The 288358-nt window shown below is 29.9% G+C and overlaps 2 protein-coding genes and 1 long non-coding RNA gene across 7 annotated transcripts in view; 2 read left to right on the top strand and 1 right to left on the bottom strand.

Annotated features, from left to right (window-relative positions):
* The first annotated feature begins 14852 nt into the window (after positions 1-14852).
* On the top strand, positions 14853-227102 carry LOC142328318 (uncharacterized). Its single transcript, XM_075372024.1, has 6 exons — positions 14853-14902; positions 62616-62713; positions 158210-158411; positions 165207-165325; positions 222864-223271; positions 223401-227102. The coding sequence occupies exons 1-6, from the start codon at positions 14857-14859 to the stop codon at positions 227067-227069; spliced, it is 4542 nt and encodes a 1513-aa protein (XP_075228139.1). The 5' UTR covers positions 14853-14856; the 3' UTR covers positions 227070-227102.
* Positions 227103-267499: 40397 nt separating this feature from the next.
* On the top strand, positions 267500-282386 carry LOC142328000 (N-glycosylase/DNA lyase-like). 4 transcript variants are annotated; one of them, XM_075371434.1, is made up of 6 exons: positions 267500-267635; positions 269071-269192; positions 270799-271182; positions 276799-277081; positions 280790-280984; positions 282226-282386. In XM_075371434.1, exons 1-6 carry the CDS (start codon positions 267564-267566, stop codon positions 282328-282330), a joined length of 1161 nt encoding a protein of 386 aa, XP_075227549.1. In that variant the 5' UTR covers positions 267500-267563; the 3' UTR covers positions 282331-282386. The 4 variants fall into 4 exon arrangements, with proteins under 4 accessions (XP_075227549.1, XP_075227550.1, XP_075227551.1 ...); XM_075371435.1 differs by having other exon boundaries at positions 267513-267635; positions 269033-269192; XM_075371436.1 differs by having other exon boundaries at positions 267537-267635; positions 269061-269192.
* LOC142328001 (uncharacterized) overlaps positions 281202-288358 on the bottom strand; it is a 14415-nt gene continuing 7258 nt past the window's right edge. For both annotated transcript variants that reach the window (XR_012757148.1, XR_012757149.1), the window contains exon 2: positions 281202-282301. This is a non-coding gene — a long non-coding RNA (uncharacterized LOC142328001). The remainder of the gene's footprint in view (positions 282302-288358) is intronic.

Below are 288358 nucleotides of genomic sequence, written 5' to 3' on the forward strand. Positions count from 1 at the left end.
TTTTCCCCTTCCCAAAAATCCGAAAAATCAACCATTTATTTATTTTGCATATTTTTTAATCGAATTTTTTATGTCTTCGTAGGCATAGTAGTAGCGCAAGTGATTCCAAAAAATACGGTGGAGGCTATATTGCGGGTGAGGAATCCGATCAAACTCTAAAAATACCCATTATTTTATTTTTTTTTAAACTTTTTATTTTATTTTCATATATAATTATTTGATCATTATATAAGAATAAATAACCAATGTCAAAAAATTATTATAACTTAGATATTAGGTTTTCTTTTTTGTAAGTTTTAAGAAGTGATATTTTTTATAACACGCATTAACTTAAATCAGTCTCTTTTAAATCTTTTAAGTTAAATTTTTTATAAAACAGTAGGGCAGTAAATTTTGCCCTACAAAAATATAATTTTTGTGAATTCTTATTCTTTTATTAGCAAATTTCCATTCATTGGATTTTTTGTAAGTTATTATTGTATCTATTTTTTTATTAATTTTACATATGCTCAGAGTATCTTTTTCATTTTACTGAAATGCATTTTTAAAAAATATATTTTCCTATTTTTAATAAACAAGATACATTAACAGTACATAAGATAAACCTTTTTTAATTTTTCAATTATCCGTATTCGACCTCGCAAGGTCAATTCGAATAATCAGCGTTCAACTGTATATTAATGTGATACATTAATATATTATTTAAATTATATGTTTCTGACTTGTGTCTGTGACGGATATAAAACATGTTATACAGTTGGCTGAAATCGAAGTAAATATTTTTGACCTTAATAATATTTATATTATTAAGGTCAAAAATGATTAATTATTACGGTCCTGCTTCACAATGGTATACCAGTATTTTTACTTGAGACTTTCTGTTTGTTCACTGGTTTTATATCAATCGATTTTTTTCACTTAATGAAAATATGTTTTATTTTTTAAGCAAGTAACTTACAAATAAAATTTATCTTTAGATATCTACAAACAACATCACTGCATTTAAGTACCCAGGTGTTTTACTAATTTTAACTAACATTCTTTTACAAGATATTTTTAAATACAAAAAAAATATATATATAATATGTCAAGACCAGTCTGTACTAAAAGAGAATACCCTAACTTAATTAAGTATCTTCGAATTTTAAACAAAAATAATTTTAAATACAGTCATGTTCTTTTATTACTCTAACTTATTTGTCATAAAATTTTATAGTTAGACTGTATATGTCATATTTTCAATCATTTCTTTTTTAATAAGAACATTTTAATGATCCAATAATATCTTTTTAGAACATTTTTAATACGTTTCTATTTAAAGCGTTAAAACCAATCTTCTAAAGTAACTACTTTCCTTAAAAAAAAAGATTCATTTTGTAAATCAGATTAAATCATCAGATTATAATAAACTACCTAACATCTCCTTATATATAAAATTTATTTCGTGCTTACTTTCTCTGCATATGTTCTTTTTTCCTCTAAACAATATTGCAGTGACCTAGTTACATATTTTAAATTTATTTATATTAACAAATAGATCTTTTTAAATTAATATTTTCAGAACTTTTCCGTCTATACTAGTTTCTAAATGTATTTTACTATTATGTAGACTTTTTTGTCTGGAAAATGCATAAATATGTAATTTTATGTTTTAGATTAGAAAAATAAATTATTAAACTTATTTGTAAAAACCCACCGGGTTGGTTTAATTAGCTGAGGGTCAAAATTGCAAATCAACTGATTTCGAAGTCAAAAGTTCTAAGGTTCAATTCCTAATAAAGACAATTGTTACTTCCTTATACGAAGTAAAGGAAGTATTATTATCGTGAAAAATTTCAGTTTCCAGACTTCAACGGAAATATCCATTTTGATCATCCCTCAATCCATTTTGACTAGTTTCGGCATGACTTCTGTACGTACTTATCTCGCATAACTCAAAAACGATTGGGGCAGGATGTTGACATTTTGGATTTAGTTCTGTTGGAACGTCTAGTTGTGCACCTCCCCTTTTGATTCCAATCGACTGAACCAAAAGTGTCCAAAAAAAAAACACAAAATCCAGACAGAAATTTTAATTTTGGACTTATTCTTAACTGCAATAATAAGCTCTCATTGAGAGCTTTCCAACGAAATATTATAAGTGGTACTTATTTTCATTGGGTCCAGAGTTAGAGCCAAATAAACTTTAATTAATGAAATATTTGGATCTTAGGGGAAGGCACATCGGTTCGAATCAGACTTCATCTCCTTTCTTAAATTTTTTTTAAATTTAAATATATTGATTTATTAATAATTATTAACCACTCATTGTAAAAAAAAAATTACGATGAATAATAATTCAATAATAACAAAAACGTTTTTAATGAAATAAATTACTTTTATATAAGTAAATACTTTTAAATAAATTACTTTTAAATAAGTACTTTTCATTTTAAAATAAATGTGTAAATGTAATTTAATAGGCGTATAAGTAAGTCATGTGTTGTCCACATCAAATTTTTTTATATGAATTTAGATAATAGATCGTGGATACCGGTGTTCTTAGTGAATATTTAACCTCGGGATTCACCGTTAGGGATTGCTTCAGAAGATGAGATGAATGATTTGTAGCGTGTGTGAAAATGCCTTGTCTGATTGGGATTCGAACCGGGGACCTCCTGGTGAAAGGCCAAAACCCCTCTTCTTAGTGTTTGGGTTTCAGTTAACCACACGTCTCATTAATGGTCGCCTTGATTCTGTTGAAGATTACTACACGTTTAATGATAGCTTCACGTAGATCTTGATGAGTCACTAACTGCCTTTAATTATTGATGTGATTATAAATAAAAATATTTTATAATTTTTTTATTTGTAGTAAAGAAAAGAAAATTTTTTAATTAAAAATACTATTTTCTGTTGGTAACAGCGTCATTATGATTTTCGGATTTTTGATACACCGTTTCTTCTATGAAGTATTTTCTTCTTCCTCTTTCCTATTCTGTTTGAATCTAATTATTCTCTTCATTAATTAATTTTTAAAAATATTTAAGTTTAAAATTACAAAAGTTTTTCGTCTACAATCTAAAATTTTAAATATTTCCCGGAAACTGAGACTATCACGTTGTAGTTCTTAGATGAAGACCGTTAGGGCCTAATATTTTTAGCGGAAATTTATTTAAAAAGAAAGAACGATAAAAAAAATATTTTTTGTATTTCCCTAATCCTTTGTTTATACTCTACACTCAATAACAAATCGATCATTAAGCGGAACATTTGGATTCAATTTGAAAAACTGAATCGAATTATTATTTATTGTATAATTAAACTTGTGTAATTAAATACATCACAAATGTTAATTAAACATATTGATTAAATGAATGTTATTAATTAAATAAATTCATTCAAATTCGGTTGTCCAAAGGGGGGTTTATTGTATTTTTGCTTTATATTTACTTTGTTTAATGTACGATATTTTTGTAAACGATGATTAGAATTATAAGAAGCTATCAAGTTTTTGATAAGAAACCATACCAAACTCATATTTATTAGATATTTTTTACACGATTGGCCAAAAAGGTGTGTATTGTACTTGTACTTGGGTGTATGTATGTATCTATGTCTACTTATGCATGTTTGTTTGTTTGTTTGTGTTTGTTTGTTCCACCGTAGCAGCTCAACGGGTGAACTAATTTAGATGTATGACCTCGCTTTGGAAACCTTACGTTACCGGGAGTGTCGTAGGCTATACAAATATATAATATATAAATGTTTAAATAAATTTAAAGAATTTGGTAACAAAATTTTACTGTATACAAAAATACTACATACAAATATTCACCCGCAGACTCTTTAATTATCCTATATTAAAAAGCTGTTATTTTATTAAAAAGATGTTTTTTTTTTTGTAGTGTTTATTAATTTTAAATATTTACTTTTTGTTATATCAGAATGTTTCACTCGGTCTTCGAAGTTTCAATATTTGAATTAGCAGAATTATTTTTCTTTATAGTTCCAGTGAAAACTCTTTTTAGGATTAGGAGGAAAAGGGATATAAAATAAGACAACTATGTAACAAGTAAAATAAATTTATCTTTTAATTTATCATATCATATATTTATATATATGTCAAATGTTTGTTTCATTAGTTCAAGTATGTTAAGATTTGATTGTTTTTTATATACGTTTATTGAACATTGCGTATTGATCATGTCTGTTTATTTGTGATTTGTTTCTTTTGGTTCTTGGAAAATAATATTTCTATAACATATCTTTAACATGGAATTTTTTTACGTCCATTTTATTTTACAATCTGCATCCAGTTCGTCCAGTATAAAACTTATTTAAAACACTTGTAATTATTGTAATCTAAATATGTATCTTCAAAACAAAAATTTGGCAAGTAATAATGGAATTTCAACTGTAATGTAAAATAAAATCCTGTGGTTGGTTTCAAGAACGATTTAAATTAGTTCGATTTTGTAAAAAAAAAAAAAAAAAAAAAATGGTTTGGTTTGTTATTAAAAAGGAATTATTATTAAAAAATAATACTCGTTTAATATTTACTTTAAGTTCGTATTTAAATAATTATAACAGTTATAATGTCTGAATTTTTTTTATTCCATTCCAAAATAAAATTTTACCGATCTTTTTAAACAAATTATATTTTTTTATTTACCAAGTAAATAGAAAAATTTGTTAGATATATATTATAATTATTTTCAATATTTATAATAGCGTGAATAATTGTTATTAACAGATTCTCTGTAGATAAAAGATGAGTATAAATTCGTATCTATGATACAAAAAAAAAAAAATTAGTAGGAAGTAATAAATACGCCTGAATCAAGGAAAACGTAGAAAAGTGAAATTCATTATATATTAGGTATCATCTCCTTGTAACCTTGAACTGACCTCTGACCGGTAGAGACACTGGAAGCAATTGTATAAGAAAAAGAAAGGAGAAGACTGTTTGGTCGCTCAGTTAAGTTATTTTTGTTGTTAAACCACTTTTGCTTTCTTCCTGATCTATCCTGTAGCCGTTGGCTGTTAATATAGATAGATTGTTACCAGTAGTAGACTCGTGATGTGACCTTGGTCGTTACTTATAATGAAAGTACAATATTTCTTTCACTACTTGGGTGTGTATGTATGTATGTGTGTGTGGGTGTGTGTGTGTGTGTCTTTTTCATGTACTTTTTACTTTATTATTGTTATTTATTATTTTAATTCTTGATTTGTATAATGTATTAATAAATGGATTATAACTTATACTTCTTTATTTAAGTATGATTCTTAAAATATAAATAAAAAATATTTAAATATAAATATCTTCATGACGTAATTTTAAATTTTATCCATAAATTTTTGCTGTAGAAACTGGACACGAATCTTTTAAACAAAAAAAAATTTTTTGCTCGAAACCTTTTTTTTACAATTAATCTAACATATTTTAAGTTAAAATATACATTTAAAATTTTGATTAAATTAATTTTTTTATTATTAATTCACCATATAAAATATGAACCGAATGACTGGGCATATGAAATACATTTTGTTACGCAAAAAAAAATGCCAAGCCTAACCAGGATTCAAACCAGGGATCATCAGAATGAAAAGCTACTCTGCCACTTCGTCTTAGAAGTCGAATTAAGCTACCTGAAAAGAAAAAACAGTTGATTTATTTAAATATTTCTCATGCAGTAAATCGTAGTGATATTTAAAGTTTTAAAATTACATCAAAATAATATGATTTTTGTTAGTTGAATTATGCAACCTCATGTTAGGTGATTGGTGTGATTTATTTCTTGATTAAATAGTCTTAAGGTAAGAAATAGTCTTGCTTATAATTTTACTTGATTTTGAACTTAAATCTCCTTTTTTCTGAGCAAAGAAAAGATCAGTTTAGATATTTCTATAATCGATCTAAATTTATTATTCATTAAACAACAATCAATATTTATTATTCAACATTAGATTTATACTATGATTTATAATAAAGAAAGAGATAAGCTAAGCAGTTATTGAATTTTAAGAAAAGCAAAGAGAGAGAAGCTCAAGTACTGTTTATAAAAAATTAAAATTAAATTTTAATTTAATTCAATTAAACAATAATCTTTGCTAAATTCTCTCCCCGATAAGTACAGGCCTATGCCCAATTGCAGTTAACTTATTGCTTTTGTTTCTTGAGAAAAAAGTTAAAATATTAGCAAGTGGAATAATGCAATGCCTGATTACATTTGAAACCCAGAACTTTCCGGATAAAAGTAGAAATGGTACCACTCCGTCATGAAAGTGAGAGATTACTATCAAGAAATTGATTAATTAGATGTATAATTAAAAATACTGAACACAAAGGGAAAAAAGTACATAAAATAACTCTTTTTCTTTATCAAAACGATCGTTAAAGATTATAACCAGTCTTATTTTAATCTGTAAATCACAGCAATAATAATTAATAATACATTTTTTGTTTACTTATAATTCTTTTGTGTTTTTTTTATATTAATAAAATATTAGCGTCAAACTACACTATAAGATTCAGTGTTTATTAATTAATTATTATTAATTTAGATTATTTCATTTTTAATTTACAAATTAGCATATTAAAATTGTAATATTTCATTTACCTCGGTCACGCTTCGTAACTAAATATGCAGATTAATACAATCAACTAATATTTAATAAAAAATTACGTTACTTGTTTAAAGTTTTTATTTATCGCGAACAATTGACTGTAAATAATAAGGCAACGATTTTAATAATTTATACTGTGGGGAAATGAAACTGAACAGTACAAAAAATTTTTTTATATATATTAGGTACAGAATAATACGATTTTCTGTCTATATTTCGCCTGTTTTGTTTTAAAAAAAAGAAGATTTTTAAAGGTTTTTATTTACTTTTTATTAGCTGTAATTACATTAATTTTCTCAGAATTAAATTCTCTAAAAGGAATTTTACAAGTTTTCCGCATTTATTAGTCATTTAAAGTCATTTTTATTAGTCAAAGCTATTGAAATACAAACCTAAAAAAAAACTTTTTTTCGATATCGAATATTGTGTTTTTCGATGTCGGATATCTTAAAAACTACTGGAGTTACACTTCTGGCACCTATTTTTTCCTATTTCCCAGCTCAAATTACATAAGAAACCACCAACTTTACTCGTTAATTTTAGTCCAAAAATTACAGTAGGGGCTTCTTTTTATTAGAAGTGCTGAAATCCGGGCGAAATCATTCGCTAGCGGTAACTTGAAAACAAAGTGTTTCCAGACCTATGTTTATATGATTTTCTAAAATTATTTTCACCAGTAGAACGTTTTGAAAGTTTCTCCGTTTCTTCTTAGGACATTCTGCATAAAATAAGACTGAATACGGTAAATTTTAGCTGGTTTCTTTCTATTGAAAATTTAAATTCCGTTTATTCAATTTAGTTAACTCCATAAATTATATTATTTTTTGGTTTTTAATTTGTTATGTTTACTAATTTTTTGATATTTATTTTAAATTATTTTCATTTTTCTACTGATCCTAATGATTGTTTTTCAATTGAAGTGCGTACTTAGTTATAAATTTTTAGTTCTTTATAAGCTAACCATTAACATTTCTCTCACGTGTGATGCAATGCATTACGTTATTTTTATTTATTTATGGATATAGAAATGATTTATAGATTTTTTGTACACGTTTCGTAATTTACTAAAATGTCTTGTTCCTGTATAAATCGTTTAAGATCTGTATTTTATTTTTAATAAAATTTGAAAATACAAATAGTGAATCTTCATGTACCACAAACAGACAGTAACGTTACAAGAGGGATTAAGCCACCAGATTTATAAAACCTATATTTTTTTTAGTAATATCTTTTCACCAATCCAATAAACCAAACAATTTACTAACAATTACCATAATTGATAAACCTGTTTAAATAGTTCTGTTGTAGAAATTTGAAGTCCTAGTTTTGGATTTGAATATAGATTAGAATCATTTGAATTCCGAACTATTTTAACTTTCTAATGAAATTCATAAATTATATTTCAATTAATTTTTTATTTTATGTTTTACTAAATATGATGATATTATTTTAATCCAGCTACTCTATATTAAAGGAGCTGATTTCTGTGTGTCTTCCCAAAAAAAAAAAAAAAATTAATAAGCATGAACCAGTTTTTACCTATATTCCTGCCAATGTAAGTGCACATTACATTCTTGTATAGATGTTTTACGTTTCGCTTGCTTTTTCAAATAAATAATAAAAATCATTCTCTGAAAATTACATTTAAAAAATTGATAAAAAAATTCATCAGTTATGAAATAATTTTTTTTTTTTATGTTCTAACAAACAGATCAGTTTTTTTTACAATAATATAAAAATAATTTTAAACAAAAAAAATGAACAAAATATTTTTGAGATAATTCATCTTTATTTTTGACTTCATGAAGTTGACATTAAATTAAACTACCTGCCAACTCCCTAAAGTTGGTTTTATTATAACATTTTTAAGTTTACTTACCATTTTTAGTAATTTTATTTTCATTTAAATTATGGTTAGCCCTGTACTTATGGGTAGGCTGTTCGTATGAAAAAGTATGGTTCCGAAGAAAACGCAAAAGAAAAGAATCCTGAAACTTGATAAAAATAAAAAAAGCAGTCTACAGAAACGACGTGAAGAGATTATTGCTGGACTTTAGATAAGGTATCAAGTTTTTTTTTACTTAAATTTCGCTGCGAAATTATTTCACTTATTAGAATGATATTAGGCTATATATACCCCATTAAAATTTAGAAAATTTAATGTCAAATAAATTAAAAATATCTTCAAGACGCATAAATAGATAACATGCGTTTTTTTTTTATTCTTAAGTTTATTCTTTAAGCTTACAATTGAATCATCGAAATCCGTAAATTTGTTAAAAAATTAGGCTTGAATATAATTTTTATTTAAGAGGAAAAACGTTTTACTATCAGTTTATTTATAAAGAAATTTCACCAAACATGATAACAAATTGATTTTTTTGGTAATACATCTCCAATGATTCATAACTACTCGAATTTAATTGCAAAAATCCGTTGTTTTTTATGTCTGTCGATCTGTGTGGCGGAGTAGCAGCATTTTTTTTTTTTCATTTGGAGATCCAGGGTTCGAATCACGGTCAAGCATGGCATTTTTTACATAAATTCTTTTATCATTCATCTAGTAACTGTAAGAGGGCATCAGCCCTCAGCCCTCATCATTAGCCATCAGCAGATGGCTAATTAGCCATCTGCTGATTTGGTCCAATTCAGATTATATGAATGCTTGAATGAAGGTCAAAAAATTAATAACAATAACTAACGAAAGTAAACGGATTTAAGAAACTGCAGTTTTTTTTGAGTTGCTTGAAAATATGAGTAATTTGTGATGAAATTTCATTAAATTACACATTATAACGAATAATTACGTATTTTAACAATAAAATATTTATTCAAAATGTTTATTTAGATAGAGTAATTGTATTTAAATACTTAAACTTTAATAGATTATGTTGAAATCTTTCACGAATTAATTGTATGACAAATGAATGGAATTAGTACTGTAATAGTCAATTTAAGTTTTCTAATTACTTTGTAATGTTAATTATTCTTACATAACCTAATAATAAATTTAAGTCCTTTCCTTAATTAGGTACATCCATCCATCGAATTTTATTTGTATAATTATATACTAATTCCTTTAAAAGTAATTTAAAGTTTTTTTTTTTCAAATCTAATTATCGGAAAGGATGAGTATATAACTTAAAATATCAAATATTGTAAGTGAAAATATGTAATTATTTTATCGTAAATTTATTTAAATATCATAAAAATCGGTTAAATGAATTATTTATTCTACTATTACGATCTAGGTTTCTCTTATTTGGACTTCGGGCTATAAAATATTGCAATTTTATTTGATAACACCATGTGGTACCCTTTAAATAAAGATAGTTAGTAAATAAAGGTGATTAGTAAATAAAGGTCAACTTAGTTCTAAATTAAAATATTTATTTTCCCATTATTGATAATAGCATACTTTATGGTTTTAAAATTACGGCATAATACTTCTACATTTAATATGTTATCTTCGTTTTCATTTTATTAACTACTTACTTTCCTTTCACTTAATCATATTATTAGGTTATTATTTTTATGAATAATATTGCTCTAATTATTAGAAATTTTCCATGCGTTAAAATATCGTTTTTTTTCTTTTTACCTAACACTCTAGAATCATTATTAGAGCATGTTATGATAATTTATTTTACTGAAAGTTAAACGACATATGCTCAAATTTCTGATAATTTCATTAATCCTTAATTTTGTTTAATTTTATTATCTTTAATACTACCAGATATTTGTTTTAGCTCACCAAACCACTTAATTTTATTTATCGTTAAACTTTTTGCCTTTACATGATTTATATTATGTCACAGATAACACAATTAATATAAAAAACATATGCAGATTCTGATATACTTTACAATATTTGTTAGTGAAACGAACATCAAAGATACATTTTTAAAACTTTCAACACGAATGATATCTGGTGGTATCAATATTGGTTTAAGAATTACAGAAATATTTTTATATGAAATAGAAACACTTATGGCAGCGAAAAATAAAATAAGGAAAGCAAGAAATAAGAATAAAACCTTTTGATATGTAGCGTTATAAAAATTAGATAATATAAGACGAAGAAATTTTTAAAATGAAATGTAGAAGGTAGAATTTCTGACAAAATATTGTAAAATATAGGGATTGGCTGGTGGACTGTATATTTTATCTGTTGAATTTGATACTTAAAAGAAATGTGATACATAGAAACTAGAAATGAAAACGAAGATTAGAATGTACGAACAATTGATTGAAGATGTGGATTGTAAGAAGTATTTTAAGACTAAGAATTGTCATATAATAGAAAAGAAAGAAGTGTACGAGATGATTAAAAAGAGAAAAAAAATTAAATCACTAGTCTATTTCACGACTAGAATCGTCATCTCTTTTTTTTGGATTCTAATCATATAGGAATCCCAAGCTATGAATGATTCTCCCACTCAGTCAACTTAGGCCGATCGTGTGATAGATTCTTATTATACATAGTTTGTGATGTTATTAGGTCTTAGATTCATTAAATTGTGTTATCTTAAATATTAAATTAGTGATTCTCAACCTTTTTAACTCCACGACTCCCAAAATAAAAAAATAAAAAAAATTTAATGAGTATTTTGCGACCTCCGCAGCCTCAACCCAATGAAACCTAGTTAAAACTATTTAGCTGTGTTAATAGCAACGGGTACGAACATGTACGTAGGAAGTTACAAACATTGAACAATTTTTAGGTTCCAACTTGATATGTACATACTCCTTGTAATTTGGTCTGCTTGCATAATACTCGCTGTGAGAGCGTCATGTTCGAACACGCATGTGATACGATTGAACACGTCCTCCTCTCAGCAGTACAAAAAAGCTTAAGGGATTGTAGGCATCACTTTAGTTTTAATGCAAAGCGTGCGCCTATTTCCCTTATTAAAGTTTTTAAAAGAAAGTTTCATTGAAAGTAATAATAGTTGAGGTTTCGGTTTTTTAGTGTATAGTCAAACGGTGTAACTATTTTTTTTTTGTTTTTTTTTCAATTAGATATTTATGCAAAGTGGATAAATTTGAGAAAAAATTAAGTCAGCTATCTACATTCAGTGAATCGACTGGTAAAAAGATAAGATTGTACAATGATAGTTATTTAAATTATGGTTTTAGCTCATTGAATGGAAAGCCACAGTGTGTTGTTTGCTTTCAAGTCCTCTCCGGTGAAAGCATGAAGTCATCAAAAGTAATTCGACACTTGGAAACTAAATATTCGGATCATAAAAGTAAACCCGTGGAATTTTTCATAGAAATTTACGTACATTGAAAAATCAACAAGCTTCTATTTGTAAATCAAGTCATACTGATAAAAGTACACTTGAAGCATCTTATCTCGTATCATTAAAAGTAGCTAGGACGTCCAAATCCATACAATCGCAGAACACCTCATATTACCTGCTGCAATTGATATGATTAATTTTTAAATAGGCGTGGAAGAAGGAAAAAAGTTGAAAAGATTCCCGCTTTCTAGCGACACAGTACCAAGGCGAATCGATGACATGGCTGCCGATGTTCGCGATCAGATATTTCAGCAAGTGAGTGCAAGAAAAGTTTTTAGTATCCAATCTGATTAATCAACTGTTGTGGTTAAAATTTCTCAGTTCTTATGTTTTGTGAAATATGAATGCGAAAGGGACAGATCAATCAAAGAAAATATGTTTTTTTGAAAGCTAATATCTGGTCATGCCACAGGACAATGTGGTTTTTCTGTTTTTTTATGAAGCTATTAAAAACTGCAGCATAAATTGGACAAAATATATTTCAGCATGTAGTGATGGTGCAAAGGCGATAACAGGAAAGATCAGTTGATTTCTGAAAAAAATTAAAAGATCGTCTTATACTAAGGACACACTGCTTTCTTCACAGACATGCTCTTGCCACAAAAAATATGCTGGAAAATCTCAACGAAATTCGTTGTAACTGTAAAAATTTTATTAAAAGTCGACCATTACAGAACAGCTGGTTTGCTACGCATTGAAATGGGGAAAATCAAAAAATCTTTTATTTTCCACACAGAAGTCAGATGATTATCGCGAGGAAAACTGTTAACCCGGTTATTGGAATTGCGAGATGAATTAATTATATTTTTCCAGCGTAAAGAAACGCTATTTTCAATGATTTTACAAAATCATGAATATAAGTTGCTGTTGTCTTACTTAGCTGATGTATTTTCGAATTTTCAAGGACGTGATAGAAACATTTTATTAATGACAGACAAAATTCATTCTTTCATTAATAAACTTGATATCTAGGTTATTCACAAAGATTTTGATATATTTCCACTCACTTCCGATTGTTCCACTTCTGATTGAGAAAAATCTGGATAAAGAAAACAGTATTATTCACTACAGTTTGAATAGCATGAAAATGCCTTTGCGTGAGCTGAAAATTCAGTTGGCGGAGTATTTCTTGAAAGATAAATATGATTTCTCGAATAGATGGGTACTGAATCCGTTTAGTGACTTCTAATTTACCAGTTGAGATTCACGACCAGCTCATCGAAATGTCTGCCGATAAAACGTTACAACTACAATTCACATCTATTGATTTCGATACGTTTTGTCTTGCTCGTCAAAGTGAGTATAGAAATTTAGTTATAGAAGCATTAAAAATATTAATTCTTTTCCCCACATCTTACCTCTGTGAAAAGGATTTTTTGTCTAATGGTTGCTCTAAAATCTAAATATAGTTATTGTCTTTTATCCTTTGAAAGTAACTCGCTTTTGTGTGTTTCTAACACTGATCCGTTTATGGAGAAACTTTTAAATTATAAACATACAAATGTAAGAAAATATTTATAATAAATGATTTTTTTTTTCTCATAAAATGATTTCATTATTGTTTACGTGTAAAGTTGTAAGCTAATTTTGCAACCCCCCTTTCATATGACCGCGACCCCCATGTTGAGAAACGTTGTAAAAGATGTTAGCAGTATTGCATCAAATGGTAGACCATTTCATCATAATTATTGTCAAAAAAATTATTGACCAAAGAGACAGTCTCGAGAAGTCTTCGTCCTAATTTGCTTTGCTCCATATCACATTAATTATGTCACCCATTAATTTTCCATATACAAAATTAATATACAGATTGATAACCGTTGTGAATGTGGCATTTCGGTGAAAATTTATGGTAACAAGGTGTGGTTTTCCGGATGATTTTGAGGGAAAAATGGACAAACTGTTTAAATTAAAATATTAATTTTACTTTGCTTTTACAGAATTGTTTTTTTTTCCAATGAATTCATTTTATATCTACATTTATGCTTATTTTTAACTAAGTTTTTTAGTTTGTTTCGTATTAACTGTGCATTTTCGCTACTGAATCTTTCCTGAAGGACTTTACATACATCTTGTCCTTATGGTTCTTCCTTGTAAGTTTTGGGGTTTTTCACGATTCCCTATATCTCATTTCATTATTTTGTGCAACTGATTTCAGTTATTTTTTTAAACATTTTTTTCGAATGTTTTTGCAAAATTAATACTTGTTTTAATAAATCTATCTAAAAGAGGCCTCTTTTACATTATTTAAAATATGTTGTTAATACTTATTTTAAAATATGAAATTTTATCTTTATCAAATTTTAGATCATAATTACCATTAGTTTAATAATAAAACTTTTTAAAATTAATAAATCTTCAGATACTGAAGCCAGATATATTTTATTACCATAAATAATATTACTATTCAAAAATAGTTAATATTTTTACGTGAATATTTACATTTAATTGTAAATATTTACGATATTTAATTTTATCTTATTTATTGTAAAATATTTTACTATGGGTTTTACTTAGAAAAGAAGAACATACATAATAAAATTAAAATGAATACTGGGTTGAAAATTAACGAATAAATTATAAAATGGACTACAAAATATTGTTGTTTTAATAAATAAAACAAAAAAAAAATATTCCCTTTTGCATTGTACTAATATACAACGTAAATCGTTTGAATATATCCATTTACAACTTTATCTAAAACGGTATTATACATTTGTATTTTTAGTTGAATATATGTGCGCGCTTGTGGTTATGGAAGAGATTAAGAATTTAAAGGGATATAACATATTTTATTCTGAATATAGTCTGGCGTATTGTAAAGTAATTGCATTTAAATGTCAGTATGTCAGCTATAATTTTTATAGTATTACCGAATAAATATTAATTATTTATATGGTTTTTTTTTATGTTGCAGTACCAGGTCCATGAAAATAAGATGAGGTTACGATCACCCCACCCGCTTCATATCGCTCTTCTTTTAGGTAAGTTAAATTGTTTATTTTACTGACTATTTTTTCTTATAGTTTCACATATAAAACTTCTTTCTTTATTTTATTATCTTTTTTTCAGAAACAAAAGAATGAGTTTTTATATCTAATGAACTGTTATTTATTATGTACTGTGTTTTTATGTTTTTTTTTTTACAAGTTGTTTGAATAACTTTATAAAATACAACTTTCATAAAACAAAATTAATCGTGAAATTTTTCAATTCACAATTATATTAGATGATTTAAAAAAATAACTTTGATAATTAATTAATTTAAATTCTTAATTAATTTATTATTATTTTATACGTTAAACAATAATAAATAATATAAAATTATGTTTTTTTTCATTGTCAATGCTTTCAAAAAAATAGTAATTTCATTTATCGACAATATTTACAGAAATATAGAAAGCAAAGAGTTAAAAAATAATTTATAAATGTTAATTAAAGTATGTAATCCTATTTTGTTCGATGAATTGATCAATAAGTAACGGATACAACACCGGCCTACTTTATACAATGATTCTACACCACTTCTGCTTTTCTCTTGCTAATAAAATGTACTCTTTCTAAATAAATGTATTCATAATCATGATTTGTGAAATCTTTTTTTCTATTCGATCTGAGTAATTAATTATTAAGATAGAAAAATACAAAAAAAGCTGGCAACATAGTTGTAAGACGTTTCCGAGACGCGGTTTTTTCTGATGCGCGGCCTACACACACGAATTAATTAAAAATATTTACAGTTTTATTTGAACATAGCAAACGACTACAACAGCTACACTAGCGCTCCTTGTAGTGACAGGAGGTACGATTGACGCAGTATACCCACTTAGCCACTAGTTTAGAAGATTTTTTTGGGTGGGGGTGCGACTTCGAAAACTTTATTTTTTTAATTGTTAAAAAATGTGCCTAAGAAAAAATAAGACCTTAATCAGCCGAAATTTCGAAATACTGAGGGTGACCTTGCTCTACAGCCTCACTCCCTTGACCTTTTAAGTTGAAAATGTAATGGTATCAACTTCCCATATACAGAAGTAATCTGACCAAGTTTTATCAAAATCGGTCCAGTAGTTCTGGATATATAAGGAGTAAAAGACCGAACATATATACGTACAAACGAACATCCGGAAAATTTCCATCCGGTTTTATGGGTTCCTTAGGTGTCAAAACGTCAAGATCCGGTGAAAACCGCTTATCGCAGGTAAATAATTATTAATAAATCAATATATTTAAATTTAAAAAGAAAGTTAAAAAAAGGAGATGAAGTCTAATTCGAACCGATGTGCCTTCCCCTTATAAGACCCAAATATTTTAATTTAAAATTTTATTTGGCTATAACTCTAGAACCAATGAAAATGAGTACCACTTCTGATATATCGTTGAAAAACTCTTTATGAGGGCTGATTACTGCATTTAAGAAAAAGTTCAAAATCCAGATGTTTTTGGATTTTGAGTTTTTTTTTTACACTTTTGATCCATTCGATTGCAGTCAAAAGGGGAGGTACACAACTAGATGTTAAAACAGTTCTAAATCCAAAATTTCAACATCCTACGGCTAATCATTTTTGAGTTATGCGAGATACATAGTACGTACGTACGTATGTACAGACGTCGCGCAAAAAATAGTCAAAATGGATTCAGGGATGGTTAAAATGGATATATATAAATCTGAAAACCGAAATTTTTCGTGACCACAATATTTCCTTTACTTCGTACAAGGAAGCAAAAAATTGATTTTTACTTTCCTGGTATCGTAGCTCTAGAGCTATGCTGGAAAAATGAAAGTCAAAAAATCGGGGATGGGATTCTTTTACACTTCACGACGTTTTATGATCCAGAAAACCCAAAAAACAAAAACAAAAAAATTGAAAGGGGTAATGTTCGTAGTACGGTGTTGGCGTGTGAAATTTTATTCACAGACTCGTGTGTATAGGGAAATATTTTTGTAAAATGTTGAGGTAAACATCTCCAGAGAATGGGGGTTTTCTGGGGGTCAATTTTCTCAAAATTTTTCAAACTTAACCCCACATTACATTAAGCTCAGTACACGCGTACGTGCTTATCTTACTTTTTTTAAAAATTGCCCCAATCGAAAAAAGCTATCTTTTATATATTGCATACTTTTATGGGATATTTTTAGGTCTTCTTAGGTATAGTAGTAATGCAAGTGACCAAAAAAAAATTGGGTCAATTTATTTGGGTGGGGGATCAATTTATTGGGTCAATTTAGTAGTGGGTAGGGGGTGGGTCTGTGATTCTAATGTGGGTCTAAGATTAAAAATATTAATTTTCTGCCTTTTTTTAAAACTTTTTGGATTATTTAATAAGATTTTAATAATTAAAAGTTAAATATTAAAGTTTTAACAGTAATATCATAATAAAATTTTGTCATAATTCATCCCCCCAACTAAAAAATAAATCTTAGATAATTTTTTTTCATGTACCATTATTTTTCAACTATATAAGAATAAATAAACAATTCTATGAAAATATGTTATCAAATTTTTTTTTTACAATTTGAATATAGTTCAAATTTCACAATAATTTCATAGCAATTAAAGATATATTTCTGGTAATTTTATTTTTATAATATTAAACACAATTATAGATTAAATTATTGACAAATAGATAACTGTTTATCTTGACAGGTTCATGTTCAACTTGTCAAGAAGGATTTTTTTTTAATACAAAAACATCTGAAATTTTATTTAAAATAAATCATTATATTTCTAAAATACGGATGAATCATAAAGTTATGAAATTATTAAAATTTGATTAATATTTAACAATTGATATTTTTAAAAACGTAAAGGTCAGTTTTATTTTGAGATATTTTTTTATTTAAAACATGCTGTTTGGTTACATAAATTTGTATATTAAAATAATTCATTAATTATAAAACAATGCTTTTTTTCTGACTACGAAAATGTCAGATTTTTTAAATCTATTCTTTTTGAATGCTTTAATCTTGCACACGTTTTGTTGATATCTTAATAAAATGATTTTATTTTCTATTGAATAAGTTTATTTTATTAAAATTTTATTTTTCACACGCTAAAAGCATTAAATTTTCATCATTAACAATATTTGTAATTGAGGTAATACTTGCCGTTATCTAGATGAATAACTAAAACCTGACAGATTATTATTTATACTACAATTTTAGAAAATCGTAGTACATATTGTTTGATACTAATATTTTAATACTGATTACATCATTTACCGTAGTTTTTTCTTATTACTCATTTCAAGTATTCTTCGTTCTTTTTTAATCTGCGCCGATATTTTAAATCATTGTTTCCTCGTATGTTTTTAGCTTTAAGATTTCCTTCCATTAATAGATTAACTAGTTTACCTTTAGTAAAAATTTATAGTTTTCTTTATTTCGATTTTGTATTTGAAATTCTGCTTTATGAACTTTATCAACCTAGGTGATTTCGTGTAATACTTCATTTCAAAACTATTCTTTATATTTCTGACTTTTATTTCATATTTTCCAGTTAAAACTGTAAGAAAGCTCTAAATTCTATACAAACCTTTTTAGAAATTCTATTCTATTTCTAAATTCCTGTTTGATTTAAATTTTTTTTTTTTTTATTAAAACTTTAATTAGTTGGTTAACCTGATTCTAATGTCTTGCCTGAGTCGTTTGTACTTGATAAATTTAGTCTTTCAATAATAAAGTTTTCTCGAATCCTTTTTTCTATTTTTATCTTAATATCATACTAATCTTCTTGCAATAAATCCATAGTATTCAGGATAGAAATATTTAAAAATAAATTTTCTGAAATTTATTTTTATATTATATATTATAAATATTACATAATTTTTGATTCCAAGTAAAAGAATTGTTTTTCTTTCTTTTTCATTCCCTTTGTACCTTATGTATCGGATCCATTTAAAAGAACAGTATTATTAAATCGTAACATTTTAGCTGTTGTTTTTTTAATCATTTCTCATACTTATACTTTCCAGGCGAATATAACTGAATAGGAAATATTTAATATAGAATAGTATATTAAAGGGGAATGTTTGATGATCATGTCAGAAATAGAGTTTCGGATTTTTTTAAAAATCTTTACTTTTTAGAATCCAACTAGTACATCTAGATAAAAAAGCGTATATTTTAAATCCGTACATATGTGTATCGCACTGATTTTGGTTTTATATCTCAGGATTGACCAAACCGAGTTTTTTTAAATTTTACTCAAATATTTCTATATCAGGGGCATTGATCATATTTTTTTTTTCTTTAAAATTCATTAATTTTCGACTGAAGTGGTGGATTAAGTTTGATTCGCTGTTTTCTACACTGAAGCTTGATTTTCTTAGTGTTCTACTTTAATCAGAAAAAAACCTGCTTCTTTTATATAAATTTTCATTAAAAGAATAACTAAATTAATTTTTAATTTAAAAAATTGATATAATATTGTTCAAAAATTTTTTTTTAATATAGTTAACATTGTGGGACATGGATGGCATGTTTATGCCATCTACTCTAGATCAGCGTTTTCAACTTGGAAATCGCGAAATTAGCCTACATCTATCTTTACAAATAAACAATAATGAAATCATTTTATAAGGAAAAAATCATTTACGAGTATTATAAGCATTTTACTTACATTTATAAATACAGTAAAGAAAATAAATTGATGAAATTGTTGCGTTTGATTTTCATTTACAAGTTTCTTCATTCGTGGATGTATGTTAGAATCACTCAAAAGCAAATTGTTTTCAACTGATAAAAGACGATTCCTATATTTAGTTTTTAGCGCAACCATAGACGAAAAACCCTTTTCACAAAGATAAGACATGGCGAAAGGGATTAATATTTTCATTGCTTCTGTAATTAAACTTCCATCTTCACTTCGACAAGTAAGCCAAACATATCTAAATCTTCAGAAGTGAATTTTGGAATTAATTTTAATGGCTTCATACTTTCATCGGGGAGAACTTGAAAGCAAACAATGCACTATGGCTTTCATTTCAGTGAGCTAAATAACTGTTGTAATAATCTTGTCTTTTTACCAAATGTAGATGGCTCACTTCGTTTTTTCACAAATTTATCCATTCTGCATAAGAATCTAATTGGAAAAAAACAGTTACACCGTTTGACCACGCAATAAAAAACCGAAACCTTTTGTTTATTATCATTCAGAAATTATTATTATTTTCAATGAAACTACTCTTTGAAAAATTTAAATATAGGCATCAGACCCATGCTGCGCATTTGAAACTAAATTGACAGAACGTCAATTTAGTTTCAAATAGTATTCTGATAGCACGACGTTTTCAAACGTATCGTATGAATGTTCGAATATGACACTCTCACAGCGAATATTGTGCAAGCCGACCAAATTGCATGGATGTACAGTTCATACCAAGTTGAAACCTGTAAATTACTCATGTTTGTACACTTCATACAAACATGTTCAAACCCGTCGTTATTAATGCAGCTAAATAGTTTTAACTTGGTTTCATTGAGCTGGAGTTGGAGGGTCGCGAAATATTACATATTTTTATTATATAAAAATAATTTTTATTATATAATAGAAAACAAATTTCTTTCATGTTAATTACAAATAATAATAATAAGTATAATTATTTTTCTGTTTTAAGGAATTCTTAATTTTATTTAGTCTTTAATCAGAAGTAATAATTTAACAAAATTATCTTTAATTATTAAGTTATTCTCCAAAAAGTTATTTATCCAAACTAATCTATTTTACCCGGTAAGTTGTGAGTAGCGATAACTCTGAGAGCAACAGCGCACAAATAATGTAATTACTAAAAAACTGTTTCCAATTTTTGAAGTTATATATTCATATACCGTCTCAAAGGAAGATGCTGGTATATGTATAAGTTCATCATTATATATTGTACATAATTTTTGTTAGTGTCTTAAATGATGAATAATGGTATAGTAAAAACCAACAGAGAGATATTTTTTGTTTTATTATATTAATGTATTTCTACATAAAATCTTTCTACATAAATTATTTTATAGCTTAACGTATTAGTGTTGTTTTTTGCATTAAATTATTAAGTACAGACGACTAGTTTTTATGTTAAATATTTTGTTTTTATAACCATAATTTTAACCACTAAAAATCTGGTTTAAAATTATATTACTATTTTATATCGTGTTCAGTAATAATACCAGTAGTTATTTCCTTTTCTTTTATGATTAATATATTCAAGGAAGATAATTATAAAATATTGAATAGCATACATAAGAAGATTACATTCGTATTTATTTTAGATACGGTTCGTGATTTACATCTCTTCAAATTTATTTAACTCGGCTACTGTTATATTTAATAAATAAATGTCATTATAATAAAATTTTATGTTTCTACTTAATATAATAATAATAATATCTCATACAGCTTATACTTTCGCTTCTTTACTTTGTTAATAATATTATTATATTTGATAATACATTTTTAACTACACTAATATATTATATATTACTGTAATGTATATGATAATATATTACACTAATATATTTTAGACTACACTATAACAATTTATTTATTTTGTTCAGTCAAACGGTGGCATTTATAGGTTATATCAATTTGATACTGTAAATAAATTATTTATTAAGTGCTGTAAATTATATTTAATATGAACATGTATGGAAAATATTATATAAACACGTTTACAACACAGTATAGTTTTTTTTTGTGGAAAAAAGAGAAAAATAATTGACTATAATAATAAAATTGTTGTAATATTATAGCAATATTTTATTACAAAAGAAAAGAGAGGAGTTTAACTTGAAAAATGAGTATTAATTAAGTTTAGTTATATAAGATAAAGATATATTTTATTTTAAAACCTAATTCCATCTAAATAATCATCAAAATTACTTGAAATTTAATCATAATAAAAAATAATTCGATATTTTATCATATATTAACTACGTATATATTAAGACACTTAAATCTTTTGTCGAAGATCGAAAATTACTGCAGTGATAAAATTTTTCATGAACTTTCTTAACAGCATTTTTCTGAATACTAAAAAGACACGGTTTTTTTCTGTTTAAAAAGAACAGTTATAAGGTTAGTATAGGTAAATTAAAATAAAAGAAATATTTTTCTAAAATATTTAATGCCCACCGGGCTGGTGTAGCAGTTAACTCGTTGCCGTAAATCAGTTATTTAACAGCTGATTTTCGAAGTTGTAGGTTGGTTAATTTCTCCTAGTAAAAGTTTATTACTTTAATACTAGGCAGTGGATACCGGTGAACATTTGTGGTTGGGGTTTAATTAATCACACGTCTCAGGAATGGTTGGCCTGAGTCTGTACAAGACTATACCTCATTTACATGTCATACATTTCATCCTCATCTCACTGGGTCGTAGAGGGGTTGCTTATTGTTCACTAGTACACATTACGGAAAAAAAAATTTACTTTTCTAATATTGAAAATTTCGTTTCGTTTAATACCTAGTTAAAATCTGCCACATTTTGATATATTTTCTTTTAAATAAACTTCGAAATTCTTACGTTTGTATTTATTTTCTGTGGATTTTATTCATATTATTTTAATCAGAATCAAATTCTCTACCAGAGTTTTTATAAAGTTTTATTATTTATTACATATTTAACAATGATATTTTACTTTGTTACAAACATAAAATACTGCGTTTTTCAACCTCAGTCTTTTGTCTTTTATCTCATATTTCTCGAAAACAATTTAAAATATAGTATTCGGACCTATTTTTTCAATTATCCACTAAGTTTCCTCCGTAATTTCGGTCTCAAGAGTTACAATCTGGCTTAGTTTTACCGAAGAAGCAAAAATCATGGCGAAAAATTTCGCCCTGAGAAGCGTTTCCGAAAATATGTTCACATGAACTTTCTTCTCTATTTCAGCAATGTCTTGAAAGTCTGTTACATTTTTCGTGAATCGCTCTGTGTTTAAATATTATCATCTCACTTTTATTTTAAAAGATGTTCAGTAAATCTTTCATTTAGAGAATTGTTTCATATATTGTGTGTTCTTTTTATTCATATTTTATATTTGATTTTGATTTTTGCAAAATGTTTTCTGAATCTAGTTTGATTAACGCTTATAAACCATTTTATGAGATGTACAAATGAAAATAGTTACTCCTTAACGTTTCTCCAATTTTTCATATAGTTTTCTAATATTTTATAGTATTTTTTTTCTGTCCTTTCATCTACTACCTTTACTTACACGAACTCAAGAGTTTCATAAGGAAGCGAAGTTAATGGGTATTCTCAAAAAATAAAGCGATATGGGCTATTATACAAATTACCTAATTAATGTTATCATTTTGAGAAAAATAGATCTAGTATTAAATTTTAACCAATTTTAACCATCTTTATTCTTTTGCTGAAGTTAACGGTATAAAAATAAAACAGTTTTCTCTTTCAATTTGCAGAAGGTTCACTAGTTATACCTTTTTTTTTAATTATAGATAAAACTAAATAAGCGTAATGCCCATCAGGTGCAAAATTTCAAAATAATTACCAAACGTAGCTTCGGGTGCTGGAAAATTTCAGTTATTAAATTAAAAAAAAAAAATATTTCTTGAAATTATGTCAACAAGTACATGATTAGCAATATAACAACCTGAAATAGACAGTACAAAATTTTTTTTTTCTAAAAATTCAAGCAATTCTAACTTATTTTGTTTCAAGATATTCGTTTATTTAATTAAATGTAATTTTAAACTATTTTACGCATTACATTTTAACGAAAACCAACAATTTTACGTTCTTGTTTTGTTATAGAAAAACCTTTATTCAAACAGTTTTATATATATGTCATTCGCAAAATTTTGATGGTTACTTTTTTTTCTATTTCAAAAAGTTATTGTATACTGTCTGCCATTTATTTTTTTTAGAAATCTTACAGTAAACTGAGTACTTAATGACGATCTCCATCGCAGTGGAGTGGTAGTATCTCGGCCTTTCATCCCGGATTCGAATTCCGGTTAGGGATGGCATTTTTCATACGCTACAAAATTCCATTCCCATATTCCTACTTACTAGCCTAAAGCTTCTCTGATGAATTTATTCATAAAATACAAAAGTGTTTGATAAAAATCAGTGCAGTCGTTCTGATGGGGAGCGGTACACGGGTACAAAAAATAAATATAGTATACAAAAAGATCCCTGCCCTGGTGAAATCGAATAAAACGAAAAATATGTTGTGGAATCAGATAATGGTTCAACACACAAAGTTTCTCACACACAAAACTATTATTTACATTCACACACCATTTACTATTATTCGCTGAAACACCGTTGGTTGCAACGTTCTGCGAACTTAAATTTTTTTTTGTAATTAATGCTGGGGCATATTGATAACATATTTGTTTTGTTATAGTTCTCAAACATTTGTTGCACTTCTTAGTATTTTTATTTATTTTTGACCTCCGGGACCACCGTTACGTATTGCTTCAGAGGATGAGATGAATGAACATTTTTGTAGCGTATGATAATGCCATGACTGACCGGGATTCGAACCTGGGATCTGGGCCGAGAGGCTACCACCCGCGCCACGGAGGCCTTCAATTCTCAATAATTAGTACACCGCAACTGTAATAGAGGTGTGAATAAACGATGTTACGTACGAGCGTGCGCGCGCGTGATGATGTATTCTATAGAGAATGGAAAGTAATTAAAACACAAAAAAAATTACTTCAATCCTATTTCACTTTCTTCTATTTCATTTAAATAAAACACATATGAAATCTTATTAAAGTTATTACTATTATTATTATTATTTATTTTCTATTTATTTATTTTTTTTTGTTTGGCTGCTACGTGAAAAATTATAGACTGAATTTCATGTATATTTATCAAACACAACAAAAGTAATAATCATTGAAGAAACTTGTATATAATTATTACAATGATGATGATCTGAAGTTCATTATCAAAACTAAGATTATGTTTATTGTAATCTAGATATGTGTCACGGACATATTGTATGAACGTGATTCTTTAATGTTTATGAATGAGTGTTACAATGTTGCTTTACGTTCTAAATGGACCCAGTAAGAATAATAATGAATAATAACTGTAATAATAACAGTATGAAAATGATGATGTGTTTGTTATTATAAATAAAATATAGCATTATTGTACTTTTCTCAATCTGCCCTTGACTTTATACAGAGTACGGTATGCTGCGGTAAGTTTCGCTCACGCATTTTTTGCTTTGAATCATTGTTCGTTTAATTATCCATTCACTAGTTAGTATTTTAACGTCCTTAGTGAAATAAATATAATCATTTGTAATTTTGTAAATTAGTTATTTGTTTTTAAATTTTTTATACTTCTACGTCATCAGATTTATCATTACATCTGAAATTTCTCAAGAACTTATATACAAGTCAAGAATAAAAACACTTGCTTCACACTGGCAAGAAAAAACTCACAACATGAAAATTTTCAATACTAGAAAGGGCACAAAGTCGGAACGTATTAAAAAGTACTGGGAGGATCGCAAGATCCAAACAGTCCCATCGAAGAGTCTTGGATAATGGACTGACTAAAGTGATCCTATCCGGTCATAAAAGGTAATATATATATATATAAATCTAGTTACTATAGTGAATCTGTTACTCTTTCACGCAAAAACTACTCAACCGATTTAGCTGAAATTTTTCATAAACATAGTTTTTATACCTGAAAAGAACATATAACTATTGCCGTTACGAACTGTTTCACCGTTTCAAGATGGTGGCCAATTCAAAAACCACTTGCATTATTTGAAATTAAATTTTATACAAAAAACGTTTCTTTTTCTTTTTCGTTATCTCTTTTGGTTATTGAAAAAAGTACCTTTAAAGGTGCGACGGTGTAAGGCGCGACAGTTCAACCGACACTGCTACTGTTAATACTGTCTGTGCAATGCGAGGCGCCGCATCTGCCTCCAGTTACTTGATTAAAAAACATAAAATAAAAAACGAAAAATAAAGTAAATCACTTCCTCGTGGTGTTTGTCGGGTAACGTTAAGAATCATATAAAATATTTTTTTTACCCGTATAAAGAACGTTTAACTAGCTACAACTACTATTTTTAAGAGGCGGCCGACTATTCTGATACCCGCATACTTCAGACCATTCAAAGTTTTGAAACCTGGGCTGGCCAAGCTGTTGCTCTGAAGAACATTTATTATTTTTTTAATTTATTTATTTACTTTTTTTGCTTGATTTTGCCAAAAAGCTTGAGCGTGAGAATATGAAAATGGAATTTTTTAGCGTACGGAAGATGCCATGTCTGACCGAAATTAAAATCGGGGACCTCCGGATGAAAGGCCGAGACGCTACCATTCCGCCACGGAGATAAAAAACCTGAGGATAATGAACACAATGGGAGTTCAGGGGGCAGAGCCCTAGAAGGGAAAAACGAGTGAAGTGAGCTCTGACCGGCTAGTGTATTATATATTAGTGGTTTATATAATGGTTTATATATTAGTGTATTATATAAGTGGTTTATTTGTTTCGATAAGATTTTATTGTAATAATTTAAAACATTTGCTGTACTTAAAAAGCCGAGCAGCGAAATGAGTTATATGACTATATCATTTTATATGTTAGAGCTAAGATGTAAGCAAAATTTTCTTAATATTCGCCCAAAATGTTGAAAATACACATTCTTGAGTACAATAATTAAGTTTGAATTTATATGGTACGATTTCATAGAGTACGTAATTTTTCTTGTTAGTTAATGAAGGAAATAATCTAATTTCTGAAAATCTCAAAAAATTATTTTTTTTATCATGGCAATCTTGAAATTAAATATCTTATCAATAAAGCCAAACTATCATCTGCTATCCGGTACGTATTAATTTCCTCTTTACTTAAATAATTTTTTTTTTTAATTTACTCTAAACGGGATTATATTTTGCAAATGCATATGTTGTGTCTATCGATTTATATCTTTTACGATTCCATTAAAAGTAAAATTGATCTTTCATAAAATTAATGATATTAATTTTAAATTAAATTTTTAATTAAATCATTTTAAAGATTTTTGTTGCTGTTGGTTTATATTAAAATATATGCCAGGTAGTTCCATATTAATACATACATAATGCGAAGATAGATATATTTTTTTGTGTTGTTAATTTGTTTTTATAAATTTCAGTTTTTTAGTAACTCTTGGATGATTTTTTCTCTATAATTTAAACATAGCATTTTTAATTCAATTTTTAAAAAAAAATTATTAGCTTATAATAAAAATAATTAGTTAAATTATATTTTTTTTAATTTATTTATTTTCAAAAAAAAATAAATTCCATTTTTATACTTGGTTAAATTTAGGTCATGTTGCTATTATCAATTTTAAGCTTTGTACTTTTTTTGATAATTTTATCACATTTGATGTAAGTACATTTTTTAAATATTTTGAAAATTTATAAGAAAGAGATTTTTTAACTGTTGTAATAGAATTCGAATTAAACATAAAAGAAAAATCAGTTTAAGGATGAGGGAGTGTATCGCTGATTTTTATTGGTCGTTAACTAAAACACACTTGACCCTGAATCTAACCTGTATTTAGAAGTCTTTGATACTGACAGGTGTTCTGATGAATTTCTTGAATTTATCTATTTATTTCAATATATATATATTATTTCAGTATATATATTATTTCTATATTTATATATTTAAATAACCAGTTTATTCCCCTTAAAAGATTTTATGAAAAATTTATCTGTTTTTAAAAACAGGGAAAATAAATATGCAAATCAGAACTAATCATGAATTAATCTTGTTGTAAAATTATTATTGAATTTATGGTTCCTGTGATAAAACATAAAATGTTTAAAATATTCATATTTTTACGCAGTATAATATTAGGCTATAATATCACAAAAGTATCAACGAATGAGTTCCTATTCTTTCATGTACATCTCTTTTCACTCATATATTATGGTTTTTATTCGTTGATTAAGCAAATACAATATTGTTAGGCTTAATTTATTATTTTCTCAAGTTTTTATTTATTGACTACAAAAGACTTTCGATGACTAGCTATCATCATCTAATTAATTAAAAATTAATTAATTTTGAATTAATTAAAAATTAATTAATTTTGAATTAATTAAAAATTATTTTAAAAGTTAAAATGTATTTATTTACTCACTATAATTATAGGTTTAGAGTAATTACATTTACCTTAGTCTTTTTATGATGAAAAATAAATATGTATGAAAAATGCAAATAATTTTATCAAACATGGTCCGTTGGTATGATTATATAATTAATAATTAAAAAACCCACTAACAAATTTTTTTTTTATTATGCATTCAAGCGCTTTCGGAATATAATTCCATCATCAGGAACATAAAAATGTGTATATCAACATCTCTACTTTTTTCATTTACTTTTTTCATCATTTTTTTATTATTTAGACGGTTCTGAATTCTAAACACAAAGAGATTTTACATTTTCAATTAATTAATAATTAAAAAACTGTAATTATAAATATCTCCAACGCTAACGGTGGAGAGATTCAAAATGACAGGACGTCAGATTCAAGTCGACACAATTTTAAACACATGACGACCACTGTTATATTTTATATACTTTACATAAACAACTTTGTATATGACAACGAAGTTTTAGTTTTATTAAGAATATAATACACGTTTTTAAGTTCCTGATGATGGAATTCTATTTCGAAAGCGCATGAACGCATAATAAAAAAAAATTGTTGGTAAATAGATTTTTTTAATTATTAATTAATGAAAAATGCAAAATCTCTTTGTGTTTAGAGTTCAGAACCTTCTAAAAAAAAGTAGAGATGTTGATCTATTTGGTGGAATAGTATTACATAAAAATATTTAGTATTTAAATATAAAAATATTTATATAATTTATGTAATTAAAAAAATCATTACGATGGGTAATAAAGAACATATGTTCGCCAGTAGTGCAACAGTTCGTTAAATTCATGCAGCAGCATGTGTAAATATTTCTCATGTCTCTGGAGGTCAGCAGTTCAACCCCATCCTGACCATCAACTGAGCTTTCTAAAAGTTAATGATTCATAACTATCCTGCCTGTAGATCGATTCAGAACTCTTTTTCTTAGTAGTTTAATAGCCTATGTATCTGTTGGTAAACCCAACTTTTACCCCCACAAAGAAAATTAGTGAATCTAATATTTCATTACCCAACATACACTGTTATATTTTGTTTCTCTTTCATAGTATAACCATTCAGAGTTGTAGAATATACTATGTTGCAGTTGTAATACAGTAATGGACTGTAAGTGCAATATGATTTTGATGTGAAATCTATAATTCATAGCAGTCTACCTATCCTATAAGTCTATCTTCTCAAGATTTAAATTCAAAATTAGGCATTATTATATTAAAAGAAAATGTTTAAAAGTAATATGTAGTGGTATTGAGAAAGACAATTAGAGTCTATGCCAGTCTGCATTACTCAGGCAATCTTAAGTCAATGATACTTTACATAAAGATGTAAGATGTCACTTTACATAAAGATCTATCTTTGAAAATATGAGTTACTGTTCCACTACATGAACAAGGCTATGAAAACTGAACTAGTTTTAACCAGATGTTTTTACAGTAGGGTTTTGCAGAAAAACAATAAATCAATTTGCAATTCCAAACTTATTTTGTGGTGCACAATGTTTCTGTAGAAATATTGGGCTTCATGTTTTTAAAAGTGGTAAACAAAGTCACCAGAACATGTGTTCACCTGCTAGAAACGATTTCAGCTCCTGAACTAGCCATTCAGTATCATTTTTTTAACAGGCTGAAGTCACATCATATGAATGTCTTAAGACTGTTTTGCAGAATCTTTTTTTCTGTGTGTTACCCTTGATGTGGGAACTTGATGCAAGTCGGTCAGGCCTCCTGCCAGCATATATTATCTTTTTTTGCAGTTGTTAAACTTAAATAAACAGTAGTTGAAACATTAAATTTAACTAGAAATTAATCACATTCCTGCAAAGTTGCTGTAAGAGTGATGTAACGTACTTAACGATTCATACAGCCAAATCTTCATCAGAAGGATGACATTTTTATGAAATTCTAAGTTGCCACATAATTTAAATGCTTTGATATATAAAATTTGTTTATATATTCAAAACTTTAAAAATTTATTAGATAATTGTATTTTTAAAATGACTCTATACACTAACATATTAGTATTACTAATGAATTATGTTATAAATAATAAAAAGCCAGTGATTCTGAAAATTTTATTAAAATGATTTATTATTTTTAGTTCAAAATGTTTTGCATGTCTATTAAGAATAAGTGTTTAGTCTTACTAGTTAATTTTTACATAATGGTTCAGATTTTTAAACAATTATATCCAAAAGAAAAACCAATTTTCAGGATGGGGGCCCACCACCCCACCCCGCTTGATCCCACCCCACCATTATTGTTATGGTTCTACCATTTTTCTGTTTTTTTTTTTCTTATTAAGGTTAGCTTACCGTTGTTATTAGTTTATAAATACCTCTTGATATTACAGTTCTTGGTGCTTCAAGTTTTTCAAATTTTTTTCCTTCAGCTAAGCTTCTTGTTATTTAAAATTAATAACTTTTTCTTCTATACCTGTTTTAATCAAAAACTTTTTCTAATGAAGTTTCCTTTTTAGTTGTGTTGCTTTTAATGTACACCTAAAGGCTTTTACAGTTTTCTTCTTAAGAGTCTACCTTAATTGGTGAAGTAGACTTATTTACTGTAAAGTTGTTAGATTAAACCTGAATAAGTTTAGATCTAGAAAAAAATTCAAAAGATGTAACACTATTGAAAGTATCAATAGAAATGATTTAAAAATATTAGGCAGTTGCTATGTAACTAATTAAGCATTGTTAAAAAAAAATATTTATTGTTAATTTTTTTTTTAATTTAATTTAATTTTTATAGTTTAATTTTTTTCTTCCTCATACGTTTTCTTAATATTTGCTGCTGAGTATTAGTATTGTTTAAGAGTGAGCGTAATTTAACTCCCTGTTAAAAATTGCTTATAACTTTTTTAATATTTAACAAATTTTCATGAAATGAAAAACATTTTGTTCTTACAATGGTAGAATTGTTATACATTGCTAAAATTCCACATAAGCACTACCATTATCCACCACGTTCCATAAACAGATAGGGGTATTTGCAACAGACTTCTGCAGATAATCCAGCAGTACGTTTCCAAGAACTTGGGCGAATTGGCTCCTCCAATTTGTCAAGAGGTTTTGGTTTTGTGCAATAACCTCCTCTTTCGCCCATCCCCTGAGGAAGAAATCTCAGACCATAAGGTCAGGGACTCCTTGCTGGCCATTCAAGAGGACCATGACGTTCCAACCAACATCCTGGAAAATGGATGTCAAGCTGCGGATGGACAGGACTTGTGAAGTGAGGCGAAGCCCCATCTTGCATACAGGTTAGGTCGTTGTAATTGTCTCATGTGTATACAATACCGAGAACATAATCTTCAAGCATATCAAGGTACTGTTCTGTATTCATTCTGTCTCGAATGAAATAAGGATCCACAACTTTAATAAATGTCATGCCGCACCAAATCGCGACCTTTGGGCGATGGCTTTTTTCAATAACTGCTCTCGGATACTCTGTTGCCAATAATAACAATTGTGTCGGTTAACAAACAAACCATCCAACATGAAAAATTGCAACATATCACCACAGGATATTACCAAAAATATTGCACCACTCTGTATAGACTTAAGTTTATTTAAGTTATTTAAAATTCATTATTAATAAGAGTCACTAATTTTCATTTAATTTAGGACCTTTAAATTTTAATGATCTTCAGCTTCGGTCAGATTCACACTCAGCTCTTTACATTACACTCTGCTCCTTTCGGACGCAGTCAGCTCCTGACCACTCAGCGGTTCCATACAGTTCATACAGCTCAAGATTACTTCAGTATCCAATAACAATAGGAATGCCGATAAAAATTAAACAATGGAAACACATTCAATATCGCAGACTACACTTAATATGCACCGCCCTCCAAGATTACTTCAGTAAGTATCCAGTAACAATAGGAAAGCCGATAAAAATTAAACCAATGAAAATACAGATTCAATATCACAAATTACACTTAATATGCACCTTCCTCCAAGATTACTTCAGTTTTTTTTTTTGTCTTCAGTCATTTAAATGGTTTTATGCAATTTTTCAAGGTTCCCTATCTAGTGCCAGTCGTTTCATTTCGGTATACCCCCTATATCTTTCATCCCTAACAATCTGTTTTACATATTCCATCTGTTGCCTGCCAGGACAATTTTTCCCATCAATCTGTCCCTCCAGTATTAAAGCGACTATACCAGAATGCCTTTTGTGGCCTATAAGTTGTCTCTTCTTTTAACTATATTTTTTCAAATGCTTCTTTCTTCAAAAATTTGCTGCAACATCATTAATCAGTTTAACCACCCACCTGATTTTTAACATTCTCCTATAGCACGGTTTTTCAAAAGCTTCTAATCTTTTCATCTCAGGACCTCTGATCGTCCCAGTTTCACTTCCATATAAGGCTTCGCTCCAAACATATACTTTCAAAACTGATTTCCCAAGGTATCAATTACTTTTTGATGAAAAAAAATATATTTCTGACTGAGGGCTCATTTTGCCTGTGCTATGCATTTTATGGACCTTCGTCCATTTTTAGTAATTCTACTTCCCAAATAACAAAATTCTTCTACCTCCATATTATTTTCTCTTCCTAGTTTTATATTCACTGGTCTATCTGCATTATTTCTACTACATTTCATTAGTTTTGTGTTCTTGTTTATTTTCATGCGGTAGGTCTTGCATAGGACTTCATCCATACCGTTCATTGTTTCTTCTAAATCCTTTTTACTCTCAGCTAGAATTATTACATCATCAGCAAATTGTAGCATCTTTATTATCTTTTCACTTTGTACTGTTACTCCAGATCTAAATTGTTCTTTTGCATCATTAACTGCTAGTTCTATGTAAATATTATAAAGTAACAGAGATAAGAAACAATCTAGTCGGACTTCCTTTTTTACTGCGGCTTCTTTCTTAAGTTCTTCAATTATGACTGTTCCTGTTTGGTTCCTGTAAATGTTGGCAATTGTTCTTCTATCTCTATACTTGAACCCTATTTTTTTAAATGCTAAAAATTTTATTCTAATCTACATTATCGAATGCCTTTTCCAGGTCTATAAATGTCAAGTTTGTTGGCTTGCTTTCCTTTAATCTTCCTTCTACTATTAATCTGAGCGCTAAAATTGCTTCCCTGTCCCTATCCTCTTCCTGAAACCAAATTGATCTTCTCCTAACACTTAATCCACTCTCTGCTCAATTTTTTTGTGCAGAATTCTAGTTAGGATTTTTGATGCATGAGTAGTTAAGTTAATTGTTCTGTATTCTTCACATTTATATGCTCCTGCTTTCTTTGGTATCATGACTATAATACTCTTTTTGAAGTCTGATGGAACATGCCCTTTGTCATAAATATTACACACCAGTTTTTATAATCTATCTATCGCTTCCTCACCTGCACTGCACAGTTCACACAGCTCCTTTCGGATGTACTCGGCTCCTGACGATTCAGCGGCTCCATACACAGTATATAAGCAAGCTCCTCACCTCATTCAGGCAGTCACATTAAAATCCTATTCCAATCTACTACGAGTCTACGACAAGTCTCAAGGACTCAACAAATCTCATTACATGATATTACATTTATTAAAACAATAAATTTACATTAAGTTAATAATGTTATACATGTATATTTACAATTGTTGTATATTTACAATTACAATAAAAATAATTATAATCCCAAGATTGTTAAGACTTAATTTATTAAAAGAATCAGCACCAATTTTTGACACAGTCTTCACACCAACCAAGCATCATCTTCCCATCTTCCAACCGATGATCACAGTCTTCCGGTGGCGTTATTGTCCTACTGATACTTGCAATGATATAATTGAGATATCACGTAATAGATTCTTCCATTGTAAGAAACAAAATGTTTTTTGTTTCATGAAAATTGGTTTAGTATTAAAACGTTTAATACTAATTTTCAATAAAGTTAATTCCCGCCCGTCCGGTATAACACATTATTTCCCAACGTAATCAGGTACATTAAGTAATTGTTTTACACTATCTATCCTAATATTTTTTGTGACGATACATGCAAAGCACCTGATGAACAAAAAGTGTAGTTTAATTTGCTTATTCTAAGAAAATAATATTAAATAATAAATATATATCAAATAGATAATTACTCTTTGCGGTGAACAAAATTATATTAATTGTAGGGTTTGAATATCATCTGAATTTCGGTTGGATTTGCATACTAATACGCAACAATATATTTAGCTCGAAAAAAAGGGAAATTAAAAAACCACTTTACTCCTCATTTTCCTTATTAAGCCTGGAGTATAAAGCTATATGATTTTTGGCAGTGTCATGATTTATTAATTTACTGCAGATTTTATTCTTTTAATTTATTTAATTTAATTTACATTAATAAAATAAATAGTAGATGTTTAATTATATTTTCCTATTTAGAAGTTGGATATTATTTGCATCATTATGTAAAAATTATGTTTAACCATTGATTCACTGTCTTTCTATATTTTATTTTTATTAGCAAATATTGAGCAAGATATTTTATCCCATGTCTCTCTCTCTCTCTCTCTCTCTTGTGATATTAGTTACTGAAATTGCAGTATAATAAATTATAATCATTCACTATTGTTGTTTTAAAGTAGTATAATAATATGGTTAGTTATAATTTACTGATGAAAAGAAAAAGTAAAGAATGTTGTTACAATATTTAAATTAGCCTAACTCTTAATTGTCTTATGTATTTTGCACTTTTACGTAATTATTTCAGTTTTTTTTCGTTTTCCTGCCACAGTGATTATAATTCAGTTTTTATAACTTGTTTCTTAATATAAAATCCTAGTTTTGTTTTCTTAACAATTTTTTGTTATGTTATTTATACCTTATTATAATTATATATATTTCATCACCTTATTTTTATTATGAAGATTTATACACATAAACAATATTGCAATAGGGTAATAAATACGTCAAAAAAAGTGATTATTTTATACAGCTATAGATTAAAGTAACTTAAGAGTAAGGTGTCATGATATAACTATTATAGGTCGTTGCAAAAATAAGAAACTTGACCTTGATGGTTGACGTAATAACTGTATTTAAAAAGTGCGAATATTATACTCATAATTTGTAGTGTGATTGGTACATCAGTACAATTCACATAAAAAATGGTACATCAGCACACGTGGAAAATGACCTCTATTAACGCGGGCTAGAGTATAATTAAAATAAAATTTGTGATAATTACTTATTAAATGTGGCTTATCATATTAGTCATATTTAATTTTTGACGATGTGTTAAATAACTCGATTTATAATATTTACAAACAACGTTTTATTCAAAAGTGGTCATGATTTTATGTACGTGTGAATCACGTTAAAACAAAATATCTTAGAAATAAATCTTATTAACTGCCTAATAAATAATCTTTTCTCGTTTTTCTCTGACAATTTCATCGTTATTATACCAGTGATTTTCCAGTTATCGGAAGTGTTTCACGTAATAGTTTACGACAGATTTAATTAAAATTAAATTTTCACCCAATTTGTGTTGTTAAATTTATAATATCCACTATTTGCTGTTTTTCAAGTAAGTAGTATTTCATCCAGGAGAGAATTTTTAAAAATTAAAAAGATATATTTTGTTTCAATAAATATATACATCAATAAAAAGAATTGTTGTCATGACGAGGATGAAGAGGTATTTAAAACTTAAACTTCACTTATATTTAAAAAAAGAACACTGATCATATGTTATTTAAAAATAACGGAACTACTAGTTCCGTTATAATATAGAGAACGTAATTACTATAGCGGGCTACTGCTCGTAAAATAATGCACAGAATTATTATTTAATGAAGATAATTACTGTTTATATCGCCACACTTTTGAGAATTATTTAAATTTCATTTTTATTTAATAGATAAATAAAAAACAGAAATAAGTAAACAATCAATAAGCAAATTAAAATAAAATAAACCCATACACAAATAATAATATAATTTTAATTTACTGTAACGAGAAAATCAGTAATAAGTTAATTCCGAAGCCCCCAATATTTCCCAGCCAGAAATGAACTAATTTTCAGAGTACAACGCATTACATACATTCGATTAACCAGCAGACCTTAAATACACAAGCATCAAGTTCAACTGACTCACCAGTGTGACTCAGTGCATAACCGTGTATGAAAAATACACCACGCACAGTCAACCCTTAGATAAAAAACTCACACCCTGTCATCATGACCCTTAAAGTAGGGAACACTACCAGATTACGTGGAATAATGCTGCTAACAATATAGTAGTTACCGTAGATAAACGTCAACGTTCCCACTTTGCAGCTTCATAACGAACCACTTGCCCCGCTCAAATTTGTTCAATCTTAAGTTAAGCGTAACTCAAGAAAGACTCGACCAATCTTCATAAAACTTTCACACGCACAACTTCAAATACACTACCACAACATTTCTAGATTTCAATGAAATTGATTTAGTAGTTTTGGAGATTTTCAAGCCACAAAATGTTATACATAGGCCTCTATATACGATATATATATATATATATATATATATATATATATCGTATATAAGGAAACCCCAATTAAAATGATTGGTATTTTCGTACTCCTGATTCCTTAAAACGGAAATAAAATTCATTTTCACCCACCACTTGCACCGTGTGACCGAAAGTAATACCGTACTTTTCTTTGAAAACTCCGTAAAGAAGAGTCAATAATTTTTACCAAATTCTTTTTTTTATAGAAAAACCAGTCTTTTTCGTATTTTAAAATTTCCCATTTTTTATGCTTTCTTAATCTTAATTGGTTCTAGTTCCTTATCTGAATAAAAAAAAATTCTCATAATTTATTTGATTGTCTTCAAATTAAAAAAAAATCGATTTCAATGTTTAAGTAACATTTGATTCTGTTAAACCTTCTCTTGATATACCTTATCAAGGTATAAGGTATATCAAAAGACCTTGTTAAGGTATTATCAAGAAACTGATAAGAAACTCGTTTTATTAGAAACGATTAGAAAATCGTTATTAGAAACTCGCTTTTGTTTTAATGCTTTGAAGGAACAAAGGTTTTTATTTTTGGACATGGAAAAATTATTTTCTATATTTGTAGTATAATAATATTATTTAAGTATATAAAAAAAGTTTTAATTTTTTTTTTAAATGAAGAAAAAACTTTTTACATTTTTGTAAATGAAGAAATGAAAAGATTTTTATTTTTTAATTGACAATTAAAATCGAAAAATTAAGGCATCGTGCCAATCGACAGAAAAAAAACTGTTTTTAACTTATGGATATTACAATTAAGCTATAAATCTCAGGCCAGATTATTAGTGAATTAAAATAAAAAAATTATTACATTTGCTGACATGTTTTTAATAATATCTACTTGAATAATGTTATCCGTTTTCTCTTCACAAAAGCAAACTAAATATTTCATCAAAGGTACGGAAACATTTTTACTAGAATAATGTTTGCCTAGTATTTATTTTTAAAACGGTACCAATATCAAATAAACATTACCTTCACAACATATTATTACTTGTGATCACGTAAACTGTGTACGAGATAAGGTAAATTGACAAGAAGTTTTTATCAAAATAGTTTTTTTTTTTAATTAAAAATTATTTTTAATTATTTAAGTTCATCAGTAATAAGAACAATTTTTTTTTACTTTCCTAGCAACCCAGCTCTAGAGTTGTGGGCAAGAAGGAAAGTATGATAATCAGTCAAAAAATGGGATATAGGTGTTCTGCATTTCAGGACGTTTCATGATCCAGGGTTCCGAAAAAGAAAAAAAGAGAGAAAAAAAATGGGTTAATGTTTGCCGTATGTTCATATGTATGTATGTTGGCGTGTTTGAAGTATAACTTCTAATTAAATAAAAAGATTTTGATGAAATTTTGTACATAATCTTGTGTACATGAGGCAATTTATTGATACAATTTTGGGGTCAATTTTTGAAATTTTTGAAAAGATAACCCCACTTTATATTAAGCTAAGTACTTGCGTGTTTATTTTACTATTATTTTTTTTAAATTGCGCCAAAATTCCCCCTTCCCAAAAAATCGAATAAAAGCTATTTTTTATTGCATATTTTTTAATAAATTTTTTAATGTCTTTTTAGGTGTAGTAGTAGTGCAAGCGACGCAAAATATACTTTGGGAGAAATATTTGGACTAGGAGAGCCGATCAAAATTTAAAAATATAGATATTTTTTTAAATCTTTTTAAACTTTTTTTGATCTATTTAAACTTTTAAAATGATTAAAATAATTTTACAGTAAAATTTGATCATAATTTACCATAATTCCAAAGAAGAAATCTTAGGTAACTTTTTATTAGTTTTATTTTTTTTAGTGAAATTTGTTTTTACCCTTTTCCATTTAATGTAGCAATTGTAGAAAAATCAAAAACGTTTCTTGGAGGTGATTTCGGAGATAGGGAAGCAGAAAAAATTGTTAAAAATCGATTTTTTGAATTTTTAAAACTTTTTTGGTTTTGTTTAAACATATGATGAAACTTTTACAATAAAACTTCATTATAAATTAACCCCCATCTCTAAAAAGAAATCTTGTGTAACTTTTTCGATGTATCGTTCTTTTTCCACTATATAAGAATAAATAATCAATGCCAGGAAAGTAGCACAACTTTTTTGTCAACTTTCATTACGTTTTATAATTTATCCTTTAACATTACCTAAAAAGATTAATTCTGATTTTGAGAGCGTTTCTTTGATTTTTAAAGTCAGTTTTAAATTTAAATACCATTGTAGTAAATTCTTTGTCGATTTGAAATCTAGAATTCACTTATAACCTACCTACATTGGTCGTTGTGATTAAATTAACAGCATTTTCTTAGAAATTGTAGTCCTAGGGGGTGGAGATAATTCCTGCTGAACAGTAACTGAGTAATTGAAAATACAGCCTGTTGAGCGAAGGTGTAAATATATATATATATATATATTTTATATATAGCATTATAGGTTATACAATTTTATTGTGAGATTTTGGTAATTATAATTTAATTGAGAAATTTAAATAACGTAAGTCTGTGAATGATGTTAGTGGAACATTCTTTAATTTATAAAGTTTAAGCTATCTCGTTCAAGTCATATAAATTAATAAATTAGAAGTCTTTTATTAAATTTCTTCTCATTTTACGTCTGATAGTGATAAATTAAAGTACATGAATTAATTATGGATATATATAAATTGATTAACAACTTTATGCAACTGCGTACAGATTGTCTCCATTGAACAACTGAGAAATTGTGAACTGTTTAACTGTGAATTTTTTCGGTGAAACAGTAAATCAGTGTCACAGTGATCAATGAGCTGTCCCAGTAGAGAATTGTGGTAATCCTTAAAAGTAGCTGTCTCCATAAAAAAAGGAATACAGAAAAAAGTACTAAAACATGAAATAACGTATTTGGATAAAATTAGGTTTTTTTTTAGAAAAAATAATCTGTTTCAGTATAGTTCAATATATTTTTGATACTTGAAAAATATGAGTTTAAATAAATTATATTACTTTTAAAAAGCAGTAAGAAGTTAATAAGTTAATATACATATATATACTTTTTTTCTATGAAAGACCGAGCATTAAAAGCTATGATCATTAATCCCAGTGGATAGTGGTAGCGTATGAAAAGATGCCATGCCTGACTGGGAAATTCGAACCCGCGACCTCCGTAAGAAATGCTGAGACGTTATCTTTTCCGCCATGGAGGTCGACATTTATACTTTGAGCGAGCGAGCGGTGAATTAATTCACCACAGAAGCTTGTACTTGGGAATATGAAAATGAAAATTTGTAGTGTATGAAAAATGCCATGTGTGACCGGGATTCAAATCCGAGGCCTCTGGATTAAAGGCCGAGATGCTACCATTCCGCCAAGGAGATCGGCAATTATTTATAATAAATTTTAAGATCAGTAAGGCCTTGCTTACCTTTAATATTTTAATAAAATCTCTCATAATTTAATTGCATACAAAATGTAGGCTAAAATTTAATAAAATCTTTGATAATTTATGTAACTTTAAAAGTTGAATGCACTACTAATAATGAATTACTTTACTACGGTTAATTAACCTTTAAAAAATTACTGTAGTGCTCAAAATCGAAAGTATTAAGATTTATATTGAAAAAATATTAAACATTAAGAAACTTGCAAAACATTATGGTACTTCACAAAATTTAAAATTCCACTTTATAAAAGACAGAATGAAACTGAATATAAAAATAGATAACTATAACAATAACTATAACAAAATATTGACATCGGTTCGCGAAACTGAACCTAAAGGATGACTTATTCATTTTCTAGAATGTAATTTTTTTAAATGTGTGTATATTAGTAGTAAGTTGACCAATATAATTATTACATAATAATTTTCAACTCGACTAACAGCGGTTTTCTCATTTAAAAATCAGATTAATTTAATCGGTGAGGTTAACATTGAATTTAGTCGGAGGTCCCGGGTTCGAATCCCGGTCAGGCACGGCATTTTCACTCGCTAAAACATTTTCATTTCATCTCATCCTCCTAAGCAATGCCTAACGGTGGTCTCGGAGGAAAAAAAACACTTAAAATTTAGCAGAGACATAGAATTTCGATTTTTTTCTTTTTTTTAGTGATAAGATTTTACGTAATTCACAAAAATGCAATCACAGTAGAAATTAGGATATTAATTTATTTTTTATACTTATTTCTTTTTCCTGCTTAGCCTCCGGTAATTACCGTTTAGACAATACTTCAGAGGATGAATGACGATGAGTATATGAGTATGTATGAGTGTAAATGAAATGTACAATCTCAGTTCGACCATTCCTGAGATGTGTGGTTAATTGAAATCTAACCACCAAAGAACACCGTATCCACGATCTAGTATTCTTTTATATTACCTATCCTTGTCCTTCGTATGGGTAATAACACGTTAGATGAGCCTGTGATATTGTAGACAAATTACTTTCTTTTAGAGTAATGATGATCACTACACAGCTAACGTCATTGTATTTAATCTATACTTCGGTATATATGCTGCAGTTGTTATAGTCTGCCCAGTGAAAATGAGAATGAATGGGAAACCACATCACCGAGGGATGATATAAGTCCTCAAATTGAGGACTTACCGTGCATTCATGACGAAACTTTACACTAAGTATTCCGCTCTTTTATATGATTATGACTGATATAAATCATCTTAATTTCTAAAAAAAACATCAAGCAGATATGCTTTTTCTGAAAGTATTGATATGTACTGTATACCCAGTCCTTGTGGTGTATGGAAAAAAATCACTTGTAAAAGCTAAGTATCACAAACATTTTGGTGGACTTTGTATACCGTTTTGCAATAGTTTATTTAGTTAAATGGAAAAGAAAGTAGAAAATGTTTAAGTTTTCATCATATGTAGTAAGCATTTCAAAACATGTTTTTTTTTTTTTTAGAACGGTTGTATCATTTTTAGAGCCGGTCATTCCCACGGCTGACATTTTTTTATACCTGGTTTTAGGGAACAATTTGGTTATTTTACTTAACATACGTGGGAAGATAATACTCGATTTGAGAATGGCTTAGGAATTTTTACTACATTGGCATGTCCATAATCATAATGTAAACAGCATGATTCGAAAAAATATGTTACTCCAAAAAAAAATGGTATAATCTTAATAACAAGCATAGGCTTACATATTCTAGGTTTACATATGTAATAAAGTAGTTTCCTGATATTTTTTTTACCGATCTGAATAAATTGTAATCTAACGGTGTTTCAAAAAGGACAAACCCCTTTGTTTGCCAACGGGAATTTATTAGAAAAATATTAATGTTAATAAAATATTTATACAGCAGCATTCAAATAACCTTTAATAACTTTACCATAGTTCAAAATGATTTCCTGTGGTCCCAATGCAGGTTCTTAGACGTTTAATAACATTTGCAGCCACTTTTTTTAATGTTTGCTTAGTAATGTTTCAAATCTCACTTTCAATTCGTCAAGTGTATGAGGATTGTTTTTAAAAACTATACTTTTTAAATACCCCGAAGGGAAAAGGTTTGCTGGAGCTGGGATCTGGGATCTTGGAAGCAACAACCCTTTTTATATCAAACGATGGCCAAAAAATTCCCGTAATATATCCAGCATTTCATTACCAGTATGACACATTGCGTTATCCACCAGGAACCAACATTCTCGTGCGTGTAAATCTAACGTGGCAATAAACTGTTCGATTAAGTTGCAATAAACCACATCATCTACATATTTGTCAAAAATTAAAGACCCTATTACAAGACGCCGGGAGATCGCATACCAAACACTAGTTTTTACGTGCGTGTAATGGTCGTTCATGAAACGCGTGAGGATTTTCAGCGCTTCATATTCGGCAGTTTAGGCTGTCAATGTAGCCATCCAAGTGAAATCATGCCTCGTTGCTGAAATAAACACGACCCAAAATTTCAATACCGTTGTCATAACAAGATAACGAAACCAACGACAATACTGTAAACGTTTTCCGTGGTCTACTTCTTTCATTTGTTGAACAACACCGATGCGATAAGCATGGAATTGTAATTTTTAGTAGCCCTGAAAGCTGTAGATAGTGAAAGCCCAGCCTGTGAAGATAACTTTCAGAGAAATTTTCTGGGCGAGCGAGTCAAACGCTCTTTCACATCGATGTGCTTTCCCGATCATATACACTCCCAGTGTCACGAAATTTATTAATCAAACGCGATATTGTCGACTTATTAGGAATTGTAAAATTGGGAAATTTTATCCGAAACTCGTTTTTCACTCATTCGTAAGATCTCTACGCACAATAAGTATCAATAATATGCACAGGTTTGTCTTTGGAAAACGACATAGTTTACACTATAGAGCCGAATTTATACTGGTATAGCATTGATGCATAAGAAGGTCATTTTAACTGTTAAAAGCTGCTAATCTTGAGTACGGAGTACTCAAGGTTAGCAGCTTGAATACCTCTTGAAGAATAAAATGTGGAAGATGGGTATTTGTAATGGTTTTGGTTTAGGTTATGTAATCTCATAACGTAGTAATGGGGACCTGAACATAAGCTGAAGCTGCTGATATAGTGAAACAATAGGTCAAACAGCTTACCTAACTGATAATATTTTGTAGTATACAAAAATTAATTTGTGTCCCATATTTTCAAAGGCAATCTCAACTTGGTTATTTAATTTAACTACTTTACATTAAAATCAACTTTAATACTTTCGGAGTATTTCAAGTTTACTAGTTGATATAGGTTAGATTTAATAACCGAATTGAGATTTGGTAGAAAATTATTGCAATTTAAAATTACTGTATATACGAAAAACTAATATGCAATTTTATAAAGTTAAAATTTTAACGTATTCCGATTAAAATGCTTGAGGTACGGATGTACAAATATTATCACCTCTAAAAATAATACTCGTAATATTTATTTTAACTTTAATTGGCTATTACATTTTAATATCAAGGTACATGTGCGCCATCAAACCTTTATTTATATCTGAGCAAATAGGTAGGAATGTAAAAAGTAAAAGAAAGATTATATTTATGTTTTTTTTTTTTAAATTGTGATGTTTTTTTAGTAGCGATCTGTTTGAAAAGAGAAATTGTAATTATTTTTCTGGTTTTGTATAAACATTTTTTTTTTAATAACAGAGGTCAACCTCTCAGAGTATGCGTGCAATAAGGATTGTCCAGCAGATATTATTCATATATGCATACTTACATAATAGAAAAAGAGATAGAAACAAGGTGTAAATGGAAAGAGAGAAAACAAATATTATTATTTTCCCCATATAATTTAGAAATGTACATACAAAAATATACTTTATTCTGTAAGAGATGATTTGAGTTTTAACTTGAGCGATTCATATTAATACAATGTATTCATAAAAGTTACACAATCCAAAAGAGATGTTACACTTGTAAGTTTTTATTATAGGATTCCTTGAAAGGCAAATATGTTGCTGAGACTGTATCAGAAAAAGTAAAATAATATAGATCACGTGATTTACCACACTGTATCAATCAATTCGAAACGGTACAACAAACATGCCGTATTCACAATCTAAGCGTGGATTTATTGTGGAAAATAATTTAATCATTCGGTTTTATTCAAGTGCCAAAATGAATTCATAGTGTAGTGCACATAATAAATCAACTATTTTTAGTTAAACATTAAATGTAGCTGACTTTAAACATAGTAACGTAGTTGCCATCCGTAAGAATTGACAGATATACTACAATCATCTGTCACTTACGTTCTCACTCGGAAACTTTTTCAATAGACTGTCTTTTGGTGAGTGTTGTTCACAAGGGTACAATAAAATAAGGGTTCCCATATTAAATTTGAATAGTAAAGAACTCGGAGAATCTGACAAACTGACGACTTGAGTTCTTATTGTTCAAACCTATCATTTTAGTAGCCGTATTCCAATTTTGGACTGTCTGTTCAGACTAAGCATGGTTTCATCTTACTGGATACATTAACAGTCAAAACAGGGAATGAAGTTCTGAGGATTCTAACATTTATCATAAAAGGCAATTTAACCTCAAAAAGTTGATGTTGATAATTTGGTACGTGATTTCGCGACGAAGTTTAGTTGGACCCGCTTTTTTTTCATAGAAACATTAACTGCATAAAATTATATAGAAATTGAAAAAAAAAGAATAGTGGTTATAGAATGATGGGGGTACTACATACACCCTTCTGCCGAATCAATTATCGATTTGTAACATGAAGTTTTTTTATTCGTGCCTATCTCCACGTTTTCGGAAGTCTCATCACCCATTTTTTATTTATGTTATCTGAAAGTTTTAAATAACAGCCTAAAAATCGAATTGTGTGTGTCTCTGTGTCTCTCTGTGTGTGTGTGTGTGTGTGTGCGCGCGCGCGCGCGCGTGTAAAGTTAGTATGCTTGCATCTATTCCATATTAACTTCAATAACAACAAAACTACGTTAGTACAGTTCAAAAAATAACCATAACATTATAAAATTAAATATTATTATTTAATGATTCACATAGTTTAATTTTTCCATTTAACATGATTTAATTCAAATATTTCGATTTTCTCAAAGTTTTCTAATACTCATTTTTCACTATACGAGGCTGTTGACTAGGATCGTGTTACAGGTGATGAAAATTAAATTCACCTAATGCAAGTACACCAGATGCCAAATGCACGTTCGGTGCTGCTTTCTTATTAAATCGAATTAATATATTTTGAAATATCTGCAGGAGGTTTGACTGTTGACTCTTGGAAGTGCCCATGTTTTTTTAATTCAGACTTTTACGAATTTATATATTTTGAAATGTTTGCAGGAGTGGCCGTTCAGTCTTGGTTGTTGAGGTGTACATACGTAAAGAAAGATGTTATAACGATTTTGGATCGTGTAGGCTGTTGACGATTCTTGGCTGTTGAAGTGTACATAACTTTTTTTATCATGTTACAAACACAAATTCCAAAATCAAAATTTGTTTACTAATAATTTACTTTGAGATATTAAAATGGTGTTAATAATGTTGAGGTCTAAAAATGAAAGACTATTTTGACTTTTTGATTTTATTGTTGATTTTTTTTCCTTATTATATATAAATAAATTAGTAAAAAATTAAAAACAATAAAAATTAAAAAATAAATAAAACAAAAATAAATTTAAAAAAAAAAAATAAAAAAATAAAAAAAAAATATTTAAAAAATTATAAAAAATAAAATAAAAAGTTTTTTGAATTTTTAATTATTTTTCTAATAGTCTCTCTCTCCCATCATTATGATTTATCATTTGTCACTAATTTTATTAGATGCACCTTACCTTTCTCTTTTTTCATTTAAATTTTTGTTTTCGTGTGAAAGAAATAATATGCAAGGAAAAAGAAATACAAATTCACTTTACATAATAACCAAAGGCAGGCTACTCAACACAAAAAAAAATGGCTTTTCCTAGTTATAAATTTCTCGACCTCACTGCCTGCTGAATTTTGCTGCATCCCGGACATAACCGACTTAAGTCCGGTCTTCTCCATTCAATATATAGATTATATCTACTAATATAAATTATAACTACTAATTCATTTCGAACCAGAAGATCCTAATATTTGGAGAACCCAACATGAACCTAGAAAATGTACTTTTAATCGTTACAAAGAAAGCCTACGTGTCTCAACCTCCCTATTCGGCAAACTGTTTAAAAGTAGCAGCCTACTTTTTGCTCTGAACAGCGTATTAATAAAATTTGTGATGTTGAAAAATCATATATATTTAGATGATCAAATCTAAATTTAAACTAATGTATGATATATGCCGTGATACTATTCCTGACTAACTCTCTCAAACCACACTTCTTTGCATTTCTCATTAATTTTCTCTATAATAACGCTAAATTGACCATTCCATCCGTCTGTCATCGAATCAACCACATTTCCAACAATATTCAACTGCTCTTTTTGCCCTCTCATGTGTCTGTCCGCCGTAAGTTTTCAATAAACTTTTTTCAGGAAGGAATAACGTTCTCAATACATTTTTTAAATGCTTTTTTAATGTCTGTATGTAGATAAGATTTTGTATTAAAAAATATAAATTAATTTTAAAAAAATACTAAAAAATATTTACTTATTTTTAACTTTTAATCATTAACTGTTTTAAATTAAAAATTACATAATTGGCTTTGATTTCTAAGATTCCTGGTAACTTCAGATAAGTTGGTCTTCCAGTAATGTATTTTATAAAGCAGATAATGTTTAAATACTTAAGTGCAGATGTAATAAATATTCTGTAATACAGCTGTCTGCAATAAGTAAGAGATTGGTTTGCTTGGAATTTCTCCCGCCACCTATCCATTCGGTCGCCCTTTAGTATAAGACCGAATGTCTGTGCCACAAACGGCTACTGAACCTTGAAACGGCTACTGATTCGGTTAAACAAAGCAACCGCATCAAGGAATTCCCACACGGTCCGAAAATGCGGCTCTCGCCACACTGACTCGCCGCTTGTGAGTGGCTTATTTTCCCCTTGACCTCTAAGTTTCAGGATGGCTCGGTCTCTGGCCTCCCCAAGAGCAGGGCAGTCAAATATCAGGTGTTCATTTGACTGGACCTCCTTGCAGACGCACAGCTCATCAGCTGCCAGGCGGAACCGAAACAGATACTGGTTCAAATTAACATTGTTGGTGAGCACCCGGACACCCGTTGCCCTTAAAAACAAACTAGAGGCATACCATCCCCCCAGATCCCGTATAAACTTGCATAGGGGATCTTCCCTTAGTCGTGGTGTCCCATTCCAGCTGCCATAATCCCATCGCGAGGATCTGCAGCCTCTTCCGCAGGCAGGAGATGGGCAACTGAACGAAATTTAGATCCGGTGCATTGTGATCACCGTTCCGTTCTGGTACTGGCCCGGCCCGAAACCGCATCCCAAATACCTGGGCCTCCCGGCCTCTTCCCAATCTCCACATAGCTACCCAAACTTTCACCACTAAATCGATTGGGAGAGCCCTTTCCCAATATGGTGGTAGCCTCGTAGGAGGTTGTTTTAAAAACACCAGTGCATACAATTAAGGCTCTGCGCTGGGCTGTCCTTAAATTTTGAAGAATTTCTCTATTCATATCCAACCTATGCGCCAAACGGCGCCGCGTAAGAGATCATGCTTTCGAAGATACCTCGGTACACTATTTACATTTCACGGCCAGACAACCCATAGTCCTTCCTAGCAATTCGCCTAAGTTTGTGAATCACTGAGACGGCGTCCGACACTACTTGCCTAATGTGGTAGCTAAACAGCAACTTCTCATCAAACAAAACACCTAAGTACTTATGAACTCTGACTCGGATGATTACACAGCCTTTATACTTAATGTAGGGTTTCAACTGTACTATAATTTATCTGCACCTTTGAGAAGCATAAATTTCGTCTTGGGCACAGAAATCTTTAAATTTTGAACGTCCATCCAGCCCTCCGCGGTTGACAAGGCCGCTTGCGCTCGATCTTCAAGCTACAGTCGTGAATTACCATGAACTAAAAGGAGACAACCATCGGCGAAAGCCTGGGCCGTGACCCCTTCTGTGAATGTCAATCCCAGAAACCCGGCTTGTATTCGTAAGAGAATAACTTAATTTTATTATCATTTTGAGTGTAAAAGAGCTGTCAACCATTTAAGGCTCGCACACAAAGATGGTGGTTCACTACTGTAACCAATAAATAGTATTATTAGAGAATAGATTTAGAGAATATTGTATATGGTTCATATAGTTATTGTAGGGTACACTGACCTAAAATTGGGTATATACATTAACAATATTTTTTAATATATATCTCCGCTGTTAACTTAAAAAAAAAAAATATTTAATTTTCTATCTACGTATTTCGTTGTAACAAATGTAATGTAAAAATAAATTGGACTTGGATATTAAAAATTTTTGAAGTACGTAAATCTTAGTAGAATATGTTTTTAATTAATTTTATTTTAGCAAAAACCAGAAATATTATTATCGGCTTTATGTGAAATAATGCTGAGTTGCATTTGTAAGCTTTGTTTCAGATAAACTGAAAAAATAAAAGATACAGACAGTACTGTCTTAATTTATTATTTTTTTGTATTTATGTGGGTTAACTACCAGTATGATTATTGTTGCCCAAACACGAGCGAAAATGGTGCACCACAAATATGAAACACCACGTATATTTTTTCTGAAATGCTGAAAAAAGAGGCGTAAAGGTTATACAGAAGAAAAATGATAAAAAAGACAATAGTAAAACAGAAATAAATAAGTGAATAGATGAGAAAGAGATTATGAGATAGTCAAAGGTGAACTATAAATGGAAGCAAAACTATTCCAAATAAATAACAAATTTGCTTTATGCCTTCTTTCGGTTTCAGCAAAAGAATCATAAAATTTCACAGATGTGTTATATGACTACGTTTTGTTTATATTTTTCAAAATTTTCTCTTGATTTTAAGAATGTAAAATTCGAATCATTCATTTCTTGTTTTATTTCTCCTCTTCTTTTACATAATTTGGTAGATTTAGTTTTAGAATCGTTATGTCTGTTTTTAGTTCAGAATTCATTCTTTGGTATTCAGATGACTCAAGTTTATAGCTTTCTACGCATTGTTCTGCTGTAGCCATTTGTGCACAGAAAGTGTTTACCTTACCTACTAAACTTCTATTTTCTGCTGTTAGATTTTCTAACTCAATAGTTTCTTCCTCATTTTCACTAACAATACTATTTATCATTTCCTGTGATTCTAATAATTCAGAATCAATAGAACTACAGGACTTATCCTCGTAACTTGTTGTCGGTTTACAACTTCTTCTGTTAGATTTTCTAACTCAGTAGTTTCTTCTTCATCTTTACTTACAATACTATTTAACATTTCCTGTATTTCTAATAATTCCGCATGGGATTCAGCAGGGATTCCCCCACAGGAGTTATCCTCGTAATTTCTTATCGGTTGACAACTTACTTCTTTTGACATATTTGTTGAGCTTGTACGTATTATTTCTTCATCATTTGTTTCTAAACAAAATAATCGTCTCAATAAATTACAAAACGGCATTATAATATAATGCCGCTTTTACCAGAAGATCTTTTTTAAATAATTGAAAAGTGTTTCTCAAATTTCACCCGTAATTCACGAAACGTTAAGCAGCTTACAATTCCAAAAAATAAATATAAATCCAGTAAGATTGAAACATAGATTACGTTGCACGGCAACCGAATTAACAAACGATAACTTAAAAAAAAAATGCATAACTTGTTGTCAGTCAAAATATTTTTAATTATAATTTCAAAGTCTAACATTTTTTCTAAATTTTATTGCCTAATTCTAGTTTTGCATGCATTTTATTAAGAAATTCTAATATATGTTAAATTTCACGAAATTTTTTTTCAATTCTAGAAAAATAAATATATGTACAGTAAAGTTTATCTGTTTGTTTGTTATCGCATCACGCGATAACCAACCGACGGATTACTTTCAAATTTGCCGGATTCTTGTTAAGGGATTTATCTAAAAATAGGCTTAAAAAGCGTGCATTATCTTTGTACTGTATTGAATGGTCAATAACTAAAACATGACTATGATGAGAATTTCTCTTCCTGCAGAAGCGTGCACTGTACGTTTTGTCTGGTGACAATTTGAATCCATTATTCTTTGCAACTTCATTGACGTGACTATGTTATTCAATAAAAACATTTTATTATCACTGTTCTTATATATATATATATATATATATATATATATATATATATATATATATATATATATATCTAGAGAGAGAGAGAGAGAGAGTGAGTGAGAAGGTCACTGAACTAAGAACTGAACCCGAAATCAAATGATTTAAAAACCAACAAGCTAACAACTATATCAACAGACTCGTCCTGATTGAGACATACTACTCGTATCTGTCAAATTTCAGATTTCTAACTTTTACGATAATAGCATGATATTCATAAATCATCGAGTGGTCACTTCCGTTTATGATGATTTAAAAATGATTTACTTAAAAATTATTTCCGTATGTATACATACGAAATGATATATTTGCTTACCTCAGTTTTTTTTTTAATTTAGAGATACGTAGACAAAATCTATTCAAGCAGTACATGTGTATATTTGTGGGTACATGGGTCTAAATTTTGTATCGTGGGATCAGTATTTCTTCCTTTTGAATCTTATATTTTGTTTGTATTTACAAAATTGATTGACGTCAGTTATAATGAAATGTAGCAGATATGTCGTAATGAAGCGTTAATTATAGTTGCAGTAAAACATAACGGGAAAATTGTTCGAAAAATATTATTATATTTATTCGTGGATTAAAAACAAACATTATTATCACCAAAAGACATGAACGGTGGGCTTCAACCACAATACATACATTATGTGCGCCAGTGGTGCACATAATGTATATGAAAACATAAACATAATGTATATAAAGATACGTTTCGTCATGAAAACGAAGGATGCAGCACATTTCACGTCACGGTGCCTTTTTCAAGAATGGTGGACCTTCTCGTATACAGGTGTTTCTTAGACACTGTTAGTTGCTATTCTTAAAATTATTTATAGATTATTCTTAAAATTCTGTTTCCGTTCTTTTTAGCCAAGCAATCATTCATAACTAGAAAGACACAGAAAACGTTTTCTATTTTGCCAATACAAAGAGGTTTAACACTTTTACTTACTTTAAAATTTATAAATCATAAAATAACTTTCCTCTTGATATGTTATGTAACATAAGATTAATGATATAAAAGCTGATAAAAAATGTTGCATCTAATTCGTTTTTGTAAATTAAAAATTTTCAGTAAAATTCATTCTTATCAAATAAATAAAAATATTTTTTCAAAGAGCCAAACCTGGGACCAATATCTGGAATTTAAAAATTCCAGATTCTACGAGATATGGTTAAAACATTTTGTTTTCATTCATTATTTGCCAAAAATGCACTTTAAATGTGATATCTAGAAAAAACTATTAAGAACCTACAATATATGTTAACTAGCTCCCTGTCGCAGCTTCGCTTGCGCTATATGGTTACTTCTTTCTTTTTCTGGTTAGTCTCTGGAACCACCATAAGGGATTACTTCAGAGGATGATATGCATGAATGAAGTGTAGTCTTGTACAATCTCAGTTCGACCGTTTCTGAGATTTGTGGTTAATTGAAACCCAACCATCAAAGAACACCGGAATCCACGAACTGGTACTCAAATCCGAATAAAAGTAATTGACTTTACTAGGATTTGAACCTTAGAATTCTCGACTTCGAAATCAGTGAACATATTACATTTACAATAATACACAAATAATACCTTTTAAAATACATTATTATTAATATTAAATTAATATCTTTTAATATTAATACATTCATGTAGAAGGAATGAGAAACCATGTCGATTATTCACTTAATAGACAATGCAGTTTACCATTTAATTAATTGTTAAACACCCTTATTACCTCGATAAATACTGCACGTTTTTTTTTCATGTTTTATTTATTTTCCTTCGCTCATATTTGTACTTCAGATATTTTTAAATTTCAATAATGCTACTTTTTGAGCTTTTCTGATGTGTTGAAATAACAGATGTAAATTATGTACAATTTGTTAATCTATCACATGTATAATCATATTTTAATCTAAATATTAACCAGGAAAATCATAAGATCTTATCCAGGAAATGGCATAAATTATCCATTAGATCTTCTCGCCCACCGTGTTAGTCCAGTGGTTAACTCGTCGCAGAACAAGTTTTTATATCTGATTTTCGGATTTGAAGATTCTGAGGTTCGAATTCTAGTAAAAGTTAGTTGATTTTATACGGCTTTGAATAATATACAGTATTACCGGTGTAGACAGTATTATAGATACGGGTATATTTTGATGGTTGGGGTTCAACTAACCGCATGTCTCAGGAATGGTCGGGTTGAGTCTGTACAAGATTACATCTCGTATACATATCAAACTTATCATCCTCATTTCATTTTTTGCTTATTGATCACTAGTTGTACTAGTAGTACAAATTAGGAAAAAATATTTACTGGATAAAATATTTGCATTATAATTGTATTATTTAATGGTTAGATTAAATAATATTTCTTCTATTACCTATTTATTAAAAAGAAAAAAAAAGAATGACATTAAAATTGTATTATTATATTGTTATTTATTATTAATTTACCTTACCTTACTGAAGATGTTAAAATTTATCTTCCATATAAAATTTAATCTTGACAATATTTTTTTATTATAAATATGTTCAATTGCTTAGAATTTCCTTTTACGTAAATATTTTTTTTCGTTTTTAAACGTACTGTGGTTTATCGATAAGATTTCAAAGATGTAATAAAAAGTATTTTGACAGTGTTTAGCATTTTTTTACTATTTGCTGTCTGTTACTTTTGATAGATAGAGAAAGTAAAGTTCCTTATTATATAATGGGCCACAATCCTGTGAATTTTATTTTAATTCCCAAAACAAAATGTATTACTGTATTTTTCTGGTAACATCCTCCTTTCTTTTATTACTGTTATTATTATTATTATTATATTTTACAGATTTAATATTTTAGTTACTATTTCTTTTTCTGTTTGCGAATGATTTAAATATCTAGTAGATATTGAGGGTTTTTTTTTTAATGAAATATATGATATCAATTTCTTTAATGTTACTAGTCTTATTTATTTTTATTATTTTCCTTGTAATTTGTGAAGGCATATTTTCATTTTTTTAAAAGTTTTTTCGTATAATTTATCTAATATAATGAAGAAAGAATAACATGGTTTATATATTTAGATAGCATTTTTTATCGTCATAAAATATAATTTATTTTTTTTATAATAAATCACAGTATATTATTTTATTTGGGTAAAAATGTAAAAATGGAGAGCATTTATTCTTCATGAAGATTTATTCTTTATAAAGATTTAATTCTTATTAAAATAAATGAGAATTTTTGGTTACCTTTAATACAGAATGAATTTATTATCTTGACGTCTTTCTTTGCGTTCTTAAAGGTAATATTTTAATTGTAAACCTTAAAATCTTCTGATAGGGTAGTATTTTTTTTCTCCCACATTTCAATGCGGCTTCACTCACAATATTTTTTTAATGGTAAACTTATTTATTTATAAATAAAAATTATTTAAGAATATTGTTTTTAAATTTTCATTAAATTCCCGTTGCAGCATTTATGAAAATTTTGGCATTTGTGTTTTTTTTTTTCTGTGGTTCTACAATAAATAAGCTGCATGAATTTACTCTTGAGCATTGATTCTCAAAATCGTTCACCCATTGCCCATATTGTGAATCAAAAATTTCCTACCGCCCCCCCAAAATGTTTAAACTTACAATCTGTTATAAATAATTGCTGATGCACTCTTTAAAACAGCAATTGCGATTATTGTATTTAAACGTGGCATATCCATTACATTTTACTTTACATTTTAGTTTGAAATATCAGGAAAACATAATTTTTACCTTTTTTTAAACAGCCATCGCTTTCCTAGACCGCCTGAACGCACCCAATTTTCTGTGGGACTTCTACAGCCCCCTTAAGGTTTTCAGCACCCTCAAGAGGGCGTTATTGCCCACTTTGAGAACAAATGTTTTAAAGCAAGCTACATAAAATTGTCCAGTGAGAAAAACAGTCCTCTCTTAGGTCAATGCCTGCCAACTTCAACTATTGTTCTTGAGATTTGTTAATCGTCATTTTCAGCATCCCTGTCGCGGCTTCACCCGCACTATATGGTAAGTTACGTAATTTTTTTTGTGAGAAATTAATTTCTTCAAAGCAGTTTCTCAATGTGACCGCTACAAAATCATCTGCCAATAGGTTGGCGTGCAGTTTGGAATCACCTATAAATATAAATACAATTAAACATATCGTATTTACTCACATAATTTGCGCACTTTTTTGACCAACATTTTTTATCTAAATGTAGGTGCGTAACTTATGCAAGGAAACGATTACACATAGGTTTATAATGAAACTAAAATGTGCCTATCATTGAAAAATTTTAATTTACTCGTTTTTGACTGAATATTTTATTTTTTAATATTTAAAAATAATTGTTTAAAAATTCAGATTCATGAATTACTCGAGTAAATATGGTAGAAGACTGGAATTATATAAATATATATATATATATATATATATATATATATATATATATATATAGTAATTTTTTTTAATATTCAATTTAACTTCTGTTTTATTATTAATTACTTCAGTAAATATATATTCTTCTTTTTCCTGTTTAGCCTCCAGAACCACTGTAAGGTACTATATCAAAGAATGAATGAGGATGATATGTATGAATGTAAATGAAGTTTAATCTTGTACAGTCTCAGGTCGACCATTCCTAGCCCACTGGACTGTTCTAGTGGTTAACTCGTCATCGCAAATCAGCTGATTTCGAAGTCGATAGTTCTAAGGTTCAAATCCTAATAAAGACAATTACTTTTATACGGATTTGATTGCATACTATATCGTGGTTCTTATACCGGTGTTCTTTGGTGGTTAGGTTTCAATTAACCACACACTTCAAGACCGGTCACCTGAGACTGTACAAGAATACACTTCATATACATTCGTGCATATCATCTTCATTCATCCTCTGTAGTACCTTTCGGTGGTTCCAGAGGCTAAACAGAAAAAAAAGAAAGGTCGACCATTCCTGAGATGTGTGGTTAATTGAAACCCAACCACCAAAGAACACCAGTATCCACGATCTAGTATTCAAATCTGTGTAAAAGTAACTGCCTTTACTAGGATTTTAATCCTCGACTTCGAAATCAGTAAACATATTACATTTACAATAGTACACAAATAACCACATCTTTTAATATTAATACATTCATGTATAAGGAATGAATTCTACAATATTGTATATTATTTATAAACAAAATCAGCGTTATTTTATCATTGTCGCCAAATAAATTTAATCAAATAAAAATAAAACATTTCTTAGCGTTTCTCCTACTGCATTGCCATTACATACGATTCTATTTAAATATTTATGATTAAAGAAGGAATGTAGAAGTGTGGGTGACAGTTGGCGCTAATTGAACAGTTACCTTTACTCTGTGAAGTAAAATGAACCAAATATTTAGTAGGAAATTCTCTTTCAGAATTTTCAGCAACACTAAATTTTAAGTCAAACTTAAATCATTATTTATATTCAAGAAATATTTTATTAACTTTTCTATCAAGCGATTGTTATTTTGATTTTCAATTTATTAATACCTTTATTATACGTAGTTATTGTTATTTTTTTTTTAACATTACGTTATCATTTAATCCTGCAATTAGCCCACTAAATTTTCTTACTTGTAAGAAAACAGTGCACAACATTAATAAACATTATGCAGAACAGATAGTCCGTTTCCTTTATCATTGCATTAACAGAGTTTTATGTAGCATCACTTCACAATGTATACAAGTATTACGTTGAATTTTCCCAGGCTGCTTTCTATATCTTACCACCAACAACCTTATTGGATGTGTAATTAAAGAACAGTAGCGACTGAAATCACCTGGCTTACTGAAAGTGGGACAAATTCATAGCACAACAACGATTATAGTAAACTATATACATAATAAACTTACATTTTTTTACACTCGTAGAAAAAACACATTGCTGACACAATATGCTCACCTAATCTACTCACTAATAGCTAATTTGTATATTATGTTGTTTACTTGTTCTTTCATTGTTAATTCCTTTTCATTTCGGATATTGTTAATCAAAAAAAAGTTTATTTATTTTTTTTATAATTAATATAATAAATGATTAATTTTCTGTTTAAAGTTATTATAAACTATATTTAGGGATCGTCACTGTTTAAAGTTGGATGAAAACATCCGCTTTTTTTCTATTTTACTTTATAATCTTAACATTTATTTATCTTGTTTTTCATATCGTTGATATGTTGACCTCAGTCCAATACCAGTATGATATAATCGTATCTAATTATATTTACAAAACGATATAAATAAGACAATTATTACACATATAAAACATAAAGTTAATTACATTTTAAAACAATTTAACCAATATGCAAATGCCCACTGGACTGATCTAGTGGTTAACTCATCGTCGCAAATCAGTTGTTTAACAGCTGTTTTTCGAAGTCGAAGGTTCTAAGGTTCAAATCCTAGTAAAATTTAGTTGCTTTTATACTGATTTGAATACTATACACTACATACCGGTGTACTTTGGTGGTTGGGTTTTCATTAACTACACATCTCAGCAATGGTTGTCCTGAATCTGTACAAGACTACACCTCATTTAGGTATCATAGATATCATCCTCATCTCATTGGATCGTGGGGGAGTAGTTTTTTGTCCACTAGTTAAACAGATTGCAACGTACACATTAGGAAAATATTAAAAATATGCAACTAACAAGAGATACAAAGTAAATCATAAGGAAATTCTATCAAATATACAGACGGCAACATCCTGTGTTTGTATCTAAATGTCAAATTTATTTGTCGATGTTATAAGGATGATTAGATATTAGTTTTTATTTTACAACGTTTTTTAAAACATTTAACATTATTTTCAACGTATAGTTCAGTATGGATTGAGTTATCATTTAGTAAAAGGTTTTTCATATAGACTTAGCTTAGAGTAGAATAAAATAATAAATCTTTTATTTCACATATTGTATCCATGTCTAAGATAATAAATATGGTTAAATTGCTTTCCAAGACTAAAGAGTAACTTGATAAAGTTGTTATACGGAATGTTACTTTACTTTAATCGGCATTCCTATAGATTACTCCGTATCCCGCATCTCGATCCCCATACTTTCCTGTCTATCCAGTTACACTCCACCATCGCCCTCTGCATGTCTCTCCCATCGCCCTCTGCACCCTTTTTTTTGTCACCTCTCCTCACTCATTCGTTGAAGACGTCCTTACCAAATTAATTGGTTTTCTTCAATTCTTTTAATTATAGAAGTTGGCCTTTTTACTACATCTCTGATTACCTCATTCCTTATTCGGTCAGTTTTGAAAGTGGGCGCGATCTACAGGAAAAAAAAATTTCCAAAGCCTCCAAACGCTCCCTATTTCTTTTGATCACTTACCAGCACTCTGAGCCGTAAGTCACAATAGGTTCAACTACCATATTATACATCATCTGTTTAGTTCTAACTGTTATCTTTGATGACCAGAGTAAGCTATTCAATTTCTGAATCCCCGCTCTTCCTTGACTAATCCTAGCTGTTATATCAACCTCACACTCTCTATCCTCGGAAATAAGTATTCCCAGATACTTTATCTTATCACAATTTTTCAAATTATGCGAAATAATATAACAAATTGAAAATGAATATAACAAGCTTAGAAGGCTTAAATTGATCCTATACTTGTTTAGTCTTTGGATGCTGTTTATCTTCTAATATATTGATTATATTGTATTACATATTACCACAACATAGCTGCGGTATGGAATTTTAGGTGTGGCTTTGAATAGTCATTTGGGAATAATTTTCATTTTTAAACAAAATAATTTTAGTCATATTTTCCAGTATTTAAGTTAATGGCTTAAACAGTTTATGTTTTTAAATGAATAATGTTATTTAAACAAGAGAGGAAAATTATTATGTTAAATTGTAAATTTTATAAATACTGTACAAGCATAATTATATTCACATTACTATAGGTAATAATAATAAGTGTTCTGCCCAAAGGCAGGTTTTCACATGGCCGCCCTCCATTCTGTTCGACTCTGTGCCATCCGTTTCATTTTATAGTAACTTTCTTCCCTTTTTATATTGTCTATCATTTTCATTAGTCTCCGACTTCTTGCTTTCCTCCCCGTTACAAATCCTTCCAATGCCGTTACCAAAAGGCAGTCATGTCTCAGCCAATGTCCCAACCAACTGCATCTTCTTTTTATTATTTCAATAATCGCCCTCTCTTCACCCACTCTACGAAGCACCTCCTCATTCCGAACTCTCTGCGTCCAGGTGATCTTTTTCATCCTCCTCCAAACCCACATTTCAAAGACCTCCAATCTTCTCTCCTCTCTCTTCCTAATAGTCCATGTCTCTGCCCCATAAAAGGCCACACTCCACACAAAACATTTCGCAAGTTTTTTCCTTAGTCGCAGATCTAGTTTGCTACATAGCACTCTCCTCATTTTGCTGAATGCTTCCTTTGCCCTAGCAATTCGTACTTCCTGATCACACTTCATATCTTCCTTAATGATGCACCTCAGGTACCTGAAGGATGCTACTTGCTCAACTTTATTTCCCCCAATCCTAATTGAATTAAATAAACAAAAAATATTGTATTTAAATAAAATAATATATATTTTGAATTAAGTTGTGTGTGTGTGTGTGTGTGTGTGTGTGTGTGTGTGTGTGTGTGTGTGTGTGTGTGTGTGTGTGTGTGTGTGTGTGTGTGTGTGTGTGTGTGTGTGTAAGCCGTGCTTCAGGAAAAAGCCACGTGACGGGAAAGTCCTACAACTGTGTTGTCAGTTTTTTTTTACATTATTACAAAAAAAAAATTGTTATAAAAAAATCGACTTTTGGTAAATTTGATTAAAAAACAATGTTACTATTATTTGTTTATTCTTATAGCAATGCGAGGCTGAGCCCAAATAATAGTTGCTATTATGGTTGATAATGAATTTTGTATTATGTGAAAATTACTATATTTTATCGAATCTCGTACTCGGAGCCGTCGTATGAACGACAAAGATGCTGCCACTCCTCTATGGAGATAGGACTAGTCTAGTGAATAAATTCATCTTTATATAACTTTAAACAATTTATTTAAGCGCTGTTAATCTTTGGTAACATTTTTGGTAACACAATATTCAGTTATAAAATCTAACCAAGATTACTAATTATTACTTACTACTCCTTTCTATAAATTGTTTAATGATGATTATATATATATGAGAGAGAGAGTGAGAAAGCGGGAGAGAGAGGTCCATACACAAAAAAATGTAACATATTATAATGCGGAAATATTGTATTTTAATGATTTATAATGATGCTCTGAAAGTAACTGAATTAAAAGTAAATCTGTTCGTGTGAGCTTTTTTTATACAAATTTCAGTTTTCGTAATCTTCATTAAAGTAAATTTCAATTCTGGTTATTATAATTATTATTATTGGTGCTGTTTATTGTTCTAAAATGAAAACTTAGTAAATTATACTTTATTATACTGTTAGATAATACAAAAACGTATATATATATATATATATATATATATATATAATATATATTTGTATGAATTTAGTGAAATTGTAAAATATTGTTAAAATACTCACTCATCTTTTTTTATCTCTGTAAAATTTCTTCTTGTCGGGCATGTTTGAATCATATAATATAAAGTTTTTTTTAAAAAGATTTTTTTTTAAATACTTAAAAATAGCTTTGTTATAAACCAGAGATAAATTAAAAAAAATAAAAAACACGACTGCCAAAAAAACATTGTTGACAAACACTGCTCTTTAATACAGGATAATTACTAATATAGAATAATTAAAGAGCGTGCGGGTGACAATTTTATATATAATATTTGTAAATAGTATAAACTTTTCAATTGCTTTAAATTTATATATATGCCTATGATACTCCCGGGAACGTAAGGATTCCAACGCGGGGTCATATATCTTAATCGGTTCAGCCGGTGAGTTGCTACGGTGGAACTTACATACATACATACACCCTAAATACATTACACTCCTTTTTGGATACTCTTGTAACAACCTAGAACTTCTTTTGCTAAATTAAATCGATAGATATTTTCTATATCGATCGTTATCTATGTCAATATCGACTTCTTCAGAAAATTATGTAATCTAGGAAAGGTAATGTCATTGTACGGAGTGTTCCGGGGCGTACTCGCCGAACTTCAGAAACTGATTAAGGACACCAAAATTAGTAATAAAGTTCATATTGACCTAAGTTCTATTTTGCTTTATTTCCTTCTGGTCGCCATTTGTGATTTTTATAGAAAGGAGTAGTAAGTAGTAATTAGTAATTTGTTTAGATTTTATAACTGAATATTGTGTTACCAAAGATTAACAGCGTTTAAATAAATTGTTTAAAGTTATATAAAGATGAATTTATTCACTAGACTAGTCCTTCAATTTTACTATCTCCATAGAGGAGTGAATCTCTGAAAATTATTCCATCTGAAGAAAATTATTCCTCAGGAACAGGTAAACCTACTTTGATTAAATTTGGCAAATTTAAATAATAGTCATAAATAAAATAATAAATAATAGTAATAGTAATAACAAATAAATAAGTCATTGTTCAACCATGATAAATATAATCTTTAAATTTTACACTATAAAATATTACACTGTTGAATATGCTATGAGTTGATGAGTATATACATGATGATGAAGTGTAAATGAGGACTGAACAACACAATAAATTAGATGCATTGTTACTATAAAGTATCAGCTGGTAACATAGGCCAGTTGAATATAAACAAATTTACTGTTAAAAATTAATAAGAAGAAAGTAGACAGTTTATATATTTATTTACTTTTACAAATGAATAAGAAGAATGAGGCAGCTTATGTATTTATTTACTTTTACAAGTGAATAAGAAGAAAAAGAGACATGAGTCTTAACACTAGGGTCTTGTTCTACAAAAGAAAAAAATTTGAAAACGTTACCTTCAAAAATTTCAAAATGGCGACCATCTTAATTTTTTAATCTTAAATATCATTGTAATTATTTGTTTGATCAAATTTTTACTTATTACAAGATTTGTTAAGCATTTTATTTTGAACAAAATGACAATACATTTGTAAAAAATCGATTGACAAACAATCGAGTTATTTAAGACAAATAACTCGGCAGTACGCTTGCGTCCCGTAATGCACGGTGATAATTTTTGACCTGTTTTAATTTCCTCTATTAAATGAAATAATATTTAATAATCATCAAAATTTTGTTAATAATGATGAATAATTAAAAATTTTACAATAAAAAAATAAATAAAATAAATTTAATAATAATCAAAAAATTTGTGTTGAAAATCACATAATCGCATCCAAAAGGAAAACAAAGCAAAATATGTGTCGATATGAACTATTTTGCTCATTTTGGTGTCTTTAATCAGTTCCTGAAGTTCGGCGAATACGTCCTGTAACTCTGTATATAAAATATCAGTTTGATTTATTATCGTAATGTACGTAAAAAAAAATCAATTTAATGATAAGATTAAAGGAAATGACATCTATTTACAGACTTAACATAGTTTCGATGCCTTGAGGCATATGGATTTCGACATCAGTATTGACTTCTTTAGAAAGTTTTAATTTGTTTTACTAAATTTAATGTCATTGTCTATTCTGGTGTTGACCCGCGAAAACTCATCTTCACGCGAGCAAAGTATCAATCTGTAGATTTTTATATCATGAACTAAGAAGTTCCATCAGGATAATCTACACACATAATTAAAATAGATTCAACTTTGAATTTAGTATTAATATTTGTATAACGTCTAGGTCGGCGAGATCCCTGATAGAAAGATCTTCTAGGGCTATTGGAATTTATGATCGTAGACAACGTGAAATTACGTCAGATCGTTCTCAGAAATTTATAGAGCAACGTATACGCTCGGCTCAAAATCGAGTTCAACCTTCCAGTAATATGATAAGTCTCAAATCAGCTTTTAATTATTATCACTCTGAGATTGCCTTGAAAGATATTCAAATAGGTAACATGATGTTACCAACATAGTAACATATGTTACTATTGCATTGCTAGAAAATGGAATGATGAAACTCTTAGAATTTGTTGTGTTGGGAGCAAAGTCGTTCTTGAACAACTTCAATATCCTCCTGATTTCATTACAAATTTGATTTTGGGCACCCATCTTTTATCTAAACATGTTATTTTATTCGGTTTATAAATACCGAATATAATCTTTTTTTTTCAATTTAGATACAATATATATATATATATATATATATATATATGTTTATTATATATATATATATGTTTATTATATATATATATATATATATTAAATAACCTTCTTGTTTTCTATCAATATTTATATATATTAAATCTATTTGTTACAGGATTATTGAGGCTATGTTCTCCAGCACGTCAGCCCGTTTACAATCAACCACCAGCACGTCATCCTGTACACCATCAAAATCCATCGCGTCAACATAGGGTGAGTAATAAGTTTTATTACGTTCGTTATAAATTTCATTTATAATTTGTTCTGAAATGAATGGATTTAATTAGCATACCTTTTTTCAAAACTCGAGAATACAATGCTTTCATTCGTAAGAGTTTACACAAATTACCAGTAAAAAATGAAACATTGCTATGATAAGCTGTCTGCAACATAAAAGATAAACTTAGTTTATTACACAAACGTGTCACATATTTTTACTTTCCTGGGATTGTAGTTCCAGAACTATGCTGCAAGAAGGGAAGTATGATAATTAGTCAAAAAATTGAGTATGAGTTTTTTTTATATTCCTCAAAGTTTCATGACCCAGGGACCCCCAAAAAAACATAAACAAGTGGGGGATAATTTGTTACGTACCTGTATTACCGTGTTTGAAGCCTAATAACTTTTAATTGTAAAAACGATTTTGATGAAGTTTGGCCAAAGACTTGTGTATACTATATACTTGTGTATATAGTATATATACTTGTGTATAATATCTCCAAGGGGTAGGGTAGATTATTTTTGACGTTAATTTTCTGAAAATTTTGTATAGATAAACTACCCACTTTCTGTTAAGTTCAGTACATGGATACATGCTTATCTTACCATTTAAAAAAAAAACTTTGCCTCAAAATTCTGTCCTTTCCCAAAAATCGAAAAAAGCTACCTTTTTATGTATTGCCTATTTTTTAACCGATTTTTTATGTCTTCCTAAGCATAGTAGTAGTGCAAGTAGCCCCCCAAAAATACGTTGGAGATAATATTAGAGGTGGGGGAGTCGATCAAAGTAAAAAAAATCAATTTTTTTTAATTTTTTCATTTATCGTTATTTTTCCACTAAGTAATAATAAATAATTCCAGTAAAATATAACAAATTTGTTGCCAGTTTTATTTTTTCTTGGGAACGATTCTCTAAGACTCATTTATATCATCGTTATAGTTTAATAATAGTTGCTCGACTTTTTATTATGGAAAGATCTAATATTTTCCTGAAAGCAGGCATTTTCCTTAATATTTTTGTACTTTTATAGTAGTTTGACTTCTTGTTTCGAGAAGATTCAAAATTTTGGTAAAAACAAGATTTTATTTTGATATTTTCTTTTAAACACAGGATATAAACCGACTGAATCTATTTTGTTTAAAAGAACTCACAATAGATAATGTTTCATAGCTAAAGATTATTTAAAAATTGAAGTTTAATTAGGAAAGGATGAACCATTTAGAGATGATGCCAAAATAGGCACAACGATAGATTTATATTTAAATCTATTTATATATATATATTTAAATCTAATTTATATTTATATTTGTTTAGATTTATATTCTATATATTCTTAAACAAAAGTGAAATTAATCATTAATAATAATTTTCTCTTTAAAAATGATAGTCACGAAATGGGTGTTAGAAATTTGTTTAGTAAACATTATTAGTTAAAATTCACCCTGGCCTAAATATTATGGATAATTAGTACAGTATTGAAATATAGCCGTATAGCCTACACTTTTAATTACTTCATGACTAAGAAACTCTATTAATGAAATACACTTTGTACTTAAAGCGGATAAATTACCATTACTAAACCAGCGAATTTATATATTGACTTTACAATAAAGCTGTATCGGTTAAATGTCATTCCATGTTGTTATAAAAAGGTTTTGTTTTTTCTGAACAGTACACTGATTTTAATAATAATAAAATAGGTATTAAAATTAAATTGAAATAAATCATAACATTTAATTAATAAAGAAAGATGCATCATACATCTTGCTTAATTGTATATTTTTATTTAACTATTTAAATATTTCTCAATTAATATTTTAAAAATTGTTATAATATTTCATAATTCTAATTTTTATCGTTATTATTTCCATTCATTAGTATTGATTGTAATCATTTAGCTTTTTCAATTATAAATAATGTATTTTGAGAGAATGATTAAAGATTTTTTATGAAAAAAGAATTTTATTTGTTTTATATACAGAGTGTTCCACGAAGAAACGGAGAAACTTTCAGGACATATTCTACTAATGAAAACAATGAAAAAAGTTCATATAAACGTAAACGCTTTCTTTTTGAGCTACGGCTAGCGAAAGATTTTGCCCGGATTTCAGTTCTTCTAATAAAAAAAGCCCTACTATAATTTTGAGACCCAAATTAAGGAGTAAAGTTGATGGTTTCTGATTTAATTTGAGGTAGAAAATATGGTAAAACATGTCCCAGAACTGAACTCCCATATGTTTTTTGATATCCGACGTAAAACACAATATTCGATATCGAAAAAAGTTTTTTTAGACTTGTAGTTCAATAGCTTTGATAAATGACTAATAAATGCGGAAAACTTTTAAAATTACTTGTAGAGAATATAAGAAAAATTCAATGTCAAAAAACAAGTTTTTTTGTAGGTTTGTAGTTCAATAGCTTTGTTAAATGGCTAATAAATGCGGAATATTTCATTAAAAAAACTTGTAGAGAATTTAATTCTGAGAAAATTAATGTAAATACAGCCAATAAAAAACAAATAAAAACTTTTAAAAATAGATTTTTTATTGAAATAGAACAGAAGAAAAATAAGACACAAAAAATGTATTCTAGTTTCTATGCGTAATAAATTATTATTCTTTATATAACAAAAGAAAAAAAGAAAATATATGAAATGATAAATGATAACAGAATAACAAATCTCAGTTACAGTAATTGGTCGAAATTCCCTCCTTTACAAAGTACACAACACTCTGCCCGATGCAAAATATTTACGGTGGCTTCAGTATCATCTCACGATTGTTTCGTACAAATTTAATAGCATTTCGTATTTTAATGAGTAACTGTTCTTTAGTATTAACTTTTTGTTGGTATACTATCGTTTTAATATGGCTCCAAATGAAGTAATCAAGTGGCGTTAAGTCAGGTGATCGTAGTGGCCAATCGATTAGTTTTCCACGTCCAATCCATTTTAAGAAATTAGTGTTCAAATGATTTCTTGCTATTAAAGAAAAATGTAGCTTTGCACCAACTTAAAAAAAAAACTTGTTTTTCGATACCAAATTTTGTGTTTTCGTCGGATATCTTAAAAACAAGTGGAATTACAGTTCTAGAACCTATTTTAACCTATTTTCCATCTTAAATTAAATCAGAAACCACTAACTTTACTTCTTAATTTGGGTCTCAAAAATTACAGTAGGGCTTTTTTTATTAGGAGAGCAGAAATCCGGCGAAATCTTTCGCTAGTCGTAGCCGTAAGCGTTTGCAGACCTATGGTTATATGAACGTTTTTCATTATTTTCAGCAGTAGAATACGTCCTGAAAGTTTCTTCGTGGGACACTCTATATATATAAAGTTACAACAGATTTAATTATTGTGTTGATAAATTTTTAAAGAAAAACTAATTTTATAATGAAAATGATATTCAGTATAATAAATCCAGTTTATGTATTTCATAATAGTAGTTTGCGTGCGCACATCTTTCCGTTAAAAAAGCATGATGCGTTGGTTTGTTTGCTGTATGTGCTCACATTTTTATTTTGAATGAAACGCACGAACGATTTATACTTCTTGATACGATCAATTTATTTAAAATTATATTTAAATTTTGGGGATGAAGAAAGAAAGCATTGGGATTAGAGCTGTGTTAAAAAATTACAACTTAAAAATCTTATATATAAATGCGAAAATTTGTCTGCAACAGCATCACGCGAGAACCAGTCAACCGATTGTTTTTAAGTTTTCAGGATACATTTGAGTTATCCCAGGGTATGTTTTAAGTCACAGATCGAGGCCCTAACCACGTCGGAAGTGAATTTGTGAATTAAAGATAATCATTAAAGAAAAAAAATGTGTCATTTTACTTCATTATTACATTTCTATCACCATGACAACAAAAATATAATTAGGTAAATGATTAGTTTTTTCTTTAATGATTATCTGTAAAATATTTAATATTCTAACAGTCACGAAAATAACGAATGCATCGGGCTGCAGGGGCTGAACTTCCCTGTCTATACCTGTTCGATCGGATGAGCGAAGCGAGCCCTGTAAAGTTATATGTTGGAATTGTTTTTTAAATGTAATAATTTAAATTATCACATTTTATTATAATAAATAATTATTCACACGCAGATCTAACATACGCCTGAATTTATGTTAATATATATATATATATATAGATTAGAAAATCTGTATTTGTTATATAAATAAATATTACGCGCGCGGGGCACACACACCCATATATATATTCAGGCGTATGTTAGATCTGCGTGTGAATAATTATTTATTATAAAAAAAAATGATAATTTAAATTATTACATTTAAAAAAACATTTATACTGAATGTCGTTTTCAATATAAAGATATTTTTTTTTTTAATTTATCAACACAATAATTAATATTTTGTTGTAACTTTTTATTAATTATTAACTGTCACTTTGACAGTTTCTTTATAAATGACAGCTACATCTCATTCTTTAATTTAGTTGAGATGTTAATAAGAGTTTTTAATTTTTTTAATTTTTAATTTTTTCTTACAAAATTAAAAGAGTTCGTAAGAAATTATTTTTTAATTTATTTATTTTTTGCATTTATAAAAATAAAATTTATTTAGTTATATAAAAAAAAATTGAAAAAATTAAAAATGAGTCAATAAAATCATTAATATTTTTAAATTTAATTTACGTAATAAGATAAGTAATAATTTTTAACGCTAGTTATCTATATTGTACAAAAAATCTTAAATTTTTGTTTTTTATTATAAAGTTTAAAATCTAAACTTTTTCAAAGAAGTCATTTCTTAACACTTTTTTGTAAATGGATGCAACCTTAATTTGCCGCTCAACTGTTTCAGTAATTGGTTGTAAGGCTTAACACTTTAATTAGAAGTCGTTTTATTAAAGCGTTCTGCGCTGGACGACAAGCAAAACGTGTTAATATAGATTATTATAACTATGACTGTGGACTTTACCGGTGTCCCATTTCGCTCGATTAAGCACGTACACCAGTAGCTCCAATTTCACTGAAATATAATAAGCTTATATTTCATGATAAGAGCTGCCTAGACGAGTTTCTGAAAGGTTTTTCTTAAACAAACGTTTCTTTTAATTGTTTTTTTTTTTTTTTATGAGGGAAGATCGTAGCTGTAGGAAAGCTGCTTCAAAACAGAATTATACTTTTTAATCCTTTCCCGTAATCTTTCAAATAAATTCCGTAGTAAATGAGATTTTTGGTTCATAATATATCTGGGTTTCACCAAAGAGTATAGTTTATAAAAATACCCTTTTATTAATCTATGAAGATTTTCGTTAACCGAAGCTTTTGTCACAGTGAAATGAAATCTTACTTATTTTATTCTACTTAACAGAAAACTTTTTTTCAAGGACTTTGAAACAATTTTGATGATTTAAGTGTAAATACCCTGGCTCCAAAGATTATTCTCTATTTTCGTATTTTGTACCATACATATTCTGATGAGCATAGATTATCACCGATAGTTTTTATTACTTTTTAAATTACTTTAAAAAAAATTCATTCCCTTATCACAAAAAAAAACTTGCCTAGATTTAATTTATATAAAATATTTATCTTATTGAGTCAATGATAACCTAATTTTTTTCGTTTTATTTAATTCACTTTCCTATGAATTTTTTCCTTTCCAAATCCATCTCTCATGTCAGTCATAATTCATTCTTCTTGAAAGACAAATAATTTTCGTATGTAAATTCAAATCAATAACTTTCAACTTATATTACAACGATTATGTAAGATTACCTGTCTTTACTCAAGCTGCTTAGACTTATTACTGCTTACTGCAGTAATATTTTCATTTACTGACTGCCACATGCATCCTTCCTTACTTCGCACTATTCACTTTCTCCATATTTCTTAAAAAACATATTTCTTAATAGACATTATTTACCTTAAAAACATATCCTTTTATACGGCTATAATTTCTCGTTTATTGTTTTTCTTACTTTTTCGTGTCTTAATTCCTTTACTAAATATGCTTCTTTATATTGGTTATTTCTCTTCATAAATGATATGCCTTGACCATTAAATAATTTTTTTGTTATTATTATTATCATCGTCATCCTTTTTTATTATATCTCATATTCTTGTTTGTTCCTTTCATGATAAATATTAACAAAATTTTAAGTAATTTATTTGCTTATTAAATTTTCTTTACTTAAATTATAAGTCGAATTTCTTTAGAATTTCTATTATTTCTAATCTTTAGAACATCCTATTCTGATTTTTGTAACTATGTATTTAGAAAACGATTACTAATATTATTTACATTTTCATAAATTAAATAATGTAATTTTTTATCTTAGTATTACAATACCGATAGTCTTTCCATAAATAAGTAAATATTTCCCTCCTATTTTCCTCTCAATATCATATTAATAGTGTAGCTAATAAGATTTTCCACGTAGATTTTCGATTTCGTTTACAGAAGTAATTTTTTTTTATTGCAATAATTGACTACCATTAGCATCAGTTCTCTTTTCTATTCATGTAAAATGTAAATAGAAGCCAATATCTAACAAATACTTTTTATTTATTTTGATATTCATAGACCGTGAAGCATGTAAAAAGCTTTCCCGAAAATTAGTTTATTCGTTAAATATATATATATCTCCTCTGTATAGTTTATATCAGTTTTATAAATATTTTATTATTTTTATTCTGAAGATATACGTTATACAAATATACACATAAACTGATAAAACTTAATCCTGTACAAGATAAAAAAATCTGATGTGAACACGACATGACTTCCTTTTACGCCTATTAAATTACATATATACTTTTTTTCCAGAGGTTAATAATTATTAATAAATCAATATATTTAGATTAAAAAAAAAAATAAAAAAAGAAGATAAAAGTCGGATTCGAACCGATGGGCCTTCCGCTTGTACGATCCAAATACTTCATGAATTAAAATTTTATTTGGCTATAACTCTGGAACCAATGAAAATAAGTACCACTTGTGATATATCGTTCGAAAACTCTCAATGAGGACTGATTACTGCAGTTAAAAAAAGTCCAAAATCCAAAAATATTTGGATTTTGGGCTTTTTTGAACACTTTTGATCCACTCGATTGCAGTCAAAAATGGAGGTACACAACTAGATATTACAACAGTCATAAATCCAAAATTTCAACATTCTACGGCTAATCGTTTTTGACTTATGTGAGATATATACGTACGTACAAACGTCACGCCGAAACTAGTCGAAATGGATTCAGGGATGATCAAAATGGATATTTCTGTTGAAATCTGAAAACCGAAATTTTTCGCGATAACAATACTTCCTTTACTTAGTACATGAAGGTAAAAAAACTAATAAATACGTAAATTTTATTTCTTTAATATATTTATTAATTTAGTTTAAGATATTTTGTTTTGTTAAAAAATCTGTGAATTACAATTTTAGATTAAGAAAAAAAAATGATAGTAAGTAAATAAATAGATGGAGTTCATGAAAATGGCCTTTTCTTTGGTGTTATTCCTGTTGGATGAGTATCATCATCAAGTTCGTGTACTTGAATGATGTTTGTATAACGATTGGAATTATTCTCAGGAAATAAAAATAGAAGAAAAAATCCCGATCAGCTTTTCTTCGAATGAGGAATGTCCTAGTTGGCTACAATCTAGGTTTAACTTTGAGGAAAAGAAAGATTAAGTTATATATCTTCTTACTGCTGTGTTTTTTTTTAAGTCTTGGACTTTATCAAAAACATTGTTGAAGAAAATTGAAGTCTCTTTGAGGAGCAGATTTGCTTAAGATAGACAGAGAGATAAGGTTTTCAATGAGGATGTACTCCAAAGGCTGAAAAATAGTGCAGAACAATTATAAAGATTAAGAAAATTCTGCACATATGGTGAGACCTCCAAAAAAGTATTGGCTTCTATATTTCATACTTCCAGGAAAGTTCATGGAAAACCTAGGTCCAGAACGACGGAGAATAATCATGGTTGAAAAACTTAATGAAAGAATTTCAAAATCAACCAGCTCTTGATTCTGGTCAACTGTAGACAAAATTGAAATTACTCAGATGATGGTTAACCGCTGGTTAACAGACATAGTACTCGTATAAAAAGAAGAAGAAAAATATAATACCACCTGAATATAGAAGGTAATTTTATACAGAAATTTGTTTTTATTGAACAATTGGCTTGTGATTTGAAAATTTCCCAAATGTCTTGACCAGAATTTGTTTTATCGGAGCTCGGAGATGCCCACGTGTCTTTTTCGTGTATCTGTAGCTTATTACATCGTTATAAAGCAAGGACGCGATATTTTGATAAGTTAAAACCAATAATATAATAGTTGGCGCGAGGCAGAAAAGAAGTAACTGATATCATTTAAATATAACTGGATCTTAAACTGTTAACCTACTGCACCAGCAAACATTTTTACATTTCCCCCACTCCTACACATGCTTTAGTGATAAAAAACGAGTAAAATTGTACAATGCTCAATCTTATGATAAGATAACATCTCCTAATTGTGAAAATTATGGAAAAGTTTTAAAGATGTTAAATGATAACAAGAAGTAATGTAGCCTGTAAAATATAATATTTTTTGTTTTAAGCATTTTGACAAATTTTGAGTCACTTCTCCGCCTTCTAAACAAAAAATTACTATTTTTCTTTAAGGGAAGTGTTTAAGGGAAAACACTGCTACAATGTATTTAAATTATTTTTTAGATTTTTATAACTTTTTTCTGTATTTTTAATTATAGAAGATAAGTAGTATGTATTAAAAATTTCCCCAAAAATATAATTTAAAATCAACTGGATTCCATTCACTATTTTTCAAGGAATATTTTATCTTAGAAATGTGAAGAGACACGGGTTCGGCAATATCTAAAATAAAGTTTGGTACAAAAGCTAGCACGATAAGATTTCAGAGTTATAGATTGACTAATAAAAGAACCGTATTGAGAAAGTGTGTTCTTGACGAATAGATTAGTAGAATGGCGAGAAGTGGTTACTATAGAAACGCGGATCATCATCCAATCAGCATTATTTGATACCTATAACGTATGTTTACCACCACAGTTCCGCTCCACGTCGAGCCGTTCGGTGCTGCGATCTAGTGGGTGCTAGCGCTCACCGGAGAGTTCCGCCGTACTAGCATTCGGCGCTTGAATCTGATCCAAGGCGGTCACGTCATACTCTTAGTCCGGATGGACTCCATTCTTTGTTCGGATGAACGTTAGCTTTAACGTTTTATTTAATTTTATATTTTTATATGTCGAGTTTTATATATGTTACAATTCATTTCATTAACTGCCAAGGCGACAATTCATTAAACCATTATTCAACAAGCAACAAGGCATTATCTCCATTCATCACCTATGAACATACAGTCCACCCTCACTCTAAAATCTACCAACCACTCAATTTATACTTTTAAATCCAGCCTATTTAAAAAAACAGACAAACATAACTTTATTTATAAAGATTATTATAATATTTATTTCCATTTTGAATTTATTGTTTTGATGTATTAAAACTCATCCATTAATAAAATACCCGCGATGTTTTTCGGGATAGCGTTTAGGCGGTAAATTATTTGTCTTTTTGTGTTGAAGGTCAATTTAGATCTTCGATGTGAATTTTTTAAAATTCTTTTTGAGAGATTTTAATCATAAAAATATTAAACTGTTATTCATTCTTAAAATTCATTCATGGCAGGGATAAATTTTTGATTGGTTTGACCGTCATCATTCTGTCTTTATTTTTCCTGAGTTATCTACTCAATTTATAATGGTGGTGGTTATCTAACCACCATGACTTGGTAGGCAATATACACTGCACGTTAAATTGTTTAAATGTTTTTAAACTAAATTGAAGCTTTTTAGTTTGATTACAGATTACAACAGTTGTATTATTTTAACTTCATTTATTTTTTATTCTAAAATCCTGAAAATATTTTTTGTACAGTATTTTGTAAACACTTATTAGTTGTCAATTGTTATCTTTTTCTGTAATTTTACCGAAAATAGTTATTTTTTAACAATTGAAATGGCCAGGTTTAAATTTTATATATATATTTTTTTGTAAATTGGTTTTTAAGGGTAATCTTGTATTCTAATTTATTCTAAATGATTGTTAGGAATCCTGTGATGAATTAAACTGAAAGTGAATAAGCAAAACATTTATTTATTAAATTTGATATTTCCTTACTGCTTTGTTGTAATTGTTTATAGATATCAAACAAATTTAATTGTAAGACTTTGATTATTTCTTTTCGTAATTCGTTTTTTAAACAGCTTATTCCATTATTATACTTTATTATATAATTTTGTCTTCCACAATGAATTTAGCTTAGATATTGCATATTTAATAAAATATAATTCTTTATTTCTGCTACACACTAATGAAAGTTTTTATTTTAATGTTTTACCTCGTATTACTGTATTACTTAAATTATACCATTAATGTTTATAGTATCATATTGTATAGCATAGGTATCATACACAGTTACGCAGAGAAGACTATAATTGCAAAATTTTTTTCCTCAATTTATTTTGTTTTATAGTACATTTATCTTTCTTTTATATTATACATTATGTTTTAGAAAATATTTCTTAGCATTTCACTTACATTAACAACTTCAGTTTATTTTTTCTCATAGGACTTTCGTTCGGTTTTATTGGTTTTTAACCTAAATCGTTCATTTTGTATTTTTTATTTTATATACTCATTTTAACAGCAACATTTTAAAGACGCGTCTTTTCTCATAGTTGAATTTTGTATCAGTATAATCTCTTTTCACCTATTCGTAAATGTTGCTAACTTCTCTTACGTAGTTGACCAGTTCATTTTATTATTTGCTAATTATTAAGCTTGTCTACACCAGGATATATAACAGCTGTCTATAAAATTAAATTTTATATGTAATTATAGAAAGGGCATTGCACAAATAATTATGGTTGTTTTTTAATGTCTATGTGAAATTCTGAAATTTTTTGAAATTTAAAAAGTGGAATAATAAGACTCCCATTTTTTAAGGTGTTAGTAATCAATCTATAAAGAAATTATTTATATTATACCAGGGACTAATCTAAATATACATATCAGAATTTTCAGAAATTGGTTCTATAGTTTTAATCAATTCTACAGTTTTATAGTTTAAAGGTCTGTAAGGAGCCACAGATCTGCTTATAGATGATATCAAGACTTTTGTTTGTTCTATTCACAGGGATCAAAATGTAAACTAGATTTTATGATAATATAAAATTCTTTAAGATTTATCCGAATGAAAAGTTCTTTTCATTAACGATTATGAAGATGATTGTTAATTCAGGAGTACATTTTTCAATTTTATTTAAACTATTTTACAAAGTATTCTAATTCCGTAAATTGCTTTATTTAGTAAAAAAGTATGTTACGTCATTTATTTTTTTAAATAATTTTTTCCAGATTTGCATGATTTAATTGCGATATAATGATTTAGTTTTGTAATTATTATAGCATATGCAATTTATTTTTTAGTTTTCAATTCGTACGTTTGATTTAGGATATATGGATATTGAAGAATAATTTTTATTAATTTCTTATATTCTTGGCTGTATTATTTTAATGATATTTAATAATTCCGTTATAAAAAAAATATTAAAAATTGGGTGTTGTAACGGATAGTTCTCTGCTTATACCGACAACGAGTAAAAATATAGTCAATGTTAAAAAACAGTATTGCTCAATTGAATCCGGGATAAAAACAGTATTTAGAAATTTATAAAAAATTTATATTATAAAACGTTAAAATTAACTAATAGTCTTAAAAATAACTAATTTTTAAAAATGGATTTATCTCTGAAATCCTAATTAATTTTAAATGTAACTTAAAGTAAATTAAGTAATTTAACTTATTGAATTACTTATGTAACCTATTGAGTTAAGATATTCCTTCACTTAGTATAACATTATTATGGTATATGTCGCAATACACCATAATAATGTTACGATAATGAAGCAGTATATACAAAGCTATGATGTTTCTCAGTTATCGAAGCATACTGACAAAGATAAAAAAAGAGGACGAATATTTAATAATTTGGTAATTCATCAATATTTCTAATAATAGCATTTAATTTATTATTATTAATAAATTGATTTTTCCTGTTTAGCCTCCAGGAATTACCGTCACGTATTACTTCAAAGGATGATATATATAAGTGAAGTGTAGTTTTGTGCAGTCTCAGGTCGACCATTTCTGAGATGTGTGGTTAATTGAAACCTAACCACCTAGGAACACCGGTATCCACGTTCTAGTATTCAAATTCAAATCCGTATAAAAATAACTACCTTTACTAGGACTTTAATGCTGGAACTCTCGACTTCCAAATCACCTGATTAGCGAAGTCACGTTCACTACTAGACCAACCCTGTGGATTGTTAAACTGTTATTCTCGGTGGGTTATTATTAAACTATTGTATTCTCCCAATGATACTGTGATACCACCACTTTTGATTTTATTAATGTATTAAATTTAATTCAATAAATTAACAAAATCCAAAATCGTGAAGGTACCAAAGTCTTATTGTTCAGTAAAATTTGACTGAATGTTACTAAAACAGGAGAAACATTTTTATGAATTTTTATTTTTTAGAGATGAAATTTTATATTGAAATTTATTTCCACACCAGAACACCAACAAGTTTTATCCACGAGAAAAGCTATGATCGCTTGAACAGTGAAAGTTCATTATCCTTTTGTAATGTAGATGCGTGGCATGCTATATCTTTTTTTACTTACTTTTTATTTATTTACTAAATGCTTTACAAAAGTTTAAATAAACAAAACGAGATAAAACAAAAACAGAATATTTTAATTCTTCTTAAAATATGGGATTATATGAATCGGCGCAAAAAAGCTACACTTTTAAAGTGAATTTTATTTTAAATGTTTTTTTTTTAATTTAATTGTGAGTAGATCTTTTTAAAAAATCGTTGTTGGATAAAAAATCCTTTTGCCATAAATGTATACGGTAATGAGCTTTCGTTTTGATAAAAATTAAAAAAGAAATTTTATGAAAAGACCTTAATTAATGCTCTCAAGAACAAAGAAATGTATTCAGATTAGTTAGAGAAACAACCCACGTAAAAGAACATCGGCTTAATTTAGTTCATGAACGTCACCAAATGTTACTGTTTACTTCGTCCGATCTGATTGCTGTACTGAATCGTAGTTGCCGGAGGTAACCGAATAATGACTTCCATTACGGCACATCTTTACTAAAGACATGCTTTTAAGATTATAATCAACGTGTCTTTAATGTACGTGTTTTTTTTAATCTTATATGTAATAAAGCTTTTTACTTATGATGACAAACAAAAATATTTTCAGATTGTTTACGTACAACATGTAATTTTTCAATCGAAAACTCCACTTAAGTTATCTGGAAATAACTTATTGCGAGACAAACGTAATAATTTCCTATATTTAATTAAAGAATAATCAACAACGATGCATTTAGTTAATAATAAGACCTGTAGTACGTAAAAAAAATACATTCAGATTGAATTAAGAACTTCCTTTTTCTTAAGCTGATTAAAATTATGCTATAAAAATGTGTACATTCTAATAAAACCCCTCTTCCGACGCTACCTATATAATATTTGGTCAGTGCCCGTAATTGAAATTAAAAATCTTTTATTTTATTTGGTTATTATAATCTTTAAGATTATTGAATTAATTTCTTTTATGATTTTCATTGTTTATCATTTTTTATAGAGTAAATTTTAATAAAAATAATTTAAAAAAAAATTATATTACTATTTAATATCTAAATATTATTTTATATTTTTGCGATTAATCAGAAAGGTGAGAAATTCTTGCGTAGTTCTGCACAATAAGACAGACTTTTCGTTAATTTAATTTGATTTTAATATATTTTTTAATTTTGTTTAATATTACTAACAATAAATACCGCAGATAAAGAAACGTCAACTTAACAACTTGCAGCATCATAACGAACCAAGCTTCTAACTTTCACCGCTCAAATTTTTTCGTCCTTAAATTGAAGAACGACGGAATTCAAGAACGACTCAACCAATTCTCATCAAAATCAAATTTTCAGATAGACTACTAGGGGATATTTAAATTTCAGTGAAATTGATCGAGTCGTTTTGAAGATATACGAGTCACAAAATAAATTTTATACATAGGCCCGGTCAAATCTGTTCGAATTTAAATTGAGCCTAACTCAAGAACGATTCAACCAATCTTCATAAAATTTTCATATGCACAACGTCTGATAAGCTACAGCAGCATATATAGATTTGAATGAAATTGATTGAGTAGTTTTGTAGATTTTCAAGCCACAAAATTTCTTATATAAATATATAAGTAAATCCAATTTTAAGTGAACGGTGTATTCGTCCTCCTCAAACCGAAAAACGTAATGAAAATTTATTTTTACCTCCCAATCCCAGAATGCGACCGAAAGTAATACCGTACTTTTCCTCGAAAAGTCTGTTAAAATTATAATTTTAAGAAAAGGTATTTTTTTGACATCCTTTAAACTTATTTCAGTAGAGTATATTATTAATGTAATTCTTGAAGGTAAACACTAATTAGTTTTTAATCAATATAGAATCTAACAGTCACCTTGTTAACCAGTTATATTATTAATAGTTTCATTAAACTACAAATAAAAAACCACAAAATAAAGAAGAGCTTAAAATGAAAACCGCAGTTTTACTTGAGAATTTTTGTAAACTGTGTCGTAGAAACTTTACTCAATCTATTTGCATTTTCCAATCGTTTACTTTTTAAAAATAATATATACGTTCATCGTCATTAAGTTCATGTTTTGTCTATACTTAATCTTTCTCCATTTTATTTTTACTTTTTACTGGATGCATTTATACTCCCTTTTTCTTGCCTCTCCTTTTATAACATTAGCATTGATGGATTGATAAGAGTTATTGATTAAACTTGATATATTATTATTGAGTTATTGATATATTATATTAATAATAGTAATTATAAGAAACCCACCGGGTTGGTCTAGTGGTGAACTCGTCCACTCGTTAGGTTTTAATTAACCACAAATCTCAGCAATGGTCGACCTGAGACTGTACAAGACTACATTTACAATCACACATATTATACTCATTCATCCTCTGAGGTAATACCTTACGGTGGTTCCGGAGGCTAAACAAGAAAATAAAAAGTAATTATAAGATTACTATTATGCCCAATCATATTATAAAAACAGATCAGTTTTGTTCTTATTTTTGGTTGTAAAAAAAATAAAATAATCTAAATAAAGCTGGTTTACTTGCGAAGTATTGCGTTACAGAAATTAAAATTTAAGTTCAACAAAAAGTAATATTTGAATATGAATTTAATTAATTTCGTTTTTTATATGAAACATATTATTAATGTTTGTTAACTGAGTAATTTCTTTTATAATATTAATTTATATTATTGCCTTTAGTATTGGCATCATTAGTTCCTTCTTTTTTTTTGTTAACACTACGTCATTACTATTATCTGCATTTCTTGAAATTAAGAAATGCTGAAAATAGTAGTGACGTAGTGTTAACAAAAGTATCTAGTAAGTAAGGCGGAGGTAGATTTCACCGGTGATAAGTAGGAGGTAAAAAAGATTCTCACCTTAAAGTTAAGAAAAATTTCAATTTTACTAGGGCAAGCCCCATCTTGTACAATTCCAGCAACATTTTGGTCATCTCTTGCCGTAAAGTTTGGTCATATCAAAAATTGATTTAGACAAGGTTTTAGGAAATTTTTAGAGAACTAACGACCACTTTAAACCGATTCGATACTGCCTATTACGGAAGGTATGATTTTTTGTCTTCGAAACCCCATTTTTTCCACCCCTTGGACCAACGGTTGGTGATATCAAAAAATTTTGATATCCCTTATCCCTTTGATAAGTTTTAGACCCTTATCCAAATAATATTAGGAACTTTAAACGAATTCGATATTTTAGTTAATAGGAAAGTTATAGCGATATTTTGTTTTTTCGAAAATCCACCCCATAGTCCAATTTTGTCCATTAATGAACTCGACCATGATTTTGGGTCGTTATATTTTATGTATCAATTTGAAAATGATTGACGCAAAATTACGTCAGTTATCGTGTCCACAAGAATTATATTTATATATATATATATGTAAATGTATATAAAATGTTGAACTGACGGTGGTTTTGGGGTCTGGGGGATGTGAAACGCGAAGATATGTCGAAATTTTCCGGAAGTCGAATCACGGTAGCCATTACAATAGGTAGCTTTCTTATGAAATCTGCATAAAACCAGGGGAAAAGTATTAAAAATTATAAAATATGAAAAGGTTTCCGTAAGAAAAATGTTTTTGAAATTTTGCTAGAGGATTTCTTTCGTACCATAGTTAAGATTATTACCCGAAGGAGAATACCCGGGTTAATTCAGCTTGTTTTATATATAATATTAAAAAATACATATATATAACTTTTAATTTATATATAAATTATTTAAATGTTGCATTGAAAAATTCACAAACTTCATTGTATAACCTAACTCTTATCATCGGAGCCACTCGTCATTAAAAGTGTGACCCTTTTCTGTTCCTTAAGTGACATGTTGATAGCAATGTTAACAAAAAATTAATTCAGTAATAATTATAAAAAAGGTAAAAAAGATATAAATAACAAATGTGATAAAGGTAGACAAAATCAATTAGTCAACCGATCACAATAAATTCTCGTAAAAATCTAAGAGTACTAATGATTCACACTAAATGGAATATTACAACAATGAAATAAGCTTCATTTTTGCAACAATGATAAGAGACTATCAATGATCAGCGTGATTAGGTGACGATATTTTTATTTTTACTTATTAAATTTGAACATAAACAATTTTTGTTAAAAAATAATTTTTTTTTCAATTTTTAAAAATTTTAATTTAACTTTTAAAATAAATTTTAATTTAGTTACTTTAATTTCTTTTTATTTAATTTTATTATTTAAACTTACTATATTTAGTGATTTTCAAACCAAATTTTATCCTGCCGCCATTTTGGGTACAGACATCGTACCAGCTTTTTATTTATACCATTTTTCTTGTCTTAAAGAGACCTTTAAAATAATGTATCACACAAAGGATGTTGTCACTTAAGATATTTAAATACAATCTCTGAGCCACCCTTCAAGCAGGGGCTAAAGTTTTATTTCTCGTCAAAAGGTAATTGACCGATACCTTATCCTGAAAGTTACGGTATTCTTTCTGGACCGGTTTTAATATTCTTAAGGGATTTCCATACTTTTGATTCACTCTATATATTTAGGATTTTTATTTCTTGTTTATCATTTAAGTTGTGATATTTCATCCGAATAATACAAAATGATGTAATTTATTATTATTATTATTTAGCCTGTAATTTGTGTAATAATTAGCCCAGTTATATAGTAGTAATCTTTTGGAATGAATAATATGTAATATAGGCCTAATTCAACTACTGTATACAGTGAAGGTAATAAACCAATTCAGGAAGAAAATATTCTTATGTGAATCCGGAAACTGGGTAAAAACAATAGAACATCAGACATCAGTCGGTTATATGTGGTAAAAAGAGAGATATGTTAAAATATTATGTTAGTAAGAGATAGAATAAAGGATTGAAGATAAATTAGTGAAAAGTACAAGATTGCTTACATGGTTCCTTCTGTTCTCATACTTTTAAAAAAAATCTCACAGCTCATAAATATATATTTTATTTTATTCGCACATCCCTTTCATTTTTTTAGTATATTTCCGTCACACAAAACATATTCTAATATTGTATCACATATTTAATTGCGCAATATCATTATGATTTTATAATAAAATAATAAATTAAACAAGTATTGTTTTTAATTCTTTTCCGTTCATTACTTGTATGTAGTTCATTTATATTCTCAAGTTCTATCATTATTTTGTTTCCTTAAATGTTAATAGTAAATATCATTATATGTTTTTTATCCGGTATTAGTAATTAATGAATTATAGGTAAAAAAAATTCTCAGACTATACAGTTAATTATACTCTCACTCTCTCTCTCTCTCTCTCTCTCTCTTTATCCTCTAAAAATATTGATCTATTATTATAATGTAAAATATTAAAGAAAAAATTAATTAATACCCATAATGTTCTTTGTTTCAATTTCACTTTACAAAAAAAAAGAAACATATTATTTAACTTCCATTATATAATTATTACCATATTTTGCTTTTAAATTACAATCTAATTGGTTCTTCACAATTTGTTTTCACTTACGTAATGAAATAATTTTATATGCATCTCTATAAATTGATTTATGTGGTTTACCCATCAATAAATTAAAATATTTGATATCCTTATCCTGTGTCTTTAAATTTATAAATAATATTTATTTATACTAAATAGGAAAAGAGATTTTTTTCAAAAGATAATAAATGAAATATATTTATTACAGTATTTTACTGAATTTAATAATAATTGAACAAATGCTAGTCCAACGGTGAGACAATAGTAAAATCTTCTTCCGTATATATCAGAGGAAATGAAATTTTTTCTATATCGATCACATTGCCGAAAAATAATTAGAAGTCATCTTCCCTAGTAATAATAATAATTCAAAAATTGAACTGTGTAAATTAATTGCAAAGTGATTGAAAAATTTTATTACTAATTTTAATGAAATAAAAAAAGAAATTTTTACTTATTTTTCAAACCTAAATTTAAGAGATAATAAAAACGGTTTATCAAAAATTAAAATAATTTACTGGTTTCGTGCAAATCCCTACATTTACTTCTATTTATTATATACACATTTTTTATTATATTAACATCTTCTGCGTCTTTAGCTGTCTATTATCTCACTACTACGTAAAATTACATATTTTTTTCATCTGTTCCCGATAACCGCAAAAACTACTGAACCGAAAATGCTAATCTCCGTAGCGGAATGGTAGCGTCTCGGCCTTTCATCCGGAGGACCCAGGTTCGAATATCGGTCAGGCATAGCATTTATCATACGCTAGAAAATTCCATATCTATATCCTACGCATAAGCTTCAAGCTTATGAGTTAGATATCATCATGCAAAATAAAAAATTTATATATATATCATTACGAAATTTTAACTGTAACTTGTAATGACTGAATTGTTTATCGCAGTTTAAACCAATCTCAATACAATATAAATCCTAAATAAAAAGAAAATATAAATAAATAACCTAGAACATATTTTAAATTTAATATTTTATATATCGATTGATATTGCCTATATCGATTGTCATTGTCTATATCTATATCGACTTCAAATAGTTATTATGTAATTTACTACCTCTGAATCAATACCTAACGGTGGTCCTGAAGGTTAAAAAAAAATCTAATGTTACCTATATAAATAAAAGATAATCTTCGTTTTTTGTTTACACTAATAACTCAAAAACCACTTAACAGATTTCGCTGAAAATTTCACAATTTATTATTATTTATCCCAGGAGTTTCATACTATTTAATAATTACATAATACTTAATGACATAACTGTCTGCGGAAGTCGATATTGATATAGACAACGATCGTTATAGGCAATGACAATCGATATAGAGGATATCGATAGATATAATATTAATTTTAGGAAAATAAGTTTTTGGTTATTTATTTATAAATATTTTTTATGATTTATATAGTAGTGAGATTGGTGAGGTTTGAACTGTAACTATAGTAAATCTGGCAATAACGAAGCATTGCCGGGTGCACTACTTGTCTATAAAAGATCAATTTGTATTGTTCTTATAATACATGTAAAAACAAATTAGTTTGATAATAAAAGGAATGATGGCTATTTATACATTTAACGAAGTTTTGATGGTTTGAAGAATATTTAATTTTGGTATCCACATCCACTTCTTCGGGAAATTATTATGTTTTATTAAATTTAATATAATTTTTTAATATAGCCAATCGGGCTGGTCTGATGGTTAGCTCGTCGTCACAAATCAGTTTTTTAAAAGCTGATTTTCGAAGTCGAGGGTTCAAATCCTAGTAAAAGTTGGTTGGTTTTATACAGATTTGAATACTGAACTGTGAATTCCGGTGTACTTTGGTGATTGGAAACAGATTACACTTGAGGAAAATAATTGTCTAATCTTGTCGCGAGACTCATCATGCGAGTAAAGCAACACTCTATAGATTTTTGTATTCTTAACTAAGAAGTTCCATCAGAGTAACCCGTACACATAATTAATTAGCATAATTGGAATTTTAATTTAATATTAAAATTTTCATAATTCCTGGGTCGGTCAGCTTACAGATAGGAAGTACTTCTAAGACTACTATAATTTATGATCGAATGTAATTTTTTCAAAAATTTTAAACGCTAGGCTCAAAATTGAGTTCAACCTTCAGGACTGTCATTTAGGTCTCAAATCATCAGAATAATTAATACTTTTCAGTTTTCTCACCGTGCTATAATAAATAATAATAATCTTGAACTAAAAATTACAATTAATCTTAATAATAAGAACACAAACCGTATCATTATGTATTATATAATTTATTTTTTATTTAATATTTAATTTTACTTGAAATTAAGCGAGGATAATCATTTAACAACAAAAATTATTTTATTATTAATTTTGAATAACTTTTGACTATCACCCTGAAATTGATTTTCTGAATTTGATATTCAAATGCGTAACATGATTAAAATATATAATCACTGTGATGCAAAAAACTGGAATATTAAACTCCTGGACTTTGTAGTGCCGGGAGCAAAATAGTTCTTGAACAGCTTTAACATCCTGCTGATTTCATTAAAAATATAATTTTGGGAACACATCTAAATACTTCTTTGATAATTTTGGAGAGCACAATACTTTATTTAAAATTATGTCCTTTAAGAACCTAGCAAAAGAGATAAGAGAAGGGAACTCTGAGAACAATAGCTCACGTAATTACTAAAAAAACTATTTCCAGCTTTTAAGTTGTATACGTATTTAGCGCGGGCGAAGCTTGACGGGGGGGGGATGCCAGTATATATATAATTTTAATATACTATTATTACAGTTTTAATCTTTAAAAATCCATTTCAAAATTAAGTAACCATTTACAATATAATCCGCCGTCTTTACTTTTTTCTAAAAAAAAAGTAAAGTTTTTTCCCTTAATCACTTTATAACAGTTTTACTTTTTAGATTATTCTGATGAATCTTGTTACATAATACCAGTTAAAAAATAGTTTGAAATAAGGAGTTAAAGTAACGTTAATGGTTCAATTAAAAGTTATTACTTAATTTTTGGGTATTAGCTTCGTAATCTAAATAAATTTATTCTTATTATATAGAAAGTCTGAAGCAGCTTATAAATTAGATTTCCTTACATTTTTGAACACAAATACAATTATTAAAAGGATTTCAATGTATTTTCCGTAGGTTACATCGTAATAAATTTTATTTTCCTTAAATAAAAGTGTAATACTTTCAAATAATTTTTGTTGTTAAATGATTATCCTCGCTTAATTTCAAGTAAAATTAAATATTAAATAAAAAATAAATTATATAATACATAATGATACGGTTTGTGTTCTTATTATTAAGATTAATTGTAATTTTTAGTTCAAGATTATTATTATTTATTATAGCACGGTGAGAAAAACTGGTAAATCAAGAAGGTAGTATTCCCACAAAAAAATACTAATAGATTAAAAAGTAAAAGTATAATGCTCTATGTACCTATGTGAGAAATTAATGTAATGTTTGATTGCGTTCCTTATTTATACATAGGTCTATAGTATGATATAATGTAAAATAAACTCTTGATTTATCCATTGACATATTATTCCATTTAGGATTCATCCATTACTAATGGGAGGTGCGTTTGTTTGATTTGCTTATATTTCAAATGGCTATTTCCTCATGACAGCCGATTTTGAGACAGGCGAGATTCTTCCGGTAGGAACATAGTACCTTCTTCAGGTCGGCTACTTAATTAACGAACGAAAAAATTGTGTTACTTCACATATTTAAATTTAATCGTTCACCAGTAATGTTCCGCTTCTATTTAGATAAAAATGTTTTCGTAAATATTTTTTTAGGATCACCCTAAAATTGTTTGTCTTATAATGCGATTCCTTCGAAGTTAGCTCCTCTTTTCTCAGTACCGATTATTTTCCTTATCCTTAATCCCATCTTTCCAATTAGCACTTCTGTGGGTGTATGTTGAATCCTATAAGATCCAGCATCCAGTTTGAGGAATTCGGAGTCTGTAGAAATAATAAATAATTGCTGTAAAATTAGCCAAATGACCTATGATAGAGCATAAAATACAATCTGAAATACTGATCAACCATAAGAACAGGAAGTAAATAAGTCGTACAAGAATATTGCCATTTTTTGAATATATAGATATGAGATAAAACCTATGGGATTGGTCTAGTGGTCAACTCGTCATCGCAAATCAGTTGATTTCGAAGTCGAGAGTTCTAAGGTTCAAATCGTAGTAAAAGCAGTTACTTTTACACGAATTTGAATACTAGATCGTAAATACCAGTTTTCTGTGGTGGTTGGGTTTCAGATGTGTGGTTACATCTCAGAAATTGATCGACTAGAGACTGTACAAGACTACACCTCATTTACATTCATACATATCATCCACATTCACCCTCTGAATTCATACCTTACGATGGTTCCAGAGGTTAAATAGAAAAAGAAGAAAGAAGATATTGGTTGGTTTTCTTGTCATGTCTCCCGCCACCACACCATTCGGTCGCCCTAAAGCATAAGACCGAATGTAGGTGCCACAAACGGCAACTGAGCCTCGAACAGTTTAGCGATCAGTATCCTATCATAGCTCCTAGAGCTTACCTAACAACGTGAGCGGACTAAGCGTGGTACCATACACTATCGGTTTACGTTTCGCAACCGCTCAGTAGTTTTGCTAAAATGGGTAGGCGTAACCCGTCAACTACTAAAAATATATATGACGTCCATAATAGTTTGTCCATGATAGTTTGTTACGTTGCTCACTTCACTGTGCATAATTTGTTAATTACGAGCTTAAATTTAAAATTGCAAACGGAAATAAGTTTTTAGTAATTTTATTTTTAATACTATTTCAGTTTTAAGTTCAACTTTCAAGTATCTTTTTCGTCACCGAAAAAAACAAATAATTTATAAAAATTCTATCCTACGTTTGTTTTATTTTATTCAGTAATAAATAATACCAGAAACGGAATGTGAAGAGACTGGCCTCATTGCAGCGAAGAGCTGCAATAAAGGTGACGGCTGCATATCGGGGGATGCGGTGGAAGTGATTGCAGGAGGCATTCCTCCGATCTCGATCCGGGTAACAGAACTCATACAGATGCAGCAACGATCCACGAAGACGGCAGTACGACAGCTACTACTGCAAGAATGGCAGGCCCTTTGGAGTGCTTCGCGAAAAGGCGCTTGGACTCGGCGGTTAATCCCCTGGATAATGAGGAAGCACGGGGAAGTTTCTCACTTGCTGACTCAGTTCCTTTCGGGGCATGGAGAATACGGAACGTATCTCTTCAAGTTCAAGCGTCGGAACTCTCCTCTTTGTGGACAGCTAGACACCCCGGAACATACCGTTTATAGATGTAAGGGCTAGACTGGCTGACGCCAGAAAACACGGTAGGCCATTTGCTCCGGGGTAACGACAACGGGAGGCGGTGTCCAGATTGATCATGGGAATCCTAAAGACCAAACTAGAAGAGATGACGGAATGGGGGTCTCGATTGACCAGACTGGTGGATGTTATTGGCGGTGGAATTCACGGACTCCAGACGGCGTAATCGAGGATCGATGCAGTCATTATTGTAATCACCATTGTTGATGTTGTAATTCATTATGTTAGGTTAAGTTTTCTTTTTTTAATTGTATATTATTTGCCATTTGTATCTCTTCTACCGTACGACATGAGAAAGTGACTTTATTGTACTTGTGCATTATCGCCTGTTGGTGTTTCTCGTTTATTGTGTTAGGCTAGGTTTTGATATATACTTGTCATTTGCCACCTACCAAGGGGCCATGAAATTATGGTTATAACTGTTATTTTTTAGCGTAATACAACGTTGTGGGTTTTTTTTTGTTCCGGATAGAACACCATCGATTTTACTTGCTCTTTTGTTGTTTCACTGTGTCTTGTGATTTTGCTTTACCTAGTGTCCTTCAATTTTCTTGATGTTTTCTTCTTGCATTATGACCTACTCAGGATTGAGTTTTCCATGGACAATGGGTTCTTTAGCAATCCTTTCTTTCGCCGCATATACGTGGTGGTAAGTCTTTTGTTCTTTGAAAAAGATGTTAATGGTGGCTTTATAAGTGTATTCATTTTATTTCTATGAGTTAGTTAAGTTTTGTTCATTGATATTTTTCTTTTCACGGGCTGTCTATTGCTGCCTTTTTGTTGGGCATGAACTTTTGTCATGTAGACCATTTATATGGGACTCATGAGGTCCTCGTCATTTTATTGTGTCTAGATGTATATTTTTCTATTTTTCTTTGCATTTTCCCTTTTTTTCCTGTCGTTATCCTATGGGGTCTTTACTCCATCGTGACTGATTTGAGTTTTAGACTGTGATGTCACCCAGGGTGTAATTATCTGGATGTGTGGATGGGCGTGTATGATAATTTCAAAAAAAAAAGGCTGGTGAAAAAAATAAGGTCGCCAGGGGTCGAATCGTGGACACGTGTAGGGACAAGGGAGGTAGCCTCATTGCTGAGGGCGATTCTAGTCCATTCACATTCAACAGTGGTTGGATTGGGGCGCTCCGATGACGCATTAAAGACCCTCAAGGTATGTGAGGTGGGCGCGCGATTCGGAGGGGGTTTGCGTGACTTGCATACCAGGACTCTGAATAGTGTATAGGGTGGGGGAAGGGCAGCCCTTCTGAAGAGAGGCATCGGGCAACTGGATACAGTTGTCATGATGTCTCAGAAGAGACCCCGATGGGCAGGGCAGCGATTTTAGCTATATGCGCTAGGGTGGGTTATTCTACAGCCATGTCACTCAGGGCAGACCGAGGCAGAGTCTTCTAGGCGATTACCAGTTGCCCCTGTGTGGTTAAAAATGGTCTAAAAAAGAAAATAAATAAATAATACAAAATAAAAATAAGACACTATTTTAAGAATTACTAGTAAGTAATAAGATGATATCCTTGAACGTCAGTCACTCGTATTTCATAAGATTTACAGATTATTACCTTGACATTACATTCATTACAGTTATACAGTATTATGAAAATATTTATAAAACGTTAAAGTAATCCCACGGTATAATTTTTTTAACAGGATTCCATCTGTTAAATTAATAAATATGATTATTTATTCGTAATTTTTAATTTTTATTTTTTCGGGAGATTTATTTTGTTTTATTATATTTTATTGTTGCCAAAGCTTCTTATTATTATAAAAAAGTTCAATAGGTTATGTTTTATGTTTTTATTACACACGATTTGAAAGAACGTAACTTTATCTATGATCACTAAAATAATGTAATACTTAGTATTATGTTATCTGTGACTAAGTCCATCCTAACCTTGTCCGTAGGATATTATTATATTAGTATTATATATTGCAATAACAATGTAACATTAGCTTAATTCATTTGCTACCCTACTGGTTTTTTTCTCATCTTCTAGCTAGATTACCTTCAACTAAAAGAGAATGGCGTATTCATCCAAGAACCTACTCACGCTCAAATATATACTTATATATAAAGAATTTAGTGATAAAAGGAGAAATAAACTTTTTAGTTTTTCTTGACCGTTACTTTCAAATTATTGTTGATTGTTCTTTTTATATAATCATCTACTTTATTGTTACTTTTTATTCGAAATCAAAAGTTGATGTAACATACTTGATCCATTTTACTAGATACGATCTTTTACAAATTTTTTCAAAAATCTATCCATCGATTTTTTTTTTTTTTACTTCTTGATCTGCAAGGTTTTCCTTGTATAAAAATTCATTCCTGATTTCGAATACGATAGAAACATTACAGTTGTATATTCCACGATCAAAATAAAAAATCTGATGTGGACAACACATGACTTCGTTGTACGTTTATTAAATTACATTTACACATTTCTAAAATGAAAAGTACCTAACATTTTATTTCATTAAAAACTTCTGATATTATTTCTTTTCTTTTTTTCTGTTATTGAATTATTATTATCGTAATTTTTTTATAATGAGAGGTTAGTAATTACTAATAAATCAATATATTTAAAAGGAGATTAAGTAGGATTCGAACCGATGTGCCTTCGCCTTGTACGATCCAAATATTTCATTAATTAAAATTTTGATTGGCTATAACTCTGGAACCATTGAAAATAATTACCACGTATGATATATGGTTGAAAAGCTCTCAATGAGGACTGATTATTGCAGTTAAAAAAAAAGTCCAAAATCCAGATGTTTTTGGATTTTTGACTTTTTTGGTCCTCTCGATTGCAGTTAAAAAGAGAAGTACACAATTAGATATTACAACAGTCATAAATCCAACATTTCAGTATTCTACGGCTTATCGTTTTTGACTTATGCGAGATATAAGTCATATACGTACGTATAGACGTCACTCCGAAACTAGTCGAAATGGATTCAGGGATGATCAAAATGTATATTTCCGTTGAAATATGAAAACCGAAATTTTGCGCAATCACTATGAAGTATTGTGATTGCGAAATAAAATGTGATTCCTTTGCTTCGTACAAGGAAATAAAAATTTGATGTGGTTGCCACATGACTTCCTTGTACGTCTATTAGATTACATATACACATTTTTTTAAAATGCAAAGTACATAAAATTTAATTTTATTAATAACTTCTGATACTATTTCATTTTTTTTTATTGTTATTATTATTTATCGTAACATTTTTTTATAATAAGAGGTTTATAATTATTAATAAATCAATTTAAATTTAAAAAGAAAAATAATTCTCTTGTGTCTTTTCGTTTGAGTATCAGTAGATGTATTGGCAATCAAGATCTGTTGATTTATCGAATTTTAGGAGAAAACTACATTACTTTCGATCGCATGGTGTGACTAAATGGGGGTGAAAATTTTTTTTACGATTTGAGGTATGAATAGTACGAAAATACCACTCATTTAAAATATAGTTTCCTTATATATATATATATGTATAGATCGATCGGTATAGCGGGCCTGAGTAACGGATTCTTACCAATTATTATAAAAGTAATAGAAAATGAAATTAATTGGAAGAATCCAAAAAGGAGAACCCTTTCCGTAAAGAAAAGGTCAATTTTAAAATTGTTTTTTGTTATACTGCCCGCTAACACACAATGCACATCTGTTGTACGGTGAGAAGAGACCAGGCTTGGAATTCATGGGAACATAGCCTAGGTCGACTTCTCTCACGCTTCAGTTTGGATCCGATCCTACAAGTAAAGAGGCTAACAGTATAAATAGCCCAGTAAGACCAGCTAAAAATCAGTTCGGCAAAGATTTCTGCGAACCAGTCTAGCGAGACGTATGACGACGGTCCAGCGTGGAGATTCATAGGTGTGAGTCTGAGAGACGAGTGTGCGAGATGTCAGTCCGGCGAGGAGAGTATCCAGTTGGATACGATTAAGTTGACGCCACAAGTAATTCAGTAACCAAGAAAGTACTATCTGTGAGTTACAGTAAAACTATAAATGTATAAGTGAAATAAATAATGCAATAGACTTCATTCATGAACTGTTAAGACAACAAAAGGGATTTGCAAGTGAATTTTATAAGATTGTTTGTTAAGGGGTTTATAAGACAGTTGTTAAAAAGGGTTAAAACTAGCGTTTCTTTTGTTAATAGGTCTGAATATTAGTTTTCTGTTTATATACCTGGAATAAATTCCGAATAATTATTTATTTTTAACTCTGTCTTTTGTGTAATCTGTATTTACTTAATACTATTGACATTACTATCGTTATTTGATGTGTAATAATTTTGTTATCTTTGTTGTTTACGTTATGTATTTTTGTTTGTTTTTATGTCATGCTTACTGTTTTGATTATGTTATGTTTCATGTCATGTAATAATCGTTTACTTCTATTATCCTGACTATTATTGTGGTTGTAATTACTACAATAATATTTGTGTTCATTAATGGTTTTATTATTGTTACTCATTATTGTATTTATCTCCATTGTTATTATTATTAATTTGCCTTTGTAATTTCAACACTTTAAATCAATAAACTATAATTATATAAACATTATAAATTGTCAACAATCTCTCAATATCCTGATCGATCCGCGCGGAACCACACCGCACGTGACAATATTATATAGGCTTATATATAAAATTTTGTGGCATCTCCAAAATTACCACATCGATTTCAATGAAACTTAGATGTACTGTAGTAGTGTATCTAAAATTAGGAATGTGAAAATGTGATGAAAATTGGTTCAAGTCGTTCCCGAGTTGGTCAATTTAAGATCGACAACATAATATCAATTGAAGTATTACTTTCGGTCATATAATGGGATTGCGGGGTGAAAAATGAATTTTCTTTATGTTTTGAGGTGTGAGGAATACGAAAATACCATTCACGTAAAATGAGGTTTTGGAGAGGCCTATTTGTAAAGTTTTGCGGCTCGAAAATCTCCAAAACTAATAATAAATAAATTTTATTGAAGATATACTGTATGAGTGTAGCCTATCTGATGTTTTGAATGTGAAAATTTGATGAAGATTAGTCGAGTTGTTCTTGAGTTATGCTCCATTTTAAATCCGAAATAACTTGAGCGAGGCAAGTTAGAAGCGTGGTTTGTTATGATGCTGCAAGTTGGAACGCTGATGTTTCTTTATCTGCGGTATTTATTGTTAACAATATTATTCGGCGTATTCAGGTACCGTTATCTACTTTGAGGGTTATGATGACTGAGTATGTATTTGAATGAGGAAAAAGGAAACAAAATAAAATAACGGAAAGTCGATTTTGTTATTCTAAAAGTTTTTGTTAGTTTCTTGCTATATGAATGCTAAAATTGTGTGAGAACTATTAATAAAAAAAGGGGGTTATCATAATGAATGGGCTATTCAATCTAGTTAATTTAAAAATAATTAAACCGAGGCTCTTTTTTATTGAAAATAATTAATTTTAAATAACTTAAAATTATTTAAAATTTAACTTATTTTTTCAATAAGAAAAGTAGCAATTTATATTGTTAATAGTTATGATAAGGTTTGTAGAAATAAGAAATTATAAATATTTACTTTTCGTGGTTTTTTATTTTTTATATTACAAAATTATGTTTTTATAATATTACTTTAGTTACAAGTAGTAAAAAAAAAATAATTTATACGTGCATGTATTTTAACATTTTAAAATGTTTTTACTGTTACAGATCTCTTTAATTTTCAATTTTTTTCCCCGACAAAATCCGGTTTGTATTCCATATCCAAATGCTTAAAAATATAAAATTTTGATTTATCCTTTATACTGTAGTTAAAATTTAATAGTTAATTGATAAATAGAAATTATAAACTATTTATAATAAATAATTTTAATAATATTACAATCGTGATATTAATAAGAATAGTAGGAGGAGTTTAATATCTTCCGCTAGGTGTAAATCTGATACATTTTATAGTTTCTGTTGCTTCTTCCTGCTTCGTTTATCGAAAAACATGGTAAGATAAATATCTAATACATAATTGCGATAGTTTGTAGCGGTTCTATCCGTTTGCAACAGCATCACGTGAGAACCAACCAACCGACCGACTGCTTTCAAATTTTCAGCATATAGTCGTATTATCCAAGGTAAGGTTTTAAGCCACAGATCGAGACCCTAGTCCCCCTTGGGGATGTGGTTGTGAATATTTCTTCTTGGACAACGACCTATTATAGTTTTTGATTTTTTCGAGATAAAAATAATAAACTGTGCGTTTCATCTCGTATCTCATTTTCATTTCTCTACCTTGACCCCCCCCCCCTCCTTTCGCATGAGATACGTAATATGAAAATTTTAAATAAATTAAATTAATAATTTTATAATTATTGTAATTAGCTGAATTACAATAATAATAATGAGGCGTTCCGGAATGGGATTATTACGTGTCCAAAATTGATTATTATATAATTTTTTTTTTAACTCTAGAAATTGATACTAACGAATCGGGATTTTCCGCTAGTGATCGTTACATTCTGGTGCTAAGCTAACACACACACACACACTTTAGTAGGGTAGGAGATCCACCATTTTTGCTTTCCTTCTTTTTTCTCAGTTTCATGAAATTAAATTCTCATTCAGTATTCTGATAAACCAATTATTTTTTCTTGATAAATTAATTCATCACAAGGTTTGTGAAACTTGTACATGGGAATATGAACTTGTTAATGGAATATGAACTTTATAGTGTATGAAAAATGCCTTGCCAGGATTCGAACCCGGGATCCCTGGATGAAAGGCTGAGACTCTACCACTTCGCCACGGAAATGGTTGTTGATATATTTAAACAAAAATTTATTTAAATTTTATTTAATAGTCTTTAATAATAGTTATTATTTATACTCAGTCAGATTTTTTTTTAAAGTTACGTTTTAATTTAAATGATATGTATGTTTGCAAAGCAGAATTTACGTTTATCACAAATATTCTAAAACACTGTTAGTGCAGTATAAACTTAACTCAAGCTCCTAGATCCCCAAGAAAAAATATATTTCCTCATATCTTTTTAATGAATCTTAAGATAAAATGAATTTAAATTATTGAAGTATACTAACATCTTTAAAAAATCGTTAAAAATAGACTATTTAATTCTTTCTTAAAATTCAACTTTTTGAAGTTTGTTCCAAATTAAAACTGTTAGAATGACAATTCAAGTTCAAGAACTTGAAAAATTTAACAAAGATTAAATTTTTTAAAGTTATAAAGTTTATTTTATTATTTGTTTAAACTTAATCTGTTATTAATAGGCTTAAAATAAAATGCCCCATGTAGGTAGTACAGAATCTTAATGTTGGTGGTGCAGATTCTAGGTTGTTATGATCTTGAGATATATGATGGAAAAAATCTTAGTTACTTGTAAGACTTACTAACCCAGTCAATTTGATGCAGCCAGACCAAGAAGCACTAAAGACAAGCATTTGTTTCCCATGTTTGGAATGATATATCTAAATGTAATAGCTATTTTGCAAACAGGCAAGTTAAAAGATTTAAAAAGAGAGAGATGAAAATTAAACACATGAATATAATTGGAATAAGTTAAATGTGATGGAGTGGAAAATATGATATTAAAAATAATGAAGTCATATATTATTCAGGAAATAAAACAGAAAGAAATGGTATAGGAATTATTCTAAACAAAAGAGTTATACTCGTATGATGATTACATAGAATAATTTTTATTTTATATGGGATAATTGCTCTCAGGATAACAATGAACCGAAAGAATTTTCTTTTAAATCAATTTTACATTCCAACTAGTAAATATAAAGATGACAAATATTTGAAGTAATGTATGAACAGATACAGAACATTGTGTAAGAGAAGATTATCGAATAATAATGGGAGATTTGAACATGCTATAATAGGAGAAAAATTGTGGCAGATTATGGACTGGAACCCACCGGGTTGGTTTAGTGATGAACGTGACTTCCCAAATCAGCTGATTTGGAAGTCAAGAGTTTCAGTATTTAAGTCCTAGTAAAGGCAGCTACTTTTGTACAGATATGAAACTAGATCGTGGATATGATCTAGATTGTGAATTCTTTGGTGGTTGGGTTTCAATTAACCACACATCTCAGGAATTGTCAAACAGACTGTACAAGACTACACTTCATTTATAGTCATACATATCATCTGAAGTAATACATTCATCCTCTGAAGTAATACCTGAACAGTAATTCACAGAGGTTAAACAGGAAAAAAAAGAAAGATTGTAGACTGGGGCATACTAAACAAAAGGGGAGAAAGCCTTAAGAATTTGTCAAGAAAAATAAAATTATATAATAAGACTATATGCATGGAAATGACCTGGAGTTGATATGAAACTGACCATGCAACTACAGAAGATTCAGAAACGTGATAAAAAGGCACATGAGTTGCCAAAAGATGACACAGATAGGCATCATATATTTATACTAGTAGAAATAAAATTCAAGGAAGTTAAAAAATGAAAAAGTTGTCATTTTGAAAGGTTCAGAAAAAAATAACAAAGAAAGGAGTTTAGTCAGAGAAAAGCTACCTGAAGTAGTGAAAAAAGAGATGCAGAAGGCAAAGGTGAATGTGAAAGATGCTGTATGACTTAGTTTTTGATTTGGTAAAATGAATATAAAAAGTATTATGGATTTCTAAAAAGTGACTGAAAAATGAAGGACTGAAAAATGAAGGACAGAAAAAAGCACAAGAACAAAATTGATTTAAAAGAGGCTCTACAGAAAACTGAATAATCAATTGAAAACACTAACACAAAAGATGGAAAAATGATTAGCATATGACAGTAAGAATAAATTTATAAAGTAACATTGGATAAGTGGAAGAGTAGAAAGGGCTCTAAAGAAACTTCAAATTAAAATTACAAAAGTAATGTACAAGAGAAAAAGATATATAGAATGTGCAAGAAATATGTGGAGGAACTATACCAATATAATAGACCAGTTATCTTCTCATAGAAGATCAAATAGAAATTGAAGAGTATAAGGTCAGAAGAGTAGTCCTAAAATTGGAAGTTGTACAAACAATAAAATAATTGAAGAATGAAAACAATATGTAGGAATAGATGACTTGCCAGCCAATAAAAATGATTAAATGCCTAAGATACTAAGACTATGCGATACAGAATACAGAAATGATATCTAGCCAGTAAGCTTTCTTAAAACAGCTATGATTTCAATCCCCAAAAATCATTATAGTGTATAAACTCTCAAAATTACAGGACGACTTGTTTTAAATTTCACATTCAGAAAAAATTTACCTCCACATTCTGTACATTAGACTAAATAAAAACTAAGAAATAGTTACAGAAGAACAATGAGGTGAAATTGGGCTAATAAAAACTAGTGAGAAATAGATTAAAAAAATGTGAAGAAAATAAGTGTATATTTTTAGATATGGAAACCAACCATTAAATAAGGTAGGAGATCAATTAATGAAATGTAACTGAATCACAAGATAGTGCTCAAACCGAATGATTTTATTTAAGAGGAATAACACAAGAGTGCTGCCCATCACTAACCTTATTTAATTTGTATGTTAAAAGATTGATAACATGCTCTAGTAGAAATGAAGAAAGTAACATTAAGAGAAAGGAGAATAAATTGTATATGATTCACAGAAGTATTGCTAAGGAAAGAAATCACAGAATATTTAACAGATGTATTTAAAATTAGAAGATTTAAAATTTTAAAATTAGATATATTAGAAATAAATGATTTTGCCTAGATTGATTCATTTTTCATATTTCATGTTTCATATTTTTCATATCTCCATGGGCAAGTGGTTTAAAATTTCTGCATTTCATCCTGATCAGACATGGCATTTTTAATACCTACAAGATGTAATTTCCATATTCGCAGGAATATACTTCTCTAATCTTCTACAGTGAACAAAAGATGGAAGAATTTGATAACTAAAACTGTTCAGATACATACAATGTTAACAGAAGACAAAGAGGGAAATATGAACAAAAATAGCAATGGTTAAGAAAACATTAACAGGAAAATGGGTACTATGTAATAAAATTAATAAGATGAGGTTGGAATTGACAAAGCATCTTGTGTTTATCTGTTTGGATTGTATTTCTACTTTGATATACAACATCCACAAAGAAATATCATCATCGTCAGTTCCTTTTAATCAAAGTTTCCACAAGCTTTTCTCAATCTGCCTTGATTAATGAACCATTTCTCTTCCATTACACTCACCACATCCCCTTTTTTACATATTCCTCCACCACTGTAACTATTTCTTTCTTGGTCTACCCCTTGGTCTTTTATCAGTTTCCTTTGCATCGGCATTCTGTTTTAAGAAACAGATGATAAATGTCATTTAAGAAACAGACATTCCAAATGTCTCCGAAGACATTTGGAATCTTTACATGGAGGAGTAATTTGAGAAGATTCAATCAAGAGAAAAAAAACCTGATCTGATAAGTTCAAGAGTAGGATAGCTAACAGAGTGGGAGTTATCATGAATGAAGAATTTAAAAAAAGCTAAAGTTATCAGTTTTGGCAAGTTGTAAAAAGAGAAGGTATAAAAGATAAATTTTTTTTATGATCTCAAAAGAAATTGGAATTAACAACATTTTTAGTTTAGCTGAGAATAGAGGAGAATACAGGTTGATATGGTGCAAGGGACTTGCATTAGAAAAACCAACATATATAATTTGAATAAGACGCCACCCGATTGAAAACAAACCCGCTCTTAAAAAATGCAAAGTGTATAAAACGTATGTACAATCAATCGATGTGGCATATTTTGCATTTTCACCACTGAGATTGACCGGACAGTAAGTTTTAAATTATCTTTCTGCAGTACTTCATAAATCTTAATTGCTTTACATTCATTTAGATAAAAAACAATTTAATTGTTCTTCGTCTTTGGGGCATTCATTAGGATTATGAATTCTCATTTAAGTGGAGAATTTTACCACAGTTAAGTGTCATGGTTAAACTCATCGCAAAATCAGGTGGATTTTCAAAGTCGAGAGTTCTAAGGTTCGAGTCCTTGTAAAGGCAGTTGCTTTTATGTGTATTTGAAAATGTGTGGATACCGGTGTTCTTTGTGGTTGGGTTTCAATTAACCACTCGTTTCAGGAGTGGTCAAACTGAATACATGGTCTGCTCCAGAATACATATTTACTCGTAACATTTACAGTTACATTGCACTACATCTGTTACGTCAGTCCTTGCAAGCTGGTATCGGTAATTTCATTTGCCTACACGCACACACACTCGTTCGGCAGAAATTAAACTTTCGGTATTTCGGTGAAATTAAACTTAACTGGAGATTTGTTAATTATATCCATATTATTAAATTCACATTTTACTGTTTTTTTTCGACCTTTATTACCTTTTTAATATCTTTTTAATACCTTTTTATTACCTTTTAATATCCGTTTTATTGCCTATCGTATTGCTCATTCTCTTAAAAAACTGAGAAATAAAAAATCTATTATCTCAATCACGCTTTATTAACTAAGTATTACATATTTTAAAATAAGACACTACGACATTTCACAAAAAAATATTGTGTAGAAAATGTGTTATTATTATAATATGTGGCGCTTTTGTTAAATTTTTTGAAAAGTGTAATTTCAATTTTATGTTAAAAATATTTTTTGTAAGTAACATTCTATAAAAAATTTATCACAAAAATTTTATTCTTGTTTTCAGAAATTTATCAGTTTAGCTGTATTTCGATCGTCTAAGGTACAATTTATAATATTTTTTTAGCCCTGAATTGGTTATTTGTCTCGAATTAAGTTCCATTAAAATTCGATCGTATACTAAATCGGGACGCCATAAGCTTTCACTCGGTTGTAAATCTTCTAATGTTCTTGAACCCCATTTATCTCTTCTAAATAATGCCGTTTTTATAAGATTTTTTTTTGTTCTATCAAATAATGGTACATAAGCTACAAATCGTTTCTGTTGATTTAGTGAATTTGTGTTAATTGTTGAAAGTAAATTACCCGTTCCCGTTATAAAATTGAAAGGCAATTTTTTATTTCTTGGTACAGCTGATTTACTAACTTCTGGAAATATTGCATCATTTGTATTTGATTTACGTTTGTCGACTGTTATTTCTCGTATAATATTCCTCAAATACAGTGAAAATGTCTGAAAATAATAATGAAAAGGTAATTATATTTGTTTCTAGAGTACATTACTGTAATAATAAGCATGATCCTAAAACTATTAAAGAGCTAAAAAAAATAGTCCTGAATGAAAAAACAAAAAAAAAATCATATATATATGTTAATATACCCCGAGTTAGTCAAACTCGGGGTTTAAAGATTATAACTATTTAATGAATCGGAGTTTGATACCCAGATGATAACACGCTCTCCGACCTAGGAGGGTATTTTGGATTTTATATTCAGTATTGCTTTTATGCCAAAAATAATTTCTATAGGAACCTTAAACGTGTTCCTAGAAGTCTCATTAATTTATCACAAAAAAAGAATAAAATTATATTTCACACTGAAGCTTTTCAGATCTTTAATCGATATGTTGGACCTAGTTTCGGTGAAAAGAATCACATCCTCAGAGCTTGTTAAGTAAGGTTGTTTTCGGGTTCTGGAAAAGACCTATCACTATGTATCCTTTAAGTCTAGGTGATATTGATTTTTGCGTTCTGCTGGTATCACCAAACTTTACCAACCATTTCTTTATTATCCCCAATACCTTCTTCCCGTGTTCGGTTCTAGGTATATAGTCAAACAGTGCTAGACTCAATACTTCAATGGGTCTTTCATATAGAGAGAGAGGAAAGCGGCGGCTTCCCGGTTATAGATGAGGGATTCCGCTAATACGTTAATAGTTTTAATAAATGTAGTGTGTTTTGGGTAAAGCCGATTTTCTGTAATAAAAATACAAATATTATCATAATTTTAATTGGAACCGGTAACTTCGTAAAGACAGTGAATTAAATTAAACTGAGCTCTGATAAAATTAGAGCTTCAGTAAATTAGACTGACAAAAGCTCATCATGCGATTTAACTAATTATCGAAGATTCTTTCGGTTATTTTTACGTGATTGTCATAAGCCTCTATAATAATCCAGTTCAAATTTTTGTAGGAAAAATGTAATAAAACACCTCATGACTTGTTAAAAAACACAAGTCATTGTTATTTTTGTATGTAGGATATTGATCTGGTGTAACATTTTAGCATAGTATTTTTTAAAAAACCATCTGCTGGATGTAAAACAGTTTCGAGTAATCAGCTGATTTGAGTGTTCAATAGACTAACACGCAGTAATGCTATATTATCTATGCGACAAACATTTGAGGCTGTGTAACACTGCCAAAGAAGTACAGCCTTCGTATTAGTTGAAAACTGGTACCAACCATTAACAACACCGCTGATGAAGCTCTGAAAACGTCTTCGAAAGGCATATTTTCAAATTTTTAATGATTTTTTATTTCACATATTTTTTATAATGCAGTTTCACTATTCACAACACAACAATCCAAATTTACAACGAACGAACAATCTAAATTTTATATTAATAAAATATTTATGCATATATGCATATTTATCTAAATATGCATATTCCTTATTAAAAATAAATGTCAATATAAACATCTAAAACAACAGGTTAGAAATCACTAAAGTGGTAAGTAAGGTCAAATCAAAAACTTCCGTTCGGTTTGCCATTAAACAAATATTAATTTAAATTATACAAATATTTCTAAATCAATTTTCTGTTTAGGTCAAAAAGATTAACCGTTGTAGAATTAGCAAACAATATGTTTGTATCTGCTCATATAAGTTAAGACTACATAATCTTAATACAAATTTTTAAATTTTGTAAAAATATTATATTTTATAAATATAAATATTATTATTTGGCGGTTTTTTACAGCCGTTACGGCCATTTTCCGCATCCTACTCTCCAAGCCTGCCTATCCTGGGTCACTTCGTCCAACAAACCACGCCGTCCATATTCTTCACCATATCATTGACCCCACATCCTCCGTGACCTTCCTCTCTTTCTTCTATTTGGTGGTTGCCATGCCCAAACTTGAGGCAATCTGACAACTCATCCTGCACAATATATACCGTAGTATCCGTCTAACTGCTACATTCTCTACCAAAGATTAAGTGACTTTCATAATTTCTGGTACTTTTTCGTTTCTCCTTCCAACAATAACCAGGTTGAAGAAATAACCCAGTAACCGATAACATTAACATGTTGTTTTATACCGCTCATTTTAAGCATTCTCCATATTAACATATTAAAAATATAAGCTTTATTGCTTAACAAAAAACCCACCCGATCAATCGCAACCAAATTTTTACCAATGTTTCTTGGCATAACCGAGATGGTTTTTAAACATATTTTATCTTGAAATATATATATATATATGTGTGTGTGTGTGTGTGTGGGTGGGTGTATTCTGTTGATGTGTGTTGGTGTGTGTGTGTGTGTGTGTGTGTGTGTGTGTGTGTGTGTGTGTGTGTGTGTGTGTGTACTATGAGTGTCTCACTGTGTGAACAGGATTTTAACTGAATTACACATACCTAAAACTTAATTTCTAGATTTTTTAAATTCCAAGTTTCAAGGGTTAAAATAAATTTGATTTTTTTTTTTTTGAAACCCTGTTATATTTTTAATTTCTCTGTAAAAGAAATCAACCTGTCCATGTCAATAAAACTATCTAGATTTTTGAAATTTGACCTTGAAAGGGGATGAAGAAAGGTAAAATAAATTTTAAACATTGATTGTAAATTTTTTTCCGACTATAGTAGCGGGATATTCAGTCTTCAGAAATATTTAAAAACCTTATTCCCATAATATTTTTTTCCTATTTTTTTGGTTGTTTTTAATTCCCATTTTTTTAAGGGATGGAAAGGTCAACCAACACAGCCACTGCCACCGTTAGTGTATGACTGGCTTCACCTGCCTCCAGTTACTTTAGATTAGGTTAACCTCGACTAATTAACAGTAATGTTTTGATTATTTAAATAAATAATTGCAATAATTACTATATTTATTATTTAAATACTCAAAACATTAATGCTAATTAGTCAAAGTTGGCGAGCGAAGCAAGTGTAAGTTAAGTTTGGTTAGACTATATTTATAAAATATATAAATGGTTATATCGGGTTATTGGGCTATTTCTCCAACCTTGTTATTGTTAAACATTAATATTACATGCTATTTTGAGTTATTTCCAGGTAAAAAACTTGAAAAATTTTGGGGTGGGAGAAGTACCAATTTCTCTTAAGTCTTATCACTTCTGGCAATGTCAACCGACGTAACTTGGCAACATCTCCTCCATAATACATCATCTCCACAGCAGTCAGTTTCTGTTTCATCATTTCATGTCGAGTCTCATAGCTCGGATCCATACTGCTGCTTTTAACTAAATCCTTAAAAACCCTTAAAAAATATTTTTCATTGAGATATGATTATTCCATAAAACCAAATGCAACCTTCTTACAATTCTCTTTTCCTTTAAATCTTATTCATGATGTCCATAGTATCTTTTCCATCAGTTGTTAATGTTATGCCAAAATATTTAAATTCATCAGAATGTTTCATACTTCCTAATGACGTTTCTAAATCCTTTCTTTTTCTTCAGACCACCATGTACCATGTCTTTTCTTCATTAATTTCCAGTCCCAATTTCCTGTATTCAATAATTAACCTCTCCATCATACACAAAATATCATCTTATCCTTTGCCAAAATAACCTGTTCATCTGCAAACAATCAATTGTAAATAGTTTTCCCAGTCTTTCCCAACTCTACAGTCTTTCATAGTTGGTCAAATACACTTAAGAATACTATCATAAACGTTTTTCAAGTCAATAAATACCGTATGCAGCAGCTCTCTTTTGTTGGCTAATGACTTTTCAATAAGCTCTTTTATACAGAAGACATTATCTATACAAGCAAGAACAGCCTGGTCTAAAGCCACTCTACTCCTCCAGTTTCTGCATCTGACCTTCAATGCTCCCCTTTAATATCCGCCCATACTGTCTACCCTTAGGAGGTACTGTCTACCCAATCACCCTTAAGAGAAGCAGTGAATAATCAGCTACTGCTTACAGCACCACTAGTGAAGCATTCTTAACCCGCACCAGGGGTATCCCTACAGAGCCCAGTGACCTATTGTTTTTCATACCCCTCAAAACATTCTTCACTTACTCCCCCGACACACTATCCTAGAATTCTCCATTTCTGGGGGATAATCTCTAAATTCATCCCATTCCTCTGACAATAACTGTTGGTAATACGTTTTCCACTCTTCAATATCAATAGGTTCTATCCTTACATTCTGTCTGACATCTATTTTCATCGAATTCAACACCTTCCACACCTCTCTTGACAGACAGCTTCCCAACAAAGCATTTATTTTATTACATGTTCCTTTCCAAAAACCATTTTTCACCTTTTTAACTTCATAGTTACATCTTTGATAAGTTTTTCTATCTTCAAGGTCCACAGACAGCAACCACTTTTAATAAGCATTCTTCTTTTGTTCCACAAAGCCTACCAATTCTCAGAACACCAATAATCATTTAATTTTTTCCCCAATGCTTCCTTGGTGGCCCCATGAATAATGTACTTTATCTTTCCATACTGCTGCTCTGTATCACCCTGCTGGAAAGATATCATTTTCTCTGCTAAGCAAACTTGTACAAGAAGACTGTAGAATCATCCCTCAAAGAATCCAGATTATACTTAATATCTCAGAAATTTCCTCTCCCAATTGTGATGCATCATAAAGATAATATTTTTCAACCAATAAAACTATAACTGATAAAAAAATTGTTTAACATTATATAAAATAAAATTCAATTGTAATACAGTACTTTTGTAAAGGAAGCAATCACGGAAGTGGAGGTTATCAAAACTGTTTTTTTTTTTTTTTTTAATTAGCACAATAGTATAAATTTTAACTTAAAATATATTTGTACATTTTTTATTATATTCGTTTTTTATACTTTTAATCTATCAGTAGGTAATATTCTAAGAAAACTAAAAATTGTTTACTTAAGGAAAAATGTTTTACTTAAATATTCTTTACTTTAGACCATATTTTAGGAATTTATAACGATAAAGTAAAAAATTTATTTTTTATTAAACTTTTTTTTAATCTTAATTCGTTTATTTACAATCTGTTTCAAGAAGGAATCATAAGCAAATAATTACAGTATAAGCACTTAAGGGGTTTCCAATGAAACCCCATCGATGAAACATACAAACGTATGGCAATAGTCAATTTGCATAAATGCACTTGCGCACAGATTCACTCCACAAAAAGTAAAAAAGCTCGTAAAACTTAACAAAAATTCTAACAGTATTACAAGTAAACAGAAAAGAAAAACAAAAGAGTAACATAATTAGCTTATGAAAAGGGTTCAGGCTCTTCATCAAGATGTTTATGCTCATCATTTAAAGGATGTCGTCTCAGCCCAAGATCACTGAAGACTCCTCAAATCCAGCGCGTGAAGGCATTTGTGTGGCCGGACATCTTTCTATCTAGGAGATTCAACGCTAGATTTCACATGATTGGCCGTTGTTTGTATGTGAACCGAATCTTTTGGTTTCTTTACTTTTTCTAATCTTTTTATTTACTTATTTTTTGTTTACATGAAATAAAAAACTTTTCTACTACTTCACTGCTAAATATCCAATTTGCGTCATACTAATTAAAATTTATTCTTGCTAATAAATAACCAAAAGTACTCATTATAAATGTTGTTTTATAGTCTATTTTTTAATTTTTATTAATGAAACCTGACACTTACCTGAATTTTGAAATTGTTTTTTTGTGCTATATTTTTGCAGTTACTTAAAATTTTGTTATGTGGTATTAAGTGTGACATTTTATTTTTGTGTTAACGCCAAAATTTAGTTAACATATTTCAACAATTTTGACGTGGTTTTTAAAATAAAATGCCCTAATGATAATGTTTTAACATACAATTTTAAAATAAAAATATCTTTTATATTTTATTTACATTATCATAATTTTTAGGACATTTTTATTCGTTGTATACCAAAACTAAACATAATCTGACATGTAGTATTGAATTTTTGCTTCTTCTTGTTTTTTATTTGTGGAATAATAATAATAAAGTACTCAGCTGGATTTTTTTTTATTAATTTTTTTTATTTTCAAAACTGTTCTTCAAGACCTAAAATTATTTATTATTTTTTACGGAAAAAGAATTCATTCGGTTAGAACCTGACTCTATTTAAGTTGTTATAAAAAAAAAAACTACCGTTGTTTATGAGTGAATCGTATCTTAATTTGTTACACTTCAAAATGCATGAAGTTCTACCTTAATCATGACTTAAGATCTACGATTTATATATATATATATATATATATATATATATATACACGTAATTTTTTTTAAATCGGTGAGAAAAAAAACTTTTGGAAAATTTTTTTTATTTATTTTATTAACACATAAAGATGAAGTTTTTAAATTACTGTTAAATTTTTCTTCTTCACAAAAATTAATTTCTATTTTCAAACATATTTAGCCCACCGGGCTGCTCAAGTGGTAAACTCGTCGTGGTAAATTAGTTTTTTAACAGTTGATTTTCGAAGTCGAATGTTCGAATGTTTAGTTGCTTTTAAACGAATTTGAATACTAGAAAGCGGACACCAGTGAACCTTGGTGGTTGGGGTTCAATTAACTACACGTCTCAGGAGTGGTCGGCCTGAGTCTGTACAAAACTACACCTCATTAACATGTCATACATATCATCTTCATCTCATTGGTGGGAGAGGGGTGTTGCTTATTGTTCGCTAGTTGAACAGATTGCAACGTAGGTATAGATGATATAAATTAAAAAATTATATTTGACTTTATAAAACAATTTCTTTTCCAATTTTTTTTTTTAAATTCACTTCTTTTAAGTCTTTAAGTTTTCTCCATTTAAGTTTTCTATTTTCCTGATGTTTACATTATATAAAAAAATCTGATGTGGACACCACAAAACTTCCTTGTACGCCTATTAAATTATAAATAAATATTTTTAAAATTACATAGAATTTTATTTCACCACCATATTAGCACAACTGTCTTTAACTCAAAGTTTGTGAGACATTGTAAAAAACTGTTGCCAACCGATCTCAATGAAAATACCTTGTGTTCTAAACACACATCCTAATCATTTGTTTTTTTTTTTACTTTAGAGGGTTGTTGACTTACTATATGGCTAACCGGCCATACTATATGTATTACCTTAAAACTGAAGAATTGCTGAACTGATTTTAATTATTCTTTTACTAACATATTGTGGAAATTTGATTAAAAATTTAATACAAAACCTAATCCAGCTTGTTTCGTAATCGGTTGAGAAATATAGCATTATTTTTAATATAGAAATTTATTTGTCACTAATAAATAAATTTTTAAGAGATAGTTTAAGATTTTAAGATATTAAGATTTAGCCCTTAGCAGGTAAGGGCTAAATCTTTTTCACTACCTATTTTTAAGGTAGTGAAAAATTCACGGAATGAAGTTAGAAAATAAGACTTAATTTCCTTTTTACGAGTAGTATTTCACATTGAAATCTAGTAATCTGTTTTGGAGATCAGTGATATAATAGAAAAATTAATATTTATATTTTATTACAGAGGAAACAATTTTATCGTTGTATAAGATTTAAGTCACAGATCAATTTTTTTTATCAAAAAATTATTTGAAATATAAAATTTTATAATACAAACCGAATGAGATTTTATAATAGGCATATTTTAGTAACTTATTTTCGTTACTATTTGACCATCTTCAATGGTTGGTGCTATTTTACATGCACGTGGTATTAGATAATGTTAATTCTGAGGAAAACTTTTCAATAAATCTGATACGTATTAAGGATGTGGTGTGTTGGTTATGAATTGGATCTGTTTATTTAATATCCGAATCTAAGTAGGGGCTTTAAATGTTCATTGCATCTTTTTTTATGATGCGTCCTGTTTGATTAATGTAATTTTTTGTACTTGGGAAAATTATCTGTTTACATACAATATTTAATGTTTTCTTTAAATTTAGGTAGGTGAAATTTAAAATATCTTTGAATTTTCTATTATTCCAAAAGTAATCAATAAATATTTTTTAATTTTTTCATATTTTTACTTTCCCGTCTAGCGCTACAACAGAGCTAAAGCTGTGGAAGGAAAAGTGATGTAATCGGTCCAATTTGGGCATATACGGTTTTCACCGGATCTAGACGTTTTGAAACCTAAGGAACCCAAAAAAACCTGATGGAAATTTTCTGGATGTTCGTATGTACGTGCGTGTATTCGATGTCGCACTCTAAATAACTTTATATCTCCAGAACTGCTGGACTGAGTTTGACCAAATTTGATTAGATTACTTCTATATATGAGTCATTGATGTCATCAAAGTTTTAACTTACAAGGTCAAGGGGGTGAGGCTGTAGAGCAAGGGCGAGAGTGCTCAGCATCTCGACATTTCGCCTAATTAAAGTCTTATTTTTCTTAAGCACATTTATTAAAAATTAAAAAATAATAATATTTGCTAAAAAAAGGTTTTGCAAAGTCGCACCCCCACCCCAAAAAATACTCTAAACTAGAAGCTAAGTGGGTATAATACGTCAATAGTACCTTCTGTCACCACAAGGAGCGCTAGTGTAACACGACGCGCTAAATTTAGTTGTGTGTATGTGTGTGTGTTAGTGTATAAGCCGCTTGACGGGAAAGTCCTACAACTGCTAGCTTTTTTCTTTTGTAGATGAATAAATACTATGAAATAATTTAATATCAAGATATACAGAATGTATCACGAAGTTCTCCAGGGACTTTCATATACTATTCTACTTGTGAAAATAATGGAAAAAGTTCATATAAACATGTCCTAAATTTTTTCGTTTGCAAGTTACGGCTTGTGAAAGATTTCGCTCGGATTCAGCTATCCCGGTGAAATATGGTCGTATTGAAATTTTTAGGACGTTAATTAACGGGCATAATTAGAGATTTCTTATGTTTTTGACCTGAAATATTGAATAAAATAGGTCTCAGAACCATATTTGCAATAACTTTTGAGAAATCTGGTGTGAAAATCTATAAATTGGGCTAAAAAATCCTGTTTTTTATGTTTAACGTACAATAACTTTGTTAAATGGGTAATAAACATATAAAACCTTTAAACAAAACTTGTGAGAATTTAATTTTGAAGAAAATGGTTAAAGATAAGTTGAATAAAATATTAAACTTATCGGGGGATCGGTTCCCCCACCCACAATATTGCTTCCAAAGTATATTTTTTGGGCCACTTTTACTACTTTCTATAGCCTCCAAAACCACTGGTTCGTATTGTTCAGAGAATGAGAAGAAATGATGATTTTGTAGCGTGTGAGAATGTGATTCCTGAACGGGATTCGTATCCAGCACTTCGGATGTCTCTACCAGTCGCGCCACGGAGGTGGCACTACTACTATGTTTAGGAAACATAAAAAAAAGTCGGTTAAAAATATGCAGTAAATAAATAGATTATTTCATCGATTTTTGGGGAAGCAGAAGAATTTGGGAGCAAAATTTGTTTTAAGATTGTTAGGTAAGCATGTACGCATGTACTGAGTTTAATAGAAAGTGGGGGCTTATGTATGCAAAATTTCGGAAAAATTGATCCCCATAAAACTATTCTACTCCGTAAATATAATGATTCCGAAGTTTTACCGACAATTTGCCTTACATACATAAGTTTGTGCCAAATTTCATTAAAATCGGTTTATCCAGTCAAAGGTTATTAAGCTTCAAACACGCCAACAGACACATACATACAACATACGTACGAGCATTACCCTCCAACCCCCCCCCCCACCCCAACTTCTTTGGGCTAACTGGATCATGAAACGTTAAGAGATGTAAAAAAATCCATACCCCATTTTTTAATGATTATCAAACTTTCCTTTTCTAGCATAGCTCTAGAACTATAATATCAGGAAAATATAATAACTAAGGGAATACTGAGAAACGCGTGGAGACAGCTATATGAACTAAAACTCTAAAGGAAAGCGTAAATATGAATTTATATTTATTAAATTTTCCAATTAATTTGCTGAATTTTCACATGAAAATACTTTGAATAAGCAAATAACATTGTGTTGTATATCACTACTCTCTATCAATCAGCAAAAAAACAATTTTGTCGATAGGAAATGGAAAATATCTTCAGATCGTTTGCTTAGACGACATACGTCTTTTTCCAACCTCTGTGACTGAGTAGGTAGTGTCTTGGCTGTAAAGGCAGTTACTTTTATACGGATTTGTGTACTAGATCGTGGATATCGGTGTTCTTTGCTGGTTGGGTTTCAATTAACCACACATCTCAGGAATGGTCGACCTGTAACTGTATAAGACTACACTTCATTTACATTCATACATATCATCCTCAATCATCCTCTGAAGTAATACCTTACGGTGGTTTCGGATGCTAAACAGAAAAAGAAAGAAGGTAATATCTTGGCCTTTCGTGCAGTGGTCCGGCCTTCGAATCCCCCGATCAGGCATAGCATCTTTTCATACCCTACCAATTTCCACCGGGATAATGACATAGCTGTTGATGCCCGCTCTTTTATAACAAAAAAAAAAATTAATTTGATTTTATATATATATATATATATATATAAAATCAAATTAATTTTTTTATATATATATATACACTACTTTTGTTAAAAAAATTTTCCAATGCATTTATCTGCATAAAAATAGTAATGATACTTCCAACAAACGAATTTTCTCTACGAAGTAAAAAAAAAAAAATACCTAAGTCTATTTGTTGGGTGAAATGTGAAATGTAAGATTTGAAAATAACTTTATTGTTGTTTTTTTTAATAAATATTACATTTTGTAATTAATTTATTTGTCATTAACTCTTTCAAGTAATTTAATAATTTATGAAAATATTAAGGGTCTGAATTCCTAAATAGGACGTAATTATTTAGATAAGGCAATGTGAGATAAATGCATTTCAGTCAACAGCTCCCTCATTCTGACTGAATGTCGCTATCGGTTAACTAATAAAGATAAATTATCGCTTTAATAATAATAATAATAATAATAAAATCCTGTGGCGGACATCTTCTGGCAAACTACCGAAAGAAATACATACATCGACAAATTCATACACAAATCAAATCGAAAACTTCCTTTTTTAAGTCTATTTAAGCTTAAAAATAATCTATGAATGTGTTTTTTTTTTGTTGCTAAGATTAACATGAATTTTATTTCATTCACGTCCTGTAGAATCGCTAACAAATTTTCTTCTAATTTTTTTTAATGTAGTCGACTTTTAATTTAAAAAAAAAAATCGTATTATAATAATAATAATATCGTATAATTAGTCGTATATGCTAATTCTTTATAAAAAACATCTTTAAAGTAAAATAAAAACATAATAAATAATCAGTAAAAATACTTTACGGTATTTGTAATTTAATGAAACAATTTAATTACAAATCATATGTTACATTACTATCACTTTTATACTTATTTACATCTGGCTAAATTCTAGTGAAAACAATAATTATAAGTGAATTCACAAAATGAATTCAAATATCTGTCATATATTTAAGCCAATTCCAAACTGTGCACAGGTATGTTCGTAAATTAATATTTTTTTATGTTTCTGTTTACAAATAAAATCTATTGTATAATTGGTTACTACAACTAACCTATAACACCATTAAAGTAAAATTTAACAAAATAAAGAGGCAGTAATATGTAATAATATATATTATTATATATAATATATATAAAAGCGACCTCACAGTATATATAATTGAAATAACATATACTATGAGGTAGGGCTTTTTAAGTTTGTATTTTTTATTTTTATATAAAAGTGAATTTCTACTGTTTGATATGGGTTTCTAACTCAATGCATCATTAAATAGCATATATACTTTAAATGATTTCTAGATCGATAATAAATCAATCCATGTTTGGCTATAATAATAATAATTATTCCACTATATTCCTATTTTATAAAAATAATTTTTAAAATTTACTGTCATGTAAAAAACTTAATTTTACGGTCAATTAAAAAAATATGAATATAAATTAACTGCGACATTATGTTCATTATGATTTTACTTAATTTCATAAAACTTTAACGCAAAATATTATATAATATTGTGTTACAATGTATGAACATTGTTTATTTAAATATGAAAAGAGAAGAGGTGTGTATAATAAACATATTTCATTCATTTTCGTATTGATTCGACTGGAAATTTTTGAAAGTGGTTACTGTTATTATTTAAAGTTTTAGGGTTTAATATAATAAAAATGTTAAAATAATGTCTTTATTGTTATTCTTTTTTTATTTTATTAGATATATTTTCTGCAATGTTCAGTTTTGTTGGTTTTATTTTAATTTAAATACACAGACTATCTTTATGTTTTTTTGATGAGCTCGCTTTGGATAAAGTTTATGAAACTCTATTCCAATTTATTCAAATATATATGTATTCATATACTGGAAATTCGAATGTGTAAACTATATGTTAAAGAGGTTAACCTGTTTAGATTCATTACTAAACGAAACAGACCTTTTTGAAATTTAATTATTATTTGAAACTCTTAATTTTCACATAATTTATTTTTAAATTTAACTATTTAATAATTAAAATAATATGTCTTCAGGAGGAAGATTTAAAACCGTTATAAATTATTTCGGTTATCTCTGGATTTAAATATTCTTCGTAATTTCATTGTAAGTAGTTTTTTGTGGATGAAAATATTGATCCGCTTTTGAGTTATTGTAAAAATTGATGTCTTCATCCTCACAACACAGCTACTTAGAAGGAAATTAAGTAGAACATTAAGGTAAGCAAATGTTGAGACACGGGAAATATGGTGACCGTTTTCACCCCACTCTCTTAACCAATTTTAAACAGGATCGTTGATTTATATTCACAAATCAGAGTAAAAAATGTCATAAAATCGATTAATCCAATATTAAAGATATCAAGGAAAACGATAACGACGAAATAAGTAAAAGTTAGCCTTCTTATCCTTTACCCCTGAATGAAATTACACGATATATAACTAAAGTGACACAAATATAATCTAATTAATACAAGAGGTATAGCGTTGAATCCAGATGACAAAAAAGCAAATGGCGTTTTTTACCACCAACCCTATTACGCTTAAGGTCAAACATCATCAGAAAGTACAGAAACTATATAGCTACCTAAGGGGCATTACGTTGTCAAAAAATTTACCTATCGCTTGAATAAAATGTTGAGATACGGGACCCATGTGATCAGTATTTTCCCGCCCCCTTTGACCAATTGTAACCAAAACTAAATGGCATTAATATCCCATACACAAAAATAATCCAATTTCAATCAAATCTGATTATACAGTATGGGGATATCGATAAAAAAAAACCAAACCAACACACATACATACTTTTTTTTTGGTTAAACGGAGTTATAAAACATAAATTCAACGTGGCAAAATTTGACTATATTACCATATTTTCTCTTATGTGGTATACTTGTACATCTATACAGTGTAACTATATACCCAGGAAAATAGAAATAAATTAAATGAAATTAAAAACACATATTTTTGAAAACTTTTTCCACTGAATTGTCGAAAGTGACTTTCTAATAGTCGAAAATCGAGGTTTGCCAAAGCACTTGAGACGATCATGATGTTTTATAATCGATTCGATAGTTTAAACGACTGCTGCTATTCTAGATTGAAATAAAAAAATCTCGCATCATCTAGGACCGATATTCAATTAATCACCAAAGTTAGACAATGCCGGATGTAGTTTCCATTTGTTTAGATAGACGCATATCCATATGCGTCTATCTAAACAAATGGATACCGTATAATAACCGATTACAGTCTTTATACATGTTTATTTGTATGCATATTTGGTGTTCCCATTTTTTGATTATAACCTTAGTAACTGAAATCTTAAGGTAGGCCCAGACACGGAATGTCTTAACAGAAAATTATGGTATGGATGCACCAAACAAGTCCTCCATCAAGCGGCTGTACGACAAGTTACAACAGACAGGAAATGTGATAAATGAAGCCAAAAATAATCGACCGAAAGTGGTAACACCAGAAAGTTGATCGATGTGCAAACTGCATATTTTGTTAATATCAGGAAGTTTGTGTGACGCCTATCTAGCCAGTTTGGCCTCTCCTTTGATAATGCCCATACGGTACTGCGCAAGTGTTTAAAAATGCATCCGTGTAGAATTCGTGTGGTTCACGAGTTTTTACATGCAGACAGTGGAAAACGTGTAGCTTTCCTGGTTCATGTCATCTGTAACGCCAGATGGAGAAGAACTCGACGATTGGTTTTGGTCGAAGAGGCGTGATCCCACCTTGATGAATACGTGAACGCACAGAATTCATGCATTTGGTGTTCGAAAAATCCGCTGCAGGAGTATCTTCTGCACGGATAAAAAGTGAGTGTTTGGTGTGCAATATCACGTAGGCGAATCTTCATGATATTCTTTCATGGCACAGTGAATAGTGAGCGCTACATATAGATGGTACAACAATTTGTAAACATTACACCTACAGACGTCTAGAGTAACCCACTGGGTTGGTCTAATGTTGAACTGGTCATCGCAAATCAGCTGACTTCGAAGTAGAGAATTCTATGGTTCAAATTCTATAAAACTCATCCTCACATCATTCCCGAATTGCGGAGCGAACTTGAACGATGTGTCCTTGCAATTCATCAATAAACGTTACAGCATGTGTTTTAAGAGGAAGGAACGTCATATTCAATTATGTGAATCGCATAATAGAGGTGACTTTAAAAAACTATTGTAACTTACTCATTTTACCATAAGGTTGCGTCACTTTTTGAACACTTAAAAATACAAAATAGAAAATTTGTGTGTTTTAAGCGTAAAATACTTCCTAGAGTAAAGTAACTATTATATTTTGGCGCCTCTATCAAATATTGGCAAGCGGAATACTGTCGCGTTTCTGGATAATTTTTTTTTTTTTAATTTTCGATGCCAACATGGAAATTATTTTGAATCTTTTTCAAATGAAAATTTAAAAAACGCTATCATTTCACAATGTAGACCATATTCAAGCTTAATTGTAGTAGAAAAACTGAAAATATTTCCAGTGAATTAAGTTATTTTAAATTTATCTGGTCGTGAAAATATGTTTATTAGTACTTTCATTTTCATAATATTACCGACCAAAAGTCAGTTTATTAATTGTCATTCGCTACTGTAATATTATTTACAGCTAAATTTCGGTTTTTTTGATTACCAGAATTTTTCTAGTTGGTCAAAAACAGCTATACCATTAAAAGAAAGATCACTAAAAATAGGTACACATCAATTTAAGGACCTCTTATTCAAGAATTATGTGTCTTTCAATACTAAGGAAAACTTCTACGTGGGATAACAATCCTGCGTAGACCCGTAGTACAGAAGAATCTCCAGAATGATCCATATCCAGTAATATATGTATATATATTATAGGATCTTCCTCAGTTAGCCCCAATCAAGTCAACCAATCTAAAAGAGTCCTATTACGTATGCGAGCTAACGTCTTTTCTAGACTTTTCTCATTAATGTCAGTTTTTGACATGATATTATAGAACCATCTAAGAGCTGTCTGTAGCAGTAAAATTAATGCCGTAGACAAGGCTCAGGGCATATAAACAGAAGTGTATTCTTTTTTAGCAAGAAAACCAGTTCTCATTTTCATCTTTGTATCCAGACGCTCAACTTGTTGTAGGCTGGAGATTTAGTAAATAGTAACTTACTTCAGACTGATACAATTGGATGGTTCCGTGCTCAAATATTCTGCCAAAATTTTTTAATTGCCATCCAAAACTCAGTTTTTATCATTAAGGAAACCGTGAATATTACCCAGAAGATTTTGGATATTGGATGAAAAACTAAACGAGAATTTAAACCGTTTCAAATTTTACTGCAACTTTTTTCACTAATACTATATGCCTAGAAATACTTTAAATTATCAGGCCTCAATAAGATCGCTTATGAATATTTCATTAGTGCTGTACATAGTGAATTGCTCCTTTAAAAAGATTAAATGAAAAAACTAATTTAACAACTATCGATCAAACGCATTATACAGAGTGAGTCAAAAGTATGAAAACCCCTCAACTTTAAAACCGTTCCAGATAAAATACTGTAACCAGATAGAATATCTGTCAATTACTTCACCTTTTGACGAGAGATAGAATTTCAATCCCTTCTTGTGCGGGTGGTCCAGTGGTTGCAACTCAAATTATTTTAAATGGTATCACCCTTTATGTGATAAATAATTTAAAGGTTTCGTTAAGACAAGAAAGATGGTATAAATAAAGAGATCCCTTTCTGCACGCCGGAAGGCGGAGTTACATTTCACCGGTGCTAAGTAGCCACGGTCGTGAGGGCCGGCCATGCCGAGGTGTGTCGGTTACGATGATCGACCAAGCACTACGGTGTCCTTAGGCTGGGATGGGGTAAAATAAAAAACCCAGACCCGGCTGCTGGGTTGGGGGTCTGGGGACGACTTGGTCAAGCCCGGTTCTCCCTGCTCAGTGGTTAGAGGTGTGAGGCATTAAAAGAGTATAGACCGGGCCAGGTCGACATACCCCGAGGAGGGGCCCGGGAACGACATATTCGAGTCCGGTACACCTCTTCTCGGAGATTAGAAGCTGGCAATAAACAAGATCCACTGTTGGGGAGGGGGGTTGAACCCTGTCATGCCGGACATACTGCCGGTACGTGAGGAGGCCCTCTTAGAGTTAAAGGACGCTCTCCTGGGCTGAGCTTTACTTGATTGAATGTCAGGCCCAGGGGAATAAGGAATAATGAAAAAAAAGTAGGGGATAAAAAGTTAAGAAAAAATTCAAATTTACTCAATACGACAATAGTTGTATGTGAAATAAAATTTTACATGTTTAGCATACAACAAGCCCCATCTTCCTACAATTCCAGCAACATTTTGGTGATCCCTTGCCGTAAGGGTTGGTCACATCAAAACTTGTTTCAGACAAAAGTTTTAGAATGTTTAGAGAACTGACGACCACTTTAAATCGATTCGATACTGCCTATTAAGGGAGGTATGATTTTTTGGTCTTCGAACCCCATTTTTTCCACCCACTGGGCCAGTGGTTGGTGATATCAAAAAATTTAATTAGATTTTATTTTTGTATGTGTTAGGCCCTTTTCCAAATAATAGTAGGAACATTAAATGAATTCGCTAATTTACTTAATAGGAAAGTTATAGCGATATTTTGTTTTTTCGAAAAAGCCCTTCCATTTCCACTCCCGTGGTCCGATTTTGCCCATTAACGAACTCGACCGAGATTTATATATAACTTATATTATAAGTTATATATAAATTATTAAATGTTGCATTGAAAAATTCACAAACTTTCATTGTATAACCTAACTCTTATCACCAAAGCCTCTCATCATTAAAAGTGTGGCCCTTTTCTGTTCCTTAGGTGACATGTTGATAGGAATTTTAACAGAAAAAATTAATTCAGTAATAATTATATAAAAGGTAAAAAAGCTATAAATAACAAATGTAGTAAAGATAGACAAAATCAGTTAGCCAACCGATCCCAATTAATTCTCTTAGAAAACTTAACAGTGTACTGATGAATCACTCTAAATGGAATATTACACAACAATGAAATAAGCTTCATTTTTGCAACAATACTAGTAAAAGACCATCAATGATCAGCTAATCAGCATGATTAGGTGACAATAATTTTATTTATTTACTCATTAAATTGGAACAAAAACAATCATTTGTGTTAAAAAATACTTATTCTTCATTTTTTTAAATTTAAATTTAACTTTAAAAAAAATTTCTGGTTACAGACATTGTGCCAACTTTTTATTTATACCAATTTTATTTTGTCTTTTAAAGAGATCTTAAGATGATTTACCACGTAAAGAGTGTTACCATTTTAATTATTTGAGTTACAACCCCTGGGCCACCCCCGCCACAATAACGGATTGAAATTCTAGTTCTCGTCAAAAGTTAAAGTAGTTAATCAATACTTTATCCTGAAAGTTACAGTATTCCATCTGGAACTATTTTAAAGTTGTTAATGGGTTTCAATACTTTTGACACTCACTCTGTATATTACAAGAACCTGCTAATTAGATATAACCATATCTAATAGTTATCCTAGCGTAAATAAATTTTGTAAATGGTATTATACTAATCTGATGAACTGATTTTATTTTTGTTAAGACGTTTTAAATAAATAAAAAAAAAAAAAAAAAAAAAAAAAAATATATATATGTATTTTTTTTTGTAAAAATATAAGTTACATACCTTAATTTTAAAAGTTTTGTTTTTGGAAGTTAAAAAACTTGCGAGCAAAACTAAAGTAGAGGACTTTTCCTTGATTATTACTTAAGGTAATATTTTGTTACTGTTCAAAAGAGGCAAACGTAATTATTGTAAAGAGAAAGAACTTATATTTTTACGAATTTTTTTTGTAAAATATATATTTTTTTATTATAAGTGAACAAATTAAATTAATGACAAGCTAGAATGAAATAAAACTTTAATAATCTATTTTTTCTAGATATAAAAGTTTCAGAAGTTGTATTATGTATCTTTCTTGATATTATTATTTTTTTCTTAATATATTTGTATAAATATTTATTTATACATAATCTTATTCTCAGGTTTCTCAAATAATGGCGTCAAAAAGAGCTCTTGCTAAATTACGTAGAATGAAATCAAATTCAAGCGCTAGGCATTACCAGTTTTCGGATGCTTCAGTAAAATTTTTGGAACCGAAAACTATTAGATTATCTAATGAAAAGTTTCATATCCAAAATAAACGCTTATCAAAAAGTCGCTTAGTAGAACAGAAAATCAAAGTGAAAACAAGTTCTGCTAAATTATCTTTACACAAGTTTCATCGTCAATCCATACCATTTGGTGCGACTATAAGTTACGTCGTTAAAATTCCTAAAAATAGTACTTCAAACATTCAAATATCCCAAAGAAGACAATTTAGAACGCAACAGAAGACTATAAATGGTACAAAATGGATTCCAAAAAAGACAACAGTAGATGTATTTAGTTTTTCGGATAGATACAGGTACATGACACTCGAGACTAGTGTAGACGGGGACCTGCAACCTTCCACAGTACCGTGGAAATCAAAACTTGCTGCCGAACGAATATTATTAGAAAATATAGCACTTAGGCACAAATTTTCGAAAATGAAGACTAAGTTTAGTGCAATGGCTAGATCAAATCTTAATCATAGTAATACTTATCGACCTTTTTCAAGTTACTACGATCAAATATCGAAAAGCACTTCCAGAAGATATAATTAAAAAAACTTATTTTATTCAATTGTAATTGTTTTTTGGTATTAATTATTTACTCCATTATTTTTTTTTTTGGCGTTATATGTAAAATTGCCTGTGAATTATGCTTATTTATTATTGACTCGCTTGTTTTTGGTACATCAGATTAAATAAACTAGTAACATTATAGTAACTGAGGTTTTTGTTTTTTCTGTTTTTTTAATTTTCCGAAAAAAGTGATACTGATAAACTTATAAGTTATAAGGTTTGTGTGTGTTTGGGGGGGGGGGTGTATGTGTTACGTGCATAAGCAGATACAAATAAATGCTGTTTTCGCTTAGTATAATCTCTAATTTACTAAGACAACAATTATTTTCTGAAAACTTTATAATTTTTTGAAAATCAGTATTATTTGACATTGTTTGGGATAGCAATGAACAATGAACCTATCCGTAAGTAAATATTTATTCTACAAAGTAACTGTAATTTAAATTATTCAATTTATGATAAAATTTAAAATTTTTACAAACTTTTAAAGCGTGTATAGTAATGGCTAGCTTGGATGATCAGCCCGCACGTCACTGCTGTACTATTGTTCTCTGAAACATTGGCACACCATAATTAGTCATCTCTTAATAGCATAGACATGACGCTCGCCACTCCAACTTCACAGTTACGTAAGTATTGGCCGTTACTTGTTAATTTTTACTTCCTTGTGTGAAGTAAAGGAAGTATTGTGATCATGAAAAGTTTCGGTTTTCAGATTTCAACGGAAATATCGATTTTGATTGTCTCTGAATCCATTTTGACTAGTTTCGGCGTGACGTCTGTATGTGCCTACGTATGTATGTAACGTATAACTCAAAAACGATTAGCCGTTAGGAGTTGAAATTTTAGATTTAGAACTGTTGTGACATCTAGTTTATCACCTCACCTTTTGATTGCAATCGACTGGATCAAAAGTGTCCAAAAAATCCCTAAATCAAAAACAAATGGATTTTTTTCTTAGTTGCCGTAATAAGCCCTCATGAGAGCTTTTCAGCAAAATATCAGATGTGGTACTTATTTTCATTAGTTCCAGAATTACAGCCAAATAAAATTTTAATCAATGAAATATTTGGATCGTACAAGGGGAAGGCACATCGGTTCGAATCTGACTTCATCTCCTTTTTTTTAACTTTTTTTTTAATTTAAATATATTAATTTATTAATAATTAATTATTAACCTCTGGTTGTAAAAAAAAGAAATGTGTGTATGTAATTTAACAGGCGTACAAGGAAATCATGTGGTGTTCACATTAATTTTATTTTATAAATGAACTATTCTTTTTTTAACCAACCTCAGAAAAAATAAGAAATGAAATGGACATGCAAAAAAAAAATTTGGAATGAAAAATTACATGACCATTTTAAGTATATTTTTATCATTTTAATTAATATTAAATTAAATGTAATTCACAACCTTATCAATATCTTTTCATTTTCAAAACTTCACAGTTAATTTGGCTAAAAAATTTATATTAACTTGACTTAGATGAAGTGGATTTAAAAAAAAAAATTAAAAATATATGAAGTCAAATATATTTTTTGTATTTATACCAATGTGTACATTGCAATCTGTTCAACTAGTAGAGCAATAAGCATCCTGCCTTCCAATGACCCAATGAGATGAGAAAAATATTTATGACGTGTAAATGAGGTGTAGTCTTGTATACACTCAGGCCGAACATTCCTGAGATGTGTGTTTAATTGAACCCTAACCACCAAATTAACACTGAGTATCCACTGTCTAGTATTCAGATCCGTATAAAATCAACTAACTTTTGTTTGGATTCGGACCTCAGAACCTTGTAAAGCTACTGATTTTGCTACGACGATCAGTCCGATGGGCTAAAATATAATAAATGTATATTACTGCATTTCACACAATCTTAACTCATAGTATTTTTTCTAATACTTCTACTTTCAATCTTATTTTTATTATAACGACTATTTCTCATCTTTACGTTACTTGCAGATTGCCATTTTTCATACAGACTTTTTTTATACCTCCCACATTAAAAAAAAAAATTTATATAATATAAATGAAATTTAAAAACACATTAAAATGTAAAAAAACAAAAAAAAAAGAAGAAATATTTTAAAATGAGATAAATTGGTTTTACATAATAATTAAAGGATTTTATTTGTTGCAGAAGTTTTAAAGTTAATAATGTATAATAACGTTTATAATGTAATATATTTGTACAATTCTTGTAGCAGTATTCTGTCTACTATAACGTAATCAGAACTAGTGCTGTGTCTTCATTTTGAATAAATACCATGCTTTGTCGGGTTATAATTAATAAACATACAAAACAACAACACAAATCGTAATGAAAGATTATTGGCGTAGTTAAATCGGAATTGATAACAATAAACTCTTTACAATTATTACTGTTATAAATAAGGACATTTGTAAAGTGATATTTGTCTCTTGTCGCTTCCTTACTTGTTAGTGAAAGTTAGCACGTAAAGTGTATTTGTCTTCTTGCTTTTCTACAGTTTCTTTACATAGTCAAACATGCAGAAGTAACTTGTACGTGACCAACTCCATTTAGTATTTCTGAACTTTGCCTTTATATACTTGTAAATATTTCTAACGTATAATATTTTACCTAGGCATTACATTTGCATTATGCATATTACTTATGTATTATTTCATAGTAAGTCATATTTGTATTTACTTATTGTAAAGTTTTTTTTAAATTTAACCAGGTGTATGATCACATAGCTTGGATGATAAAACTCATCCAAAAAATGACGATTATAACTCAAGTAGAATATTTTTTTCTAAAAATAGTTTGATGAAAAATTATATCATTTTAAAGATTAAAATCTGGAGATTTATTTACACAAAAAGTAAATTTTTTCAAGGTTTCAGTAGAGTTTGAAAAAACCTCTACGCGTGATGCGTAAGGAGACTCCTTACACAACATATACAGATGTATATATTGCGTAAGGAGACTCCTTACACAACATATACAGATGTGTATATATATATATATATATATATATATATATATATATATATATATATACTGTTTTACAGTAAATTAGATCAGGCATTGTATTCCATAAGCCACGCGCTTACCATATCACTATATTCCAGAAAAACTATCGCGTGATGGAATATTATGCAGCTGCATCCTTTATTATAAAGAATAGAATATTAACTAGTACAATGCAATAATTTTCAATATAAGATTGGATTATTGTACTCGTTCGTTAACTTAAACGTCAAATACATTACGTAATTATTAACATATGTTAAATAATAAATGTATTTTTAATATTGAGCAAGTAAATGCACATTATTTGTAAAATGCTAATTATAAAAAAAATAAAGTTAATTTTTTTTAAAAAGGGACTTTCGTTGACGATATATATATATATATATACAGAGTGTCCCATATAAAACGCTACCCAACCTTATATTGGTAGGTATTGAAATAATAAAAAGGCATGTGTAAATGTAAATGTAATTTTTATTATTACCATCCATTACCTTACATTTAGAGTAAATGTTAGAAGTGGCCACCATCTTCTTGAATACAAGCTTCAATTCTTTTTACAGTGTTTCTTGCAACTTTTTTCAAAGTTTGTGGCTGGATATTTAATACAGCTTGTTCAATATTGACTTTCAATTGTTCAAGTGTTCGTGGTTTGTTGCTGTAGGCTTTTTCTTTGAGGTAACCCCGTAGAAAAAAATCCGCCGCAGTCAAATCTGGAGATCTTGGTGGCCACAAGCCTCGACCAATAACATGATTACCAAAGAATTCCTCGACGAAATCAGAAGTTGAACCTGCGTAGTCCGATGTCGGACCGACATGTTGTAGCCAGCAGTGTCTGTCTTCCTCTTCCAAGATTGCGATGAACTGAAATAAAATATCCTGATATCGTTCTGCATTAATGGTGTACTCGAAAAAATAGGACCGATTATTTTCTTCCGCGAATTCGCGCTCCACACGCTCAACTTCTGCGGGTGTAATTGTTTTTCGTGATAAACGTGGGGATTTTCAGCACTCCAAATTCTACTGTTTTGGCTGTTTACGTAGCCATCCAAATGAAACCATGATTCATCTGTGAAAAATAACGAATTCCCTCACGCAGAAATCGACGGAACCATTGACAATATTGCAGCCGCTTTTCTTTGTCAGGCTCAAGAATTCGATGAACCGTTTGAATGCGATAAGGTCGTAATTGTAATTGTTTGGTCGCCCGATGAACAGTTGATTTAGACAAATTAATTTCAACAGATAAACGTCTGATCGATTTATTTGACGAGGCGAGTAATCGGTCTTTGAGTTCAGTGACTGTATCTGTATTCAACAATGACGCAGATCTTTTGTGTTCCTTGTTATTAATAGAACCATTCTCTCTAAATTTTGCAACTAACCTTAATACTGATGTTTTGTTAGGAGCTGGTTTATCTGGGTACTTATGGTGAAACAAATCTTGCACTGCAACCACTGATTTCGTACTGAAGTACGACTCAACAATGAAAATACGTTCATCTAACGAAAACGCCATCTTGTCTCTAGCATTACACTGAACGTTTGATTGCATTGTTGTTACTATCGGTAGTGTTCTACTGCGTCGCCGCGATGTTCAGATGCTGGACGAGTCCATTTCAGTAACGAGTAGGGCTTTTGAAATTCATGTAAGCTTGAAGCCAGTAAGCTTTTGAAGTCAGTAAGCTTGACTTTTGAAATTTCATGGATGAGTGATCGATTGATGGGTTGCGTTTTATATGGGACATCCTGTATATACACACACACAAGAGGTCTGTATTTACAGACCTCGTGTGTGTGTGTGTGTGTGTGTGTGTGTGTGTGTGTGTGTGTGTGTGTGTGTGTGTGTGTGTGTGTGTGTGTGTGTGTGTGTGTGTGTGTGTGTGTGTGTGTGTGTGTGTGTGTGTGTGTGTGTGTGTGTGTGTGTGTGTGTGTGTGTGTGTGTGTGTGTGTGTGTGTGTAAGTAATGAGACTAGTTTTTTTTGGCAGCCAAAGTGGCAACATTGTAAAGTTACTTGTAAATATATGGTTATATGAACAGTTAATTTATATTGCCACGTGAGACGTAAACAAGCTTTTCATGAAGCGAGAGTTTTTTTTGTACGTTAAAAAAATAAGTGATACTAATCTTGAGCAACGTTGTGCAATCAATTTTTTTGTTAAACTCTGTTAGAATGCTAAAACATAAAAATTCTGTGAACAGAAAAACAACTGGTTGGAAGTGTACCGCGATCTTCTAGGGCGAATTGGAACTGATCTTGATTTTCAGAAAAATGTTATTACTGGTGATGAATTTTGGATATTTGAGTACGATCCAGAAACAAAACATCAGAGTAAGGAGTGGCACACTTCAAACTCACCACCTCCCAAAAAAACAAAAATGAACAAATCAAAACCATCCTAATTTGTTTCTTCGATAGTAATTGCAAAGAGTGTAATAGCAAAGCCTACAGAACAGACTGTAAATCAATATGTTTACCGAAAATTTTTTTTTAAAGACTGCGGAAAAGAGTTGCCCGCGTGAGACCAGCCATCAAAGTCAACTGGAGCTGCACTATGACAATGCCACCTTGTCACACTGCACTCTCAATTAATGAGTTTTTGGCAAAGAAAAACATTCCTGTAGTTCCTGAACCACCTTATTCACCTGACTTGAGTCCCTACGACTTTTTCCTGTTCCCGACTTTAAAAAAATACTTCAAATGACATAGTTTTGGAACAGTAGAAAACATTTAAAAAATGTAACCGACTATCACCTGAAGGATGTTCCGGTTTCTGAGTTCCAGCACTGCTATGAAGAGTGGGAAAACCGTTTGAAGTGTTGCGTGGCTTCCCAAGGGAACTATTTCGAAGGTGATACAGTCCATGTGTAATAGGATTTTAAATTAAAAAAAATTTCTGAACCGGTCTCATTACTTTACTTATAGATCTCGTGTGTGTATATATATATATACATATTGTATCTGCGCGCGCGCTCGTTTGTGTTAGGTGTCATTGCAGTCTATAACCGAAACTGATGACTTCAAATTACAATCAAAATATTTTAGGTTTTTAAAGAGTTTTAAAATAAGTTTTTACATATGTTTTATGTCGTATGTTTAGTTTAACTTGTTTTAATATCCATGCAAATGTCTACCCAAATAGTTGGTAAATAAAATAATTTCAATTGCAGCGCGAACCTCTTCGAGATGCAAGATGTATTTGAAAAGGAAAAGATACCTTATTTGTAAATTATGTTTTTAAAACATATCGGAAATTGAACAATAGATGTTAACAAATATAAAATATTACCTTCACTAGAAGTCGGTTCAACTCTTTTATACTATAACTTTGAAGTTACACTTCTCTTTTATTAATGGAATATTTTTATTAAAATATAAATCATATTAATTAATGTTATATCAGTGTAAACACTCAATAATTTTAATACAGTGGCCTACACAGGGGATTTTATTTAATCCTCCTAAATACTTTTCAAAATTAAATTCAATAGCAGAGTTTCCGGAAAGTCGTTTGACCGAGAAACGCTTTAGTTCGGTTTAGAACGCTTAGATCGTTCGCGTGACCGTCGTCTTTTTGGACTCAAATGGATTGCAGTTTGGTCACTATTGATTGTCACTGCGCTAAATATGGCCAAACCATCGCAATCGTACTTCCCCCATTTACTCAGGTATTGGCGCGGCAACAGTTGCCTTTCGCACATCCACGTTTGTGATATAGTAAAATCCTGTTAGGCCAAATAACCACCTCAGCATGCGCATTTTCATACTGTGTAAGACTTGTTCATGCTTTTTTGTGGTAGACCAGGGCTCAGCTTCGTACAGCGTTATCGATCTATAATTGTTTTGTAAACTTTTGATTTCAAGTACACTGGAATTATGCGGTCACAAAAAAACACCGCTAACCAGCCGCCACTCATCCGTGCTGCATTTTTCCTCATCCGCACGTCCTGATGTTATCTTTTATCTCAGGTACTTGAATTTAGTGACTTTGTTAAGCAACTGTTCAGTGATGATATGGATCCGTCAGTTTGATCGCCACACTCCATGTATTCGTATTCTTGGCAGGCCATAAATGCCGAGACGTGTATTGTAGCACGTGCTATTCAAGACTATGGGGAGTATGCTTTAATTATTTAAGGACCGTGGGGGATTACGGAGGGATATCATCCTCGTAGAGAAGTGTCCATTGGTGTGGTGTTTGAATATCTATTGTTACCGTCTCCACGCTGAGGATGAAGAGGATGACAGAGCTTGATACGCCAACATTGATGGGAAAAAATTGGCGTAGTGCCAGCAACGCAGAGGACACTATATCCATGTGGAGAAGTTGCACCCAGCGTACGTAGACCTCAGATATCCCATGAGATGTGATCGCATGCCATATTAGCTCGTTGGTACTCTATCGAATACCATTTCAAGATCCATGAATGCCTTGTTATTTTCGCTATGATTATCAGTTTACAGACATGCAGCAGGGACGGCATGAGTTGTTCTACAGCCTCTCACAAAGCCGCATTGGTTTGGCGAAATGGTTCGGAAATACTCCGAACCAATTGAAATGGAGAAATACTCCGCATGATTGCATTTACCACTCGCACGAAAATCAATTGCAGCAATTGAACTGGCCTGTAATTTGCGCAGTCACTGACATCACCTTTGCCAGTAATTACAATTTTTCCCATTTCCGACTATACCAAGCGAGATATTAACTATATTTTGGCAGGCAAATACTCTTCAGATAAATATCTGAAAACTATTTTAGGGTTTTTAATTTCGTTTCTTTTAAGGGATGCGACTTTTTACGTCGCGGTGGTTCAACCAACACAGCTACTGCCACTGTTACTGTTTGTGTGATGCGACTGACTGCACTTGCCTTCGGTTACTTGATTAAAAAACATAAAATAAAAATAAATTGACCGCAACGAAAAACGCAAGTAACCACATTGCGCGGGCGAAACCGCGACGGGGATGCTGGCTTATTATAATTTTATTTTATTGCTTAAACTAATTTTTTTCCATCGTAATAATTAACATTTTAAATTAATTTTAAATCGTTGTACTCCGTACGGTTTTATTTTACAAGTCTTATACCTGTTCATTATCTAATTTTCTTTGCTAGAGAGATTTTTTTTGAAACTTTTCTTAATTTTTTTAATCTCAATAGTTATTCACCCATAAAAATAACGATTTGGGAATAAATGAAGAAATAAGTATGTTTTCTGATAAAAATTAAAAAAAGAATCATCTACGAAACGTATTACAAAAATATTTTCTTTTTTTGTTTGGAGGCGAAAAACGTCTGAGCGTTTTTCGTCACAAAAATATTGTACGATTATGTTTCTAAGTTACTTTTTTTTAATTAAAAGATGATAAAAAAATAACGTTAATATTCTTTCAAAATCGTTATAAATAAGATACAAGTACATATTTACAAATTATTTTTTATTAGACTCTAATACATATATATATTTATCTGTACGAGTATGCATGTGTATAACTCACCGGGTTGATCTAGTGATGAACGCGTCTTCCCAAATCAGCTGATTTGGAAGTCGATAGTTCCAGCGTTCAAAGTCCTAGTAAAGGCAGTTACTTTTATACGGATTTGAATACTAGATCGTGCGTACCGGTATTCTTTGATGATTGGGTTTCAATTAACCACACTTCTCAGAAATGGTCGAACTGAGATTGTACAAGACTACACTTCATTTACACTGATACATATCATCCTCTGATGTAATACCTGAACGGTAATTCCCGGAGGCTAAACAGGAAAAAAGTATGCATGTGTATGTTATTTTTGAAGTAATAAAAGAACTGCAAGATAAGCTCACGATTAAAAAGAATGATGTGTTATTAAAGAAACATGCCTTCTTGTGTAGTATAAAACAAAACAAAAAGCGTTTTATCAGTATTAAATTTAACTAGAGCAGTAGCACCCTGACTTAATATTTACTCTTCATCTCTATCTTTTCTCCTTCCATTTTATCCGATTTTTTTTCTTTTCACTTATTTATCTCTACCTTTGTTAATATTTTTTTTAAACTATGATAAAAAAGTGAAATTTATTTGTCATATCGATTTGTTCAAGTGAATGTCAATAGGTATTCATGAAATAGTTTTCACCTTCAAAACAAACTGCATGGAAAATTTATTCCCTCATTTTTATATCAATAGGTACAATCAGTTGCTTATTTACTTATTTTCATTTCTCCTAATCTTCTTTTTTTTATTTATCATTTAAAGAGTGGAAATTTGAAACGTAAAAAAGAACTATTTTTATAAAAAAGAATTTTTCCTTGGAATCTTTTTCCAAATATCAAAGTTGGATTTTTATTTTACATTTTTGATTTTACATTAACTGAAATAGATAACATTAATTATTCATACATTACTGCTTTTGTCCATCAATTGATTAAAATATCATTGTTTCACATATACCATATTTTTACAAAATTTGGAAAATGAAAACAATACAAGTTAGCTTTTCATATTATCTCCATAGAAAAAAAGAGTTCAATTCTAAGAGTTCGTATGTTGAACTAAGAAAGAATACCACTTTCTACTTATTTCGTGATAAAAGTATTTGTAAGTTGTCCAATCAAAATTCTTCAATGAGGATTTTCTATAAAACTTTGTTTTCTTAATTTGAGAAATGGAGTGAGCAAAAAGGTATTACTCAAGTTTTAATTAGAATATCTTGAAATTCCACTAATGATTTAATATTATTGCCTGGTAAAAAAAAAATAATAATTGCAATGGTATATTTTTTAAATCTACAAGGCACGTAACTTGGTATATTTTTACCTTTTATATACCGGGTGATTCGGAAAGGATATTACAATTTTAAAAGCATATAAAAATCTATTGAGAAAACTTACAGATTTGGTTGAGTCACAGAAAACTATCAGGTTGTCATCCAACATTCACTTTGGTTCGTTATGGCTTCTATTTTTAATGCTATATACATTCCATCTGAAGTCATTCCAGACTGTAGTCGGGCGTTACCTCTGCAGCTGCGATGTTAATTCGAAGTCTTAGCTCAACAAGTTCACCAGGCAAAGATAGTAAGTACATAAACCCGATCTTTAATGAAATCCACAAGAAATCTAGCGGGGTCAAATCTGAGGAGCGAGGTGGCCATGAAACTGGATCCTCATTACCAGTTCACCGACCTGGGAATCAAGTATCAAGAAAATGTTGGACTTCTAGGTGGTAGTGAGGTGGTGCCCCGTCTTTTTGATAGTAATGACGTCCATCTTTGAGATCATCGTCTAACTGATAATTTTTTTATTTTTTTTTTATTGAATTATTAGTTATCGTAAAACATTTTTTGCAATCAGAGGTTGATAATTATTAATAAATCAATATATTTAAATAAAAAGAGTTAAAATAAAAATAAAATAAAAGTCTGATTCGAACCGATGTGCCCCTTCCCCTTTTAAGATCCTAATTTAATTTTTTTTTTTTTTTTGGTAATGATATCGCCACATAAGCTTGAAGATTGTGTGTAGGATATGGAAATGTAGCATATGAAAAATGTCATTCCTGACCGGGATTCGAACCCAGGACCTTCAGATGAATAGCCGAGACGCTACCACTCGCGCCACGGAGGCCGGCAATTAAAAATCACTTGGCTATAACCCTGAAACCAATGAAAATAAGTACCACTTACGATATATCATTAAAAAGCTCTTAATGAAGGCTTGTTACTGCAGTTAAGAAAAAGTCAAAAATCCAAATTTTGTTTGGATTTTAGGCTTTTTTGTACACTTTTGATTGGAATTAATCAAATGGGGAGATACACAACTAGATGTTATAACAGTCCTAAATCCAAAATTTCAACATCCTACGGGTAATCGTTTTTTAATTATGCGAGATACATACGTACTTACAGACGTCACGCTGAAACTAGTCGAAATAGATTGAGGGATGGTGAAAATGAATTGCCGTTGAAATCTGAAAACCGAAGTTTTTCGCGATCACAATACTTCCTTTACTTCGTACAAGGAAGTAAAAACATTACCCACTTTCAAAATGTGTTACGGTTGAATTTTTATGCATATTATTTATTGTTATACGTTTTATTATTAATACATACATTAAATATATACCAACATAATAATTTATACATGTTACTGATACTCTTATACATTACACCAATATATTTTATTTTTATACACAACATGTTTATTACAGAAATTGCTCCTTTCTTTCTCTTATTTTACATTCTGCTTGGCACTTATTATATCTAGATTAACGATTAATAAGAAAGCACTGGTGCCGGAATGGTACTGCTTTTTAGGAAAATAAAAAATTGTTTTATCTTAAAAGCTGAATTGTTTTTACCATTAAGTATTTATTATTATTATTATTATTATATTTCTTAACGAAAGATTGACTGCTTGCTTTTGAATAGCTGTAGGCAAAAGGCGATAAATTAAGGCAAAAGTCGTTTCTTATCAATGTAAACATCGAAATGAATGTGAATTTTTCATAACGTTGTCATTTAACCAACCGCTTGTGGCTGTGGACCTTATTTTTGTGGTCTACTACAATTCAAAATCAAACTTTCTAGTGCTGGGAAATTTACGAATGTATCTCTGCATTACACCTAACTGGGTAACTAAACGTAGTTACATAAATAATCTCCTAAAACTGTTGAAAAGTATTTAAAATACGATATAAATTTTGAATTCCTGGTTATTTTTTGGTTACACGACTGCCCAAAATGGAGTATAATGTATTTAGGGTGTACGAACGCATGTTTGTTGCACCGTAACAGATCAATGGCTGAACCGATTAGATGATTCACCGCACGTTGGAATCCTTAAGTTACCGGGACTGTTATAGGCCATATCTTAACTTTTTCTTTTTGTACACGTACATAATTTTATTTTTTTGCGGTTCATTAAATGAAATTATCTATGGCATTATAATCCCTTTAGCGATGCGAAAAAATGATGTAAACTTTACTGGTAATCAAATTTTTCATGTGCCTATTTTTTACTTAGGGTTATTTTGTTACCATCTCCTACAAAGAGTCAGAACTGTAAAAAAAAAGTTAAGTATAAGAATTTACCGATTTGTTGGGATATTTCTCGTCTAATTTTGTCCTCAGTTGAGAACTGCCACTTAGAAATTTATCCAGAGGCATTTAAGTCCTAATTACGTAAAAAGAAAGTAAGATATGTTATGAATTCTATATGGTTCTAGATAAAAAAAAAATCACGACATAAAAAATATAACTTAGATGTTAGATTGTATTAGATAGTAATTGTGGGTATATATGTTCTGTTCACTTATAACTTTAACTTTTATTTCTGGGTTTAATGTAACAATAACAATCGCACATCATATACTAAGGTAAGAGTTCAGTTCCTTGTTCATGAGATTTTCAGTTCGCACGAATTTATTTAAAGTTTATCGTTAACAATATTCTTACTTACTTACATCATTTTTATTCATTACAGTTTATTATACTATTCTTAAGTTAATATGCTGAGAAATCCAATTACAAACCAGAATATTTAATTAACGTAATGACATTTAAAATTGGTTGTATATTATTAATCGGCGAGAATAGTTTTATCTACCAACAAATTATTAATTCATTTGTTTTTCATAAATTACCTCAAAATTCAAAATTTCATATTATTTGTTGGTAATGTTTGAGATTAATATGTTATAAAAAAAAAAACTGACAATACAATTGTAGGAATTTACCGTCACTCGGCTGTTTTCTGATCCACAGCCTACAAACACATACTCATACAACTTAATTTAAAATATTTATCGTTTTATTTAGATATAATTTTTTTTTTGTTATTTAATTCAATGGTTCCACATAAAGCGCGCACGCGTACCGTATTTCATTCGCGCGGGTGTGGCGGTACTAGCGGCCACTTAAATACTTTTTTACACTAAATATTATTCATTTATTTAATTCTACCGCTCACCTGTGACGTTTCAGCATAACAGACGACTACTGATTTTGAAGTCGAGAGTTCTAAGGTTCAAATTCCAGTAAATTCAGTTACTTTTACAATACTAGATCGTGGATACGGTTTTCTTTGGTGGTTGGGTTTTAATTAACTACACATTTCAGGAATGGTCGACCTGAGACTGTACAAGACTATACTTCATTTACATTCATACATATCATCCTCTGAAGCAAAACCTTACGGTTGTTCCGAAGGCTAAACTGAAAGAGAGAGAGAGAGAGACAACTACAGCAGCTGTACATCAGTGCTACACTAGCACTCCTTGTGGTAAGAGGGGATAATAACGATGCACTATACCCACTTAGCCATTAGTTTATTTAGAGAATTTTTTTGGGTGAGGTGCGAGTTTGAAAATTTTTTTTGAAAATATTATTTTTTAATTGTTAACAAATGTGCCTAAGAAGAATGACAACTTAATTAGGCGAAATCTCGAGATACTGAGGCTGACCTTGCTCTACAGCCTTACCCTCTGACCTTTTAAGTTGAAAATTTAATGGCATCAATGTCCCATATACAGAGTGTTCTTTAACTGTGAGGCCAAACTCTAGGAAGTGATTCTGCTTAACATACTGAAGAAAAAATGTCCCCAGTGAACATAGATCCGAAAACGCATTTTTTTTTGTCTGTCCGCCATCTTGTGTTTTTTAAGAAAAAGGTTATTTTTCAAAAACTGTTGGAGATAACGCAATAAAATTTTGTACTTTATTTTAAGTAAACCAAGACCTCGTAAACTAAATAAAAATTACAAAAAGATCACAACAGATAGAATAGAGTTTCAAAAAAAATTGAGGATTTCAAACTAAACGAAAAGGAAAAACCAAAGAACTGCTCAGAAAATTTGCTGAAGGACAAAAACAAGGTATTCTCGGAAAGAATGAAATAATACTGGAAACAAAGGAAAGAAGAGGAAAAGAAGAAAGAAATACGTGATCTAAAAAGGTACAATCGAAAGAAGAAAAAAGAAAGGGATATAAAAAATAGTTGTGGAATTAAAATAATAAAAATAAAGCATTAAATAAATAAATAAAATTTATAATTAGACGTACAGATTGTTTAACAATAAATATAAAGGAATTAATAAAAATAGAAAAATAAAATAAAAACTGCTGTGCAGGAAAGGCAACTATATACAAATCTAGAATGCAGTTTCTAATATCAATTGTGATATATGCAAGAAAGGACCGATGGAAAATTCTATTGTACGAAAAAATTTTATCACATGCAGTTAAATATGAAAGTGGAAGAATATCGAAAGTAAATGATTGGAAATTTACAAAGAACGGACGTGTCAAGTTTATTTACTAAAGTATTTTTATGATTAGCTTACCATCAAATAAAAATAAAAAAGTCAATGATGTCAGATGAAGTGTGTGATAATTTTAATGTTTATTTTACTATACGGAAACCTCAAAAATAAAGGAAAAAATAAAATCATTCAAAAAAATCTTTTCATAAAAAGAAATGAAAGTAAAGATTATATGACGTCTACTGGTTAAAATAAAAATATATTTGGTTTAACATTGCCCATAACTCTCTCCTAATTTATTTTAAAATAGAGTATTCTTTTTATTAAATACGTCCTCAACTTAACAAGGATAAGTTGCTTGAAATATTGAATAAGTTTTACTAATATATTTCTATAGAGAAGGAATAGTACAATGTAAAGAACAATGGAAAGTACTGCACGTACTTCATATCTCAGTGTTCATTTATATATACATATATGTATACAAAGGGGCTGCGCCTCCTGGCGCACTTTGCGGCCCAACCCCGTTACATTGGGGTAAAAAGTGTAAAGGATAAAATTTTCAGCATTTTTCTTACAATATTACGCTAAGTGTAGCTAAAGGTTTGCTCTGTCCTTGTAGTGAACTGTCGCCTGGCTTAGGCAGGATGGGGCTTTGTTGGCGAGCGGGGTTTGTTGTACTATCTAACCAGATGATCTGATTGCTAATAACATGAGCCATTTGTATATAAAATGCTAACCCAACAGACTAGTACAATACAATGACTAGTACACTAGACACAGTAGTTGGAGGGAGGCAAACATTCAGCTCACGTATTGTATAACATAGGGAGAACCAATATCGCACATATCTCGACTCAGAGTTGAAGAAAAATTTTGGGTGAGGCCTCATTAGGTGTGATTTGATTTTTCTAGTATTTTAGGCCATTACCCGTTCCATTAAATCAATTAGGTCTCGAATTATTACAATCTTCGTGTTTTCAGTATTTTTCTTATTTTATAATATAGGAGTACATATATATATATATATGTATGTGTGTACACGTGCGCGTGTGTTCCATAATCCATATATAAGAAAAATACTGATGAAGCAATCCTTTAAGTGAATGGAGAGGTTAATCGGCAAAACCTACGTTATTGGAGTAATAGCAACCGTGACTGGATGAATCCGAGGAGGATTTAAGGTGGATGAAGTGATGGTGTCGGCAGAAGTGATGGTTTATAAGCGGCAGAATTATTGAACCATTTTTCGTTGATAGAAATCTTAATGCCAACAAGTAACTTATGGGATACGTGTTTACATATATATATATATAAAACGACCACTACGGTTGTAAACCACCTAAACATGATTCATAAATCACTTCCAAAAATGATAGCCATCCCTAAGAACACCAACGGTTGTCAGAGAAAGTGAGGAATGAAGTGATTTCCCGTTGTTTTATTCACTGGACGAAATAAACTTGTAAGCTTCCATATCAGCATGTAAAACTATCAAAATTCAGGTGGTATGCAGCCGTATATTACAGGGTGGTTGATGATACCTTCATTACGTTTATAAAATCAGGTATGGTTTACAGGGAACATCATTACTCTCAGAGAAACGACTAATTACACGATTCTACATGACTTTAATACGACTCTATATCTTGCACGTCAAGTGCTTTACTTAAATAAACCTCAGTAATTAAACTTTATTAAATAAACCTCATTTAAAAATTCTTAAGTGCATCACAAGTGATTTTTACTTCCGTGTACGAAGTAAAGGAAGTATTGTAGTCGCGAAAAATTTCGGTTATAATATTTTGACCATCCCTGAATCCATTTTCAGTAGTTTTTTATAACTCAAAAACGATTATCCGTACAATGTTGAAATTTTTTATTTAGGACTGTTATGCATCTAGCTGTGCACGTCCCATTTTGACTCCATTCAACTGAGCCAAATATGTGTATATAGTCAGATCTCAAAATAAATTTGAGTTTTGGACTTTTTCTTAATTGCAGTAATAAGCCCTCGTTGAGAGCTTTTCAATGATTTATTATAGTGGTACTTATTTTCATTGGTTCCAGAGTAATAGCCAGATAAAATTTTAATTAATGAAATGTTTGGATCTTACAAGGGAAAGGCACATCGGTTCGAATCCGATTTCATATACATACATATTTTTTTAACTTCTAACCTCTGATTGCACAAAAATTAATTCAAATTGCATATTAATTCAAAAATTTTTACAATCGGAGATTAATAATTATTAATAAATCAATATATTTAAATTATTATTATTTTTTTTAAATCTATTATATGAAGTCGGATTCGAACCGATGTATCCATGGTTACAGATCCGACACGTTCTCACTTACACCACATACTTGGGCGACGTGAAAAAAATATATAAATTCATGCAAACATAAAATGCTGATACGGACACCACAAAAAAATGTGATTTATGTGGTGTTCACCACAATGGAATTGTGCAACTGTCCACTTTATTAAAGAATTACAGGATCGTATCTCACTTTCAAATGATAAGTTTAAATGAAGTGCAGCAAAAAATGCGTATATGTAATTTAATAGGCGTACAAGGAAGTCATGTGGTGTCCACATCAGATATTTTAATAGCTGCGATATGTGTCATAGCTATAAAAAAAACTGAGATAGATAATCTATTTCTGTAGTAAAACAATGTATTTCAGTACTGCTTCAACTGAACAGGGAATTTGGTTGAATGAAAATTCAGTATATGAAATTTGTGCTCGAAAAAACGTAAATAAAGAAAATGGTAATTAATAATTTTGTATTTTTGCTTTATAACTTATTATTATGTTAAATATTGCTGAATTTGACAAATTTTAAGTTTTTTATTTACACTATTTGTACATATGCAATATAATTTAAAACTTGCCGATCGGTTTTGTTATTGATCAGCTTGTATGAAAACTAGATTCTTGTTATTTTCTAATTCATCCATTTTATGTATAGCCACTTTACTTAGATCGGTTTGTCTGATTACTAGTGTATTTTCATCGTTAGAGCTTAATTAAAAAACAAATATTTAAGGACTAGTCGGCTTGCCCTGAGAATAGTTATAACTAAATTTTAAACTGTAATTTAACAGATTTTCTGAGAAAGTATTAATAAAATATATTTTTTCAACAATAAAATTAATTATTAATCTTTAATTAAGTTATTGCTAAAAACAATCAAATTTCAGGCCTAAAACTTTGTAAATTATTGCGGATAAAACCAATTAACAAAGTCTTAATGTTCCAATCGCCATGAATAGCACTGGACTTACTACAGAGTGAGCAACATAAAACCGAACCCATAATGAAACCGCTACCCAACACTATTTTATGAAAGACTCTCACACAACTAGCGGATGTATATCTTACTACTGATTGTTGCTACCGTTTGACAGGTGGTTACGAGTCAGTGCTGTAAACGTTTTGTTGCAGTGCAGTATCGTGAGTGCAATTGTCTTGTGTAAAACGCCTTATTCAATCCAGGAGAAGGTATCTATAGTTGAGGCCTATATTCGTTCTGGATCGTTTGAAGAATCACCTCAAATATTCGTAGAAAATCTCCGAATGCATGTATTTCAGCGAAGAGTAGCATACACGATTTATTTAAAAATGACGTACAACAGGTTTGGTTTCAAATGCAAAACGAAAAAAACAATCTTATGTTAGGATTCCACAGGCCATTGCCGTTATTGAAAGGAGAAGAATTTCTGCCTGTCCAAAAAAATCATTACGCAAGTTATCCCAAAAATCTGGTGTAAATACACATCTTGTAAAATTTTTCATGGATTAAAATTATACCGCATTTTAACTGTACAACAACTAAAGGAGACAGATAAACCGAAACGACTTGATTATTGCAACTGGCTTCTCAAAAACATTGTTGGTGGACAGATAGACCCGATGTATTTCATGTCAAACGAGGCGTATTTCATGTCATTTATACGGCCATGTTAATTTTCAGAACACCAGGTATTGGTATGGATGACGAGGAATCCTCACGCCTCACGAGATATTCGAGCGTCCACGTCACGATGAGAAAATTGGTGACTGGTGTGCCGTTTCCGGTAATCGTTAGTGGGTCCAATATTTTTTGACCGGACTATCAATACACAAGTTTACCTCAAAATTTTCGAGAATTCTATGCGCAATAAACTGATAATGAAAACGAATACAGCTTCTTCCAACAACACGGAGCAACGTGTCAACATCAAACTTTTCACTGAATCGTTTCATGCAGCTTTCACAACTGAACAAGCTATCGGCAGAGAACGGTGGCTTCCACGTTCCCCAGAGTTGTCTGCGATTTTTTCCTTTGGGACTACTTAAAGGAGAGAGTTTATGCATCTAATCCCCACAATACTGATGAACTGAAGGTGAACATTCAACGAGAAATCAACGCAATTGACAACAATGTTTTGCGTCAGACGACTATCAATATGATTAGTGAAGCACAAAAGTGCATCGATGTCCAGGGTGGTCATTTTGAACATCTTTTGTATTAATAAGGTAAATAAATGTAACATTTAAAACGTTTTTCTTATTTAATTTATTCGTATCATTCATAAAATTTCGTTCCAACATAACCTACCGATTTTACAGCAGTTACGTACGGGTTCAGTTTTACGTTGCTCACTCTGTATATCTAATAAAACAAATCTGAGTAATTTATTTGTTTATTAATGAATTTTTTCTTGTTTATTAATGAAGTTACATTTCTAAGTTTTCCTGAGCTTGTTCATTTTTTTTAATTTCATATAAAATTTAAATTATTTCTCGTGCCAATTTTTGTTTCGTGAATTATATACTATACGCTTATTAATCAATATAAATACAAGGCTATCATCATTTGACCATTGTAACGTGATCACTATTGTATCAATAAAATAAAAAAATACAAAGTCGTGTTTGAGGATTCAAGCAAATCATGAAATTACATCACGCGCATTATCACGACAAAAACCATGCCAACTCCTAATATATAGGCTTGTAGGCTATAGTATAAATGCCAGACATTCTTATGTAATATGGGTTGTTATTTTTATTTAATGTACGTTTAGCTATTTGTACGTGTATTTACAATTAGCTGATACACTAAGTTATTACTGTAAGATTTGTTAATAAAACAAAAAGTTAATTGCTGATCAAAAATTAATAAAATATAATTTTCTTTTTAAATTATTATTGAAGGGTTTTTTTAAAAGGTTTACAAAATATTACAAAAAAGTATGCGTATTTATTTGTTTCGCATTACCGTTCGAAAATTAAAGTGCGACATTCAAATTTGCAATTTAATTTTTTTACTTACATTTTTAAAATGTCATTCTTAACTCGATATAAAAGTTATAATATTAATAATAAAAACGAAGTTAAGACATTTGATAATGTCTGGCCTTTTATACAGAGTTTAAAATAAAATTCCCTCTTCATTTTGTCATTATAATTATTTAAATTATTTCTAACAGATTTTTTTTCAGTTAAATTTCAAATCATTTATATACTGTGTTAACCATAACAGCTATCCGAACCATTGTTTGCAGTAATAAGATTTTACTGCAGTGTATGTATTGTGTTAGTTCACTAATTTATCGGGTAACTCAGTTACTCCTAACCAGTATTTATAATATTTTATCGTCAAACGTGTTTTTTGTCAGAAATGATATAACTTTATAAATATAACTATGTAATTAATTCGTAAATAACTAGATTCAGTCAACGCCAAACTAAAACGTCAAAAAATAGTGAATCATTCTTACATTATTTACTAAGTTGTACGCGTAACTTTCGAGACAGTTTATTACAGCGCCACTCGGTTTGTTTTCAACAGGATAGCTGTTAAAGGGAATCGAGTATGACTTTACTTTATCCGTTAAAATCGGGTGTACCACAAGGAAGGATTCTGAGACGTTATTGATATCTAATCTTGCAAAAACTCCAACCTATCGACACAACTTCATGGATGATACAGCAGAACTCACAATGTTTATATCCACCTTCAGGGCTTCCCAGAAAAACTTTAAAAAATTTAAAACTGATGAGAAGACTGAAAAATTTATATAAATTAACGATGATAGATTAAAAAATCTTAAATTTAAGAAAGAAAAAAATATATATATATACATAGACATTTTACTTCATCGTTCTGAGGGATTTGTCTGTCGTTTAAGTGTATCTGAGGGCACTTTTTCTTTCTATATATATATATATATATATATATATATATCATCTCAGCCTTATTGAACCACAACAGGATGAAGGCCTCTTCAGCACGTTTCCAACTAATTTGGTATTGTGCGATCTTCTGCCAATTCGGCTCAATGTACTTGATAATATCATCAAAGCAACGAGCCTTTGATCTTTTTCGTGGGAGTTTAACATCTAGTAATATCCATTCAAATGCTAATTTAGTTCATCTGCCGTCAGTTCTTCATGCTACATGGCCTGTCCACTGCAATTCTATTTCTTTAACTTTTATGATGATATCTTGTACTTTCGTACAAGATATCATGTATATAGATACATGACGAAAGTGCAAGTATATATGTATATATATATATATATATATATATATATATGTGTGTGTGTGTTATTTTTTTCCTAACGTGTACGGTGGAATCTGTTCAATAAATGAACAATAAACAACCCCCCCCCCCCGCCACCGGACAAATGAGATAATAATGATGATGACTTTTATGACATATAAATCAAGTGTAGTCTTTTACTGACTCAGGCCGACCATTCCTGAGAGGTGCGGTTAATCGGACCTCAACCACCAAAATACACCGTCTTGTAATCAAATCCGAATAAAAGCAACTAACTTTTCCTATGATTTGAATCTCGAAACCTTATGCTAATACCTTATATAAATGTTGATTTGGCATACACTTAATCTGGATGCAACTATCAAAAAGTCCTGAGGAGGACTGTTACAATGTTTGGTTTGCCTTATTTTCATTGCAAGTTTTTCCAGGTGATCAAAAGAACGAAAAGACAGTCTGGCAGATCTTTATTACTGCTCATTTAGTTTAACCAGGGGTCACGTGTAACATTCTGTTACGGAAGCGAACAGCTTTCCCCCCCCCCCCATATATAAAGTCGAACCATAATCAGAACCATTGGAACAACTCTGCTCCAGTGGCTGCCATTGGTGAGTAATATCGCACCCCCCGCCCAAAACTAGGCGACTGACAGCCCTCAAACACGGTTGAAAAAATATAATGTTAACCCATCTCTACCTACTCATGCCGATATAGATTTTCTCAAACAGCATCCGAGACTGAAGACCAGACATCCACCTATAGCAGCCGCCGATCGGGTCAACGACTTGAACGCAAAGGATCACTGGATATCACTATGGTAAGGTTAGAAATCACAAACTCCAACCTTGTGACATATCCAACTCTGAGGGTACCAGGATCTACTCTTCCCAGAAGACGTGGTGTAATATCAACAGGATTCGCACAATTCATGAGATCTGCAATAAGAGCCTCACCCAATGGAGAACTGCGGAAAGCCAATGGATGCGATCGATGTGGTGATGAAGAGCAAACGATCGCCCATCTGGCTCTGGTTTGTCCAAATACATCTTTTATAGGCTCGCTACAAGATGTCCATGATTTTACCCCCAAAGCATTGGAATGGCGGACTCACTGTGACCTGTGTTTGTGATAAAAAAAATGCAATAGACATACGAGTCTATTAACATATCGTTAATAAAGCTGTTAAATTATTGTAAAAAATTGCAAAGTTTGTAAGTTTATTCATATATATATATACATTATTCATATAACTTGCACGTAAATAATTATATAATGTCATACATTTGTAAAAAAATCTCATTTGTTGAAACAATACTACCGGAAATTATCTTCATGTAAATTTCTTTTCCTATATTTATTTTGCATTAAACTGTCTGTACATAAAATTAGTAGCCTAGTTAAAAGAGAAAAAAAGGGGAAAAAAGATACATTATATAAAAATAAATCCACTTAATAATCCATTTTATTAAATGACAGATTTATCAGAAATAAATTATTTCTTATGAAGAAAAAAGAGAAACTCACTTTTAATTGAGGGATTCTCTAGTACGGAAATTCTTTTGTATTTCACAAATATTAAATAATTTTTTTTTGTTATATTAGCAGCATATTACCATTGTATTTTCTGACAATCAGATATCGCTAGTTCGAAAACAAAATGGCCCGTATATCAAGGGAACAATTTGACAGTCATTCAAAGGTCTGGAAATTAGTAAGGAAAAACATGTAGAGTTTCTAACGAATTAACACTCTTCCTTACGAAAAAGTTATTGTACTACTCTCGAGAAGTTCTATCTATTTAAGTTACAGACTTAAGTACTTAAGAGAACTAAAATTCATCTATTTATTCCAATTATATAAATTTGTAACTTTTCGTTTTGATAATAGATTTATTTAGAAATGATGAAATAGACATAAAGGCTGGCAAAAAGTAGAGTAAATAATCGCGGTTTTTTTAGTTTGATTTATCAAGAACAACATTTTTATGACGTACGAAAACAAACGTGTGTCATGTGCTTCAAAATTTGTGTCGGATTCTAATCTGTCATAGAGAATGAAAAGTGTTATTACGTATGATATCCAACCTGTATGAGAACACGAAAGCCATAAAGCGAATTGATCAATAACTTCTCCATATACGTATAAGAAGTTTGTTGGTTGTATTGATCTGCTTTGTATATAATAACTTCGACAGTACTCTCCAAGCTAATCTACAAACTCATACATATGAACATATTGTATCATTTATTAGATTCCTTCTATGTACTGTTGATATTGTAAACACACCCTAAAAGTCAAAATTCATATTACCAATAAGGCAAGAATTTACATCGTCTACATGAGATTAGAGTGACAATTCATTAATAATAGCGGTTCTAGAGATAAGCTTTTAGACATTGACAGTTAACATATTTTATTGAAATTTAGTTCTTTCTAGATTTAGGCTGGTTATTTATTTAATCAGCAAACCATGAACTATTATTAATTACTAATCATTCAGAAAAAATTTAAAAAAAGAATCAGGTTTTTTTATCTGACATCTTCGACTTTACTATAGTTTAATTTAGAGGCCGATAATTAATTTTATTTTTACATAAGATCTTTTATTTTCATGGCATCATATCTCTTGAGCTATATTACAAGAAGGAACGTTTGGTTATCAGTCAAAAGATGGGGTATAGATTTTTTTTAATTTCTCGACGTTTCATGGTCCAGGGACACTAAAAAACAAAAGGATGTAATGTTCGTACGTTGGTATGTATTTATGTCTGTTGGCGTGTTTGAAACTTAATAACTTTTGACTGGACGAACCGATTTTTATGAAATTTTGTACAAAGACTCATGAAGCAATTTGTTGGTAAAATTTTGGGCTTGTATTTCCTGGAGGGTAGGGTAAATAGTTTTTTGGTGAATCCCACTTTCAATTAAGCTCACTTCACGCATGCATACTTATAATTTTTTAAAAATTGCCTCGAAATTCCCCCTTTCACAAAAATCGAAAAAACTATCTTTCTGTTTACTACATATTTTTAACCGATTTTTTTAATGACTTCCTAAGCATAGTAGTAGTGCATGTGACCTCCAAAAAAAGTACTTTGGGCAATATTGACGTGGGAGAACTGATAAAAGTTAAAAATATCAATTTTCTTGTATTTTTTAAACACTTTCTTTTGTTTTATTTACAATAAAATTTCAACATAAATTACCCCTACCACAAAAAATGATTCTTACGTAACTTTTTATCTGTTATACATTTTTCCGTGAATTTTTTTTTAGTTTCTTTCATTTAACATATGAAACAAATAAATCAAAAACCATTCTTGGAAGGTTATTTTGGAAATGAGGAAGTAGAAAAAAGGCAGTTTTTTAAACTTTTTATTTAAACATACAATGATAATTTACAATAAAAATCCATCATAAATTACTCCCATTCCAAAGAAAGAGATCATAGATAATTTTTTTAATGTATCATTATTTTCCCACTATATAAGAATATATAACCAACGCCAGGAAAATATTACAACTTTGTTGTCAGTTTTTCCATTTTTATTAATAAAATAGGTTTCTTATAGACCCATAAATCTTAGTCAACATTCGACGTGCAAATCGAATAACATTTTATAGTAGTTATGGAGAGAGCCACTCTTTATAAGTCGTGTTTAAACTATTGCAACATTTATAGTGATATAATTATGGTACACACTTAAATCAGTAGTACTAGGTAGTAGCGGCTGCAGCAAGCTCATTACAGTACAATAAAAAACATAATATACATTCTTGAAAGTGCATTCATAGTTAGCGTCCGCTTTACTGCAAACCGGAACTGCAGGATATTTTTTTATAAATACTTTATTTTTTTATAAATCTATATTATTATATAAATAGGAAGAAGGTTTTTGTTTGTTCGGGATTAACAAAAAACTACTCGATCAATCGCAATCAAATATTTACCCATATTTCTTGGCATAACTGAGAAGGTTTTTAGATATATTTCATCTCGAAATATCTACAAAAAAAAAATATATATATATATATATTTATATATTTTGTAGCAGCAATTTGCCAGTTGAAGCACAAACTTTAATGCATAGAATTAATGAACAGTAAACGGTGAGTCTCTATCACGGTACTGAGTTTGAACTGAATGATTCGAATCAATTAGAAGAATAATATTACAAAAATAATAAAATTAAATTTACGATAAATACTTTAATATTAAATAAATTTTTAAAAAATTCTGTTTAAAAGTAATGGGCTTCCCATGGGGACTGCGTGTGAGACTAGAGTGGTGAAGTATGCGAAAAGCTCGTGGGAGGTTTGACGAATCTCATCATCAACTGGTGACAAACAAGGTGCTCCTGGGGCACTGTTTTGGTAGGTGCAATGGGGTGCTCTTATATCTCTGCAAACAGTCGTCCGATTTTTAAAATTCAAATAGAGTATTTGTTAGTAGATTGAAGCTAACTTTTGCCTGTATCAGGTACACTCTTGATCTAACAGATCACGGTTGTTCGGAAATTGTATACAAATATATAAGGTCTGTCCGTTTGCTATGGTATAAAGCGTGAAACTAACCGACCAATTATTTTCAAATTTTTTGAATACATTCTTGTAATCCCAGGGAAAGTTTTAAGCCATTGACTGAGCTCCTAGCTCTCTTGAAATTTAAGATATTAAAAATATTCATTATTTCTTCGCCCCCAAGGAGGATGAAGTTACGAATAAAAATATTAATTAAGGAAAAAAAATTGATTTATCCTTTTACTTCATTATTATATAAAAGAATGTATTGAAATTCCTAGTTTAAATGGTTAAAATGAAATATACAATTTTTTTTAATTTCCCGGTGAAAAATGTAGATATCAACTTGATTTTTGGTGATCATCATGTGAATATAAAAAATTAATTTCTAGATTTTTTGAAATTCCTAGTTTAATAGGTTAAAATTGATTTTTTAATTTTGGTTGAAATCCAGCTATTTTTTAATTTCTCGGTAACAAATAAAGATATCAATTTGATTTTTGGCGTGTGTAATCATCGTGTGAATATCTAAAAACCAATTTCAAGATTTTCTGTAATTCGACCTTGGAAGGGTGAAGAAAGGTAAAAAATAATTTTGAACAATGTTTGCAAATTTCCCGATTTCTGACTATGCTTAACGAAATATTCAGTAGATTTGGTCTTGCAAATACTCTACAGATAAATATCTAAAAACAATTTTCAGTTTTTTTATTTTTTTATTTCGACTTTTCAAGGGGTGCGATGGTGTGTACAGTGCAGCGGCTAAATCAACACAGCCATGGCCACTGATACTATATCTGCGATAGAAATGGCTGCTCCTGGCTCCGGCTACTTGATCAAAAATGTAAAATAAAAAAAATTGACTGCTACGGGAAAAGTAACTTACCATATAGACCGGGCAAAGCCGGGATGCTAGTTTAATATAATAATTATCTTTATTTATACAAAATTTTACAATATACAAAGCACATAATGTCAATATAAACCGACTAGACTCAGATCAATGGCCGTCAGAGAGGCTGTCAAAGAAACTACTTTTTTAAAAATAGAAATTAAAAAACAAACTAATATAATAAAAATTAAATATCGCACAAAATATAATAAAAAGTGATACAATTAAAAAATATATATAAAATTAATCAAAAATTAATTAATATATGAAAATTTATACAAATCGGGTTTTCTTTTAATTTTTACAAAAATAATATTTGTTTTCCATTTCACACCATTATAAACAAATGAATAGCAATAACAAATAATAACTGAAAAATTAAAAATATTAATTAAATTAATCGAAAAATATATTAAGTACTAGCATCCCTGTCGCGGCTTTGCCCGCTCCATATGGTTACTTGCGTTTCCAGTCGGGGTTTTTTTTTTGTATTTTATATTTTTTTTTAGTGAAGTAGTCAAGTGCAGCCAGTCGGGTGGCACATACAATAACAGTGGCTATGTTGGTTGAACCGTACATTGGTTGCGCCGTACACCGTCACACCCCATAAAAAATCGAAATTCAAAAATCCCGAAATGATTTCTAGATATTTATCTGAAAAGTATTTAAAAGCCCCATTCTAATGAACATCTCGTTTAATGCAGTCGGAAGTTGGGGAAATTTTCAATCACTGTTCAAAGTTTTCTTTACCTTTCTTCATCCCTGTGAATTCGATTTTGGACAATCTAGAAAATAGTTTTTAGATATTCACAGGAAGATTACACAAGCCAATAAACAAGTTGATATCTTCATTTGATACCGAGAAATTAAAAAAAAAAACAAAAAAAAACAGTGCATTTCATTGTTACTCCATTTAAACCTTTTACATTCGTAATTTCAAAAAAATAATTCTTAGTGTGAACTTACACCGTAGAACGTGTACAGCGTAGAACTTGCACCGTTCTAAGAAGAACGTGTATAAATATTTTCATCAATTTATCTTCATTAGTTTTTGCTGGGTGTTGATTATGAATGACTCATGACATGTTTTTTTTAATTAATAAATAAATATATATATATTCGCCCAATATATATATATATATATATCGCCCAGATTTCATCTCCTCCAGTAAAATGAAGCCATACAGAAATTCTTGGAACTTCAAAATCTAAGCTAATCATATGGTTTCATATGAAATTATGGTTTCATATGCTAATTATGGTTTCATATGAAATTGAAATTCAGTCTGACAAATTGAAAAAAATGAGTCCGAAAACTGTAACTTCAGTACTTTTAGAAAACTGACGAAAACTTCAAAAAATGGAAGTTGAAAAACGCACTTTTTTACGTTTGATTTGCAATAACTTTGTTAAATTGCCAATAAGCAGATAAAACTTAATAAAAATTGTAGGAAATTTAATTCTAAACAGAATAATATAAACTAGACAGAAAGCGAATAACAGTTAAATAAAAATAAACTTTTATTTAGAGCCACACAAGGCTAAATTTAACTGGAAAATGATTTTTTTACGTAAAAAATTGTAGTTTTTATGTACTTTATTTTCAGTACTATATTCATACTTAAATATATATTTATATAATATTTATTTTCCAACTCAGCATACGATTCCCAAAATTAAACAATAACAATTAATATATATTTGGAGAATTTACGAACTATTGCTGTGTACAGCCAACCCACCGGGTTGGTCTACTGGTGAATGCATCTTCGCAAATCAGCTGATTTAGAAGTCGAGAGTTTCAGTATTCAAGCCCTAGTAAAGGCAGTTACTTTTATACGGATTTGAGTACTAGATCGTGGAAACCGGTGTTCTTTGGTGGTTGGGTTTCAATTAACCACACATCTCAGAAATGGTCGACCTGAGACTGTACAAGACTACACTTCGCTTACATTCATATACATCATCCTCATTCGTCCTCTGAAGTAATACCTGACGGTAATTCCCGATGGCTAAACAGGAAAATGGAAGGGCTGCTGTGTATATAACATTATTTATTAGATTTAATATATATATATATATTAATGAATTAATTGATGTCAGTTTAATTTCACTGTTTAATAATAAAACATCACTTTTTTCAGGCTTTTTCTGTATAAATAATGAATTTTATTTTTTGTTCTGTTATTTTGTAATAAGAGCAATTGCTTTCTTAGTAATTTGTAGACCTATTATTACTAATAAATCAAATATATTTATTAAATTAATATAAGAATATTATTTCATTTTTTAATTCCGCAGCTATAAGCAAATTTTTGCGATTCCGTAACCCTATATATCCAAATTATCACTCTCAGCTTTAAATATAATGCTGTGAAAACGTGATTTAGTTAAAACGTTTATTTAATTAAATGATTATAAATAATATCAGCTTAAATTTATTTCATTTATGAATACAATAATGTAGATTAATATTTTTATTATGTTATTACCGTAATCAGAAAGAAATTACAGGTTCCAAAAAATACAGTAACCTATTTTAAACGGATAACATTTCTTGTTTAAAACGGATTGACAAACACGTCACTATTCAGTAGGACTAAGCCCAGACTGTACAATAGTGTTATATCTTCACCATCTCTATAGCCAAACAAAACAACAGTGCTGCGGTCCTCCACGAATATGAACTTCGCTTTGTCGACATGTGGGGAGTATACTATTTACTTAGACAACTAAAATTGTAAAAAAATTGTCTTATAATAATGTAATACTTCTAACGGTATACTAATATAATTATGTTACATCTGATGGGACAAATATTTGCTGGTTTATTCTTTTGTACTAATGAAAAAGCTATTTGTTTCATTCTATATAAAATTACTTTTATCTTAGTTAAAAAAAAATAAAATAAAATTTTATTTTTAAATATTGAGGAATAAAATAGTGAAAGTATTGCAAAGGATTGGTTTGGAATATAAGGTCCCTCTTGAGGATAAAAATTTTGTTTTAGAGTTACCTTCAGATTAATAATGATGCTTACGGACAGAAGTAGCTAAAAAATTAAAATTACTGAATTGATAGGCTAAATACCAATAAAGAAAATCAAATCGCAACGTTTGTCATTTATTGACCATAGAGATAAATAAAAATAAATTACGCCTACCCCTAAAAATGCAAAGAGGGAAATTAAAACAAATACTACCATCTTATTAAAACTGGAATATTATTTCAGTTGTAGGATATTTCGTTAAGGTTAATTTTAACACGGGAACCGAAAAAGTGATCAAAATTTTCATAACGGATAAAACAACGTCCTATAAAGATTTTAAATGAATTTATATTCTTGCAATTTTTAATATAATTCGGGAAATTGTTAAAACATTTTGGGGCTATATATGTGAAAAATCATAGAAAGTACTATTTACGAGCGGTTTGCAGGCCCAAAATTTTCCATGCGTTTATTTCACGCTCTACTGTCGATATTTAATTGCCTTAACGCCACTCCTAATAAAGAAAATTAGAAGTAGCTTATAAAATGCAAATGCTTCAAAGGGAGCAAATTTAGAACATAAAAGAATGGGAATGTAATTGCTGGCATTCTGTAAATAATATGAATAGAATGTTTCTAGCCAACAACTACGACTTTTATTAAAGTATGCACTACCACAGCACTTAATTCCATACTTTAACCAAAGCCATGTAAAGCATTTTTAGGATACTTGCTGGACAGAAATATCTAAAATAGTAAATTTTTTTCATATAACAGTACATTTCATTTTTTAGTTAAGAATATGTTTTTTCCAAGAAAGATTAATATTAATAGTTAAACCTAAATATTTGATATTATAAATTTGATCAATTTTTTCTCAGATACACCCAACATTTGTGGAAAAAGTGAGCCCGTAGTATTTGATGTGACTTAGTAATTATTTCGCCCTTTAACTTAAAAATTGTGTAAATGATTTTAGAAACATTTAATGTAATTACAGTTTTTGTTAACCATAACCTAATCTAAAAATAATCTTCTTCAATAAATTTAACTTTATATACATTTATTTAATTCTACTGGTCACCTGTGACGTCACAACATCGCAGACGACTACAGCATCTGTACGTTAGTGAAACACTAGCGCTCCTTGTGGTAAGAGGGGGTACTAATGATATACTATACTCACTTAGCCACTAGTTTATTTAGTATGGGTGGGATTTTGCAAAAAATATTTTTTTTTAATTGTTAACAAATGTGCCTAACAAAAATAAGACCTTAATTAAGCGAAATCTTGAGATATTGAGAGTGACCTTACTCTATAGCCTCACTCCCTTGACCTTCTAAGTTGAAAATTTAATGGCATCAATGCCCGGTATATAGAAATAATCTGACCAAGTTTGGTCAAAATCAGTCGAGTAGTTCTGGAGATGTAAGGTGATTTAGGATGCGACACCGAACACACACGCGTACAAACGAACAGCCGGAAAATTTCCATTCGGTTTTTTTTTATTTTTTGGGTTCCTAGGTGTCAAAACGTAATGATCCGGTAAAAAACGTATATGCCCATATTGGACGGATTACAATACTTTCCCTTCTAAAGCTCTACTCTGCTATAGTGCTAGACGGGAAAGTAAAAAGGGCAGTATCATCGCAAATGAATTCAGATGACCTCGAAATTTTTTAGAACAGAAGTCATTAATATAAATTAAAGAACAGAATATACATTAAACATTGAGAATTAGAAAGAATATTATTAATATGTATATATTTGTTATTTAATTTATTATCTTTCAAATGAGCGCATTGTCCTTTGAAATCATGAGACAGAAAGTTGAAAGTAACAGGGAAAGTGGTTAGAAGTCAATCCAGTTGTCCACTATGTTATTTGTAGATGGTAATTTGCATCTACTAAAATACGTATCATTTTCTTCAAGATGTTGTGTTATTAGTTGTTGCAAATATATAACTCGTACACCTTATATATACACATTACAAGCAAAATATATAGAAGTCATTTCATTATCAATGCGAATCGCGTTCTTTTCATTAAGAAATTTATACATCAGAACTTGTTTTCCTACACAAATCTTTGCTGAGTGCTAAGATTAAAATATTATTTTGATATAAATTTTCATATAAAAAAATTTAATGTGAATTAATATTGTGAATGAATGTATGTGAGGTTAAAGGTGCGAAGAATAAAGTAAAAGTTTAGAAAATTTTTAATTAATTAATTGAATATAATATACAGATCTATTTATTTTGTATTAAATTATAAGATGCACCACAGGTGAACTAAAACTTTCCAAAGATTTAGTATACTTAGTAGGTAGTGTTTACTTTATTCTCGTGTTATTTCATTGCATGAAATTTATCAAATGAATCGTAAAAGAAAACGTGTTTAAATGTTCAATCTAATACAGGATTCGAATTTATTTATTTTATGAAATAAAAAGTACAATTTAAAAACAGAATTACATATTTATGTTAGTTAATGTGATTAGTGTTTAATAGAACATCGACTTTCTAATTAATCTAAGAGATTACCATTTCTCACTCTTATGTAGTTGTATATATTCGGATATCATATCTTACATTATACTTTTAACTGATATCAGAGTAAAGTGTTAACAGAAAAAATTAATTAAATATAATTAAAATATGAAGGATAAGATTTTTGATGATGATGATGAAAATATAAATAACAAATTCAAAAATAATTTTACAACGAATTTGTTAAAAGAAGTTTTAATGTTAAGTGAAAACATTTTTGTTAAAATATCTAACGTTAAATCCATTTGTTACGTGAGCTTAAAATTTTTAAAAATAATTGGAATAGCAATTACTGTGGAGTAAAGAAATTTTTCTTTAAAAAAATGTTAAACGCTAAGAAAATAAAAAATTGTTTTGACCATCGGACAATGTACAAACTGGTTTATAATCATTCTTAAAGTTAATCTAAGCTTAATTCTAGAGCTATGCTGCAAGAAGGAAAGTAATAATAATCTTTATTCCACAAAATAAACAATTAAAAATGAAAATAAAATTACTTACAGTTATAAATTCTTAATGCATAAGCTTAGTAGACATACAAGCAATCAATATAAAATAGAAGTAAAATAATAAAAGTAAATAATTATTACATTATTACAAATTATTATTATTATTATATTATTACAATTATTACAAGTATGGTAATCAGTTAAAAAATGAGGTATGGTTTCTTGCGTTTCTAGACGTTTCATGACCAAGGGACCCCAAAAAAACAAAAAGTGGGTGATAATGTTGGTACTTACGTGTATCGGTTTTGATTAAATTTGGCACAGAGACTCGTGTATGTGAGGAAATTCGTTGGTAAAAGTTTGGGATCAATATCTCCAAAGGGTGGGGTAGATATTTCTTTGGGGTCAATTTTCAAAAAAAATTATAAACATAACCCCACTTTATATTAAGCTCAGTACATGATTATCTTCTTTTTTTTTTTTAAATTGCCAAAATCGTTAAATTCGTTTCACAAAAATCGAAAAAATCTATCTTTTTTATTGCATATTTTTTAATTTGGTTTTTTTTAATTATCGATTAAAATATAGATTTTTTGAATCTTTTAAATATTTTTCATGTATAACAATTTTGTTGTCAGCTTTTTAATTACACTTATTTGCAAAATTCTCTTTATTAAATGCAGATATGCATTTAATAAAGTATCCTGTACCCTTACCTTACACTAATAGACGACATAGAATACAAGTCATTCCTGAAAAACATATTACCATTCTACAAAATAAATAAATTAATGAATATTTGAAGTGGGATTACTGTTTCTTTGTTCTCCGTGCCAATTATATTATTTATATTTACATATCAGCATGGTAAGTGCACCGAAATACATCGCCCTAATATGAATGACTGATCATTCAAATGACTGAAATTTGTATGATGGGAGCTCGTAAAGTGTTCCTCATTATTATTAAAGAAAACTCATCTAACTACATTCTTTTGTACATCACTAATATACGTCATAATTGCAAGATAAAATGGGGCAGATAGCGTTAAGTAACAAATAGTATGCCTATCAGGTGAAACAATGTAATATGTACACCGTTTCCAGTCGGTAGGAGAATAATTAATTAGGGACGTGTCATGATTATTATAAGAGTGATTTGTTTTCGTATTAGGTTATGAAATAACTATAATTAAAAATAATTTAGGTAGTAAATTTATATTTAATTAATTTATACTTAATAGAAAATTACTTCACCAAAATTGTCCTTGCATGACTGTTACGATTGCTACATATTTTTCCTTAACATTGAGGTCTCCTTATTTACAGTTTTATTGTCCTTGTCAAATTGCACGGAATTATTTCCTTTAAATGAAGAGGAACTGTATTCAAGTCGGAGTCGATCATCATTTCGTTTATTTGTTTTTTTTTGTTACCAATCATTTAATCGCTCTCTGGTTTGATATAATACTTCTGATCTTAATTTGTTCACACGTACTCCAGTTTTCAAATTTTCTCTATATTCTTCATCCTCTGTTAATCCTGTTATTCTTTCCTTGGTCTTAACGTTTTCTTCCTTTTTATATGTATCATCTTTTCTTAATAATTTTATTCTTTCTTTGGCTTTAACATTTTCTTCCTCTTCATATACATCTTCTTGTCGTTTTTTTGAGACATATTTCTTCATGTTATCTTTCTTTTTCCTTTATGATAGTTTCTTTTCCATTTTTGATTATTCACCAAATAATTCAATAATAAAAGCTGAATATTTTACACTGTTAGGTCGTAATTAATATTTGTAACCAGTATACAGGAGTTCACTATATGGAATAGTTTAATTATTATTGACTTTTATTTATACGACACACCAGAATTCTGAAACTTCTGTTAAACAGTAACTCACGAAGATCCAAATAATACTGATCATATAATACGAGTAATAAAGGGACTTTCACTCTATCTTTATATTTCATGTAAGATTGCTGAATTAGGAATTGTATAAATATTTGATGTTAATAAAAACTAATATTTCAACAGTTGTGTAACTGCTCAGTTTGTTAAAGAATGGAGGATTGTATCTCACTTTCAAATGAAATAAGTTTAAATGAAATGCAGCAAAAAATGTGTATATATAATTTAATAGGCGTACATGGAAGTTATGTGGTGTCCACATCAGATATTTTTTTGCATAGTTACAGAACATAGTAAAAAAAACTTTTAATATTTTAAAACAAAAATAAATCCGATGGTTCTAGGTTCAAATTCAAACCATACTTGACATTTCTACGATACAAAATTTCCAGATTATATTATATAACCCCGCACACTTTACCAGCTGATATGGTAAATTAGATTGCTTTCCCCAACTAGTTTTCCTGCTACTGCCAAGTCACTCTCTCACTCTCTCTTTCACTCTCTCTCTCTCTCGTAGCTGAAATAGTGTGGGTGTGTGCGTGTGTAGGCAAATGCAATTACCGCTACCGGCTTGCCAGGTCTGACGTAGCTGTAATGTAAGTGTAAATGCACCGCGAAACATGTAGTCTGGAACAAACTGAAGTCAACCACTCCTGTAACGTGTGGTTAATTGAAACTCAACCACCAAAGAATAACGGTATCCCCAGTCTAGTATTCAAATTCACATAAAAACAAATGCCTTTTCCAGGACTAAAACCTTAGATCCCGACCGTAGAACTCTCGACTTCGAAAATCGCCTGATTTTGCTATGATGAGTTTATTAGTACTATACTAAAATAAATTTATTATTATTATTATTATTCTTATTATTATGGCGGGCCGGCCTCCAGGCGCGACTGGTAACATCTCGGCCTTTCATCTGAAGGTCTGTGGTTCGAATCCTGGTCAGACATGGCAATATTCACACGCTACAAAATTCATTCATCATCTACATAGTATAAGCCTGTTGTTATATAAATAAATATTAATTATATCTATGTTGTTAAAAATATATTTATATATGAGCAGGATGAAATATTCAAATTTTCTTTAAGAGGTTTATGTGTTTATTACCATTTAATAAGATTATTTACGTCAAACATCTTTTCACATCAACCTTTTTTCTTTTATCCCAAATTTCTCGGAAAGTACTAAAAATGCAGTTACGGAATTTATTTTTTTCCAATTTTCTTCAAGTCATATTTTATATAAAACCTAAATTTATCCCTTAATTTGGATCCCAAGAATTATAGTATGGCTTAATTTTACGAAGGCGCAGAAATCAGGGAGAAATCTTTTGTCAGCCGACACTCACTAACGAAGCGTTTTCGAACTTAAGCTTATATGAACTTTCTTCTTTATTTTCAGGAAAGTATGAACACGTCAGGAAAATTTGTGACATTCTTCATGAATCACTCTGTATAAATATTTATTTATTTCAAAAATTAAAACAGTTTAAATTATGATTAATTATTTATGTTAATCTCACACACATGCAAACTGTTAATGAAAGAGAGAGAGAAAAAGAGAGGACTAAATAAATGCTTAAGTATTTGTCTAAATTTTCATTTAAATCGCAAATTTTATTGAAAAATAGGTCACTTTTGGTGACAATAATATTTTAGTTTAAAATGAGAACCAAGTAAATATAGTCTTTAATTAAAAAGATTGATGATACAAACATTAAATAAAATTATATTTCACATAAAATAAATTATTATGTTATGTATTCTAACATCACAAGATTTCTTTAGATTATATTTAAAATAAAAAATTGTTTACTACATATAGATAGATATGCGTGTCGGTGAATAATCAATGGGATTTAGGCGAATATAAAACCATCACATACCCTAAACGAAACGAATCATGTTTTCAATCAAAGATTATTGTTTATAGAAAATTTCAATATCTATCAACCTTCTCCAACACAAAAAGAATCGTTCAGTAAAAGTCAAGTAAACTGAATTTTACTCATTCATTAAAGATTAAAAGGAGAGAAACATGATGAAATGCAAGTATCCGAGGCGTCGGGAGTAAACTACATGACGTATGAAAAAATTGATTAAAAAAAATTAATTAATATTAGTATGTACTATATTACATAGGTTAAACTGCTGCATTTCAGAAATTGTATGTAATTAAAAATAACTATCATTACGACATGGTCAAAGTTGCATTTAGAAAAAAAATTACATGTCTACTACATTAACTGCTACGAAGAGAAAATTACCTAATGATCAAAATAATGAATTACTATCAACCTATTATTGCGGACAGCATTTCTAAAACAAAACGCCGGCAAATAATTATTTTCTTGTGAAAGTTTTCTTTTGTAAATCGACCTTACGCAAAATGTTTAATAATATTTTTACTTAGAAATATCATTTCCTCCAAGATGTAATAAGGTTATTTTTTTTAAATTATACCTTATATTATTAATATTGTATTTAATTACCAAAATTTTATTTTTTTAAAACTTATAATAAAAACATAGCAGTTTTACTTTCTTATCATCATAGCATTAGAGTTATGCTGCAAGAAAGAAATTACAGTAATCAGTCAAAAAATGGAGTATGTTTTTTTTTTCATTTCTCTACGTTTCATAACCCTGGCACCCCAAAAAGCAAAATAACGTAGAGGGTAAATGTGTAGGTATGTGCATACGTTGGCGTGTTTGAAGCTTAATAACTGTTATCTGGATAGACCAATTTTCATGAAATTTTACACAGAGACTCGTGTGTATGGGGAAATTTGTTGATAAAATTTTGGCGTCGATATCTCCAGAAGGTGGGTAGATAGTTTTTTGAGAGTCAACTTTTTCAAAGTTTTGGGGTATGTCCTTCTTTGTTTTCCAATGAAAGTGATAGAATCGATGAAACTAATTCACAAATGTGTTAAAGGAAGAAGAATAAACATTTTAGAAAATCTAGAAATCTTTAAATTAAAAAGTAACAACAAAAGGATCATAAATGAACAGGTCAATAATCAAGCGGATATCCTTTTCAAGAACCTCAATTTACTGAAAACAGGAAATAGATAAATAAAATTAAAAGATAAGCATAACCATTAATAACAAATAAACAAGAAGAAGCCCAGATAAGGCATGACGTCAAATAAAGGGAGGAGAGTTGACTAAACGCTATATAAAGATTAACAGATATTTAAAAATACTAGTACAAAACGTTTTGACGATGTAGTGGTCCGAACCCCGTCAAGTGATTAAAAAAATGAAACTAAGAAAGGTAGGCAGTACTAAGCATAGAAATGGTAGAGATCTTAGCACAAAAGATAATAGTAATTATTATCTTGACAACAAAGCTATTTATTTATTTATTGCATATTTTTTAACCGAATTTCTTTTAATGTCTTCCTAGACATAGTTGTAAGACAAGTGATCCAAAAAAAATACTTTGCGGGCAATATTGGTGGTGGGGGAGCCAATCAAATTTTAAAGATATCAATTTTTTGAATTTTTAAAACTTTTTTTGGTTTATTAAACATTTAATTATTAAAAATTTAAATAATAAACTATTAGTAATAATATTACAATAAAATTTTAACATAATTCAACCCCACCCACAAAAAATAAATTTTAGATAACTTTTTAGTGGTTGTACGTATTTTTAGTGGATTTGTTTCTACCATTTAACAAAATAAACGTAGAAAAATCAAAAAGGTTTCTTGGAAGATGATTTTGGCGATGGGGGAACAGAAAAAATTCAAAAATACCGATTTTTTAAAAGCTGTTTTTTTGGTTTATTTAAAAATATAATAATAATTTTACAATAAAACTTCATCATAAATTACACCTCCCTCAAGAAAAAAAATTTAGGTTACTTTTTCGTGTATAATTAATTATTTTTCTACTATATAAGAATACATTTCAATTCCGGGAAAGTATTACAACTTTGTTGTCTACTTTTTTATACTTTTTTAAAATAATTATTTCTTAATGAAATACCAATTACTTGAATAAAAAGACAAATAACTTGAAAAATATCCCAATTGGCTGAGGAAATAAAAATAAGACTGATTACTATCCAATTAGTACAGTATATTTTTATTTTTTATGCGGTTACACAATGATGTAAAGTTGAGTTAATAAAAAAGGATAATTTACTACGGTTTAAGAAAAATTTCAGTAATAAAATACGTTAAAACGTTAACAAATTTGACCACCCTCAGTTTTTGTTAAAATTATTATTAACATTTGATTAAGGTTCAAATTTATCGGATAAATTATTATAATGTGACCAGTATAACCCACAAAAACCATTTACACGAATTTATTACCAAAACACATTAGCATATATCAAAAACTTGTTTTCGTATTGAGTTATAGTGAAAATATTGCCTCCGGTTACAACTGAATAAATAAAGCTTTATTATATGGTAATGATAACATGTTTTTATTTGATTGATTTTATCGTATAATAATATATTCAATTTCTTTAAATTATTATCAATTGATTTTTTATTTTATTTATTTTAGTATCATAAGAAAATAATTCAAAATAGGATTCTTCTGTTCACTCTGATCATTGAAGCGTAGTATAAGGTTATAAAATTACTGTCATTATTTGTAATGACAGGCAGTAAAAATAGTCCTATTTCAACCTACTTGATACCATTAAAATATTTTCAATATTATTTACATTGTCAAGTTTAAATTTAATTATGTTACGCTTCACAAAGTAAATTTAAATAATTTTTTAATAGGTACAGTCAAACTCATTCTTTTACTTTTTCTTTCTGATTTACTAATAATAAAAAAAAAAGTTGCGTTATTTTTATTTCATTTTCAGAAAAGTTTTTGTATAAATAATCTTGTGATTATGAGTAAGAATTTAAGATATAAAATGTTAAAGAAAACACATAACCCGTACTTCTACGAGCATATAATTTAGTTATTAGTAGTGAGGTAAAAGAAGTAGACTAATTTCAAAATTAAATAACTAATTAACGACAAATTAATTAATATTATTAATTAAGTATTTAACGATGAAATATACTTAATTTTAAACATCTGTTCTTTGTTCTTTACTTCGAATTTTATTTATTCGTAATGTTAAATTCCTTTATATCCTTTAAAAGTAACTTTTTTTCAAGTGTCCTTTTATAAAACCAAATACACACCGACAAACGTTGTTGAAAATTATATTCTGAAGAGGATTTTACAGTAATAGTGTATTTATGTTCTTTCAGATTAAAACTTTTTAGTTCTTTATACTTTGGCGTCTTTTTTTTTTACTTTCCCTTATACTTGTCTTTTTAGTTTTACTTTCTTACGAATCCTTTCCTCGTAGAATATTAAAATCCAGTAACTTCCGTTTTTTATTTATATGTAATGTATCTTCATTTTTTTGTATGTTTTTTTTTCTGCACAGCACATTTTTATATGCCTTTATATTTAATTTCGGAAAATAATCTATAACAATTGTTTAAATATTTTTTAAAAATTTATTTAACCTTTTGTTTGCTTTGAAAAAGTGAGCATCAACAGTAATTAGCCCGTTGGAAATTTTTAGCGTATGAAAAGATGCCATGCCTCGCTGGGAGTCGAACCCGAGATTTCCGCACAAAATCCCTAAACGCTACCTACTCAGCCAAGAAGGTCGGCTGAGTTTTTAATATTTTAATTTAAAATACAAAAAAAAAGTCTTAATTGAGCCTTCATTTAGCAGTTCGAGGTCCTTACCGAAATTGGAATATATTTTCGGGAGACTATTACAAACCCTCGTTATATAATTTTGCGATTGTCTATTATTAATTTTTTTTATGACTACTAATTTATGTTTTGTAATTCTTTATTACCCTACCCCCTCCACCGCCAGCTAATATAGCTAGAATAGCTATATTAAAAAAAATGAGGTATCGAGTTTTTTGCTAATGTTTATGTTTTAGGGTCCAACTAGTTCATCTAGTCAACAAAAAAAAAAAAATGTTGACTGATTGTAAAAAAAATGTTTACAATAAATAATAATTCAATAATAGCAATAAAAAAAATATGAAAAAAAATCAGAAGTTATTAGTGAAATAAAATTTTATGTACTTGTGTACATGAATGTATATGTATATGTATGTTTATGTATGTGTATATGTAATTTAATAAGCGTAAAAGGAAGTCATGTGGTGTCCACATATTTTTTTTTTTGTTTTTGCTCTAATTATTGTAATTGTTATTATTAACAGCTAGGAAAGTCGAGCAATACTTATTAGTTATATTTTAAAATAAAATTTTAAGCCTTTTATTTTTACTCCTTTTTTTTTATTATTTTAAGGTTTCACGACATTTTCATCAAACTAGATTACCGGTGCCAACTAGTGAAACCATAGCTTTAGTTGCAGCAGAGATGGGTGCCGCTACTTACGAAGAAACGGTTGAGACAGATGATTCACGCAGAAGTGGCCGACGAGTTCAGAGAAAGTTAGTCACTGGAGTTGAAGATATTGACGGAAATGCTGAATATCAGGAATATCAAGGTACAAACTTGTATTATTGAATATAATTAATACAGTACTAGTATTCAAGTTAATTTAAATATCTTTTAAATAATGTATTGTACTTTAATAAAATAATAATGTGAAATGGAATCGGGTTCATTCATTTTTTTTTTAAATTTAAATCTGCATGTTTTCATAAGTAATTTTTCAAGATGTAAATTGTTTATAGAATAAGAACTCTAAATATAAATTTGTTTTTAAAAATAATAAAAGTTACAAAAAAAATTTCTGGAAGACTTAGAACATTTTTTATGCAGTATTAAATTCGAAGTTTTTTCTGTCAGTAATTAAATCCCATGTTTTTTTTTTTAGTTTTTTTATTAACACAAATAATTTTTGTAATGATATTTTAATTTCTTAAAGAAGACTCATAGTTTTTGATAATAAATTCCTAAAGAAGGTCTTTGGCCACATAAATGAAGATATATAGTTGAGAATCAAGAAAAACAGGGAGGACAGAGACTAGTATAGGAGCCTGACATATCGACTCAAGGGAGGAACAGAAGAATTAGGTGGACAGGTCATGTTTTCGATGAAAAGGAGGATCCCTCTTAAAATAATTAGGATTGGGCAAAGCAGAAGGAAGGAGGCCACCAGGCAGACCAAAACAAAAATATAGAACTAAGTTAAAAAGGATCTGATTAAATTGAAGGTGACAGTTTGACAAAGGAATATGGAAATTTTTGGGGTAGCAGTAATATATTTTAATTACCTTTAAAAAGGAAGTTTCATATTTTAAATTTTTATTTAAATTTTCTTAACAATTTTCTTCTACTTATAGATTAGTCATAATTCAAAAGTATACTAAATCTAATTCCTTACTCACGTAAAAAAAAACGTGTAGCCAGTTTTATTTAACATCAGTGTTTTACAGGAATCTGTTTATTAAATATATCTGACTATTGGAAACATATCTTTATTCTATTTCCTTCATTTGCCCAAAGAATAAAAGCTTTGCAAAATTATCCACGACAATTAAATCATAAAAAATATTGGTTTAATTTAAAAATTAGTCTGCCTGTTTCTTCTATATATATATATATATATATATATATATATATATATACATATTTCTTTTTTAACTTCCGGGACCACTGTTAGATATTGTTTCAGAGGATGAGATGAATGACAATATCTGTAGCGTGTGAAAATGCCATGCCTGACCGGGATTCGAATCCGGATAAAAGGCCGACACGCTACCACTCGCGGATGGAGGCCGGCTTTCTCTCTCTCTCTCTCTCTCTATATATATATATATATATATATATATATATATATATATATATACACCTATAAAACAAAACATTCTGACTGACTCGTAATCAACGTCCAGCAAAAACTGCTGAATATAAATTGATGAAAAGTTGTATAAAAATTTTTCTTAGTGTAAGTGTACAGTAAGAAGATTTTTTTGAAATTCCGAGTTTAAAGGATTAAAATGAAGTAACTATGAAATGTACTTTATTTTAATATTTCGGTAACAAATGAAGATATCAACTTGATTCTTTGTATGCAATCTTTATCCGAATATTTAGAAACCAATTTGTAGATTTTTCGAAATTCTACCTTGAAAGAGGTGAAGAAAGGCAAAAAAAATTGAACAATGATTGCAAATTATTCTTCATTTCCCCTTGTATTAAACGAGATATTCAATTGATGTGGGCTTGCAAATAATCTTTTGATAAATATTTAAAAACCATTTTGGGTTTTTTTTTAATTTCGATTTTTTAAGAGGTGTGACGGTGTACGGCTCGGCGGCTCAACCAACACGGCCATTATTACTGTGATGACTCTGCCTCCGGTTATTTGGACAAAAAACATATAATAAAATAAATTAAAAAAAGAACGAGAAACGAAGTGCGGTCACCTCCTAGTGGTGTTTGTCGGGAAACGCTAAGAACCGGGCGAAATACATTTTTACCCCCAGGAAGAACGGGTTACCAGTTATAACTACTACTTTTAATATTGAGGTCGACTATTTTGAAACCCGTTTTCTTCAGATCACTCAAAGTTTCGGGTCCTATCTTTTGACCAAACATTTGCTCTGAAGAAATTACAATACATTGATAGTTTTTTTTTTTAAATTGAACAGGCTTTTGTTAATTATAAGTAAATATTATTCTCACAAGTATGAATTTAATGAACACAGAGTGATCCAGGAGGGAGAGCCCTATGATGGCTAGTTGCATTTATATTTCAGGATGATATTTCTGAATTTTCTTTTTCTTACTAAAGGCTAAAATTATATTGATTTGGTTAATTGATTTTAAAAGTAACTTACGTAAGATAACTTAGTTTTGTAATATTATTTTTAAAAAAATACATATGAATGGCATGAATAACGACGTGCTTATAACCGGGAATGGAAATAATATTTTTCATTAATTTTAGGTTTGCTCCCTCACAACAGGTCGTAAGCCCGATTAAAATAAAAACCTAGTTTCATTTTAGTTGACTATTTCTGAAACTACCGTTATTTGAACCCCAATAACCAAATGCAAGATTAAAACTAATATTTAATTTTATCTTTAATTAGGTTTGAATTGTAGTCTTCAAACGCTATTTTAACTATATTAATCACTTCTTAATTGATTAGATGAAATGAAATGTAATCCATTAAAGTTATAGAAACGAAAATTGTAATATATTTTAATTCAAAAAATAATTTATTATAAAACAAATTAGGGATTTTTTAAATAATTTATTAAAAAAAAAAATCGTGTTCGTGACAAACACGGCAACTAAAAATTAAAAATGTTTTTCATATTTAAAAGAAAATTTAGAATGATTCAGCAGCTATTTTCAGAATAATTTCTATAGAGACTACTTTTTTTATACATACGTGTGAGTTTGGAACGTTTGTACGCACGTTCCATGGTTCTCAATTCACTCAATCATTCACAGTGCTCTATAAAGTTTATTTAAATATATAAAGTAATATTTTATAGATTCTCTTGTATCTTGTTTTTTTATTGTATAAAATAAAGAAAAAGTAAAAATGTTATTTATCAAATTAGAAGTAGTTTGATGAAGTAAGAAGCTTGTATTAGGTTTAGGGAGGTGATTACCAAATAAGAGTTAAACAAAAAGGGGCAATGACATTTTAATTTATGGAAACTCTAATATATCAACGTACTGTCTAAGAAATAAAACAATCTTCTGTTAATATAAATTATATTATTTAATTTTCAAGGTTAAGGTATACACTAAAGATTTAATTATTTTAACCCATTATCAATTTTAATTTTATTATTTATAATTACTTTTGGATAGTGGTTTGTGATTAATTATTTTTAATATATATTATTAATAGATAATTACTGAAAATAGAAACATAATCATATAAATTATTTATTATTAAAAGAAAAAATATATACATTTATTTACTGTAGGCACTACTATTACAAGGTTTCCATTGTTCCTTTCTTATTATAAAGGATTCACTTACAATTACATTTCCTTGACCTTTAGTATTTTTTAGTCTGTAAATTTTTGTATATCCGGTAAAAGGAGATGATTTTATATTGTTTGTTTTTTTAAATTTTGTTATTAAACTATGCATTAAATTCAGTGTATCTAATAATAGCTCTGTACTCTTAATAATTTACTATTACTCAAAAGAGTAGTCAATTTATGAATAGAATTCTTTTTTAAAAATAAGATTTAATTTGCACGTGTTTTTTAATACGAAAATAACACTAATGACAATGATTTGTTGATGTGTAAGTAATTACACTCCTTTTTTTTCCTAGCGTCATTCATGTCTAATGAAATCATCCTATTTATTATTTGTTAAGTTTGCTTGTTGGTTACTTATACTTCATACAGTACAGTAATTATTATTATCACTTTATTAATAGATAAGAAGTCTCTCATTAAATTCATTATAAGTCAGAAATCATCCTTTGATTTCTCTTACATCTCTTCTCATTGAATAGATGTACGAGTTTATATGTTAAAGAAATTCGGTAGGTTAGTTGTAGACATAAATGTTTACTGGCTATAATTAGTTAAAATACACTAATGCATTATACTACATTATTAGAGATTAACAAGTTATAATTTGGAATGTTTTTAAGCGCGCGTGTGTGTGTGTACGTACCTCATAATTTTCAGGGATTCGATCCTTAACCTAGAGTAATAGAAAATTCCAAATCATTCAAAAAAAGCTAATAACAAAATTGTTATATTTTCCTGGCAATGATTACTTATTCTTACACAGTAGAAAAATAATCATAAAAAAAAGTTTAAACAATTTTAAAAAAAATCGATATATTTTACTTTTTTCTGCTTCTCACCTCTAAAATCCCAAGAAAGTTTTTTTTTTTTTTTGTACTTTTACTTTGTTAAATGAAAGAAACTAAAAAAAATTCACTTAAAAATTAATATAAAACCAATAAAAATTTATCAAAGATTTCTTTTTGGGGGAATTAAGATAAACTTTTATTGTAATATTATTATTAAAAGTTTAAATAAATCAAAAATATATTTTTTTTAAATTCAAAAAATTGATTGGCTCTCCTATCCCCACGCAGGGTGGTCCAAGGGGCAGAGCCCCTGACTAGACGGAAAGTGTTCGCTTCGCTTGCCCTGACAAACATCCCCTGATCTCGATACGAAACGCAAAGTAATCATAGTTGCGAGTAACGTAAAGCCACGTTTAATGATGAAATTTACTATTTTTTTTTACTCAGGACAAATGAAGATATCACACTGATTTTTGGTGTGTGTAATTTTCACGTAATCTAAAAACCAATTTATAGATTTTTCGAAATTTAACCGTGAATAGGGTGAAGAAAGGTAAGGTAAAAAAAACTGAACAATGCTTGCAAATTTTTCCCATTTCCGACTATACTAAATGAAATAGTCACTAGATTGGAGCTTGCAAATACTCTTCAAATAAACATATAAATATTCGGGTTTTTTTTTTAATTTTGAGTTTTTAAGGGGTACAACGGTTTACCGCTGTGATTCAACCAACACAGCCACTGTTTCTGTATTGACAATGCGATTGGGTGCATCTGCCTCCGGTTACTTGATTAAAACACTTAAAATAAAAGGAATTAAAAATAAATGAGAAACAAAGTACGGTCTTCCTAGTGGTGTAAGTCGTCGGCTAAAGATAAGAACCGGGTAATATGCATTTTTACCTGCACGAAGTACGGTTAACCAGTTGTAATTTATATTTTTCAGATGGAGGGCGACTATTTTTAAATCCACATACTTGATCACTCAAAACTAAGGCCTGTACTGACCAAACTGTTGCTGTGAAGAAATTACGTTACACTGACAGTTTTTTTAATAAATTGAACAGGCTTTAGTTTTTATTTATTATTATTCTCACACTGAGAGGTCCAGGGGGCATAGCTCCTGACTAGACGAGAAGAACGAGCGTAGCGAGCCCTGACCGGCTAAACATCCCCCTGATCAGGAAACGCAAGTAACCATATAGCGCCGGTGAAGCCGAAACGGTTCTCTTAGTATATACGAGTATGTATATGTTATATATGCTTATAAAGTAACTTGTCCTGAATGTATGACTCATCAACGCCCAACAAAAACTATCGAAGGTAAACTGATGAAAATTTGTATGCACGTTCTTACGGTGTAAGTGCATACTAAGAAAGAAGTTTTAAATTCCGAGTTTGAAGAGTTAAAATGGATTTTTAAACCCGGCTTTATTTTTAATTTGTCGGTAAGAAATGAAGATATCAGATTGATTTTTGATGTGTGTAATCTTCATAGGAATATATAAAAACCAATTTCTAGATTTTTCCAATTTTATCTTGAAAGGGGTGAAGGAAGGTAAAAGTAATTTGAACAATGATTTTAAATTATTCCTATTTCCGACTATATTAAACGAGATATTCACTAGACTTTTTAAAATATTCGTTAGAAAAAACCATTTACGGGATTTTAATTTCGATATTTTAAGAGGTGCTATGTTGTACGGCAACTAACACCGTCGCTGTTACTGCATATGCGACGCGACTGGCTCCACCTGCCCGCAGTTACTTGATTAAAAAAATATAAAATAAGAGTAATTAAAAGATTTAAAAAAATATGAGAAATGAAGTACGGTCACCTAGTAGTGGTGTTTGTCGGGTAACGATAAGAACCGGATAAATTACATTTTTACCTGTTCCAAGTACAGGCAATCAGTTATACTATCTTTAATATGGAAGCCGACTGTTTTGAAACCCACAATCTTAGATCATTCAAAGTTTCGGGACCTGTACTGACTGACCAAACTGTTGCTCTGAAAAAATTACAATACACTGATAATTTTTTATAAATTCGAACCCGAGACTTTCCGAATGAAAGACTGAAACATTACTACTATATTACCGAGTTCGTCGTTGTCACTTCATGTGAAACTTTGATGTTTAATAATAATATAACAATTTGTTATATTTTAGATGTATAATGGTCTCAGAACCTCCAGTTAAATTTCACAACTCGTATAAAACACAAACTCGTTAACATAAAATGAACACATTTGGCTAGAAAAAAAAACGTAATTTTACCTAGTTTTACTATAATTTCATGTTTATTTATGTATCTTTATAAAGTAAAAGATAAAAGAATATTTTTACGTCGAATCAGTAATTGTTTACTTGTTAGTAAAATTGAGTAGAAAGTTTATAATACTATGATTGTAATATTCATAACTATTTTCGCAATACATTCATTGTAATAAATACGTCGTAAATGAATAAGTAAAATAAAATTCAAAACACTAAAATATACATAAAAATGCATTTATTACTACAGGTGTGATGGGACGTCCAGGAATTGACTTCCCAGTTTTACCAAGTATACCAGTCACGTCTTTCAGCTGTCGAAGTGTGAGAGCACCAGGTTATTATGCAGATTTGGATACAGATTGTCAAGTAAGTGTTGTAATATATTTTTAAATGTAATAATGTATTTAAGTTATATTTATTCTGAATGAATAAGTATTTTGTAGTTAATTTTTTTATGTTACTTAGCTTTGACTTATTTTTCATTTCATTAATTAGTTTTGAGGATTTACTTTAAATTGCAAATTTACTTGTGACTTCCCTTTAACCTAGTTTATAAATCGAGCATAATATTAATATTTATTAGCTGAAGGAAATGAAATTTGGATGAAGCAATTTAAAACCTACTATCACGTTTCTCACGCGCACGCGCATACACGCACGAGCGCTTGTGTATGTAGTTTGGCGTTTACTTGGATGCGGGAGAATTTTCAATAAATGTTGCAAAGATGTATGTCCGTTGGGATGAGACGAATACCTAAGGGGTTTGCTCACCACATTGAAAAATGGTGATGTTATCTCTACACTCAATTCAGTTATTTTCCACTAAACCAATCTCTTCTTTTCCGTTCTTTTTTTCCGGTAACAATTTTTCACGTGATAAAAATTTTGAGAGGTAATATTAAATTCAGGGAAAAATTGATCCTAAATACATTTTGCCTGAAATGAATGATAAGTAAAATTTATATACATGTTTTTTACGAACAATTTACATGAGCTTTATACAGAAAATTATCGAATAATTTTATTATGTCAATTAATAAAGAAATAAACAATATAAATTAATAAGTGAGTCAGTACTTTTGTTGGTATATCTTTTTTGCATATTGTTTATTTTTTTCTTTGCTGGAATCATAGACCACTTGGCAGGAAGGTGCATTTTGTTTTTCATTCCTGAACTTTTACCTATCGCTAATGACGCTAACAACAGATTATTTCTTCTTCAAAGACATCCTGAATGGAGCAGGACAAATCAAGTTATAGCTATAATTTAGCCGTGAATACTCTAGTGACCTTTATTATAGATATATTCCTATGAAGGTACCTTCTTCTCAGATGTTAAACCAATTTCGTCACAAAATGCATTCGCCTCGGTCTTTTAGATACACTCATAGTTAATTACTTAACTGGTAAAGTCTCTTACAATATTACCAATGTTTTTTTTTTAAAGGTAAGTATTATAACGCGTGAAAGATTAAATTATTATTAAAGTAATTATGTAAAACTAACAATTCAAAATAAAATTATTTTTTTTCAACCGTTAATACAATCACACTTTACAATTCTTTCGCTACACCCCATAAATCCTAATGTTCAAAAAAAATTTATAATTATGTATCGATTGATTTAAACGTATCTAACTGAATGATGCTACCGTATAATTTTAAAAAATCAATTACTGTCATCTGCAGCTTGTTTTTGAATAAAGAAAGACTATGTATCCGTAAATCTGCAATTGTTAAAAGGCACGATCATCTGCTTAAGTGGAACTCAATTTCCATATAACACGTACAGAGTATAAATTTTTTATTGGGTATCATAAGATATAATTAGTAACATTAGTATTTTTTTCATTTTAAATTCTTTTTAGAAGCGGTTGAAGTGGAAAACATTTTTTACACTGAATAATTAATAATGATTCTACTACTCTAGGGATGTATAAAGGAAAAATATATAGAATGATTCACGAAGAATCTAACAAACTTTCAGAACATGTTATACTGGTGAAAAGAAAGAAGAAAGTTCATATTAACAAAGGTATATATTTACGGCAAACATAAAATAATTTTTTTTCAACCCCAATCTTTTGTCTTTTACTCCAGATATTTGAAGGATTACATAAATACAATTCTGGCACCACCTATTTTATTCAATTTTTCAGGTAAAACCACTAAATTCACCGCTTAATTTGAGCCCCAAGAATTACAGTCTGGCTTAATTTTACCGAAGGCGCAGAAATGACGGGGAAATCATTCAATTTTTATATGAGTTTTTTCGTTATTTTCATCAGTAGAACATTTTCTGAAAGTTTGTTACTTTTTCTTGAATACTCATATATTATTAACCTTACATTCTTCTAATACACTATTACAATTCTTCTTCGTAAATTAGCTGATTCCGAAGTCGAGAGATAACGGGTTCGAATCCTAATAAAGGTAGTTAATTTCCTTTATTGGTATTTGAATACTAGATCGTGGATACCGGTGTTTTTTTGTGGTTGTGGTATATCAGGAGACTTCTGGATATTCAAACGAGAATAATAATAATACCTGAAGGAGAAAGGTTCATTAATTTGTTTTCATTATCTTTTCCAATTATTTTTAGATTTTCAAATGATTTTCACCTAGTGTTGTAAGTAGAGGTTTCAGTTGTATGGCTGAATTTAATCTAAATTTCAGTAGACTTGGCGATTCAGTGAAGAAGAAAATAAGAACTCTCTTCGTTCTTCACGTTTGCCTAGTATGCCTGGAATTGGATGCTTATTTTGTTTTACCATGACTAAGAAGTATTTATAAGAACCCCATGTTTTATTTAGATCGTTTACAATTGTCCCGTTATGGTGCATTATATTGAGTATACTAATGTATTGCTCCTTGTCTACTGAAAAAAAGTAATATTTCTGCGTAAATTTATTCATAACAACTATTTTATAATTGTAACTTTTAAGATTACCAGAGTTGTAGGTTTTCGTTAATCCATAATTCGTTGTTTTAGGGAAGATTCAGATTATTTAAAGTCGTCATAAATTATAATTTGTTGTGCAACCGAAAACCAAATAATATGAAAAATAATCTATTTTTCAATTTCCAGTATTTTCAAAAAAAAAAAATATATATATATAGACTTTATATTTACCAATAATATAAAAAAAAACAACAAAACAAAATTTTACATACAAAGTGGAAAAAAATTACTATATACGAGTACTATAATAGAAAGTGACGTAAGTTCTGTAGGCTATAGTTAAGAATAATTCTATTAGAAGTAATTTTCATGCTGTCTTTATTTTTTAAACATGATTCGTGTTTCTTTGGTGTGCAATCTTCTAGGCGAGCACTGTTCACAAATAAGGTATAATATATTATGCTGATTCATAACACTTTAAAAATCAGTACTTTAACGTATTTACTTATTTCTTATTCCTTCATATAATCAAATAAAATTAGATATAATATTTTTTAAGAGAAATAATTTAAAGAAAAAATTGTTTTTCTTGATTCAATTATTTAAATATTAGAAAAATCTTTATAAAATCTTAAGTTATAAAACATGAAAAAAAATTTCAATTTTTTTAAAAGAATTTGCAAAAAAAAACTTCTCTACAGGATTTTTTTTAGAACTATTTTTGGAGATATTATACTAACTAAAAACTTCAAGAATATCCCCTCACGTTTCAATTTATTTATTTCTAAATACCACTTTCCCTCAGTCATTTTTTAGAATTTAAATAAAACTACGTTTTTATCGACATTACTTATAATATTATCTGAAAATTTATTTTAATAAATCTGCTTTTATGAAGAAAAAATTAATTTTCCACGTATTTCTGACATATTCTGACTATTTTATAAAGTTATTTAAAAAATCATGCATTTCTATTTAAATTGCTTTAAATTATCAGTTGTCATTTAAGACAGATTTTATTGTCTAGCAACTTCATCTCAATTCAGTTCAGGTTTCATTACATACAAAAACAACACACACACACAAACACATTTAAAAAAAGTTTTTTAAGGTTATTTTTCAAATTAAGATGACTAAACACCTCTACAAATTGACACCTTCACACTGTTCATCACAGAGACTGGCTATATAGTGAGGATCAATACTGTCAGAGAAAGAAACTCTGATCGGATCTCAGGTTCTTTACAAATAATACTGCTATAAAAGGATTTTCCTTTCCTTAGAGATCCCCAACGCAGATATTTGATGTTCAGAATCTAGTTTTTCCCCAAAAAATTAACCGTTACCAAACTAAAAAGTTATTCATATTGCTTTTATATATATTTTTCGACTCTAAAATAGGCCGCGTAATATTTTTAATTTGAATGGGTTCCTTTAAAAAATAAAATGATCATTTATGTACTTTTATATTTTCGACCATCACGTTAAGTTTTTCTTTTATCTAATCTGGTATCCTTTGAAAATTATGAAATATTAAGGTATGATATCATTTATTAAATTAATTAGCATCAAATTAATTCTCAGATAATTGTTATGAATTTTTTTAAATTAAAAATCGGATGTGGACACCACATTACTTCCTTGTACGCCTATTAAATTACATATACATATTTTTTTTTAAATGAAAAGTACATAAAATTTTATTTTATTAATAACTTCTGATATTTTTTCTTTTTTTTTTTATTGTCATTTTTTAATTATTATTTATCGTAATTTTTTTTACAATCAGAGGTAATTCATTAATAATTATTAATAAATATATATTAGTAAAATTAATCAATATATTTAAATTTAAAAAAATTATAAATAAGGAAATGAAGTCGGATTTAAACCGATGTACCTTCCCCTTGTAAGATCCAAATACTTCATTAATTAAAATTTTATTTTGCTATAACTCTAGAACCAATGAAAATAAGTACCACTTATTATACATCGTTGAAAAGCTCTCAGTGATGGCTTATTACGGCTAAATATCTGTTGGCCCTGACCTGCTAAATATCCCCGGAGGAGTAAAATATATATATATTATATAAACCCTCCTACATAATTATTTTTTTAATTTTTGTTATCGCCTTTAAACATTTATGAGAGATTTTTCTTCTTCAGAATCGATTTCATTATTTTCCATCTCAGATCGGTGCAGAAGGATATCTGTTACAATCGCGAAGCATAACTGCTTGTTAGCTATACTTTGAGGAATCTATAAAAACGTGCCGCTGCTCAGGTTCATGAACTTGCCCTAACCGTAATATAAGCACATCAATATTAGTACTAAGTAATTTTCCTCAGCAAAACTTTGCGAAAAATCTTGCTGTCTTTGATAGCTTGAGATTTTTAATTTTTTTAAAAAGTAAATTCATACCTTGCAATCTTCAGCCTAATAATTTAGCTTGATTTTTTTGATTAATTTAATTCTTACAGTCACTTAGCTCACCTTCTGATATAAGATGTGGCCACTGGATTGTAATTCAAATCTGAATTATGATTGTCTTCTTCTATAATTTCCTCTTCATTACTGTTTTTATGAAACAAGTTTTCAGGAACTTTGGGAACTATGTATATATATATATATTCAGGGCATTGTGGTAAAATAATGGAATAATCTTAAATAAAATTAGTTTTGTTTATTGACACCAACAGAGTGTCAATAAACACTCCGGATAGTCACTGGATTTACACCTATTTTCTTGAGTTAAAAATAGTTAAGGAAACGCCTCGCCAATCGATCGTTTTTTACCAGTTAAAAGGAAACTTAATTGAATATATGATACCATTTAATAAAATTAACTGCTAAATGTAGCAATTAAAGAAATTTATTAAATGAAAAGAGAAAGGTCTTTTATTAATTTACCTTTTAAAAAAATAAAATAAATAAATGATGTTATTGTTTAAATATAACCATTTATTTAACTGAAAATTATTCTTTCTTAACTTTTGTTATTATTATTATTATTATCATTATTGTTAAAAAGAGTTCAAACAACTTTCCCCCTTTATCTTTTCAAGAGCATTAAGCGTTAACAGCACAAAACAACAGCAAATGAAGCCGACTTGCCTCGGTAATATCAACGTCATGCATATAAATATATATATATATATATATATATATATATATATATATATATATTGACCCTCATCATATAATGCAAAAGGCTTTTCAATTGCATTTAGAGATGTGATGCCACTTTCTTATCTTTTCAATTAATATTATTGAATATATAAATCACAAAGTATTCCGTCTTCTTTTAATTTTTTCTTTCCATGATTTATTTATATTCTTTTCCTTCTTCCTTTGTTTTATAACGCATTATTTTTCTCATTTTTATGTTCTTATTTTTCATACGATTATTTTTATTATTACCTAACTTATCATTCCTCTAACATATCGTTAACGACTAGATATGTAACAATTCCATTTCTGGGAAAATATTTTTAAATAAATTAATGTTCCGCATAATTAGTTTCTAAATTCACGTTATATTAAACTGAAAATAGGTTTCAGGCCTTCATAGTGGATACAAGAATTCTAGACAATAGTTTTTTTTTTGGTCATTCTGATGAATAAAATCTAGGTTGTACTGCATCCAACGCGAATGGACAGCAACCTATAATTATTTTCGTGAGTAAAAATACCACGTTCAGGATCCCAACCAAAATAGCGAATTACCAGTTCATTGTATTACATCACTGATACTTCTTAGTTTTTTCAGTTAAATAAATTTAATTTTATTGTCAAGAATAATAATTTTTTTTTTGTAGTAGAATGTAATTTTTAAAATCTTTGAGATTTCTTATTTAGTCGTTATTATTAAAAAAAAAAAAATGCGCACTTACTACATAGGAATTTCCGTAGTAAATTTATTAGTACGAAATAGTAATAAGTTACGTCAGAGTAATATTATGTTAATTGTTTAAACGTAATTACCTCCAAATTCATTTTGGATACAGAGGCTCCTGAATAATCCGACCTCTGGTTAATATGAACTCAAAATGAGAAAATGTAAAAAAAAGATAATTTTACATTTGGTATTTTCCAAATCTACAATTTTTTACAATCTAAAAAATTTCAAAAAATTAAGTCGTGTGTTTATCAATTTTGCCGTGTGTTTATCACGTTCCTCTCTATATGATTTGTAATGTAATTAAAAAGTCAAAATTAAATACAGAAAATACCTTTTTTCCAAGACGTTTTTTCAAAATGATAATATAGTAGCGTTCTTAAAAAATTAATCTGAAAAATGTTGTGATTTCTCTTGCTGCGTAGGGTTTCGTTGAGAAGCCTTTAATTCGAGCATCGTGGAAAAACTTTGACCTTCTATGATTAAAGATAATGAAAATGTAGGCACTAAATAAACAATTATAAAGCGCGGTAAAAAATAACTAGAAAACTGTTAACCTTGAACCGGAGATAGCAAAAGAAGATTACGAACTGGATTAACGTAGACGCGAAATAATTTTTCCAACTTATATCCTACGATGACATTATTAAAGCGGCACGACAAGGGTTAGATGAAAATTATGATGAAATTGAAGTAAGAGCGAAGAGCGTAAAGCACGAAAAAGCAGTAAAATGTTTTAACGCTTGTATTCAGTTGGTAGCAGAGAACAACATTCCACTGCATAAACTACTTTTATTGGCTCAAATAAAAATGATGCAGTAGAAAAATCACTAACTTCAATGAAACAGACAAAAATCATCACTTTTTAAAGAACAATAATAAATGCATTTTTAAAAAGTAAATATCAGTACAGTATACTAAAAGTTTGTATACTAAAAGAAAGAGTTTCAGTACTTATTTCGACTTCGAAAACTCGCCTCGATACTCTATCCTGTACCTTTAAATTAAATCCGAATTTTTCGTAATCTGAACAGCCACGGATTTTTATTAGGTCGGATTATCCTGGAGCTTCTCTATTCTCTTTGTTTAGTACTGTCTACCTCTCTTAACTTCATTTTTTTATCATTTGACGCGTTTAGGAACCACTCCATTGTCAAAACTTATTGTACTAGTACAATAATTTTACATAAGGTCTTTATTATTTAGTACAATGAGTAGGCGTCAACAAGTGATAAAAAAATGATGCTAAGAAATGATAAAGAAATGATGCTGTATTGAACGTAGAAACTATAGTGATCTTAACAGAAAAGATAATAGTAATTATTATCTTAACAACAACAATTTCATTTTTGATATCTTGGATTCACCAGAGTGTCTTTTTATTTGAATTTTTATTTTATAAATGTATTTGTATTTTATAAATAGGCCCGTTATTACCACACGAGCACTTCAGCTGATTGGAAACGAAGTGAATTAAAGTCAAAGCCGTTCTTCATTACATTACATTACATTAACTAACTCCTTAGGTCACATCATTAAGATGCGAGTAAAACGACGCCTTACCTCTTACATAGGATACTTCAAATTTCCGTCCTATTATTGGCATCTACCTAGACCATATAATACATGAATATCGGTGTATTTTTACTGAGGATAGAAGCAGCTCATTATTTATCATCGATTTTGTATTGATCGGCTTAAATGTTAGGTGAAAAATAGTTTATCTTCTTAAAAATCTTACGATTACAAGTTATATAGCTCCCAAGAACAAGCGTAGGTTCTTGCCGGATCTACGAAGATTTGTAGCGTATGAAAGTATCAAAGTAAACTCTAGACCGTTAAACTAGAATCAGACTGGAAGGTAGTTTTCTTCTACGTACTCAGATATTTTAACATCTGTTAAAAGAAAAATATAAATAAAAATATCTTAAAAGAATGGGTGAATAAAATTTCATGTAATTTTAAATATTTTAAATAGATAAGAACTAAGCTTGATTATTCAGCCCATTACCGTGCTTTAGTAGTTAGAGCATTATTTTTATATCTACGCGATCAGATATTTTATCCATATTCCATGGATTATCTGCTAAATTTAACATTTTCTAATCGCATTAAGAGATTCTTTATTTTTCTGTTTAACCTCCGGAACCACCGTAAGGTATTACTTCAGAGGATGATATGTATGAATGTAAATGAAGTGTAGTCTTGTACAGTCTCAGGTCGACCGTTCCTGGGATGTGTGGTTAACTGACACACATTAAGAGGCTTAAAATTAATTAACCACACTTTGGTGATTGTAATATTATTTCAAGTTTTATATAAACAAAAAATTTAATAAAATATTACGAGTAAGTATACTTTTATAATATTTTCGCTCCTTTTGTCTTATCTGAATTAAGCGATATAAAATAATATTTTCAGGAATAAGAACTTCGCGTATGAGCGCAAAATCAGACCTGTTACTATTGTTGAAACTATTTTTTTTCAGATTATTTTAAAATCATCTTAAAATTTATTATTCTTACAAAAGATCATTTGGCATATTTTATTGTCCAGAAAAATTTTTATTTAAAAAATTTCATTTTGCTGAGAAGAAAAACTAAATAATTTTCTCTGTTAATAGTCGTAAATAGATTTATGTATCTTGCATCTATCTATCGTCACATGTTAAAAAGGAACATACGGAATTTCACCGTTTTCTTACAGTTGATGACTGTTAATTACGGTAAAGAAAAATTGTTACTGTTTCTCTTTTTTAAACAAAGTTAGAATTTTTATGAAATAATTTTAGGTAAAATTTTAACCATTATATTAACCTTTTTCCATCACAATGATCCGCGGTTGATTAGCGCTCCGCGAAAATATGTTGGTATCTGATTGCCTCCCTTCATATTCTTATGCTACCCTCTTGTGAAAAAAATTTCAAATTTTAACGATTATATTAAAATTAAAATTGTATTGAACGAAAAATGTACGCTATTTTATTTATTTTTTTATGATATTATTACTCTTAAGACGATTATTTAAAATAATTTTTCGACCTTCCTCAAAGTTCTTTTTCTCGTTTGATAAGTAGTAGTTAAAATTGATTTTTTAAAATAATTTTTATTTTTTCCTAACGTGTACGTTTCAATCTGTTCAAGTAGTGAACACCACTAGAACAACCCGGTGGGTTCTCAAATAGTGGACAATAAGCAACCCCCCTCCACCAATTCAATGAGATGAGAATGATATGTATGGCATGTAAATGAATTATAATCTTGTACAGAGTCAGGCCGACCATTACTGAAATGTATAGTTAATTTAGCCCCAGGGCAACCAAAGTACACCGGTATATACTGTATGGTATTCAAATCCGTACAAAAGCAATCAAGTTTTACTAGGATTTAAATCTGAGAACCTTCGACTCCAAAAATCAGCTGTTATACAATTGATTTGCGATGACGAGTTTACCACTAGACCTGCTCGGTTAGCTCTTTACATTTATACAAAATTATTTGTTTACAATAATTCATTTTATCTGATATAAGTTCAAGATTTATGTACAATATATATATATATATATATATATATATATATACATACATACATACATACATATATATATATTGTACATGAATGAAATATATATATATTTCTAATTTTATTACATAATTTGCACAATTTCAACAAATTATTTTTCATTATTAATCATTTAAAAAAAAATCTGATGTGGATAATACATGACTTCCTTGTACGCCTATTAAATTATATATACATAATTTTTTTAAATGAAAAGTACATAAAATTTTTGTTCACTAATAACTTCTGATATTTTTTCATACATTTTTTTGGTTTTATTGTTATTATTGAATTATTATTTATCGTAATTTTTTTTTACAATCAGAGTTTAATAATTATTAAAAAAACAATATATTTAAATTAAAAAAAAAGGATATGAAGTCGTATTTGAACCGATGCGCCTTCCCCTTGTAAGACCAAATATTTAATTACTTAAACTTTTATTTGGCTATAACTCTTGAACCAATGAAAATAAGTACCACTTAAGATATATCGTTGAAAAATTCTCAATGAGGGCTTATTACTGCAGTTAAAAAAAAGGCCAAAATCCTATTTTTTGGGGATTTTGGGCTTTTTTGGACACTTTTGTTCCAGTCGAAATCAATTAAAAGAGAAGGTGCACAACTAGATGTTACACTAGTGAAAAAAGATTTTATGTACTTTTAAAAATGTGTATATGTAACTTAATAGACGTACAAGGAAGTCATGTGGTATCCACATCAAATTTTTTTTTTTTTATTATTATTTAAGTATTCAATTGTTTAAGCGAAAAAATGGTGTGGCGAAGTTTTATATGGTAAAAACTGTGATTTCTACTTAGCAGAATGGACATATATGGATTGAAGAATAAATTAATTCAGTATTTTCATTTGTATTAAGTAATCATCCATTTTAATTTAATGATAATTAAGTAACTAAACTAAAAAAAAAAAAGTAAACTTAAACCACATTTTAAATTCCATACTCTGCTCCAGTAACAGTTCATTCTGTATTTAATAAATAATGAATATTCATTAAATTTCTCTCTTTATTTGTTAATGACATAACTTAGGAAAATAATGTGAAATATTTTGAAAACATTATTATGGTTACATAGGATTTTCTTCTTTAAATAATAATAACAACAATAATTAAAGATCATATTCCTTTACTTTTCTTCTTTTTTTTACAACCTTTCAAACATTTTTTACGGATAACTTTTTTCCTTTAACTATTTATTTCTTTGTTTAATGTTCCTCTTATTTAAATATTGAAGAAGTAGAGAATAGCATATAGAATTTATTTTCAAAGTTATTTGCCGGATAATGATTACTTACATAAGTTAATAGCATAGTCTATTATGCTCAAAACGTTTACTGTTGTTATGTTAATAGTTTGTACTCGTACATTACTTTCACTAAAAAGTTTGTTGGTTAGTAATGTTTAAAGGTTAAATTTTTACTTTTTTTTAAAATCAAATTAATTTTTTAATTTTTACGACTAGTAAATAGATATTTCGTATAAATTAGTACGATACTAGATTAATTAATATTTAACTTTTAAATAGAAATTTAAACAAAATGGAAGGGAAACACAGAATTATAAAATCAAGGATAGATAAATAAAATATATCTATAAAAGGTGTCTCAGTAAGAACCGGTATTTTAAATTACGTACCATTTTACAAAATTCAACAAATACTCCTAAAGTTGAAGAACAAAATTCGCCGCTGTATTAAAGATATTGACTTACAGACATGTGACTATGTACTTGAAAATATTTTTAAAAGAGTGCCGATGGAGCCATGGCATTCATTTTTTTGATATAGTATTCCATATATAGCCTCTAATTTTATTTTATATTTCAATAAAAATATTAAATATTGTTGATAAAAAATGAGTTTTCCTTAATTAAAATATAGAGATACCTTTATAAAAGGCATTTTTTTTAGATTTAAATTCTTGTAGATTTAAAACCGTACTTGTAGAATAGGATATTTAAATCCACCGGGTTGGTCTAGTGGTGAACTCGTCATCACAAATCAACTGATTTTGAAGTCAAGAGTTCTTAAGTTCAAATCCTAGTAAAATGGATTTCCAAGTCTGTGTTTTTGGCATTTCTAGTGTGAGTTTCAATCAACCACCCATCTCAGGAATGGCCGACCTGAGACTGTACAAGACTACATTTCATTTACATTCATACATATCATCCTTATTCATCGTCTGAAATAATAGCTTACGGTGGTTCCGGAGGCAGAAAAAGAGAGAATGAGAATGCTAAGAAAAATTATTTTTTAGTTTTACTAACTGTTGTACCCGGCTTCACCCGGACGCTAAATCATATTTTCCTGCCGCTAAAATGAACACTTGTAATTCAAATAACAATAGTTTCACTGTTATGTTGTCGTCTACATTTAAGGGATCGTACGAATTAGTTATTTATAAAATAACTCTAGGATGATGTTGTCTGGTCTAGTAAAGTAGAGCTTTTCTTTCACGGCGGTCCATCGTGCGATTATGATATTACGCCATCGCATAAAAATAGTCTTTTTCTAAAAGTCTGTGGCAGAATTTATGGAATTATCGTTTTGGTATACCTTTTTCTCTAGTTTTCTGAGTTTAGGAAAGAGATTAAATACAGTTATTTCTATTTCTCAAATGCTTAAAAAGTTAACCTTTTTTACAAAAGTATTTTCATTTTTCTTGATTTTCTTACAGTTAAAATATTTTTTCAAGAAATCCTGTACAGAATGATGAAAACACGTAAAAATCCGTTTAGAGTTCTCCAGGGTTAAAGTATTAGTTAGGAGAGTACTTCCAATGTTATTGTATGTGTAGATTATGTTATAAAATTAGAATTTAGGATGGTGATCAGGTTTGCAAATTTTCACTTTATAAATAATAATTAATGTAAACATATGAGGGATCCAATATGGAGGAAATTAAAAAAAATCTTACACCTTCTTATATAAATAAATCGTTTAATTTTGTTCGTTTTTGATGTTAACTTGAAGTTTTCTAGAAGATTATGATGTCCCATTTGAAGACCAAAATCATAGGCACCTTCTTCTTCCTCTCTTATCTTCTAGTTTCCTGGGTTGGGCAATGAATCCTTTTACTGCCATCTCGTTCTATCCCTTTATCATTTGTATACCCTTTTCATTTGTACATCCCTACTATATATATAATATTATCATATTTTATGAAGTTACTATTTCTTCGGCCTACCTTGATGGATTTTCCCAATTTGTCTCCTAATTCAACATTTTCAGTGCTTGTTTTTGTTCTATTATTTTCTTTATATTGGTATTTACCCCCTATCCTATCCATTATTCTTTCTATATTTATAAAAGCCTTTACTATAAAATAAAGCCTTTCCTCACTCGATCTCTCTTTGTCTTGTGTTTATCATGCTTTTACTTTCCTGGTATCATAGCTCTAAAGCTACACTGCAAGAAGGAATGTATGGTTATCAGTAAAATATTGGGTATGGTTTTTTTTGCATTTTTCGACGTTTCATGACTCAGGGATCCCAAAAAACAAAAAAATTGGGAGTAATGTTCGTACGTATGTACATACGTACAGCTTCAGTCGTGTTCGTACGTATGTACATACCTACAAACACGTCTAAAGCTTAATAACCTTTGACTGGATAAACCGATTTTAATGAAATTTATCATAGAAACTAGTGTATAAGGGGAAATTTGTTGGTAAAAATCTGGAGTGGTAAAATATATATCCAGGGGATAGGGTAGATAGTTTCTTTGGGGACGATTTTCTCAAACTTTTGCAAACATTACCCCACTTTATATTAAGCTCAGTACATGCGTACATATTTATCTTTCTGTTTAAAAAAAATTTGCCCCTAAATTCTCCCTTTCCCCAAAAATCGAAAAAAGCGTAAATAAAATCTTTTTATTTACTGTATATTTTTAATGGAAGTTTTTGAATTATCGATTAAAATATTGCCTTTTTGGAATTTTTTAATGTTTTTTCATGTTCTATTATTTTTCCACTATAATGAATAAATAACCAGTGCTAAGAAAGCATAATAATTTTGTTGTCAACTTTTTTACTAGTCTTTTTAGTAAATGTTCATTAGGTCTTATTATAATTCCTTTTATTTTTTTTTATATAATAGTTATTTTTAATTATCACTATGTATTCATAACTATATAAAACTGAATACTTGGTATCAAAATCGGAAGGTTTTAGGTTTAACCTACGTCAGGGTTGATATTTTTCATCCGATACAAAAATATAATTTATCATTAAGAATCTATAATTGGGTGTTAATTAATTTTTCAGGAATAAAGAAATGGAAATATTTATTTTAATTGTACAATTATAATTAATACATAAAGTTTGTTTAATAAAATGGGTTAGTTAATTTACCGGAATCATGAATAAACATTAAAAATCCTGCACATTTTGGCGACCGGTATATTTCTTCTTTTTTTCAGTAAAGTGGTATTCACTTTAAATTCAGTACTTGTTTTGTACAAAGAATAGACAGACATCACCTGCATTTCGGTGCGTAAGCACGGAATGCTAATGTATAGTAGTACTGTGAAGAAGGCAGCTAAAAAATTACATCACACCTCACTTCTTCCAGTATGCCCGGTAAGGGATTAATTTTTAGAATGGTTGTATCATTTAACAGACAATAGGATACACTTTTAATAGGAAGAAAGAAATTAAAGAGGATTTACTGGTAAAAAAAAATTTGAATGAATGATTCAACAAAAAAAATTGTTTATTTGTTGACAGTAAAATACGTGTTAATTTTTTTCTATTGTATTTACTATAGACCTGAAAAAAAACAATAAACAGATTTGTATCATTCATTGTATATTTTCTAGTGCAAATCATTATTAAAGATGTTGCAACATTATAACAAAGGTTATATTAACAATAATGATTGCCCATTCATTTCATTTATTAACAATTACAAAAGGGTGCAGTGAGAAAATTCCTACGCTTTTATGTAAATTGATTCCTGTTACAGAACTACATATAACAATAATAAATTATGAGAAATTACTTGTTATCTTAAGCTTTATCTTTAAAGTAAATAAAATTTTATGTACTTAAAATGGTAGTCAGTATAATAACTGGTTTTAGTTCGTCAATCCTTTACATTTCATCTTCCCAATTTATTTACTTATGTATATTTTTTCCTATTTTTTTTTACAGCTCATAAAATACATATTTATATTTCTCAAGCTTATTAAAACGAAATGAAATTTTGATAAGGAAATAATTTAATATTATATATAGAATACAATAACTGGTTGTATGTTAAAAGTTTTAGTAGTGAAAAAAATATTTTTCCTTTTTATCAAAAACCATGCTCATACTATGTTTAATACGTACAATGAACGTAATTCGAGTTATATGAACTGAAGTCACATTTTACAATTGTATGCCATTCGTTTTCTGTTGTTTATATCCTATGAAAGCCAGATATATCCCAGAAACCTTTGTTTAATTTCTTTTTACTTCCTTGTACGAAATAAATTAAGTATTGTGATCGCGAAAAATTTCGATGTTTAGATTTCAACGGAAATATCCGTTTTGACCATCCCTGAATCCATTTTCACTAGTTTCGGCAGGACGTCTGTACGTATGTGCGTATGTATCTCGCATAACTCAAAAACGATTAGCCGTAGGATGTTGAAATTTTGAATTTAGGACTGTTGTAAAATCAAGTTGTGCAACTCTTAATTGCAATCGACTGAATCATAAGTGTCCAAAAAAATCAAAAATCCCAAAAAATTAGAATTTTGGACTTGTTATTAACAGAAGTAATATGCCCTCATTGAGAACTTATCAACAATATATATATATATATATATATATATATATATATATGACTTTCATTGGTTCCAGAATTATAGCAAAATAAATTTTTTATTATTTTAATTTTAATTCCGTTTTCATCATTTCACTGCGACATATATATATATATATATATATATATATATACTCGTATGTATATAATAAGTCATATTCTACTTAAAAATATTATCTTTATTAATTGTTGGGTTAACCAATCAACTATACAAACTTATAAATTAAATTCACTACGTTTCACTTGGAATTCTCTAAGCTTCCTCAGGTGACAATACACATTCATACAAAATTCTCTTACATACTGTATGTACAGTATGTAAGATTATAGTATGAAATGTATGTACAGTATTTTCTTACATACATACAGTATGTAAAAGAACTTTGTATGATGTGTGTATGAATTGCATTGTCACCTGTGGAAGCTTAAAAAATTCTAAGTGAAACGTAGTGAATTTAATTTATAAATTTGTATAGTTGATTGGTTAACCGAAGAGAATAATAAAGGTAATATTTTTAAGTAAAATATGTCTTGTTATTATATTTAATTCTATTCAATCCAGGAAAATAAACTTAGGTAAATTACATTTAAGTTAATATTCATATATATATATATATATATATATAATTCATGTACATACATATTCATATATATGTATAATTCATTCCTTCAAAAGAAAGCTGTACGAATTATCTTAGGTAATTCCAATCGAGGAGATTACAAATTTCTTTTTAGCAAACTAAATGTATTTACGATATGATTAAAGATTTATATATTCAAAGATTTACATAACCGTTGTAATTTTATATTCTGTTAAGTATTTATCTTATATTATGATTCAAGCAGATAACCATAATTATCAAATGCATCATAAAAAAAGGAAAATGACAATTTAATAAAAAACAAATGCAACAATTTTTTTTCTATTTTTAATATGTACGTTTTAATCTGTTCAACTTGCAAACAATTCTATATACCCAAACAATCCATCCCCATAGCCCACTGAGTTAAGGATACGTAAATAAGATGTAGTCTTGTACTCCAACACAGGCCGACCATTCCTGAGATGTGTGATTAATTAAACCCCAACTACAAAGTAAACCGGTGTCCGCTGTCTAATATTTAAATCCAAATAAAAGTGACTTACTTTTATCATGATTTCAACCTTAGAAACTTCGATTTCGAAAATCAACAGTTACACAGCTGATCTATGATGACGTTTTTACCAATTAAATTATTTAAAAATGTTTTTTTTTTTAAGAAAATGTATTTTACACAAATGTTTGGTTGATTACTGGTAAATATAAGTAATGTAAAAGTTATTCTTTTATTACTTCATCATTTTTAGGGTAAAAACATTATTTGATCGAGGGGGTCCAATCGGACCCAATCTTTTTTTTATAAAAAAACTGTAATAGTTCAAGTTGGTTATAAAGTGTTTTTACCTCGTACAAGGAATTATTGTAATAGCAAAAATTTTCGTCGTAATAGGTGCAAGTTAGTTAAAAAATGTGTTTTTACTTCGTACAAGGAAGTACTGTAACCACAAAAAATGTCGGTTTTCATATTTCAACGGAAATATCCATTTTGACCATCCTTGAATCCATTTTGATCAGTTTCGGCGTTACGTCTGTATCTCGCGTAACTCAAAAACGATTAACCATAGGATGTTGAAATTTTGGATTTAGAATTGTTGTAACATCTAATTGTGCACCTCCTCTTTTGATTGCAATCAACTGGACCAAAAGTGTCCAAAAAAGTCCAAAATCCCAAAAACTTTGGATTTTTTACTTTTTGTTAACTGCAGTAATTAGCCCTCATTGAGAAATTTCAACGATGTATCATAAATGGTACTTATTTTCATCAGTTCCAGAGGTATAGCTAAATAAAATTTTAATTAATGAAATATTTGGATCTTACAAGGGGAAGGCACATCATCGGTTCGAATTATCAGATACATATATTTTTTTAAACTTTTTTTTAAATTTAAATATTTATTAGTAATTAACCTCGAATTGAAAAAAAAGAAAAAAATCAGAAGTTATTAGTGAAATAAAATTTTATTTACTTTTCACTTTAATTAAAAAATTTTTGCAGAGGTTAATAATTATTAATAAATCAATATATTTAAATTTAAAAAAAAGTTAAAAAAATATATATGTATGAAGTCGAACTGAACTGTGCATGATTAGAAATGCGATACATTCTCACTTACACCACAAACTACTTGAGGGACGTGAAACAAAATTAATACATAAACTAAGATAAAATACTGCTACGAACACCACAATTTTTTTTTTTTTTTTGTAATGAAAACATTTTTATGTTATCATCGCCCGGAAAACAAATATATGAAAAATAAAATATAAAATCTAATAACAAAGATTAAAAAAAAAAACTTAAAGTAGGAATTTAAAAACAACATTAAAACTTAAACTAAAATATTAAAAATCAAGACAAAATAAAAAACTGAAACAAAAATGTTAACACAAAAACGTACAACTACCGTAAAATAATTTAAAAACACTATTAAAAAGGTATGTTAAATACTAACATTTCGGAGAAATAAAAAACCCGGTCCAAAACATCTTTATTATTGCCCAGGATTTGACGAAAATTCTTGGGCAAATTATACTTGCCAGGCAAGGCTGCATAACAAATGCAATCCACAAGGATGTGGCCCACAGTCAAGCGGCAGTTGCATCGTACGCATATCGATGCATTTTCTGCTGACATAGGTACCCGTAAGTAGCTCTCGTATGTCCGATCTGCAATCGGTAGAGGAACACTTCCAGCGAATTTTCCTGTGGGAGGAATCCCATGGCAACACAGTATCTTTGACATGTCGAAATATGTTATCTACCGTGGCAATCCAGTCATCTTGCCACCTCACGCGAAATGTGAGTTGACACGGTTAATGAAGTCGGATGTAGTAATACGGGTAGTGAAGAATGGTTGACTATATGAGTCTTTAGCAGCAGAATTTGCACATTCATTACCCGGAATCCCCACGTGACTAGGGATACAGCAGAAACTCACTTGTGTGTTGCGATGGTTCAACTCGGCGATTACATTGTAGATTTCGGTGATGATAGAATGTCTGGAATAAACTTTTTCTAAGGCTTAGAGAGCAGCACACGAGTCACTACAAATAAGGATATGACGGTACTTAGGGTTAATAATATTCGAGGCCTTATTTATGGCGTATGATTCAGCAGTAAACCGGGAAGAATACCAGGAAGACCAAACATTTAGTTTCGGTCATTAATAATAAATGCGCATCCAACAATATCATCCTGTTTCGATCCATATTTGTATACTACTGCGTCTGGATTTGTCTTGGAGAGAATATGATGAAACATTTGCTGAAATAAAATAGGTGGTGTTGATTCTTTATTGTATATCGTGAGGTCAAACATAAAATATATAAGGTTGATTCTCCACGGAGGATACGAACACGGATAAATTGGAAAAATTGAAGGTGCATCAACATTTATGTGGTGTAGCAAACACCGGGTACGAATACGTACAGGCGTGGATGGTCCTCATATCTTCGAAAATAAAAATTTCCAAGGATTGTGTCAAAAGCCGGATGATTTGACTGTCCTTTAAGACAGGTAGAATAAGATGCTAAAGTCTGGTCCCGTCTATCCTAAAGTGATGACTCACCGTAGTCAACAAGGATGCTTACGATAGGGCTTGATCTAAAGGCACCTGTAGCAATCCGAAGGAAAGCATGATGTACAGCATCCAGCATTTTAAGGACGGTATTGCGCGCTGAAGAGTAGACGACACAACCATAATCTAAACTGGAACGAACTAAGGAATAGTAAAAACGCAACATACATGACCGATCGGCCTCCCAATTGGTATTGTTAAGGACTCGCAGCATATATAAAGGTTTGGAACATTCTGTTTTCAATTCTTTGATGTGTTTGACTCACGTAAGGCGGCTACCGAGAAATAAACATAATAATCTGACATCAGGAGGGATAGCAATTAAACATTCCACTGAGAAAGGCTTGCGGAATAAAAGGTCCGGCAGGCGGGAAAAAGACTACACATTTTGTTTTCAGGTGAAAATGTGAAGCCGATAACTTTGAACCAAGCTTCAAGGCGAGATATATGGTTCTGCAGCAGTCTCTCTGCTGTGGTTATTGAACGGGACGCAATATATATCAAAATCATACATGTTGTAATACTGTTGATGACTATAGAAAATAATATGGCACTTAATACACTTCCTTGAAGTATTCCATTCTCCAAGATGACGCTACCCGAGAAGAATCTCCAACACGAATACGGAAAGTTCGGTCATTTAAGAAACCCCTAATAAAAGCTAGCGTATTTTCCTTGACTTCCCATTCTTTTAGGGTGCGTAGAATACCACCAGGCCGTGTCAAAGAAGATAGCGACTAGGCGGTGGTGTAATAGGAAAGTGTGCTGTATAGCCGTTTCCAATGATATTAAAAAAATGTATGCAATGTCCACAACAATGTAATTGTGTAACTATCCACTTTATCAAAGAACTGGAGGATCGTATCTCACTTTCAAATGAAATAAGTTTAAATGAAGTGCAGCAAAAAATGTGTATTTTAATAGGCGTATAAGGAAGTCATGTAGTACCCACATCAGAATTTTTTTAAATAATTCTGTTACATTAAGGTGAGGGTTGAAAACAAAATTTGTTTAATATTATTCCAACTGTGGAAGTTAAACGGGGGTTTTTTTTAAATTGTTTTTGTATCATTAAATTTGTATTTAACAAACAAAATCATTTATTGAAAACATTTTCATTAAAATCAAGATTATAGATTAGTATACATCTTGAGCTAATCTTATAAAAATCAGATACAAGAATTTTCTCTTACATATTGTGTTTGTATGGCTTACAAACACAATTTTTTTTTAATGTTATTTATTTATATTGAGAGTCCGTGACTTGGAACTCATGTGAGGTGTTAACCTAACTGTATTTTTTTTCTAAATTACAAAATGAATGATTTCATTTATTTGCTTGCAATTTTTTATAAATAATTACCGGAAACAGGAATATTTTATGCACGGTTATTGCATTGATTTTATATCAAGAGAAACTTCAATTCCTTTATTTATTAAAAACGAGAATGGTAAAACCATTTATACTATATCGGGGTTGAATAGCCTTATCTGTACTATTAAATTATTAGAAAACCAATGGAATGGCATTGTCCTCACTTGAATTTCGATTTAAATCAGCAATCAGCTTGTATAATACTGGTAGAGTTCAGTACAGTTGTAGTAGTCAATGGAAAGCGTGCAGAACTAATATTATTGTATAGCTCATTCATTGAGGTTAGCTATGAACAATACTATTTTGATATTTATCGGTTGATAAATGATTCAAAAAATGCATCTTTAATATCAACACGTACAATAAAATATATCCTATAATTTTCACGGAATATTTACCCGTAACGAAATTCTAAGATTACTATTTATATATCGATATTTGGGAATCCTTAGTACATTAATTATTGGATAATAAAATAAAAGTAATTATTTAGAACATGTTAGGAAGTAGTTTTTATTTATAAAGTGTCTAGATAAGCTAGACGTCTTCAAACTTTCATTTTCTCGTCCTTCAATTTTGTTTTCTTAAATATATAATGAAAAATGTAACCGATCTGGAATTAATAAACATAAAATCCTAAAACCATTTTAAAAATTCTGTGTAAAACATTCTCAATGTATCTCCAAAAAGGTTTGTCTTGAAATCAATGACCGTCCTGTAATTTCTTTTGCAAGTTGGCAGACCTGAAAAACTCAAGGTCGAACTCAATGTCATGTACTTCTCTACGGTCTTTTAGAGTACTAACTACACTGTAAGTAAATTAATGGTTTTTTGTTTGTTTTCACCCTTAATACCAATAAAAAAGATTTCCGATCTTCGTGGTGGAGTGGTAGGGTCTCGGCCTTTCATCCGGAGATCCCGGGTTCGATTCCCGGTTAGGCATAATATTTTTTATACGCTACAAACATCCATTTTCATATTCCCATATACAAGCTTCAGTAGTAAAAAAAGTTTACTTAAATTGTAAAAATAGATGGCCATTTTCATTGTTAAATAATAATTATCAAGAATAAAATTGAAGAAAAAGTATAAAAATAATTTTTTTTTTTTTTAAATTAAATATTAAATAATATAATTAATAATACGAATTAAGTCGTCGTGAGCAATCTGAATTAGATGTTTCAATTGTTTTGATGTTTTATTAACTAAATATACACTTCTTATTATAATTGCCTAAAACGACAACAGTTATTTATATTTTTAATTTTATTCTACAAACTTTATTTGAAATAGTAGTTTATTTAGTTTTTCGTAAATACTGTTTATTTTTCGTTAATTTTTTTTATTAATATTGCATCTTTTCTTCAATTATTAATTTAATTTCTTTTTTTTGTATTCCTCAATATTTACTGATGATAATTGTTTTAACAGTCGAAATTATCATCCAGTTTTAGTCTTCAATAAAATATTGGTAAACGTTTTTGAATAGCTGTTGAGTTATTTCAGTAACGGTTTACCTCTGTATTTGTACTTTTTTTACTTTCCCGTCTAGCACTATAGCAGAGCTATAACTTTAGAAGTAAAAGTATTTTAATCAGTCCAATTTGGGCATATGCGATTTTTCCCGAATCTTGACGTTTTGACACCTAAGGAACCCAAAAAACCGGATGGACATTTTTGGGATGTTCGTATGTACCAGTGTGTTCCGTGTCTCGCTCTTTATATCTCCAGAATTATAGAACCGATTTTGACCAAACTTGGTCAGATTTATTCTATATATGAGGCAATGATAGCATTAAATTTTCAAGTTAAAAGATCAAGGGGGTGAGGCTATAGCGCAAGGTCACCCTTAGTATCTCGAGATTTCGCCTAATTAAGGCCTTATTTTTCATAGACACATTTGTTAACAATTAAAAGATAATATTTCCAAAAAAAACATTTGCAAAATTTCACCCCCCCCCCCCCAAAAAAAAATTCTCTAAATAAACTACTGGCTAAGTGGGTATACTGCGTCATTAGTACACCCTCTCATCACAAGGAGCGCTAGTATAGCACTGACATACAGCTGCTGTAATCGTCTAATTTTTTTACTTTTTTTTTTTACTACCGGGACCACTGTTATGTATTGCTTCAGAGGATGAGATGGATGATTTGTAGCGTGTGAAAATACCATGCCTGACCGGGATTCAAACCCGGGACTTTCGGATGAAAGCCCGAGACTCTACCACTCGCACCACGGAGGCCGGCTGTAATTATCTGCTATGTTCTAACTTCACAGGCAGTGGGTAGAATAAAATAAATAAATAATATTTAATGTGTAAAAAAGTGTTTAAAGTGGCTGCTAGTACCGGCAACCCGCACGAATGAAATACGTTATATACGCGCGCACTTTAGTTAGAGTCATTGAATTATATAAACAAAAATTATTGTATTTAAATAAAATGATAAATATTTTAAACTGTGTGTTTAAGCGGTGCACCAAAAATGCCGCGTGACGGGAACGTTCTACAACTGTGATATCAGCTTTTTTTATATTTCTTTGTCACTCCTACCCCCAATAGGCTACACTTAAATTATGGCTTTTAAATTTTCAAAATGTTCTCTTGAGATTAACTATGTATAAATATGAATAATTTTTTAATGTATCGTTTTGATCGGACAATAGATTTGAATGACATTAAAGTAAATTTCATTGATTTAAATCGATTTATACAATAGAGTTTCTAATTTTTATTAAAACAACAACTAAAAATTTATTGTTTTTATTTCCAGATTTAATTTAATATAAATTTAATCAGCAATTTAAATATTCTAAATATTGTTTTATACATCATAAAGAGTTTGATGACAAAAGTTTCGTGTCATATATTTTTTTAAATTACTTTTATTTTTGGATATTCATTACATTTTAGAATTACTGAAGTAAAATAATTAACTTACTATTATTATTTTTTTAGATTTCAAATCATATCTTTTAATCTATTTAATGATCAATTTTATACAACAAAATTAGATATTTAATTATTAGGTAATATCTCCTACCCTAAATTTAATACTGTTATAACCTATGAATTAAGATATTAAAGGAAATTTCAACGGAAAAATTTATATTTTTGTAATTTTGTTAAAAAATATAATCACCATTTATTGTAAACAAAATGTATTTCAACACATTATAATTATGATATACAGCTACAAAATGAATTTTATTCAGAGCTTGTATGGTATTAACTATAATATATCTAAGACCTCAGAATTTATTAGTGCTTGCCATGGAAACAAAAAAAAATTCCTTTTACATTGATATTTAATTAAATTCGTACTACAAAAAATTATTCTGATTTTCACTTACAGTTTTATGAAATGTAAATTTACAAGATAATTGCTAATCTGTTTAGCTGTTTTATTAAATTTTATTGTAATAAAAATTTTGATCTTAATAATTAAATAGCATTATATACAATAACTTTATTAATCACGCTAGAACATGTTACATTAATTTATTATCCAATTCCCAAAGTAGATTTCAGGTAGTTGAAACAAAATTCAAAATGCAGTTAGATCTGAAAACACAAATGGTACAAGAAAACATTGCTTTACAAAATGAAATGGAAGAAAACCCTCACATCCTTACATTAAAAAGTGTATAATAAAAATCTATTTGCAATAGATGAAGCAAAACGGGTGGTTTTTTTCATTAAAAAATAATATTTTTCGTATATGGGTATAAAATTGGAGGAAATATTGGTTGTTAAATTATAAAAATGAAAAGAATAAACCATGGGGAAAATCGGTTTTATAAATGTCAATTAATGGAGAAAATGTACCATAAAAATTAAAAACCGGGTTGAGATGATTTAAAATTTGTTTTTTACGTGGCAAAAAAACAAAATCTCCTTCAGTTTTTCCTTTTAACTACACGGTCATATACGTATTTTCTTTCCTTACAACTCTGTGTCTCTTCTTCATCAAGTATTACGGCTATGATTGCCACCAGTTCATCGTCGAAAAATTAGGTATCATAGATCAGTCTGGTTTAATACTTCACTGCTGATGTGTGCGAATAGTTGAATAAATTACACTGGTCAACATGATTTTTGTCTCACGACGAGTACCAGTAGGTGTACTTAATGCAGTTTATTATCCTGTTTTCAAATATGTATTTGGAATTTCTCCATCACCCACAGTTTTTTGTTATTTTACTTTTTTTTATTTTTTAAAACGTTTTTTCGTCCATTTGTCCACTGTCAAGTAAAATCTCCTAGCGCATTGTAAATATGATGGAACCAAATGAGCTAACTCAAAGGGTAGCGTTGCTACTCCAGTGCAGGTACGACGTGTACCTGCACAAACGTGATCTAGTATAGCACACATTCATCAGAACGATCCAGTTGTGAGATAGTAGTGAACTAGTAAACACGTCATTGTGAGTACTTTGTGTGTCTGAATTATTGTGTATTACATATTTACAACTTTATTTCTTTTAATTTGTCTTTGGTTACAAAATGCCTAGAGTTTGTTAAAATCATCCTAACAATTTTTGTTATGTATGTGGTGAAGTGAGGCTCATGTCTCAAATGTGAAGCTCCACTTACCAAAAAAGTGTTAGGAACTGTACGTTGGGTGTAAAATCAGGGACCAAACAAGGACCTGGACCCACATATCTATTGTTTATCGTGTTGTAGTCTTATCACTGCATGGAAAAATGGCACACGCCACATGCCATTTGCTATCCCTACTATTTTGAGGGAACCCAAAGATCACTCTTCTGACTGTTATTGTTATTTCTGCTTAAGAAATATTAAAGGGATTACATCAAAATTAAAACATACATTGGTGTACACTAACTTGCAATCTGTAATGAGACCAGTTCCATACTGTGAAGAATTGCCCAAACCAAAGCATCCAGAACATGTGACATTAGATGAAGAGAGGTCAGAGTCTGATGGAAGTAAGGAAGAAAAAGAAAGAGATTCTGGTGATACAACTTTTGAACAAACCAGTTCATTTGAGCCTCATTTACTGACTCAAGAAAATCTTAACGATCTCATACGAGATTTAAAGTTATCCAAAAAACAGTCTGAAATTCTTGCTTCCCGGCTAAAAGAATGGAATCTTCTTCAAAATAATACAAAAAATATGTAATTACCGTAATCGTTATTCTGAATTTAAAGACTATTTTTCTGAAGAAAATGGTTTAGTGTTTTGTAATGACATTTCTTCTTTTATAGAGACACTTTGTAATAAACATAACCCAACAGAATGGCGCTTGTTCATTGATTCCTCTAAAGTTAGTTTAAAGGCTGGGCTTCTGCGTAATGGCAATAAATTCCCATCAGTACTTGTGGCTCACTTGCTAGTATGAAAGAAACATGTGAAAACTTTAAATTTATATTGAAAAGCTTCAATATGCAATGTATGAATGGAATATTTGTGATGATTTGGACATAATTGCACTTATTCTTGATTTGCAGCTTGATTACAGAAAGTACTGTTGTTTTTTTGTGCGAGTGAGATGGTAGAGACAGAAAACAGTTTCATTAGAAAAAAATGGCATAAACGCGAATCAGTCATTCCTGAGCAAAAAAAAAAACATGACCGATTGTGTAATCCTAAAAATGTGTATCTACCTCCGTTTATATCAAACTAGAATTATTGAAGAATTTCGTTAAGTCCATGTATAATACTCCTGGTTTCATGTTCTTAAAACAGAAATTTCCTAAAATTAGTGATGCAAAAATTAAAGAAGAAATATTTGTAGATCCACAAGTACAATCACTAATGTATGATTAAAAGTTTAAGGAACTATTGAATCCACTGGAGATAGCAGCTTGGAAAGCATTCAAAAATGTTACTCAGAGTTTTTTGGGAAATCGAAAGGCGGAAAATTACCGTGATATTATCAACGATCTTATACAAATTTGGGTTGTAATATATCCTTAAAAGTACACATCCTGAACCCGCACCTAGATTTCTTTCCGGAAAATTTTGGCGCAGTGAGCGATGAGCACGGGAAACACTTTCATCAAGACATTTCAGCTATGGAAAAGAGATATCAAGGCAAATGGAATCCTAATATGCTGGCCGATTATTGTTGGACCATCCAGAGGGATGCTTCACAGGCGAAATATAGCAGAAAACCATCATTTCTTACTTTCTAGGTGAGTCAGATATTTAAATATTGTGTAGTTAAGAATGCAGAAAGTATTAAATTTTTGAAATTATAATTGCTTGTCTTTCGGAAACGTTGCGTGATGGGGAAAACCGATATCATATTTAAAATCAAGAGAAAAAATACTATCAAAATCACATACTTTTCTTCCCGAGACAAAAAAAAATTATTTTTTATTCCCCAGTGTTATCACTGTCACGGCTTGTACACTGCTAAAGCATATCCCTACTAGGACACTATTATCTTTGAATATTTATTTTCTTAAATATTTTAAGATTAATATATAATGCGCAAAGCCAATATACTCTCCAAATTCAAACTTCGTGTGACTACAATTTTTTTTTTTTTTTGTAACATATTATAACACTTCGTCATAATAGCTCTCTCTCGTTTGACATACTAATCTTCTGTCTTCAAGCGTCTACCTAAATCAAATAATTTCTATTTATAAAGTTTCATTTTTGTTGCTAAAATAATAAATAAAGTTGTGATTGGATGATCTGATATAATTCGATAATAGAAAGGTTAAAATTAATTTAGCGACTTTCATTAAGTGTATGATTAAAGTGTTTTAATATATATATATATACCATAAAAGTAAAAATAAATAAGAATGGCCTTTTATAACTATCACACTATTAAACACGAGACTGTATGGGTCCGTAGTTTATCGTGTCCATGGTAAAGTCACGATTCATCCGACATAAATAATTGCATCTTCGCACAACATACGTGTTGTACAACACAATACAAGGTAACAATAATCTTGTGGGAGAAGAAAATGAGAAATTGTTGTTGATGTTGATAGGGTATAAATAAAGGTGTTACATTCAAAACAAATAAATGTTTAATAATTTTAAACTATTTTCACTCTCTTATTACCGTTTGCGTTTTTCTTTCTTATTAAAAGGTACTTCCTGTTCGAAGCACAGTCTTTTCTAAATTTATGATTATATGGTCAATTAATGCTTGTTGTTTTTTTGTGCCGGTTTGTTTAATCCAATCGATACATATCGACTACATACTATCGTTATCCGAATTTAATTAATCTAACAAATGATCGTAAAAGTAACAATATTTTATTTACCTCATGTTTAGTGGATATGCCGACTTTAATGTGAGTAATAAACAGAATACATTTCTAAATGTTTGATACAAGTTTTTTAAATAGTTAGAGCTCCTGGTATCGCTTGTTAACATTTAGGTTACTTAGGCTGTACGTAACTAATGATCTTTTATATCGGGTGATAATTTGACAAGTTACCATATTTATTATTGAACAGCTACCAGTCCCATCGTATTTCTGTTTGCAGGTATGTTTACCATTCTCGGGGGGGAACCGTTTTAAAATTATTTTCAAAGGAGTGAAACCCACCCTCTCCGCTAAACCTATCCCAACTCAAAAATCATTCTTCTTCTTTGTTTATATATATATAAACAATATAAAAATAAACATATATATACTCGATAATTTAAATTAAACAGAGAAATAAGAATTATTTTTAATAGGTTGAGGAAATTTTTTCCTTTAGGAAATTTATTGTGTCATCCAGTTCCTTATTCGGTAATAACAGCACCCCTCTGTGTTGATCATTTTTTGTGGACGATATCATTCATTAGCCTCTACTCTTCATTCGTATTGGTGTCAGATAGCTATAAAAGAATTTTCCCGTGGAAAAACCATGTATAATTACATTATCTTTTCGTCATTAATAAAACGAATTATAATCTGAACATTTATTAATATATTTCTTATATAACAAAGCTAACATTATTGTCAGATTGTTGATAGCTAATTTATTAGTATTTACCTTATTTTCTATTCCCCAATGTTTTTTTTTTCATAATTTCCTGTTCCTTACATATTACCTAATAAAATATATCTAATGGAATAAAATTTAATGTAGCCAATCAAACATTTCAATCAATTTCTAAAGTACTTTTATTTCCATCTTTAAACAAAAATATTTTGCAAATTCTTGTATTGAAAAGCTTAATGGTACACGTAAGTTAGCATATTTATTTTTCATCCAAAAGGTTCTGGATTCAAATCCTAATCAAGCTTGATATTTATTATAAGTTACAAATGTTTTATATAATTTTTCCGTACATAAAGAAACATTGTGCTTTTGTAGTAAATTAATTTTATAAACAAAAAAATCTGATGTGGGTACTACATGACTTCCTTGTACGCCTATTAAATTACATATATACATCTTTTTCAAATGAAAAGTACATAAAATTTTATTTCATTAACAATAATTGCTGATATTTTTTCTTTTTTTTTTGTTATTATTGAATTATTATTTATCGTAAAACTTTTTTTTACAATCAAAGGTTAATAATTATTAATAAATTAGTATGTTTAAATTTAAAAAAAGGAGATATAGTCTGATTTGAACCGATGTGCCCTCCCCTTCTAAGATCCAAATATTTCATTTGGCTATAACTCTGGAACCAATGAAAATAAGTTCTTTTTATGATATATCGTTGAAAAGCTCTCAATGAGGGCTTATTACTGCAGTTAAGAAAAAGTCAAAAATGTAAATTATTTTGGGCTTTAGAAGAAGTTAACAAAAAGTCCAATATTCAAATTCTTTTGGATTTTGGGCCTTTTTGGACACTTTTGGCTCAGTCGATTGCAATCAAAAAGGGAGGTGCACAACTAGATGCTACCTACAACAGTACTAAATCCAAAATTTCAACACCCTATGACTAATCGTTTTTGAGTAAAGTGAGATACGTACAGACCTGACGCCGAAACTAGTCAAAATGAATTCAGAAATGGTAAAAATGGATATTTCCGTTGAAATCTGAAAACCGAAATGTTTCGCGATCACAATACTTCCTTTACTTCGTACAAGGAAGTAAAAGGCAAAAAAAAATTCTTCTATTCAGCAAAATGAACTATGGAACCAAAAACTAATGCATGTTAAGTATTTTACGCAATAGTTAGATTAAAGAAAAAGAAGGATTAAAATTTCCATTAATCTTCATTATATATTTATACACTTTCTACATACAAATAAGTAACAATATTTAATTTGTTTTTATTCCCACTTTTATTTTCCTGATAACTCTAGATGCTTCAAGAAGGAAAGTATGGTAATCAGTCAAGAAGTGGACTATAGGTTTTGTTGTATTCTCGACGTTTCATAACCCAAGGACCCTAAAAAACAAAAAAAGGGTGTGGTGTAGTACGTACACTACCCCGATACATGCGTACGAATTCTTTTGAAGCTTAATCATTTTTGATTGGATAAACCGATTTTAATGACATTTTAAACAGACTCTGGTATAAATGGGAAATTTTTTTTTGTGAAAGTTTTGGGATCAATATCTCAGGGGGAGTAGTAGTTTATTGGGGATCAATTTCCTCAAAATTTTACAAACATAACCCCACTTTATATTAAACTTAGTACATACGTGGATGCTTATCTTACAATTTTTAAATAGATTTTACCCCAAAATTCTTCCGTTCACCAAAAATCAAAAAAAGTTATATTTTTATTTCTGACATATTTTTAACCGATTTTTTTTGTCTTCCTAAGCATAGTTGTGTGCAAGTGACCCAAAAATAATAGTTTGGTAGCAATATTGGTGATAGGGGAGACGACCAAAGTTTAAAAATATAAATTTTTTGAATTTTTAAAACTTTTTTGATTTATTTAAACTTTTAATATCATTAAAAGTTTAAGTAATAAACTTTTCTTAACAATATTATAATAAAATGTCATTATAACTCACCCGCTCCCACTTCAAAAAATATAAATTACGTAACTTTTCATTAGTTGAACAATTTTTAGTGGACATTTTTTTAGTTTCGTCCTTTAAATATAGTAAACGTATAAAAAAAAAATTTCTTGGAAGGGTTTTTAAAAGTGGAGAAGCAGAAAAAATAAAAATACCGATTTTCTGAATTTTTAAAACTTTTTTCTTATTTAAACATATAATGATTTACAAGAAACTTCATCATAAAGTACCTTCATCCCAAAAAAAGAAATCTTAGGTAACTTTTTTCACGTATTATTATTTTTCCACTACATAAGAATAAATAATCAAATAAGAAACTGGAAAGTATTACAACTTTGTTTTCAGAATTTTTAAGGTTACATTTCTTCCTCCTTTTACTGACATTATTCTATTTGAAAATAAGGATGATATGTGATGTAAACGAATAATCGCCCATCCATTAAATTATTATGTCCTAATATTAATAGGTTTTTATTCTATTGGAACCTGTTTCATTAAAGCTTTAGGACGAAAGGTTTTTATGAAACACGGCATATGCGAAGGATTTTAAATTCTGTTAAAAAATAAACTATTTAGAAATACAATTGATTCTTTGGTCCTTAAAAGTTGCTTTCATTTTAAAAGTTCATTACGTTTGTTTTATTCTATTTGAATATATAATACGAAAAAATACTTAGCTTAGTGTAAAATTAACCTTCTTACTATTTTATTTTGTACTATTTTAAATAATATTTACATACAGCTTAATATCCGTGTAATAACACGTAAAATAACAGGGAACGTAAAGGTTATTTATATCACGAAGTAAAATATTAAAAAAAGTGGGAAAATATTGATTTGATTGTAATATTCTCTAATAGATTTAGTTTGACCAATCGTGATGACATACAAACATTTTTTTTTTAATTTCGTTATTTAAACGTCATGTAATCCTTTAATGTCACTATAATTATAAATAGAATTAAACCATGTACATTTTTTAGCGTATTGAAAAACATGACTAAATAAATACATGACTTACTTTATTAATTCATATTAATTAAAATTTATTTTAATTTCTATTCATTTCGGCTAGAATACAGATTCTTCACACAAATCTACTGACCCCCGTGTGAAGGATTCCCTTTTAATTGAATCTTAGAATTCCAATAAGCGTTTTTAATAGAATAAATTGTATATTTTTTAAAAATATTCCTTAAGAAATAACTGGCAAATTTTAGCTTTCTAATTATTCGGGAAGTAGGAAAGAATGAATAACTAATTTATATTATAAGTCCATAACTTATATGCATATAAGTGGGAGCTTTTCAACACTTTCGAAATATTAATCTATAATTTAGAATACGAAACCTCTTTTTCTATTTATATCTAACTGAAACCATTCGCCGGCCTCCGTGGCGCGAGTGGTAGCGTCTCGGCCTTTCACCCGGAGGTCCTGGGTTTGAATCCCGGTCAGGCATGGCATTTTTCACACACGCTACAAAACATTCATCTCATCCTCTGCAGAAAGAATTGCTTGACTGCGGACCCGGAGGTTAAACAAATCAAACAAACAAACAAAAGGTGAAACTTAAAAGATGTGTAAGATCTTTTTAAAAAAATCCAGAATTACCATTTCGTAGAACTTATCCTGTTTTTAGGATTGTTATAAGGGAAGTCTTTATATAATTGTAAGTATGCATAGTTTTTTCATCTGTGCTAAATTTTAAGCATTACTAAAAGTATGAGGTTAAGGAACACAAATTTAATCCCATTGACTTTCTTAAGAGTACTTTTGAGAAAAATTCCTAAACTTTCTAGTAAATTTTACTCGTTTATTGGCGTAAATATTTCTGATGAATTTTAAAGGGTAGCGGGATAATTACTTCTTTTTTTTTAAATTGATTTGCACTCTTTTCTCTCCCTAAACGGTTTACAAAAAAAGTGTCCCTTCTTAATGGTCGCATACTGCCTAAGACATCCCCTTTTCAATTCTCATGTTTCCATCTCTTTATTTCGGCAATCTTTTACAGCCACATGAGAGATAATATTTTTTTACCAAAATTTTATAAAAATACATATTAAACAGAGTTATCATAAAACATTACTGCGGTTTTGCACATGGTTTAAATTAAAACAGAATTACTTACAGTTTATGTTTTTTTATTTTTCAAATTTGTCGTCTCAAACATTTTTTACATAATTAATAAATTTCAATATGTACGCCCTTAGTCGTTCGACAAATGTCCAAACGATACTTAACTTCTCTCCAAACATTAGTTAACATTTCTTCGTTAATGGTTGTCATCGCTTCACTAATCCTGTTTTTTAAGCGGTTTAGGTCGCGAATTTTTTGTGTATAAACAACGCTTTTGATGTACCCCCACAAGAAAAAATCGCAAGGTGTCAGGTCTGGACTCCTTGGAGCCCAAAGTATGGGGTCCTTGCCGGACCCATCGATCTCCAAATTTTTCGTTCAAAGCGTCCGTGACCAATGCATTGAAGTGCGGGGGAGCACCATCTTGTTGGAAATGAAGTCGATTAATGTTCTCGAGTTCATCCGGCTGAGAAAAGCAATAATCGGTTAACATTTCAAGATACGCAACTCCATTAATTGTTTTTTCAGCAAAGAAGAAAGGCCCTATTACACGATTTTTCATCACACAACACCAAACATTAACTTTAGGCGAATCGCGTTGTTTCTCAATAATTGCGTGTGGGTTTTCAGAGCCCCATATTCGTTAATTGTGTCTGTTAACACATCCATTCGCGTGGAATGTAGTTTCGTCTGTAAAAATTATATCATCTAAAAATGATTCGTTTTCACTTATTCTGTCCGACATTTCAACAGCGAAATGTTACTATTTCGCCATCATCGGGTTTCAATTCCTGCAGTATCTGGATTTTATAAGCATGTAATTTCAGTTTTTTATCTAAAACTTTGTGAACTGTTGATTTTGGAATACCTAATTCGACGCTTCGACGGAGGATGGACTTCCCAGGACTTCTAATTGCCGATTGTCTAATTAGTTGAACCGTTTCGTCTGGTACACTTGGTCTGCCGGTTGATTTCTGTTTCTTAACCGATCCGGTTTCTTCGAATCGTTTGAACCAATATGTTATGTTATTTTTGTATGGCGGATATCTTCCGAATTCACGTCGAAACGCACGTTGAACTAAAATTAGGATTTTAATTCAGCCATCAATAAAACACACTTTGCTTTGTCTTTATCCGAGAACATAGAAACTCGCTAAACTCACCGCAACAACAATACAAGAACTGACGTTGTGGTTACAACTGCTGATAAACAAACTTTTGGGTTGGAGGCTTTCAGGAATACCAATATAACATCTAGAATTTCCCTATAATCTTCCTATGAATTACTGAAACCGCACCATTCTTTTATGATAACCCTGTATAACCTGTTGGTTATAAGAATGTCAATAATATTATGATTAAAATTTATTTAAATTAAAAGTTTAAAAAGTAAAATCAGATTGTTAAATTTATACTAATTTAATTTTTTTTAATATAATGTTTTTCTACTATGCCTTGCTTTATTGACGTTTTTAATATTTTCATGGAGTTTTAAATTTTAAAACTACATTTAGTTTTTACTTTCACGGCTATATCGATACATGTTGCTATAATGGGAAAGTATATAGATCGGCAAAAAAGTTCATCTATTTAAAGTTTATGCCTTAAGAAGATATTTTTAAAAAATACATTTAAATAAATTGTAAATAATTTGCGAAAAAAGTTTTTTATTCCAATGTCCCCAAGTCAAGAAAATCTATTTTTGTCAGACGGACGTTTTGTGGGTAAGCATCTATATTTGGTCTTATAACTGTAGACTCCGTTGACCTATTTTTTTTAAATTTGGTAAACAGATACTACCTTTGGGAAAGAAAGAATGTATTAAATTTTTACAAAAATTGGAAAATGAGTGGGTGTGTTCTGGCCGAAATAAAATTTTAAATCTTTACTGGGACACTTCAGCAAAAATATTTTCTTCCAGAAGTAAACTTTTTTTATATAAAGACCACAGATTATCAAAAATGTGTATTTAATATTCACCCCTTCCCCCCCCCCCCCATCAAAATGGCTATATATTTTTCTTTTATTATGTATATCTTGCTTCAGAAAAGAAGTTAATGGGAATATTTTGCATCTATATTTTTTTATATCAATAGGCTTTTAAACCTACACGGATTTGAATACTAGATTCTGGATACCGGTGTTCTTTGGTCTTTGGGTTTCAATTAACTACACATCTCAGGAATGGTCGACCTGAGACTGTACAAGGCTACATTTCATTTGCATTCATACATATCATCCTCATTCATCCTCTGAAGTAATAATACCTTACGGAGGTTCCGGAGACTAAACAGAAAAAAAGGCTTTTAAACCACTATAAAAATTGTTTACCCATCCCATCCCGATGGCCTGTGGTAACAACTTTTCTTTTTTTTAACGAAAAAAATTTATTGAATATAAATGTAGTCTTGTACAGTCTCAGGTGGACCAATTTAAATCCATCTCGCAAGTTACCTATTTAATTTAAAATGTAAATATTGTAATATTTTGATAGCCCTTACTTTTTAGTATTCTTGAAAAAAAAATTAGCTAAAATTTTTAACCCCCTCCTAGAAAATTTGAGCTTTGTTTATTTATAATTATGGCTATATTTATAATCCATAATTTTGATTTTTGTTTTTCAAATTAAAGGAATTATTTTATCATAAAAATATTAACAGAGGTTAAAATAATCGAATTTAAAAACCTATTAGCGTAGCCAGAAAGTTTGTTAAATAAATTAACTAAATTACTTAACCGGCGTGGCCGGGAAAATTATACGATTGTTGGCTTTTTTATTAAATATTTAGACATGTTGAATAAATTAAGTTGTTTTCCCAAATTTTATAATGTCGATATCTTTTTTATAAGATTAACCTTTTTTATATATAAATCTATTTTTATAGTTTATTATTTGTACTTAGAAGCATCTAACTATAGAAACGTAAGCATTAAGTTTATTTATTTATTTTTTTAAAACCAGAAATTTATACAATTTGTTTATTTGCTCTAACTTTATGATATTTTTTCTCGCTACTTAATAATTTTTCATTTAAAAATAAAATTTGATAAAAAAAACGAACCGTTTTTTTTTTCTTTCAATTGATAAATCGTTATAACTTTTCTAGAATATGACCTCAACAATATTTTTTGTGTTTTAAAACAAAATAAAAACATCATCTTTCAATGTTCATTCAGTTTTTTTTTTAAGTTTCTGGAAGCATGAATATGTTTTTTTTAAAAAAACCTTCACAATAATTTTTTTACACTTTCTCTTTACAGACTTTCTTGTTTACGAATACATGTACATTCGTGCACGCACATACACGTAACACATATCACAAACTTACTCTGTAATTTTATTTTGATTGTAAAGACGACTTATTGACCGAACCAGGAACACACCTTCTATCCAATTAACTCAACATATTTATATTAGATTCTTCATCAGTTAAGTTGAATGATTAAAAAGAAAAAATTCTATATTATTAATTTCGTTGTTATTATTATAAATAAATCGAATTTTTTTACGACGTGATTCATTCATCTTTTTATATAATAAAAACCGGTTTGTATTGCATTAAATACTAGTATGTAGGTCGCAACGATCAATTTAATTGAGTTAAGTACTGTTTAGAACGGAACAGGTCAGTTATGTCCTTGGAATAATTATCGGAATACTACACACTATAATACAACCTCTAGGTAAAGGCGTCGTGTTTAGAAGTAATCTAACGATTAAATTACCGGTAGCAAGGACGATATATCTTTTTTCTTTACTTCTTATTTATTATTATCGTTATCTTACGGTTCAATGACTTTAAAATATGTACCCTGTTGTTTATTATTTATTTTTATACCAGTAAATATTTACTTTGTTAATACAGCCTATTTCTATTTTACTTAAGGATCTTATTACTTTCCTCTACAAAACTAATTTTTTATTAATAAATAAATACTTTTTCCAGATCATACTATAATTATACATTATAAAGATTACATCAGGAATGATAAGTGTGACATTCCGCGGATAAAACATAGGAATTGCTTCGAAGAAAAAAAATTATGTTAGAACATCATTATAAAGTATAAAATTATAAATAAAAATTTTATTAGTGTTTATAGAAGTTTTTATAGTCAATATTGATATATAACAATTATAAATTTGCGTAATATTTTTAATAATAGTGTATATTTATACGAAGATAATATAAAATAAACAAAAACATCATACAATAAAATAAAAACACGTTAAAGATGTTAATATCTAAATATTTGAACATGTATTTAAGTAAACGACAATTGAGTACGCAAAAAAGCTATCAAATTGTGTCAGTAAAATAATAACATAATTATAGAAATTCCGCAGCTTGTTTAGTTAGCTAAACAAGCTGTTAAATCTCACGAACACTCTGTGCAAATTGAACACTTTGCCGACGTTTAAAGAAGCTCAAAAACTATCAAAAAAAGAAAGTAATGAACAGCTGGAACAAAAAATGGTTATAGATCAAACCTCAAAAATTCCGTCAAATACGAAAAAGAACTTATCGAAAAAATCCTGTATGCTCATTTTCCAGAAAACAACGTGTCATCACAACTCGATTAAGAATAGGATACGCTGACTTCAGCCACGTACATCTTACTGAAAAAGGATCGAAAATGATATGAATACTGCCAGGATTATTTATCAGTAAAACACATGATCTAAAAGTAATTAAATAATATGACAGATTGTGAAAAAACTCTTAATTATTTGAAGGACTTAAATATTCAGCATTATATATAAGTGTAAATTATAAAAAATTCTAATTAGACATGTATTCTACTTATTACAGCTTTCTGTAATTTAATATTGTATATGTTATCGTAAAAGGCTGAAATTAGTAAATGTGAATATTCTCCGTTGAATGTCGACACATAACAAATACGTCGGTGAAAAACCGAAATATATTGCTTATTCGGACTTTCGCTCGTTTATTTCGACAAACACAGATAAGCCCTGGTGGAAATCGAAACGGTAACTAGTAATTTAAAAAAAAAATCACCCAATACCTGAGGTAAATAGATTACGCGAAACCCTCGTCAAAAAAAGGATGTTTAAATTTAAGCCAAATATAACTTACACTCGTTTCGCTCGTTAACCTCGTCTAATTAACGTTAAATATACAAATTATTTATGTTATTCTCCAACACTGGAAGCGATTAATCAAATTCGCCGCATTCAGTATGCACTGGTGTTGAAAGCTGAATAAAAATATTTTTATAAAAAAAATTGAACAAATGGAAAATCATCTGACCAATTAGTTGTATCGTTATCGTTCATCCATGCAGTTAACATATTCTGTATATCCTGATTGGCCCTTTCAATTTATAAAATTAAAATTTGATTAATTTTTTGTTATAAATGTGGTGAATTTGATTAATTTCCTGCAATGTTGGAGAATATCATATATAAATTGTATATTTAACATTAATTATACGAGGTTTTCGAACCTCGTGAGGGTATGTGAGCGTATGTTTTGTTTAAATTAAATTAAATTTCCTTTTTTTTAAGAGGATTTCTCGTAATCTATTTACCGTAGAGATTGGTATTGGATGGTTTTTTTTTTAATTTCTAGTTATCGTTTCGACCCCCATCAGAGAAGCTTATCGTGTTTGTCGGCATATACTGGCGTAGGTCCGAATAAGTAAATATTTCGGTCTTTCACCGACGTATTTGGTATGTGTCGACATTCACCGTAGAATATCGACATTTGCCAGATATCGGACTTCCACAATAACATATACATGTACCCACTAGATGTCGCTAATGACCATATGGTTGATGCGATATTAAATATATATATAAAATAATAAGTTTCTTTAAAGAAAATATTCTCATTTAATTTTAAATAAATTGATCATAAGGCATTTCAGAACCATTATTAATTAATTCATTAAAAATATAAATTTAATATTAAAAATTCTTTCTTATATACCGATATACATTGCTGGGTGGTACGAAAATAGTTCCATTGTCTAGTTTAATACAAGTGAATGTATATTTTAAAAACAAATAATTTTTTTTTTGTAGCGTTCGTTTAATATCGCTTCAGATGTGAATCATGTTTACATCAACATTGTTTAATTCCAACATTGTATGTTGGAATTAAACGATGTAATAGCCTATTTTGGTATCCTGAAAACTTTTCAGGATATCACTTTACATGTCCCAAGATGTAATAATTATATTTTAGACGGGGTTATACATAGAAATAATAAATATTTAACTATGTTTACAAGCTTAGTGTTTTATTAAGACGTTTCAATACGAAACAATATGGTTTGATCTTGTTTCACAAGAAATAAATTTAGTCATTCCATGAAATCGGTAATTTGTGAATGTATGTATTAATAAATCTCTATATTATCTCCTATCTTGAATAACGTTAAAATAGTATTATATGCGTATAAGGAGAGGGTAAAAAAACCTTTATCTCACTGTGTGTGCGTGTGTGTGTGCGCGCACGCGCGCTCTCTCTCTCTCTGATTATTATGCGTGCTCTTATGTTATTTTAACACGTTTTATATGTAAATATTAATACCAATAGGTCGAATAACCAGATTATATAAAAACTGCCGATATAGTTTTTTTACGCAATAAAAACATGATCAGACCGGACATTTTAAATAAATATCGAAACCAGTTGTCAATTTTAGTATTCAGGAAGTGATAACCTAATACTTTTATTCGGATTTTAATACTAGCTTATGAATATCGGTATTCTTTCATAACTACAAGTCTCAGGCATCGTCGGCCTGAGTCTGTACAAGACTACACCTCACGCAACAAAGGACGCTGCTACCTACGCGCCCCGAATCCAGAAAGCTGCACGGGTTATCTGTTGATTTCCGGATACTCATATGAGAATAATAATAAAACTTTATTACTATTTTAAATTTATTAATAAAAATAAATCTGTAGAGACGTAAGTACAACTGTTCTATATACAAAATGACTTGCAAATTTATTTATTTTTTATATCGTCACGTTAGCTTGAAGCTTTTTCGTAGGACATGGAAACGGAATTTTATAGTGAAGAATGCCATGCCTGACTGAAATTCGAACCCGAGATCTCCGGATGAAAGGCCGATTCCCTGCCGCTCCACCACGGAGTGTTGTCATAGTATATACATTGGCCAATCAAAAAATGTTAAAAATAGGTACAAACAAATAACTGCTATAACTTCTGGATATATGACATATACAACATATAACTGCTATAACTTCTGGATATATGACATATACAACATATAACATAAGACAATATATAACATTAAACTGCTGGAATGGGACACCACGACTAAGGGAAGATCCCTGTACAAGTTTATACGGGATCTGAAGGGATGGTTTGCTTCGAGTTCGTTGTTAAGGGCAACGGGTGCCCAGGTGCTCACCAACCATGTTAATTTGAACCAATATCTGTTTCGGTTCCGCCTAGCAGCTGATAAGCTATGCGTCTGCGGGGAGGTCCAGTCAAATGAACACCGTTTGACTGCCCTGCTCTTGGGGGGTGGGGGCAGAGACCGGGCCGCTCTGGAACTTAAAGATCAAGGAGAAATGCCAAGCAAACCAATAAAACTGCTATAAGTTTGAGTCAGCCAAAAAAATAAGAATATAATGTAATTGATAAGAATAATTTAGATAATAAAAGCTTGTAATACAGGCTATGAGTTCGTGGGGAATATATAAAAACAAAAAAAATCACTCGGTTCAAACTCATAAATGAACAATAAATTTAGAATCTATTAAAATTTTTTTCTGCATTGGCAATAAAAGAAAAAGATTAGTAGAATTTTAATCAGTTCAGGCATACTTAAACCGACAAATTTTGCGTTCTTCTTGTAAATGTATAATTTCCCCCCCCCCCCTCCCACGGACCGGATTCCACAATGAAGCACCACACAGTCCGGGTGTTTCCGTTAATGTATACTTTAATATGTAATACTGCAATGTGATGTTTGTGTTTTTTGTATATAAACTAACCGAAACAAGATGCGGATAATTTACATTCCCTGATGATGCTGATATATTCATGCAGCATAAGGTGTGGGAGAAAATATTTCTATGACAATTATACGTTAAGACAATAAAATATATATATATATATATATATATATACGCGTGTATAAATTGTGGCTGGAAAATTTACAAAACTACTTGATCAATTTTATTGAAATTTGGATATGCTATAATATTGTATCTGAGGTTACGCATGTGAAAATTTGATGATGATTGGTTGAGTCGTTCTTAAGTTATGCTTAATTTAAGGTCGAACAAATTTGAGGTTATGTTGTCTATGTAAGTGTGTATTCTTCATACGCGTTTATGCAGTGAGTCACAATGTGAATGAGTTGAAATTTGATGCCTGTGTGTAGGGTTTACTGTTTAGTCGGACGTATATATGTAATACGTTGTACTATGAAAATTAGTACGTCTCTGACTACGAAATAAGGGTGACTCCGCAGTTCTTGCGCAGAACTCTGCAAGAATTTTTTTTTAAATCAATATTAACTTCTTTTCTGTTATTTAGGTAAAACGTATTTTAAGAATTCACTTATCATTTATTACTGGAATTCAGATTATAGAATTTGTTTACTATTTCTTTTATATTAATTCATATTCTGTTTTATTTTGCAATACCGAGTAATCTTTCTATCTTTCTTTTATTCTGTTCTGAATTACGATCACAGAATGAAAATTCAAGATATTAATTATTATTATTTCAATGAAGTAGGCTATTGTTGACTTGTAGGCTACTATAAATTAAGAGTTTTTGATTGGCAGTTACCGTATTTATGAAGTAGAACTGATAACAGTTCTGCTTTGATGCTCCAATACAAACAAAATAACTAGGTCGACCGCAATAATGTTTTGTGATGTAATAAATAATTCATAATAAGGCTGAAATTTCTTTGATTATATAGTACAGATACACATAAGCTGTTAGATAATCTTTGGTCAATAGATTTTATCGGTTTATTCAAAGGTTTTTACGGAGGGATGAAACATTTTTTTATCTGACTATTCCAAAAAGAGAATGGTGTGTTTTTGTGAATGTTAATGTTCCTATACTTATGAATGGTTGCACTGATTTATATGAAACATGTATCAAATAACTTGTTTTAATCAGGCAAATTATTTTAAGGTATGGCGATTTGATATAAACTAAAGAGCGGATGGCATATGTCATTTTTTACGTGTCAAAAAGCCAAATTCTTTGAAAATTGTCTAATATGTTATCCTTGATTTCACTCTCTCATACACACGATCTTATACACTCGCTTCATGAGCGTAGGATTTTTGGGACCGAAGGGTCTAGCTGAAGCCATTAAATGCTTTTCATTCTTTTGCTTAGATCCGGTAAAAACTATTTTAAAATTAATTTTCAAGTAGTTTTATTAATGAACGCCCCGGGTTTCCTTGTACTTGCCAAAAACATTCTGTAGGATTATACTTCTTGGGAAGATCTAAAGAATTTTGAAATTTCCTTTTAATTTCGTATGGTGAGGAACTAAAAATTTCCCTACAGTTTTTTGCTCCAAGGTCTTATGAATCAGAATTTATGTCAGTATATGAATGAATGAAACATGTTTTGTTTTTGTGTTGAATATTTGGAAATTCTTTAAAAAAATTTTAATTCGATAGTGAAGTAGTAAATGAAAACAAAAAGTTGTTAATAGAATGAAAAAAGGATTATTTAATTATTGATTTTACAATATTCTTAAGAAATTCGATCACAGATTTTTTTTGTAGTTTATCAAATATATAGAAAATTTCTTTCAAAAATCCCTCTGAAAATTTCATTCACTCATAATGTTCTGCCGTTAGGGCAGGTCCTGTCACGGCTACTGCTCTCCACCTTTTTTTTTAACCTCCGGAACAACCGTTAGGTATTTCTTCAGAGGATGAGATGAATGGCAATTTTTGTAGCGTGTGAAAATACCATGCCTGACCGGGATTCAAACCCGGGACCTCGGTATGAAAGGCCGAGACATTACCACTCGCACCACGGAGGCCGGCGCTGCTCTCCAGCTTATTCTATCCTCTGCTAACCTCTTTGTTTCCGCGTATTTTCCCTTTTCCATGATCCCATCCATCATTTGAAATCTCTTCCTTTCCTTCCAATCACAAAATCATCTATCGCATCCACTTTTCCTGTTATCGCCGACTCTCCTTAATACTTCATTTGTTGCATGGTCTTACCATCTGAAATTTATCATTCTGCACCACGCCCGAATCTCAAAAGCTTCAATTCGTTTTCTGTCTGCCTCTCTTATCGTCTACGTTTCAGCTCCACAGAGCATCATACTCTAAATAAAACATTTCATTAGTCTCTTCCTTAACTCTAAGTTTAACTTTCCACACAGTAGTCTTCCCTTCTTATTAAATGCCTGCTTACTTCTTGGTATTCGTAATTTCTGCTTTGCAAGTCAGCTCATCGGTTATAAAGCTCCCTAAGTACTGAAATTTCTTCACCTGCTCTAAAACTTCATTTCCTATCTTAATCTCAATCCTCTTCTCTTTTCCACCTGATACCATACATTTTGTCTTCTTTTTGTTGAGCCTCATATCCTCACTTTTGCAAGCTTCATTTATGTCATCAAGGATTTCATTTAATTTACTTTGGCTCTCTGTCTGTACTGCCATGTCATCAGCAAAATGTTTACATTTTTTTATTCTTGTCCCATCTTTATTCCTCTTTTCCCATTCAGACAGCATCAGGGTTGGTGATGTAGCTTCCCTGCCTTACATCTCTTGCAATCCCTATTCTTCCTGTCATTTCGTCTCCTACCCTCACTTTTATTCTCTGGTCAGGAGCTTCTCTTCCCACTCAACTCTATTCTTTTCCAAAATTAGCAATAATTTATCCCATTTAACTCTGTCAAACACCTTTTCTAGGTCGACAAATGCAACATACACTTTCCGCTTCCTTTCAATGTATTTCTCACCTATTACTCTTAGCAGGCCTATAATGTCCCTTGTTCTAACACCTCTTCTAAATCTATATTTGTCTTCCTCATTAATGCCATCCAGTTTATTGTAAATCCTCTTATTTAGAACTCTTAATTGTGCCTTATCTGCATGTGTAATTAGGCTAATCATTTTAGGTTCTTCACAGTTCTTTATATCTTTTCATTATCTATTAGTACCATTATTGTATTCCAGAAGTCCTTCAGCCACTTTCCTTCTTCAAGTATTCCATTGCTTAGATCTAGTAACTACAATTCTCCTGTCTCTCCTATTGCTTTGAACAGTTCAATTGGTATTTCATCACATCCATTGGTTTTCCCTTTTCTCATCATTTTAATTGTCTCTGAAGATGATGATTTAAAATTAATGACGTTTTAAAAGCAACAAAAAATGTTCAATAATCTTAAACCACTATAATGTTTTGTAAGTAATAACAAACATCTTTAAAATAAAAATAATAAATATGTAAAATACATTTTTCGTAAACTTTTTTCAGATATTGATATTTCGGGCCAATCTGAATGCAAATTCTAGTTTGCGTGATCGTTCATTTGTTTAGAGATATTAGACGTGATAGTTTCCCCGAGATACTTGAATTTGCTGACTAGAGATTTTATTATTGTTGATTCAATAATACTTTTGGGAGAATCTTTAATGCTTGTAATGAATTGTGTTTTTTTTTATAAGGAAACTCGGAGGCCAGATTTGGCTGCGATTCTTTGAAAGATTTCGAGTTTTCGGGCTGCGGTTTCTATGTTTTCAGACTGTAGAACGATATCTAATGTAAAAGAGCAACAGTTTATGTTGATATTCTGCTTTTTTTATCCCAGATGAATTCGGTTGAGGAGTTTCAGGTTAGACTTCTTCGTTTATCCATTCCCTGATGATCCTATCAAGAATGCTGTTGAAAAGGAGAGGTGACAATCCTGCCGAAGTCCATTTTTATCTCGAAGGATTTACGGATTTCTGCCGTGAATTTCACTCTAGATGTTGTGTCGGCTAGGATTTTTTTAATGAGATGAATTAAAAATTCGTAGAAAAATCTTAAATATAAAAAATTATTTTTGTGTTTATATTTTTGTCTTATTTTCAAAACAATTTTGTTAATTTCTCTTTAAAAATTTATTACTTGCATTTGCTGAACGTTTTTATTATCATTTGACCAAAACGTTCTCCACAAAAATAACTTTTCACCTAGGAGCTCGTTTCATTAAAAAAAAATAAAATCAGTTATATCGTTGAATGTATTCTCAAAATAAGTTCCTGCAGTTAAAAATTAAAAAGAAAAGCTCTTTTTCAGTGGTTTTTCGTGTGTATCTTCTATTAAATTCAATATTTTATAAGTATAAAGTAATGTACGGTATAAAGTAAAAAAACGGTAGTTTAGATTATTCGTAATAACAAGATTAAAGTTATAAAGCAATTCTTTGTAGAAATTATAAAGAATATAAAATTTCGTTTAATTTTACTCTTAAATTAGATTTGATAATTTGTAATAAACTGGCAAAAATGTGGAAAAAATTTCGATATAAAAATACTCAACCTGTGACTTTTATTCTAATATTTAACGTTTAATTCTGATGACAGACGTTTACATTCTCTTCTCTTACATAGACCTTATATTACGTATTATAATAATCGCAATTTAATTTAATATTATCTGACATTACGATATAAACATGATAAAAGATAACATGCATCATTGCATTGTATATTCTATGATTATTTATAATCGTACATAACTTTGTGGTATGTATGCCGATAATAGTTGATTTACTCAACTTTCTTTCTTATTTATTTCCCATCTAATATTGTAATAATGTCGACACGATACTAAACTAAGTTAGTTACATTGTACGCTAAGTTTTTATGTAATCTACGTAATATTTTTTTAATATCGGTGATGTTTTCTTGATGCATAATAAATATATTTCTTTTTTATTTTACCAGTACCATCTTGATCTCGACCTTCTGCTCAGTTATATTGTTATTCCATTCACCTACTTAACGATGAATGAATAAATAATATCTGCGTGAATAATGATGATGATATTTTTGTATAAATATTTTTTTTATATTAAGAATTAACAAAACAAAAATAAACGCATATTTGTGGTATCTTTTCATAATATCTCAATAAAATTTTTATTATTTTGTAATACTTTTGATGCGATATTCTTTTTCTCTCTTTTTAATATCTATAATTATATATTTTTCTGTTATTTGTTATTCAAGTTTTATTGTTTAGATCACAGCTGTAATAAGGATAGAGGGTGAGGAATCACATTCTTCTATACATTAAAAAAAACTGAAAAAATTATTTTCAAATTTCATAAAATAAATAAATGAAAAGATATTTCAATTATAAAAAACCCTTAATTTTAGCCTTAATAATTTATACGTTCTAAATGCCCTTAAAATCTTGGTTGATTACGTCTGAGATAAAATTTGTCTGTGTTTTCCCGCGTGTATCCTCATATTATTTAATTTCTTTAAGATTAATAATAAACAAATTGTGTTTTGTAAATAATTGTTTGATTAGTTATCTATTATTGAAATTTCTTAATCAGAATATGTTACTGAAATTAAAAAAAATTACGTAATAATAAAAATTAACGTCAGTTCTTTAAAATGATGGTGATTTTTATCCGGTGAGTAACTTAAAAAACCGCTACAGGTGCGACAAGTAACATTCTATGAATAAAATATTTATTATATTCTATCTTCATTAGCAAAAATTTGCATATATATCGTATTCTAAAAAAAAGCTGTTCGAAGTAAGCGCTCTGTGGACTGATGCACTTTTATGGTCGAGTGAGTCACACATATTGAGAGCCACAGAGTCACTTGACGCAAAACGTTTTTATCAATGCCATCAAATCTTGTTAGCTGTTCGCCTTCAGTTCGTCAATAATGTGGGGATTTTATTAAAAAGCCCCAAAGGAAAATTTCAACTAGACCAGTCTGAGACCACCGCCTTCTGTTGACAGTTCGTTCTTCTGTAATAGCCTTACGAACGCGTGCTAGTGAATCCTTTAATATATAATACATTCTTCCGTCTTTTTCACTATCTGTTAAATGAGAGTAGAATTCTTTGAAAATTGCACGATAACTTGTGTATTGATATTTCTATCAAAAAGTATTGGCCGCACTATGCGATTATAAAAAGCAGCAGATGATATGCCAATTTTCTCATCGTGAAGTGGACGCTCAACATTCAGTACGGATTTTCAGTGATCCAATATCTGGTGTGCGAATTAACATGCCCGCATAAATGAAACCGAGTTTATCTGGCATGAAATACAGCATCTATCCTTCTACAATTTTTTTGAGAACACATTCGCAATAATTAAGATGTTTCGGTTGGCCGTTCTCTTAAATCTCGAAGAATTTTACGGTAAGATGTATAAGTTACACCGATTTTTTGTGATAATTTACTTTAAACCGGTGATGGTGATTTATTTTGGACCGGTATAAGTTCTTTGAATATTGAATATGACCTCGAATCCTAACGGAAGGTTGCCTATTTCGTTTTACGATTGAAACCGAACCTATTGTACGAAACTTTTTAACCGAATAATATATATACTACCTTTTTGCTGGGATATTGGCATTCGGATAGTTTTCCGAGAATATCTGACGCGTTTCTTAAATGGATTCAGAACGCTCATAAACTTCGTCTACATCAACCCTTTTTTCGATCGAATAAAGTATTCTAGAAAATAAACACAAGTGCAAAGAACGAAACTGTACTGTTCTTTAGTATGGACAGTTTACAATTAACAATAAGTGAGAGTAGTTTTATATATATAACCAATAGTGGCGCTAGTAGTATTAGCAGCCTTAAAGATGACATTCCAATAACTGGAGTTCCAGCCGGCACGGTCGCTCACCCCGGATTTTTCTTGAATTTTCTTTTGAACTGAGTTTTAGATATGCAGGTTCTATAAAATAAATAAGTTATAAACTATTCAAATATGCTTCCCTAAATATCCTGGTTCAGATAGTTACTTTAAAAAATCAAAGAAATCAATTGTTAAAAATAATTACAACTGATAATCAAAAATAATTATTTTTGATTATTCTGATACAAAATAATTACTAAGTTGTAATCTAAACAATAATATCATTTTGATTTTTTTAGATGAAAGATTTATTTAGTGTAATATTTTGAACTGATTGAAATATTGGATCTATATTGACATCCTAGTTTTACAAACTTATACATATTCTAAAAAAAAATAACCTAAAATTATAGTGATAAATTATTATAAATAATTGAATTATTATTAAATTTAATTTAATTATTATTATTAGTTAAAAATGTAATACACTTTATGATCAAACTCCTAAATCTAAATTACAAAAGCATTCAACAGTCTGTAATTATTTTCACAATATTTTTTATTTCTGTTACGATTATTATAATTAATTTGAGTGTTATATTTTCTCCCCTTCCTAGCATTATCACTGCAACATTTGTAGTTGACACATTTCAGAATGCCCTCATTCTCAAAACTACTTTTAGCAATGAGACTTCCCGAGTTGGAATCGCCAAATAAATAGCTATGTTAAGCTCCTCCCCCCCCCCCAATCAATACTGTCATGTCCTCTTCTGTTTGTCACTCCCACTCTAACAGTTATACACTTTCTTGAAATTGATCCTCCTAGTTCTTTATTTTAATAATTTAACATTTTTTAATTATTTATTATTTAAACATTTTTAGATTTTAGAAAACATGGAAATATTCATTCTAAAAATTAAAAGGACAGGATATAATTAATGAACAAATAAACACTTAATCTGATATAATGTTTAAAAACCTAAAATTGTTAATAAAAAAAAATAATGTAAGATTTAAAGACTTGATTATTGATTTTAAAACATTCCAAAGAAATCCAATAACAATTATTTTTTATATTTTGCCAGACATTTAGAAAATTTCTTTAAAAATCCCTCTGAAGATGATGATTTGAAGTGAATGAATTGTGAGAAAAAACAAAAATTGTTCAATAATCTTATATTAGTTTTGATATATATTTAAACCAAAGGGAGATAGAGAAAAAGAAACAAAAACATATATTTCAATTTTAAGAGGTGGGGGTTGATTTTTTGAAAATAGTTTTTTTTTTTATTATTTATACTCTTACATTTTTATTTAACCAATTTTCTTTAATAAAGTTTTCTCTAAAATCCCTCTGAAAGAAAATTAAAAATATTTTTTTTAAATATTTTTAATTTTTTTTGCAATATCCCTCCCATCCCTTTAACAAAATTTTAAAAAATTGATGACTGTACATAGAAATACTTGGGCCAAATTTGGAAAATAATTGATTTGGTCAATCATGAGATATAAGGCTAAAAAAATGTGCATTAACATATGTATGTACCTATGAAAATAGGAAACATATGTAAATAGGAAAATTAAACCTTTAGATACCTTTAAACATGTAAACATATGTTCACTTGTATTTGCAAAATAAAACACAATACGCCACTTTTGACATGAACACCATACTTTCTCCTGTAATATAGCTATTCTATTCACCAGCTATATTCACCAGGAAAGTAAAAATTATTTCTCTAAGCTTTTTCTTAGATTATTTTACAATATCAAGGTGTTATAATTGGCACATCTTTCATCTATTATAAATTACACTTTATATAATATTTATAACCATTTTCCTTCACTGAGTAAGCAATGTAAGTCCAGAGATTAGCAAGTTCAAAAAAGAATAAGACAGCCTTCTTTTTATATAGGTAAAAGAAGGTGCATTTTACAAAGAAATATGAAGTATAGTATAAGACAACGAATGTAGATTAATCTAATCATACATTTGTGATAAATAAAATTACATATGAGAAGTTGAAAGTACGACTTGTAAAACGTTCAAGGTTACTTCCATGCTTTTGTTTTCTGTAATAATAAATAAAATGATGTAAACAAAAACAGTATTTCATATTACACTCATTGACTTAATTCTTTTAGTTTGATACTATTATTCTTACTACATTAACTATAGAATATTCATTTATAATTTATTATAAATTCTTGCAAGAATAATAATTTTCTTTATATTATATTTTTCATTATTTAGTCAGTGCTACTACGTATTTATTGTTCCAAGCAATTACTTTAAGGTTGATTTCAAAAGTACTTTTTCAAACAGTAATACCATTGTATTTGTAATTAGGTGAGAAAATCACAAGTTTCTGACAGATTAATTTTTTTATTTAGTCACACAATTCATGTCCATTCCAATCACTGGTATTGTAATAAAATAGTATTTGCGTAGTAGTAACAAAAACCATAGCCGTAGCCGTAGTAGTAACAAAAACCGTAATTTTACTATAAAATTTTAATGATTAAATTAATTGAATAATGGCTTTTATAACATGGTATTTAAAAGTAATGCTTTAAAAGATAACTATATAAAAATATTAATTAATAAATTTTGTTATTTTATTATTCATATTTGTTATTTCATTATGTATACTGGAGTTTATTACCACACGATTGCAATATAGTCAATGTTTTTGAAACATATTGACTACTTTCAGTTTTTTCTGAGATTTAAATCAATTCCAGTTAATATTTTTCACGTAATTTTAATCAAAATCATAAATAAACTAAAAGTTTAGTTAAGTTTTGTTTTTAAATTAAGTTTAGAAAAAAAATTGTTTTATTTGTCAAATTTTAACTTTCTTTAATGTAATAACACATTTATTCCAACTGTTCAATTATCACGATGAATAAATACATCTGAAGTATATGTATTTTTCTCTTATTTTTTAAAATCACACAAAAGTAACCCTGATCTGTTATTTAATTCTGCATTGATAAGATCAGTACTCTTAGAATTGCATTGCATTGGATTATCAATCTGGATCTTGATCAAATCTTGCATTTTGTCACTCCATATTTTCCATATTATTTACATTAGACATCTCTCATAAATTGGGATGGTCTATCCAATCCTGGTAAAGGCAGTTACTTTTATACGGATTTGAATACTAGATCGTGAATACTGGTGCTCTTTGGCGGTTGGGTTTCAATTAACCACACATCTTAGGAATGGTCGACCTGAGACTGTACAAGACTACAGTTCATTTACACTCATGCATATCCTACAGAAAAAGAAAAAAAAGGGATGGTCTACCCAAATAAGCAGTTATCAATGCCAACATCTTGTTTTGTTGAATTACTTATTTTAACAAAAATGTTTAGCTGCAGGAAAATTTTATGAAATATGTTATTTTTATATTGCATTCTAGTAGTTTCTATAAAAAATAATAATGAAACTTATTTTTATACTGGTTATTATCAGTAAAATGGAAAATTAAACCTTTAGATTTATTGATCTCATTGACAACTGATTTTCTGAAATTTTTTTTCGTTCTAAAATGATTGAGTAAAAAACATATTTTCATAAATAATTTTCCTATCTCTGTGGCAAAGTGGTAGCATATTGGCCTTTCATCCCAGGGTCCTGGGTTCAGATCCCATTCAGGCATGACATTTTTCAAATGCTACAAAATTCCATTTCTATATTTTCATGTACAAGCTTTTCAAAATTATGGAGTTAATTCATCAAGCAAAAAAAAAAAACCACACAGTCTTAACTACATTCTTTCTACAAATCTAATTAATTACATATCACTCTACATTTCCAAAAGATTGTATGGCAACTTATCTGTTGTAACTAATAAAGTTTATTGGATAAGTCGGTTTAAAAGGGTGATCGATTTCATCATTTGGTATCATCGAATCATTTTAATTTACATAAAATTAAATGAATGTTTTAAGAAATAAATCCATTTTAATTATACATTATCTGTTTCCTTATAAAAATGATCTCAAACGATTTTTATAATGTCTTAATGAATAGGAAAAAATTACTAGTTTAAAGATAGCCAATTCATTTCTATTGTTAATTGGCTGAATAAGATAAAATTGATACCTCTTCTTTAATTTTGGTTAAATTTGGTCAATTAAATTTTTTATCTATAAACTTGCCTACAGGTTTTTATGTATATCTTTCCATTTTAAAAGATAAAATAAATTTCAATTGTTTGTTCATCAGATTCATTGCAACATTCTACACCAATAAAAAAACAATTACTTCAATTAGACATAAATTACTGAAATAATTTTAAAATATGTTATATTTTTGTTGTCTTACATCAGTTTTATTATTGAAGTAACTAATCCATTTTTTTTAAGTAGCATTTTAATAACAATAATCCAACAACAAAGTTGAAATACTCTCCTGGTATTAGTTATTTATTTTTATGTGGTACAAAAATAATTACGCGTGAAAAAATATACCTAAGATTTATTTTTTGGAGTATGGGTAATCTATGATGAAGTTTTATTATAAAATAAACATTATATGTTTAAATAAATCAAAAAACAGAACTTTTAATTCAAAAAATTGGTATTATTTTTATTTTTTCTGCTTTCCCATGTCCAAAATCACCTTCCAAGATTTTTTTTTGATTTTTCTGCATTTACTATGTTAAATGGAAAACAAAAAATTCTACTAAAAAATATACAAGCAAAAAAAGGTAACTAAGATTTTTTTTGGGTGGGGGAGTTAACCCACCGGGTTGGTCTAGTGGTGAATGCATCTTCCCAAATCAGCTGATTTGGAAGTCAACAGTTCCAGCCTAGCAAGTCCTAGCAAAGTCAGTTATTTTTACACAGATTTGAATACTAGATCATGGACGCTGGTGTTCTTTGGTAGTTGGGTTTTTCAATTAACCACACATCTCAAGAATGGTCAAACTGAGAATGTACCAAGACTAAACTTCATTTACACTCATAAATATCATCCTCATTCATCCACTGAAGTATTATCTGAACGGTAGGTAATTACCGAAGGCTAAACATGAAAAAGAAGGGGGGATGAATTATGATGAAACTTTATTGTAATATTATTATTAAAAGTTTATTATTTAAGGTTTTAATAATATTACAAATAACATTATAAAAATTTTTAATAAACCCAAAAAAGTTTTTAAAATTAAAAAAATTTATATTTTTAAAGTTTGATCGGTTCCACCCCAATATTGCCCCCAAAGTATGTTGGTCACTTGGGCTACTACTGTGTCTAGGAAGACATTACAAAATGTTTAATTAAAGATATGGAATAAATAAAAACATAGCATTTTTCGATTTTTGGGGAAGGTGAAACTTTGAGGAATTTTTTTTTTTTTAAGTGGTTAAGATAAGCTTAAATGCATATACTGAGGAACTTAATATAAAGTTAGGGTTAAGTTTGCAAAATTTTGAGAAAATTGATCCCCAATTTGTCAAATGTATCCCATTTTAACAGAGGACTATAATTAAGATATTAAGATTTATATAGACATTCAGTTACAACAATCAATAACAGAAAATTATTAATTAAATTTAGATTTAAATAACAGAACTATTATTTAAATATGTTATATTTATAATATATTAGATTTAAATCAATTAATTTTTTTTTTTTATAAAATATTTTATTTTTATTGATTTCCTTCAATTTTACACTTAAAAATTAATTCATTTGATTTGTAGTTCTAAACCAAAATACTTATATATCATTTATTAGCTGGACTCTACATTTATTTCTCCCCCCCTCCACCTTTAAAGCAGTTGTATATTGAGATTTTTAAAAAGAAATTTATATTTAGAGGTATTATGAAAACTTTATTTATACAAAATAATCAAACTATAAAAGATTTCAATTAATTTTCACAATGCATAAACAGTTTTGAAGTAGACTTCAAAATAATAAAATTTCAAATTTTTTATTTAATTTTTGTTCATGATTTGTTTTATGTATTAAAAGAAAACAAGATCATACAAACAATCAAGATTCACATTTTCACAAATTTTGATCTTTGATTTCCACAAATCATGATCTTGTTTATAAAATGCCAGTTTATAAAATGCCAGTTATTTTGTTCACAGAATTTAAATCTACGTAGAAGTTAACCATTTTTTTTTTTTTAAATTGTAAATTTTTTACTAATAATATAAAATTCCTCTTTTTTTGTTATCTCATTGAATGATGTTTTTCATGGCATCTTTAAAATAATTACATTCATATTTGTAACAGATGAAGTAACTGAACAGATGTACAATGAAAAACATTGTTTCTAATATTGATTTTCTTTAATGATCTTTGGAAGTTGATGTATGATACAGATTATGCAGAAAAGAAGTACAAAAAATAAATATTTACTGCTTGAGTATTATGCAAATTATTGACCTTCAAGATCAGCTAATGCAATGAAACTGGTTTTATTTATTATCTCAAGAATTTATTGATTTATCAATAAACACTTGTCTTTGCGTTAAGTAAATTAATATATTATAATAGTAATATAAGGGAAAATTGAAAAAAATAGTAAATGTACATTTTTTTAATTTAAATTTAATTTACAAATGTATATTTAAGATTTTTGAATTATTGAGGATGATCTGTTATGGTTTTTGTTTTGTTTTACTTATTTAAAACACACACAATTTAAAAAAAAATTATTTACATATGTCAAATATTTTAATTATTTCATGGCATCATTTATTCTATAATAATTGATATCTACATTAAAATCATAAACTTTATCAACTGTCAAAAGAAACATCTTTTCTTTATCTTAATTTAAAAAAAAAAAAAAAAATAGATCTTTTGTATAAATTCTCATTTATTCAGGTCATTCACACTTTTATTAAGGTTATAAAATTCGTTGATTTTCTATTTTATAACTTTACAAATACTATTACAATAATTTTTATAATAATTTCAATTTTCATAATTACATTTTTTTAATACTATTACAATAATTTTTACTTTCCCGTCTGGCGCTATTGCAGAGCTACAGTTTTAGAAGGGAAAGTATTGTAATTGGTCCAATTTGAGCATATGCAGTTTTCATCAGATCATCACGTTTCGACTACTAAGGAACCCAAAAACCAGATGGAAATTTTCCAGATATTCATATGTATGTGTGTATGTTCAGTGCCGCCCTCTAAATCATCTTACATCTCTAGAACTACTGAACCGATTTTGACTAAACTTGGTCAGATTACTTCTACATGTGGGACATTGATGCCGTTAAATTTTCAGCTTAAAAGGTTAAGGGGGTGAGGTGTAGAGCAAGGTTACCCTCAGTATCTCAAAATTTCGCCTAATTAAGGTCTTATTTTTCTTAGGCACATTCATTAACAATTAAAAAATAATAGTATTTTTAAAAAATAAACTAAATTGCACCCCAACCCAAAAAATGCTTTAAATAAACTAATTGCTAAGTGGGTATACTCCATCAATAGTATCTTCTCCCACCACAAGGAGAGCTAGTGTAGCACTGATGTACAGCTGCTGTAGTAATTTGGTATGTAGTGATGTCACAGGTGAGTGGTAGAATTAATGAATAATTTTTTTAAATATAAAAAAGTATTTTAAGTGGCCACACCCATGCGAATGAAATACAGTATTCACGCATGCTTTAAGTAGAATCATTGGATTATATTAACAAAAAATATTACATTTAAATAAAATGATAAATATTTTTAATTAAGTTGTGTGTAAGCCGTGCATCAGAAAAAAGCTGCATGACGGGAAAGTTTTACAGCTGTGTTGTTAGCTTTTTCTATAATGTAATTACCAATTATTTATTATTTTTAAAGGAATTTGTATGTTCAGCTCAGTTTAGTGGATAGTTTGATAGTCTTGTCTGTAAATATTTTGTGAAACATAAATTAAAAGTAATTTAGTAAACCGAGTGGTTTACTACCTGACTGCTTAAACCACTAGGTTTGAGCAATTAGCAATGTGTTAATAACTGTAAGTGTACACTTATGAGTAATTTTAGTACTTTATTGAAAACAGGTGAATAAATGATTACTAAAATCAAATAACAACTGAATGAATATAGTTCCATTTGGAAAATTTAAGTTAATTACCAGGACATTGTTACTAAGTTGTAGTATTTTTAGTACTGACTAACAACATGAAGAACATGTTCTGATAGGATTTGATTATCTGGTTTTATAAATGTACATTGTATCTACCGACTATGAATTTCAGTTTTATGATTCTGCTTTAAGTGAAAAAAAATGTGGTTATTCAAACCCCAGATGTGTTCTCAAGAAGTGATAATGACACTACATGCTGAGCTAAAAAAAAAAAAAATGTATAAAACAATGTTTGTTAGTTAACAAAAAATTTAGTGTATTGGAGAAGAGGATAAATTATTTTCAATAGTAGAAGTAACATATTAAAAAAACTCTTGCATTAGAAAAACAGGTTGGGCATAAAGTTTTTCAAAGTTATTGAATTAGATGAAAACTATCATCATAAAGAAGCTGATGTGAAAGTAATAAACGTGTGTCAAATTAAATCAGTGGGGTAAAAGAACTCTTCTAAATATTGAGTAACAAGGAAATTCAAATATCATTGCAGGGCTCCAAGAAGATTATCAGCTGCCTTGAAGGGAACTAATTTATCATGACAATATCAACAACAAATTAAAAGCTAAGTAGTGATATGATCATGATCATATTTCAGGACGGACAAGAAACCATGGTACATTGTCGTACAAATTAAATTAGTAATTAATTCTTATTTTTATGTCCTTATAATTGCTTACAGCAATAAAATTTGAATCATGTATACTTTATTAAGTCATATTACTTACATTCCACACTTATTTACTCACATAAGAGAGAATATTATTTGATTTTTATTACATATTTAATTTATAAATTTTATTAGCTTATAATTTACATATAGCAGAGCCGTTGTACAAAGTACTTTTTCCTCTACTTATAGCCATACATCTACTCCCCTCTGCAAGCACCTTGCTATAACTGCTTAGCTATAGCATGTTATAAACATTCTATAACTACAACAAGGATTTTCTAAATAACTATTGATATAAACAATAGAAAGCAACAAATTAGTTAGATTTTTTTTATATATCACTGGTAATCATCTTGTAGCATGATACTTATAAATAATGAATATTGATTTTGCATTTATAATTTACTTGTAATGTTGAAGAGATGCCATGAAATATACAGTAACTATTCCATCTGTAGATGTTGATTTAATATCAACAGCAGTCAATTATTTATATTATAGCCAACACTGCTGGGAATTGTTTAAAAATAATCAGTGCTATCAGCTGGTCAAGTATAACACAACTATTTTATTTAGTGTATTTTAGATTAATTTTCGGTTTTACTTATATAAAAAAAAATTCTCTTAGAGCATGTATTTCTTATATACAGCTTATTTAAAAAAGAAAATAAGCTGTAGTAATAAGCTAATGTAATAAGCTGTATAAAAAAATAAACTGTTTAAATAGAATTTTAAATGATTTAATAGTAATTTAGACTTTTTACTTAGCTATATATTACATATATATACATCTTATTATATAACATCTTAGCTGTGTAGCTGGATTAATAAACCAGATGAGTTTTACAGTTTGTCCATTTAAATATCATAACACTAAAACTAGTTGGAATTAATAAATGATCCGAAAGAATCTAATAATTAAAAGTCATAATTGTTTTGTTATTTGGAGACTGAATTCTTGAGAAGTTAATTTTGTGATTTCTCTCAAAAAAAAAAAGAATCTAATACTGTACTCGTCTGTTTCTAGGTATTCCATATCTGTGATGGCGGTAGGAAGATCTCATTTCTTTGCCCAAATGGAACAATCTTTCGACAGTCACATCTCATTTGTGATTGGTGGTTTAGAGTCGACTGTGGAAAATCTGTTGAATTGTATGATGAGAGTGCTGAACAGCTAGCGGCAGATCAGCGAATATACAAAGCGAGGGCAGAAGCTATAGCCAAAGCGATGCAAAAAGTAGGTTCATCCAGCGAGACAGGACATGTAGAACCATCTCGTGTTGCTTTACTTCCTCATAGTGGTGAACGCTCAAATTTCAGATCAGTATCTTCTTCCTCATCTAATGAACAAAGTTTTGAAGATTATAAAAAGAATAGTAATTCTTTTGAACATCATAGAAAGAGTCAACGGCCATCCCATAGCAGAAGTACGACAATCAGACCATCAAGTAGTACACAGAATTATCCACAATTCAACTCTAAATTCAATCAACCAAACCATCACCATCGTATCACCAAACCATCAAGCACCACGCCGAATTACCCACAGTTCAATCCCAAATACAGTCAAGAAAGGGAAAATCAGTTACCTGCTGAAACTGCATCATTTGCTAGCAACAGAAATAATCAACAATATATTCAGAACCTTTTTTATAGACACAGTTCTACCACTGAATCTCCTAGGTCAGCACATACTCCAAGTGGTAAGGCATATGTGGAACTGAACCGAAGTAGGAATGGGTATTCTACTACAACCTCAACTACAACTATTAGTCCATTTTTAAGTAACCTACGAAGACTTCCTCAACGAAATGGCAACAATCATGGTGATAACCATAAAACTCCAGGAAGTAGTACATCTAGCAATATTTTCACTGTTAAAGTGAAACCAAATAAATCATTTTCTTATGTGGAATTACATCGAACCCGAACAACCCCATTTGATAAATCTCATGAAGATGCAGCAGCTTCAAACCAAGTATCACAGCAACCAATCTCTATTGCTACATCAACAGAAAATCCACATCCTGCTTCAATATCTCCATCCAGTCAAGGCATATCAGTTACTCCACATAGCCAAATTGGATCTTCTACACTAGGAAATTTACAAAGCAGAACAGCTTCAACTGTCACATCATTAACATCCGATACGTCACAGCTTAAAATAAATGGTCTTGGCCCATCTAATAGTGGACATTTTATTACTGTTACTCCAAGTCAGACTACTGTTTCTCCTGTGTTTGGTAGTAGTGCATTTCCAACCACATTAAATGAAATATATTTTACAACAGCTAGACCATTTTTTGACTTAGAAGATGATTCATTCCATTTACCAGATTCCGGATTTTCACCTGTATCTACTATATTTTATGATAATACTGTAACAACTACTTTAGCTCCACCTACTGTGACAGAAAATTATTTTGTTTATAATACCTCTGGTAAAGCAAAAAGTTTAAAAGATATTGTTGAAGGAGATGAAATAAGTCCAGAGGCTGTTAATTCACTGCAGTATTTAGCTGAAGAATTAAAAAATGGAACTAGAAGTGGAATCAATATTCCTGATTCTACAGGAGCTAAAGCTCTTCATTCACTTGCTCTGTATTTTGCAGCAGATTCAGAAACAACCACACAAGTACCTGAGCCTGTTACAATTAAGAACTCTAAAGTATCTGATGAAATATTACTGAGATCTCATTCTGGTAGCCCTGATGACTCATCAGAATTAGATGAAGCTCAACCTACAGAAATAGCTGATTTAGGAAAGGAACTTCCCTCAGTTTTAACTAAAACTACTAAAGATTCTTATGCATATCTATTTCCTGACTTAAATAAAACAACTACTAAAGACAACATACTGTCGAAAAGCAAAGAAAGAACTCCAAAGAAAGAAGAGGTAAAACCACCACTGAATATTAAAAATGGTGTAATTAGCAATGATTTAGAACAAGAACAAAGTAGAGGAATTGCTCAGCCAACAACAAAAGTAACAATGATGACAACTACTGAAGATGTTTCAGATCTCCAACTTAGAGATTCCACCGATTTGCGGGAACTTGCTCAAGTGTTCAGCAGAGCATTATCAGCTTATTTAGAAGATCCTGAATCATTCAGAAGAGTTCTGTCTGAAGTACGACCAACTGAACCCACTCCAGCCAATTCAGATGGCACTACCTTACCTGATGAAAATGAAGAAGAAGTTTTGGACTTTTCAGATGTTAAGTCTGACCCAAAACGACTTTATCAGTCATCAGCTACAACAGTGTCTTATCAAGAAGCTGCAACTGAATCCCAATTCAATGACAATTCATTTAATATAGCTGAGATTAATAACTTAGCTAATACTGCAAGTGTCTCTCCAGAACCTTCACTCCATTTGACAGCACCTCCATTGCCTCTGGAACCAGAGACAAATTATTACACTACCATAAGTCCTGTATCATTTGCAGAAGATGTTAACAATTTTATAGGTCTGAATAATGATACAAATATAGAATCTCCTGATTATTATACCCAAGAATCCTTTGATTCATTTGTTCCAGGTTTTCCTACTGCTGGTGGAGTTAATGACAATAGCAGACCAAGATTTGGAGGTTTCCATAACAATTCAAAAGTAGAAAGCACAACTTCTTATTCTCCTTATGGTGCAGGTGTTCCATCTAACTTAACTGGTCAACCATTGTTTGTGCCTGTAACAAAAGGCACATCTAGTAAGCCAGCAGAAATGGAAACTACATCTCCGCATCCTACACTATTTCAAACTACCATAGATATACAGTCAATCCCAGAACATTTGAATGTTGTACCTCCTCATGATGTTAATAACTTGCTTGGTAGTAGTTATTTCTCCACTGTATCTGATAGCCTTCCACTTAGCACTGTACAGTCTCCTATTATAAATAGCTTAAATCATGATGCTCGAGATCAAGAAAAAGTTCTGATTACCTCAGGTAGTCAGTCATTGGTTTCTAGAGGAAATTATGTACGTTTCTTTAATAATAATAACAATAATAGAGACAGAAGTAGAAATAATCACCATAATAAAGGTAATATTAATGTCAAAACGCAGCATAATGGTAGCAGTGATTTAAGATCAAATTATCCAAGTTCTACTGTGAAATATTCCCAAGGTGAGAAATCTCCCATTAAACCAAATAATTCCATTAACACTTCTCTTCATCAGAGTAGTGAACAACCATCTTCACAGTCTGAGTATCAAGCGGTAAATTTAGGAAATGGTGTAACGATTGAAAGGACAAAGTCAGTTCGTTATAGCACACCATCAAGTACAGCAAATGATGTCACATGGACAGTATCACCAGTGATCGACACAATTAACAGAAATTATGTATCAACTCCACAAGTTGATATAAGATCACCAACTCCAAGTTCAAAAGTACGACCCTCTCCAGTTACAATTATTCCAACAACTTATCATCCCTTTACAAATCAGCCATTAGCTACCCAACCTGATGCTATTCCACCTCGTGGACATCAAAGAATAAATTGGCAATGGGATCATGATGTTAATAAATCCGATAATTCTAATTATGTTTCTCCAACTCCTAGTCAACCATCACCTTCTGTTTATGATTTTGTTACATTTCCTAATCCTACACAACCAAATATAACAGTATTAAGAGATCAAATTTCAGTTGGTTCGACATTAATGCCTGATGTTTCAACATTTATTAATAGTCCTGAAAATTTTGAAAAAAGAGCTAGAGAAATGTTCGGTAATTTAAATGAAACAACAGCAAATGCACTAATGGAAGTAATGCATGAAGCAGAATCTAATATGACACTTAGACGTCTAGTTTTATTATTAGTAGCTGATAAAAATGGAAGAGAAAATAAAAGTATAGAAGAATCAAGAACGCAATTGATTCAAGCATTACTTAAAAATCCAGGAGAAAAGGAACACATTAGCTCTAATGAACAATCAACAATTATTGAAAATAGGCGTGATGAACTTATGAGGAAAGGAATGAGGGGTACAAAAACATTCAATGGTTCTGGAAGAATGAGTTCAACGACATCTACAACGACGACATCAGAACCGACAACATCAACTCAAATAAGCCATAATTCTAAATCATATCGTGGAACCGATTCTGCTACGGGTAACAGAGGAAGTTCACGACAATTAGGTGATGTTTTCCCCTCTGAGTCTGATAGTAGGGCAGTAGAACTGCTCAAATCATTATACACACTTGCTGCCCGGTGGGGTTAATTATTTTATTAATCCAGGTATTATATATAATCTTGATCGACGAAACTTCTTAAGATTACAGTGCCAATCTAGTACTATATTCAGTGTTGTATCACTATGAATTTATTATTGTTGCCATTTATTTATAAAGCAGTACATGAGTAACTATGCTTCGAATAATCTTTAATTTTTTAAAGTATAATGTATGATGTACGTTGAAAATTTCTGATCAGTTTCTGCTATAAATTTACTTTAAAATGATGTTTGACAGTAGCTTATTATTATCTAATAATACTAATGGTTTATAACAATGTATTATTTAACTCATTTGTAAATCTAATAATTGTGACTTTAAAAAAATTAATTTAAGACTGACACACCATAAACTACTGTCCTGTGAAGTAATATCAGTACACTTTATTATTAATTTCAGTAATATCAGTATACTTTATTATTTAACTAAAAAAGCAGAAATTATTGTCATTACATAATAATTATAATTAGATTTTTATTATATGATATAGAAAGAAGTTTCCTTGATCATGACATAGCTATTATGTGTATGTAAGTATTATTGATGAATGGGTATTATGAATGATACTTTTATCTTTTTTTTTTATTTGTAAATATATATTATAATATTTTGTGTGATTCTTAAGAGTATCTTCTTGTTTTATATGCTATAAATTTATATTTAATTTTGAAATTTTAAATGAACATTTTCAGTTTATGTTAATTGTATAAAAAAAAACTATGATGTTTTTTTAAATATTAGTTTCTTAAACTAACCACAGTTTAAGAAACTGAAGAATAAATTATCTATTAAAGCAACTTTGTTATCAAATCAGGTACATTTGCCTGATTTAAATAGTTGATATAATATGTAATTAAATGAAAAATGTTCAATTAACAATGAATTAACATTGAGTAACAGTTAACTATTGTGACACCCACATTGGTCTCCATGACTGTTAGGAAGATCCACAAGAATATTCTATATATTAAATTTTATATGTTACATGTATATGATAAACATTACATTGCTCTTACCAAGACAGATTTATGGGATTATTTGGAAAGATTGGTGTAATTATACAATACATATAAAAAGTTATACAAACTTGATTTTATAGATTGCTAGACAGGAGGAAAGATCTACAGCAAGTTCAAATCTGGTGGTCAAAGACCCCTTTGAGATAATCCATTCTTAAAAGTCACGATGCAAGAAATTTTTTCTCCTGTCAGGTGTGATAGTATTTTATTAGAACTAAGCATAATTGTTTTTTATTGCTGTAAGTCGATCAATTGCACTGATTACAGAAAAATGGTTGTTATCAAGTCTTAATTAGATTTAACAAAGAAGATTGTACCCAAAATGTAAAGGAATAGTAATATGGATTTTGTAATTCGTTAGAATTTAAATACAGAGCACAGTAACTTTCTGGATGTTATACAGATGAAAAAATATTATTTTACTAGGAATTAAACTTTAGATGTGTACTTTTACATAGCTGCATTTTAATGAGGTTTAATTTTCATATAAAGTAAATTTTGTTTCAGAGTAGATTTTTTAATTGTTCTGCAGTATGTGTGTTCATAGAATACTTTTATATATAAACAGCTTATAGTAATTTCATTGTAATTTTGAATATTCTTCACTGATAATACTTTTTGTAAATCATCAACATTCATCTAAAACACTGATTTTTAGGATCTAGAATAACTGAAGGAAAATTTTACAAGAAGTAGATCACCTTATACTTTGTTTATTCACTTTAATGCCTAATTTTGTTTTATTTTCCTTAATGGATTAAATTAATTCAACAAATTTAAGATAATCTTGAGCATGATCTTTATGATAGAAAGTCCTTAGTAGAATATTTTTCCCCGAAACATATTCTGTTTGACTAGTAGTGAATTGTTTTTATTTATATTTGAGGGTGGCATTTCTTTGGTGAATTTAGAAATTTCCTGTATGCTGTAACCTTCACAAGTATTTTCTTCAATTGCAAGTAGATATTTTAACCTCAGATGTTCTAGATTTGCAGAAATGTATTTCATATTGATAAAAAAAATTTGATGTAAAGATTGCAATTTTTCCTAATAAAAATGTTAGGAAAATGTTCCCTTTCTCCTTAAACTTAAATAAATATAATAGTTGCTAAAAATAAGATATATTTTTATTGTCTGATTTTAAATTAGGTACATTCTTGTGGATTTTTTTCTGTAGTACTGAAAGATTAATTAATTTTTTTCTTATTAATTTTATCTATTTATTTTTTTTACAGGATTAATCTTTTTTTTTATTCAATTTTCTTGTTAAGCTATCCTTGTATAATAATTTTTTTGCTGCAGCTTTTGTCATAATTCCCTCCTTGATAGAACAATTTTGATGACAAAATAAACAGTTAGCAATAATTTTTTTTTTAAATAGAATCTGTATTGAAAAATCTTCAGAGTAAATTACCTCTATATTACCTCTTCAACCTAAACATTATTAAGCAACATTATAAAGCAGGCTGTCAGATTTATCGTATCTTCCAACGACCTTGTAAAAATAAAAAATCTCATTTTCAAAGATCAATAGTCATATTAAAGACTTCATTATGTAATAAAAATACCAAAAGTAACACTTACAAGCTTGGATAATTATGAGTATGGTAGTTCTGTCTTTTTCCTCAAAATTTAATCTTTATAGTGAATTTGGTGATGGTAGTTACAAAAACTGAGGGTTAGACTGGAAATATAGTCTCACATTAGAAGTTGTAAAAAAGTCATGAAATTCTACACATATACTTTTTCTCAATATAACATATTACAATATGTGTAATAAATAAAACAAGAAGTTATACCTCTTAAAAAAAATTTATTTTCATAATGAGTTGATCAGTATGTGTGAAATATAAATATATATTAAGTATATACAGTATTATTTTTTTTATAATATTTATTATTTAATAGTTAATATTGTTTTGTAAATAAATAATTAAACAAATTTATTAAAAATAAAACAAATATATATATATATATATATATATATATATATATGTATTTCTTTAATCCTTAAGCTATCAATAAATGTATATTTATAGTTTTTAGCTAAAAAATAATATTAATACTCATATATAAAATCAAACATATTATAAACATTACACAATTTTTATTTTTATACAATTTCAAAATTATTGATTTAAGAAAGTGGAGTTTATTTATTTTTGTTTAGTTTTTATATAATGAAGTCTTAACTTCATTTCCTTGCTTTTTTTATGTTTAAATTTTTGTTGATATACATGTTAGTTTTTATTATTATTTATTAATTGCATTGTGTAGTTAAAATACACAATAATAATTATAATAATAATAATGTACATTAAATTTTATTTTAATGTGTATTTTTTAGTGAATTTTGTTATGTATGAAACAAAGAAAACAAGACATATACATTTTTTAATAGAACTTTTATTTGTTTTTAATAATGGAAAATTTTTAAAAAAATAATATTTTAAAATTTAAATAACTTAAATTTTATTATAACTTATATGACATACATGTGCATTCAAATGTACTACTTCTTTTTTTAAATTTATCTGCTACAAATGTATTCATTACATGAAGTTCAAATTATTCCATACTAAGTAATAGATTTATCTCCTGGCATACTATTTACTATTATGACTAAATCATTAATGATAATGTATTTTATGTCAATTATTTGGTAAAGTAGTATAAAATATTAATCTGCAAAAGATTTTTATGACTTCACTTTAATTCTTCCTCCCTTTAAGTAGTTAAATATTCAATTTAAAAAATTAAGGCTTTTTTTAGTTATAATTATAGTCCATAAAACATAGCACTATCTTGAAATCCCACAACAATTGAACAAGAATGTTTAAAAAAATTTGGGTTATAGTTAGCTAAAGTATTGGTCGACATGTATTCTATGAAGATAGATTGAGTTCAATCATTCTCCACAACTGTTTTCTGTTGTATTGTTATATTACAAGTTAATTTTTTTCTTTTGGGATTTGACAATTTCTACATAGCAACCCTCTTTATATTTTGAACAACTCTTCTCATAGAACATAAAATATTTCATGTTTACAGATTTTATTAACATTTTAATGTAAAATGGTGAAAATCCTGAGTGGATTTTCCACAGTCTGTTACAAGTCTGTGTGGGTGGGTCTATACTGGTGGTCTTTGGTGATCTTTGATCTGAATTGGTGTACCTGTCTTTCCTAATATTTAAGTACAGTACAAATCATGTATATATCCCTTATACACATGATTTAATTTCAATGCCGTCTATCTATTACAATTGATACTTTTTTAATCTTTACTTAAGGCTACCTACAGTACTGATGTAGAGCATTGTTGCAGTTAAACTATACAAGTCCCTTGCATCGTGTACCATACTGACAATAGGATAATTTTGAGAGACTTACACCATATCTACTTACTGTTGTTATTTATTCTACTTACTAGCTGCAATAATGATACGAGAAAAAACAGGAAAAAATGTTTTCATATATTTAATTTTTTTTATAATCTTGGCAAAATAGAAAATTGTGATTGATATTTCACATTTTTATTTCCACTATAATGTTCAAAGTTTTTTTGTAAATATTTGTAGTTTTTATCCGTAAAAAACAAAAAAATAAAAATAGTAATTTTTTTCAATATTTTTAATATAATAATATTTAAACTGAAAGTACAAAATTAAATAAATTTTTATTGCAATATATGTGAAAAAATTTGTAAAATCATTAAAAAAAATATTTTGCATTATATTGTCATAAATTACTCTGAATTTTTTATAGTTTCTGCTACTGTGATTTCAGATTGGCATCTTTAATAAACTAGAGTAAACAGTACAGCTAATAAATAGCACCTTTTAGAAATTCCTGAGAATAATTTGTATACAACAAGCAAGATTTTATAATTTCCATTATATGTTTTATAGAAGTAATACAATTTACACTAAGGATTCATTTTGCTATTGATGACATTAGATAATATTATTAAAACTATAATCTTTCATTATATTTATCAAATGAGTGCAATAGTGACAGATATTGTCACTTGTAAATGGTCATCAATACTCGTGTTTGGTGTTGCACATAAAATTATTAATAATTTGCATTTATGGTACATATCTATATGAATAAAAATGTAAAAGTTCATTTGTTCAAAATGTTAAATCTCCAAAAGTTCTTCACGAATTACTTTGAAATTTTGACACAATGTTGCATTCGAATAAGTACATGTTTTTATTTACCCAATATTTATATACCTAAAGATGTCACATCTGTAACAGGTAAAAACATGCTTTTTTTTAAAAACAGCACTATCTGTTGGACGTAAAAGCAACACACGCTATACTAAATATTTTACGATTCCATTTCAATGTTTCCAATATGTGTATCTACTATAGACTAGAAAACTAATGGACCAATTTACACACAGGGAAAAAGGGGAAAGGAAAAAATTGGAAAAAGGAAAAATTGAAAAAGGTTAAAAAGGGTAGAAGGTAAAAATGAAAATGGGAAAAGGAAAATGAGAGAAAGGGGAAAAGGAAGAAAAGGGAGAAAGGGAAGGAAAGGAAAGGAAAGGGAAAGGGGAAAGGAAAGGGAAGGGAAGGAAAGGGAATTTAGTGAAGTTCCATTTTGTTAATGTTTTATCAAACTTTCAATTGTGTTAATTTAATCTAAATATATACTTAAATCTAGCAATAGCGAAGCATTGCTGGGTCTGCTAGTGTATATTATATATATATATATATATACTTTTTTTTTTTTATTTTGCTATGATATAATCTCATGATTTGGTATAGTTGCATGAGCAGTTGTGAAAAATTATTAACTGTACACTGTGTGTGTGACCTAATTTGGTTGACTTATTGGATGTAGGTCTGAATTTTTATGTTGCATAAAACATAATTTTGATTAGTTTGAGTGTAGCACTGATTTGACTTACAACTCATTTGTTTTCTGAGATATTCACAGTTACAAACAGTGATGTCAAATTTAAACTAGGCGCGGGGTCTGCACTTCCGCTGTCTCAGTTAGTTAGTTTGAGGGAATCATGTTAGGTTGGATGTGAAGATGTCCGTTTGAGGCCTATACAAAATACAAAATTTTATTTGTTTTTTACTGATGTAAATCTCTGCCAAGGCATTTACATAGGTGGCATCCCAACCGAGGCCTGGCTGATGACTGTGAGATGTAATCAGTCAGAGGGTCTAAGACAACCTCCAGTAAAGCCCCTCAGAGCTCAGAACAGAGGGAGTGGTGTGGCGGTAACATCACAAGGTGAGTGTCTTCCCCTACAGGGTTGGGATGCTGTACACAGTGTGAAAAACAAACCTAAAGTACTCAGTGTAATTATTAAACCTAAAACTGTAGCATTACACGTAATTAAGAATATGTATTACATCCTTTTGCTTAAGATACATGAGCTGCACAGCAAGAGTATTGAGGTTGAGGTACCCAAAAGCGTGGAAGCACCTATACTAGACCCTGATATAGCACGAGTTAGTTAGGAATCAACATGTTAAAGGCTGTTGCTTACTTATTTCCTAAATCATAAAGTCCATTAAATTTAAGAATGAATGAAAGATAATGAAAAAAATGAATCCTTGGATATATAAAATAATTTCAATTAATAGTACTTTTACCTTCTAAATTTGAAAACAAAATAAAATTGAGTCATCAGTAAAATTACCATTAAATTGATCCTGTAAGCATTATATAACCCGTGCATTACTTTCATAAATTTTAAAAAGTATATCTTGACAAGAAATATTAAAATACTAGATTTCTAGACTTAAATGTTCTAGGTCTCAAATTCAAATCCAACTAATAATCAGATTTGAACACAAATTACAGTTTCAGTTATAAAAGTTCATAAATTAACTCCTAAAATATCCTGGAAGTCTAAAGTTATCTTGTGCAGTATTATTGAATCAGAGCTCGCAGGCAACTGCATCTAGTTGTTGGTAAATTAATTAATCATTATCTTGTTATAGACCAGAGTCACCAAACCAGGATATGTTGTTAATTAGAATGTAACAGTAGAAAGTTGGTCATGAAATCAACATAAAATTAGGAAACTGTGACATTAAAATTTAACTGATTCAGTCTGGCATAGACCATAAGAAAATTAAGGCTTCTATGTGTCACCTGTTGAGTCTCAATGAATGGCACTGGCTCAGAGAAGGATGCATAATTAATTATTAATAATAAATGAATGTAAATAATTAAACCAAAAACATGCAATCTCTTGAAATAAATATAATGAGTCAGTGCTGATTATTACTTTTATGTGCAATGATATATAAAACACTATTTAAATATTCATCCATATTTATTATCATGTTAATTTATTCTGGTGGTACTGTAGTTTAAAAATATTTAATTAAAATGTCCTTGTGCTTGCTGAGTTACATATTTTAGTTTACATAGTTCTCTAACTTGTGAAAATATTTAAATACTTTGAATCTATGACAGATTTTCACATAAACAACCATTTTTAATCATATCTATTTCTATGCATTGATTTTAGATTAAGACTGCAATTTTTTTATGATATTATTATTATCCAAAATAGTTTTATTCATAGTTTTTAAAGGAATTGGCTGAATTATTGTTTTTAATGCAAAAATAATTTACTGGTCTGTTTTGTATAAAAATAATAATGCATATCAATGCCTTTATTACTGGTCTGATAAAATCCTATTTGAAGAAATTAAAAAAAATTCATTAAATGGGTCTTACTGTCAAATATGTAGAAACATTTTAGAAAAGAGAAAAACATAAGAAACACACTAACATATAAAACCTGAATTAGATATTATCAGTATTATAATACATGAGTTAGCGATCATTATTATGATAATTTAATTTTTTGAAATTAAATTACTTTTTGACAAGTCTAATTTTCAATGCTCACGTCCAGTATTAATGTAATACTTAAAACTATTTTTAATCATCAAATTTAAAATTCCACTTGTTTGATTAATACTTTTCTTTTCTGGCAGCTTCATTTTGATATCATATGTGATGAGTGTAATTAGCTGTATAAATTATCTTCATGAGTGGTCATAGAAAAATCCTGTACTCTGGAAAATCTAGTACTAATTGAGTTTTGAGATGCCTTCACAGAAAGGATTTTACAATGTTTCAAAGTTAGATTCATTTTTATTAATGTGCCTTATAGATATTTACATTTGTAATTCTGTTAGGGGAGATGGAATATACTCACTATTCTTACTTGCCTCTTGCGATACATATTCATATAAAAATAGGTTAGTAAATCAACAGCGACAGCAGTAGTAGGTGAAAATTCATAATGAATCAATACAAAATTATAGTGACTATAACTACAGTAGTGTGTTACAGTGAAGCTTGTGAAAACCACCAAGATCATTGCATTTTATTTTATCCGTTTAACTTTTGTAATTTTCTAAAGTAAATTTGTTGTACCTTGGGTTGTTCCTTTTTGTCAGTAGTTCTCATCCAGGTCAGCCAGTCAAATCTTTGGACCATCACACCAATTTTCTATTTTTATCAAGACTTATTTAGTCTGTTAAACATAATTCAATAAAAATATATGCAATAAAACTGCATACATTCTTCTGTGACATAATAATACTTAAATAGTAATAGTATGCCTGTTAATTTATCCTGAATTTTGTATTTAATATATTCTACTATTTTAAACATATTTTAAATGCTGCCATTTACCTGTATGCATGCCATATTATAATCTCTAAGATTACTACATTTTTTTGTCGTAGATTATGAATTGATCTTTATAATTCATGACATATTGAAAAACCATAAAATTAAACTTTTGATATTTTAATAATTCTAAAACTTTATTAATTCATTTTTATATGTTATTTATTAACTTTTGATGTTTTTTTATTATTTTATATTCGTGTATTAAATTATTTATTATTTTTTTACTGTATGATTTTTACAATATTATAAAAAAATTGTTTGTGTCAAATTGATACATACTCTTACTTCATTAAATTTTGTTTATATAAATATTTAAATAAATGTATTGTGATTGAACTTTTATTAAATAAGTTAATAAATAAATAAAATTATTGTTTATTTTGCTTTTTATTCAAGATCTTAATCCTGTTCTCATCAACATTCTATGCCTGACTGTTTCAATTATTTCATTAGAAATAAAGTTGTGTAAATTTAAAAATTGTATCAATTTAATAAAAATTTCATTTAAATTGCACTGTCATACTGATGTATCATATTTTCCAAAGGTTTTTGATTTATTTAATATATTATTTTCCCACTGAGTGGAGACATTGTCCATTGTTTCCCACAGAGATTCATTTTAGTTATTTTATTGCATCTATCCCAGCATGGTATTGAATTTGGGTCCTATGTTAGCACTTATTGTTTCTGGCAAAATTTCACCCATTCCTTTAATAAAACTATCAATTTGACACAAAGGTTCAAAGCCTGGGTTATTGTTCAAAATGTTTTCAAATTTTTTTTTAAGTTTACACAGGAATGCCTACCTGGCAATGCGAAGTTCATTTGGTGGATTTTTTTCATTAACTCAATAGATTCAGGCAACACCAAACCTTGAGTTTCAAGCTTTTTAATAGTCGCAGGTATGGACTAGTCGCAGGTATGGTAGGTGAGAAAAATGAGTGCTAATCATAGCTATGTTTTTTTTATACTATAATCATTAAATGCTTCCTTGGACTGACAAACGGCCATAGCCTCTGCACTGTTGAAGTCGTTTACTACACCTTTTATGACCTTGAAATGTTCATTGTAAAACAGTACAGCTTCAATCCACGTTCCCCATTGAGTAACCACTGCTTCAGAAGGTAAAGGCACATTTAGCAGTTTTTCCTTATAGGCCTTATTATGAGCAGGTACCTTAAGAAACACTTTCTTTGTTGATGAACAATCCCAAACATTTACATTCCCAAACATGGATTGTACTGCTTCAGTGAGTCGATGTACTCCATGAGCAAAGCATGTCACATGAATCAAATTGGGATAAAATAGTTTGGCTTTCGCTGCCTTGATCATATAGGGAGCAGCATCTGAGAAAAATATAAACACTCTTTCACCTGCAGAAGATTCAGAAAATTTTTTTAATACCCTAATTCACAAATCTGGTGATCATAGAATGATTTGTCTTTTCAAAGTCTTTGCAGGCCACCAAATAGGAAGAAGAAGGCTCTAAGTTTAATGCACCAACAATTAAATTCGCAATGTAACAGCTACAACAGTTGGTAGTTTCGTCAGTTGAAATCCAAATAATGCTATCCTGAGTTCATTGTGTATTTCTTCCAGAACATGTAAGTAAATTGTTGGCATGTAATCTTTACGCAATGTTGATTCATCTGGTATATTTTGATTCAAGCAATATTTTTGCAGAAAATCTTTGAAGGTAAGATTTGTAAATTTGTGAAGAGGAATATTACTTCTATGCTTCACATAAATACATGTAAAGTAGTTTTTTATTTACCTTTGGAAGTAAAATCACTGCTACTTGCTGCTGTTATAAGTTGTCATGGGTCTTTCTTTTGCAATACTGCAATATGAAGACTTGTCTTGACATGCTGGTCTATTTGAAACTTTATTGTGCACGAAACATTTTCTCACAAACTCGACAATATAAAACATTTCCATCGTATGTAAATGTTCCAGGATAAATATAAATGTTCCACGAAGACACTTTTTTTCGGGAGGCATGGTACACATTAAACTTTGCACAAATAAACAAAAAACTAAACTGATCCAATGAGCGCATCAACAATAAGATGCGTAATTTAATTGCCTAGTGAGAGGAGCTGCAGTAGGCATCCGCGACGCAGAACGGTATCGTCCGTCGTTGTCTCGCGTGAGCCGTGTTTTACTTAGGCTCATAATATTTATTTTCCTGTTCAGCCTACAGAAATTACCGTCAGGTATTACTTCAGAGGATGATATGATGAGTGTAAGTGAAGTGTAGTCTTTTACAGTCTCAGGTTGATCATTTCTGAGATGTGTGGTTAATTGAAACCCAACACAAACAACACTGGTACCCACGATCCAGTATTCAAATCTATAAAAGTAAACTGCCTTTACTAGGATTTGAACGATGGAACTCTCGACTTCGAAATCAGCTGATTTGTAAAGACGCATTCACCACTAGACCAACTCGGTGGGTTTTCATAATAATATTATCTTACCAAAACAACAGACGCGCGGCTGCTAAGTGCGCTCTAAGAGTCGTGCGGCTAATAAGTTGGCCGGCTACAACATAAGATTTCATTTACTAACTAGGTACCCTACGGAAAAATATTGTAAATATAGCAAAAATATGCGTCATCACTAGATATCAACGAAAATACGCAATAACCGATGAGAATGGGCTTAATATGCAAATGCATATAATCCGGTCTCTATTTATTATAATAAATGCATATAAGAGCATTTTTTGTTAAGTAGCCTACTGTGACATTTATTACATGCTTTTATTTAATGTGCAATGTATATACCACAAATTTAGATAAGTGCAGTTCTTGCTTTAAAAACATGTAACTTAAATTTGTATTCTTCATTTTTTTTGCTATCTTTCTATGCTTTCAAGTTTCATGGCACTAAGGTTTCTTTTAAATCTTTCAACATAAAATAGAGTTTCATATTTTGATAAGTTCTTCTAAATAATCAGTACTTTTGATGAAAAATTAAAAATAATTCAAAAAATAGCCTAAATACTAATGTAGCTTTTGGCAATTGTTCAGCTTTTATATCAGTAAAATTGGCTCTTTTCTAGTTTATCTTGAATTCGTCAATAAAGTAAAGAAAACATTTAACTACCTTGTGATAAATTTATGATTGTGATCTAGATATATGGAAGATATATTGGTTTTGGCATCCCTAAATCCAAAAAAGTGGGTTTTAAAAAATGTCTTTGTTGTATAAAATTTCTATTGATGACTCTTCCATAAGTTTTTAACATTATAATGATAAGTCATATTTTAGAATTAAGCTCAACTAGTATATCATACACATACAAAACTCAGTTTTGTTAAAAATGTCAGTTAGAACCTTCCTTGTCAAACCAACGCAGCAAGATGTAACATCTGCATCCACATCAACATTTGGTTAAATTAAATTTATTTTTTTGTAGTGAATTTAAAATGAAAAAAATATTAGTAGCAGCGATGAGGTTGAGACCAAGGAAATACAACCATCTTCTGATTCAAACACTGCAACTGTCGGGCCATCTTCTATGGTTCAAATCAATGAAATTGAAGATGACACCTGTCATTAACATGATATTGGAAAATTCAACAACCTGGTGAGCTTTATGCCAGTTGATAAGAAAACACATCTCTTGAAAATGTCTGGGTACCTTCAAAGAATTATGATTTTGCAGCAAATGGCAAATACCGCAAGAGGAGATTCAATCACCCTGGCTAAATGTATATTAACAATGACTAGCTTAATTAAGGTGACTGACTCAAAGGTGCTTTCAATAAATATTTTGTGTTGTTTCCGCCGTCAGCCAGAACAATGAGAGGTAGTTGAGGTTCTTTTCCAATCAGAACTTTCATTAAGTACAAGGATGTGCATAATTATTGCAAAGCACATATACAGACCTAGGGACATCAGATAGTAATGGAATCTGCAAAATCATTCATGGAAAGCATTCCAATGGACATCCAGTTTCACCAGTCTTCACAAAAATTAATAGAAAAAACGAAAAAATACTATTCTCAATATTGTTTCCTGTCATTTTTTTTGGCACAAATGATTTATCTCTCAGAGAAAAAAAATCTGGATGAAGGCATACTAATCGATTTACACAATTTATGCATTGAAGCAGATGATTAACAACTAAAAAGCCATTTTGAGTATGGACTGATGATAAACATGTCATACTGATCACTGAAAATGAAATAATTGATCTATGTGGCGCTACAATCAGGGAGCACATTGTCACAATGTGTTTACAGCATTTTGGTTGATGAAACCGTGGATATTTCTGGCAAAGAACAGCTGTCTGTTGGATTACAACTCTTTGATGAAAAGGCTAATAAAATCGAAGAAGAATTTTTAGGCTTTGTAGGGCTTGGAGGACAATGTCCTGAGTATTGCCAAAGGCATTGAAGATTTTGTACAAACTTAAACCTAAACCCTGATAAGTAATGTTGGGTTAGACTTCGACAGATGTTACACCTTGTCTGGGAAAGAGGGAGGTGTGCAGGTGATCTTGGGACAAAAGTACAAAAAAGCCTTCTATTTCCATTGCTCTTCTGTGAAACTTAACCTTGACGTAAATAACTTAAACATTATCCCAGAAATTAAATACTGCGTTAGAACTTTCAAGGAGATAATCACATTTTTTGAGAGTCCATTTTACAACACAAGCTTATTGCTAGCATTCCTAAATTGTATGAAAGTAGGTGGTCACACTTGACTTAGTCAAGGCTAACCAGCACATTAAAACTATTCTTGACATGCTGTGAATTTTCTGCCTCTTGGAAGATGCGGAGAACATCATGACTGCCATTTTATAAGAAGCAGGCAACATTAAAATGCATTTGAATGATAATTTAACTGCCATTCGCACTGCTGGCAGACAAAAGCATAGAAACAATCATCCAGCCAAAAATCCATCTGAATTTTGAAGGTTTCTAATAATTCTTTACTTGGATTCCATCATATCATCTTTACAAGTCGGATTTTCTGCAGACAAATTGCCTACATTTTCTTTGATAAATTTTCATCTGAGTAACATGAGAGGTGTTTCATTGGAGGAACAGGGTGAAAGTAATTCAAAGATAAAACTCTTTTTCTCAAAGATAAAACTGATACTTTTGTTATTTTCTTTCTTTTACGGATTTTACACCCAGCTTTGGTTTGCTTCATTTCTATCATTCCACAGTTGCTTAAGAAAATGTTTATGTATTATTGTGGTTTTTTGTTTTGGCAGTAATAACTGTCCTATATTTTAACCAAGAAAAAAAACAGGTCTGCTCGTGTATATTGTTTTGAAAATATATAATCATTTCCTGATATGAGAAACTTCCATAATTTTTGCTGACAGATTCTTTAAGAACTGTCAGCTAAAGTAGAAGACTAAAAGAGAACAGTGTCAATGATTAGCCCACTTTAACACACAGGTGTGTAAATATGAAACCAGAATTTTTGTATAGAAAATACATGTTTATTGTATGAAAATGATAAAAAATATTTTATTCAAAATATTGTTCATCGCTAGCTACACATTTTTCCAATCTCTCTGACAATTTATGAATGCTACGCCAAAAAAACTGTTGCTCTTTTGAGACAAACCAGTCATTGAGCTATTTTCATACATTTTCATAAGAAGTGAAGCGCTATTCAGCTAGTGCTTATCCCATTGATGCAAACAAATAGTAGTCAGACGGAGCCAAGTCTGGCTAGTAAGCTGCATGCAGAAATATTTCCCAACTGAACTCCTCAATCATTTCCTTGACCAGTTTTGTGTGTGATGGTGCATTATCATGAATGCAAAATCATTTTGTGTTGCCTTTTTTGATATTCTGGTTGTTTTTCATGCAATGCTTGATTCAAATCGATCATTTGTTGTCGGTAGCATTCATTATTAACGATTTCGCCAGGTTTTAGTAGCTCATAATAGATCACACCCTTCTAATTCCACCAAACACAGAGCTTTGTCTTCTTTCCATAGCAATTGACCTTGAAATTGATGTCAATTGTTCGCCGGGAGTTACCCATGATCTTTTACGCTTAGGATTCTCAAAATATATCCACTTTTCATCACCTGTCACAATTCAATGGAAAAATGACTTTCTTTTGTACCTGATGAGTAGCATTTCACAAGTGGTTTTTTGGTTTTCTTGCTCTCTCCCATTCAGTTAATGTGGAACCCATTTTCCCATCTTCTGGATCTTTCCCATGGCTTTCAAACATATGGAGACAGCTTCCCATGTTACATTTAATTGATCCACGAGTTGTTGTTGCATTTGACCGTCATCCACATTCAACAATGCTTGCAATTCGCTGTCTTCAAACGTTTTCAGTGGTCTTCCACGTTCTTTGTTTTTCACGTCAAAATCGCCACTTGTGAATTTTTTAAACCACTCAAAGCACTGTGATTTGCCAAGAGCATGCTCACCATAAGCTTCAACAAGCATTCGATGCGATTCTGCAGCAGTTTTTTTTTTTAAATGGTAATAGAAAATCAATGCTGTCTGCAAATCATAGTTTGTAAGTACAAAACTCGACATGTTCAACACTAATTAAAACTATGCTGTTGTATGAAACTTGTTATATTGTTATGAGTTGAAAATCTTTGTCAGCTGTCAAAGAAAGAAAACTGCGCCAATGATGCAATTTTTGACAGTAACTACATTAACAGCTAGAGCCACCTATGGGCAAATTCCGATTTCACATTTACACACCTGGTAGAGAAAAGTATTTATGATAGAAGATTTATAATATGCATGTTATGTAACTAAGTATGATCATTTGTAATGCAGTTATTGAAATGGACAAAAAAGAAGTTGTTATTGTAGTTTCTTCATTCTAATGGGCCATCACCATAACCTTCTAGCCAAGGCAAGAAAATTCTTTTCCTTTACCGGTTTCATGTGTTGAAAGAAATTGCTGTTTAATCTCACATGGACAACATATGGAAGAATGTAATATTTCCCAACATACTACATTATATTAATATCTTTGAAAATTATATTTTTGCAAACCACATTTATTTTCTTAACATGTGCATGTTACTGTCAATTTGTAAATAAATTCAAAAAACTTTCTTGTGATAATTTGTAAAATATTATTCAACATAAAATTTAAAAAATAGCTTTATAAGTATTTTCATATTTTTACTAAAATATTACCTATTTTTAAACATAAGAAACATGTTTGTCATCAGGTGACTGTTTTGTTGGAACCAAATTGCATATTATATATGTCTTAAATTTTTGACTTGAGATACAGTATTCACTTACCTACACAAAAAATAAAAACAATGAGTATTTTAAACCCTAAAACTTAGCTGGTACATCAACTTTCATAATAATTTATATAAAAGAAATGTTTTTCTAAAATTGTAAATAAAAGACTAATGTTTATTTAGAAATGGTTGAAAAAGCCAATAATTTTATTCTAGAAATGATACAACTTATTTTTAAGAAAAATATTGTTTGATTATTCTGTTCATTCAGGTAATTTACTTAGCAGACTATCACTTATTTTCTTCTGTAAAAACTATGCAAATAAAATAAATTTTGTGGGGATTTGATAATCCTTAAGACTATTCAGATAGTACGTTTTTCTGAATTCTTCTTGTTGTGATTGTTAATACTAGAAATATACATTCAGATGATTGAGTAATACTGGCTAATCAGTCAGTGTTAATGAAAACTATTCTTTTTTAAATGATGCAAAAATTACATTCAAAGACCTTGAAAAAGGAAAAATGTCATTTTTATATATAATATTAACATGTTAACTTAAATATAAAGAAAAACTTTATATCAACATATCTGGAAGTGCTTAGCTTACCAGCTAAAATGACTCATCATTTTGTATTTTTAACATAAAAATTTGTTTCTCAGGAATGGTTAATCATATTGTGAGCTGAAATTTTGTATACAGTTAAGGGTACCTAGAGGTTTTCTTGTACAAAAATAATAAACTTGATCTTTCAGTCCATTTCAAAATGGCAGCCATATAAACTGTTTAATTGTTACTATCTTTGCAACTGCTGGTTTATTTAAATGTTACGTTATAAAAAATGTTAGAGTTTTATGACAAATAAAATGATGCCTTATTTATTAAAATCCATATATAGGTAACAAAGTTATGGCAGAAATTCATGATGTCTCAGTCAATATTAGCAGCAAGACTTTTTTTAATAATTTTACATATTTCTACTTAAATCTTGTCGAGTTTTTTTACACAAAAAAGTATGTAAAAGTTCAGCAGTAAGCAAATATTTTCGACATGACAGTTTTTATGACAAGATCAAAGGTGCCCCAACACAGATTCCAGCAAGATACCACAGCCAGACTTTACATTTCATCAACAGAATTATTTAAATAAAAGAAATTAGTTTGCACAAAGTAAATCAATCAGTAAAAAAATTCCTCTATACCATGGGTCAGCAAACCATGGCTCGTGAGCCACACGTGGCTCTTTGACTGCATTTTGTGGCTCTTTCAAAAAATTTTTGGAGCAGACTAGAAAAAATAAATTAGAAATCTATCCTAGAAGTGAAATTTAAACCATTTGAAAAGTAAGTCTTTTGAAAAGAGGCTCGATTAAAAAATAAATATTAACACAGTTAGTCACTCTGGATGGTATGTTCATTGTATCTTTCAATTTACTGCATACTGAATTGTATTTCTACTATTTGTTTCAATTTTTTTGCTGGAACCAATCCCTCGACAATTAAAAGGTAGCGTTTGTACAACTTTTTCTAGAGACATTGTTTTATCTTTATTCGATTTAAGAAGACATTGCTTGCGCTTCCTGTGTGAGTTGTGCAAACGAGCTCAATCGACGTTCTGCCTGCAGTCTCACATTCCTGTAATTAACTTATAACGTGGGAAATCTTTCGAGTGAAGTAAAAAATATTATATTTTAGATTCACAAAATTATATATATATAATTTACTTATGCTATGTATATATTTAATACAGTTAATATTGTCATCTTTATATTGTATGGAGTTTTAATGATTTTTTTTTAGTTTTGTTGTAATTTTGTGTTTATCATTTATTTTTACTTAAAATGAAAATTTTTTAGACCCCATAATAAGTATTAAGAAAAAACAAGGAAAAACTGAAGATAAAAACCATGGATTCAAAGAGGAGTGGACTGAAAATTTTGCATATGTCCAAAACTCAAATGGTCTTCCTATGTGTCTTATTTGTCAAGAAAAACTGGAACATAACAAAAGGTCGAATTTAGAAAGACACTTTACAACTAAGAACGAAATATTTAGCATTAAATACCCGGTTGGTGATGAAAGGAAGAAGGCGGTTGAGGAGCTCCAAAGGGGACATGAAGGATTATCTTTTATTTTTAATAATTGGGTTCAATCTTCTAACAATGCCAATCTGGCAAATTTTGTAATTAGTTGGGAGATAGCTCAGAGTGGGAATCCATACATGGATGGTGAATAAATCAAGAGTTGTTTTTTAAGTGCCTCTGAGGAATTATTTAGAGACTTTAAGAATAAGGAGGACATAATGAAAAAAATTTGAGAGATACCTTTGTTCGCTAAAACAGTAAAGGACGGAACAGTAAAAATGTCTGCGAACATTACAAGCCAACAAATTGAAGATCTCAAAACAGTCACAAGCTTATCAATAGCAGTTGACGAATCTTGTGATATAAATGACACTGCACAAGTTTCTCTTTTTGTACGATACATTGCCACTTTGGGCCCCAAAGAGGAACTTTTGGGATTATTGCCACTCAAAGGACGAACACGAGGACTTGATATAGCAAATGTCGTGATTGAGTGCTTTGAAAAGCATCAAATACAATTTGAAAAAATTGTCTCAATTTCAACAGACGGAGCAAAAGGTATGACGGGATCAATAAACAGCTTTGTAAATGTTGTGAAGGAACAATTAATCACGAGATACTTTCCTACCACTATATCATTCATCAGGAAGCACTATGTTCACAGACATTTCCTGAAGATCTTTGCAAGGTGATGGAATTGGTGATTAGTATTATTAACTCTCTCATAGCCAAAGCTCTTCACCATCACCAATTTAAAGAATTTTAAATTGAGATAGAGAGTGAATATACAGATCTTCTACTACACAAAAAGGTCCGGTGGTTATCTCGAGGAAATGTTTTAAAACATTTTGCTTCGCTGTTTACCAAAATAAAGGCGTTTCTCTTCAAGAAGAATAATAACTATGCAGAGCTTACTAATGAACTATGGATCCAAAAATTTTATTTCATGGTGGATGTTACTGCCCATCTTAATCGGCTTAATCATAAATTACAAGGAAAAGGAAACACGATCTTTTCTATGTTAGAAGAAGTAATTCAATTCGAAAATAAATTATCACTCTTTGCAGAAGATTTTGAAAGAGAAACCTTATATCAATTTCCATACCTATCAGGTTATTGTTGAGAAAAGAAGGTTAATATTGACACCTGTTATTTTAAAACAATATTGTTAAATATGAAAGAAGCCTTTCTCAATAGGTTCAAGGATTTTAGAAACAGCAAAGCGACATTATCATTTGTTATAAAACCTCTGAATATAGCGGTATCTGAAATAAACTTCTCCCCCTTTAATATTATTGGACGGTTTAAGATGCAGTTACTGGATCTTAAAAATAAAGAAACATGATGCTCTAAATTCCAACGGCTGTGTACAGACCTAGAACTATTGGAGAAAAATAAATGTGAACTAAGTTTACAGCACAAGCTTTAAGCATTAAAAGATCTGGAGAGAGAAGTTATGTTGATTTTTAACACCTGGAAAAACATTCCCGATTCATATGATCAATTGAAGAAACTGGCTTTTGGTGTTCTTTCCTTGTTTGGATCTACATATTTATGCAAACAATCATTTTCAAGCATGAACTTTATCAAAGCAAATTAAGAAATAGGCTTATCGAGAACTTAGAATCATATCTAAAGTTAAAACAACATCGTACAAAGCCGACTTACCCCACTTTCAAAGGAAATGCAAGGACATCGTTCACATTAGAGAATTCAAATTTTATAAAGAGTGCCTTTCAGAATTTTTTAAATAAATATTATCTTATTAATATCAGTTTTATTTAACATGTTAACACCGGAATGCACCACCGGTGGTATGCAGTTTTGATCAAAAATAAAGAATTATAAAATAAAATAAATAAAGACCCCAGTTAAAAATAGTGCAAAACTAAATTTTTACTATAATGTCTATAAACAATATTACAATCTTTTTAATAAGCTTTATTATAGAATTATGCTACTTATTTTTATAAGTATTTATGGAGTGAAAGCCATTTTATAGGACACTTTTCTTGTTTATATCCCCGATTTTCAGATAATTTCCTATTTACATTTTTTTTAAATCCTGCCCTATATAAATCTTACAAACCGCTCCAGCATCGACGTATTAATGTACCATTGAGAAAATATAAACTTTTTTGCAAAAAAGCTAGAGAATGTACGTATTACCGAGATTATTTCCATAAAAATGTCTTTACAGAAGCAAAGTTTACATTTTAGAAAAATGGCTCTTAGAATTAATTTCAATTTTGTATTTTTTTATATTTGGCTCTTTGGCTGAAAAGTTTGCCAACCCCTGCCCTATACCATAACTTTAACTGATGTATTCTTCAAGAACATAGAGTCTAAAAGGGAATAGTGCTAATATAACATACTAATTATCTAATTTTCCTTTTGTGTGTAGGCTAGTGAATACTGCAACTCAACCAAAATATTTAAGACTTCTGTAGGCTATGCAATTTGGTTTCAACTATAAAGTCACCTGATGACAAGCATGTTTTCTATGTTAATATTCTGTTTAAAAATAATATTCTGAGAAAATATGAAAACTTATAATGTTAGATTTTAAATTTATGATAATATTTTATAACTTATAAAAAGGCTTTTTGAATTTGAGAGAACTATGTAACCTAACATAGAAATTTAGAAAAAGATATTTATGAAAGAAAATTTATACCCTGAATGTAACTTAAGCATTTGTTTACTTAAATGTTTTCCTGGCTAAAGCAAGAAAATTCTTATTCTTTACCTGGATTCATGTGTACTTGTTGAAACAGCAAGCACTGTTTCTTGTTTCATCTCTAATAAATATCAGGAAGAATTATCACTTGCTCAAAATATTGCAATTTTAATCCAAAAAAGAATGGTGTAATAAGTAAACTTACACAGAAAATACTGTAATTTGTATGTAGCAATAAAAATAATACCTTATGTTAAATTGGAGAAGTTTATATGTAATTATTTATATCTCTGTTATGATTATATTATTATAATTAGGTCATGTTTTATGAAAATTTGTAAAATTCAAAAAACTCTTAAATTGTAAAATAATATTTATCATTATATTTAAAATCTAACTTTTTTTAAACATAATAAAACATGCTTGAAAAAGGTTCTGTTCTTAAAATGTGAATAGGATAAGTTAGTGTGGATGAGGTCTTGAGCTATCCTCAGAGTGTATGGTGTTCCTTTAAGTATAGATAATTCATTCTTTTCATCCACCTTTTTCTGTATCCTTGACTCATTTTCAGTTCTGTGATTGTAGATATACTTAATCTTGGATTTTCTGCCCTGATAAGAAAAGTTGGTAATAAGAAAGTATAAGTAAAAGATAATAATAATTTTTATTCAATTAAGTTATAATTCACAATCTATTGATCATATCTTTAAAAAATATCTATAATCTAGTAACAATATTTTTATGCAAAAGATTTCTCTTAATTGGTGTGATCAGAATCTTAGTTAACAAAATGGTCAAATAATCTGAGAATAAATAGGACATTGTAAAAGCTCTATTTAAAAGTAATAGTGCATCTATATAGTAGTTATATTAATTTAATAAAATATAAATTAAATATAAATGGTTAATGTATTCATATGAAAATATTTCACCAATCATTTGCTGCACATAATGACAACTTACTATTTAACCACATTGTTCAGATTCACGTGTTTTCTTCATACTCTTGATAAATGTAAACATATCCTGTCATTTTCTTATTTCTTATTTTATAATATTGAACCAGCTGTGAGCTTATTTTTTTTTTTTTTTTTAAATCTCCGGATCCACCATTAGGCATGCTTCAGAGGATGAGATGAATAATTTGCAGCGTGTGTGAAAATGCCATGCCTGACCGGGATTTGAACCCAGGACCTCTGGATAAAAGGCCGAAATGCTACCACTATTATTAAGCAATTAATAACTTATGACTTTACTTTTTCTTTAAAATGTCAACTAAACAACATAAATTTCTTTATATCTGTTCTAGATAGACAGTATGTTTAACATATATTTAAAAATGTGTATGTATCTAAAGTATGAATTTATTGTGATTTAATGTATTAATTATTTAATTCAATGTAAATTTAAAAGTAAGTAAAAGAGATATAAATTATCCAGTTTATTTAATCAGCAATTAATGTATGCAATTACCACAACCAAAGTATTACACCACGGCTGGAATGGCTGTACACACACATACTGTGCTTTGTAGCTTATATATTTTGCTGGTTAGCCTTTTCAGTAGACACACATTACATTTGTTTCACAATTCCATAGAAAATTAAGAGTATGGCATCATTGAAATAAATAGACTCTCAAACCTTATTGTATAAAAAAATAGCATAAAAGACTTTATAACTTAAGATAACATATGTGTCAAATCACATAACCAACTTTGGTATATTAATTCTACATCTTAGAACTGATTCACAGATATTAGTAACGCTGATTAGTCATCCTTTTTAAGTATATTCTTTATGATAGAGTAATGTTTTATGTGTAATAATTGTATGTGTTTAATAATTACAATAACAATTGTGTATAATAATTACAATCATAAATCTTAAACATAGCTTAATATAATCAGCTGGTAACCATGCCAGCAACATAATAACAAACTTGTTTACATTTACATAAAGAAGAACAATAGTAAATATCTTTATTCATATTAAAATAATGACAAAAGGAAGGATAAGAAACTGACCAATATGAGTGAACAGTGATCATTCTGTATGCACTAGCTTATTTCATACTCAGTTTGTTGTGTTTTTAAAAACTCAAAAGCTGTCATTCTTATTTAATAATCAGTTTACTGGTACATACATAAGTATTATTGGGTATACATGTAGTGTAGTAATGTACAACATGTAGTAATTTAAATTGGTAAAGACTAAAATAACCTTTTTTTAATTTTCAAAAAAAATTTATTTATTTATATTATTAAACTATGAAAAGTTAAATATTGCAGTGTATGTACATCATTTATTAGGTCTTTAAGTAAAATGGTAAACTACCCTGATTTATTCAAATCAGAAACAGTCCCTGCATGGCTTAATCATCCTCGTCCCTTCTTTCTTTCTTTCTTTAATGTGAATTTCATAGGGATTGGGTCAGCTACCACCTTAGTTCCACATTTGTGTCAGCGTGTGAGATCGCAGTGCACTTGTGCCACATTAAAATGCGAGACTCTTCACGAAAAGTGGTCTGGTAATTCCTACTGTCCTGTGTTAAAAGATGCTTAGAGTTGATGATGGGCCAAGCGAATCATAGCAAAATATTTTCGACAGATACATGGTCCACATACCAGTCCACATACTCTTGAGGAATTGAGTTTGAATGAGTTCGCTGTTTGGTACGAGCCTGTTACAAGCAATGAATTCTTAAAGAATGATCAGGATACCGATGCCTACGATCAGAAGCGCAACAGCGATACCACACTCTGTTTGATAACCAGGGAAGAATGAAGAAGCGTAACTAGCCAGCCGTCTCATGGACCAGGTACTTCACGCTAAACTGCATATCCAGAAGGTTAATTTTATTCTCTCTAGGTTACTCGCATCCCTTTAGGTTTAGAGACTGAATTGCTGGAAGGGTACAACAGCATCAAACAGGCATTTCTTGCAAAAAAAACTCATCGAGACCACTGTGAGGGGTACACAGCGCGGAAGAAATGGCTAGGTGGGTGCAGGAAATCCAGCAAGCTTTAGCTCGTGTCTTCACTGAAAACTTGGCTAATGGCATTAATTTGAATGCTGGTGTAGACAAAATGAATGTAGGTGAAATTATTGGGCAAAATTTACTCGAGGAAGAAGACGGGTATTCTCACTGACAATGCTAATGCAATTGATGAACCTGACATGCAGAAAATAGCACACCAGCAGTATTCTATAGCTGTCGATTCTATGAATTTTCAGCAACGAGAACTGTTTAAGACCATTTCTTATAGATCTCTCTGTAATGACAACAATATTAACCCACTGCATATGTTTGTGACAGGAGGAGCTAAGACAGAAAAAACTCACTCTGAAACTGATTGTGGAACAAATATGTCACCTTTCTCACGCACCAGTGGATAGAGTTGTTTTGATGACTGCACTGACAGAAGTCGCCACAAGACTGATTGGAAGTAGCACCTTCCACTCTACTTTTGCCCTTCATCTGTCCTTCAGCTGTCATCTTGATGAGCTTTCAGTGGTACCAGTGGCAGCTCGCGTATAGGCACTATGGAACTACAGCACCCCCTATTTCCACTTGATATTATCGATAACATTTAATACAATGACTCCTTTTTTCTTTATACTTGTACTATATGTATTCCTTAAACTTAACGTCAGTAGCCATCCCCCAGTTTATGAAAAAGATACAAAAATCTTTGTATGAAACTTTGCACTTCACAGTTCCAATGGCGTGGTTTTGGCTGTTGTGCACATGCACACAAAGGAAGCTGCATGCAAGGCTGCAAGAGAGAGAGAGAACTGTCGCTCCCACAGTGCCAACCCCGGCATGCTGATGGAAGGTAGTTTTTTTTTTTTTTTTTTTTTTTTTACTACGTGTGTGTATGGAATGTTCCTTGTTCATTTTCTTTTCTAGTTTAGTCAGTAGAAGGAATATGGAAGTGGTTTAGTTGTTTTTTCAGTAGTGATCAGAAGATGGCGGAAAGCAAGGGCTCTTTGATTGCCAAATCTGTCAAAAAACATGCTGAAAGGGTGAAAGAGAAGGTAATTAATAAGAACTAATTATGTATTTCTTTCTGTTTACATAGAAATTTAAATTGAGCACTATTGGAATATAATGTTTTTAAGCGGACATTTTATTAAGTTATAATCTAATAATACTAAAAAATATCTGTATTAACATTTTATTATTTTTTCGATTAAACCGTGTACCATATTCTTGAATGTGATAAAGTGTAGTAGAATTATATTATTATCCTGCTTCCAACTATTCTATTTTATTCATTTTTTTACGGTTCTCTTATTTTACAGAAAACTTTAACCATGACCTTGAAAAGGCACAGAAAAAAATTATCTGGAGCAGCACCCCCACTAATTTTAGCTACAAGCTGCTTAGGAATATCCATTTAAGGTTACAGCTGCTCAAAATGAGTGATGCTTACTTTGGAGGCGTCAACATTATTTTGTTTGGTCATCTGATGCAGCTGCCGCAGAGTGTATCCAAATCTGTTTATGGTGCCTACTGCTTCAAGCAGCCACAGCTCTTATTGGCAGAAATAAACCTGTAGGCACTACTTAACTTCTGTGAGTTATCGTAAAATACGAGGCAGATAAATGACACTATTTTGTAGATATATTGAATAATTTGAGTTGGCCAATTCACAATGTATCAGCTAGAAATATTAAATCGTTGCAGTTTCCTTGGAAGATTGGTTTGCAGTTGGAAAATGTGTGCGTATTTTCCCAACCACAAAACAGGTAGACAATTATAATTCTACAATGACTGCAGAGTTGTCTAAATCACAAAGTCTGTGGATGTGTCCGTGGAAGCAAAGAATAATGGACAAAAACCAAAGCAAGACTTCACACCTAACATGGATCCGAACAAAACTAGGAGAATTAGCATAGTTTTAAACATCGGTCTGGGATTGAGAGTGATGTTACGGAAGAACATAAACGTAAATCACGGCCTGCTCAGCGGAGCAATGGGTGTCGTTAGAAATATATATTGGCCTGTTCCACGGCGAGACTAGCTTGAGCCCGGCGAGCTCCCACAAACAGACTTTGTAAAGTTGGATGACAATACGATTAGCGGATAGCATTGGATTGAGGATCGAGCCCAATATGGTCAAATTTGATGCTTTACGGGATCAGGGCAAAGTGGAACGGCGTATGCTACAAATATTGTGCTGAGCTGTGACGGTGTATAAATTACAAGGGCCTACTCTAGATTGAACTGTCGTAGATCTGAGCATTCACATCTTTGCCAAAGGCCAGGCCTACGTAGCACTGAATCGAGTGAGAAAATTGGAGTATTTAACCATTAGTTGTTTGGATCCCAGAAAATTGCTGTATGATCCGCACGATAAAAAGTCTCTCGAGGAACTCAATCGCTTGAGAAATCTGTAAGTTTAGATTTGTATACGCCAATTAAATAAATAAACTGAAATGTGTACAGTTTCCTAGTTTGGGTCAGTACATTAAACACGGTATATTCATAAGTTTTCGAATTGTGAAATCTGCTCGATGATCACTAAAAAGTATTAAATAATAAAAACATAAAAATTAAAAAAGATAAATAAATTAATTTAAAAAACGAAACTAAATCGAACTAAAGAATAAAAAAAACGTATGAAAATAAAGGAATAAATATCGTTACGGGGTATTTCATTAAATAAAATAATGGGTAACCAATCAACTTTCAGACAGTTTTAATTTGTTTAAATATATTTTTCATGTTGTAGAAATAGCAGGCATTTAAGATTGTCTAATAGCAAAGTTCTTACCAGATCTTACATCAGTAAAAAAATTTTGTCCAACTAAAATATTTAAATGCAGTTGGTGGGGGAGGGCGGACTCTGAACAGTACTATCCTATATTAAAGAGACCCGAGTATAATTATACTATGTTAAAGAGCCCCTGACTGCATTTAAATATTTTCGTTGAAGAACAAAATTTTCTTATCGATGTAAGACCTGGTTAAAATTTAATTATTAGGTAACGTTAAATGCGTGCTATTTCTACAATATGAAAAATTTATTTAAACAAATTAAAACTGACTAAAAGTTAATTGGTCACCCATTATTTTATTTAACTAAATACTGTACAACGATTTTTAGTCATTTATTTCTATACCTTCTCCTTTTTTTCGTTTTATTGACTTTTTTTAGTTCAATTTATTTATCTTTTGGTTTATATTTTTTAGCAAATGGTTTAGTACATTGATTCACAAAGCGGTCCAGGTGGACCCCCAGGGGTCCACGGGAGGCTCGATGGGGGTCTACGTTGGCGTGACAAAAAAATGGGGGTTCACAATTCGTAAGCGGGGGTACACGAAAATTCATCTGGTTTCTATAGTGAAGAACTATAATGTTGGCTTGACTTTGCGTATCAATCTAGGCAGATAATGTTTTGAGAAGCTCAGCTACTGTTACTTGTAAAAACTTGCATATTCCATATTCAGTACAACGAACGTGTCGAGACTTGCAAAGCGCCGCCGTCTGCAACGCTTGTTTGATAGCGTTTCCCTCGTCATATCTTGTCGAAAAAAGTTTTAGTGTCGTTACAAACCTTTTATCGAAAAAAGGAGCAGATTCAATAGCACAGAACGGGAAGATTTGCGCTTATTCCTAACAAAACTGAATTATTATATTACATTGCAATATGATAACAATAATAATTAATAGTGTAATGATTATATATTTGAATAAATGCAACACAAAAAATATACTATTTTTCTTTTGCTTTTTACCACTGAATAGGAAGTTTTCTAAATAAAATAAGCGAGAATTGATTGCTTTCTTGTGCTGTGAGTAGATGTCAAAAATGTAAAGTTGGATGGAAGCATTTTTTTTTGATTGGCCAACTTTACTGTTTTGACATCCACTCACAGCACAGTCAATCAAAAATTAACCAATCAATTCACACTTTTTTTCGGAAGCTTTAGTTCGTGGAACTCAGCCGTAACGCAAATTTTCATAGTTAGATCTAATCTTCACATTTTCCGTCGACTGGAAATATGGTAGAAATGTAGCTGCAAGGGGTCCACCGGAACCCACAGGGTTGGTCTAGTGGTGAACGCGTCTTCCCAAATCAGCTGATTTGGAAGTCGAGAGTTCCAGCGTTCAAGTCCTAGTAAAGCCAGCTATTTTTACACGGACTTGAATACTAGATCGTGGATACCGGTGTTCTTTGGTGGTTGGGTTTCAATTAACCACACATCTCAGGTATGGTCGAACTGAGAATGTACAAGACTACACTTCAATCACACTCATACATATCATCCTCATTCATCCTCTGAAGTATTATTGTTGGGTAAAAGTAGGTAGAATGTGGCGGTTCTGGCACACTTGGCGCCAGACTGTCAGGAGTCAAAGTCCAAGGTCAAGTTCGAAGTCCAAGGTCAAAGTTCAAGGTCAAAGTCCAGAGTCAAGGTCAAAGTAAAAAAGTCCAAGGTCAAAGTCCAAGGTCGATACCAAAGTCCAAGGTTGAATCATAACAGAAACTACAAAGTACAAGGCCCGATATCCGCTGGTGGGGGGCTCTGAAGTTGGTATATAAAGGCTCGCCCACAGCACAGCCAGCATGCATTGTGGAAAACGAGTCGTGACTACAACCGCTACTACTACTACTACTAGAAAGGTGAGTTCAGTTTAATTAGTGCGGATACCTAGCGGTGTTAACGAAGCACTTTTTTAGTTTTAGAGGAGTGCGGATACCTAGCGGTGTTAACTGAGCGCTCCTTTTTTAGTTTTAGAGGAGTGCGGATACCTAGTGGTGTTAACGAAGCACTTTTAGTCTTATGAGGTATGGTGAAAGTTAAAAGCTGTGTTTTTTCAGATGGAAAAACAGCGGTACTGGTTTGCATTGGAAACCAACAGATAGTTATAGAAGAACAAGAGGGGTCGGATTAGCCCCAAATTACTAGATTCAGATCGGTTACTGGATATAAAAAACGTATCGGTAAAGGTTATCGCACCAGATACATCTGTTGTAGATGTGATACATCCTCCATCTAGCCGGATGGCTATAGTGAAGGTATTACCTGAGCGGATGCAGAAAAAAGATTGGTGTAGCTGTTCCTCTAATGAGAGAGGAGGATAATGCTGGAGTTAGCTTAACTCACCAACTCCAAAATCAACCCTACAACATGCCCCTCATTCAGAGGTAGAGCAGTATGGAGCTAACTTCTCACCCTATGAAGACCAATCTGCAGTCCGTTATCATAATTCCCTCATTGATTTTGGGGAGAACTGCATAATATTATGTAGATGCCCTCAACGTCAAAATGTGGTGCGAGCATTCTTCCTATTGCGATTTGGGTTGCGCATAGTGAAGAATTTGACAAATAATGAGGCGATATCCCTTCAGACCCTCATTGAGCGAACTCGTAGAAACATGTATTCTAGATTGGAAGATGAGTGTCTCCACGAGGTGCTACTCCTTGATGAGGATATAAGTTCACCACAGGTGAACGAGCCTTGTTACCACTGCGGCGAGGTAATAACAGTACAACGCGTTGTGGGATTTGCTGATTTGCTCACTGTCGATGATATCGTTCACGACACGCGTTTCGCCTCATTAATCAGCGCGAAGGATTATGAAGAGATTATTGAACAAATAATATCTAATCCTTTCCATGTAACTAGCACCGATGCGCTCTGTAGAAGTTTTAATGTAATTCGTAGGATCCCTGCAAGAGAGGAGGATGAACCTAGTGATTGGGATGATTCTGATTGATAGCCGATCTATTAACTAGATTTAGTAATTATGTAAATCAACACAAAGAAAAAACCTTTGTGGTGATCTGTCTCAGGATATATATCACCTCACTCAAAAGTAGAATTTCGCTTAATAATCTTGCAACCACCCACATGCTGACATGTATAAAAAGCATGAAAAAAGGGTGAAAAAGCGCGAAAAGCGTGTAAAGAAGCGCAAAAAGCGTGAAAAAAGCTTGCACGCTAGCGTGCACGCTTCTGAAAAGCGTGAAAAAAGCCTACGCGTTAGCGTGCACGCTTCAAAAAATAAAAAAGCCTGCACGCTAGCGTGCACGCTAACGCACTTCTGAAAAAACCTAAAATATTAGGTCTGCAGGAAATATTTTTCTCTGTTTCAGGATGGAGAAAACATCCAATGTAATCGAGATTGATGAGGATGATATATATCAATATATCGCTCCTAAACACCCTATGTATATGCTAGAAGCTACACGATTAGGAAGCTATATAACTTTTCCTTTTAAAGGGGTTAGAACTGAAAAATTTGCACGAGCAGGGTTTTTCTATAGTGGAAGAGGTGATAGCGTTACCTGTTTCTGTTGCGGAGGAGCTCTGCACTACGTCTTTGCTAATGATGATCCATGGCTTCATCATACGCGTAATTATGGCAATATTTGTCTCTTTCTCCAACTAAAGAAAGGTTTGCATTATATTGATGAAGTAGTAAAAATATTCAGTGAGATGAGGCAAAGGGTAAGAAACTTAAATAAGGAGGATATGGCTGTAGCATCTGAATTGCTTTGTCTAATTTGTTGTGATGAGGAAAGGAATATAGTTTTCTTACCATGCGGACATTTAGCTGTTTGTAAATCATGTTTATTCTCTGCAAAAGAGTGTATAATATGTAGAAAACAATTAGAACAATTTTTAGTCGCCTCATTCGATGATGCGAATAGTGGCGATTTGGGTGAAGGTAAAGATGAAATGGCTAATAGAATAGTCTGTAATTGTATGAGAAAGACAATTAAGGAATCTAAGGAATTGCTATGAAAAATATGTTGCAAAAACGAGAGGAATGTAGTTTTAACACCATGCGGCCACTTAGTTATATGCGTTTCATGCTCATCAACTATAAATTGCTGTATTATTTGTGAGAAACCCTTTAATCGCGCGATAAAGGTTTTATTATCTTAACGTAGCTAGTGTTATGTATAAATGATGATGATGATGATTTCGCCTTGTAGACTGAGGCATTAAAGAATACGTCTACGGTATCTCCTGCCTGTCGTAAGAGGCGACTAAAAGGTTTACGTCTTAACATTTTTACCTTTATTTCTTTTTTCTCTTCTGCTTGATGAAAAGTATAACTCACATGAAATAGATGAGTTAGGTGATATGTTCTGAGATATTTATAATGAAGCTAAGAAAGCTTTCAGAGGTTTGTGATAATAGGTTTGCTATCTTCCTCTTCAACTATTACATCTATCAGTTGGTTGCCGAAATAACCCCCGCAGAAAGAGATCATTACTATCCATTTTTGATATGCGGTGATGAAGATTTTTTAAAAAAGATAAATTTATTTCTTTAATTACTAAAATATATATTAGTATAGTTACTATTTTTCTTTTTCAGATGGCTTTCGGCGCAAAAAGGGTGAGACTGTCATATGTCGACTCTACGAACAGATTCAAGGAAATAGAGCGCGCTTTCGCCTGCAATCTTCTAACATATTATTTTAAAAACACGATATCAACCGATATCACGACTTTCTTATATGCGCAAAAAAATTAATTAACTAATCTTTTAGAAAACGCCTCTATCCGTCTTGGATTAATCAAGTTCAATCTTTTATTAGATTGTACATATTATAAACAGAACTTATTTAAATATCGCGATGTTTCATTTAAAACCACTAACATGCGATATAGTATTGATGATGATGTGATAGGAGAAGCTATCGCTAAGTTAATAAATGAGGAGACTGAATTTATTGGTAAAGGTAGCGGATGGACCTTATATAGTATAGATGGTCTACTTGTAAGAATTAACCGCTATATCCCTCTTAGATCCTCATCATACATTCCTTTACCAAAATGTATTTCTGACAAGAAGGCAATTATAAACCCGAAGAATGATGATGACTACTGTTTTATGTGGGCAATTCTTTGTAGGTATGTCGAAGGAAATAATAAACAGCGGGTGAATGAGCGCTATACTGAACTTATTAATAAGTTCAATTTTAACGTAGTTAATTTCCCCACCCCCATCCATCAGATTCGTAAATTTGCTAAGGTAAATGAGGTATCAATTAATCTTTATGAGATCTCTGAAAAAGGGGTAATAGAACCTCTGCTTATTGTGGAAGAGGAGAAAGAGGAACATTTTGATCTTCTTCTTCTCTCTACAGGAGAAAAAAGACATTATTGCTATATAAAAAATTTTGAAAGGTTAATCAGATCTCAGCTTACAAAACATGAACACAAAATAAACATTTGTAGAAGATGTTTTACTTATTATAATTCAGAGTTAAAATTGAAGGAACACCTTGAGTTGTGTAAGAATAACCATCCCTGTAGGGTCATTCTACCTAAATACCTTGAAGACGGACGAACGCCTACACTGAAATTTAAAAATTATCACCACAAATTACCCTTACCGATAGTAGCCTATGCAGACTTTGAGTGCCTGTTGACTCCATCTGATGGGAACGCGCCTTCACTTTCATCCTCATTCACAATTACTACAGAGAAACATATACCAATGAGTTATTGTTTATATTTCGTTACCAATTCCACTCTACCAGAACAAATAAGAGAGATTATTCCATCAGAACCATTGCTCTATAGAGGTATAAATGCTGCAGAACATTTTATCAATACCCTTAAACGTATACTCCAACCTTTAGATCAATCGTTATGCAAGAACATAAAGATTATTTTTACTGAAGAGGATAGAACATCTTTTGAGTCAGCATCGCGATGTGAGATATGTTTAAATCCTTTTAAGACTACACCTATTAGGGACCACTGCCATTTAACTGGGAAGTATCGCAGTGCGTTATGTCGAAATTGTAACTTTAAACGATGAAATCAAAAATCAATACCGATATTCATACATAATGGCTCCAACTATGACTTCCACTTTATAGTGAAGGAATTAGGTTACGATGACAGAAGAATAAGTGTAATAGCTAATAGTATAGAAAAATATATCACATTCGATAAATATATTACTCAAAATCTATCGGTGCGATTTCTAGACTCTTATAGATTTATGGCCGACAGTATAGACGCTCTTGTGAAAAATCTCCCATTAGAGAAGTTCCATCATATTGGTAGATTTTTCGCAAAAGATGACCTCCCATATGTAACAACCAAAGGGGTATACCCCTACGAATATACTACTGGGTGGAGAACGCTTGATGAAACAGTACTTCCGCCGATAGAAAAATTTTATAGTAAACTCACCGGAAAGCATATATCTGCTGAAGAATATAATATTCCGCTCTCTTATATTCTTTACACGCTTTTCGCGCTTTTTCACCCTTTTTTCATGCTTTTTATACATGTCAGCATGTGGGTGGTTGCAAGATTATTAAGCGAAATTCTACTTTTGAGTTAGGTGATATATATCCTGAGACAGATCACCACAAAGGTTTTTTCTTTGTGTTGATTTACATAATTACTAAATCTAGTTAATAGATCGGCTATCAATCAGAATCATCCCAATCACTAGGTTCATCCTCCTCTCTTGCAGGGATCCTACGAATTACATTAAAACTTCTACAGAGCGCATCGGTGCTAGTTACATGGAAAGGATTAGATATTATTTGTTCAATAATCTCTTCATAATCCTTCGCGCTGATTAATGAGGCGAAACGCGTGTCGTGAACGATATCATCGACAGTGAGCAAATCAGCAAATCCCACAACGCGTTGTACTGTTATTACCTCGCCGCAGTGGTAACAAGGCTCGTTCACCTGTGGTGAACTTATATCCTCATCAAGGAGTAGCACCTCGTGGAGACACTCATCTTCCAATCTAGAATACATGTTTCTACGAGTTCGCTCAATGAGGGTCTGAAGGGATATCGCCTCATTATTTGTCAAATTCTTCACTATGCGCAACCCAAATCGCAATAGGAAGAATGCTCGCACCACATTTTGACGTTGAGGGCATCTACATAATATTATGCAGTTCTCCCCAAAATCAATGAGGGAATTATGATAACGGACTGCAGATTGGTCTTCATAGGGTGAGAAGTTAGCTCCATACTGCTCTACCTCTGAATGAGGGGCATGTTGTAGGGTTGATTTTGGAGTTGGTGAGTTAAGCTAACTCCAGCATTATCCTCCTCTCTCATTAGAGGAACAGCTACACCAATCTTTTTTCTGCATCCGCTCAGGTAATACCTTCACTATAGCCATCCGGCTAGATGGAGGATGTATCACATCTACAACAGATGTATCTGGTGCGATAACCTTTACCGATACGTTTTTTATATCCAGTAACCGATCTGAATCTAGTAATTTGGGGCTAATCCGACCCCTCTTGTTCTTCTATAACTATCTGTTGGTTTCCAATGCAAACCAGTACCGCTGTTTTTCCATCTGAAAAAACACAGCTTTTAACTTTCACCATACCTCATAAGACTAAAAGTGCTTCGTTAACACCACTAGGTATCCGCACTCCTCTAAAACTAAAAAAGGAGCGCTCAGTTAACACCGCTAGGTATCCGCACTCCTCTAAAACTAAAAAAGTGCTTCGTTAACACCGCTAGGTATCCGCACTAATTAAACTGAACTCACCTTTCTAGTAGTAGTAGTAGTAGCGGTTGTAGTCACGACTCGTTTTCCACAATGCATGCTGGCTGTGCTGTGGGCGAGCCTTTATATACCAACTTCAGAGCCCCCCACCAGCGGATATCGGGCCTTGTACTTTGTAGTTTCTGTTATGATTCAACCTTGGACTTTGGTATCGACCTTGGACTTTGACCTTGGACTTTTTTACTTTGACCTTGACTCTAGACTTTGACCTTGAACTTTGACCTTGACCTTGGACTTCGAACTTGACCTTGGACTTTGACTCCTGACAGTCTGGCGCCAAGTGTGCCAGAACCGCCACATTCTACCTACTGGTAAAGTTAACAAAAAACACAGCTCGTATTTGCCAAAAGAAATTGGACTTTAATTATATAAAACAAATGAACTTATGTTAAAGCATAACCTGAAATTATGAAATAAACATAACTTAATTTCACATAAGAAATATCAACTGAAATCAGGATATCAATAATAATAATATTGAAATGAGATTTACAATTATATACTTAGAAAAACAAAACATCAATAAACATAGTATGACTGGAAAAATATTGCATTACTAACAAATGCTGTAATATTGAAAAATTAGCAATGAACAAATGTCATTAACTTAGAAAAATAAAGTAAATCTTAATTGGTACTGGCCTTTCCTAATTTTTTAACAACAAACTTAGCATTAAATAATTCAAACATGTAATTCTAGTTTAATGTAGAAAAAAGGCCACAATAATATTATAGTACAAAAGAGTTAATTACAATAATCAAATTGAAATAAATAAACATATAAATAGAGTTCCTTTACTAGTAAGCTTTCTTGAAAATATAAAATTACAAAGAAGTCTTAAAACATAACTGCACATCAGGAGTAATTTGCTTTAGGTTAATTTAAGAGAAGTATTATGAATACAGTTCATGAGGAGAAAAGAATTAATCTCGGCGATTAACAAGTTACAAGATTAAATGATAGAGTTAACTACAATAACAACAAATTGAAATAATTAAGCACGTAAAATAGGTTGCAGCTGAACGATGACACAACCTTATATAAGCCACCTGTCGTGAATAAATGTTTTTTTTTAACTAAACTTGAAAATGAAATTGAAAGGCTTAAGGTATGATGAACTGAATGTTCCACAAATTTTAATGATAAAATAACTGTTTAACGTAATAAATAATGAAAATTGAACTTGCCTGTAGCACACAAATATTAGCAAGGGAGGAACTCGTGAATGAAGGTAAATGAATACATACAGTAATCCTGGGCGTAGTCCTCAGTGGTGTATCAGGAATACGGGGGTGAGGCGTGGTTTAGAGGTTGAGCAGGACGTGGCGTCTCAAAAATGTAGCAACGAGTTTGGAGAGATTCTGCATCGATGAAAATGTCGAGCAACTCGAGAAGATTCGGCGTCGATAGAATTGGCAGTATGTAGTGATTGAAACACTTTCGACAGAGACGTAATATAGTGAATTTGAAGAATAACTTAACAAAGAAACGAGGCTGAACGAACATAGAAAACTGTAAAATCATGAAAAACTGACGAGTAGAACTAGAGAATATTTTAACAGAGAAATACCGCAACGTTTATGAAGACGAAGAAAGTATTAACATTATACGAGCGAAAGAGAACATCGAAGCCTGGTCCTCCAATGCTGGATGACCAGGATCCGCACAACGTGAAAGTCAGGACTAAAATGACCAAAGCTGGCGTGGTGAGAGGTAGTGGAAGCGAACAAAGCAATGGACAGAAGAGTATGTGTGTGTGTTGATAACAAGAGTAGTGTCTTAGTGTTAGTATGAAAACGATTAGAGAAAACGTGTGGAATTCGGGAACGAAGACATAACAAAAATAATTTACAAGCAAGCAGACCACTAAAGAATTACGTTTTTTTTTTTTTTTGTCTTTAGTCATTTGACTGGTTTGATGCAGCTCTCCAAGATTCCCTATCTAGTGCTAGTCGTTTCATTTCAGTATACCCTCTACATCCTACATCCCCAACAATTTGTTTTACATACTCCAAACATGGCCTGCCTACACAATTTTTCCCTTCTACCTGTCCTTCCAATATTAAAGCGACTATTCCAGGATGCCTTAGTATGTGGCCTATAAGTCTGTCTCTTCTTTTAACTATATTTTTCCAAATGCTACTTTCTTCATCTATTTGCCGCAATACCTCTTCATTTGTCACTTTATCCACCCATCTGATTTTTAACATTCTCCTATAGCACCACATTTCAAAAGCTTCTAATCTTTTCTTCTCAGATACTCCGATTGTCCAAGTTTCACTTCCATATAAAGCGACACTCCAAACATACACTTTCAAAAATCTTTTCCTGAGATTTAAATTCATTTTTGATGTAAACAAATTATATTTCTTACTGAAGGCTCGTTTAGCTTGTGCTATTCGGCATTTTATATCGCTCCTGCTTCGTCCATCTTTAGTAATTTTACTTCCCAAATAACAAAATTCTTCTACCTCCATAATCTTTTCTCCTCCTATTTTCACATTCAGTGGTCCATCTTTGTTATTTCTACTACATTTCATTACTTTTGTTTTGTTCTTGTTTATTTTCATGCGATAGTTTTTGCGTAGGACTTCATCTATGCCGTTCATTGTTTCTTCTAAATCCTTTTTACTCTCGGCTAGAATCACTATATCATCAGCAAATCGTAGCATCTTTATCTTTTCACCTTGTACTGTTACTCCGAATCTAAATTGTTCTTTAACATCATTAACTGCTAGTTCCATGTAAAGATTAAAAAGTAACGGAGATAGGGAACATCCTTGTCGGACTCCCTTTCTTATTAGGGCTTCTTTCTTATGTTCTTCAATTGTTATTGTTGCTGTTTGGTTCCTGTACATGTTAGCAGTTGTTCTTCTATCTCTGTATTTGAACCCTAATTTTTTTAAAATGCTGAACATTTTATTCCAGTCTACGTTATCGAAAGCCTTTTCTAGGTCTATAAACGCCAAGTATGTTGGTTTGTTTTTCTTTAATCTTCCTTCTACTATTAATCTGAGGCCTAAAATTGCTTCCCTTGTCCCTATACTTTTCCTGAAACCAAATTGGTCTTCTCCTAACACTTCTTCCACTCTCCTCTCAATTCTTCTGTATAAAATTCTAGTTAAGATTTTTGATGCATGACTAGTTAAACTAATTGTTCTGTATTCTTCACATTTATCTGCCCCTGCTTTCTTTGGTATCATAACTATAACACTTTTTTTGAAGTCTGATGGAAATTCCCCATTTTCATAAATATTACACACCAGTTTGTATAATCTATCAATCGCTTCCTTACCTGCACTGCGCAGTAATTCTACAGGTATTCCGTCTATTCCAGGAGCCTTTCTGCCATTTAAATCTTTTAATGCTCTCTTAAATTCAGATCTCAGTATTGTTTCTCCCATTTCATCCTCCTCAACTTCCTCTTCTTCCTCTATAACACCATTTTCTAATTCATTTCCTCCGTATAACTCTTCAATATATTCCACCCATCTATCGACTTTACCTTTCGTATTATATATTGGTGTACCATCTTTGTTTAACACATTATTACATTTTAATTTATGTACCCCAAAATTTTCCTTAACTTTCCTGTACGCTCCGTCTATTTTACCAATGTTCATTTCTCTTTCCACTTCTGAACACTTTTCTTTAATCCACTCTTCTTTCGCCAGTTTGCACTTCCTGTTTATAGCATTTCTTAATTGCCGATAGTTCCTTTTACTTTCTTCATCACTAGCATTCTTATATTTTCTACATTCATCCATCAGCTGCAATATATCGTCTGAAACCCAAGGTTTTCTACCAGTTCTCTTTATTCCGCCTAAGTTTGCTTCTGCTGATTTAAGAATTTCCTTTTTAACATTCTCCCATTCTTCTTCTACATTTTCTACCTTATCTTTTTTACTCAGACCTCTTGCGATGTCCTCCTCAAAAATCTTCTTTACCTCCTCTTCCTCAAGCTTCTTTAAATTCCACCGATTCATCTGACACCTTTTCTTCAGGTTTTTAAACCCCAATCTACATTTCATTATCACCAAATTATGGTCGCTATCAATGTCTGCTCCAGGGTAAGTTTTGCAGTCAACGAGTTGATTTCTAAATCTTTGCTTAACCATGATATAATCTATCTGATACCTTGCAGTATCGCCTGGCTTTTTCCAAGTGTATATTCTTCTATTATGATTTTTAAATTGGGTGTTGGCAATTACTAAATTATACTTCGTGCAAAACTCTATAAGTCGGTCCCCTCTTTCATTCCTTTTGCCCAGCCCGTATTCACCCACTATATTTCCTTCCTTGCCTTCTCCAATGCTTGCATTCCAATCTCCAACTATTATTAAATTTTCATCTCCTTTTACGTGTTTAATTGCTTCATCAATCTCTTCATATACACACTACCTCATCATCATCATGGGCGCTTGTAGGCATATAGATGTTAACAATCGTTGTCGGTTTAGGTTTTGATTTTATCCTTATTACAATGATTCTTTCGCTATGCGTTTTGAAATACTCCACTCTCCTCCCTATCTTCTTGTTCATCACGAAACCTACTCCTGCCTGCCCATTATTTGACGCTGAGTTAATTACTCTAAAATCACCTGACCAAAAGTCGTCTTCCTCTTCCCACCGAACCTCACTAATTCCTACTATATCCACATTTGTCCTACCCATTTCCCTTTTTAAATTTTCTAGCCTACCAACCTTTTTTAAGCTTCTAACATTCCACGCTCCGACTCGTAGAATGTTATTTTTTAATTTTCTGGTGACCCCTTCCTTAGTAGTCCCCACCCGGAGATCCGAACGGGGGACTATTTTACCTCCGGAATATTTTACCAAGGAAGGCGCCTCCATTATTGCTATGTGAAAATGCAGAGAGCCACATTTTCTTGGAAAAAAAGCAGCTGTAGTTTTCCATTGCTTTCAGCTGCGCAGTACTCAGAGGACTGAGTGATGTTGATACGGCCGTTTAAGTCGTCCTGACTCACGCCCCTAACAACTACTGAAAGAGCTGCTGCCCTCTTTCAGGAATAATTCCTTAGTCTGGCTCTCAACAGATACCTCTCCGATATGGTTGCACCTTCGGTCCAGCTACTCTGTATCCCTGAGCACTCAAGCCCCCTCACCAACGGCAAGGTCTCATGATTCATAGAGGAGGAAGAATTATGTAAGAGTGATAAAATAATTTCTGAATACGCAAGTTGAAGAAATGACATCAGGGCAAACAAAGAGAAATAAACTTCTAGGAATTGTGACAATATTGAAATTGGTTGAGAATAAAATACACTAAGCCTAATATATACATTAAGACTAAACAGCAATGAAATAATGCGTGATAGAAATAAGCTAACACTAATATGATGATGCAATCAGCAAGTCAAACTGGAGACTGAGAGAAATGATATCGAAAACAAACCCAAACAACCTATTTAAAAATACACGTAGATAAGCCTTACAAAAATGCAAAATAAATTACCAAGCCTGTAAACTACAAGACTCGACCATAACCTTGAATTCATTGGAATAAAACGACTTTACGCAAACGGCGTAAACAATTATCTAAACGGTAGTTACCGGAGGCTAAACAGGAAAAAGAAAGAAAGGGGGTCCACCGGAACCAGCAAAATTTTGTAAGTGGTCTATGAGAAAAATAAGTTTGGGAACCTCTGGTTTAGTAGATAACCAAACGTAGAGAAGGGAAAATGTAATAATAAAATTTACAGAATAATATTGACGTAAACGGTAATCCAGAAGAATTTTGATTGGGATGTATCCAGGTTTAACTAATAAAAAACGAATTTTAACTGATTTTGTGTGTACTTCATGACGGATTATTATCATATTCTCTACTCTAGGATAATCGACAGAATAAAAATTTACGGATTTCATAACCCCTTTTTGGGATCCTAATTAGAGAAATTTTTATCTAGGAATGGAATATTATCACAGAATTTCCTAGTAACCGTACTCGTGGTCACGTACTGAATTTTATTGCACAAAACAGAATAATCTAATCAAAATTCAGTTATTAAAGCTTTTTAACACTTATAATAGTTATAACAGTTATAATAGGTTATGTAGAAAATCATACATAAACATTTTTTTAGGGGTTTAAATACAAACATCCCGGTAAGGCATAGCATTTTAATTTCACATGTTGCAAATCATTCTTCTCATCCTCTGAAGCAATACCTAACGGTGGTCCCGGAGGTTAAAAAAAAATCAGTTAATTTTCGTTGTAGTGGTTAAACTGTAATGTGGAGGGAACGCAAACTAATATTTCATCAGTTTATGCCTTTGTATACTTTACTTAGTTACTGTACTCGAGTAAGTTAACTATTTTTAGGAACAGTTAATAATTATTTTCAGAATATTATTTTAATATTTGGAAGTGTGAATTCATTCATTTTGTTGTATATCTTAGTTTAGTTGTTTTGAGGTTATAAACTGAATTTTTTTTTAAAAGTATATCTTTTGCTGTCTAATACTTTAAAATTTACTGCATGAGAAGGCGATAAATATGTAGATCGTTGGTCGATATTTAAAAAGGTATTTAAGTATAAAGGTTACTTAAAAATAAATGGCAGTTTGCCATTCATGTGGCAAATTGGGACCGAAGGTCCAAGATTTCTTGTTGGCAAGTCCTGAAAAGTACTGTTGGGAATATCTAGCGACATGGCCTGCAGTTCATAACACTGTAGGCTTGTGTCTGCGTGGTCAGGAGAACCTATCTTCTTGGTTTGTCTGACTGCCAGTAGTTTGCTAAATATTATTTATTTAAATCTTTGTTTATAATTTTGACTGTAATTGGTATTATGTTTTAGTGCCATATGCTAAATAATAACTTCAAATCTGCATTGATTTTACTTTTTAGTAAGTAGTGAAAAATCCGCACTTTTTTTCTGTTTTATGGTGAACCACTGTAAGGAATTATTTTAGAGGATGAATGTAAATGAAATGTAGTAGTCTTGTACAATCTCAGGTGACCATTCCTGAAATGTGTAATTAATTGAAACCCAACCACCGAAGAACACCGGTATCCGTGATACGGATACCCTTATCTAGTATTCAAATCTATGTAAAAGTAATTGCCTTTACTAGGATTTGAACTTCAGAACTCTCGACTTTGAAATCAACTGATTTGTGATAAGTTCACTAGACAACCCAATGGTTTGTAAAAATCCACACTAGTTAAAAGAAAAATTCATTTTCTGAGGGAATTTAGTAGTCTTATTTAGTCAAATAGTGGATGGAGATCTCAATATGCAATTTACATATCCAGCAATTCTCATAGATTATGAAATTGTGATACCAAGTTTGCCAAAAATTACACCAAATAGTTTGATTTTTGAATGACAGAAAGATGAAATTGAACATTTTAAAATAAGTTTGAGTTGTACTTTTATTTTTTAGTTTGTCAGTATTGTTTTCATTTATCAGTTTTAAACTTAATTTAATTAAGTTTATTGTCAAAAACTAATAAATAATTTTTTAAAAGCAGAAAACTAACTTATATAGAGTAAAACTTAACAAGAAAAACTCATGTTATGTTATGTGGCAGCTTAAATGACCAAGTGTTATGACACTAGTTTTTTAAAAGATTATATTAATAAATTTGGTTCAGTTCATCAAGAATTATAGTTATTTTCACCACCAACTGCTGACCATCACCAATATAATCATTGAAAATTAATTGTTACAAATTGAATTTTTGTATGATATAGATTTTACATACTTGTAAAAATATATCAGTATATTTCAGGTAGCATCTTCTAGAGAAAACATGTGCCATAATCATATTCACCCTTTTGAGACAGGAAGACTTCATTGTCCAAAATCTGAGCTGAATCTAACATATACATTAAATGGTGGGCAGAGTTTCAGGTAATTGTTAATTATTTTAATTTATGCATTTACTAACTAATGTTTTTTTTTAAAACAAGCTTTTTTAACAAGTTTCAGTTTTACCCCATTTATGATTATTAGTTACTTCTAACAATGATCAAGCTAATTATTCATTTTTTTTTATCACATGTCCATAGACTACAACTATGGTTATGGTATTCTTTTAAATACAATAGAATGCTATAATTAGAATTGGTCCATATTTTCTTAAAGTTAATGATCTGTTTTATTTAATGACATTAGACTTAAGCGTTTTTAGTATTTTTATTTATTTATTTATTTATTTTTTTATAACATCACTGTTTATCTAACAATATACAATAGGGAGCGATTCAATTATAAAACTTATGATATTCTTTATTAATTCTCTAAAACAACTACTCATTCACAGCTATAATATTAACTTGATCAGAATGGTTACATTCTACAAGTAGGTGACTGATATTTAAATGATTTTATGATCCTGTTTTGAGTTTTGCTTTAATGTTAAGTGAAATATATTTAATAATGATTTGAAAATTTTGTGTAAAAGCAGCCATATTATATTTTAACTGTTTATCGGGTATAAAGTTTGGAAACTTTTTTGAATTTCTTTTGCTTAATTTGCAAATTTTGTAATGCAGTGTTATGCATATACATAATATTCCGGTAGTCATACTTAAAGATAAATTCAAGTTCCCATGTAACTTAAATGCATATTTGGTGCAAGACTTATGCAAGTACAAAAAAATAGGCTTCCTGTAAAATAAACAGGTTTATTGAGTATTTATTTTACTTTTAATGATTCATTTTTAGGAATTGGAGAAGAACATAAAAAAGATTACCATTAAAGACATTTTTATGATGAAAGAATTTTAATATGACAATATCTAACTATCAGTTACTTCTTAAAAACCGAACATGATCATGGTTCAACTTACTACTATTGTAATCAGATTATTGTTAAGCCTAAAATGATTATTAGAAGTAGCTTGAATTTCATTTTGGCAAATTGATACTTGATTGTGTACTTAACTGTTTTATTCTTAAATTTGGTGAGATCTATTTTTAAAGACCATATTTATTTTAACCAGCATTATTGGTTAAGTGGTTTAATTTTTTCACTCATACATATTAAAATTTTTTTTGTAGGAGTAATCTTAAAGTAAGTAGTAGTCTTGTGTATTTTTTAAATTAATTTTTTTAGAAGTACTACAAAAAAAACAATATTTATTTTAAAATTATTTAAAAAGTATTTGTGTTTTTAATGATTACTTTATAATGAGGAGTCTTTATAACAGATTTTGTTTGTAAAAACTTATAATTTTTGTAAGTTATTCATAGTAGAGCTAATCTCTGGAACAAACAAGATGGAAGCCTCACATTGGAGCTGAATATCACTTGCATTTCAGTGTGTGTGGCATTATATGTTACAGTACATTCAACTTTGTAAGGAGGAGAGCAGTGAGAATTCATTCCCCACTTTTCCTAACAATTCTCATAAGTGATACTTTGAGAATAACTTTAAGTGATACTTTAAGTTGTCCAGTCTAACACACATGCAATATTTTTTTAGTAATCTGTTAGCTTTGTTTCTAATTTTCAGGTGGAAAGAAACATCAGAAGGCCAATGGAGTGGAGTATTTGGAAACAAATTATGGTTAATTTCCCGAGATGATGATTATATTGTGTTTAAAGTGTTTGTTGATAATACAGATTTTACCTTTGGCAAAGACAAAAATTCAAAAAAAATAAATGAAAGTTGTCAAATTGAAAAAGACTGTGATGAATCTTTAAATATTAGTGAAAAATTATTAATAGATTATTTTAGGTTAAACACTTCACTTAAAGAATTATATGACAAATGGGCTAAGGCTGATCCTAATTTTAGTGATGTCTCAGAAATGTTTTGTGGAATTAGAATAATGAAACAAGATCCTGTTGAAAACATATTTTCGTTTATTTGTTCTTCAAATAATTTTATATCAAGGTAAGAGTGAAATATTCTGTATTTTAGCTTACTCATAGTGTAGATTCATCTTTTTTTTTACTCTTAAAAGTAGAAATAGTATCATATGTTCAAACAAAACAAATACTGAACTACCAGATGCTCTTTAAAAATATAAAAATATTATTTAACTAAAACATAGTGCTTTCTATAAATATTGTTAACAGCATAAAATTGTTATAAAATACCCCTACAAAAAAAATTAACTTAAAATATAAATTATCTGCTAGATTGGCGTAATCACTATTTATAACTGTCAACCTTAACCATGTCAAATGAGTTAATCCCTCGTAATTTGTAAGTATAGCAATTCAATCAGCATTGCTAATTCATTATTTTGAAAATTCTCTCTTTTTTGGAATAGGTTATATCACTTATTTGCAGTTTTTTTTCTTCTATCTGCCAGTACCTTTCTGATATCCCTTTCCATTGTTCTTCATAAAGTTTAGCTCTGTTCTTGTGCTTTGGTGTTTCTTAAAACCTATTAATTTATAATATTCTCCTTAAAATGTTTCTTTTATAATTCCTTCTGTTATCTTCAATTTGTTAGATCTTCATGGACCTGTGTGAACCATTTGCCTTTAGTTTTTTTTACTTGGAAGAAATCAAAAATTTGTTGGTTAATCTACTGTTAAGCATTCTAAATATGTGGGAAGAAATGCGATTCGTCTTTTCATTATTGTGTCGGACAGTTTTTTAGTTTTAGTATAAACTTTGTTATTTGGATTTAATTGATTATTTTGAAATTTAGGACTTAAAATTTTATAATTTTCCTTTCTTGTCTAAATTTTCTAATTTACCTTTGTCCACAGTCGTAGGGGTTTCTACTGCATAAATTCCATTTTACTAGCTCTAACCATTAATATTGTCTTTATCTAAATAATAACAATTGATCCACTCTCGAGATATTTAAAATTATCCACTTTCTCCATTTATTTATTCCTTTATACTGAGGAAATTTGGGAGGTTTTTAACATTGGTCAAAATTTTAATTTTTTTAAAGTTTGGTTTTTAATCCCATTTTAGCAGATTGTTTTTCTGGTTCCTTTATTTGTTGTTCAGCTTCTTTCCATTTTTAGCTAATAACGCCGTATCATCAGTGAAAGCTACATAGTTAATCTTCAGTCCTTTAGTTCCCACTTTTATTCCACTATTCTCATCTAAATTTTTGTTCCATTCTTTTACGACCTTTTCAAGAACAGTTAAAAAGTAGTGGAGAAAGTCCACCTCCCTGTCTTACACCACTTTTGATGAGAAAAGAATTTGATAATAATTTCCCAGAAATTTTATTTTTGAGCACATGTTAGCTAATGTTGCTTTGATTAAATTTGCAGTTTTGTTATCCAGACCTAATAATGTTAGTGTTGAAAAGATATCTATAATAGTTGGCTGACCACATAAATGTTTAAATGTTCGTTTTTATTTTATTTTTAATTTATTTTATTACATGACTTCATATACTCTTGTATAAGATTAAATTTTAATCTTTTAATTGTTTAATATGCAATTTTATAAAATTTATAAATATCACATGACTGATGATGCGGGATTCCATGAAAATACTTTCATGAAAAATTATAAATATACAAAGAAGGTAAGAGTCATCTTATATCTGTGCTTGGGTGGATTAAGTTGATTATATTTATTTGAATTTATAATATCATCTTATTTATTCCAAAATAGTTCTACTTTTTCGTTGTTTGTTCTGTTTTCTTTATTAAAAGGTGCAAGTGCATTAACTGTTATGTAAATCAATCTTATTTGTGCCTTTAAATGTATACAGTATGTCTGATAAGTTACTGAACAAAATTAAACAAAAATACAGATTTAAAGATAAATGAATTTACTTGCATCGGTACTCTATATAGAACTCTTCTATAGTTATACACACGTTGCAGTGCCAGAAGAGCCCGTCAAATGCTCTGGAGAAATCACTTTATGCCTTCAACTGCTCGGTGCAAGCCCTTTGGATGACCGGAATGTCGTCGAAAAAGCAGCCTTTCATCTTCAACTTGAGTTTTGGGAAGAGAAAATAGTCTGCTGGAGCCAAGTTGGGTGAATAGGGCAGGTGGAATAAGACAGTGATTTGATTTGCAGCGTAATTACATGTTAAAACTGTTGCCATGTGTGGGCATTGTTGTGCAAGAAAGTACAACTGCCTGGATCCTGGTACTCAAGCCAGTTGGAACAAATTCATGATGAATCAGGCCCTTTGAGTCGAAGAATGCAATCAAGATATTTTCACTCTTAATTTTTGCTGCCTGATTTTCGCCAGTCTTTGTGCTCCAGAACTCAACGAAGCAGTGGATTGACATTTCATTTGCAGATCATACATGAAGCACCAGCTTTCATCCCCAGTTACAATTGTTTGCAAAAAAATTCGGGTTGCTATCAGCAGTCTCAACATAGTTTTGAGCATAAGAAAGACGCATTTGTTTTTGTTCTTCGGTCAAGAAGTGTGGAACGAAATAAGAGTACATCTTGAGTGATACTTTGATGCCAATTTTATTGCAATGTTTTGAAGTTCTAATATCTATGATTTAGCTTTGTCAATGTCATTTTCTAGCAGTGCCAAGTCAACGAGACCAAGACAGTTTGTTTTGATTTTTCAGCCTATTTTTACTTTTGGTAGCATTTTTTGAGACATTCCCTCATTATCACTTCTAGAGCGCAGTTGAATAATAGTAGTGACAGCCCATCCAGCCTTGGCAGAGTCCTATTTTGATCTCAAATTGTTTCGAAGGCTCGCCTTTGGATTTTACCTTTGACATTGATGAATTTCTATCTGTTTTTGTTTGTTTTCTTTAGGACAGGCCATTTTCCAATGATGTCGCAGTATCTTCTTTCTCTGCCTAGTTGAGCATTGAAGTCAATTAATTGTTTAACATAGTTTTTGGGGATGTTGTTTATAGTCAGGTCAAGTAGATCACGGAACTTTTCTGTTTCTTTATGATCTTTTGGAGGATTATTTTTATTAATGGGTGCATGGGCATTTATTATAGTGTAGATTTTATTAGATGCTTTTAGGGTGTGTTGAGATTCTTGGGGATTTTGACTTGAATTCTTGTATGGATTTTGTTATTTTGAGGCTGACTAAAAGCCTGTTCCAAACTGTGGGACATTTTTTAATCACTTATTCCCAGGTATACCTTTGAGATAGATATATATTTGCCTATATCCTTGAGATTTCATGGTGTTCTTGTCAGTATTTCTTATTTCATGCAGACTGCAGACCCATGATGTGAATTTTGTGTTAGTCTATTAGACCAGTTATTATTTTTAGTCTACCAGTCTGCATGAGCAAGTTTACATTGAGTGCAGCAGAAATGTAGCCAACTTGCTTTCGGACTTTGTATCTTTCTTGTTCGTGTGTCTATAGTTGGGACATTCCAATGCTTCCAGTCACATATTATCTTCTAACTGGCAGCCCACTGTATCTGAATGCTGCCCCGCTGGTGTTGCTTGGTTCAGCTGGTGGATTATTCCTTAAAAGACCTTCCATGATTGATTGTCAAGGGGTCACCTGTATTGGGACTAGATCCCAAGTTTGTAACTCGGGACCTAGTCCCAACACAGATTTAGTGAGGTGTGATTTGATGATAAATGAAGCTCTGAAGTTTATTTAGATTCAGTTCCCTGATCAAATTTTTCCCATTATTTCTATTTGTTGTAGATATAACAAGACGCACCTCGAGGAGGCTCAATCCAACTTTTGTTAAAATTGTTATTTTGGAGAAAAGTTACAAAGTCTGATCCTAAATATATTATGCCCATTCATGTAGATGTGTAACTGCACCAAATGTTTTTCTCTTATTTATCTGGTATGCTTTTTACAGCTGTTTTAAGTACAAATTACATTTTTTCTTTGCTGAGCCCTCACATGCAATTTGTTTATTAAAAAAAAATTATTTTTCATAATTAATTGATCAGTTTTAACAAAAATTTCTGATATTAACAATTTAACTATGAAGACAGAAAAAATACCTTAACACTCTTAAGGATTATAATTCTGAAGAAATTTTGTTTTAATTTTGTAGTTTTTTACCAGAAGAGGTTTTTTACTTACTTGGTATCAATAGAGAACCCTTTTCATAATATTCATCAAATTTTAATTTTAAAAATATCAGGTTTTGAAGATTTTTCTTTTGTACTTAGTGTAATATTCAAGTGTATACTCCTTTGCTTCATCATATCACAGCAACTTTGTATTATAAAGTTAATTTTCTTCAATTTATGTTGCATGAATAGGTAATTTGTGTGAATCTGTGCATATATTTTCCATTTAATTTGTAATTTGATGAATCATGTAGAAAAAAAATTTATTTATTTTTATATAATTAAAAAAAAATCTATGTATATTAATTAGACATTGATTACTGTTTAAGTAGGTTTCTGCATAAAATAATATAAAAAGAAGTTAAACTCTGGTATTTTTAGAATATTATAATAGTAAGGTCTAAAATGTGATAGTGATAGGTTTACAACATATGAATTTCATGCTTTCTAAAGATAAATAGAAATATGATGATCTATAAAACAACCTTGAAAACTTATATTTTAAATTTCAAAAGTTCTAACATTATTTACTTCATACTTTTATTTAAAGAACAAGAAGAATTATAGCTTTTCAGAGATTTTTTTACATAAATAAAAGGTTATTATTTTTCTAGGAGTGAGAAAGCCATGTTTTATTATTTAGATGTGGTAGATCATGCCTTAAGATTATTAGGAGAAAATTTACTTGATTTTTCGTGATTATTCGTTTCCCACACATAAATAAATCACTTGCCAAATCCTTTTTTATTTGTTACAAAAACTAATATTAATCAAAACGAAATCATTGATGTATGATAATTTTTTAGGGTGTTCAACTTTTTATTCTGAAATCTTCATACTTGAATTGTCAAGAATGTTAATTTTCTCAGAAATGATCATTTAATATGAAAAATATACAAATACAAATTTATAAGAAGTGTACATTACATCAGAATCCTAGAAAGGTAAAAAATAATCTCAATTTTACCTAGATTTTGAGTAGCTTAAAGTAAAGACAAAACAAGTTACCTATAAAAATTGATGCGATTAAATGCCAATGCAGGTGTATTAAGTTTTATTAAAACATTATATGGTGTAGGTGTCATGGCTTGATTGAAGGGACATGAAATGACTACACAGTAAAGAAGCTGTTGCATACTATGCAACAGGTTTGATTGCATTGTATGGATTTGATATCCATCGTTATTGGATATCAAATCAACTGATGTTTATGTAATTATAAATATCTAGATTGGATAATGATAGATGGGTTAATTAAGTGACTAAACTAATTATAAACCAAGAGGAAAGAGGCCACTGAAGAGGTGGTTATGATTTCTGCTTAAAGTTTGTACAAGTGTAATGCCCATCCAGGATAAAAAAAAAAATATGGTGACTACTGATGCAAGACCTATACATCTGTAATAGAATAATCTGCAGTAGTACAAGATTATAAACTGAAAATAAAAGTTTTTTTTTGGGGGGGAGATTATGTGAATTTAATTATTGTGTAAGTTGCAGGCCTACTGCATTTTAGAAATAATATGCAATTATTTGTTTTAGAATATCATCTATGGTTGAAAAATTGTGTACATTTTATGGAAAGAAAATATGTCAAATTGATAACCAAGATTATTTTGCATTTCCTACTGTAGAAGCATTAGCTCAGCCTGGTGTAGATGAGAAATTACGTAAAGCAGGTTTTGGTTATCGTGCTAAATATATTCATCAATCTGCTGAAAAAATTATTAGTTTTGGTGGTAATGAATGGTTGAATAAATTAAAAGAATTAAATTATAGTGAAGCAAAGACTGAATTAATGAAATTAACTGGAGTTGGTGCAAAGGTATGACTTTTTTTTTTTCTAAATATTTAGTTTGTCCATTTTTTTCTACTTAATAGAAGTATTGCAGTTTTTGTATTTTCTGATTATACTTATTAAATAATTTTTTCACAATTCATTAATTAAGCTATTAATAGTATTTTTCCTACATATTTGTACATAGTTTATTTATGTGCATAAACAGCCAAATTGTTCATTCAATTTTTATATATAAAAAAGAAATTTTATTTTACAAAGTATCAAAAACCATTTTATAGCATGTTTTTATATTTTCTGGTATTCTTAATATGTTTGTTTAATGATTCAATTTTATTTAGAATTATTAGTTTTCTGATTATAGTTATATTTCTGTTACAGTTACAAAGGAAGACTATAGGATGTTCCGAAAATGGCTTTAGGATTTTGTTTGAGTATAAAAATCAAACTATGAATGTCTCTGGTTTCTCTGTTTCGGATTAAAATATTATTGAGTACAATTAAACATGATAGATAATATCATTTAAATGTCCACCATGGCTAGGCATTGAAATTTTTTAGGATATTTTTGAGCATGGGAGCATCAATCTCCCTTGTGATGCCTTGGGTTTATCTTTTGGGGCTGTAATGTTTGTTGGATTATTAGCATAAACTTTACTTTTCAGATAACCTTAAAGACAAGTCTAAAGGGGTCAAGATCTTGGCTGCCAATTACATCACCATTCCGTGAGATTACACATCCACAGAATCCCAAGCGCAATAACACAATATTTTCTTGTGTTGTGTTTCATGTAATGCCATCTTGTTGAAAATAAAGATCATTAGTGTCAATTCCATTTAATTAAGGCCATACAAAGTCTGTTAGCAACCCATAATCCTCTGCATTCACCATAACAGCATTGCCTTGGCTGTCTTCAAAAAACAAGAGAAGAGAAGAAAAATGGGCTGATGATTCCTCTGGAACATAAACCGCACCAAACTATATATTTTGCACAAAAAGTGATTCTTTGTGAATCATTTGAGGGTTTTCTTCTCCCCAAATGCAACAGTTTTGTTTATTAAATGTACAAGAAATGAACTTCATCACTAAATATGATATGTGCAAAATGTGGATCTGTTGCTTTTTTTTTTGTAACAATTAAAGCAACTAGGTTTCTGCTTTGCTGATGATCTGTCGCATTTAACTTTTGAGTGAGTTGAACTTGCACTAACTATGTGCATGTAAATGCAAATACCTGGTCCAAGGAATTTGAGATTGCCATGAAATTAATGTTGCTGGCTCATTTGCAACATTTTCCCATACAAGAGCAATGTATTCAGCAAAACGTACTATTTTTTTTGCACACTCCCTGAGTATGGTTTGTTGTGAACAGACCCAGTGTTTTAAAAATGTTTTACTAAATCTTGAACTTCTTGTTCAGAAGGATTATTAAAAACTCCAAAAAAGTTACAAATTTTTTGGTCATCTTCCATAAGTTTTTATAATTCCAATACGCTGTTCTTGCTAAAGTGGGGCCCTGGTTAGATTCATATACTACTCAACTCATGTATATAAAAGTTTACCAGAAACAAAAAAAACATTTTGTAGTTATAGTCATTTAAAGCCCTAAGCCATTTTTGGAACAACCATTAATCAGTCACTTGAAATAAAAATCTGTTAAAATCTCTAAAAAGTGCAAAGCCAGGAAAGTTACATGATTCAGATTTTTTTTTTTTATATATGATTTAAGTAGAAAGTTTTTATCAGTAACATAGCTTACATAACTAGGATGATATTTATTTTTCACTGTTGCTGTTTGTTTCTAAACAAATTATTAAAAATTTTGTGGGTATGAGAGTTCAAATAAATACCTGTACCGTCAGATTGCTTCACTGCATTGTTTCAAACTAAGCTCAACACTCAAGAGTGTTCAAAGTATTTAACAAAAATTTTATTTAAAAGAACTAGAATATTTTCTTTTCAGACCAAAGAAAATGGAACGCAACAGAAAGTATTCTGTTTTCCCAAAATACTTTTTTTGAGTCTGGAACAATGTTAAGTAAAATGCTCTCTGATTAAGATATTTTATGTCAGTTTCTTAATAGTATAGCATGTTCAACATTATTGAAATTATTGTTATTTAATTATATTATTATTTTTAATTATTAATTGAAATTATAATGAATAAATGTAATATATAGTAATACAAGGTATTTGTGCACTTCAGGAAGAAAGTTATGGTAATGTGCAAGAGAAAATTCCCACTACACCCAGAGTTGCAGAACACTTCACAGTATACATATATACTACACCGTGAACACTACACAAATTACAATATATACCCTTACACAACTACACAACATCCTACACTGTTTTATCTTACACTCACACTCGGTGGTGTTGTGACATCTTACTTAACGTAACCGTAACCCAAGGTCGAAACTATCATACCGATGGGTGAATGGCTCTATGAAGTGAGTCGAACAATGTCTTCTGGACACCAGGGTGAACCCAGTTCTATTTAGCTGTAGCTCTAGTACGCATGCACTCTACTGGAGTGGTCTGTTATATCATTGGTACTCGTGAGTCCAAAATTTCAAGTCCTAGGGTAAACTCCATGATGGTTGGTGGTCCATCTGAAAAACCACCACATCTTGTCTAGTGGAAAGGCCCCTGTCAGCTTTGTCTGACAACGATAATAATCTTGCAGAAGAGACTAATTCTAAAACATCAAATATAAAATATAAAAACATTCGTTTTGTTGTGCTTCAGAATAATGAGAGAGGTGGCTCCCTCCAAAAGGTCTCGCCTTTCATTATTAACAAAGTTTTAAGTGGTTCCATGTGGTTCTCCGAAGAACATAAAAAAATTACAAGACAGAATGATTCTAATACAGGGTCCGGCATATAAACGTGACACGATTTTTGAGGGATAATAATTAAACTGTGTTTCGTACTATTAAAGCATTTAATATATGAAATTAAAGATCAATTTTTGCAATTTATAGTGATTTTTACTTACATAGATTTTTTTTTATTTGAATAATATGTCGTCCAAATGTTCTCCATTACTCTTCACACACTCACTTAACCTAATTCTAAAATTTGACATTGCTCGCTCAATCATCACTTGTGGACTGCTTCAATTTCTCGTTGAATGGCCTCCTTGAGTTCTGCAATTGACTGTGGTCGACTACTGAAGACTTTATGTTTGAGATACCCCTACAGAAAAAAAATCACAAACAGGTGAATCACATCAGGTGAATGCGCTGGCCAAGGAATGTCATTAAATTGGGAAATCAAACATCCAGGAAAGGTTTCTCGCAGAACATCCAGCGATTCTCGCCGTATGGGCAGTGGCACCATCCTGTTGAAACCAAATTTCATGTCCTTGAAAGTAATTCAGTTTCGGTTGCAGAAATTCATTCAACATGTTTACGTATCGATGAGATGTTACTGTTACTCTGCGATTTAACTCCTCAAAAAAATATGGGCCAATTATGCCAAACTTTGAAACCGCACACCACACTGTAACATATTGACTGTGAAGTGGTTTTTCAAGAATTTGCCATGGATTATGTAAAGCCCAATAACGGTAATTTTGTTTATTCACAAATCCTGACAGATGAAAATGTGCCTCGTCACTTAAAAGAATAATCAGTTCCTAAATTTCCCTTTCCTACTGAATAACCTATATATATAATTAGTGTCATTCATTTACATTCAAAGTTTTATTGTTTTACAAAAAAATTTCAGGTTGCTGACTGTATATGCCTAATGTCACTGGGTCATTTAGAAGCAGTTCCAGTTGATACACATGTATTTCAAATAGCATCACAGTATTATTTACCTCACTTAAAGGCAGTAAAATCTGTAACCACTAAAGTTTACAATGAAATTGGTGACCATTTTCGTACTCTTTATGGACCATTAGCAGGATGGGCTCATACTGTAAGTTTGTTTTAATTACTTTATTAAGTAGCGATTTATGTTATACTGAAATGTTAATTTTCTTTTTTCAAGTAGTTATATACATACTGTTTAAAAATAAATTACCCCTTATATTTTTGTTTTAAGGCCATGAAAATTCTAATTATTACTTTTTTTAGAAAAGTGAAAGGTAATTTTAATTACCTTTCACTTATTTACTAGTAAAAAAGAACTCAGAAATAAAAAAAAGATTTATTGCAGCAAAAGTCATAAAAATTTGTTCATTTTGGTTTTGGATAATGCAAGACTGCAATTCAAAGACTGATAATGTAAGTACAAAATAATTTATCACATTTAAATTACTAAAATTTCCTTTACTGCTGCTGTGATATTGAGATCCATATTGAGAAATTAAGTGCAAAGCTGCCTTTTGTATCATTTTCTACTGCTTTCATTCTGGATCTTCACTGTATTATATTTTTATCATCCTAAGGAATATTCTGCCATCCTTCCCCACTGCTTGTTCTTCAATCTGCGCAGGAGCTTTTTACAGTTTCACTTAGATTGCTTTCATCTTAAATATATAGGTTTACTTTTTTATCCTTATTTTTATCATGCATTAATGATTATTGGTATTTTAATGACTGGGGATGCGGATCCTGTGACAGTACTTACATGAAAAATTAAGGTAAGTATGTGTCTTTTATCTCAATATTCCGTACTAAGTGGTTTAATAGAATTTAAATATATAACGGTACAGAGGAATATTATGAATCCTAAAAAGATTAATTTTAATAGTGTATGTATCAAAAGTGAAATAAATACTGAGTAAAACAAATATAATCATTAGTTAATTACACAGCAGTGTCTCAACAAATGTGAAAACTATTATTTACAGTCTTCTGATGACTATGTATTAATACTTAGATAATGTGTCATACTGTATGCTTTAAACATAATAAAATTAAACTTTTCCCATCCTTTAAAAAATATGAAATTTAGTTTACACACTATCTAAGAAAAAAACACATATTAACATTAATTCATCAACTGATCACTTTTTGCTTTTTTCTAAAAGGAAATATCTACTTGTTTACTATAAAAAATTTTATAGCCTTTTTTTAGTGTTACTGTCAACTAATTAAATAACTTCAATCTAAATAATTTTTATGTTTATTAACTACAATGGATAAGAAAAAATAAAGAATTTTATTGTTTGTTTTTCGAAAATAGGTCCTGTATGTAAATTTTTATGTTTTCAGATCCTTTTCTGTGCTGATTTGAAGAAGTTTCAAACATTTACTCAGTCTACTCCATTAAAAAGAAAAAAACTAAATTCTGGAAAAAAAACAAAAAGAAGAAGATAAGATTATTAGATTTATGTTATCATAAAAGATTAAATTTTTTACAATTTCATTTAAAATTATGTTATTGATATATTCATGATTCCAAACATGCTTTTCCTTCAAAAGGACCTTTTTCTTTCTTTTTCCTGCTTAGCCTTAAGACATGTACTTATTGCATAAAAAACATGTATAAGATTTATTACTACATGCATTCTCCTCTTAATGTCTGAACCGTTTATCACCCAGGAAAATAAAATGCACCAAAATTGTAGTCTTATGTTAATATTGAAAATCATAAGCACTGATACAAAAAGTATCATTTCCAACCTCCAAGAGATAAGTGAATATTTGATTGTGAAGGAGTTTAGATTCTCTGAATACAATCATATGGGCATTTATTGGCAACTGGACTAATCCAAAAAGGATTAGCATTACGTTACAGTATACCCTTAGTACATTGTATGTACAAATGTATATTTGCAAATAGGACCACCAACCTTTTTCTTTATTGCTTCCTTACTATTAATTAGATGAAGCATGATGTAAATTGTTACTTAAGGATATTTTTATGTAGGTTATTAGTAATGAAAATCTAACAGACAAAAATAAGACTGTACTCCATATCCCATTATAATCTGATGGGTATGTAACGCTTTCAGTGTCCCAAGGATTAGCATCCTAGAAATTGAAGGAACATTAGCCTATATGTAGACAAAAACCTGTTCAATTAACCCAAAAAGAAACATATGTTTGTGTGAATTAGCACATGTTATTGGACTTTTGATAAGAAAATTGGAAAATGTATATTCCTTACACAAATGGTGAGTGCCCACAAAAGTAATAAGGCAACAATGCATACAAATTTCTACATTATGAAAGTTGTATTTCATATAAAAATTTAGCAATAATTTATTACAGTATTATATTAATGGAAAGATTTTTTTTAATATTACTCATACCCACATATGATCCAGTTCTATCAACTGTCAAAAACTCAGGTTTTTTTAAATGACTTATTTAATTTTTAAATACTGTTTAAATGTTGGAACTTTAATTTTCATTTAATGTAGGTCTTTTAAATTTAAAGATCTTTGACTTTGGTTAGATTCACTCGGCTCATCTCAGTTCACAGCTCCTTTCAGATGCACTCGGCTCTTTACAATCACATGGCTCCTTTCAAATGCATTCGGCTCCTGACGATTCAGCGGCTCCATACACAGTAATTATAAATAAGCAAGCTCATCATTCATTCAGACAGTCCTATTCCAATCTTCTATTAGTCTACTAAAAGTCTCATTACATGATATTACATACAATAAATTTATATAAAGTTAGTAATGTTATACAAATGAATATATTACAGTGAAAATAATCAGAATCGTAAGATCATAAAGACTTATTTATTTAAAGAATTGGCACCAGATTTTCTACATACACACATATCATAATCAATCATAATACATACATTCATCGATCTACTGCTTAAAAGGAACTCACAGTATCTAAAGCAACAACATTTACGTAACACCTTTCTCAATTTACTTTAATTTGATTTACATTGTATCATTGTTACTGTAATATCACTTAATTCATTTCACATTTTAATAATTTACATTATTGTCATTATGGATAAACAATTAATTAGACAAAGAGGATCAGTAAAGGCTTCTATAATGAGAATTTGCAACTTTACTAATAACTTTGATCCCTCACTAGAAAATAGAATTGACTTACAAATTAAGGAATTTTCTTAATTTGCAAGACAAATACGACATCATTCAATCAATACTTGAAACAGAATTTGATGATGATTTATTATAAGATCGTGAACAAGACTTACGTATTACAGAATGCAAATTAAATTTAATAATGATAAAAAATCATTAATAAACAAATTAACAAATGTAACATTTAAACTTAAACAAACTCGACTACAACCCATTAATATATCTGGATTTAGAGGTAATGTTTTAGAGTGGCAACTCTATTTTAATATATTTATAATAGTTCATAATAGAGGTGCTATAACTAACAGTCAAAAACTACACTATCTACATTCTTCTTTGAAAAATGAAGCTCTAGCTATCATTAAAGATCTCCCAATAACAAATAGAAATGATCTTGTTGCTTTAGAATTATTTAAAATTTATAATTTTTTTCACAATGCTGAATGCATTCTATAATCAAATTAAACAAAAAAAAGAATCTGTAGATACTTTGTCTTAATTTATTAATGAGATTTCCTCAAATGTGAACTCGCTTAAAGCAATGCAACTTCTGTTACATACATATGAATTTATATTAGTCCAACTTCTAACATCTAAATTGGATTATAATGGCTCAAGATTGCGGAAATAAGATCAAATGAAAGGTTTCCCACCTTTACAGATTTCATTGAATTTCTTAATTCTAGACGAAAACTTTTAGAAAATATTAATCCCTCAACCTCTGACACGCAAATGAATGCAGATAACAAAGCCAAGGAACGTCGTAAAATACAACCTGATCTTTAACCAAATGTTTTAATTTAAATCCTAATAAACAATACAAAAGACATAATCTTAGTTATGCAAAATCCAATTTGTATCAATGTTCATTTTGTAATTCAAATCATTACTTATATCAATGTAAGGAATTTTTAAATTTGTCCATAGATAATTGTTTATGTAAGGGCCTTTCTTAATGATCCCAGTACTCCAAAACCAAAATTTGACAACCACTAATTGGGGTCCACATTGATTCCAAAAAATGTTGTTCAAAGAGTCTGTGTAAGATTTGTGGTAAGAAACAATACACTCATTCATATGGACAAAATTAGTCATCTTAAGGTAGATGGCAGTAAACCTGAAAGTATAACCTATTGTTCATTTAAAGATCAAGCAAATGAAAATATAATTCTGTCAACAGTTTTATATGTTGGTAACAGTTGTATGTTGCTAATATGAAAGAAACATAAAAACTTTAAATTTATATTGGTAAAGCTTCAATATGCAGTGTATGAATGGAATATTTGTGTCGATTTGAAGGTAATTGCACTTATTTGTGGTCTGCAGGTTGGTTACTCAAAGTACTGTTGTTTTTCATGTGAATGGGATAGTAGGGACAAAAAAAAACCATTTCATTAGAAAAGAATGGCCTAAACGCAAATCATTCCTGAACAGAAACATGACCCATTGTGTAATCCAAAAAATATGTAGTATACCTTTGCTAAACTAGGATTAATGAAATTTCATTACGCCATAGACAGTACTCCTGGTTTTATGTACTAAACAGAAGTTCATAAAATTAGTGGTGAAAAAATTAAAGAAGAAATATTTGCGGTCCACAAATACAATCAGTAATGCATGATGAAAAGTTTGAGAACCAGCAGCTTGGCAAGCATTCAAAAATGTTACTAAGAGTTTTTTTGAGAAATAAAAAGGTGGAAAATTACCGTAATGTTATCAACTATCTTATAAAAATTTGGGTTGTATGTCCTTAAAAGTATATTTCCTGCACTTGCACCTAGATTTCTTCCTGGAAAATTTTGGCACTTTCATCAGGAGATTTCATCTATGGAAAAGAGGTATCAAGGCAAATGGAATCTTAGTATGCTGGCCGATAATTGTTGGACCATCAAGAGGGATGCTCCACAGGTGAAATATAGCAGAAAATCATCATTTCTTACTTTCTAGGCGAGTCAAATGTTTGAATATTGTATAGTTAAGAATGCAGAAAGTATTAAACTGTTTGAAATTATAAATGCCTGTCTCTCAGAAACCTTATGTGATGGAAAAAACCAGTATATTTGAATTCAGGAGAAAAATACTATCAGAATCACATATTTTTCTTCCGGAGACAAAAAAAATTCCTTTTTGTTTCCCAGTGTAGTTAGTTTAAACTAGTATAAATTCTAATTAATTATTTCAAACTTAGGGTTTTTAAAATAATTTTGTTTTCTGGTAAAATTAAAAATGTTAATACTAAGGGTGAAATGCCATTAAAGCTCAAGAAGATGAAGAAATTTAATAGAAAAAAATCAGGTGCTGCTAAAATTTAATAAAATGTAATGCATAAAGAATGTAAATAGTCCAAAATTATATATTTTTGACTATTATAATGAATTAGTAAATTACATTTCCTTTTTTTTTAGTTTTTCATTTTGTATATACATATGATAATTTAGACATTTGCACTGAAGGTTGTTGCTAAAATTATAATCATGTATATTCTCAAAGTTCATTAATTCAATTTGTTTAAAATGTAATTCGTCGAGTAAATATCAGTTACCAAATCCTCAAATTTTTTTATGAAAATTATATAATTTTTTTTTAAAGAATACTTTGTCAATCTTAACTTATTCATAAATAATTATGAACCTCAATTTGTTTATTAGTGACAAAATAACCAGTAGATTCTAGTAATAAACTTAGCATAAAAGTTTTTTTGTATACCCATTGTAACTTTTTACGGTAAATTCAAAAGTGATATCAGAATTTTTCCTTCACCCACAGTTTTTGTATGATAAAATTTTTTAAGCATTGTTTTTGCAGAATTTTACTTATGGATATAAAAGAATATATTTAATTATTTCTAACAGAATTTGGCTGGTTTACAAACTTATGAAGGCAATTGCTGCTAACACATGATTAGTTTGTTGTAGGTTCTGACATGTCAACCCACCAGGGTTGGTCTAGTGGTGAATGCGTCTTCCTAAATCAGCTGATTTGGAAGTCGAGAGTTCTAGCATTCAAGTCCTAGTAAAGCCAGTTATTTTTACATGGATTTGAATATTAGATCGTGGATACCGGTGTTCTTTGGTGGTTGGGCTTCAATTAACCACACATCTCAGGAATGGTCAAACTGAGAATGTACAAGACTACACTTCATTTACACTCATACAATATCGTCCTCTGAAGAAATTATCTAAACGATAGTTACTGGAGGCTAAAAAGGAAAAAGAAAGGTTCTGACATGTCAACCCTATCCTACATCAGAATACTGAGCAGTCTTCTGAGTCACACAATTAATAAACCAGTATTGTTTAAGTATTTGTTACGTATGCACCTACCATGGTTTCATTCTGTTTTTATTTACAGTTATTGTGTCAGTGAATAAGTTTGCCAATAAAGTGCATAAATGATCAAAATAACTGTTCTGTTCTGTATTGCAAAGATAAAAGGAATAAGTAGTTAAGCCAAACAGACCCTGCAGTACTTGAATTTACTGTCTGCTATAAGGCCAGTCCTTCGCAGCGAAGACATCTTCATCCTTCAAAACTAGAATATGAGGTACTCAACTGAAGTTCAACATGAGGGGCAAAATGATCCTACTTTTGTAATAGAAAACGCATAGTATTGAACTTCATCTGATAACTAAACATAAATTAAACAACCTTATTTGGGATTTGAACTTAGAAACAAGTCGAGCTTTTGATCTAAGATCTAGGAGCTGTAATCTTTTACATGCTGACACAAAAGTGTGTTTCTTTTGTAATCATCAGGAAGAATTGCAAAATTTATATTCTGAAAAAAGTAGTTTTACTGTAACAGTAATTGTGCTTATCTGGATGCACCTAATCATGATCACAACTCGACATAATAGAGATTGCATTGATTCTTCAAAAACTAGTTTAAAGGCTGTCCTTTTGCACAATGTTAACAGATTTCCTTCTGTCCATTAGCTTATGCAACTAACATGGAATACATAAATAACAATAATCTAGTTAGAATAAAATTCAATAAAAGAACCATTGAACCATATGTTGCAAATTAAAAGTCATCACATTATTAATGGTTTTGCAGCTCTATGAATGGAACAGCAGGGACTAGACAAATCATGTCATGAAGAAATTGGCAAAACATGAAACACTTAAGCCTGGACAGAAAAATGTTGTACACTTTCCACTAGTTGGGAACTGATTCTTCTACCTACACTCCATTAAAATTAGGACTTTTAAGGTGATAGAAAAAAATGTGTTTGAGGATTTCATTATTTGAAAGAGAAATTCCTCATGTTAGAGATGCTGAAATCTAGGAAAGAATTTTTGTAGGTCCCCAAATAAGATCTT

The sequence above is a fragment of the Lycorma delicatula genome, chromosome 7 (assembly GCF_047948215.1).
Source record: "Lycorma delicatula isolate Av1 chromosome 7, ASM4794821v1, whole genome shotgun sequence".
Lineage (NCBI taxonomy): Eukaryota > Metazoa > Arthropoda > Insecta > Hemiptera > Fulgoridae > Lycorma > Lycorma delicatula.

Coding starts and splice junctions, on each gene's coding strand:
- LOC142328318 (XM_075372024.1), top strand. CDS start 14,857: ATGAGGTTACGATCACCCCACCCGCTTCATATCGCTCTTCTTTTAG. Junction 165,326..222,863: donor ATTTGGATACAGATTGTCAA/GTAAGTGTTGTA, acceptor GTCTGTTTCTAG/GTATTCCATATCTGTGATGG. Junction 223,272..223,400: donor CCCATAGCAGAAGTACGACA/ATCAGACCATCA, acceptor AATCCCAAATAC/AGTCAAGAAAGGGAAAATCA.
- LOC142328000 (XM_075371434.1), top strand. CDS start 267,564: ATGTGGAGGGAACGCAAACTAATATTTCATCAGTTTATGCCTTTGTAT. Junction 271,183..276,798: donor TCAAATAATTTTATATCAAG/GTAAGAGTGAAA, acceptor TATTTGTTTTAG/AATATCATCTATGGTTGAAA. Junction 280,985..282,225: donor TAGCAGGATGGGCTCATACT/GTAAGTTTGTTT, acceptor TTATGTTTTCAG/ATCCTTTTCTGTGCTGATTT.